This window comes from Plectropomus leopardus, chromosome 16, assembly GCF_008729295.1.
Source record: "Plectropomus leopardus isolate mb chromosome 16, YSFRI_Pleo_2.0, whole genome shotgun sequence".
Lineage (NCBI taxonomy): Eukaryota > Metazoa > Chordata > Actinopteri > Perciformes > Serranidae > Plectropomus > Plectropomus leopardus.
Genome location: NC_056478.1, coordinates 7,416,350 through 7,661,220, shown reverse-complemented (window position 1 = coordinate 7,661,220; position 244,871 = coordinate 7,416,350). Strand labels below are relative to the sequence as shown.

Sequence of the window (244,871 nt, the reverse complement as noted above, 5' to 3'; positions counted from 1 at the left end):
GGAAAATTACTCATGCCTCCTGATACATTTTTTATTTGAATTTTCATACCTCTAAAATGTGTAAAACAGTGTCAGCGGGGGAATATTAAACATTTTTAGAACATGGTATCTAATTAACAATATGCCACTCTGGGGAACCATCGTCATCACGCTGTCTGTCACAAAAAGACAAAGATACAATTACAGCGATGCCATTTAAGTTTGTGACTGAGATCCTTTGATCAGCAATTACTGACTTATTAAATAATAATCATAATAATAATAATAATAATCAGACAGCTCATGTGACTCAAAAAGTCACATGAGCAGATTAGATGAGTATTAAAATCAGAAAGATTTTACGTTGTTTAATTTGCTGTTTTGTGTGTACAATGTGTATATATAAATGTGTGTGGTGTTTATGTGTGTGATTGATATTGTGCAATATTGGAAGTGGAGGTTGGAGAATTTATTATACGGCCTCAGTGTAACTGTGGGAAGGTGTGCAGGTCGTACGTAGAGAGGTGAACAATTCTATTGTGTGCAAGAATCAAACAGTTGTAATATTTAATCACACCTTGCCTTGGAACGATCAATCCAAACAAAGCCTTTCCCATGATGCCGCATCAGCTTTCTCATGCGCTGTATCATTGGCTCACTTCCCTAAAAAATATTCAAGAGTATCAACAGTCAAAGAGCCTTAAACAAAAAGAATTAAACCAGCTTAGCCTCAGATGCAACACTAATCAGTCCAGGATCTCACTGGTTTTTTTTGGTGTGTGCAGGGGCGGTTGTTGCCTTATAAAAAATCGAAGGCGACTTGTTCCCATGAGAATAAAATCGCACTGTTCTTAGTTTGTCATTTATACTACACTAATGTTAACACCAACCATTCATATTTTATCTATGTTACCCTAATTCTGTCAGCAATTGCAATAGATGTGGATGAACAGCCTCTGTCAACAACGCTTTTTTAAAAATTCTGTGGGTGTTTTGCGGTAGTTAAGCGTTTGCAACATTGCGCACGGTGTAAAACAGTGTACCCCAGCTCTGATGAAGAACATCAAGGAAGTATAAGAAGGAAGAATCAAAGCAGGCATGTCTCTACAGAAATCAAACTTCATGTGCATAACTCAACCCTCCTCTTCACTTAATTTTCTGCTGATGTATCTTGTTGTTGTTGTTTTTTAATTATCCCTGTGGGTTTTAATTATCTTCATTGTCTTAGTCAAATGCCTTTTTTAACAGTATTGCTGTATTTTGTATAACAACACCAATGTTTTTGGTTGTGTAAATGTTGTACAGTGTTTGAGTGCGAGACCATGAGGATGATGATAATTATGTCTGTAATGATATTTTATGCCTTACCAATGACCAATGTTCTCCCAGAAGTGTTTCTGTAGCAGTGATGCTGGAGTTTCTTTTGGCTTTGTTTGGGTTTCGGTGCAATTTATAGATCTGAAATAACTGTTGTTTGGACACTTTATTATGACAATGGTGTTTTCGTGCTAGCTTTTCAACTGTAGGATAAACATACTGCCATGTACAGTTCTCTGCATGCATAGCTTTGGTGTCGAGTCACTGTGTAGATTAACATGCACACACACACACACACACACACACACACACACACACAGACTAACTTTTACTATTTTAAGATTGTAGCTTCATTCTGTAACTTTGCAGCACTGGTTTTACTTTTAGTAGTTTGAGATGACAAAAAACATCAATTAAAACAAGTTTTGGTTCTAAATACTGATTGTCTGTGACTGAATTGTTTTCGATTTAATGTGAATCAGCATTTTGAGGAATTTATGAGCAGACTGTTTACCCTGTGAATCTGTGAAATTGTGCAGTCACTGTTTTTCATAGCAAAGTCATAGAGTAACGCTTATTCTTGTGGGATTTAATGTGTGCAAATTATGTAAATAAATGATGTGTGAATTCACATCTGACTCATGAATAAACATAACCTTCTGAATATGGCTACTGAGCTTGCTACAGACCGTGAAATGAAAACTGTCGAAGTTGCAGTGATAGCTGTGGTATGGTTTGACATTTAGCATGATTCTTTTTGCTACAAAATTTTCCTTAAAATTAGCTTTTTTTGTTCTGTTTGTTCTTAAAACTAGTTTCTCATCCAGAAGCTAGAGTATGTGTCAATAAGCATGGAGAGAATTTATTGCTTCACAAGCACCATCGGTGCATTCATCTGTTTAAACACTATTGAAACAGCTATTGCCGGTGCGGAGGCATAAAAACCCATAAAAAAGCCACTGTGGAGATATAAATGTTAAAAGTCAAGAAAACAGTAGTGCAAATTTTAGGTTGTAGGTTTCAAGGCGTATAATAACATCGGTAGTCTACAAACTGTTAGTGGGTGATTTCAACATATTAACCAGAAGGGAAACATATAATGAACATTTGACCTCGAGAATAACATCAGCGAGAGCAAAAATCCAGTTTAATGTTTCATATTAAGAGGATACTGAGCTGGGGAACATAGATATGCTCCCAGCAGCAGCAGTCTTATTAAATGAAAATTTGATGGCTACGTATTCACAGAATAATATTTCTAATCCTGAAAATGAACTATGTTTTTGCCTTATTCACTTTGTCTTTGTTAGACAGCAGGAAAAAGGGGATTTTGTGAAAAAGGCTTGTCATGAGGAAAGGTTGAATCAAAAATGTAGAGCAGTGGTTGAGGGGACACCTCAATGATAACCAATCGCTGATCACAATCACTATTCAAAATACAATCATAAGAATCTATATATCTTAAGTTAGTGATGAAACACAGAAAAATATGACTCTCTCTCAGCTAAAACTGGCATATTTTAACAATCCCACAGCTCAGCTGATGCCACCTCCTTTAGGTTTTTGCAGTGATGAAGTGAGTTTATCCGATTTGGCTTAAAGGCTCAGAGGTGCCTAGCTGAGTACGAAAACTGTATAAAATCAGTTTCCATGGCAATTATGAAAATAGTCTCATCAACCATCTGCACGGGGATGCTGGTGATGAGGATAAAAAAGATGTAAATCAAACTGACAAAAACTGCTAATGTGTGTTTCGTAAAACTGAGCTGTCTATTCAGTAAAAAGATGCAAATACTTTTGAATTTGGTCTTGCATGACCAAAGAAAGCAGAGAAAAAGGACTTTGGCATTCACCTTTGCTCCGGACGTAGAAAACCTACAACTACCAGAATGCACTGTGCCGCAATGTAACAATAAATGCTCAGTGGTTGGTGACGCAGTGTGAATTTGTCTATTTGAGCTAAAGAGTTTGGGCTGAGTTTGTGATAGGGGTTGGGGAAAAAATCAATACAGTATAGTTTCGCAATATTTTTGTGTGGTAATATTGTATTGGCACACAGATGCAAAGTTTCCATTTTTTGTAATATACACTATTAATATTTCAAATACAAATCAAATGTTTGGCAGCCTATTAGAATAATAAAATCAATTGTTTTTTTCAGTTCATTAGATACATTTTGCTGTAATTAACATGTCTGAAGAAACATAAACAAACTAATAACTTTATCCTATCAGATAAAACAAATGTTGACAAAGTTTTCCGTTTTGGAGCATAATATGCAGTTGACAAAAAGGGAATACATTGCAATATATCGCAACATATTATGATGTAATATTCAACATACTGCAAGAGGTTTAACATCATAATAATATTGTGCTGAGACTTAAGTACCATGATAATATCGTATCACAGAGCCTCTGGTGATTCCCACCACTAATATGAAAATGCGTAAGTAAAGCCTGTTGATCGAGAAACAGGCCGAGAGCCGGCAAACTGACGAATGACAAGTTTTGCGTCATCTGGCCGAGTTTCACCGGGGACGAAAAAAGGAGAGCTAGTTACATGTTAGATGGAGGGAAGTTTACCAGAATTCATCCACACATACTACCTACATTATTATGGTGCTGGTTGAAAATCGGTGAAGTGTCCCTTTAAGGCTTGTGCCCAGACTTGCTGACTGTCCTCTGTCGCCAAATAAGGATTTCTCACTGCTTGCTCTCTCTGACCAGACAGACAACTAGGTGCACATCACCCCCTCCTAACACTCCCACCATCCTCTCTGTAGTGTAAACACAACCAGAGTTGAGATGTTTCCATCTCAGCTCTGCAAGTTGCAATGTCAAAACACATTCAGGTCATCAAGATGTAACACAGCGACAACGCTGGTTAGAAAACCTTTTCCACCCTGGGGACAAACTCCAGTCGAATTTCAGCCTCACTAAAACCTACCAGTATTCTTATCACAATATTTACAATAAATTGTCATTTAAACTATGCCAGGTCCTGACATTGTGGTTAAGACACTCTGAGGACAAATCAGTGTTTCTCAGAGACCTGGCTGGGAGTCAAATGTGGTTTCTAGAAAACAGTTTTAGAACATGTATTTTGGGAAAACAGCAGATTGGAATTAATGAAATTGCACGAATCTCTTGGTACGCCTGTATAATAAGTATATTAAATCCTTGCAGTAAAAAATATACTTAATTAATGCTGTAGATTATGAGGTTGGCAGCCACAAAATCAGAGCATTTTGTTTGATTAACATACTCAGCCTCAAATATATAGTTATATCCTCAAGTGTTTCAAGTGAACATGTGACACCATTAGGCTCTGGTGGCTTAGACACACTGCTATCAATATTATATGAGTGTACGTGCACTTAATGACCACTGTTGCCTTGTGCCATCATCTCTCACTCTAATTTCTCCCATCTCTGCTCACAGGATATTGTCTAATAAAGCAGAGGTGACACTCATACAGTTAGATTTATATCATTATCCGGCAGGCTTTAGGCTGGTTATGTTTGGCTTTTTCATAAGGATGATGTCAGTATTTTAGGAACTGATGAAGCTTTATCTTACATGACCTGTTAGGACACTGTGTGGAAACACAACAGCGCCACATGCTGGACACTGAGGTGAATCACAACAGGCTGCCAGTTCAACACAAAAACACAACAGTTCAGCGTTTTTGGGAAAACTGTGATTATAGGACAGATTATAGTGGAGAGGGAAAAGTGTGGGGAGGATGTGTTTGTCTACGTGTCAATCTACACACACTCACCCTTGACAACTCACTTTCCTCTAAGCATGAGTCATTTGCTAGAATATTTACGTGCACATATTTTGTGAATATTTCTACGTGTGCTCTCAGTTCCCAGGCTCTCTGCCAGTTTCCCCCATTGCTGGCCAAGAGATTGCTAAATAAGGAAGACAACTTCTCTCTCTCTCTCTCTCTCTCTCTCTGCTGCTCCCAGCTGTATTTTCTCTCTGTTTTTATCTCGTTCAAACACACAACCTTTTTAACATACAGCTCAGGATGCATGAGCAAAATCTGTGTCATATTTACATTGAGATCTGTGTTTTCTCAACTGCACTGACACACTTTTTGATGTTCCTTGAAGAGCTGCAGTCCTTTTAAATGGATTTGAAGTATTAAAGGGTATTTTTCAACCTGGATATTTTTACAGGTTTTTGTGTCCAAGTGACTAAAGGAGACTGACATTTTTTAAGAGGCTGTGTGCAAGAGTGAAACTTTAATTTAAGTCAACTAAAAGTGCTTGTTTTTGCTACTGACGGGCTCAGATTTGCTCAGATCCCTACAGAGATTTAACTTTTTGTTAAGTAGTAAGATCCTTTTTGTTTAACCAGAAACTGCCCCAAAATCATTGTACCCGCTAGTCTCAATATAAATAATGGGATACTTTAAATGATAAAAGTTAAGTCCTACCACAATTCAGGTGCATGGATCAGAGTCCTTATCCTTGGGGTGCAGGTTGGTCTTGCTGAAGCAAACGCCTATCCAACACGATTTCCTCCACGGGTGGCTCGCCATCTTCAAGTGTGCAAACACCGAATGATCCTCACAGCTAACACCGGACCTGTTTGATAACAGTACAAGATACACAGAAAAGTCTTACATATTTTGTAACAAAATAAAGTACTTGAGGAGGACTAGCACATAAATATAGGTTAATGTTCAATTAACCCTGCAGCCATGTGGTGTTGTAATAATCATAAAAATTAGTCCAAGGCTGGAAAATTCATTGAACGACCCCTGTGAAAAATTTGGTATACAAAATTGATTGTTTGGTTGATGGTTAGATACTTTTTATTAACTGACAAATTGCATGTCTTTTTTGTTTTTGTTCATATGTAATTTCTTATGGGTTTTTTTTCCCCAACGCACCCCTGAGAAAACCCAAGCTGACACAGGGAGAACATGCAAACTCCGCCCAGCACTCCCGGCGTTGAACCTGAGACCCTCTTGCTATAAGGCGACAGAGCTAACCACAACACCAATAAAATCAATCGATTTTTCGGTCCACTAGACATGTTGCTGCAATAAAAATGATACAAGTCTTGAACAGTCTTAAAACTGACAATGTTTTTCCAAAATTTGCAGTTGAAAAAAAAAGGCTAAAAAATGACAAAACATTAAAAATCACAATGAAAAATCTGAATGAAACTGTACAGTGACCTAAGTATTGTGATAATATCATACCGGGTCCTCTGGTGACTCCCACCCCTTGCTGTTGATGTACAGTGACCTCGATTACTTAGAAAATTTATCTATTTGCGTCAGTCAGGTGAAGCAATATTTTGGTAGTTTTAGGGGATGTGACATTACTTGTGCAAAAGCAAGTCTGTGACAAAATCCCTTTGTACTTTAACATCACATATTTAAGTGTTTCATCAAAACTTACTTAGACAGCACCATGAATCTTCAATGGGACTTTAACCCCTCGAAACATGGATCGACATCACTTTCCTTTTGGTGCATTCAAATGGCTTTTACAAGTAAACCTTTAAACTCTGAGCAAACTGATTTGATTTCTTTAGAAAACACTAGGGAAAACGCACAAGAAATGCCCTTTTGTAGATTTAGAAAACTATTTAAAAAAAAAAAAAGTTAGGGGAAAATATCCAGACCTACATTTCTAATTATCATAATTACATATTTAAAATTATTTTTACAGAATTATTTTTAAAAAACACAAGCAGTTCGACCCAGGTCTTTCTTTTCTCTTACATTCCTGTTTTTATTTATTTATTTTACATTTAGGCTAATTTTCAGGTAAATTTCTTGTAGTTTTAAAGAATTTCTTGATAATTTGGTGGTAATTTCCTCTAAAGTTTCTCACCAAAGTCTTTTCATATTTGTCCAAGAAATTAGGTTTTGGTCCCAATTCGGACACGAGTAGACCTGAAAGCACACGAGCAACTCGGGAAATGGGATCATCCGAGGGGCACCTGAATGCAGCATAAAGCAAAAATGGCGGCGCAGTTAACCAAAATTTATTGACAAAGCTAAACTTGGCCATGAAGGTTGCATTTAGCCTTTCAAGTCGTTTTACCCAAAGTAAAAACTAGTTTCCGCAATATAAACGTATCCATATTATCTTAGCTTAGTTACGGGCGACTTCAGCTTCACATTCAGCTCGAAAAACAAACGAACATGCTAGCTGACACTGAAAAATAGTTTTCACTCACCACATCCTCTTCAAACTTTAACACACCATAATCCAGCGACGCAGACAGAAAGTGAACACAAAATCCGGAAAAAAACAAGAAAAAAAAAATCACATTCCTCAGACTTGTTTATTTGCTCTTTTTCCGTCCTTTATTTGTTTGTTTACTACTTCCCTCGCGCTCCCCTAGTCCCTAACCAGCGCGTGGCGCTACAGCTGCACTGATGAACTGTTTCCGCATCACGTTTTAAAGAAACAGTACACAAAGTAAAACACCAAAATCAACAGTGAAAACTACAATTATAGATGATGTTATTGATTTTGGTTGCAGAGTCTTTCAGGATTGTGGATTGCTGCAGTTTAAAGTTGTGGACATATTTTATATACTAACACCACATTTGACCTGTCTGCAGTCCGTCAGCAGGAGTTTGTTCTCTGAATACGTCCACGGCTTCCAGCGTTTGTGGAATTGAATGAATCAGTCGGGGTCGATAACAAAATAACAATGTTTTCAGTGACTCTCCTGTGTAAACTACAGCTCTTTGGAGTGTCCCAGTCCTACTGTAACATATGCAATCGCAGCATGTTGCACAGTTTAATGTGTCCTGTGTGAGAGTATATGTTAAACAATATAAAAACAAATATTTATCTGCTTATGTTATAATATATATTACTTCAGAGATTACATTTTTTGGAGGTTGACACAGAAGTTAGCGTCGCCCTGGTTCCCTCATCCAAAAGCCTATGGGATTTTTCCATTAGATTTTTGCAGAAAATAAGCTCTGTGATAAACAAAAGTATACAATATTTGCACGTTTTGTTCAGCAAGATAATCTTCACATAATAATGTCAGTTATGATTTTTAAAAGTGTAAATGCACCAGGCAGATGTAAATCCAACGATAAGCTATAAACCAACTTGTTTGTCACATGACTTAATGTTGCCATCATGAGACTGCAAGGCTGTGTTCAAAACTTTTCCAAAACTTTCTGTAAATTCCAAATCATTTCAAGGCCTGGAGATTTCAAAAATAGATTTAAAATTAGATGTTGCTGATAATCCTGAGATTTTAAAAATAAAGTCAGAAAAAAATACAAGTCTTAGCATTTTTTAAGACTTTGAAAGATAAGTTTAGGGCATTATTTTTATAATAATCAAATCAGTACCTTTAAAGATTTTCTAAGGATCTGTGGGAGCTGTGTCAGTATTGTATATAAATTTCCAAAATTGCTGAACCCATAAGTCACAGAGAGAAAAACATGCTTCAAAAAAGGTACGGGCTATAAAGGACAGAGGTAAACCTTAAAGATCATACAAACAAAACCACACAGAGCCCCATGACAAGTATAGATCAAACATTTACTCTTTTCGTACATCTTTATCACAACTTTTCGTTAGATTACAAATTATCGCCCATCTTTTGAACAAGTCTTGATATGAAATATAAAGTCAAGATTTCTAGCTAAAAGCCTCCCACGGAAACTACAGGCCCCTTTTTTTTTTTTTTCTTTTTTCATTTTTTCAGTTTCACACCAGAGACCATTATAACTGTATTCACACAGCAGAGTACAGAGATGTTTCACAGTCACAAACCAGCCAGGTGACGGAGGATTTCACACCCGAGGAGGCATGGAGAGATTACAGACTTGTGCAAAGCAAGGTGAGCCCACGAGCTGAGCTTGTGCGATATCACGATGAGCTTCCTCCATCCTGTCAGTTCATTAACATTCACGCGGGCTGCGCTCAGTCTTTCTGTCAGACCTCTTACAGTGAGCACAATAAATCCATATGGTTTCATTTCTATATGTTTTTACAAACCATTAAATCATGCTTTGGTGCTAAAATCAAACTGAATTATATCTGAGGGAATCAAAAACATGAGTCATAATTCTTACATTTTTGCTAGTAACCAACTGGAATTCATGAGCTTAATCTGCTGCATATGGACACAGTTTGAAGACAGATCATCAGATGGGCCATAAAGGAAGTTTGTAGACTTTCATCCCCAGACACAAACCATGCTTTAAATGAGCAGTGTGTAAGATTTAGGGGTTTTAGTGGCATCTAGTGGTGAGGATTGCAGATTCCAACCAGCTGAAACTTCTCCCAGTTAGAATTCCTTCAGTGTTCAACGTTGAGCCGGTTTTTACCAGGAGCCACATCATCCCCAAAGATCTCCTCCTCTCCGAACTAAACAGACCAGGCGATTTAAAGCGGTAAAAACACTGAATAAAGCAGATTACATTGCAATCAGTGTTTCTCCAACACTGTTTGGCATGTCAAAGGCAGGCAGCACTTTCTAAGGTATGCTCACTTTTTTGCTCTGAAAACTTATGAACGAGACATTATAACAATAATGCATTACAATATCTTCGTTGTCTCCTACGGTCGTACCTCACTCGCTACACTTCTCCTCATTTATGGTGTTACTCTGTTTCATCTGTGTTTATAAGCTTTCAGAAAACATACAAAAATACAGAAAAAATACGTATGCAGAGTACAGACAGAAGGCTCCATCAGTGTCTAAAGTTGAGCATAGATGAGCCTTAAGGTAACGAAACCACAACTATTCTTATTTTCAGGTGATTATACACTAAAGGAAGCATGCTTATTATATCATATTCCATTTCTGCCAATATATCCCCCTAAATCCTACACACCGGACATTTATTAACATGGACATTTCCCACAGAATGTCTCCCTAAAAAGTTAAAAGCTATAAACAGCAACTTAAGTCTGGATGGCTACACTGATACAGAAAATGCACAAGTTAAAAGTCAGCCCTTCTTACGTGTGAATGCTGACAAATTCCAGTTTGTCACATTTTCTATAAATGGGTAAATCAACCTGAACTTGATCACTTGGCAACATCCTGACAAACAGTTTTCTTATCAAATCTGCTAGATGTATTTTGCCGTCTACATTTAGACCAAGCCTTATCATTCATATCCAGACAATCTAATCAACCTTCTCAGACGTGTTGGTCCTGGCCAATACTGTGACTCATTCTGCCCATTCACTGTATTAACCTCATTATTACGTGACTGTGGGTTTACATAAAGATCACAGTCCTCTTTTTAACAATCAACGTTTCTGTGACATTTCTTGCAGATGGCAAAATGATTTTCCAACAAAGCACAGCAATGCAAAACAAAAGAAAATGCAAGAATCATCTTAAAGCGATAAAATTCAAACCTTTTTACATTCATTTTGAATTCTTATAAGCAAGGCTGTTTGTCTCTCTCCCTTCGTCCTCCACAGTCTTTTCAGTCTGTCCTCTCGGGGCCATATATAGAGTTTGGACTTAAAGCGCTTCACGTGTTGCTGCTGCATCTCAAACAAATAAATGCTGTCTGTAAATGAGCGCCTTTCAAAAAACTCATGTAGTGGGGTGCCCAAAATTGGAAAAAATAAGCTGGTGCTCAAAGACCAGTTACGGGCGGGTAACATGGCCTCCGCTCTGCAGTTGTGCGTCTTCACACCATGACCTCGCCGTTGACTTGCACTTGGCCCCAGGATCCGTCCATCCAATCGCCTCACACTTAGCTTAGACTGAGGAAGAGGGCGGTGTGCGGCCTTCCCAATACTTCTGATACGCTGTTTGGAACATGTCCTTACACTGCAGCCTGGCGTCCAGCCGGGAGCAGATAAGGAACGAGCCGCCCATCTTACGGTGGAGTGAGTACGTCTCCTCGGGAGGCGGGGTGAGCCGGTGTCTGAGCATCACAGGGATGAGGTTGTGGATTCTCTCGGTGGTGGACTGGGAGCCAAATTCGAAGGTGTCTGTGGAGGCGAAGGCCTCACCGAGGATCATCACAGCGTCCACATGAGCATTTATCATTGCCTGAGAGAAAAACATACTGCATGTTTAGTCTCAACTAATGACCAGTTTGCACAGTGAAACAGGTCTCTTTCTTTTGCTACAAAAACAAATTTTCTTGAATTCATTCTGACATATTTGCATTTTTTATTTGTGAAGATAAGATAAGATTAGATAAGACAGAATTTTATTAATCCTGAAGGAAATTCTTGGGCCAGATTGCTCCAAAAATACAGTAGCAAAAAAAAGAATACAATAGAGAATCAAATAAGTGAAAATAAAATACAAACTGTCTCATAGTAATGTTTAAAAGAAAAAAGTAACATTGCAACTGGAGTTTAAAATTGCAAAATTGCATCATTAACATAAGTAAAGTACTATTGCACAAAAAAAGAAGTTTTTGGTGAAGCAAAACCAAAAACCAGCAGACACGCATACCATTTAAAAGGGGACCTATTATGTTTATCTTATTTCTGTCATATATATTTTGTTACAATATTCATACTAAACTTGGCCTATGTTTCAAATAATGAGGTATATGTATATAAGAGTAATCCTCTTGAGCAAAAACCTCAGGCTTCAGACATTTCTGAATATTCTCTTTACATTTTTTTTTTAAACAAACTGACGTCAGCATGTGACCGATTTATTAATATGGTCATCTGCTCCAGGCACGTGTCTACATCATGTGGCTTATACTGCCGAAGCCTCGAAACACTGACCAATCACAACAGACTGGGCTTTTTCGGGAGTTTTTCGAGACAGGCACTAAAACTGAGTTTCTCAGATGATGATCTTCACAGATGATGAGTATAGGTGTTTCAGTACAGACAGTATAAGAAAAATAAAATGTTATTTGAACCTTTAAGCATGTCAACATGTTCTAATAGAAACCAAAAATACAAATACGAACCTGAAAATGAGCACAACAGGTCACCTTTAAGTAAATTTAGCACCTTTCAATTGCTATCCATCTTTCTCCTTAGATGCTTGGATTGTTTTTGCTACGACCACTGAAGTTTTATTTTGAGTTTCTTTCACAGCAACATCAAATTTCTCTTCTAATTACGCCAGTGGTATAATTTACAGCCACAGTTTGTGTTGAGTAGGCAGACGGACAAATAAAGATGTATTCACCTTGGACTCATATCCAGTCAGGAACTTCATCTCGATGGACTTCTTCAGAACTCCCTCTCTGTCGCCCACAGCAGCTGAGCGAATGATCTACAATCATAAACAGCTTATGACTTTTAACACTACCAGTTCAATATCTTTCTCTCCATCTCTGAGACACGCTTTAACATGTTATGCATCTTTAAAATGTAGGTATTTTCATTTCTGACATGAATGTTATATCAGATTTCACACTTTGAACGGTTAATTACAAATTAAACCACAGTACAAATGTGAGTTTTGTTTCCACTTGAGGCTTCAAAATGTCTTTTCTGTGATAAATCAAAACATAACCAAAACAGTGAAGGTGTGTCAAGTGTGTTAACAGCAGGTAGAGCACAGTAACTGAAGCTTTACATCGATAAAGAATATGATCTTGTTTATGAATCAGTGCTAGAAATTAAAAATGGAAAGAATGAGGCTGACTGGTCTTACCTCGATGTAGACGTCTGTGAAACTCTGATCAAATCCTCTCGTGGCTCCAAAGTCCAACAGTGCCACCTGGAGAGACACAATCCAATGACCATAACTCAAATTGCACTGTCAATGCCACATTATTATTATTATTATTATTAGCAGAAGAAGTAATTCTAGTAAGAATCTCATTCAGCCAGTAGACAGACTCACCCTGTGTGTTTGTGGATCATAGAAGAAGTTGGACCAGTTTGGGTCGGTCTGCATGTACCTGAACTCAAACAGCTCTCTGAGGCACAAAATCAAGATGTTCTCACAGATCTGAAACAGAAACAAACACGAGGATGTGAGGAAAGCCGGGGTTATGGGAAGAAATGAAAGGAGAGAGGAGAAAGCTGAGTAAAAACAGAAAGAGGTTGTGGCAGAAGCAGTTCCCTTTTTCTGCCACCAGAGACCCATCCATGGATATACAGATCAGAAAGAAACTAGTTCTGACTAATGCACAAGTCAGCTAAACATCTATTGATCCCTTCATCTGTCTGGTTTGTCATCTGTACCTCATTTTTCAGTTCCTGAGTGAGGTTCTCAGCCTGGTCGAGAGGAAACCCAGAGACGAGCTCGGTGGTCAGGACGTGGCTTCCGGACAGCTCCTGGATTACCTCTGGTACGTAGAAGAACGGATCGTCCTTCAGTAGCTCTCTGGGTCAGACAGATGAATACACAAAGACATAAATCCAGGCTGCACAGGCAGGTAGTCCACATAGCATATTTAATCTATATATAGTTGGCTGGCAGCTGTAGTTGTTCTGACCTTGAACCAAAAAAATAAAACTATATGGAAGAATGGAAAAGCCATAGGTAAAGTTGGATGCAGTTAGCCCTAGAAATGTGTACATAACTTATATTATATGTATGTCAATCAATGCAATGAAAAAAAAACGTTTGTGAGCGCTGATTAAATGTCAGATACACTTAGACATATACAGTACATATTTTATTTTATTCTATATTTAAATCTCTTTCTCTATTCATTTAACTGCTCTTACTCTATTTATTTGTACCCCATCCTTCTTATGGCCTGCTCTTACCATCTTGTCGCATTTTAATTTATCTACTTGCTCATCTATCTCTCATTCATCTGTTTTTATCATCCTGTCTTTATTTTGGCCCCACTTATGTGATGTCATCTCGTCTCGATTTCCTCTTTTATTGTTTTCATCATCTTTTAATGCATTTTTTAAAATATATTTTCTACAAACTTCTAAAAATGTGCTTTATTCTTGTTGACCTTTGTGTATGTATTTTGTTCTGAGCTTACTGACTGTCCTACAACTTTCTCTGTTTGGCTCGACTGTTGATGTCTATTTTTATTATTCCCCGAGTTCCTGCCTTTGCTTTGTCTGTCAAAGCACTTTGTTAACAACTGCTTTTAAAGGGGCTATATAAATAAAGTTATTATTATTACTATTACATAAGACTCACCTGAATTTCTTTGCACACTGGGCTTCTCGAATATAATCGCACTCTAGTGCAAGCTCTCTCCTCATTACATCTATCAGGTGCTCTGGAAACAAACCTAAAGAGAGACAAAGACATCGCATTCAAACACAGTGCACAGTGTTACTGGAGCAGATACGGAAGCAGAGAGTGAGGACTCAGAGTAACGTTGTGGTGCATCTCTGTGTTGTTTGTGTATGAACGAGAAGGTGAGCATATTTATGTTTGCATGAGAGTTTCTTTGGATGTGTACCTTCAGGCAGGGCATTGCTCATATTCAGCACCGTCATCAAGTTGTTGACATCACTGTTGATACTCTGAGCCACACCGGGGTACTGGGTACAAACAGAGAAAGAAATAGTTAAATTTGACAATAAAATGAAGGAAAAAACAACGCACAAACAATGCACAATTTCTGATATTATTAAGTTTTCTGTGATCATTTTATTCATAATCTCACTTTAAAAAAATACTGTAATGCTCCTGTACTTTGTTTACACATACTAATCTAATATAATTTTTTTAAAAGTATCTTTAAGGTATAGTTATAAAAGCTTTTATTTTAAATGATTAAGATGGCAATTAGATAGATAATCTGTAAACACTGTAAAGGCACAAAATAACAATGTCTGTAAACAGACCAGAGAGGTCAGATTATGTGTGTTTTCTCTCTGACGGCTTGTTTGAGAAAAACAGAGAGGATAAACAAATGTGACACACTCTCCAGTTACAGTGTTTATCTTGACAACATGAGAATGTAGTGTACACACACACACACGTTTACAGTGTACCTGTATTTTCATGGCCACCTCCCTGCCGTCCTTCATCCTCGCCAGGTGAACTTGTCCGATGGACGCTGCTGCAAACGGACGCTCCTCGAACGATTCCAGCTTGTCTCTCCAGTTAGGACCCAAGTCACTGTTCAACGCTTTCTACACACACACACCATATCATCATTTAACCTGGCCATATTTAGTAAAATTTTTCATTTTCCAATATTAGTTTTACACTGGTGGACTTACAGTGGGTTTGATCATAATATTGTAACTATCAGAAGTACAGTAGAACTGATAATGTTCATCTAATTACATCATCAGAAGTGAAAAAAAAGCTCTTATCCAAGAATAATTGCTGGTTAACGAAAAAGAAAAGACCCTTACTGTCATTTGTTTGATTGGCATGAAGTCGGCACTCTGTCTCACGCGCTCAAAGATCTTCGCGAGTTGAGGGTTGATGAATGCATCATCTGAAATACAAAAACACACCTCAGTTTGTCAAAACTGGATAAAAATGCAGGTTTAAAGGCACAGGCTGGCAGATTTCACAACAAATATGAATTTAATGCAATTTTTGGGCATCCAACTGCCCTCATATGGCTTTACAAGAAGATGGCAGTGTTTTTTTAGACCTGACTATGAAACTCAATGTAAAGAAATGGAAAGATACATGGAGAGATATAGGGCTACCACACAGATCCTGGTGGGAGACAAATATTTGATACTACTTCTGCCACTGGGTACTTTGAGGCATGTTTTGGATCCACTAATAGCATTTACACTTGAAATATCTGAAGTCATAAAAGAAAAATTTTAATATAGAAAAGGGGTTAACTAACTGAGTTGATCTGGATATAACTCACAAGGGGTTTATTAATGTATAGAATAGGCACCAAAAGCATAAGGCCAAATTGTTTTAGTAAACTGAATTCATGAGCTTCCAAGATTTAAAGGTTTTGAAGGTTTCAAAAAAGAAAGATTTTCTTCAGATACATTCTGTTAAGAGACATTTCCGTTGTTGTATGCGTTTTTGAATTTGCATCGTTTCTGAAGCTGCAGCACATTTCTCCAATTGGGCATATTTTGAGACATAGTGCCGCATTTGCCCTTGTCACCCACTGTAATTTAAGACCCCTCAAAGTTGACACTATTTTGAACTGGTGCTAAAGCGTACAATGATTGGACGCACAATCATCCAAACACAACCGCACTCCTGCCCCGACAGACAAATGTCAGCAGTGAGCAAAGTCCACTGTGGTGTCTTTTATCCTCCAGATTTACTAGTGATGTTTTAGTCATCTCTATAATTTTGTGAGATTCTTTAAGTCTTTTTTAACCCTGTCCACACTCAAGCCACAGATGATTACTGTGACCTTTTCTGACCATTATAGATTTAAGAATCTACTTATTTCACCTTAGGAATAGAGTATGCCAGTTCTGCAAATAACCAAACACATGTACACAAGGTCAGTCCACTGTGCTGAAGCTTGTTCACAAAACACTGGGTAGCCAGTGTCATTTTCTCTCCTATGACTGTTTTCTTTTGTTATTACACTCACTACACTGTCTCGTCTGTGTAACACTAACATGCTCTGAACTCAGAGTATAAATGCCAAAGGACAAGGGTCACCAGCCAAGGTCAGGCAGCACAGACAACAGTGATAAACAAAATTAACGATGTGTTTAGTGCTGTTACATGATCCAGCTACACTCTGTGCCAGTATGTTTATCGCCACAGGCCCTCTGATTTTGAACTTTGTCTGGTGAATGTGTGCCAAACACAAACCGGCTTTGACTTACATAACTTAGATTTTCAGCTGCTGCTACCTGTTTGTGTGCAGTAAAGGGTCAATGTCACATAGCAGACAGAGCGTTAAAAAAAAATCACCAGCAAAACACCACTACACCTGTGGTGAGTCAAACCATCTGTTGTAAATGAATGCATGTATGTTAGGGATACCACGGTGAGGGAATTTTCCTACCAGTTATTGAACTGCATTCACACCACGGGCAAATGACTGCAGAAAAAATGGGTTTTTATTGAAGTCGGCTCAATCAGCATTGATGGGAACACAACATCCAGCTGAACGCGCTAATTTCAGCTCCTTAACCAATTACGTTCCTACTCCTCCTAAGCAACGCTAACACATCAGTCAAAGTTAGTCTGCACAAAGTTTGAAAGAGAGACCAAATAAGTCAGAGATATATAAAGAGAAGAAACCACTGAAAAGTTTTCAAAGACTTCTGTGTTCCTACTGCTATCTACAGTTCTCTTCCTGTCTGTGACGTTGCACGGACACACCAACAAAACAATCCACACACACACAAAGGCAGACTCGTGTGCTTCAGCGGTGTGTTCACTGGCAATGGAAATGCAGTCTATCTCCTACATTTAGCAGGTATACCTGTGTTTGAAAAACTTGTGGGCATGCGCTAATTTTGGTGGGAAAAAAGTATAATAGGAAGATTGTCAGTTTGATCCTCAGTTCCTCCAGTTTACATGTGAACATGTATAGACCATGTAGGCCACCAGTCTATGAATGTGTGTGTGAATGTGTGACAAGTAGTGTAAAAGCACTTGGGTAGTCAGACAACTAGAAAGACGCGATACAATTACAGGTTCATTTAATTTACAACACTAATGTTATCGAATACACAGGTTACTTTACAAGACAAGATATTTATATTTGTCGATGACACTTCATTTTGAGTGCGGTATTGATTTACTGCTAATACAAACCAAACATTTCCTGCTGCAGCTTCATATTTTGAAGTATTTAACTGGCAAAACATGAGTTGACTTTTATTATGATGTAGTCACAAGAAATGCAATTGGCTGGAGGCAGTGCTAATCCAACTGACATTTGTTGACAGCGGTTAAGTCTGAAATATTCCAGGGAGCAATGGCATGAGGACGAGCAGCCAACTTCTTCGAGATGTAACCAACACCCCCCCACTCTAATTAAAGTTATCAGGTTCTCTATTTGCATTGGCTTTAAATGCAAAATATTGCCCAATAGGTTATTTTGTTCTTTGCTTTGACACCAAATCCTCAGCCATCGTCTCCGGTCACATCTCCTTACTCTCATACCACTATGAGTGAAATCTGACTTCTGCTACTGCGACTCTGCTGCATAACTGTAGCATCTGTTGACCTACTAAGTACTGATTAAAAAAAAGTAAAATGATGATGGGCGTGGTGGACAAGTAATGTAATCAATGTATACTTGAACACTATGTTACCATAGTGTGTATAATATAATGGACATAGCGACTGTGATATCACCCATTAGTTTGTGGACATTTTAAAGGCTAAAATTTGGCATTTTGGCCATTGCCATCTTGTTTTTTTGGAGCCAAAAGTGACTATATTTGGGTAAGAGGCTGGTACCATGAAGATGGGAGGGGTGGCTCTGACTGAGAAACTGAGGACACTTAAAGTGTCCTGCCCTTGATAATGCGTAACTTTCGGCCTTAATAAAATGTAAACAGGCGAGTTATATAAAAATTAAGCCCCCGGTACGGTTGTCCAGAATGTTAAAATTGGCTATTAGAGACCAAAACCAATTTTTATTCAAGGATGTAAACATCTTTAATTGTACTGTGAAGTTGGGCATTTTAACATGGGGGTCAATGGGAATTGGCTCGTTTTTGGAGACAGCCTTAAGTGGCCATTAGAGGAAATGCACTTTTGACACTTCACGTTGGCTTTATTTTCAGTCCCAAAGGCTGCTGCTTGCGTGTACCAAACTTAATATACACAATATTTCCCCTACAATGTTACAGGACTGGTGAAAGCGTTCGAACAGGTGATACGAGTGTAAGTGAATACATCTTAGTATATGGAGCAGAGCAGAGAAATGGGCAAAAAAGGTCACAGGTTAACTAAATGACCATAGTACCACCATTTTAATATAAAGAGTGAACAAAAATTTGAATGCAAATAATAAACTGCTGATCCCCCTGTGCCATCTGACTGAAGCCAACCACACCAATAAGTCATCCCAGATGTGCCGTCTTTTAGGTTTTTGGGGTTTTTTTGGGCCTGAAAAAAATCTAAGAGAAACACTTGTATGTATGTGTTTGTTGCACACCTTGAATGCTGAGCATCTGTCCCAGTTTCAGTGCAGCTCCTCTGACTTTACACAGGGTTCTGACGATGCGTTCAGCATTAGCCTCGGACAGGAAGGGGCTGGAGTCCAGGACGCCTTTCTTCGTTTCACCTGCAAAAGAACAAAACAAAGGATGATGGCTCTTTTTGCATAAAATGCCTTCTTTTACACCAGTGTCTCAGAACTAAAGTCAAAGTTTAGAGCCAAACTTTTATCAGAATTATATAACTTTAGAACTATATAACCTTTTGTTGGTTTATGTACAGATGAAATCATTTGGATTGATCAACATGGTTATTTTAGGTGCTCTTTGTAGAATATTTGCTTGTGCTTACGCTCCTGCCCCAGCAGATGTGTGTGTCTGAGTGAATATGTGTCAGTAGGTCGTCAGGTAGTGTGTTTTTGTGTGTCTGAAGCTGCCGTCAGAGGCTTTAACAGAGATTAACCACACCCACACACACTTACGAGTGTGTTCAGGCCGTCCCCACTGGGATTAACGCACACTCAGATAAATGCCCACAAACAGACACACAAATGCCACAGATTTACGCTCATACGCTGTTTCAGCTTAGCTGTTTTGGGATTAGCAGGCTCACTGTGCAAAGCAGGAATGTCTGTTTTGGTTGCAGGTTGGTGTGGGAGGCAGCCTGATTGTTAATAGCGCTCTGTTGACATACAAAACGCGTGCAGCGTGTACCGACATGCATGAAGGATGGGCAGTGAAAATGATGCTTTAACAGTGGTGCTATTCAACAGGAAGGCACTCACCCATAACTCATAATAAACAAACAGAAAAACCTGTTCTTACAGGCACAAAACTCTCAGATGGGGCCTACTTAATTCACTTTAGTCATTTCTTTCAACACAAAGCCTGAGCACAATGCATTCAGAAAGAAGCAGCATGAAGTGGTGAAACTGGCCATGTGCATGATTTAGTTGCCCAGCCAGTAATGACCTGCTGCTAGTCTTGAATATTTCATATTTCTACACAAAAATTAAATATCTGAGTATCATAAAAATACCTGAACAATAATTGAAAAGCAAACATCACTATTTATGGGTCTAATTTGGCCTTTTAGTGATGAAACTAATTGTTTATACTGAAGAATTGTGTGTGTTAGTCTCAATTACCATTGTTGTGTCTGATGGTCTTCTTGGCAACTTCCGCCAGCGCGCCAATCCCCAAACCGACAGCTAGACCTGATGGAAACAAATAAACAGACAACAACACACTGAATGTGGACTGACGTAAAATGAAACTTCTGTGATTTTCAACCTGTACCCTATTTTCACGTTTTTGTGTCCAAGTGACTAATGGGAACAATTTCTTAAATTGGTTGAATATTGAGCGAGGGGGCTGCAAACAGAAGCCTGCAAAGCAAACACATGGGGTGTGTGCTTACATCAATTTACGTCCACTAAAAGTGCTTGTTTTTGCCACTGACAGGCTCTGATTTTTATTCATCGCTGGGTTCCCACACATTTTCATGGACAAAATTTCAAGACTTTTCCATAACTTTTTAAGGATCTACAATGAGTTGTTTTTTTTTTGCCCTACTTACATATAACTTTAATTTCAACTAGCTGGCATACATGGGAGAGACAGAGCAGGGTAAAAATGAAGACCTGTATATGATAATAACTGTCAGTAAAAATCATACATTGATGCATCGAAGTGCTACGTTACATTCAGTGTTACCCTTCAGAAAATAAATAAGGCACCATTACATTACATGAAAGGTTATCTATAGAAGATTACAGTAACAATTTTATTACACAACAAAATTCCATGACTTTTTCAAAACTTTTAATGATTTTTTTTAATTCAATGACTTTTCTTGACCTGGAAAATGTCACTGTGAAATTCCTTTTCCAGGTTTTCCATGACCATGGGAACCCTGTATAAGTGTCTGAAAACATTATGGAAAGGATCCGTACAGAAATAGACCTTTTGTGTTTAACCAGAAACAGCCCTGAAGTCTCTAACATCAAACCCACCAGACCCCATTAAATTAAACAGTAATTTAAGCGTATATAGAGCCAGCATATTTTGACATATAACTGCGTGAACTGAGTGTTTATTTCAATCAAACCAGAGTTAAAGACTGCTGTAACAGTGGAGAGACGAACCAAGAGGGCTTTTGTCAGTTTAATTTTGTTCCTCTCGGGTTTAAATCAGGTATGTTTTACGATGATAAAATTACTGTTTATTTAAATGCAGTTTGGTGGTCGAACAAAAGGGATCTTGAATTTCAACAATTTTTCCCATTAGTCACTTAGACACAGAACCATGGGAATATATGCTTGAAAAACACCAAAAACATACTTTAATATCCCAATAAATACAATATAATAATGTCACAAAACATAAAACATTGTATAATGAGACATAACAGAAACAGAATCATGCAGTTATACTGTAAAAATATCCTTTTAGTGAGTCATTCAGTGTATTTGTTGTGTCTCAATAGGACCTTAACAGTGTTCAGTGATGTTGCTGTTGCCTCTAAAGAATTCCCATCAACATATGAGCCAAATAAAACACGGGCAGATGAGCACTTTGATCAACGCAGCAGTGTGCGATGACAGAACTGAAACAGCTGCACTGACAACAGAGCACATTTATACCCATCATCTAATTATATTAACAATTAAGCTCTTAATAAACACTTAATCCTCTGAAAAGGTCAGATCATTACTTTAGCAGATAATTAAAAGAATAAAGAGCATGCGATTTAGGGGTTGTTTGCTAGCGAGTTCCTCCGAGCCCGCTCTCTTCCTTACATAACTCAGCATTACATAATCAGTTAGTCAGCGGTCTCTGAAGCGACAAATCTGAGATCCAACGGTAGATGGACAAACCAGGACACAGTGTCTTGTTTCCAAGCTGGCTGAGTGTCTTTTCATGGGTCAAACACATGTCAGCACCTCTATTGTTGGAGAAAGGTCTCAGCAGAGAGAAATGAGGATGTGCGTCACTCTTTTTGGAAAATATGTTTAGCTCTTTACAGCATTTCTGTGTGTGTGTTACCCCACATAACCTGATACAGTACTTAATCTGTGTGTGATCGTTTGCAGATTGACTGACTGCTGTGCTGAGAAGCTTTAAAAGATAATTTCCTGTTGATTAGATATTTAGAACCACAAAAGCTCAGATAGTCCTGTTTCCTCACACACAGCAAAACCTTTCACAGTTTCTATATGCATGACAACAGCGAGGAGAAGTCGAAGAAAGGTTGCTTTAATTGCTTTTGCCAGGAAACATGCCAACAGATTTATGACACTACAGTACATATCACTGTTTCTCTGACCTGAACTGCCTAAAACCTGCATTTATTATTTCCAGTCGCAGCTGAGATTAAAAAAACCACCAGCTGAAAAACCTTGTCTAAATTTGTCAACAAATGTTGCAGCAGAGTGAAGGACAGTCAGAGGCCACGTTCCTCCACCCCTCCCCTCCTTTATCTGACACCTTCTAAATGTTACCACTGTCAACATGCTGAATCAACTCGGCTCTGCCTCCTGCGTCTCACGGCCTGTTTACACCTGCTACTGACATGCGTCTTGGGTGATCTGATCGCAAGAGGACAGCTCAAAATACGTTGAATGTGTCTAGAGTGACCGCTAGTAATTCCCAGCTCTGTATGCAAATAAACAGGTATATATCATTTTCATTTGCAACGACCAAATGCACTGTTGTATTCAACAAGCAGGAAGCAACGATGCACTTCTTGTGCCTGGTCTGCTAGAAATTAAAAGAACAGGAAGAGGAGGAAGTGCACCTTCCTTGAAAAAGAAAAAAAGTAGACTTTCAGTGTATAGTCCGCTGTAAATTAAAAGAAGAGGGAGAAGAAGAAGTGCCCATGCCATAAAGAAGAAGCGCAAGAAGCGGAAGGGCATGACGAAGACGAACATTATAAAGAAAAAGAAAAAGATGAAGACTTCCCATGCATAATCTGCTGGAAATTATAAAAAGGGAAGAAAAAGAAAAGCACGTCCCATGAAGAAGACAAAGAAGAACTGTACTTCTGATGAATAAGATGAGGATGAAGAAGGGCTCTTTGCATGACGAAGAAAATGATAAAGAAAAAGAGGATGATGAAGACTTCCTGTGCATAGTCTGCTGGAAAATAAAAGGAGAGGAAAAGGAAGGCGTGGATTCCCTGTTCAAAAGAGAGGAAAGAAGAAGATGATGATAAAAAAGTAGGAAAAGAAGGGGAAGACTTCCCGTGCATAATCTTCTAGAAATTTAAAAAAGAAGTTTAAGTGCACTTTCTGTGAAGAAGAAGAAGATGAAGAGGAAGACAAAGAAGAAGAAGAGGAGGACTTCCTGTGCAGTATGCTGGGAAAAAAAATAAATTTAAAAGGAGGAAGAAGAAAAACACCTCCTGTGAAGAAGACAAAAGAAGGACAAAGAAGAACAAAGACGACTTCTATTGTATAGTCTGCTGGAAAAAAGAAGATGGAAAAAGAAGTGCATTACCCATGAAAAAAGAAAAACAAAGAAAGATGAAAAGGACAAATTAAGAAGAAGAGGAATAAAAAGAGCATTTCCTGTGAAGCAGAACACGTATGCAAAGAAAATCAAAACAATAGACAATATAGTCTGCTTTTATGCGTCTTTGCAGTTCAAACGCGAATAAGTATGTTGTTTATCCTATGCAGGGGACATCATCTGAGTAGGCCGTCCAAATTTGGCACAGGACACGTTAGCGTGCACACTGCTGAAAGACGTGGCCATATGCAGCTAAGACCACCTCTGAATGTGGTCTGAGCGATCAGATCTGAAGACGCATTGACGATGCATCGGGTGCATTCACACTGAGAGCTGTCCATCTGTGATCCAGTCACCCAGGACGTTTGTTACTGCGAGTGTAAACACGTCCTCACTGTCCGTAGCATGTGTAAGTCCCGTATGAGGTGCGTGCTGCGGCTAAATTCTCCTGGCGAATTATTTGTGATGACTCATCTATTCTGGGTTCACTCTTGTACACAGTTTATGTTTACCTTCACTCTGTGTTTTTAGCTTCTCTGTCCAACTTTACGACACCTGTTAACGTATCCATCACCTGTCTGAAATGAAGCTACGAGCTGCTGACAGGCAAACTCTGATATGTAATGTTAAACCACGTCAGAGGCTAGTTGTGGGATTTTCAATGTGCTTGGTATGAATGTGTGTGTTAGTCGTTGAATAAGCTTATCGCAGAAAGCACATCCTGTCTTAATATGACTTTGACAACCACGTCTTTGTGCCTGCTTTTATCTGCCAACATGTCAATATTAATTCAATATTCATCAGGTTCACATACAAAGTCAAAAACAAAAAAAGGCATGCCCTGTGCAGCAAGGACAACCTTTCACTTTGCTTACAGCTGCTACAATATTGGATTTTGTAATATATTTCTTTATTTTTTATCCTTTTTTTTAAGATCTACTTTTATATTGAGTTGGCAGCAATCATTTTTGTGTGTAAATATGTCCCCGCTAATAGGCTTAGAGAACAGGCGTCATGGTCAAACAGAAGATTAACTAACACACAATCTGCAGCGCGAACTCAAACACACTTTATTATAACTGCCGCTGTGTTGTCTCTGTCTGTAGATGACTATCAAGGAGTGTTTTTATTTAAGGAGCACATGCCGATAATAAGGGCTTAATGCGTTTGACCTAATTTCCAAGAATGTTTGTTTAAGAGCAGGTCCAGAGTCTGACCCTCGACCAACACTCATGATAGTTGCATTCCTGTATGTTATGTTTTTCCTATTTCCATTTAACTATGTGTTGTTTTTTGCATAAAAACGTGTGTACACATAGTGTATACACTCACTGGTGTTATCTTGACATTAGTCACCGGGTAGACTGTGAGAAGGACATGTGCTGCTGACACAACTCCCACTGCCTTGAACCCAGTGACCCCAGCTTACTGAGGGGGTGGAAGGTTACCCTTTGACTATATTGCAAGGTAAAGTTTCCAGAAGTTCGATTTCATCTCACATTACAAGCATGAACTACTTTCTCAAACTTAAAGATATCTTCATTTCCAATTATGCTCTGTATTCACAAATACTAATTAGGTGGTAATTCTCATGACTGACTTTTTCTGCATAGACTAAATTGTATGAATCCACAGAAAAAGTCAGAATGTGTGTACACACAGATCTGCACGCAGACACACATACTTACAGACACACTCAGACAGTGAATCAGACAACACTCAGACTACGTAACAAAGAGTTGCATTACTGTACCTCCAAAGTTGGCCAATCTGCTCAGCCGAGTCACCGGCACTTTCCTCTCTCTGGCTCTCTCACTCAGCTAAAGAAAACAGAACAATAAAGATACTTTTCTATTAAAATGTTAAAGTTTGTATGGAGAAGTACATGTTTACTAATGCTAGGACAATATGCTAATCTACACATTCAATATATTATTCAATAAGTTTGCTCTGGGCGCTCCAAGATCAGACCCCGCTGTTGGGGTGTGCGCTGGCTGAATTCGAGTTGCTACAGATTGAAGGTCCGTGTCTCCAGGCTGTCTAATTCTTGTTTTGTCTCTTTTGCTTCATCACATCACTCATAGCACTACCATACACTATTACCATAATGAAAACAACAAATAGTTACAAAAGTAACTTTTTTTCCATCTCATAGCCTAAAATAAAGCAACTGAACTCAGGGTTCCCGCATCTTCGTAAATATCAAAATCAAGGACTTTTCAGGGACTTTCTAGACCCAATTTCCTCAAATTCAAAGACCTAACACTTAATAGTTTGAGACACAGATCAAAGTTAATTACTGTTGCAACAGCAAATTTTTATAATTAGAAGTGGCCGGCTTTACAGAAGCTCACAGACGGCAATTAAAAAGAGAGAGAGGCCTGTACGAGTGAACGCTTCTTAATTGTGCCGTGTTACAGTGATGGCAGAACAATGTGATCCCCCGCATTCACCAACAGCACAGCAGAACTATATATTGTGTAAGTTAAGCAATAGAGAAAGATAATTTCTATTTTTGCATAAAATATATAAACACAAGCACAATCTATTTACATTTTTTTTTAATTAGACCTTTTTTAAATAGGTCTTTTTTCCTTCTCAAACTATCTAGGATCCATAGAAACCCTCTGAATTTGAATTGTACAGATTCAGGCATTAAAAATCAAATCAATTAAAAATGGTAAAAATAAATAAATAGATAATACTTAAATTAATTGATTTTTTTCCAAAACCTTAAGTTTACATCGGTATTAATGTGTGTTTGTGATAGAAACAGAAACTGAAGAACAGGAGTTACCATCTGTTTGTGTGACTTGATCTCAGCCTTCTTCTCCTGCCTCGCCTTCTCGATGTCTTCGGCCGTCAGCCCTCCGACTGTGGACGGGTCCTGATGGTAGCTCCTGAGCTGGCTGACCTGATGCTGACAGTAAGTCTGTCCCCACAGATGCCTGTTCAGATTGTGATTGTAGAAATGTCTGTCAAAACAAAAGTGATAACCGTTATCCTCCACACAGCAGCAGAAATGTGTATACTGTATATTGCATTGAGTTAGAGATTATTCATACCTGGCATCATGGTGGTAAGATCGGGTGTGTCCACTAAACTGTTTACTGGGATCTTTGTATCCCTCAAACAATGACTGTTTTCCAGCGGCGTGGTTAACTCCTGCTGCTGCGCTGTGATGAGCGGCGGCATTGTCACCATCTCCTGTGTGATCTGCTGATAAGTCTGCACCTTCTTCCCTGAACTCTGAAGCAGTGAACGTGCTGTCATCCTGAGGGAAGTCGAATTCAGATGAAGAGGTCTGCTGCTGGCCTGTCAGCTCCTGGAAAGACATACACATAAAGACTCAGTTTTATTTTGACAGTAAAAGTATTGTATAGTTCACTATCAGTGCTAACCTGTGCAGCCAATTTGCACAGTAGTATTTACACATGCACACACCTGCACTTTCATCATAGCGGCAGAAAGACCTTGCTCAGCAGCTGCTTGGACACCTTGAACTGCAGCACCAACACCTGGGAGCCCTGAGTTACAATTGACAAAGAAAACAGTTATATTTCGCTTTATTTGCTTACTTACTACAAAATAACTAACTATACCGCAAAATTGCCAATGTTACTGTCTATAATAAGAAGCAGATATTTAAAATTAAGTCTAACTTAACAGTTATATGCCATTTACTGGGAAATCAAAATTATGTGTATTATTTACTTCCATTTCTGTGTACATAACTATGGCTTATTAGCTGTGTTTCAATTACCTTTCGAAGCCAAAGTGCATATTAGTTTTCTAGCCCTGTTATTTTTATGGAATAGTAATAGAAACTACTTCCTGAATTAAGAAAGTGAAGTTCTGACAGGGGTGCCCTCCTGTGACGATCGTGCTGTGTCAACTGTGCCTGCTAAAGTGGTCAAGCAACAGTATTTCTAAATCTATCTTTCTTTAGTGTACTGTAGCCACTGTATTCCTGTGATGCCTTGCATGAACCAGAACTGGTGTTTTCCAATGGATTGTGACATAAAAACATGTGAAAACCATCACCTGTTAGACCTCAGACGGCATAATGTGATCAAACCTCTGCCGTCTCTGACAGCCGTTTCAAAGCATTGATTGTTTACCTTTTTAACCAAGCGTGTTAGCAATTATCTTGCCTTGCTAAGTTTTTATAACAGAGCTCAGTAAACATATACTAAAACACAATTTATAATTTCTTATGGCTCATAAACAGACAATAACACATTTGGCGAACATTTAACATAATTCAGTAGTGATGTCAGGTCCACGTAAAGTGAATAAACGTGATGTTTCCTTGCTAATACTCTGTTCATCTGCCTTAAAGACTCAGTTTACACATTTTTATAACTGTTAAAGTTGAGTTTTAATGAGTAAAACATGACATCAAATTTAGCAGCAGACTTCAGCAATATCAACGACAAGGACATTGTACTTTTGAAGTTAGCATGCTAGCTAACCTAATTGTTAAAAAGCAGTTAGCATTTTTAAAAAACTAATAGTTAAATGTATTACTAACCTTTTTAGTACCTTTTATTTATATTACGGGCTAAAGTTACAATAGAAAAGAACTGTATTATTTTTTGCACTTGTGAGCATTTTTGAGGACATTACTTTTTAATCAATGTGTGATGTTAGCCACAACGTAGTTAGCAGCTTAGCTAACCTGATGATTTAACTGCAGTTATCACTTGCTGTTAGCACAACACTGTTTTTTATATTATAAATTAATTTGTATAGCAGGCAGCAATCTCTAAAAAAAAGTATTTTAATTATTTTTGCTTGTTAGCATTTTTGCTAACATTATTTTTCAACTAATATCTAAAGCTAATCACAAGCTAGCCTGTCACCATGTTAGCTAATGAGCACGTTAGCTAAAGGTTTAATAACACTGTAACTGCTAACAAGCTAATTAAGAGTGGCTTTTTACATTTTTCGGACAATGTGTCAGAGTCAAATTCAGGAACGAATTCAGGTATGTTGAGCTTACCTGTCCCACTGCGCAGGGTGCTGCTCTGGTTCTCCACAACCGCCTGGCTCAACTTAGCCAGGCCTCGCATCAGTAACATCATATCGCCCGCCATGACGGACTAGAGACAGAGAGGACAGGAAAATATGAAAAAAAGAAGACACAAATCACAGTAGAGCTGGGCAATATGGCTTTAAAATAATATCACAATATTTTTAGGCTATATCGCGATACACAATATATATCCCGATATTTTAAAATCGGCTCTAAACTACTATAAACTAAAAATAAAATAAAATATAAAATTATTAAATGAGCTACAGTTAAAAATAAAGTAGTACTGCCGTTAAATAAAGTTACATAAACTACTGTTTTAATTAAGTTAAATAAAATACTGTAAAGTTGAATAAAGTATTGCTATAACAAATTAAATCAATGCGGAACCCATGGAGCTTTTATTTTGTAGGACCTGGCTCACCTCGGGTCTTGCGTCTTTCAATTTTTTAGTTTGTCTCTTAATTTTACCTTCTAATTTATCTTTTTAACTTATCATTTTATTCTGTCACAATCCTGCTTATTATCAATGTTTTGTGTCTACTGCCTTTATTTTGTTACTGTATTTTTATAGCAAGTTTCCGCCTCTAATGTCGTGTTTAATTCTACCTTAACTCTTGTCTGACCTTTGTTCAGCATTATTGACTAACTTCAATTGTTTTATTGACTCTGGAGTTTACTGCCTCGGCTTTGCTTTGTTTGTCAAAACACTTTACCAACTGTGTTTTAACTATATAAATAAAGTTATTACCATTATTATTATTATTATTATTGTGTAGCCGTCCCCTACGCAGAGCATTATCAGCTTACAAAAATTAAATAAGCTATGTAGCATAACATGAAAACGTTTTTTAATCGTCAGACGATATGTTTCGTCATACTGCACAGCCCCATATCATATATGGTCATGGAACTGTACATCTCCTTCCAAACACAGGAGGCGTGGCAGCATGTAGAAGTACATACTGTTCACCGGTCAACAAAGACACAAATAACAACTTGTCAGTAAAGATGAGAGGAGGAGCACAAACAAAGACATAGACAGTAAAGAAGACAGATGGAAACATAAATAAAACCTGTCCTCAGCACACATTCAGCTGCCAAACGCTCACAAACACACACAGCTGTCACATCTTGAAACAACTTTAATACTTTGTCTAAAAATACTCGTGACCTCCAATCTCTGTGCGAGCACCCCGCACAAACAAGAAAGGAAACAAGTATGCTGTGCATGCGTGTGCACTGTGGAGATATGTGCATGCGTATCCAGGACTGGATGTGGAAATGTCACTGGAAACCAGGAGGGAGGAGTAGGAAGGTTACTGGCTGTTGCCTCTTCCAGCTATTTCTGTGCATGAGTGAATGTGGGTGCACGTTTGGTCCACGCACAACATTTGCTATCACGTTTATCTCTCTCGATTTCTCTCTGCAACTGATAGGACTGTGAGATTGCGTTCTATTTAAAGAACCATCTCAAAATATTCTACCGTTTCTCTCCAGGAATAAATCTGGTGTATGTTTTAACCCTTTGAAACATGGTTTGACATCAGTCTCCTTGTGCTGCGTTCAAACGCCTCTCACAAGCTATTTACCCCTTTGAAACCTGAGCAGAATGGTTTGATTTCTTTCAAAAACACTGGGGGAAAAGGCAATGAGCAGCTTGACAAGAAATGTCTCATGAAATGCAAGAAATTAATAAAAGATGACAAAAAATTACCTGAAAGGAGTGAGAATTATCAGACAATTATCAAAAATGAAGACAAAATGTCCAAAAAAAGGTATAATCATTATAATTGTTTATTTAACACACTTGTAATTTGTTTTCTCTTTTTGCATATCGTCAGGTAATTTTCTTGTAACTTTTTACTAATATCTTGCTATTTTTGGGGGCCGTGTCATTAAGTTGCTCATTGCCTTCTCCATATGTTTTTGAAATAAATAAAACCAATTTACTCAGGTTTCAAAGGGTTAATACATACAACAGTTGGCGCATTAAACCACATTTAGCTTGATATGTGTTGTGTTAAAGCTTGTGAACATAAGTCAAGGTCCATTTACGGCACAAGTAAGTACAATTCACTCTTATCTAAACAATGGAGCTCCCTACACATTCCTCTCTCTGTTGCAATCTGCAGGATTGTGTTTGTTAGTGTGTTACAGGTGCGTTTTTTTGTGGGTGTGACGACATGCTTCAACACAGCTCAGCTGGGATTTGGGCCAATGGAAAAAGCTGTTGCAGAGAGTGTCGGAGCAGTATGTGAGTGTGTGTGTGTGTGTGTGTGCTGATACACACATACACACACTGAGTCAGTAAGTGGGTCAGCCGTCCTGCTTCAGGGCTGCTCTGTGTTTGTAGACAGTGGACTGAAGACCAGGGGCGGGTTTTCTTAGTGATACAAAAGCAAAGAAAAAACCCAGACATGCATTTTTTTCAGAAACATAACAAGCACTGATTTTTATATATTTTTTTGTATGTTTCAATTTATTATTGAATTTAATTTATGACCATTTTTTTCTCCAGTTAAACAGAATTGGACCCAAATAAGAACTATAAAAAGACAGTGCTTTGCAAACACACGGAGTACAGATTGCAGTAATACTGCATGTATTGGCATGTTTGAAATATCAATAAAAGATAATAAAGGATTGCTCTTCATACTTTACTGTCAAAACAATTTTCACGATGCAAAGCAGAGTCAACTCAGCACCGCAGCAAGATCCTGCATGAGCTTTTTGTGGGCTGGGAATTTAAGTAGGAAGTTTGTACTGAGGCAAAGAAACATACCAACACAGAGCCGCGCTCAGAGCTGCAGAATGCAAATGCCAATGTTCATGGAAAATATTAAATCTTGTGCTGCAGGCACGGCTACAACAACATACTGAAAATGTACTACACACTTTAATCCGTGTGTATTTCTGCAGGATTCAGAGCTTTGAAAACTATCTAATAAACTTGCAAGATCTGATGCCATTGGGAAGAAGTTACATTTTATTGCTAAATCGATTGAGCAACTTCCCATTTGTCAATGAGGGCGTGTTGCCTCAGTGTGTGTTTATAATCTGCTCTCTTTCTCTGCATTATTGCTAACATGGCAACTATCAGGCCTAGTCCACACGTACGCAGGTATTTTTAAAAATGCATTTTAAAAAAAAAAAAAAAAATTCCCATCCACACCAACAGTACTTTTTAAAAAAAAAACTCTGTCCACATCAAAACAAAAACGCAGGCTGTCAAGCGCACGGCAAAGCAACCGGTGACGATGAAACCCAGGGTTCCTGCAGCTTAAAGCAAGGTTGATTTAGGACTTTTTAAGATTTTCTAATGCCAACTGGAATTGAGTTTAAGAATTAATTTTCTTATAACCAAAATTAAGAATTTTATTTTATTTGTTTATTTTTTCCGTTTCATTTTACCAAAATGTTTATTTATCTACATCAAATCTTGAAAAGAAATCCTTTTTTATAGTGAAACACATGGAAGACAATAAAGATATTATCATAAAAGTGTCTATTTGGCTTACCAACAGGAGTGGAAAATATCTAACATTTCTGGCCAGTTATCTTGGCAATTTTGTGTTTCTCATTTTGCATGTGAGATTCCACTGTTTTAAGAGATTAATTTAGGTCAATTTAACGACAATTAAGGTCTTATTCTTAGATGAATGAATCCAATGCCTTTACACTTTTTAAGGGTCCGCGGGAACCCTGAAACCTCTACCATGTTGGCCAACCAGAAGCCTGAAGTCATTGGCAGAAAAAACACAAAAACAACAATGGCGCATTGCAGGGGAGAATCATGTGTGGACTGACACTGAAGTGGAGTTACTCTGCCGTGTTACACGTGAATATAAAGTGAACAAAATCCAAAAAATATAGATTGGGAGTCTTACGAATCAAAGTATGGCGATATTCTAGCTATTTTCTTAAAGCAGACCCCAGAATTTCCTCATTGCAAGGAAGATATAACCAGCACAATCATCAACACTGAGCTCAAGGTGATATGGGGGAAATATAGGCGTGCAGTACTAGAGGCCAGTTGGAAAAATTGCTTTTAGGAGATAACAACGCACACTCTGATGTCAAATAACGGCGACAAGTCAAAAAAACATACACATAAACACTTCAGTGGAGTTTCTGAATATCCTCACCCTGGAAAGTCCATTTTCAGTGACCTAAAAATCTGTTTACGTGTGGACGAAAGGCCAAAATGCATAGAAAAAGCTCTGTTTTTAAAAATACTCCTGTACGTACATGTGCACGTAGCCTCAGACACAGAGGACAGGACACTCCGTAAATATTAAAACCTGAATAAAAGCGGAACAACGGGAGGAGAGGAAAACGAAAAGGTCAGATTTGATGCCCTGGGGCCAAGAGCTCATTACAGAGAAGCTCAGTCTGTGACTACACATGATATTGTTGGGCTTATGCACAAACACACACCTAAGCCTCAGTTGTTGTCTGGGCTCCGCTGCTGTCCCTCCACAAGCTGTTGACTCACTGCTTTGAAAATAGCCGGGCAGCCTGAGTGTGCGTCTATATCTGAGTACACCTCATGGCTTACTGACGGCCTCCCGTCACTGCCCTTAACCACGGATCCTGAGCCAAAAGCAGCAAATATTTCCCATTACTGTGCAGTGGTGATCCACCGCAGCTTCCCCACACTGACGGGGTAAACGTGACCAAAACCATGTTTCCACCAAAACTACGATACAGAGAGGAGAGTCTGGATTTGATCTGATAAATCACTTAATTAATAACAGTTCTGCACTAAAACACATAAAAGTGCTGTAACATCAAATTTAGGTATTCAGGCTACAGAACACTGGCAGCCTTCAGTGAATAAAAAACTATTATTGTTATAGTTTAGGGCTGCATAATTTGTTTTTTTCAACTTTTTTTAGTTAGTTGAAAGAGAACATCAATAGAAAATTGCACTTTAAAATGCAGCATATTTATATGTATACATTTAAAAATGTTAAACCAAGTGTTATATAAAATGTAACAAGTTTATGATTTGTTTTTTATTGATACCTTGTGTGTTCAGTCCAATGTTCAATTTGTGCAGTAAGAATATTTTGACAAATATTTCCCTTTTTTATACTTAACAAGCTATTTGTTGTATTTTATCAGAATACTCAAAGTAGCAGAAAGGCGTAACCAAGTACATTTTAATATCTGTTTATTTATTGCAAGAAATATCATTATCGTGATATTTAATGTCATCAAATATTACCTAATTTGCTCTTAACGTGCAGCGCAATTACAGTTCCAAATATGGAATTTCTTTTGTTAACAGCATTTCAAAACATTAAGCCTTAATAACTGTGTTTCTTTTGAAACTATTCATACTAACATAAAGTATAACAGTGTCAATAGCAAAGAGAATAATTGTTATGAATTCTTTTGCAAGAATGATTTTGACAGTTATTGTATCAGTATTGGCCACAACAGTGTGGCAATAAATCAGTTAACTGACTCTTTAATACTGGATTTATATCAATGCTTGAAAGTTAAAAAAACAAAACCTAAACAATCACAAAATCTAATCTCACCGTTTTTTTGAGTGGCAAAACAAAAACAAACAAACCTTTTTGATAAGGAACCCATAAATTTGGTTATGACTGAGCTGTTGTGCTGAGCCTGTGAAACATTAAACCTATCAGTGATGTTAAATAGACAAACTATGTAAAGGAAACTCTCTGCACACATGCATGATACATGTGCAAATGCGTGAGTTTAATTCCTCATGTTTATTGAAAAGAAAAATGTCACATGAATACAAATTGTTATAAAGTTGCCAAGGTTGTTTTTTACCCCAGTATTAATCTGAACAGATTTTACACACCTTAAAAAATTGTGCAGATATATAAACATGATACACTGGTTATACATAATTCATTCATACTTGAACCTATTAAAATTGTTTTCAGGTGAATAATTGTTAGGCGTGGGCATCACCAGAGGCTCCACAATAGGAATTTATGACAGTATTTAATCATAGTGCAGTATTGTTATTTTATTATTATTATTTATTTTCTGAGTATTGCAATCATGTTGCAATATATTACTTTTTAACTGCACATTATGTCTCCAAAATGAAACTTTGTCAACATCTGATTTATCTACTACGATTTTATTAAAGTCTGTTCATCTAATTTAAATCATTTCAATTTAAGCAAAATGCATCCAGTTCAGTAAAAAAAACAATTGATTTTATTAGGCTGATGGGCTGATAAAAGTTGTATCTATATTCGCAATATTAATAATCTTTTTAATAATAATTTAATCTTTTTCAAAAAAACATGATAAAAAATCATTTTTTGTCTTCCAAGCCTCATAGTTATTGGAGAAAATCAGAATATTTCAGTTGTACAAAGTGTCAAAAACACGTTTGATGGCATTATATTTCATACACTGACTTCTTTAAAACTCCTTCAATGTAGTATGTACTAAAGTTTCAATTCACTTTTTGAGTTTTCATGCGACATAAACACTTAAAACCAGCGAAGGTGGCCCATGTAAAAATCTGTCATTGTAAACTTCCTCGTGGGCGTGTTGCACGAGACTCCAATAACAAACGCGTGCCAAGCTGGCGCTTCTTTAAACTAACATTACAGCTGCTTTAAACGACCTGGATTTCATCTAAAGAGGACAGTGCAGGCTTAATAAACACTTTTCAGCTGCTTGAATAAATTCGTTGGCGGGTCGGTAAAGTTTGCAGAAGTGACAGAGCAGTCATGGAGGACAGTTGCGTCAGCACGCTGCACACAATTAGTTGAAACCGTTGAAGGTCGAAATAGCGGGACTGTAACACGACTAACCGAAAAAAATAACACTTTAATCGGCATATTTACTAACTAATGCATGCTAAATTGTGGTCGCATTTCAGATACTCACCAGCAGCTGTGGTCTCCGCTTGTTTCTGCAACGACGTCAACGGTGGTCGCGTGGCTTTTTATTTATATAAATGCATGTAAGGGCACGTTCACGTGGGGTTTTCTTTTTTGCTAGCAGCAGGAGTTGCAGGTTGTTTGTTGGTCGCCCTCCTCCTGCTGCTTATGCTGCGGCTGCTGCTGCTGGCAGCGTTTAATCCAGTTTGTCTCTCTCTCTCTCTCTCCACCACGAGGTCAAATCTTATTTACCAACTTCACACACACAGAGCAGCCAGAGCCGTGTGTTGACGCAACCCAGCCGACCTGCGCACTCAGTCCCTCATGCTCAGACAAAACACATATGCATGTTATCATTAACATTTGCTGTGCTTTATTTACATTCCGTCTCATCAGCTTCTCCTCTGGAATAATTAAATCTACCTAAAATCTAATCTGACCTCATTTCAGCACATATAAGAAGGCCCACACAGACACCAAACTGCTCTACTTAACTTTGTTCATACATGGCTCTGGTTTGTCCCCGCCCCCCTGCCCATCCTCTGCTCCTATTGGTTCTTGTTGTCTGTTGACAGGAGGCCGGGACTGAAACGCGGCTTCTCATTGGTTCATCACTCAGGAAAACAAAGTGCGACTTTGTGCAGCAACTCGAAGCTTTACTGCTTATTATTGACAATAAATTAAGGTTTTATAAGCGACACACGGCCAGCAGGCAGCAGTGATAACTGACACATTCAAACACAAACACCAGACACGTGCCAAACAATAAAAAAAAAATGTGCCTCAGTTTTGAAATCAGACTCTGCTGCCATCTGCTGTTTTTAGTCAGGAGACAGCAACTCAACACTGCCCTGTTATTTCTGATCAATTACAGCTGGAGAAGGCAGTTTTAATTTTCGGCTCATTCTTGTCTCATTTGTGGTCTTATAAATATAATGAGTGACAGAGATCGGGATAAGGAGGGGCTCTGCATAACTCTTCAATAAAATACGAATAAATAAATCAGTTTATGGGAAACACCGAGTTAATGTATGAAGTGCCAGCATGTCTGCTGTTATCTGGTGGAGGGACTCGGGACAGACAGGGGGGAGCTGCTTTTTATTTATTTTATTTTTTTATTTCATTTTATTTATTCATTTAATTACTATTTATTTATTTGCTTTTTCCACATTTCTGCCCACCCCAGTTTTAAAGTGATTTTTATATCAACCCGTCTATACAGCATGGTAGCTGAGCTGTGAGGTGCGTGCACCGTCTGTTTCTGCACACAGAGAGCACGCCGCCTGCCGGCTCCTTTATGTAATACACTGACTATATGTAAGTGGGCGTACCTCATACAGCCTCACTTCAAATATCCCAAACTATCACTTTAACAGTGGAAATTATAACATGAAATAATTTGAAAGTGAAACTGAAATATCTATCATTACTTTGCTTTAAAATGAAGCTGCAAAAATGATGCAGTTATTACAATAACCTACATAAATGTACACAGTCTCAGATTTTCAACGCTGCACAGTGGCTTCGTCAGACATTTGTTTGTTTGTAATTCATGTTTGTGTGCCTTGTTTGCCTTGTTTGTTTATTTATCTAAATTGCTCACAATGAATTTCCAAAAGGACTAATAAATGTCTATCTAAATAAAGAGCATATCTGCCATGCTATATATTTTTACAAGTCAAAAGCCATTGCCTCAAGAAATCATTTTTAAAAATCTTTTTAAAATCCTCTTAATATGCAGTTTTGGGTCTTGGTATTCTCTCTGCAGTGTCATTAAAGTGGCGGCAGAGTGCGCCACAGACTCACACAGCACATGCTGTGTGATTTAAAGGAGGTTAAAGCTTTTTTTCCAGACTGAGTGAGCTCACTGCTCCTCTTAAGTGAACACATCTCCTGCCAAACTGCTTGGAGCATGAACAGATCTATAACAACCCCGATTTTATATAAGGGATCTCAACGAGGGGAAATAAAGAGTTATCCCTCACTGTAAGGCTCAAGGATGCTAAAACTTTTGTCACGTGGGGACATATTCAATGCCAAGAGTGTTGTGTGAAGGACAGTTTAGTCATAAAATGTATAAAAAATGACTAATTTAACAAAGAGATCCCGGTACGCAGTGCTAAAAGTGCACAAAAGGAGCGATGCACAACCAAAGAGAAGGAAAAAAGTAAAAACCTTTGTACAATAGCAGCTGCATGTCCCAAAAGACCTTTTCCTGCTATCTTCCAGAAAAGAAAAAAAAAATCAGATTTCTGCTCTATTTCTCTAACTCTCAACCTCTTTGCTCCTGAATCATGCCCTTTCTTTCCCACCAGCTCCGGATGCTCCTGCTGTTGTGGACAGGTGTGATTTGAATGGCAAATAACTCCCATGCAAACAACAGGGAATGTGGCCAATAAGCTGCAGCAGCGTGGGGTCACTGTGGGCTTTCTCGGGTCAGGATGAGAGGTTGTGTCCTTGTGGAGGAAACGCTCTGAACCGTGTCAATCAAAACAATTTCCTACAAGTTTTAGATTATGCCAAAACACTTATATACATATAGAAGTTCAGGCTTTAAGATAAGATCCCAGAATTTCACATAAGGCACACATGGAAGCAGATTTTTTTTTGTTCACCAAATACACACTTTTTTTTAAAGTAACAATCCAAATAAATACACAAGCCAGCAAAACCAGAACAATATAATACCTACTAACAAACAACCCTAAGTGCACAATAGGGAGCATAAGCAAAAGCTAAAATAGTTGGTCTTAAAGGAGTAGTTTGACATTTTGGGAAAGGTGATACCAAGCTCCTATCCGTCTGTTCAATATGAAGCTACAGCAGCTGGTTAGCTTAGTTTGGCTTTAAGACTGGAAACAAAGGGAAACAGCTAGCATCTGTCCACAAAATCTGACTTTATGTTACCCTAAAGCTCACTGATTAAATTCAAAACTGACAACATCGCCTTTCCAAGTCTTCCAAGTCTTTCCAAGTCGTATAATTGTTGGTGCCTCTGTGGCAAATACAATCTCATCACCTTTCACCCTCTGAAACCTTGACAAACTGCCTTGATTTCTCTGAAAAACATCAGAAAAAGGCAATGAGCAGCTTGAGAAGAAATGACTCCAAAATTAGCAGAAAATTAGTGAAAATCAAAAAACAAAAAAAACAAAAAAACTTAAAATTAGCCAAAAAAGTAAAAAGAAATACATTTTTAAAAAGAAACAAGAAAATAACCAGAGGAACGTGCTTAAAAATTCTCATCATTATATAAAATAAATTTAAATATATGATTATGATAATTAGAGCTATAGTTTAGTTGAAGAAAATTTCCCCTAGCTTTAAAAAAATGCTAAATGACTAATTCTTTGCAAATTGTGGGACATTTCCTGCCAAGTTGCTTATTGCCTTTTTCCCCCGTATGTTGAAAGAGTTGCCGCAGTTACTTCAGTTGTTCCATTGTCCGCCATTTCCGCTGTTGAGGATAATAACAGTAAAAAACTGATAAACTTTGGAAACTGGAGACAGCTTCTTATAGCTGTAAGAGCTGCCTGCAGGAGTGAAGTGCTGTTTGTTAAAGTATTGCAGCGCCCCTATGACAAGTGTGCACATGCTTGTTTAGGCAGTGGCTCATTTCATAGGTTATGTAACCACAGCTCCTATGGTCGCAGGTACATAAATTACTCATGTATAACTTTAAAATGAAAGCATGTTCTGCTTTGCATCTTTACTACTTAAGCGTTAGCTATGGATGAAGAAAAAAACAACCAAATTCACTGTGCAGCTCAAAGGCTGCAGCCAGCAGCAACTTTTAAGGTGGAATGTATTCTTGCATCTTACTCGATGCACGAGTTGTCGTCGTGAATCAATCCACACACCTCAAGTGTCAACATGACAACTTTGACCATTATATTTGTTTTTATTGTCTCTCATGCATACGCTCTGCTGATGATTGGATCTTCAAGTGCTTAAATAATGTAAATGAATTTCAACCGCATTATGCAAACTGCGATTATTCAGTTTCCTCGCTTGGAAAAAAAAAAGTGGCAGAGCGTCATTCCAGTGTGCTCCTGCAGCAATGTACCCCTGGTTCAAGTGCTATCCTCTGCCTGCTTTGGTTGTGCAATGGTTGACGCGCTTCCTTTGTGCTATAAATCGAGTCTTTGTTTTCTCAGCAGATCTAAGCATCTTTTCTTAAAAGAAAATATGATTTCAATCAAGTCTTTGTCTTCTCTTTGTAGACAGAATTGCAAAGTGAAAGTCAGGCTTCTAAGAAACCGCTCTTATCGCTGATGGTGTCATTATTCCATTGTGTAATCAGTATTTACTTCCTGATGATAAATTTAAAGTCCAGTGTGTAAGATTAAGTAACATATTGTGGTGAAAATACGGACTGCAACCAGCTGAAACTTCTCTTGTGCACTAAGCGTGAAGGAGACCTACAGGGGCCAATGTAAAGACGTGAAGATCCCTCTCTAGAGCCAGTGTTTGGTTTGTCCGCTCTGGGCTACTGTAGAAATATGGCCGATCTCCATAAACCACCTACGTAGATATAAAAATCTCATTATACAATAACAAAACACAACAATTCTTAACTAAAGAAAACACAAACACATTATATTATACTCAGTTTCTGCCAGTATGTCCACTTAAATCCTACACAGTGGACCTTTAGAGCAAAAAATGTGTCTATTTCAGTTTTAACCCTTTGAAACCTGGATCCACATCACTTTCCTTACACTGCGTTCAGACACCGTTCACAAGTATTTAAACCTTTGAAACTCTGAGCAAATTAGTTTGATTTCTTTTACTTAAAAATGGGGTAAAGGCAACAGGCAACTTGGTAAGAAATGTTTTGCATATTGCAAGATTTAGGAGATTTACAAAATTATTATTTTTTTAAACCTAAGGGATAAAATTCAGGAAAACTATATTTATAATGATCATATTTACATATATTTTTCAAAAAACATTAATACTTTCAAGCACTTTTTTCTGAGTAATGTCTTTGTTTGCATGTGTGTATTTTTGCTGATTTTCAAACATTTTTTTGTATCTTTTTGCCAATTTCTTGCTAAATTTGGGGGTAATTTCTTCTTAAGTTGCTAGTTGCCTTCTTCCCATGCTTTAGAAAAAAATCAAGTCAATTTGTTTTAAAGGGTTAACACATTATATCTTGAACGTTTAATCAATAAACTTAGTTTTATTTCCCCGTTTCCAGTCTTTATGCTGAGCTAAACTAACCAGCTGCTGGCAAATGCTTCATATTTAGCATAAAGGCATATGAGTGGTATCAGTGTTCTCACCTAACTCTGCAAAAAAGCAAATCAACGTGCATTTTCCCAAAACGTCAAACAACTTCTTTAAGAAGGCACTGCATGGAATTATAATCAGTCTTTTTCTGCATCTACTGTCACTGCAAACATCAACTGAAAACAGGGCGTTTTAAATATACGGTAGAGTGAAACATACTATTTACCTTTAATTTATCAAGAATCTGTTACATTATGAGACATATTTTTCTCCCTTATCTGCCCAAACTGTTTCGAATGTTTGCATTCCCCGTTAGAATAAATGGGCATCATTATCCGAACCTCATCAATCTTTTCTATATCCAATGTTTTGAATAAACCCACATAGTTTGACTTTCACTTATACTGTTACACATGCTTGAAGACAAAAAAACAACATAACAGCCCAAAGTTCAAAATATCACAGTATCCCATTAACTAAAAAAAAATCCAAAATAATATAATGTTATAAATAAAAACACAATGAAATACAAATTAAGCCCAAACTTTAAGAGGATAATAATAAACATGCACCCGAGACTACGCACAGGAACCGACAGTTAAGACTAAGAGAAAAGTCTGTCAAAACATTTAAAACATATTTTCTGACTTGGCTTTGTGATGTCAAGGCACTGTATAGCTTAAATAAGATTGTTCATGGCTGTAAGTGTTCCACAGGAGTACGCTAAAAATAATAATGTTACAAAAAAACTACATCAAACATAATAAATCTTATTGTACATTGTGAACAACCCCAACAAACATGTGAGAACGCTGAAAAGTGTTTGGCCAGGGAAGTACTCTGGACGCCATGTCGGCTGCAAATATGTTACATATGAAACAATGCCCTCCATAACATACTGAAACTACTGTGAGATGTATGATTTAGCTCCGCATAATTGCCAGTTATTGCCAGATTATTGTGGAGCGAACACGGCCGTCACTTCGCTGACCAAACTATCGTATCGAAAGTGTGACTGGTTAAAAAGAGGTTAAAACTAGCTTTGTTTTTCACTTTAAAAACACACTCATCTGTACAGTCTCTAACATTTGAAATGCAATCAAGTGCAGATTGTTTTTTTGTTTTTTTTAAGAAATGGGTGCAAAAGTTGTGACATGAAATCAAATCAAATTGAGTTCAGACATGCTGTGGAAGAAATGCAATTTAACTCTGACTCTCTCAACTAAATAGAGATTCGAGTAGTTACACTGGAATCTAGTAGACGTGAGCTTGAGTGCATTAATGTCAAATTTTTGAGTTTTGAAGTTGGATTTTTAAAGCCACTATGTGTACAATTTTTCGAGATTGCAGCATCTTTTCAATTATTGTATAATATAGAAAAATTACAAATTAAGTGTCTTTTTTTTGGTACGATTAATACAACCACCGGGGCCGCAAAAGTGAGAAATGTTAATAATCTACACATAGTGGCTTTAAATGATTGTTCTGGTGATATTTTCTTTATTTGTTTATTTTTATTAGCAACAAATCCTGCAAAAAGACCAAAATCAATATCAGCCGATCCTTCAGTTATTGTCTGAGGATCCAAATCCTGATAAAGCCTGTCTCTGTACTGTATTGCTCCATTTTTGTCGAAAAAAACACAAATCAGAGACACATCTGCATGGCAGATTGTTTAAGTTGATCACAAACATTCACTAACACAGCAAAATGTGTATTAATCCACTGCTGGAAATATTCCCCTCTCAAAATGCTCCATTTCCTTCTGTTTGAGTGACATTTGCCTGAAACTACAGAGCCCAGCTGTTTTGAAAATTAGTCTTATAAAGAATGAAACCATCCAATTTCAGCAGAAAGAAAAGGGCTGACAGCCTTTGACAGGCCGGGTTGATATGGAAGGACAAACTAACATATTGTTTTTTGTCTTTTTGTGGGATTTGTTTGCATTAATAAAAAAATATAAATTATCACCAGCCTACAGGCCTTTACACACCAGGGGCGATTTTTTTTGTCATGTGATTAAATCACATGTCAGTATATTTTTTGTAATTGTTTTTGTCATTAGTACTTTCGCACAGAGCTCAAATAATACTTCACAGAGAAAAAGAACTGTAATGTTTTTTCGTAGCGAGGTCAATTTTTCGGAGCTTTCACACCAAAAAAGCTCAGAAAACCAGCTTCAATCAACCACATGTGCCTTTACTTACGAGGATTATAAACAACAATATGGAGGCTCTGTCTGAACCAAGAGGGTAACCTTTTGAACTACTTCCAACCTTGACAAAGGCAGGATCCACTCCTTTTGTTCTTACTTTTCACAATAAAAGCCCTTGATATATACACTGCGTAATTGTTTACCAGAAGGAACTCAAACTTTCCGAAAAAGAACCTCAATTAAATAGCTTATTGTAGTTCAGGCTAAACAGCTACTTATGACAGATATCAGGGACCAGGGATCCTGGTTGTTGCAAATTCCATCACTGCCGGCAAACACAGTTTCATCAAAACCTTGTACTGAACGCGTGTTGCAGCTGTTGCAAATTCACATTTTGCATTTTCGTGTTGTTTATTCGTCATGCCCCCCCGGGTGTGTAAAGGCGTTAAGCTTTCAATTTCAATTGTATTTTCTGCTTTTAATGAGAATTTAAAAAAGTTTGTTTTGCAGGGTTAATGCATGCAAAAAAAAACTTTTTTTCACAGCAAACATTTTGATGTCGTAGTAGAAAAAACACAGGTGTAACAAATAAAAAGGGAGTTGTTAATGCAGGCTCACAGAGATGGCTTACTGAGACATTTAATGGAACTGAGCCATCTGTAATGTTTAAACAGGGTTCCAACAGACAAGTCACAGTCAAGGACTTTCAAGTACTTTTTCAGGCACTCGTTTCTAATTTCAAGGAAAAATGTGTTTTCTCCGCAGCCATCTGTTGCAGGAGAATTGTGCACATTTATAGAGCAAATGCATGCTACCAGGACCTAAAAGTAACTTATCCTTAATTGCCTGGTTAAATAAAAGCAATAAAAGCCCTCTCTGCTATCCAACAGCTCCACCGTCGACAGTTACACACACAGCTGCACATTTTCTGCCAAATCAGAGCTCAAAACTGACAGTAATGGCTGATGCTGCTCCTGTGTGACTGTTTTCCAGGCTACTGACACATCCTGGCACCAAATATTTTCTGGTTTTTACCAACCCATTGGTGCTTGGATCTCATACGGCATTTGAAAATTATAGCAAGCACGGCCGTTCTTGGCTTCCAAGTTTAAAACATTTTTCTAATACATGTCATAAAAGTATTTCTCATTTTGTTCTCTCCAGTTGTATTCAAGTACTTTTTCAAGGACCTAGGTAAAAATTTAGGATTTTCAAGGTATATCAGTGCTTAAATTTCTGAGTGTTAAATTCAAAGTACTTCAAGCACCTTGTATGAACCCTGTTCAAAGTTAAAATGTTTGCTGTGAAAAAAAGGCCTATTACCCGAAATCTACAGGATATGAACACAAAGGTTTAATGAGTGGATTCGCATTGTTACGTGACGATGTGGTGTTCAAACTGAGGACAAATGTTCCTTGAGGAAATCCAAAGTGTTCCCGAGAGACAGGAAGAATGAATGGAAGTGGTTGTTGTGTGTCCAAATGTTCACTTGGATTTTTTTTTTAAACCGTCAGACTTTAAGTCTCAGAGTTCACCATGGATAAAATGATGTCCACCAAACTATCGAGTCCAGACAGGTAACCGTCTTCTCTGTTGCCCTCCTCCCACGCTGCTCGGTGGGTTAGTTCTTTCCCGTCAGGAAGAGGCGTTGTTTTCCCAAAGTCGATCATCCACACTTTGGCTCGTCCCTTACTGTCGTGGACAAATAACAAGGAGCTGCCAATCACCTGCAGAGACACAATGAGACAATGGCATGAATACGGAAACAGGAAATAATGACTGAAACTGTTTTCTTTATTTTTTTGGTTTTACTCAACATTACGTGTTTGTTTGTGGCCCTCAAAAACATGACTTCACTTCCCGTTTAATTAACACCGCTGGTATGTTTGCGTGAGTGTGAAAATGAATGTATGCATGTGTGTGTGTGTGTGTGTGTGTGTGTGTGTGTGTGTGTGTGTGTGTGTGTGTGTGTGTGTGTGGTCAGGGCCGATACTGTCCAGTTTCCATGACGAGACCTTTATGTCTATGTGTGTCTGCTCCAGTGAGTCAGTGTCACTAGATTACACTTAATTTCCAAATTAATAATCACAGTTTGAATGCACACTGACACAAAATGCATGTTAACCATGACTGGAACTAATTCACCAGTTTAACCCTTTGAAACCTTTATCGACATCACTTGTCTTTTACAGCGTTACGACCACTTTTAACAAGCATTTAAACTTTTAAAATGTGCAAATTGATTTGATTGCTTTGGACTTGGCACGAAATGTCCTGCAAAAAATATGTAACGTGATGGACAAAAACTGAAAATTTAGATTAAAAAAATAAGAGAGAAGAAGATAATTAACTAGGAAAAATATCAAGAAACAATATTTGTAATTATTATAATTATATTTTTAAAATTAAGTTACAGAAAACATGTATGTGTGTTTTCATCATTTATATATAATATTTTTATTTCATTTTTTGATCACTTTTTCAGGTCATGACTAATTTCAGGTTATCACAAATTTTTACTGATTTCTTAGTAATTTTCTTGTTAAGTTCATCATTGCTTTCTTTTCAGAATTTTTAAAGAGGTCAAGCCACTTTGCTCTGGTTTCAAAAGGTTAAATGACGTGTTACATGCTGTTTGGTAAAGTTTTTATTTCTCAAGAAATTCCAGTGCATTAGAAAGAGCTTTTAATAAACAAGAGAAGAAAACACCACCCTAGGATACTATATTGTTTACTGTCTAGCACATCAAGGTATCAAATATTGGTATTTGTTTCTGTTGGAATTAAATTGTAAAGTGGTGGAAATGGTGGAAAGCATGAAATCAAATAAAGATTATTATACCAAAAATAAATGAATACATTTCTCAAGAAATTCACACATCCTGAGCTGAGAACGAGCCTACAATATAAAAAACATTTGTAGTAACGAGCAAACATATAAACTCTACCAGGTGCAAACTCACTTAGGTATTTTTCTAAACGCTGGTGACGTTGCATATATTATACTCACCGTATTGAACCTAACTGTTATGCTCTGTTATATTTTGCACCTACAGTCGTGTTATTTTAGTCTTTTTGCATATTGCACTCTTTAGGCTTTGTATTGCAATTGCTGCACAGCAGTTTCCCTCTGAATAAATAAAAGTTATATCTTGCCTTATCTAATAACTGCAAAAAAAATGTGTTTTTGCATTTTGTGTTTTCACAAACAACAAAGCTGAAAATAACCTTACGTCTGCTAAAAAATAATAAAAAAAAAACCATCCACTCCAAAAATGTCATGGGTTTTTCTTTGGCCTATTTTACATCCCAAGTTTCAAAAAAGTCGGGACAGGAGTTTTTCCGTAATCATGCTGAAAACCAGACAAACAAACAAACAAAAAACACAAACCTACTTGGCTTGGAGTTATTTTTCCCTTTTTGTGTGATTCATGAATGACATTTTCAAGTTAATTAAGCACGTCCGTCTTTACCTCGTGGGTTTTGAAGAACGGGGAGATCTCCAGAGTGTCTCTGACTTCCTTGAGTCTGTTTAGATAACCGTTCTGGAAAAAAGAAACACAAGCTTTTAGTTTGTTATTCACCCAAATCTGTTGTCTTTACTGGAACTGGGCTGCTGACGGAGCCTTGTGATGTATTCACAGCCCAGTCTGCTACACAGTATCGTTTTAATAGAATTTTTTTTTACATTTTTTTAATTTAACATTTATAATAAAAATAAAATACTATGTACATTAATAATAATAGTGAACAATGTGAATAATAATGTGAAATAAATAAAATAATAGTGAACATATGTAATGGGATATTTAATGAGCAACATACATTTTACATCTCACATCCAAAAGAACAGTAGGAAGCTTGTCTGCACCTACCCATGTTCATTTCTAACCCATCAATCAACAACCATAAACCAACTCTCTGCCCAAGTGTCCATCGCCACACCGACACCACTCTGTTCATGCTCTTCATATATATGATCAACAACACTTTCCCAGTATAGAAGAGGAAAACCATTAACAGCAATATCACCATTAGCGTGCTTTAGGTTCCCCGCCCTCATCTCTGTACTTTGCAAAAATTCTTCTTCTGAACATATTTTTATACTATCTCATATTCTTACTTTGATTTATTTCTCCAGTCCATCCCACAAAAGCACACCACAAACAGACAAACACACACTTTTAAGATTTTTGCTCCACAAAACATTGTTTCAGACTGACTTTTCCTCTTCAAACGTGTGTGGGATTAATTTCAAAATTTAAAACCTGTCTTATTTAAAAAAAAAAAAGACACTCACAAGCATTCAAAAGTACACACTGATGTCAAATACTGATTGTGCGTGCATGCATGTGTGTGTGTGTGTGTGTGTGTGTGTGTGTGTGTGTGTGTGTGTGTATTATTAAAACAGCAGACAAAAGTTCAACTCACAAATTCCATTCTTCGTCTGTTTTTCTGTACCATATGGAGGTCAAGGCCATCGACGCAAACACACACACACACACACACACACACACACACACACACACACACACACACACACTCACCAGTATCTCCTTATTTCCTTTGACGAAGTCGCTGAAGGCTGCAGTGACTTGTTCTCTCGTCTTTGTTTTCTTAAAATCCCTGTTCACCGTCCCGTCCTCCTTCTACAGAGAAGAGAGGAGAGGGGAGGAGAGGAGAGGAGAGGAGAGGAGAGGGGAGGGGAGGAGATGAGGCCATCAGAGTGAGGTTTGTTTGTTCTGGCAGAAAAACACAAAACATACTTTTAGGGATAATTAAGACGTAAATAATGTTTCATAAACTACAACTTCCAGGCTTCTTTTCGACCTGGGAGGGACGGGAGCGCAGCAGAGGACGGGAGGGGAGGAAGGAGAGGGAGCAGAGGAGAGGATGGACGAGAAAAGCAGAACAAACAATGAGGGGAGGAAAGGAAGGACGGAGTCAAAGATATTTTTAGAGATTCAGCCGGGACGAAGGGTCTCTGACTCTGTTTCACTGACCTGACTCACACACAGAAATACAGCAACTAACAATTCGCAATTTTTGTTAATCACCCTGAATCCTGAACAAAAGGGGAAAAGAGCAATGAGCAACTTGGTAATAAATGTTTCACAAATTTAGATGTAAAAAAAAAAATCATAATTACATCTTTAGAATCATGTTACAAAATTATTAAATTTTTAGCACTTTTTCCACGTAATTTCTGTTTTTATTTTTCCACTAATTTCTTGTTAATTTTCAATTAACTTCTTTCATTCCTAATCTTCCCATGTTTTCGAAAGAAATCAAGCATGTACGCTCACGTTTAAAGGTGTTAATCGAGACATTTTCAGAAAATAGTGAAAGATGGCTATCCCAGGTTCAGGCTTGTTGTGTCTGTCAGTCTTAAACACAAGAGATTTGGTTTTAAATTGACTACAGCAGGTCGGCTAAAAACTAATTTAAAGAGCTGACTGACTGATTAAGTAAAATTTTCAGCCTTTACTTCTGGGCATCATGTGACCTGCAGGTCTGTCTTTTGTAAAAACATCAGCTCTGTCTCTGGGACCCTGGTGACAAGCGTTTTTACTTATTTCTCACAATGTCTCACAAAAAAATGGGTTTTTTTTGCAAACTTGGAAAGCAAAATGACCATTTGCATATCACTTATTCTCCCTGTCTTTTGCTGACTTTGGTAAGAAAACTTTGTTTCTCTCATGTGTCTCCACGGTGAACTAAGAATCCAAAATGGAGAACATTCTTCACAAACTGATGTCATTCGGATCCACATTTAACAATCGAAACATCAATGTTCTCATGCTACTCATGCAGTATAATCAAAGTCTCATTTATCCAGCTCTTTCTGACGGAGAACCAAACTTTTTTTTTTCTGGTTTTGGATTCTTCGTTGATTGCAGAGGCATCGAGAAGTTTTTTTCATGAATTCAAAGGGTGAATAACTGATATACAAGCGGTCATTTTGTAGGTGACGTATTTCTTGATAAATTAAATTCACTCCCCACCTCTGGTAATAGTACCAGTGGAGGAACAATAGAAGAGCAGTGCTGGAGTTGCAGCATTAATATAAGTGGTGCATGTACAGTGGTGAGAGCAGTACAGTTGATTAGTATCAGCAGCAGCAGCAGCAGAGCTAACCAACCAGTTGGCTGGTTCAGAATAATAGAAATAAATGAGCTGCTCTTATTCTGCTGGCTGCCAGGCAACAAGAAACTGTTTGGAGACACAACTATTTTTCCCTTTATGGTTCAAGTCCGAGTGCAGCTCTCTCTCACACTCACATACACACACACACACACACACACACACACTCAACATAACTAATTACCACATGCTTTTCACATACGTAAGAGCTCATACAATCTATATAGTATGCAGTTACACAGATGCACTTTTAAAAGAACAGACGTTGAACTGCACATGAACTGGACATTTCATATTTATTCACACACACACACACACACACACACACACACACACACACACACACACACACACACACACACACACACACACACACACACACACACACATGTTTCTGGGGATAACCCTCAGTGTCATGGCAACAGACCACCGGGAGGCCCTGAATGTCCTTATATAGCCACAGCCCTCAAATAAAGACAGCAGAGACAGGGAGATTTGTGTGTGTGTGTGTGTGTGTGTGTGTGTATGTGTGTCTACAATGTCAGTGCCAGATGCCAAGGAATATAGAGCTGCCACAGACAGGCCTCATATGCGACAAAGGACCTTGTGCACAAACATATACTTCAGAGGAAGTTTCTGTTCAAAACAGGAAGTTAGATCATGGCTCTTGAAGGACACACACACACCCACACACAGAATACTGGAAGAAAGGAGGGAAGGAAGGCCACACACACACACACACACACACACACTTTTCTCTTTGTGAGTCTTACCTTGACTCCCTCTATCCTGAATCCCAGGGTGGCTGTTGAGCTGATGGTCTCTCTCCACTGCATGTATCTGGGTTTGGTCACCGCTTTCTGGAGGTTCTCCTCCGGCGTTGGCGCATCAGGATCGACCTCGATCATTTTCTGGTACATGTCAGGTCTCGGGGAGGGTTTCTTACGAGCTTTAGTCAGCTCTTCCTCAAGGTAGGTCCTGAAAAAAAAACAAAAAAAAAAAACAGGTGGTGGGCGGTGAATAAGACAGAGAAGAAATAAGAGTGGGTGACAGACTTGAGCACAGAGAGGTAGGAGGACGAGGCAGAGATGAGAAGAGAGCGTGAAAGCAAAGGTATGAAGAAGATGTCTCTTTTCAAATACTATGACACAGCTGTTCAGTGCTAAGATCTGGGAACACAGCGACAGATAAAAAGAAGCCTGGCCGGCGAGAAATGTGAGCAGTTAGACGATTCAATAGATTTTTATCTTTTGATACCAAAGAAAATTGACTTAAGTTATGTCGAAAACATGGGAAGAGGGTGATGAGCAACTAGAAATGACCCCCCCCAAAATAGCAAGAAATTAGTAAAAAGTACACGCACAAAAAATCTAAAAATAAGCCCAAAAAACTGAAAACAAAAAAAAACAACAATACAAAATAATATTAAAATTACCTCAAGAAAGTGCTTAAAGTAGTATTTTTTCTCTTTTCTGTAACATTATTTTAAATTTATAATTAAGAGAATCATAAATGTAGTTTACTGGATATTTCCCCCCATTTTTAATTATATCTAATAATTCCCCCCAGCTAATTTCTGAATTATTTCCTCGACTCCCTCTGCAGGACTTTTCTTGACAAGCTTATGTTTTTTCCCTGCATATTTTGTGCCAAGTTGTTGATTTTTACCATGTTTTTGAAACAAATCAAACCAATTTGCTCAAGCTTTCAAAGGTTTAAATTCTTGTGAAACTGATGTCGATCCAGGTTAAAATGGAGCTGCCTCGTTCAGTATTTTTTACTGGTTTAAATCTCCCGGTCAGTTTGTTTTGGAGAGGAAGAGACCTCTGCAGATCATTCAGCGTCTGGTAAAAACCTCCTGAACACTGAAGTGTAACTAACCAGGAGAAATTTCAGCTGGCTGCAATCTGCAATCTTCACCACTATTTACCACAAAATCCTACACACTGCTCCTTAAAATACACCTTTAATTGTCCAGTACAGTAGTTGTAGGTGCAGTTTTAGATTTATGTCGCGTCACGAATCTTCTCACCTCACTCCCATCTTACAGTCCATCACACACGGGAAGTCAAACTCAGCCAGCAAGTCCTCCATCTGGTTGTATTTCTGCCCATCCTTCTCTACGTCTCCATGGTAACCGGGGACGTACGGGCGCAGTACGTCCTTCATCAGGAGGGACAAACAGCGCTGCTCACATTCACAGTGTTTCTAAAAGATATAAGCGACAAGTTATTGTCATTTTATATTCTTACACTTCGATTCGGTGCTAAAAGTACGTAGCACCTCTTTAAAGTAGACAATTTTCTGTGCATTGAGAAAGACGTTGGGAAAGAGCGTCTTACTTTTAATATTCGGCCGTTGGCTCCCGCCTTGAAGCTCCCTGTAAAAAAAACCACACTTTTACTGTGAAGCAGCTGCAGGAAATGTTGAGACTGAGTAATTTAAAACAGCTTAGTTTAGGTTCATCAAGGTTTAAATGATCTTTTTTGTCCCTTTTTTGTCACTAGATCATCTTTACACAAGTGAACTGGTTAAATGGTAAGTTTGGCATTTTTCAACCCTATTTTCCCAAGTTTTTGTCTCTAGGTGACTAATTGGTCGAGTGCTAAGCAAGAGGACGGCAGCAAATCAGGCTGTAACGTAACTGCTCGTAGCATGTTCGTACTGTCAATTCACATTCACTAGAAGCGCTTGTTTTTGTTAATGACAGGCTCAGATTGTAATTATAAGACATAATGAATGGATCCTAACAGAGACAGACCTTTTCATTAAAGGGTAAGATCCTTTTTGTATAACCAGAAAGAGCCCCGAAATTGCAATAACTAAACTCACAAGACTTCATTATAATAATCAGTAATTTTTGTTTGTACAGATCCAGCATATTTTCACATCTAACTGGATAAATTAACAATTTATTTCAACTAAATCATTGTTGGTGATTCCTGAAACGGCGCAAAGAAGAACTAAGAACTGTTTATTTAAATGGCGTTTTGAGGGTTTGGTGATGACAGTTTGGGGGCTGTTTTTTGGATTCACAAAATGGACCGTACACTTTTTTTTATACACAATTAGCCACAATCAAATGAATGATTTTAAAAATGTCAGTGGCAAAAACAATCACTTTAAGTGGATGTAAATTGATGGTGCAAACATCTCCTGAGTGGTTACAATGCAGCTGTTTTTTGCGGCTGCGGCCCTTTCTCTCAATACTAGACCAGTTCCAGAAATGATTGTTCCCATTAGTCACTTTGACACAGAAACATGGAAAACAGAGTCCAGGTTGAAAAATGCACAAGTTACCCTTAAAGCTGCATGCTCTTGATTTTATGCGGCTGAGTGTCCAGCCCCCAGGACACCTATTCAAAAGAGGCATCGCCTCATCGATGTTACCAAATCCTGCTGCTAACCAGCCACTAATGTGTCAACTCACGTCTTCTTTAAAAACAACAACAACATGTGTGTATACCTGCATGTCCAGCCAGTTGTATCCAGGGATATTTCTTCTTGAAGGACATGACAAACGGTGACCAGTGGACCATGTTCTTAATCTTCTTCCAAGACTTGTGCTACAAACACACACGACATCAGTGAGTATTCATCATTATCTTTCACCACAAATGTGGTTTTAATCCAGGACTTTAAGCACATGCTCCACCAGAATCTGCTCAGTGTTCCCCAAATGCTGACTTGTTTATTTCAGTTCAGATATTTATGATCAATGGTCTAGAATTCTGCATCCATAAACACGTTTAAGGCAACAAAATTAATTTAAAGTTGATGTGAGTCTGTGTTTTCTGGTTATGGGAGCTTTTAAAGACCTGACATATGATGGTGGTATGAGGCAGAAAAAAAATCTTAAGTAAATATAATAAATGTTAAATCCCTAAGATAGTCGTGAGCAGCCAGCTTAAGGGTGCGTACACATGCTGCATCAAATCCATCACTGTCAGGGCGCCCTCCAGCTCAACAGGTAGAGCTGCACCCCATGTAGCCTCTGCAGCGGCCCAGGTTTGATTCAAACTTTTGGCCCTTTGCTGCATGTCATACCGATTCTCTCTGCCCCCTTTCCTTTTACTGTCCAGCTGTTCGATAAAAAAGGCAAAAAGCGAGACCCACACCGATGTGGTGCGCAAAAGCATTTCAAAGAAAGTAATAAAAAGTAACATCAGACCTGACTCAGTTTAAGCAGGTTCCTGTTCAACACAAACATTTTTTTAAAATATTGCAATACAAAATAAAAGCAGAGAAAATCAACAGAGACAAAAGACATAATAGAGTAAAGGTCAAAGTTGGAGTGAGCGAGATGCTATTTGAGATTTGAATGTATGTAGTTGCAGGTACGCCCTTCTATCAAATGGTGTTTATTTGTATATTTAAAATTAGTAATAGAGGCTTTTGCTCTAATGCAGTACGATCTTGTTCTAGATTTTAGTGCAAGTGTGAGTGAGTTATCTCTGAACATAACTGTTCAGGCGGTACGGAAACAAGTGCATGCGAAATTGATCTAGTGACATGATTTTCAGGGCGTGACGGCTGCGCAATGGACCCAGCAGTGCTCTTTGCATGTCACCAGAAAACAACCAATCACAGCTGATAGATGTCTTTCCTTTCTTTAGCTTTACATCTGTAACACGAACAATATTTTTGTCCTGAAACACACTTCAAAAACAACACCTGGAGAAAAATCAGCTCTGAATCTGGGATTTCTGGTAATTAGGCTATGATGCAGAGCTGGTTATGCTTTGCAACATGGGGCGCAACCTGCTTCCACGCTCTAGAAAGTGAGAAGAACAAGAGAAGCAACCAGTGCCCGAACTTGCATTTTCGAGGTGGTAAAAGACGCGGCATGTGTCTAAAATCACCCAGGAAACAGAGCACCAGTGGATTAAGTTCCCCTTTCAAACTTTCAGCTTGTCCAGTGCTTTTTCACTGTTTCGTTTAAAGGACACGAGCAAAACAAGTCTTTTAAATATGCATGCTCACACACACACACACACACACAGACACAGACACAGACACACTCAGACACAGTGTGGGGCATCCCTGACCCGAGGGGAACTGTCTTCATTCTCTCTCTGTCTGGTTCTCCCACACTCTTCTTTTTTTTTCATTCGCTTTTGTCGAACATTTTATCTAAACTCTGGAGGATCAAGCCGGGGTTTCCCCTGGTAACACACACACACAAACACACACAGTTTCTCCAAGGGCTCTCCCTGTCCCTGGCAAGAGTATACTGAACTGCGGGACTCCTGCCACACACAAACATACACACACACACACACACACACACACACACACACAAACTCATTGACAAACAGAGACACACGCTCTCTCCGACACACACACACACACACACACACACACACACACACACACACACACAGCAAGTTGTTTTCAGTATCAACAGTTTTCATCTCCGTGACTTCAGTCTGATTCAAGTCTCACTTTCTGCAGCTCTTCAGTCCAGTTCTCTGTCTCTGTGATGGAGAGACTTCCCATCCACAGATATATTCTTATTTGACTGTTAAACTCGGTAAAAAGTACTATCTATTCCCTCTGGAGAACTCCATGACAAGTTAAAAACATTAATATAGTGAGAAATATTGAGATAAACAAAAACACAACCCAACATTTTCAAACCAAAGACACTGTTTTTCATGCCTGCAGCATTACATCAGATGGAAAAACTCCAGAGGTCTTGTTCTGTGGGTTTGAACAATGCTCGGCTGTGCAGCACTGCCAGCTACAAGTGGATGAAGCAGCACAAAAAAATAGAGGAAAATCAAAATGTTTGGAGGAGTTTTTCCTTGAGAACATTTTAGAAACGGTTCACACAGCTTAAACAATCAATTTTAATATTGTTTTTCAGGCTGATACCGACTGTTAGTAGTTAATGAGACTGATAAGCGATATCTGGAACCAATATGCATTTGCAATAAAAATGAAAATCTTTCTGTCAATATTTCAAATTTGGAATATAACAAACTTACGCACAAAACAAATGTTTAATCAAAACTGAAACTTTCAACATCCTATAAAGCAAATTCCCAGCATTTTTATTGTTTATAAAGTCAAGTGGAAATTTAAATATAAATGAAAAAATAAAATATCTTCCTGAGGTTTCACAAAGTAAAATTTCCTTCCATGATGACACTTTCTTTGCACTTTTTAATTAATTAATTTTATCAGCCATAATTACAATAAAACATCGATTCAGATAATCGGCAAAATGCCAAATATCGGCCCCAATAATTGGCCAGGCCGATTATTATTAGAGATACCTTTGCATCTTGTGTAAAGTAATATTTATACCAAAATCCAGACAGGTGCAATTTATCTGTTAATGGTGTGATCTCACACACTGAAGATTTTCTGTGGTCTCCAAATACCAGGAGAAATAATATTATGTCTACAAATAACCAGAGAAGAAGAAGAGCGATGAGAGGAGGAGAGAGACGAGGAGGAGAGGACGGATAAGATAAGAGAGGAGAGGACCATAGAAGGAGATCTATAACCCATGTCACATAATCTGGACCTGATGAAAATCCATCACCTGATAGCATGACTATCTATGGTTAGAGGCGCGCACACACGCACACACACACACACACACACACACACACACACCTTCATTTTCTCATCCCTCGTCTTCTCTCTCTGTGTGAGGGAGTGAAGAGTCACATGAAGGGTTTTTCTCTGCACCACTGAAGGAAAGAGAGAAAAAAACTCACCCCCCATACAAAATGTAAAACACACACACACACACACACACACACACACACACACACACACACACACACACACACACACACACACACACACGTACAGATCACATGGTGGAAACTCACTGCAGGTTAGGTCAGCTGAGATGAGTCTCAGAGAGGGCGTGACCCTGCTGGGTTTTTATGAGGATTTTCTGCATTTGCCTTTAATATTTCTGGAGGTCTCTTTAATTGATTTTTTTTAGGTACAAATCCCAAAATACTAAAATTATTCTCTTACTTGTTTGAGGTGATCTAAAACAGAATGCTGTCTTTTTATTTTTTATTTTTTTGATGCGGTTTAAAGTAAGATGACGATGGCCAGGAGGTTAAAAAGGAGACCTCCAGCTGATAGATGTATCAGTTCCTGCAGTTACATAATATTGATAATAATAACTTGGATTTATGTTGCGCCTTTCAAGGTACCCAAGGCCGTTTACATAGCAAGAAAATAAAAATAAAATATAACAGAAATAGCAATGATTGTCAGAGATGAGTGAGCTAGAGGCCATAAGCCGTGGAGAATATTTCTTAGACCTGATTAAAATCGTTCTTATTTAACTGTTTACATGCTCGCCTAATAAACTGATCTGATAAGATAAGTGACATGCCTTGAAGCAATTATCGGAATCTAACTTTTTTTGTTGTGAAGTGTCTAATGTGCTGGAAATATAACAGAAGAAGAAGGATTTTCCCCCACAGATTCATTTAATATTTTTTTATATTCATACAATACATACCATATAGAAGGAGGAGAAGTATCGCCTGTTGAAACAATTTGATAGCAACTAACGCAAAGGTAACCCAGGTAATTTTCTGCAGCTACAAATAACAGTTTTCCACTAAACACCTCACATGCAGACTATTGTAAATGTACTTTGAAATTTCCTGAACAGCTCGTGTGCATATGTTTAGTTTATTTGATATGGATGTCACAGTAGAAATACAACTGTACATTTTTGGCAGAAGAACCAGATGTGCTATGTTTGGCGTTTGTGCTAAAATGCTAATCTGCAACGACTGTCCACAGGGACTCAACTATTCCACCTATAGTAACAGCTTTACATAAGGCGTTGGTTTCAAAATCAAAGAGTTTATTCATTATTTAGAGCATTCACATAAGAATGTAGCACTTGCTAAATATTTTCTGAATGTACGAACAATTCTCTGTTAAAATCAGCAGAGCGCATAGAAACAGCTGTTGCAGTATGTCACGTACATCACCTAACATTATAAATAAACGTGAGCAGAAAGAATATATTTAAACTGCATTTCAAGTCAAAACAATAACTCAGAAAGTCAGCAAAAACTTTGACACACAACTTGCCGAGGTCATGCCATATTCTGAAATATGGCAGACTAAAGTAAATGTTTGCTTGATGTTATAAGGTGCAAATATGTTCCTGTTGAATGGATTACCAAAGGTTTCCAACATCCCTCTCAACTGGATTCAAAATTCATCTATTTGGGCCACATTTTTATTCTGACTGGGCTATTATTCTGATTATTAGGGTTCCCGCAGTCATGGAAAACCTGGATGTGTTATGGTGTTTTACAACCACAATTTCAAAGTCTGGAAAGTCATGGAATTCGACATATCATTGAAAGTTATTGGACAATTTTGGCATGTAATAAAATTGTTACAGCAGTCTTACCCGGACAGATTTTCCATGAAATGTGACAGACGCAAATTTATTTTCTGAGGCTGTCGCTGTGATGTTGTTGTGATATGCATCTATGTGTGACTACTTTTTGTTTATGATCAGATATGTTTCTTAATTTTTTCACCGCGTGCCTTCTCTCCATGGATGCCAGCTAGCTGAAATCATTTTTGAAAAGATTTTTAACTGGATATGTTTGAAAAAGGCCAGGCAAGTAGGGCAAGATTTTTTTTTTAACTTCTGAAAAGTCATACATAAGTTTTGAAATTTTATTCATGAAAAAATATTTGGGTATATGTAAAAGCACTTAATTTGTAGGTATATGTAGTCAACTTGTCACCTTATAAATTAAGCAAAAAGTCGCCTCTTAACAACGTTTTCGTCTGCATACCGTTTCCACTCACTTTTTATGGCTTCTAGTTTCAGAAAATACAACACTGATTGAGCTTTTTAGATGTTCAAAAAGGCACAAATTTGTCAAACTGAATGGTATTTCCCTTCTTATGTTTTTCCCACCATTTTCAGCCGGTTAGCAAGAGAGCAAGAGTATCAGGCTACAGTTTGGTAAGTAGCCAGGCTCTGCACTTTCTCTGTCAACTCAGACTGTCATCCATCTCCCATGCTGCCCACTTACAGCTGGTGTGTGTGTGTGTGTGTGTGTGTGTGTGTGTGTGTGTGTGTGTGTGAGAGAGAGAGAGAGAGAGAGCTGCAGAGGGTAAAAGAGAGAGAGAAAAGAGAGAGTCTGGACTGTGTCAAGTGTGAGTAATAACAGACGTTGTCACAGTGTGCAGATTTAGGAGCTCAAGACATTAAAATGCAATCAGAAGGAGGAGAGGAGAAGTTGTGTGTAATGACAAATAAAATGACTATACTGCGGATTATTATTGCTCAATAAAATCCAACAGTAGAGCTGTCAAATATCCATAAATAAGGACTAAATCCAGGGATAAAAAGCATCAAAGTAACACTGGCTGCGTGGCCGACAGTACCTGAAGGTGGCTGGTGCGGAGGTGGATGACGGTAATGAGAAAGATGGCTCCGACTGACACAACAACACTCCACACCGAGCATAGCCATGCAGACCACATCGTGGCCGCTGACAAGACTGATGATCAGTCCAGCTCTCCTGCAGCATGGCCAAACTCTCTGCTTTTTAAAACTGAGCTTTCTACGCCCCACAAGATTTACACCTGTGTGTATGTGTGTGTGTGTGTGTGTGTGTGTGTGTGCAGGGGTAAACAAACAATTGTGCATGATTTGATTGGCAAAACAGAGGACAAACATAATCTGGACATGCAAATCTCTGCACAGGTCAGAGCATTTGAAAGACACAGACGGAGCTAAGTGTGTGTGAGTGGGTGTGTAAGTGTGAATGCACATTCAGAGTTGGGTAAATGCAGAAGCTGCGAGTAAAAAAGCAAACTCAACCCGTGCGTTCATACACGTTTTTCTTCTTGTGTATGTTTGAGTATGCATATGTGTTTGTGTAAACCTGTGTGTGTGTCTCTCTTGAATATGACTCTGTGTTTGTGTATGAAACGGAAAGATTGTGACAGAGGTTTCAACACAGTTTAAAACAGACAAAAGGAAACGGTGAGCTGATGAAGCTCCTATGATGCACCGTCAGCCTTTACCACCTTCAGTTTTCAAAGTGAAAAACTACACATTCAAATGATAATGTCTGGACGTTCACTGGAGAGATTCTCAACTTAAGAAAGAATAATTTCACAGCTGGCAAATCGTCATTTGTGAGGCTGTGAAAATAAAATTTGCATTAATGTGTCCAAACGTGTGACTTGAAGATAACAAATGCTCGTGGAAACTTTTTTTTTTTTTTTAAATGTGTGAAGAGGGAAGGTGTTTTTGAAAATCCTTGCAGTTGTAGAAACACTTGAGGATTAATTTGTGTTAATGCACAAATTATCTCAGCAGTGAGGTTAGGATGCAAAAAAGATTTAAGAGAAAAAGATGCAATTTTGTAAATATCTACAGATTCAAAGCAGCAAACCATATGTGAAAATCATCAACCCAGAGCCTTTGACCCTATCTTTACAGCCGAATCCAACTAGCTAATGAGGTCGTATTAAAGAATAACTTAACCTGAACCCTATTTTCCCATGCTTTTGTATCTAAGCGATTAATGGGAACAACAATTTTCGAAAATGTTCCAGTGCTGAGTGAGAACGCTGCAGCCAGCAGCGGCAAAACTGGCTGCAATGTAACATTAATGGGCAAGCAGCATCAATTTACGTCCATGAAAAGTGTTGATTTTGCACTGACAAGCTCAGATTGTTATTCTAAGTGTCTGACAACATTATGGAAAGGATTCCTGCTGAGATAAACCTTTTTGTAAAAGAGTAAGATCCTTTTATTTTACATGAGTTATCTCTGAAAACGATATCTGTAACCCCACCAGACTCCATTTAAATAAACAGTAACTTTATTATTGTAAAACACTAATTCATTCAAAGTCGACAGAAAAAAAACAAACTAAAAAAGTCCATCTTGGTTTGTCTTTCCACTGTTCAAATAATCAGAAACTCTAGTTTGATTTAAATAAACCTGACTTAGATGTGATAATCCACTGGCTCCACATATGTTAAAATTACTGTTTATTTAAATGGAGTCTGGTGGGTTTGCTGATTGCAATTTTGGGCCTTTTTCTGGTTTAAAAACTCTTCAACAAAAAGGTCTATTTCTGTAGAGATCATTTCCATAATGTTATCAGACACTCAGACAGAATAATAATCTGTGCCTGTCAGTGATAAAAATAAGCACTTTCAGTGGATGGAAATGATGGTGCACAAATGTTGAGAGTGGTTACATTGCAGCATGTTTTGCAGCTGCTGGCTGCAGCCATCTCGCTCAATACTGGACCAATTTGAATATTTGTTGTCAGAGACATGGGAAAATTGAGTCCAGATTAAAAAAAATACCAGTTACCCTTTATATATTCAGTTAAAGTCCGTCTGTCCAGTCCAATCAGAGGCAAATGGCCACAGCTCTCCTTTGCTGTCATTTTGAGCACATTTTAACATGATGCTGTTTTTTAAAGATCAAAAATAAAAAATAAAATGAAAAAAAAATAATGAACAAAACAAAACTATAACAACTCCACCTGGAATGAAATGTACAAAATATAGAAAGTTTTGCTTGCTTTGTTTAAATGAGAGAAGCCATGCACGGACAACTGGAATACAGCTTAAGACTGGAGTCAGCCTCTCTGTCACTCTCCCATCTTTTTCTAGCTCATTGCTCTCTGGCAGTCTCCCTGCGTCTCCTATCTCTATCCCCAGACCAGCTGGATGACAAGAGGAAAACAGTAAAGTTTCCATTGAGAGACAGAGAGAGAGAGAGTTAGAGAGAGAGAGAGCGAGAGAGAGAGAGAGAGGGGAAACGGTAAGAGAAGGAACTTCTTGCAGACAGGAAGTGGGGGGGTTGCCGCTTGCCTCAGCGACAGTATTTTCCACATCCGCCGCTGACTACAAACAAAAGAAAGAAAGAAAAAAAAGGCCTTGCCCTCTGTAAACAAGAAAAAGAGCTCAGAGGAAAAAAGAAGCAGTAAGGCAAAGAGTTTCTATCGGACCCTCAATTATTATCTTCTATAAATGTGCACCGTCATTTTCAACATCTGCAGATATATTTCATTTGCATGATACAAGTTATTCATTTAACTAGCACATTTTGAAAAGGGTGTTGCCTCAATTAATATGCACAGATGTACGGAAATGTAAAGATGTTTTTTTTTTTCCACTATGGGTGACATTAGGGCAACAAGATATCGCTCATGCACGCTGGGGGGAATAAAAACAGGCCGAGAGTGGTGAGAATGGTTAAAAAAAAACTTAGGGCAAAGGGTAACTCTGGGTTACGAATGTGTAACGTGAAGAAGCAGGGGAAACACTGATGCATGCTGATGTTTTCAACGGAGGAGCGCTGAGGAAACAACAAGCCTGATATCGCTCACCACAAGGTCCCCTTGCAGATACAAATATTGCAACTGTCTGAGTCTGCAAAGTTTAGACTGAGAGGCAAACACACAGAGACAAAATTAAACTGCAGGGAGAGCAATGCAGGCCAAACAACGTGCACAAGATGCTCAGAGTGCATGATAAACCTCTCAGCAACCAAGGCTGGCCAGTGGAAAAACAGCTTTGCAACACTGGCGGCTAAAGGCGAGAAAAAGGGACATGGAAAGGGAAAAAGGGTTAGATGTGTATGATGTGGCCGTTCAGTTATGTTGTAACTAAATACTATAGTCTGATAAGCAGCTCTTGTTTCCAAATTGAGGTTGCAATGGAACATTAAAGAGCATATCTGACTTCAGATCTAGCCGCAACTCTGAAAGCGCTCTAAATTAAATTAACTGAATTGTTTTTGGGGGTTTCTTCTCTTGCTAACTAACAAGCAGTTAAAATCAAATAAGCACGGTCATGTTTAAGTGGAAACAGACGACTTTTTCACCCAAGCATTTCCAAGTTGTGTTCTAGTTGGCACTGCTGTTGCACAGACAAACGGATCGCTTTCTGTTTTCTTGCCCAGCAAATAATCCCCATAATATCAGTTAAAACTGTCGACATTAAAGATTGGATCAGCAGCAAACTTTCTGTTTTTTTCTGTGTCCCTTTGTGATCACTCACTCTGCTCTCTGAATTTGTATGTTTTTGTGGGTCCGTAATGAAGCACAGGCAGAACTCTTCATGAGATTTTTTTTTTTTTTTTTTCCACAGCAGCAGTTTGAGTTTGAGTCACGGGGTAGAAAACCATACAATCAGTCAGTTTGTAGTTGCATTGATCTGATCAGATTAGATTAATGGATTAGATTAGAGAAGCAGCTGCTGCAGAGGCAAGTGAAAGCAAACTTTTAGACCCAGTGCTGGCCTGCAGGGTGCGCGGTTTCCATGGAATTGCATTCAGTTTCATCTGAAGTACATTGGGAAAACATTAGACAATGCCAAAATGAAAGTGCTATTGAACACCACACCTTAGGTTCTGCAGCTCTGTCTATACATATATGTATATATATTGCATATATATACATTCAGTCCCATATATATATATGGCAAATACCAATATCACATATAAAAGAATATGTGGGAAACCCTGGACTGAGAAAGATGTCATGACAGAACCCACGGGAACACAAAATTACTATGATTGCGCAATAGTTGATGCACTGGGTCAAACGCGTCAGGACTGCATTACTAGCGGTAATCACTGAATTACCAGCGCCACTAGCTCACTCCCAGTATATGCAGGTGGTGCACAGTGCAGTAAACTGCAGCAAAATTAAGTTATGGACTGGCATATAAAACCAGTCAAAAATACTCTCAGGGAGTGACAGATTAACAGTTAACTATATCCCTTTTCAAGGTGATAAGTTAAAGCAAAAACATTGTCTGTTTCCACTCAAACGCTACTACAAAATCTGAAAACAGCACAGAAACTAACCAAAAAGTCAAGACAAATTCTGTTACAAAACCATTACATACATTTAGTCTATAAGTTATGCTGCACATCCTTTTTTTCTGCACAAACACTTGTATTCATGTATCCAGCAGGGTTTCCCCAGTGAGTCTCTGACAGCTCTGAAACCATGTGAAACCACACTTCACTTCTGCACTGGATCCTGTACTACACACTCTTACGCCCAAAATGTCAGCTTCAGTAACTGCGGGCCGACCCGACTCCTCCGTGGATGCTGGGAGGGGGGGGTGGGCGACTTGAACACACAATGCATGCACTCTCACACTGAAACACCAAATGAAGAATTGACCGGTGTTTCCCCTCTCACAGTAAACCATGTAGGCTCTCTGTAACACACACACACACACAAGAGTTGGACACACACCCATAAACTTACAGACTCACATAAACACACACACACACAGCTGTGAGAGGGAAACTCGGTTTGACGTCACAGCATTGCTAGGCAACCGGCCGCCGTGGTAGAGAAGATTTTCCACTGCAGTGCAAACACAGTGTGTGTGTGTGTGTGTGTGTGTGTGTGTGTGTGTGTGTGTGCTGATATTTTGTGAGTTACAGTTCAGGACATAAAAATGAGTGTTCCTTCAGTCCACCACAGAAACTCTTTTTTTGGTATTAGAGATGAGTTCAGACTCGCGGTCGGATAAACAAGTGCAGGTGAAGATTAACGTTTGGGTCAGTGTGTGTGTGTGTGTGTGTGTGTGTGTGTGTGTGTGTGTGTGTGTATGTGTGTATGTGTGTGTGTGTGTGTGTGTGAGCGCATTTCAGAGGATCATGAAAAAGGGATGTGAGTCAGTATGACATTAGTTACAGTAGAGAAAGACTTTGTATACAGTGCTGTGTTGTTCTGCAGAGTACAACTATGTGGTGTGTGCAGAGGGTGTGTTTCACTGTACGGGTGCAGTCTACATTCCTAAAATTCACATCTGTTTATACAATGGATGCACATTTTTAAAAAATCAAAGGTGTATCAGAATGTGTCCAAAATTGTAAAACGTCCCAAACTTTCCTTACAGTACAGTCAGCATGAGTGACACCAAACCTGCCCCACATCTGTTCTACTGCAGCTTCTGCTCCGCTAGCTTTTGTTAAAAATGTTGAAACATGATGGAGGGGTTTTCTTTACATATTCTGGATTTAAGCACAACTCCTTTCAAGTTTTGATGGCAAATTTATATTTCAAAAACTTGTAGAGTGTAAAAAAATAGGGGGGGTTGTGGGCTGCAATTAACAATATGTCAAACATGCACCCACAAGCCAAAAACCACCCACCACTGTGCATCAACCAGCCCACTGGATGACTTTGCACACCTAGTATGATCAGTGAGTAACCAACTTCATGTAAAATGCTGCTTAAGATGCTTTCCCACCCTGACTAGTTCTCTGAAAAAACAACAAATACTGTGGTCATATTTAAAGATATTGAACATTGTGCACAATATTGTCAATCAGCAGCTGCACCAGACTTCTATCTCAACCCTTTGAAAGCTGGGCCAGTTGTTTTTTGTTTGTTTTTTTGTAAATCATAGAAGGAAAGCGACAAGCAACTTAAGAAATGACTAAGAAATTAGCAAGAAATTAGTAAAAAGTACAAGAAAATTACCCAAAATTAGATAAAAAAAAAGCTAAAGTAAAAAAACAACAACATAAAAACAAATTACCTGAGAAAAGGTGCTTTCAAATATTTAAAATTGTAAAACAATTTTAAATATTTATGATAATTATGTATAGTACTATGGACATGTATCCTTAGTAAAAAGTACAAGAAAATTACCTGAAAATTGGACAAAAAAAAAGGGTTAAAACAATATTGATGGAAAACTATTGCTTAAGGCACTCACACTTTTTTGTTTTGATTTGTAAATGGTTTGTCAAGCAGGTGATGACTTAACGTGCTTCCTCAATAGCTTCCACTTTTTTTTGGTGTGATGATGCAAGCGTTTCAATACATTCAAAGAAAGGCTTACAGTACGCTACGCACCGTCTTACATAACCAACATGTGCTAGGAATTTTTCTAGTTTTTCGTTTTTGGTAACGCAAAAGTCCAATTTGATTGAAAAGAAAACCGATTGTAGCTACAGTCTGCCGTGTCAAGATTTTGTCTTGTTGTCTATTTTTTGTGCACGGACTGAGCTGGCAAAGTTTTTTATGTGCTCTGCTCCCCTCACTTGGAATAGCCTCCAAAATTTTTTTTAAAACTAAAAGAATTGGTCTCTGTGCCTGATTTTAAAGCTCTCATAAATAAAAGGATGAATGAATCGATTGGAACTTGTCATTGTGCTTGGGTGTTAATTACATATACACCACATACATTATATACATGTTACTGTTTATTTATGTTTTTCTATTTTGGTTATTTTTTTGTTTGTAACTTTTCTTAAGTTGTATTAGCCAGGTCTCCCTTGAAAAGGACATTGTTGTTCTCAGTGGGACTTATCTGGTTAAAAATGGGTTAAATAAAAAAATAAAAAACTTTGCTTTTGTAAGTACCGGAGGTATTGTGTAACGTAACAAGTTACTTTTGAATAGCACTAATCTTGTAATGTCACAAAAGCGTACCAGAACCTGCAAATGCTGATGATTAGTCCTAAATTAAACGATTAACCGATTACCAAAACTAGTTGGAGATTAAAGGGGAACTACACCAATTTTCAAACTTATAAGTTGGTCCAAAATATTGGTTAAAATGAAGGAATCGCTCACAAATCCAAAAATTTGAGCGCTGAAACTCAAATTTGAGATGTCATAGGGTATAACGTCTGAAGCTACTCCACAGACAATAATTTGTGAACGATGTTACAATAGAATAAAGCTCATTTGGGTATAAACTTTGTACTCTATCAGACGTTTGAGACTCATTTCTCTGATTTCTGGCTTCGACAGAGTCGCTCTTTATCACAGATACTGATTGAACTTTCCTAGGCCATGGAAATATTATATAGGGATTCTTAATTTAGGCGACGCTCCCCTTTAATCTTCTGTGACTGATGCTTGATTAATCGACTAATGAAATTAGATAATTCAGTTTTCTTAGCAAGTACACTTGCGATTTAAGCTGGGCCAACTTGTGTTTGTGCACATTACCTTCAGTTTAAGGTTATTCCGCAGCTGTTTTGATGCTGTGGTCATTTTGTAGTCAAATCATGGATATCTTGTTACAAAAGTAAATTTCCGAGTGTTTTGCATTTCTGTGTATCTCTCTGAGGTTTCACCTGTTTGTTTGAAACTACTCTGATGGGTGTGCAGCTGATGCTTGAAGGTGCTGAAGGCTGATTTTTCTCTTTTTATTCCCCATAACTCAACTGAAATTTTGTAGAAGAAACTGACAGATGCCAATCTACTGCAGGTGTCCTTTGGCTGCCAGTTTACTAGAACTTGAAGTACACTGGCAGTATGCACCTTCTAACCTTGGAGAGATGCCCAACAGTCAAAGCTCAGCCACACACAGTCTATATAAGGCTCTGTTCAGATACCAGCCTCTAACAGTTAAGCTTTTTCAGAACAACGAGTCGATCGAATCCAAAAGTTGATGACCCTAGCAAAGTATACGTGTTTATACAAGAAATGAAGATGACATGCTTACTTGGGTGAAAAACACAGGAAGATTCATAAATTAAAACTAATAACTTTCTCTATCTTCTGCACTTTTCCAAATAACAATGTTAATATGTTGCACATAGACAATTGCACACATAAAATGGAAGTGAAGTATTTTATTTTTCAATAACTGATGGAGAAGCATTGGGATTTAATACGTTTTTACTTCCTCCCACTCCTTTTCAGATATGTTTGTATGTTTGTGTATAACTATATTATATCCTTATTGTATTTAATTCTTTTTTTTAAAAGAAATAAATAAAGTTCAGTACTGAAAGAAAAGTGAGTTCAGTTGTCAGGATAAAAAACATAGAGAGCTTAACCGTTTGCTAGAGCACATTCTGAGTCACTATATCTCATAAAAAAATGTGTTGAACTCAACAACACTGAGCCATCTGTACCATTCAGTTCAGGTGTTATGCTAAAAAAATACTTTTTAATTATTTCTTGCTAATTTTTGGGTCATTTCCTCTCAAGCTGCTCTCAGGTTTTAAAGGGTTAAAAAAAAAATTAGGGTCTGTTTAAAAAAAAAAAAAAAAAGTCATTTTTGACCCCAAGAAAAAAAAAAGAAAAAATGCATGGAAGAAAAACATTTCTATTGCGTTTTTCTTCATGAGGACATGAAAGGGTTAATCCAAAATGTAAAGCCATAACCGTGATTCATGTATTCTGCAGAGAGAACTGGTCTTATCTTTCAGCAAGCACGCATCAGTCTTCCTGTGTGTATATAGGAGAGCTTTACATCTGTGCATTTCCCAGCACATATTTAACTGTCGCAGAGTTTAAAGAATGTCCTTAAAGTGTTGTGTTCAATGTTACATGCCAAATAAAGTCAAGTCACTCCTGCGATAAATATCCATGAGAAGCAGAGATCCCTTCATATCAAGACAGCATGGATAATATGCAGTAAATATTGTACTCAAACTAACTTCTCATGCTCTCTTTCTTTAGTCTCACTCTACTCTTCCTCTCTCAGTATCACTCCTCTTCTCTCTGTCCCTCTCCTCTTTCCTACTCACCTCCCACACACGCTTTATGTGTTTCTGCACATTCGCACTCCTGCATACATACATCCTTAACCCTACGGATCAGGAGCTGTGGCAGGCTGCAGAAAACTTCACGAATAACCTGCATGTTTGGCATCTTTGTGCTAAAATTGGAGACTTTTACAAGCAACTATAAACCCTCCGTCCTTCAGCGTTCACTCAGCTGCAACCTCCCTCTCTCTATGCCTGGATTAAGCAAAAAACAATGACCGGAAATATGCAAAGAGCAATACAAACAGTATTCAAATCCATCAGCCAAATTCATTTAAACAAATGTTTTGTAATCCGTGTCACGTGGGAGAGCTGGGGACATCGGTTTAGGGAGGGGACATTCGCTTAAATATGCAAGAAATCACACTGCAGTGGGCTTCATCAACATGGCCCAGGACCCCCTCTTACATGGACTCGTAAGCCCCACATAGACACCATCTATATGCGTTACATTAATGCACACCTCAGACTATTTTTTTACTTTGCATATTTGCTCCATTGTGAGCTTGTGCACATTCACTACCAAACATTTTTGCACATCTCTGCACAAAACTGGATAATTTTCTGATTCTGAAATAGCTACATTGTGCATATTTGTCATGTTATTGCACTTTTTAAGGTATCTTTACCATATTTTTATTGTATATTCTATTCTGTTGCAGTGCTTTGCCTTATTTTTATTATCATTCTTTTTTATTTGTATTACTCTTAAAATGTTTATTGTATGTTTCCAATGTGTGCACCTAAATACAAAGCGAATTCCTTGCAAGCAAAAAACCTACTTGGCATTAAATCCTTTTCTGATTCTGATTTTGACATAACCAACATAACCAGGAGTCTCTTAAATCATAACAAGAATATTGCTTTTTTTTTCTTTGTTGCTGCTGCCTTATAATTTGCAAGCTGTTGCATACTTTCTTACTTGCAAAATAGGTAAATTTATTGGAACGTTTCAGTACTAGGTCTTCATCAAGCAAAAGGTTCTGCCTCTCATAATGAAAGTAAACATGGAAAATTAGATTTTGCATGATTAGCAGGAACTCATTTTCAAAATTTGTAGTGAAATATGCAGATGTATTGACTGAAAAATGCTTGCATGGTCAGGCTTTTACTCTCACATGGGGGGCACTGCTTAGTTTTAAAGGTTAAATATGATTTATGATCATTATACTGATAAGATGTCCTTCAAGTCAAAAATCCAAAAGAGTTTCTAAATGAGAGACACTTTAGGGACTGGCAGTGGCACACTGTTTGAGAAACCCTGGTAAGATCAGTTATACAATCCTTCGTAAAATCGTGTTTCAAAGCAGAAGTGAAATGGCCCTGCAAACTCATCCTGGCTACAAATAAAAAACACATCCACCCACCCACCTACACACCTACACACACACACACACACACACACAGACCCAAACAGGACTCAGCCTCCTCTTTGAACAGAGTCCAAAATTCAGGCAAAGCCCAAGTGTGTGTGACTGGCAAATTCTCTTTCTTTCCCTTTTTCAATCACCCGTGCTTTCTCTCTAACACACACAAATGCACACACAAACACGCACACACACACACACACACACACCCTCACATAAAAAACACCCCTACACACACACACACACACACACACACACACACACACACACACACACACAGGTCGGGGCACAGAGCTAGCTTTGTTACTCTGAATGTCAACCATTACTGAGCCAGAGAGCTCTGGCCAATTTGACACAGGAGCACCCAGCAACATGCACGGGCACATTCAAACACACACACATTTTAAGGCACAATCTTTGACGCACACCCATGTCGAGACAAAATCCTCTGATCTGGTAAATTTGCCTTCCACCAAGGAGTGCAGTTCAGTTCATTAAACATTATAAGAGTTATTTTTCAGTTTCTATTGTCAAAAGTTGTGGATGGCACCAACAGAAATGCTTCATTTTGACATTTTTTTGTCATTCCTCTGTTGGGGCAGATAGCACACTGATCGAATACTACACTCTGATAAATTCTCAGATTTCCCTTGACTTTCCCTGATATTATTTGTCTCTGACTTTCCCCGTATGAATCATATTTGGCAATCCTGGCGAATGCAGTTTCGAAAGGTCACCGCCACTCAAAAATACAAAAGGTCTGCTGAGCTGCAGCAGGTTGTAGAAACATGCACACACATGATCAGACGCGCTCACTTGGCTCTACTCACCGCTTTCTGTTGAGACGTGAGGACTGCAGGGTTGAGAAGCTGATCTCCTTTCTCTGTATCGCTGGAAATGTCCTCCTCCGACTCTTCCCAGGACGAGGAGAAACCGGCCGAGGAGGCGGAGGAGGACGACAGCTTCCTGAGGGGGCGGCTGGAGGAGTTTTGCCCGGGGACGGGACTCGAGCTGGGACTGGGGGTGCAGCCGAGTCCCTGGTCCGAGCCGGGGCCTTCAGAAGTTTGGCTTTCCAAACCGTGGTCAGTTATTATGACAGCAGGGATGGAGGGAGGGACGGAGGGAGAGTGGTTGGAGGTCGAGTCCAGCAAACAAGGGGAGATCTCGCTGTTTTGACCCCGAGGACAAGCATCTGTTTCTGGGTTAACCTGCGAGGCGTCCGCCTGGAGCAACGTCTCAGGACACGACCGCTCCTCTTTTTCATCTCTCACTTCCATCTCTGTCCATTCTTTTTCATCTCCCAACATTTGTTTGTTTTCCACCTCCCCTCCGTCTTTCTCCCCCTCTTTTTTCTCTCCGTCTGTTGTTGCATCTGGGTTTAATGTCTCAAGGGAACCCTGAAACGGTCCGTCTAAACATGCAGTCTGCTTTGCTTCTAAGTGGCGGCCATTTTGACCAATCAGTGTCTTGTCCGTGTTTGTTTTACTGTTCTCTTCTCTCCTTTCTCCTTCCGTTGTGTCTTCCTCCCTTTCTCTTCCATTTTGAACAACAAAAGGAACTTTACTCTCTGATCGGTGGGTCATTGGGCATTCAAGGGCTGTGTTTTGGTGGCTGGGAGACGACAGAGTTTGGCTCGTCGACCGCCTTGGAGAGCGAGGGCTGCGCTGGAGCTCAGTGTTAAGCACTTGGGCACGAATTCCGGAAATGTGGGCCTCGAAAATGCCCACTTTTCCCCTGACCTGGAAGAAACGAAGAAAATAAGAGTCTGAATGCAGCTACATGTTGGTTTCTTTGGTCTAACTGTTGACACATTTGGTGCATTTTTTTCATATTTGGGTTAGGTGTTTATCATTTCACAGATGCTGGTGAGACAGAATAACTGACATGACAAAAAAATGGCAACACATCATCACAAGAAAGTAAAAAAGAAATGCGCTCCTAGAGTTTGTCCATATTTGGCATTTAACACCGAACTGAAAAATGAGTTGGCAAGCTACACGTTCAATGTGTGACTGTCTGCAGTCTGCGGAGTACCAGTGTGGGTTGACTTTCAACTAAATACGACAAAGAGTACAAATATGAAACTAAAATTATACCAATAAACTGCTTATGTAAAATCTTTTAACTGGAGATACTGCAGTACAATAATGGATATTGATAATCAAATTTAAATTCCAAGTAATCTGTTGTGATAACAGTGCTGGGTACATAAAACCGTTTCCTATAGATGTGACCCAGAAGTTAACATCGCCCTGGTTCCCTCATCAAAAAGCCTATTGCGTTTTTCCATTGGATTTTTTGTATCATTGCAGAAAATAATGTTTGTGGTGAGCAAACATTTACTATACTTAGCAAGATCATCTCCACAAATGAACACCATTTTTAGGGTTTTCGAAGCCTTAAATATTATCACCAGATGTAAAAAGCTATTGCTAGGCTACACGAACTTTACTACGGTTGCATCACCACCGCTGCAAGGCTGTAAAGCCGTGCTCTGCATGTTTTTTTTTTTGTTGTTGTTTTGTAAAGGGAATGACCTTTAAAAAACTACTTAAACAGTTAAAAATACATAATAAATATATAATAAGAATTTTGTAAAATATTTTCAATTTATATTTTAAACATATGATTAAGATAACTATTGATATAATTATTCAGACAGTTTCCCGTAGCTCTTTAAAAAAATAATTTCCTAAATATACTTATTTCTTTCAATTTGCAGAACCATTATTCCTATTTTCAAAAGAAAGCAAGCTGATCTGGTCAGTGTCTGAGGGTTAAAATACTTCTGAACGCAGCACAAGGAAACTGATGCTGACTCAGGTTTCGAAGGCTTTAATTTAAGAGTTAATACTGTTTTCATCTTGGCAATGAAAAAAGCTGTTCTTAAATGTCGTCTGTCGTTTTGTGCTTTTTTTAAGAACCAATTATGGCACGTTTTGAAGCTGGTACAGTACTATTTTTGCACCAGTATGGGATAAAACTATATCCAACCCCCATAAAGTGGCCTATAAAGCTGCTGGTTGCAGCTGAAAAGCTGAACAATATATGAGAGTCAGTCCAAAAATACTCCTGTTATAAATTCATCATTTTTTAAATAATTATTTGTACAATTTATACCATTAGTTCCCTCAGAATGTCATATTCATGCAGAATTAGTGTTAAAGTTGGGACCTTGTGAACTGGAATCAGATTGTCTCAGGAAATCAGTGTTGTTTTTTTTTCTCCTTTTTAATTTTTTAATCATTTAGTTTATATTACTTATTTTCTGTAAATCAGTGGAAATACCCTCCCTAACCCCGTGCTCAGCTCCTTAAGCTTCAGTAACTGTAGCATTTAGAGATAAGTAAGGTGAGAGTAGCTCTTACTGACATTGTTCTGACTTGCCCAACAAATCAAAATTTACTGGTAAATTCTTCAGAGATTGAATGCATGGCTCTTTACCGGTTACGTATTGCATTCCTCAACAAAGACAGAGGAGAAGATCTGGCAAGGCAGACAAAAATGGCACAGAGGAAGACTGAGAAACAGTTAAACAGACAAAGAAAATAGGAGCATGTAGAGTCACCTCCACGTTCTGCAGCTCTCTGTGAATCTGCAGCAGCTGCGCCTGGCGTCTCCTCTCCTCTCGCCTCTCACCTCCTCCCGTCTCTCCTCCCCTCTCCTCCTGCCAGTCTCCTTCCCCTCTCTCCTCACCGCCGGGTGAGCTCAGACGTCGGACCCGCTGGCCCACATTGACTCCCAGGAGCTCCGGGCTTCGCGGGGAGGGGGAGCGAGCCCGAGGGGTGGGGCTGGGGGAGAGCGAGGACGAAGCGGGGAAGACAAAGGTTCGACCCAGGGCTCGTGGACTCGTCTAGGAGGAGATACACGCAAGATCAGGTTTAGGGGCACCCCAAAATAGACTCATATATATCAATTTAATACTTTTACTTCCAAATGACCGTTTCTCCATCCTATACTCACCCTGCATTATGCTGAATTTGTGACAAAAAACATTTTTTTTCACTCGGCTCCACAGTCAACAAAGAATCCAAAAAGTGAGAAAATTCTTGATAAATTAAAGCCACGTTTTATGACAGCAAACTATATGAAACATTTGTATAGAGCAGTGGTTTCCAACTAGTGGGTCAGAGTCCAAAAGTGGGTCGTGGGTCCATTCTGAATGGACTGCTACTGACTTATGAACGAGTTAAGTTTGTAAAAAACACACTTTATTTTTAATTACAGTGAATTTCTGGCACAGAACTTTTATTTTGAAGTTCCATTCCTGTTTATTCTTGCAATATGTTTTATTTCTTTGTGTTTTAAGACAACTTGTTGTTTACATTTTGTGATATAAAATTAAATATGAGATTATTCATCTAATGTGTGGACCATGAATTAATGACTAAGAAACCTAGACCCCATGGCTGGAACAGTTGGGAACTAATTAAAGTATGGTCTTAATTAACCAATTAATGTATGCTCTTCAAAGCCAGACTCCATTGCTGCTGGTCTACCGCTGCCTCGATCAGTTAGTTTGTTTGTTTATTGTGTGACTTTGGCGAACACAAATTTACTGTTCAAAAAACACAAAAGTCAAACAATGAAACAAACACACTAACTGACTGAGGCAGCCTGCAGCTCCTGTGTTCAGCGAGGTAAAATTACTGTTTTTGTTAATGGAGTCTGGCTAGAGAAAAGATAAGTTTAACTTTCAGTTCAGTTTTAAATACTGAGATTTTAGTAGAAATGCATGTGTTTGGGAAGTATTGAGCATTAGACTTGGATTATACTGCAAGAGTTTTATGAAAGTTTGCAAACTGATGTTTTAATATAGTTTTGCTATCATTAAACGCGACTCAAACTCATCATTATTGGATAGTTGTTCACCATGGAGGACATAACACATGGGGTGAGTAACCGTGGTGACGTTTACCTTTAATATACCGGTTGAGTTCAGTTTTTTTTACCTTGGGGCTGGTTGGGCTGTAGAGACCTCCACCCGGCGCTCCACCGCCCAGTAACTGACAGTAGGTGCTCCGATCCGGAACCGGCAGCACAGGTCGACCGACTGGACTGGTTCTAGTTCGAGAGGTGGCACTAGAGGAGCCTGACTGGGTGTGAAACTGATTACTGCTGCAGAGAGAGGAGGAGGAGGAGGAGGAGGAGGAGGAGGAGAGGAGAGGGACGGTTGGTTTGTGTGTATATATGCTGTAATCTGGGTGTCTACAGGTATCAGACACTTTGAAATAATGCTTTCTAAGACCTTTTCAATATTATTTTTAACCAAAGTTACTTTTTGTGATATCATATTTCTCTTATTATTTCTATTTTATTTACTTATATTTTATTATAAGTATAACTGACTCAGACTATTCTAATCTTATATGTAGCTAATCTACAACAGTCTACATCTAACAGAATCTGCCAACAGGTAAGAGCAGGGTTAAAGAAAAGACAGCTGAGTTAGGTTCAGGTATGTTAACAGATTTGTAACACCAAAAATGTTGATTTTCTTGCTAAAATATGTGTCGATATGTAGACTTTGTAAGATTTGTGCATGCCTCACATGCCTGTTTTTGTTTGTACATAATGTGCATGTTTAAAGGTGCATATGCAGCACGCTGTCGTACTGGGTAAATTATTATTTTTTTGTTGTTTGAATTTTGATAACAAATCAATGGCTATTTATTTTTATATAATTTATGATTTTTTTTTGTTATTCATATACTTTTTTCAGCTATTATCACTGTTGTTAGTATTATTATATATTTTTGAATTCTCATTCTTTTATTTATTTATTTATTTGTTTGTTCGTTCCCCAATTTATTTACTTTTGGGTTATGGAGAGTGTGGGGTGTGTGTGTTTGTGTGTATATTTATTTAAAGACCTATACATTAAGTTTGAAAAAAAAAAAGAAATGTTGACTTTTAGAAAGAGGAGCTTGACTCATTTAGACAAAAAGACATTAAAAGATGGATAAACTGAATGAGATAAAATGTTTTTGGAAATTAAGCAATCAGAAATTAAATTTAAGACAAATTAATGACATTTAAAGCCTTGTATTTTATTTATAAAACACACTTTAAAACATTTTAAGACTTTTAAAGGACCTGCAAACACCTTGTATGACTACTGAAGTGCCAATCTTTTTGTTTTGTCTTTACAAAAAAAAAAACATAATAAGTGTATATTAAACTGATAAAACAACATGACTGAGCACTCAAAGTTATTAAAAAGTGATTACATGGGTAACCTATAATTATGCATCAAATATTTTCCTGTTCATCATTAGCAAGCTGGGCAGCAGCTTGACTTTAATTTGCTCTTTAATGCTTTTAAAATAAAAAGTGATCTCACCAGTCCGGTCTAACAGGTTCTCAGCTGCAACAAACTATTCTGACCAAACATGTTTTAAGTATGCATTTCCTCTACAACTCTCTAAGAAAACACTGCTGTCTCAAAACAACAAGATGTGGCACACACTGTGAGAAATGATTTTAAAAGTACTGACCTGTTCATGACTCCAAGGCCGTTCAGGTTCAGGGCAGAGGCTGCCATCCCCGCCACGGCCAGGCCAGGGGCTCTGAGTGCTGGGTACACATCTGACTATCTCCCCTGAAGCTGCAGGGAGGTCTGGAGAACAGCTCTCAGTGTTTCCTCTGCATTCAGTCAGCTAAACAAAAAATCTGCCCCCGCCACTGCAAAAGAAAAAAAAAAGGAGAAAAAAGTTCATTTTACTGTGTCTAACCTTCTGAATTATTAAACACCAAAGTGAGAGTCATTCTTTTGAAAGAAAAAAATAAATAAAAGCCCTTTTTTTCAAAAGGACAGACACTGGAAAACCAATTTTCCATTCCTGGAAAGCCATCGCTATCTGCGTCATGGACAAAGAAGATTATTCATGTAGTCGTGTGGTTAACTCAAAATAAAAGATATCATTGTTTCTGCTGGGATTTAAAGAGAGAAAGTAAAAGAGAGACACACAGACACATAGATTTTAATATCGGGAGAAAATGCGGAAGGGACACATTCATCTAACTGGAAATAATTTGCCTTTTCTACTGTTAATGATTCATAGAAGCTGAGATTTTTAAAACACGCATTTGAATCAGACAGCTGTTTTATAACAATGTTAGTACAGTACAGCAACCAGAAAACAGGGTTCTTGCAATTTAAAGCAAGTTAGATTTAAGACTTAATAAAAAGTATTTGCCTCTGCACCGTGCGGCCCATAGAGAACACATACTTCAGACTTCTGCCAGTCAAGCCGACTACATCCAGTTAAGCGCTCCATTAACTTGAATTAGGCTCAATTTTTCAGTTCTTCTAGACTTTCCGAATCTTATCAGACCAAATGGATCAAATCCCGTTAGTGAAATTAATCATTTTGCAGGAGTTGTGATGCTATAAAAAAGTATCCACTGATTTAGAGTCACTCTTTCACCATGCATGTGTTTTAGCTTTGCAATGGTATAGTGTTTATGTAAAAAAAACAGGTTTTCAGAAACTAGAGGAGGTCTATTTGGCTCCTGAGTTAATGTGATTGGTAGGTGAACTAAAATATGCTATCTGCAGAGTGGAAATTCAAATCCATTCAATTCAAAAAATTTTGTAGCACTGTACAATACAAAGGAAGGTCAGAAAATTTTACATAAAAACAAAACAGAAAAGCAAAAATGTGCAAATAAACTTAAACAACCACGCATAAATATACATTAAATTACATACACTCATAAAAGAAACAGTGTACAAATACAGTATTTTCAATGCTCGATGAAAAGGACGTACTTCAGTTTGGGTTTAAAAGAACAAGTGTTGGAGAAAGTCTAAAGTCAGCGGGAAAACTTTTTATTCTTTAGGTGGTTTACATGGATGCATTTGGGCTCCATTCACTCATTTTTGGCGATTTCCACCAGATCTCTCTTTATGCTAATTGGAATATGCCAACCCCCGTGTTTGATTGGCTCCTCTTCGGAAGGCGTGATTAGTAGGGATCGGCCAGATTTTGGGATTTATGACGTCATACCGATAATTATGACATAAAATTTTTGGCGGATAAATAGAACCAACAATAATATGAATAAATTGCTTTGATTGCACCCACACACTGTATTATGCTGCGTGTCAGACTGCTGCACCTGCTAGATTAGTCCAAAACATGTCATTGCAGTCAGCAGCAGGGTTTCCCTCATTGTTTCTTTTTTTTTAACTCTTTCCCCACAATTGACAAGATTTTAGGGGATACTGTTACGGATGTTATGCAAAAGAACATTTCCGCGTCCAAAAACAATTAATCAAGACGATCTAAGGTTTCAGGGTGACGGGAGGAGAGGACTACTAACGTGCCAACTTTATCGCTATTTAGAGGCTTTTCGGACCCTCTCAGTGGCGTTGTTTTAAAAAAAATGCATCAGGAGAAACAAGGAGGAAATATGCTGTGTGTGTGACAGGGTGACATGATGAGAGGACACGCTTGACGCACTGTGAGTTCAGGTGTAGTGTGTTTCCATCTCGGTTATGTTGAAAGAATAAATTGATAACTGATGTTTGATCTTTTCCAACTCCCAACACGCAGAACAATATGTAAATACTACAGCAAAGCTGTACCAAAGGCCTACTTAGAGACTGCTCTGTAGCTGAGGTGCTTCCTGATATATTGGGGAATGTTTCACTCTATAGTTCCACTATAACTCAAACAGAATATTATTTGCAGCATTATTTTTTGAAATTCCTTTACCCTTTTTATTATTTTAATATTTTAATCTGTGTTTTAAGGCCTCGTGTTTAAGTTAACTGGGATCAGCCACATCCTAATAAGACATATTTTTGCCCAAAACTTAAGAACTGATACCCTCAAATTTCACACAATCTTATCAGAAAGTTCTGACATTTTATATTCAAGAGCTAAAGGTGAACTGTGAAGTCATAATGTTTTGCAAAAAAAAAAACGTCATCATATCATATCAACGTAATAACACTTTGAAACTGTACTAACTGTGTAGATCTTCTGTGCTTCCGTGGGAAAGATGTTTGTGAAGCATCTGTATTTTCAAAGATATGAATGTTAACTGTAAGGCAGAGGCATAAAACTACATGGCAGTATATCTAGTTTATACCGAAATCTAAAAAGACGACAGTTTTATGATGAAGTGCTTACTGTGCCTCCCAAAAAACATTTATCACTTTAACTTGAGTATTTTTTTTATGGAGGAATCCTTCTTTCTCTTGAGTATGCATTAGATTTTCAGTACTTTACTGCTCACAACACAGCCACAGACAGCTATCGATGATTGTTTTTATGTGGTCAAGTTCACACTCTGAACAAAAGCCCCGGGTTGTAGTATCGTCCTGCTAAAACAGGTAGTGACAACTGAAATATCCATGCAAATAAGCTTCTCTGTGCAACGTGAGCTGACAACTGGTACTCGATGTGCAGTGGTCAAACTGCGCAACGCTTGCAGAAAATTTCCCAATGGTCTTAGAACTTAGACAGACAAAAAATACTTTTCATCTTCAAAAATACCAACTGCAGTAATGTCCATGACTCCAGCTCCTCATTTCAGACAGACTTGTGATGATCCAGAGCTGGCTGACGTCCAGTCTGCTTTGTATAATATGTGAGATAAGCATGAGCAAGACGATCATTACTGGTGTGCAGAACTGTGGAAAACATGTCTGGACTGCAAGCAAATCATCATTATAGAATTACAAATGCCAGGAATTAATGAGAGAATAGAATAAATATCAAGTCATTTTTCCTTTCAGTAAGAAATTCCAGGGAGCTGGCAGTGAAATGGGACGCCTGTGCTGCAGAGCACAAACCCACTTTGTATATTTTTTCACACCATGTTATCACTTCTATCTTGCAGAGCTGCCTGCAAAACTAAACTGAAGCTCCAACATCTAGAAAACAAATCCTTTTCGGTTCAGTTATAGGACTCGTTCAAGCATACCGGCATTCTTGTCATGTGCTGAGCTGCCAAAACTGCCCTGGGATGTGTTTTGATTCCAGATAAGTTAAGACATCAGGTCGTGAACTACAGGGTAAACATGGGGTTTCCTTGTTGGGGAGTGACGCAGTTAGAGAGAGGCAGGAAACAATCTAAATGGCTCGTCTTGGGGTAGTTTAACTAACCGCTAGTGCAGCGTTTTCACACTGTATAATCAGCTCTATCTATCCACTAACATTCACTAAGCTTCAGTGAAAACAGCACGATTCAGAGCAGATAAAGAGGGAGGACAGAAACAGTGCAGGACAGGGACTGAGGGAGCTGTGTGAAAGACAGAAGAGCGAGGAGGGAAAGAGAGGTGTTTACAGGCTATTTTGGTTTAGCTGTCTGTTCTGAATCTTTCATGCAGAAGCAGTGGATTTACTTTCACTGCAACGGCTCAGTTGCCGTAATGAAGCAGCGCCAGGAACTATTTTCACACTGTTGAGCATGTTTAGCTGCATCCAAAGACTTTTTTTTTCTCTTTGCGCTAAAAAACAGCTCCAGCTCAACTTTTTTTGATTTCTGTGCTTCCCAAAAGGTCTGACTCCCCCACAGGGATCACCAAAGTTTCATCGTGGATGAAAAATATAAGTACAAAAAAGAACATTTTAAAAATTGGGCTGATTCAACTCTTAGCTGTGGTCAATCTAGCCTTTAAAGGGACAGTTCAGCCCAAAATCAAAAATACATATTTTTCCTCTTACCTGTAGTGCTATTTATCAATCTAGATAGTTTTGGTGTGAGTTGCAAAGTGTTGGCGATATCAGCTGCAGAGATGTCTGCCCTGTCTCTAATATACAGGAACTAGATGGCACTCACCCTCTGAGCAGTGGTTGGAAAGATGTTTAATAAATGTCTAACATATGTCATTTTGGTTATTGAAGGCTGAAAAGTGAAAGTTTAGTAGACGTCTAGTTAGCCAAGATAAAAGAGTAAACAGAATCTGTGTAAGTGACAAAAAATAAACACACCCACTTATAGTAACTCACACCAAAACAATCCAGACTGATGAGTAGCCCCACAGCTAAGAAGAAAACTGTGTGTTTTACTTTTGGTGAACTGTCCCTTTAAAGTTGCTCCACAAGTAAAAAGGCGTTAGCAGGAGGATTACACACAGCAGAGGACATCCACTGCACCTTCAACAGCTTAAAAACAAATGCAGTTATATAACCTGAAGGAAAATATTCAGCAAAAAGCTGTGCAAAAACACATATTTTGTCTCCTCAATCCCACTCTGACACCCACCTGTCTCCACCTCCCTGACAGATAACACAGTCCAAACAGACACGTGTCACCACAGTATCCTTGCTGTTGAGATGTCAAATATCTTAAGATATCATATTAGTGCTACACAGAAACAGACGTGGAGCAGCACGGTGAAGCAAACCACGGCTCTGACCATGACTCTGTAATTTGTAATCCAAAAATACAGCCTGCAGCACTCTAAAATTTAAAAAAAAGCGCACACTGGCCGTGATTCTGATATAACTGCACATGTAAATGCTGTCTGTGTTTGAGCGCAGCCTAATGTCAGGTTGAGTGGGACAGCGTGAGTCTACAAACTGTCCTCTCGCCCACACAAGTGGGCATTAAACCTACGTACAGTACGCTAAAAGCAACTCAGCAGAGAAAAAGTTTCAAAGATGCTGATTGTTCCTTAACATTTACATAAGCAGATGGCAGTGGCAAAGAGATTGAAATTTGTCGACTGTACTGTCAGATATTTTGCCAAACTGTTCATGGTGATTCTGACAGTGGAGTGTGTGGCTCTCTGCCAGGACGTCCGATTCATTCAATTAAATTATCATAATGTAACCCCCCCCCCCTCGCAAATGCTTCAGAGTTAAATGAATAATATTCTAAATCTAATAAAGTTCACAAAATTACATTCAAATCTAATACATTGTATGGAATTTAAAATAAAATAATTTTTTTTTTTTTTTTAAAAAAAAAAAACAGAAGCCCTTATATTTAGCTTGTATGTGAACATCTCCACTTCATAGGAATAAAAGCATCTGAGGTACTCAGAAAAAGGGGTTAGGGTAAATAAAAATCCTTCATGAATTGATATTAAAAGCCCTTACTGATGGGTATGAATACATTTTAAAATTTGTTACTCAACCCTTTGAAGACTCAGCAAATTGGCTTAAATGCATCAAAGGCAACGAGCAACTTAACAAGAAATGGCCAAAAATTAAAAAGAAATTGGTAAAAAGTTACAAGAAAACTGGTGGAAAATAATCCAAAAATAAAAGTAAAATAAAAAAATGACAGTAAGAACGTGTGAAAAATAAGAATAAAAAATAAATAATTTTTTTTTTCTGCATTTTTTTGTTTGTTTTGCTCGTAAAGGGTGTCTGAATGATGCACAACAAAACACAAAACTGGAGTCAATTCAGGTTTTAAATGGTTAAAATCAGAGTTCCTCAGATGCTTTTCAGACTACCAACCGGTACCATAGACTTCTAGATTAACATTAACTAAACCGGACAGTCATGCTATGACATGCACATCAAATGAGCCCTTTCTTCTCTCTGATCTGCCTTTGATATTTTCTTTAATTACAGTGTAACTTGCAGCTTACTGAACTGATGCCAGTTGCATTTTTTTAGGAGTATTTCATGTTGAGGAGGTGCAAATATTTTAATAAATGTCTCTTTCTAAAACATTTCTCTTGCGTTGTTCTTTCACACTTCTAAATTCAGAGGCAAATTCAGGAGACTCAATTAGACTTTATACTTTTGAAGTGCTAAAAATGCATTTTTAAATTCAAAACAACAATAATAATTTTCTTAAAACAACTGAATTGCTTTGCCCCCCCCCTTCCAGAGTGCATCTGTTTTTGCAAAACAGAAATTCAGAGGGAAATCCATACGACTAAATACATTTATAGTGCTAAATATGCATTTCTAAATTCAAAATAAGGATAAAATTGTGTTAAACAACTTAATAACTTTGGTTTCCTCACTCACTGAGTGCATCTGCTTTCATGCAAATTAAATTAACCCTTTGAAACCTGAGCAAAACGGTTTGATTTGTTTTTAAAATATTGGGAGAAGGGGAGGAGCAATATAATTAATAAGACATGACCCCAAATTTTGCAAACACACAAAAAAATCAGTAAAATACAAACATTTAAAGCAAATTCACTGAAAATAAGGGGAAAGGGTATTAAAAAAGGAAAAGAAAATGACCAAATAAAGAGCTATGATAAGTATTTATGAGGCAAATTCATCTGACTCAATAAAACTATATTCTTTTGAAGTGCTAAAGATGCATTTTTACATGCAAAATAAGGATAAAGTTATGATTAAGACAACTCCATTACAATTTGTTTTCCCGAGACATAAAGTAAGAGGCAAATTCATAAAGCTCAATAATTTTGAATACTTTTCAAGTTCTAAATATGCATTTTTAAATTCAAAATAAGGATATAATTGTGTTCAAACTACTTAATTACTTTGGTTTTCCCTTTAACTGAGTGCATATGTTTTCCAAAACATATATTCAGAGGGAAACTCATAACACTAAGTGTTTTTGAAGTGCTACAAATGCATATTTAAATTCAAAATAAGGATAAAATTGTGTTTAGACCACACAATTACTCTTTCTTGAACGGTTGACTAGGCCTATAAATCCTGACAACTTTCACTGTTACCTCTCTATTTACACTGGAGGCATTAAAGTGTGATAAACTTTCTCCAGCATGAATAATGTGCTCAGGTGGAGGTCCTGACATGACAGCAGGCCGTGTGTTGTCTTACCTCAGCGCTGTCCCGTCCTCTCCAGGGCTTCTCCGGGACACTTTTATGGGTCTGACTGATACTACAGACTGATACCAGCTGCTATAAACCGAGGAGGACTCTTCTTCTCTGTCCGTGAGTCTGACACCTGGAGCACCAAAACACTCCTTTGTGCACCAAAATCACCTTACTCCTCCTGTGTTGTATTTTTGGTTTCTTTCTGTCGACGCTGCCGCCGGTCGCTTCTTGACCTTTTCAGCCAAAAAAGGGGGGAAAAGTCTTCTTCCACAGAAGCAGAAGATTTTTAAATGTCCCTCTCTCCTGTGAGTGTTTTGTCTGTGGTTATTTTCAGGAAAACTTGAGAGCGTGTCGGTGAAATCCTGTCACAGTTTGCTCTCAGTGTTCACGGAGGTTTCTGTTGTCATGCTGCTGCTGCTCGGCTCCTCTGAGCTCGTAGTAAAGCGCTGTTTGTCTGTGAGTTTGAAGCCGGAAGCAACAAGAAGAGACAACCTCTCTTTCTCTCTCCCTCCCTCTCCCTCTCTCTTTCTCTCTCTCACCACTTGGTACATGCACGTGCAGGGGAAGCCCTCAAATCAACGTAATCTACGTGTGCACGAGCGCGTGAGGTAACTTAATCACAATGAGCACTCAGTTAAAACGCTCCAGACTTTTAAATGGACTTTTTAGGTAGATATATCACACAATAATGTATCAGAAACTCCCAAATATCTCCCAGCCTAATTCACAATTTCAAACAATTGATTCATTAGGATTCACATTGGGATTTATTTTTGTACTTTTAGTGTAAGGTGTCAGAGAGCATTAAAGCAACAAAATAGACCTTTTTTTATTTTTATTTTTCAAAAGAAAAGTGCCAGAAAAGGATCCCCTGTAACCCCCACAGAGGTCCTGGCTAAGCCCCTAAAGTGCTAATATCCTAGAAATGTCCTAAACACTAAGAGATGTCCTAAATCCTTGAAATGTCCTTAAATCCTAAAAACATACAATCCAACAATCCTAGGATAGATCAAAAATCCTAGAAACATCCTAAAATCAGAATCACCCTAAAATTCTAGAAATATCCTAAAATTCTCGAAATGTCCCTAAAACCAAGAAATGTCCTAAAATCCTCGAAACACCCCAAAATCCCAGAAATAGTCCCAAAATCCTGGAAACATCCTAAAGTCCTAGAAACATCATAAAAATCAGAATTGCTCTAAAATCCTACAAATGTCCTAAAATCCTACAAATGTCCCAAAATCCAAGAAATGTCCCAAAAACCTAGAAACATCCTAAAATCCAAGCATAGTCCAAAAATCCTAGAATCGTCCCAAAGTCATAGAAATGTCCTAATATCAGAAATGTCCTAAGATTTTAGAAACATCCTAAAATCCCATAGAATCATTCAGAATTCCTACAAAAAAGGCCTGTACAGTTGTCATGAATGTTGAAATTAGCTCTTTCTCTGAGACACGGCCACCCCATGAGTGAGTCTTTATGTCCACATGTCCATGAATAGATATCTGTTCTCATTGTCTGTATGTCTGAATATGGTCTGGCTGATACTGTTTGGTTAAAGCCACATTAAAGGACTTTGACCTCACAGAGGTCCTGGTACACCACCAGAAGGTGCGTTATGGCTTTGTCCGGCTGTTTTTATCAGGGGTGGAGAAATGTTGACCACAGGTGTGGATAAAACTCTCTGACTCGAGGAAAACTTCGAGGAGGGACACACCTCTGGTACAGTGATTGGTATAGTTGTTCACGTCTTATATAAGAATAAGTATTGGGAAATCACAGTGTAATCTTCCCAGGGGTTCCAGTAAATATTAAAACCCCAGAATAAAGATTTTTTAAAAAACCTTTTTATTAACTGTTTTGAAAGCAGTGCATCCACTGGTCAATACATTTTATTTGTATATGAAGTGGCAAGTAGTGACCAAAATTTACCAATGAAAATAATGAAACAAGTAGGTACAAACCAGACACATAAAATAAAATAAAATAAAATAAAATAAAATAAAATAAAATAAAATAGACACAAGCATGAGCGTGCACAGGGGTTTACCTTATTAATAAATACGTTGTAAGATGTGCATCAATTAATAGTTTTGGTTAGTTTTTATCTCATATTTTTAAGTTTGATATTATTTTAAGACATTTAACTGGCTCTGATTTTTTATTAAATGACATATGAGACCAATCCATTCAAAAATGTTATTTTATGAATGTAAAACTTAGCTAAAATAAAGAGCAAATTAATTATATACTGAAATTTGTATGTTTGCATTGTGTCAATACATCAATTTCTTTGAGTTTAATGTTTTTGCCGAAATGTCTGTGGGGATTCAACTGAAAATCAGTCCAGAAGTAACTTTGGCACTGCACCACAAAATGAATGAATAAATATATCAATACAATTAAATTAAATTGCGAGGCGAATAATTGTGTTATTCACCTCACAGTTGTGAAGAACAAACCCCCAGAAATAAGACTGAATCCTGTTTTTTAGATTATGCAACAATTGATAAGCGTGTAACCATGGATACTGGGGGATGAGATTCTTTCCAGTGTTTCCACTTGAGACAGGAAACACTCACGTCAAGTTTGTCTGAAACATGAGGCGGCAGAGTCTGGGCAGCAGGTGGCTCCTGCTGGAAAAATCTGAAGAGAATCAGAGTTATGCAACTAAAAGTAAATTTATACTGGAAATATAAACAGCATTGCACAGTTTCTTAATCTGTTAATCAAAGAACAGATTGCAACATTTCACCTATATGTTGAGGCACCGGTGTTGCCTGTCTGTGCAGAGTATCAGCAAATCAATCATAGTGAAACTGAGGTCAAACTGAAAGTGATGGAAACTTGAAGAGAGACTGAAATTTTCATTGTAATGAATGTTGTCAAAGTTTAGTTATGGAAAAGGTTATTTAACCATTTGAAACATAGTCAGCATTATTTTTTTTAAAAAAACAGGGAGAAGGCAACTTGAACCAGAAATGAGCAAGAATTCAATTAAAAAAAATTACCTGAAAATAAGCAAAAAAACCTCACCCAAACAAACAAACAAAAAATGGACAAAAAAGAAAGTTTTAAAGAAACAAACAGGGAAATGATCCGGGAGACAACTGTTTAAAAATCAGTAAAATAATTTAAAATATATAATAATGATTATTAGAAGTGTACTACTCTGTCCATGTTTCCCTCATTTTTAAATATTTTTTCCTAAAAAAAAAAATCTCAATCTACTAATTTCTTGCCAAGTTGGTCTTTGCGTTTTTTCCCATTTTTTGGAAAGAAATTAAACCAATTTGCTCAGGGTTTAACAGTTTAAATACTTGTAAGGCATCTGAAGGCAGAACAAACAAAATGTCAATATGTCAGTTCAAATGGGTCCAAAAGTTAGTTTTTAAAATAAATGATGAAGTAATGATATTTTTACTTCATCTTTTTTTTCTCATAATGTGATGAAATGTCGTGGAAGTGTTACACATCATACTGGTGCAACTCTGTAGTGTTATTACATTAGGAGTCAAAGAAGGGTCAACTTCTTATGAAGTAATAATCGGTTGTGAATCACTGTTATGTTATGTTATGTGATATGATGATCCAACTATTTTTACATTAACATCATAAAGTTTAATCTCAGGGACATATAATGACATATATTGGGGTGTCATACAGGCATAATTAGCGACAGTATTCAGCCATGGTGTATTTTCTCTCAGCTCCTTTGGTATGAAATACACAAAATTCCTCACATTTCTCTGGAGAGGCTTCAGTCTGAGTGTGTGACTTTGTGTTTAGAGTGCGAAAGAATGAAGTGAAAAAAAGAGACACTGCATCAAGTGTGTCTACCACTTGAGGAAAACAAGGCTCCTCTTACAGGCGTATTAACTCAAATCTTTATTCTTAAGTGGACAATCTGCTCTAAAATAAATCACTACATTTTCAAGATTTTACTCATCACATTTGGCCAAAACAAAGTGAAACTGAAGCTGAGGTTTTTTGTCCCCGTCCTGTCCATGGATTCAGATGAAACTCTGGCGATACAGAACGGAGATGCTGCTCTCTAGTGGTCTCTCAGTATTATATAGATCACAGGCATCAGTGCGGTACCACCAACACTCCTCCTAACAACGGGACTTTTTACAACTTAAGTTAAGAGGTGATATGAGGAAACAGAGAGAAACTGCAGAAAAATATTACATTTTTATACTTTAAAAAAAATCAACATTATATAATTACCCGATAGGGACAAAATAGGGGGGCTTCGGCAGGTGAAGCACAAAGCACAAAGAAGGTGCTCTTTGGTTATAAAATGTGAAAATAGTTGAAAAAAGGGGCTAAACCAAGGTGCTCCTTGTATGATAAAAAACTTTCTTGCTTTGTTTTATCTTCTTCATTCTGATTGAATCAGTCTTTTAAGAAAAACACAGTTTTAATGCAGTTTTTCCCTGTGAGTTAATCAAAAAAGAAGGACATTTCCTAAAAATAATATTGGGCACTTAAGGACACTTAAAGAATCTCATTTATTTGTGGGGCAAAAAGTGAGATTAACATCAAATACTTTGAGCACATTTTCTGTAGGAGTTTGTTAAAAAAAAAAAAAAAAAAAGCAATTCGCTAATGTTTTAAATGTTTGAATGCTTGTGAAAGGCATCTGAACTGTAGACTGAATATAAAGATGGACAACGTGACAGTACCCCCAAAGTGTAACTTTTCAACTTTTCATCGCCCCCTGGTGTCTGACTGCAGTATAGGTCATAAAGCCCGCCCCTCCATGTTAGTTAATGGCACATGAGCCAAACTAAAAGTACACTCCAAATAAATTTTTCTGACAATGACGGTAGCTCTCATCACCCTGATGTTTGTTCAAGTGTTCTTTCGTCATGATAAGTTCGGTTTTAATGAGTTTTGAAATGAAGTCAAGTCAAGTCAATTTTATTTATAGACCCCATTATCACAAAACATGGTTTTCACAAACATGGTTCCACCATGATTGACAGCTGTGACAGCCAATCCATGCGCTTGCATTCAATGGGGCTGCTTGCTATTGGTCGGTTAAGTGTTTTGGCCAAGCCCCCAGGAAGTGCGCCACCCTCTGAAGCAAAATTTCCATAGTGGCCAAAAGTGGAACTACAGCGTCACGTGATGCACACTGGCCCAGAAAGACTTTTCCCCGTTTGTTAACATTGGGAAAGAGACCTCCTTAAATCACTGGCTAATTTTTTTGAGACATGATGACTTTTCAGGACACATTTTTATAGCCATTATTAAAAACATTAAGTCCTAAAAACATAAAATGCGCTATTTTCCGAATCAAGATTTGGAATTTGGTGTTTCTCCAGACATAAAATGAATGCGCATCAGACCCGCGGGACTCAACCCGCATGAACGCGCACGTAACTCTAAGAGTTTCTGACACAGCACAGGCTTGTATCAGCTGTAGTAATGGATATTTTTGCTGTAATTCATCATTTCTTAATCACAATTCATCATTTTTAACATTTTACAACACATCCATACGCTGTTGGCTGTAAAGCTGTAATATGGACGTCTTACCGTGTCTGTATCAGAGACCGTATATACAGTCTACGGTCTGTATTCAAACTACCGGTTATCAGTGAGCAGCGCAGAGCACTAGAGACAGTTACTAAAAGGTACTGAACGAAGTATTTTTAAAAGTTGAGCTGTGTAATAAAACACGGGACAATATTACAAGGCACCACCTTTTATTACCCTTTTATGGGCACAACACGTTCCGATTCTGTTAATTTGATTTCTCCGGTCGAGATTATGATATGATTCCCTGATGAGACGTATGTGTGTGTGTGTGTGTGTGTGTAAAGAGAGATAGATATACTATTATCTGATAATCACGTAAATATTAAAACTGACAGCACTGCTGTCGTTATACCGCCGATTAGCTGCTGTTGCTGATAAGCTAAGCTGTTCGCTTCGAGCACTCGGGTCATCTGTGTAAGCGAGCCAGTGAGTCGGAGTCAATGCTCGGGTACACTCGACTGCGTTCGGCTGTCGTTAATCACTTCTACACATCCTCTATGGGCCAGTAGATCTGGGTATTTTACACTTTTCTAAACCCGGAAAAAGAGTTTTCTCTGCTTCATTCCTTACAATACATCCATGGTTTTGGCGGGAAATCCCCAGTCATCCATTTTATATACATATATTACATTTTATATATGGTCTAAACACAGCAGAAGAAAACTGATGTCAATCCAGGTTTTAAAAGGTTAACGTGGGAAATATTTTCTTACTGGACTACAACCATACCACAGTACAGATACTGCTAACTCACCTAGCACCACAGAGCAAGCCTCTCGCCCATGAGAAAATGCAGACATCTCTATGGTTGATATCTCTATCACTCTGCAACTCAAACCAAAAAAATTTAGACAGATAAATTGCACTACAGGTATATTTATATTTGATTTAGAGGTGAACTTTAAGTGGAAGATTTGAACACTTCCACCACGTACAGTATGTGTAGTGCTGCATTCAGGTACCAGGACACAACTGGACTACCAGTTCATGGGTGTGAGATGCTGGACTACTGCCATCTGCACATGTGATCAAGAAAAACAAATACAACTTTTGTGTATTTTTGTGTTTAAGCTTTCTTAAGTGAAGACACACCTATGAGTGTTTAATCCGACACACATATGCAAATAAGTACACTTTTGTTTCTGTCACTTAGGAGGACATTAAGATTTACTCTGAGCCTTACGTGATTAATACATGTACACACACACACACACACACACACAGAGCAAGAGAAAGAAGGCACAGACATAGTGGCGACAGGAGAACACGTTTAAGAGTAAATTAACACTTTATTACCCTGCCTCCTGTGCTGCCAGTGATAAGGTAGAGGTGCCACCCATGGGTCCACACTGCAAAATCATCTTTCTTTCTATTTCTTGCCTACTCTTTTTTCAGTATAGTGTTTTTCATCTTCTCGTCCATCAGGTTGTTTCTGTTTATTAAGTTCTTTCTGTGTCTTCCTCTCTTCCTTGGCTGACACCTGATCCTGGAGTTTAGAGTTACAACAAACACACAGTGCAGGAGGAAGAGAGAGAGAAAGCGAGAAAGAGGGAGGGAGCTGGTGGTTGGCATTACATAAAACAAACAGGTGTGAACTGAGGGAGAAGTATTTGTTCAGTGTCCTGGTATTTGTTCGACACACGTGAAGATAGAACGAGCGGGTGAAGTGAAGTCGTACAAGGAAACACACAAGTCCAGTCAAGCAGCTCATTTCAGCTGATTATCAACTGTCAGGTAAAATACAGTTTGATGTGTGTTGTACTTTTATAGTTTTTTGGGTTTTTTTGGTGCATGTGTTTGTCTTCAGGCTTGTGCATGTTTGTGCAAGTGTATCTATGCATGTGGGCAATATGCAGTACAACATGATATTTTTCTGATTCATTTCTGAAAATACCCTCAGAAAATTACAGAGATGCCAGCTTTGATCATAAGATTATACTGAATGTTACTTAATTTGCAGGTTTGATGTTTAATAGCAGTGGAAGCTACTTTGCAGTAACCTCATCATCTTTATAGTAAAACAAAATATATCTTTTTAGTTATTAGCAAGAAAATTGTATTGAAAAAGATAAATAATGACCTAAAAATAAATCAAAATGGTTAAAAAAAAAGTCCTGAAAATAAATAAATAATAGGAAATGGACTGGGAAAAAATTTCAATAAACACTCACATATACTGTAATACTATGAAAAATATTTCTATAACATGTCTGTACATTCTCCCCTGTTTAAAAATGTTTCCTAATGTCTTGCAAATTAGCAAGAAATGTGTTCAAAAGAAATTTGTTTTTTAAAAAAAAAGACCAGAAAAGTTAAAAAAAAATACAACAAGAAAATTATCTAGGAAATGAAGCAAAAAATGCTTTTATGCACTCACATATAATATTATGATATAATATTTTTGTAACATTTCTGGACTTTTTCCCCATTAAAAAAATGAATAATTGTATCTCTCTCCTAAAAATTATTTCTTTTCACTACTCCACTTGCAAAATTAGGACACTTTTAAAACTTTCCTAAGTTTAAAAAGCAACCAAACACATTTTCTCTGGTTTGAAGGGCTTTAATGCTTTGTAAAAGGCGTCTGAACACAGCACAAGAAAACTGATTTCAATCCAGGTTTCAAAGGGTTAAATCAGCATCCAGCATTAAGAGATTTTGCTGTTCTCAGGTCAGAGTAGAGGAATGACTGAGCAGTATCTGACTGTACCATCAGGGCACTGGGTTGGCAGGACTACAGTTGGTCCAGTGGGCAGTGTTTTGCTGTCCAGATGGCTCTGTCAGGGTAATTCCCCTCAGAGGAGCTCGCTACTAATCCTCTAGAGAATCTGCACTGGCTTGATCTCATGCCTGTATGAGGAACTGGGCAGATAACTTAGCTGCCTGCACTGTTTCTAATGGATGAGCCTGTTAGCTTATCGACACTAGTACAATTTGTTGGTTAACAGTGAAGACACTGCAAGTGTAGTTGATTAGATCCACACTGTAAACTATAGTAGGAAAAAGAGATAACTGCTGTGTGAGAGTTTTCTGTTGACGAAACAAGAGGAGAGGAGGCGGGGAGAGAGAGAGAGAGAGATCTTGGATAAGGTCAGGCTGATTATGTGAAGAGTCAAGACTTGATCTCAGTGTGGGAACTATTTCTGCAATATGGGACCTTTGATGATCAGGTACACCTTTCTGACTTTCTAGACTTTTTAAAAAATGTTATTTTGGTTTATCCCTGCTTCTCTGAGATCTAAATGTAATATGGACACATGTTAGCTAAGTCAAAAATGAAGCCGAGACCTTTAAGAGGTCATGGGATTTATTGTTCACAGCATTGCTTGGACACTGGTGATCTAACTGTGTGGCTATAATTGCTAAATGTTTATTTTGGCTGTTAAAAAAATGTTGCATCTGTCACAGGCCTTTTGATGTTGTAAAACTAGAGATAATAACACTGTTTACATTCAAATACATAAAAACCTTCATTTGAAAAAAGGAAAAAATAGCATAAAAATAATATGAAAGTTATTTATAATAAAAATGTAAAAAGTAGGAAAAATAGTTACTGGCTGTATGATGCCTACTATATGAGGTGACACAGCTGATTCCTGTAAACCCGTGACTCTGAGCATTGAGATAATCACGAAAACACACACACACACACACACACACACCAGATCTCCACTCTGGCGTGACAGTCAGCAATCAGTCTAATTTTATTGACATAATATCCTCATGATGGAGAATGAAAGGAAACACGCCCACACAGGAAGATTTAATCACACAAATATTACAGAGCTGAGTGAATTAAGGTCTCCTCCCTTTGTTCCCCAAGTCTATGACCCTTATGGCCCCACTGGTCCTAAAATTGAGTTTAAAGCTGCTGAATAGGACGCACACAGAGCAGCCTGACCTTTATCTCAGTTTGGATCATAATAAAATCAACACAGGGTGCTCTAGAAGGTAATATCACCTCATTTAAGTATCAGGTCTCAGAGCCGTGCAAAAATTTCCACCCTTAGGTGCAAAGAGAGAATAACTTTTCCCATCATGTAAATCTGTGTTGTCACATCTATCCAGTTATTTATAGTAGGACCAACATGCATCATCCATCTTCTGGTTGGCACCTTTTTCCCTGCTGCCAGCAAGATACACATTAAGATTTTGCCAATACCTTTTACTTCGGGAGGATAGAGCCTTAAAACATGACTTTGAAGTGTAATGGTGTTTTAAAAAAGCATTGTATTGCTGTGTGTATTTCTTCCCGGTTATTTTGTATCTTTTGGCACACCAAGAATATATGAAAAAACAATTTATCTATGTAATTTGTTTGCATGAAATGATGTTATAACCCCTCATTACTCGACCTTGTTTTTTAGCCCAATCTGAGGTATGCAACTGTAAAAGATGTAGCTCATGAAATAAACATGTTGATGTGCTTTGGGTCAATAGCAATGGCTGATTTTCTGTTCTCCTGCTCTCCATTCCTCTTGTGTTTGTGTGTGCACGCGTTGCTGGCCCGCTGCGCTTCTCTGCTGGATCCTCTACTAATGGTGAGTCCACTGAAACACACACTGCATATCTGCTAACAATCAGGCTGCCCTTTTCTGTTGCCACAAAATTAAACTTTCTCTTGTAGGTCTTTGAATCATTCTACTATACATCTATCTATAGATCTATCTATTGTTTCTGTGTGGTTGTTTACTTCTCCTCTTTTGTGGATGTCAAATCTCCACGCTGCCTTATACACTATAAGCCAATTACTTGAGCTTCTCTAATCTGGGTGTGGGTGTTGGTATATACAGTATGTTAGAGATGTGTGTGTGCAGTGCCTGTATTATGCAATGACCAGTGTGTGGGTAAGAATCTATCTATCTATCTATCTATCTATCTATCTATCTATCTATCTATCTATCTATATCTATATCTATATCTATATATCTATATATCTATATATAAAGTCAAAGACCCTGATTTAAAAAAAACCTTTGATACCATCTGAAAACCCCAAGGTATAACTTTAAATAAAAGAGAGAGAGAGAGAGAAATAATTGAAAAAAGTCAAAGACCCTGATTTAAAAAAACCTTTGATACCATCTGAAAACCCCAAGGTATAACTTTAAATAATAAAAAATAAGTCTGTCCTTTAGTTCCTTATATTCCAATGGTGACCTTAATGACCTTAAGTGCAGGTAAAAAAAAAGAAATAAATTAATAGAATTCCAAATAAAAAACAACATGAACATGAATAAAAACAAAAAAATTGAAATAACGTTTTCCTTAGACCTCCTGTTCAAGAAATCTTTCTACAAAAAAAGTGCTTTTTTCTTTTATTTTTAAAACTTTGATTAATCCATGTTTAACTACAACTGTGTTCTCTGTAAAATTCTGGACATAAACATGAAAAAAACATACAAACAATAAACTTTATCATCACTACATTGCAGTGATGTTATTCGTCCTCTAGAGAGAGCTGCGCCGCTAAACTGACTCTTCCACATCTGCATCGAAAGTCCCTCCCACTTATACTGGCAGCGCGGTCGACCAATCACATCTCGGAATTTAATACAGTTCCCGCTGTGAGCCAATGAGAGACCGCTAAAAGATGTTTTTCACTGTATGGGCGGGTCTTGGGGGGATGATGGACACGTCTTCTTTGAGCCGTCGCCAGATTTTCGGTGTGGACTGTAGTGGAGATTTTTGGAGGCTGAGATAGTGGGACGTACGTTATTTTTTGGAGGAGAACCGAGTGAGAGGCCACGTTTGGAAAAGTTCCCCGCACGCATCGTTGAAAAACCACAAACAGGTAACGTTTAATTTTGCCTCCTTTTAAATCACGTGATTTTATACATCGGCGGCTGCTTCAATGCTTCTCGGGCATTTAGCGGCTCAAAATGTCGATTTTGTTGCAGTTGATGTGTTGGTGCTCAACCTGCGCTTCAAACCACAGTTACCAGAAGCAGTTTGAGGAATAATTGAAGCAAACAGCACCTCTAAAATCCGTTATATGGAAGTCATACCTTCGATGTAAGGAGCTTCATGGCGCCTATCTTACTCCACATTATCCCTGTTATCATCACCTAAACTACTTTCATGTCCCGCTGTATCCCGCCCGGACTCCGGTGTGCTTTACATGGTTAGCAACAAAGGTATCGTTGAAACACTAAAAACAGCGTTAGTGACACGTTTAAGAGTAATTTTCTGAATGAATAGACCTCGTTAGGTTACTGGTGGTGGTTGTATTTCCTGGTGTAGGTGAATCCTGCCGCTATGTCACGGTAACGGTTGGCGGTTGCTTCTTGTAATCATGCTAATCGTTAAAAGTGCTTAAACATCCCTCCGGTTTGTTTTTGCGAGCTGCTGTTCCTACATCAGAGTTAGCGAGTAGAAAATTGTAGTTTGTAGGCATGAAGCTGTTGAGGACATTAAATTTTAAGACGTTTTATGTGTTGTTGTCTGTTACCTTGTGTATTAAAAGCAGTGCTTCCTAATGTTAGCAACACACGTTGACTTGCTGCTTTCAAATGACTCGTTTCATATGGTTTTATTCAGCAAAATTGTTTACAAAGATGTTTGGGAAATGCTGTCCCGTTTGGTTACTGAATTCAAAAGATGTGTTTGGTCCCAGGTGGGACTGTGGCAACAGAGAGCATCCACCAGGGGCGTTTCTAGGATTTGGAGACATGCTGGCTTAGCCCGGTCCTCAGTAGGGGGTCCACGGGAGTCCGTCTCTTGATAAACAAGTTCTATTTGATGTTTTTTCTATGTACTCTGGTATTTTATAGAGCACTGGTTCCAGTGACGTATGGTAGTTGCCAAGGGCCCCAGTGCATGCAATTATGATGGGCCCTTTTGCTTGTTAGTATGCACCTAAACTAGGTATAATCTATCGTCTTGGTGAGCAGCGTAAGTGGGGTCGTGTAGTCCATCTTTATATATTATCTATGGTAACGACCTAGCAGCCAAGACCAGACACATTATAAAGTCCCTCTCCAGTGCAAAAAAACTATTTAACATGACTCCGCTGATTTGCATCCCCTAATAAAGACCCCAAAGGTGCTGTTACTTTGACCAACCACAAATGTCATTTGTCATTCACACACACTTTCCAAATATTTTGGGGGGAATATCCTCTGTGTACCCCCTGAAATCAATGCCTATTTGACCAACACCCATAAAAGATATGAAGATGAATTTTCTAGTTGTAAGCAGCAAATGTTTGACCTGCTTTACTTGATAAGTGGCTCAAATTATCAATTGAACTCTTGTATAAGTCCTAATTTTACCATGCAACCAGAAGATGATGTTAACCATACCACCGATGCCACATTTCTGCAATGAATACTTAATTTTAATGGCTTAAAATCGATTTTAAACTCTCCAAAGTTGAGATTCAGTTTCAGTTTTGATGAATTTGCCCTTTAGCGCACCTCAGTTTCTGTGTGTCGTCTGCAGACAGCGCTGTGTGTACATAGCCCACAGGATTATTTAACAAGTGTGTGTATTTCCCAGGCAGAGCCTTAGAAGTCATACTTTATTTGACAGATGGCAGGGGTTCAACTAGTTCACAGGCTGACGGGCAGGCAGGCTGACCAACTGACAGACACACGGGACTGAGCTGCGATTTTGCTGACGTGTAGAAAGTCAGCACCAATTGGCAGACATAAGTGATACATCAACATAATTCAATTTTGATGAATTAAATCAATGTCTGTATGATGTGGCAGTCAGATTTAACATGGTTAAACACTCCTCGAGCCATTTTTCTCTTGTTGAACAAATATACCTGGCTTTTTCAATAACTATTAGTGACTGCTGCATTTTGCAATTCAGTGTGTGATGTTTGCTGCAGCATTACTTTGACTGAGAACGCAAGCATGCTAATATAAGGGCAATGCTTCTTACAGTCACCCTTAAAACTGCCTCTAATTATCTGTCGCAGTATATATGTGTCTGTAACAGCTGCTTATCACCTTAAAGGGATAGCTCAGATCTTTTGAAGTGTTTAAATTAGGTACCTAAACGATGTACTGTTGCAGAGGGTGCAACAACAAAACTGTATCTCAGCCACCTTAAAAAAGTCTCACAAGGACATCAAGGCAGGGACAATGTCATGGCTAGATGGATGTGGGACTTCCGATCTAGGAAATAATGTCTAGCTTTATTTTATGTCATTCGAAGAATTGCATTTGATTGTTTTTTATGAATAATGAGTACATTTCTCCTGAAATTACTTCCAAAACACACGGGGATGCCTGGTGAATATCCTAGAACAGGGATACTCAACGTGCTTTGCTTCGTGGCCGCTTTTACAAAATGACAGGAGGCCAGTGGACAGTTGCAGCAGCACCATGTATGTCCCTAGGATTTTAGGACATTTCTAGGATTTTAGTGCCTTCAAAGGATTTAAGGACGCTGCAAGGATTTTACGATGCTTCGAGAATTTTAGGACATTTCTAGGATTTTAGGACATTTATCAGCTTTTTGGATGTCTCAAGGACTTTAGGACATTTCTAGGATTGTAGGACAGTAGCTAGGACATCTGTCGGAGGTTGTGGGTGATCCTCCACTGACTTTTTTTTGATAAATAAACTCTATGGTGATGCTTTTTTAATGCACTCTGGCAACTTATAAATACTAAAAGTACAAAAACAGTTCCCAGTGTGAATTAATTGATTTTAATCAATCATCACTTTATTGTGAATTAAAAAATGGTTGTTGGGCCACATGGCACCCTGTCAGGGGCCAGGTTTGGTCGGTAAGTAGTACGTTGAGTATCACTTCCCTAGAATCTGTTTGACTTTGCATTTATTCTAATGTGATGGGTATAAACTGGAATACAGGTGATTTTCCATACATGTGATCTTGTTTTCCATGTTAACCCGTCTCTCTGTGTGTTTAAATATGGAGACAAGACTTTAATCTTTCTGCACAAACCCGGTTGCAACTAAACCCTTTCTCAGAGCTGAGTGGAAACCCTGTTGAATTGAACGAGTTACATAACAGAGTCATCGTCCATCCATCCATCTATCCACACAGCCAACCAGCTACAGTACATTAACGAAAGAATGAGTCCAAGAGCTGCCCACAATCATTTTTATGGACTCTCATTGCCTTTAAAATGTTTCATTTCTTAATTGTGTGGATTGCTGATTTAGGCACAGACTTTTTGAGATTTATAGTAATTTATTCTTTGGCCTTTTGGCACTACAAATGTGTTCCAACTAATCAGTTTAACCCTCTGAAACCTGAAGTGATGTCATTTTCCTTGTGCTGCTTTCCGATGCCTTTCACAGCTATAAGCAAACTGGTGCAATTTCTGCAAAAAGATGTTCACAAATGCAAGGAATTAGTAAAAAGCTAGGGGAAAATGTCTAGGAAGAGGAAAAAAGCTAGGGAAAAAACTATATATATAGCTAGTTATTCCTTTTTCTTATACAGAATAGTTATAATTTTTAAAGCACCTTTTTTTCAGGCCATCTCCCTTAATATTTTTATTTTAAATTTATATTGTTTTTAGTAATTTTCTGGGATTTTTTTGTACTGTTTACTAATTTCTCTTTTTGTTGCTTTTTTTCTTCTTCCCATGTTTCTAAAAGAACTCAATTTGCCCAGGTTAAGAGTGGAGGGTTAAGAATGGAGACCAAAAGTCCAATACAATGCAAAAGTACAAAATAAGAACCCTAAAATTACCATTAACCATTTACCATTTACTGATTCTCTCTGCCAATTCTTACATCAGTTCAACATCACATGTTTTCTGCTGTGTTATAGTGCGACATTGTATTATGTTACAGGTGCACTTGTAGTCTAGCTCAAGAAAACCCACCTCAGTTAAGCTTTCATGACATCCAGCCACATATGATAAATAATATGCATTACAGGAAGACACTTGGTTCAGTAAACTGTAAGGGAAATCGAACAGTGAGCCATGCCTGTCACTCTTGTGGGTTTTTCCTGTCAGGCCCCCGCTTTGTGTGTATAGTTTAAATATAATCATCAGCGCCATGTTCATTCTCAGACCCTCGGATGTAGAACAGTGGCGGCTCTGTCAGACCCACTAATGAGAAGCCTTAATTGGTTGTTCTGGTGGGAGAATATTCTGCTCATTAAAGGTAGCTGGAACTAACTCCGGGTTAGCCAGAATGAGTACACATTTTTTTTTCTCTTAGTATCTAGTCAGTCTAGTCATTTTGAGATTTGTGTATTTTATGTAAATAATGATTTTGAAAAGTTTAAGTGGCTTGGTTCTGTCCAATAGAAGTCATTGGGGTCCAGCAAAACTATATAAAAACATCCTTTTACAAACTCTCACACAGTTTGTTCAGTTTAATCTAAGTCTCATCCAGTTGTATGCTCAATTCTCCTTAAACAAACCCCCTTCCTTAGATTTATAATAATAACTAGACACCGGATGCCAAAATGGCGCTTAGTCATTTCAAAGGAGTTGCTCACCTGGCGCAAACGCCAAAAAGTTTCTAGCTTCCAGGTTTACTTCTGCGATATGTGGCCCACTGAATATGCGCAGTAGTGTTTCTCCCGAGTGGCCCTGCACGTGAGTTCCTCCTTGGCTCCTAGACTTGACATCATGATAACGTTGCAGGTTTTTAAATTGCTTTTCATGGCTCAAGAAAAGTTTTATGAATAAAAAACCACCATGGCTCAAAATTTCACATCGGAAAGAGTCATATTTGACCTTGTGTGCAGTTACTGCAGTGTTCAGTGGACCCTTATGACTTCAGTTCATAAAAAATTTTACTTTTTTTTGGATTTTTTTTTTCACCACATGCATTCGAGAAAAAGGAAGTTTCCCACAATTTTCAACACAACACAGTTAAAAATACACAAATATGTAATGCACACACAGTAACTCTAATTGTACTTTTCTCTCACTCACCTTGTGAGGCGTAGAAGGGCAAGTTTGAGAGACAAAAATAGGAAACTAGAGATAGAGTGACGAAAGGAGGGATAACGGATAGAAGCAGAGAGGAAGTGAGTAAGAGTCGGACACAAGAGGGGAAAGAGAGACTGAGTGAGAGCGACAGAGAGAGTGAGAGATATTGCTTAACCATTCGGAAAGGCTATGGGAACATCCCCGAGTGTGTGCGTTTGTGTGTGTACGTGTGTGTTTTCATCATGACCCTGTCGGTTCAACAGGAGCAAAACACGTCACATCAACTCAGGCACACACAGATAGCCCTACTGTCCCACATCGCGTTGAGTGATGAGTGCGGACTGTGTTTTTAGAAAAGAGGCAGATCCGAAGAAAACTTAATTTTCCCTTAACCCTTTGAAACCTGGATCGACATCACTTTACTTGTTTTTAAGTATTTTAAACTTTGAACCTTGAGCAAATTGGTTTGATTTTCCTTTAGAAATGTGAGAAGAAAAAGCAAGAAGTGTCCTGTAAAATGCAAGAAATTAGTAGATTTAGAAATTATTGTGAAAAAAAGCTAGGGAAAAAATTCTATATTTCAAATTATCATAATTACATATTTAACCTTGAGCAAACTGGTTTATGTTCTTTCAAAACATGGGAAAAAGGCAAAGAGGAACCTGACAAGAAATTGTTAAATTTTAAGAAATTAGTAGATTAAGAAATTACTTAAAAAAAGCTAGGGAATTTTTTAAAATATATTTCTAATGATCAGAATTACATATTTAATTGCAGAATTCTTATAATTTTAAACCGTTTTTAGGTCAATTCCCTGTGTTCTTTACTTTTCCATTTGTTGTTTTTTGTTAGTTTGGAGTTTTTCCTAATATACAGGTAATTTTTATGTAAGTTTTAACTTACTTTCCTAATTTGTGGGTCACATATCATCATGACAATCAAGGTGTGTTAAGTCTAATTTAACGCAGTCATCTCCTCTATGATTGAAGTGACTTTGGGTCATTCACAACAATTACTAAAGGTGGACATATTCTATTGTAGCGGTCAGCCGTGACCAGTGGGTATTAGCCTCTAGCTTTCAGAGCTGCTGGGCCAGCGGGCACCGCAGGACTCGTATTCACGCAGAGAAGATCAGAGAAGCACGGATGAATGGAAACTGTAATGCAATGTTCAGCTTATTACAGAGACAGTGAGGGCAAGGAGGGCGGGTGAGAGGGCGAAGTAGGGAGAGTGAAAGGGGGATAGAGATGTAGAGGACGTGTGATGGAGGGGACAAAAATGGAGATGGAGGAAGGGTAGATTCTCTGGGTAAGAGGGTCAGCGAAATGCCAAAAAAATGTCAATGTGAAAACTAGAGTGTTAAAAACAGTTTTTGTAACAGCCTTTAAGTTAAGTATTAGTGTTATCCTAATTGAGTTGAACCAACAAGTTTAATAGATTTAAATAGATTAGATTGTTTGTATGTAGAGATTAGTGGAGTCATATTTGTTTTTTGGTTAAACAAGGGCGTCTATTAGAGGAGAACAGAAAATCCCTGTGTCGAAGGGCAACATTTTACATCAGAGAGGGATAAAGAGAGGGCAAACTGCCTTCCCCAGCAAGTGACCAGCTCTGAAAGAAGCGATAGAATAAAAAAGAGAGAGAGCGTGGGCCTGTGGCTTTGGCTGGGGCCCAAACATAGTTAAAAACAGATTAATCAGCATAGGGTCACATTCTCACACAGAGAGAGGCTGAACAGAGCATGGCGGGACGGGGCACAGCCTTCATCTTTTAAAGGCCACATCTTGGGGAGCAACAGGAGACGGTGTTGGCACTGAAGTTTATTATCAGAAAAATAACAGATAATATTCTGCTATAAATACTGATGTCTGATCTCAACATCCTCGGCAGTTTTTTCACAAAAGTTCAGAGTAGGGGTTGTGTAGACTTTCTTGGGTTGTAAAGATTGACTGTCAGTCTATTATCACCTGTGAGTTTTCATTTTTCTCTTCTAATGTCAACAGGTAACATAATAGAAGAATTATATTTTCCTACCATATCAGTCCCTCTTTTGTCACCTTATTTATCAACAGCATCACTGTTATTGGACTTTTTAAAGACACTTTGGATGCTCAGCTGTCCCAACATTATGCAGTGGTTTGTAGCAATAAAACCTACTGATGTAATGTCTAAAGCCATTGAGACAATAAGGTCATGCATGTCAGATCAAGACTAGACAATACCTAATTAATATGAACATGCCACGAAATGGACAGGGGTATTAATTACTTAGTTACAGTAGATTTAATATGTAGATTTAATATGTGAAAGTAGGCCTTCTGATTTTCCCTCATTGTGAAAAAAAAAGACCAGTCAAGCTAAAAGCTATATCTGCAACAATATATCTATCCTCGATCTGACGTTAATGTCAATTGTACATGGTCCTTGACAAATAAATGAATAAAATAAATAAATAAATGAACTAACTAACAGTTATTTTCATAATTGTCATCTTCAGGTTATTTCCATCAGTCATTTTATCTGCAAAAAGACAGATAATACAGAAAAGTGTCCATGATAAACTCACTCATTCACTGATTGATGACTGATGGATTTATCTTTTAACTATTACATTCATGTAACTTATTCATCAAGCGTTGGCCGTCCATTCATTTAGGGCTGTCACAAAAGTCAAGGAGGAGGGAAGAAGCAGAGTGCACAGAGGAGGTGAAACCCCAGGGCAGTGTGATAAAGAGGAAGGGATGAGAGGGAGGAAACGGAAGTGAGAGGAGAGGAGTGTCTGAGGCAAAGAGGGGTGAGATGGAGTGCAGACCAGCTAACTTGTTCTCATTAGCAGCTTTTGAGAAGCTCTGAAGTTTGTAAAAGGTCCTGGAAAGAGTGTAAAGAACCCAGTGAACTGTGTGTTTATGTGAGAGCGGGGTGAATAGACGGCGTTTCCCACAGGTCAAAACTAAAAGAATACCTTCTAAATTACTGAAGTTTGTCAGCCAAGAGAGACGATGTGACTTTGTGTGGCATGATGTAGTCTGAGTGTAGGGAAAAAAAACCCAAATGAGTTTTGCTTATCCATAAATGTTCAGAGACAAGGATTGTACGGATGTTTTGCTCTCTGCCTCTTCCTGTTTTTATGTTGACAGATTCCTAAAGTGAGAGACAGAGAGAGAGAGAGATATATGTGGCTAAAAATGAGCATTGAAGATAAAGATGATGAACCGAGTGAAACAGGATTTAAAGTTACCCCTTTGCCAAACTTCCTGTTTCCTGGTTGGGGGTCAGAGGTCACTGGTCTGGGATTAACTGATACTAGGTGCCTAAATAATCTGTCTGTTCATGTCACTGACCTAAAGAGAAGAGCTGGTTGCGGCGACATATTTCACATAATATCATGTGAGTGTGTGCGGACTTTAGAGGTGACATGACCGGCTCACAGTTATTGAGAAAACAGGATGATGTTCTAAAAATGAGGACATCTTATTGCGTTCACAAGGGGAATATCTAATTTTAGAGTTAGGGTTCAAGGGTAGTAGTAGGAAAATGTATGTCACACAGCTGTGAGTTGGTGTGTGTGGGAGTGCTTAACGTTCTCATTATCACATCTTTTCTACTGACCGAGCATGCGACATTTTGCGTTTGTTTGCTGATGCAGCTACAGTTTCTCGAGATGCATGATAACAGTGATAAGGGGAACGTTCGCCCCCAAATCAAAAATACATATTTGGATTTTATTTTATTTTATTTATTTATTAATCTAGACAGTCCCGCCAGGATTTTGTGGGGTGTTTTTGTGATTGTTGTGGCCTGAGATGACAGATGACAGATTTCACAGCAGCTTTTATTAAAAACAACACAAAAAAAACCCCCAAATAGGCGTTTTTTTTTCCCTCTCTTAAAAGTTTTTATTTTGTTAAGTTTCCGTATATAGGATGCACATCATGATATGATGCCAATATTGCCCTAAAGCAGGGATACTCATCTTGCTTTCTAGGATTTTAGGAGGTTTCTAGGATTTAGGACATTTCTAGGATTTCAGGACATCTCTACAATTTTAGGACATTTCTACGATTTTAGGACATAAAAAGCTTAGCTAGGATCTTTGTCAGGGGGTACGGGAGATCCTCCACCAGTCCTTTTTTTGATGAACAAGCTTTATTTTGATGCTGTACTCTGGCACCTTATATATACTGAAAATACAAAAACAACAGGAGGGCGCCATTAATGTTGACATTTTGCGTTGTCACAAGCATGAATATCTCCTCCATGAGTAGATGCAAGTTTCCTTCTGCGTAGTAAAACGGATGTTGGATGGATGTAGTTTGGTAGAAATAGTTCCTACATGAAACTTCTGGTAACTAGGTCTGTGGATTATCTTGAGTAACATGATTTCTGGAAAGAGACATCAGTCACTTGCAGAGCTGAATCAAACAGATCCTGATGGAGCTCGTTTTATGTCTGGGTGTTTGAATATATGTCCGTAGCTGTGGGATGTAGCACCTTTCCTTGTTTGTTATGTCTTATTGGTGATATTAGGCTGATGGTGATTATTGTGTTGAGAAAAGTATCCAGTTTGCTCTCATAAAAAAGAAAATACGTTGTTATGACAGTGTGCTGACAGATTTCAAAGCTAAGTAGGATGTTATTCCCTTCATGTGCATCAACATGCCTCACCAGGCAGCTGTAATAATGACTCTCGATGCCCATGAAGTCATTTGTTTTGCCGAGGCACCTGTTGTTACCACCCTCTATGGGATGTACGTTGCTATAGTAACACCACACCCACTGCTGCTCGAGGGAGACCACGGCAAGCCATGCATTTTCGCCACGTGTTTTGCTGTCTTTCTTTTTCTTCCACTTGCTTCTCTTACTCCCAGCTAATGCTTGCTTTCTTCCTCTCTTGCCCTTTCACACACACACACACACACACACACACACACACACACACACACACAGTAAACTGTATCTCCTCTCGTGTGCACTCTTGTGACCCACCCATACTTTCACTCTTTGTCTCTCACACACACACACAATGCACGCACACACAAACACACAGTCACTCACACGTTCACACAGACAGGGCACTTGCGCCTGACTGCTTTAATCGCTGAATAGGGGAGTTTAGCAGCTAACAATAGTAGTTATGAGCTAACCCATTATTCTCTCTCACACACACACACACACACACACACACTCACACTCACAGAGAGAGAGAGAGAGAGTTCTAGCAGATAGGGTGCATAAAATCAAAATATATTTCAATTTTATGTAATGATAATCGTAGTTTCTAATATTGTTCTCAGTTTTTAGACATTTTCACTCCTTTTTGTAGCATTTTCACCATCCAACATTTCTCAGAAAAATGGAGAACAAATAGGGCTGTGTAGCATTCAAATGTTGATTCAGAATTGTAATGTAAATGTTATCAAGAAGCTTCAAACTTTTCAGCACAGCACTAATGCAAATACAGTAAAATGAGGCTAAAATGATGAATATTAGTTATAATAGCTGGAGCTGAATATAACATCCGGGAGTTGCTGAAGAGAAAAACTTAAAGGTTCCAATGCCATGTAGTTTTGCAGCTGACAGTAGCAGTTATGAGCTAACAGTAATAATAAGGTAACAAAAATAATAACACAGTATTGGTCATTTAAACACACCGTATGAGCTGACCATTAATTTAAGATAAGCCCAAACTGAAGGCAACAGGGAAGCGTGTGTGTCAGAGCATGTGTGAAGTGTTGAAATCAGGTGTATCTGGCTGAGAGGGTGAGAGAGACAGAGATGAATGGATAGACAGGCAGGCAGGCAGAGAGACAGACACACAAACATACACAGGGATTATCCTTTGTGTAATCCTCAGTGTGAGGGTCAGAGTGCAGTGTGAAGGGACAGGCATGTTCAAAATTTTCACACCAGCAGTCCGCATGTCTGAATGTGCGCATGTGTGTGTATCTACGTGTGATGATTGACAGTTTCACCATGTTTATCCGTGTATTTACCAGTGGCTCTGCGGGTATGAGTTTACATGTGCTGTAGAATCCGTTTACGTGTGTTTGCTGTATCTGTGTGTATGCATGTGTCATTGCGTGACAGATGGACAGATCGTACAAGAGAACAGCACAGATTAGGATTCTGCACTGTGTGTGTGTGTGTGTGTGTGTGTGTCTGTGTGTGTGTGTCTGTGTGTGTCTGTGTGTGTGTGGTTACTTCAAAACCAAACCAGGGCTCAGTAACTGTCATCTGTTGGACTGTAGAGGGATACTTTGAAAAGCCGTTAGCTTGTTGCGTCAGTGTAGGGTTGTGTTTGGGATGTCCCAGTGCAATCTGCTGGATTGGATTTTTTTAAAGTCATTAGTATCGGCTGAATGATAGCCAATAGATTTCTACTTTTCCAGCACGTAGTTTTTTGGAAACCATTATACCTGGTGTACACCAGTTGTTAGAAACAGCTAATGTAGATCAATTAAAACACAACCACACAGCATTCGATGTGGAACTGTGGAGTATGGATGGGGATCATTAATTTTTATTGATATTCATACCATTATCGAGACTCCAACAGCCTTGGGCTTGAGTTTCCTTAAGGGCCGGAGCTGTTGTGGTCAAACCAAAACACTAATGGTTCACAATCAGGCTTTAGGGGATGGAGATTTCATGAAATCACTTCCACAGCCTTTACTATTTTGATGGAGCAATTGTGTTTGGTACTGAGACTCTGTTCTAAATTAGTACCTAATATAAAAACCGAAGTACTTAGTTTCCGTTTAAGAAGAAAAAAGAAATAATTGAGCGACCATGTGGTGTTGTATGGCATGAAATGATGGTGTAAAGATATCAACGAAAACAGAAACACAAATACAGTGAATTAAGGGGATTCCAGATACGTCTACCCTTAAAAACACAATTTGAAACATGAGTAAATGGTTGAAAATTTGTGGGTGAGAATATTCTAACAATCATGCTTTCAATAATCTTTGAAGAACTCTTTCTTCCAAAAGGCCTCTATGGATGAAAATCGTTCTTAATGAAACTTTAGTCATAAAGAACCCTTGAAGAACCCTTTCTTGAGGAAAAAAAGAGTTCTGGGTGGAACATCAGCTCTTCAGGAAGAAACTATATTTTTAATGTGGGTCGGAGGGATACAGTGGTTACATTTGCTCCTTCCATGATAACCATGACTGTGGAAGAAGTATTATAAGTTGAGAAACTTTGTTTGACAATTTGTTTTCCTGAAATTCACATTAAACATGAAATAAATGGACACAATATGGTGCAAGTTAAGTGCTACTAGCTCTAGCAAACAGCCTGCTGTAAGCTAAGCGCCTCTTACTGGTGTTGCATCAGTAAGGATGAGAAGAGGGAGGGGAAAGTAGCTGCTGCAGCTCCTGTAGGTCCGGCACGTTATATCTGCTGCAAATCTGATGCGGTTTGAAATGGGTTTAGGCACGGTAATAATCTCTATTGTCACTTCTGTGCTTGTCCACTAATCTGTATTTTTGCTGTGGTAATCTCTTGTCTCCGTGGGGATTTATTGTTGTAGTCTGTGAATGTCATTGCCGTGGAAACCAGTTCCTCCCTGATCCTCCCCCGTTCTACCCCTTAGAGCGGGGTGGGTGAGGATGTATATGTTGTCATATCTGCTTTATCAGACAGCTAAAAAAAAAAAGCACAGATGTGAAAACCACTGGAGCCACCAAGATGACTGTCTTTTTTTTCTCTCTATTTCTTGACTTTTGCACTCAGTCCTGTGTCTGTCCCTCCATAAAATTTTATCTCTTGACCGTAGGCCAGGTCAGGAAGTTGTTGTTGCCATGACGACAGCCCCTAAAAGCCAGACAGGCAGCAATAAAGTTGTAAGTGGGAGAGCTTGGTGTTTGTATTTGTGCATTGTGATGTTTGTGACAGTGAAAAAAAAGAGGACATGGTCTCATATGGGGTATCTGATCTTAAACTGTATTAAGTGCTTTATTTCCTTAAATGTAATTTGTAGTTGCTATGGATGTCCTGATTAAGGTTTTTTTTGCCTATAATCCCAATCCAAGTGATTTAATATAGAGTGTCTGCCTGTACCGAGTCCTGCTCTGATACTTGTATTTACCTGGATAATATATCTGCACAGTGCACACTTCAGTTACTTGAAAGTTATTAAAATCAATCCAGTGTATATGCTTGACATTTTGATAACTTAGCAGTGCAATACAAGAAAAAATGTTTGCATTCAAATTGTTCCCAAGGTTTTTTTAAGTTTTACAGAATAACAAAGAAAACAAACTAAAATGTCCCAAGAAATTGCTCTCAATTCCGCTAAGTGCAACATTTGATTTTTCAACAAAATAACAAAGGAAACTGTCATCAGAAATAGCTCTCAAAACCACTTAGTGCAGCATTTGTTTTTTTTTCCAAAAAATAGCAAAGCAAACGAACTGAAATGAGTCTTCAGAGACTGCTCTCAAATCCACTTAGTATTGTTTCTGAATAAAAGTACAAACACTAAATGAGTGATATAATCACTTTTTTATAGGGACCCAAAATGTTCCTTTTTAGTAAAAACTTATGACTTTTAACAGACATCTCGCTGGTTGCTCTCCTTGCTTTTATGCTCCTATTTATGACTTTTAAATATGCTTCTGTTTTGGTTGTTCTTATCAGTTTTTATGATAATCATTTTACCATGTAGCAAATAAAATCTATTATTAATATTATTACAGCCAAACTTTAACATTCCCTGTCACAACAAAAACAAATCGGCCACAATTCGGCTTATTACAGCATTATAGTAAAACAAAATCCGTTTGACTGTAAGTGGTGCAGCAGCTTAAGTTGAACTTGGAAAAAAACAACTGTTTTTACTTATTGTAGTTTCAACATTACAATAAAACCTGAATATCTGCTGCAAATTGTGCTCTCGGTTTGTGACACCTGTGTGACGGCATATGTAAACAAAAGATCGGGCGGGGCACATGCTCAAAATAACCGATCCTGATCGGTTATTTGATTGGGCCTAGATATTGAGACAGTCTGAAATATTGCAGGCCAAGAATGGGAGGTAATGGCTCAGTGTAGAGATTCATGCCAGTATCCATTATTAATCTGGCACAGTAGGCATGGACAGAAGGTGTGGTCTCTCTCCTTTCTCCTTCATCATCTTTCACTTCGCTCCATCCCTCTTCCTCACTCTGTTTGCCTCCGCTCCCCTCCTCTCTTTCACACACTTCCTCTTCACCCCCACCCTCTGGTTTTCTGCCCTTGTTTCTCCGAGCGTCAGTCCCCAGGGACGCTCAGCTCGGAGGGAGAGACGAGAGAGGATGGAAGAGAGAAAATGGCAATGACGATTTGTAGGGCAGGCATTTTGCTTAGAAGTGGGAAGTGAAGGAAAGAGAAATATAGGCAATAAAGAGCAAAAGAAAGTGAAAACAAATAGAAGGGAATTGGGAGGTGAAAAGAAGGAAAGAGAAGAGACAAAGGGAAATAAAAAGAGAGCAACAATAGGTAAGGCTGTTAGTTGTGTCCTTCAGTTTATTTAACCATTCATTCAATCATTCATTTAAAAAAACTAGTAACAGGTGTGGGAAGGCTTGAATTAGTGTTTTGTATTACAGCAGTAAAGCCTAAAGGAGCTGTTTACTGAGGGTAGAGGGTCCAGTCAGTGCATAAGTATGAGTTAATGTTTCATCTTTGCTGTGACAGTCATGTGTTTGCTGAATACTTCCAGCGGGTGGAATTTGTGTCAAGAAAACATCATAATCTGATTGGAGATAAGCAAATAATGAGATTAAAGAATGCTAACTAAAACTAAAATAAATACTGATAAGCTGCTTTCAAGAGCAAGTAGCCAGCAAATATGTAAGCTTATAGATGATGATAAGATGAGGAAATCAGCGGAGATATGCTAAGTGAGAGAAGCAGATGGAGGGAAAGATCAGTGTTGTTGAATCAGAAAAAGCATGTAAACAAACCCAGAAATACCTCATCTCAATCTTCAGGCTTTTCTCTGCATATTTGGATAACTGGGTTACTCGAACACTGCTAATCGACAGTGAAATAGTCAGAAAAAATGCAACACACAAGTTGTGCAGTTCTTACCTGTAGACTATGGGTGTCAATGCTTTACATTAATTGGTTAACTGCCAAGAAAAATTTGGACCAATTACACATTTCGGTCTATAGGTTACTTTAACTACTACTCAGTTTACTGTACTGTACAAACCATGGTCTGATGGGAGCTAGCTAACAGTGCAGCTCTTTCTGTGATCACAGCTTATAACTTTGGGCTGTCACTGTCAGTACGGCTAGAGGTGCTAACATAGTTAACAATGCTAAAGAGGTTTTGTGGCTTAAAATTAAGCCGCTCTCTCGCTGAAGCTACCTGGGGGAAGATTGGAGCTTGGTTGTCATGTACCAGCGATACCATCCCTTTGGTGGGATGGAGCATTAATAGCAGAATTAGCAGCACTGCTAGCAAGCCTCCACCTGACTGGGGTGGTGCATACTGCAGAGCGACCAAGGCTACAGTTAGCTGACCAGTGGAGACTAGAGGGTGGGCGGTGGGTACTGTTTTTCTGCACGTTAGCACAGCTAGCCAGCTGACTGTTCAGAGAGTTGCCACTATGCTTCTGCAGCAACGTTGTCCAGCAACCATGAGTCGGGACAGCATTATTAGCGATTATAACACAATGAGTGTTGCCCCTAGCTAGCTCCTGTCCAGCAAGCGTGCACTGTAGAGTGGCCAAAGGGTGGGCATTGGGCACCGCATTTCCGCATTTTAATGCAGCTATCTGGCAATCTGTCAGTAAAGCCAACAGTAATACAATAAAAGGCAAGACATTTACATCACAAAACATTAAAATTTTGCCACCTCTACCTGGAAAGCCTTTGAAATGTGGTGCCAGACTGAAAGAAAAGGCTGCTTGTATTTCAAACTGGGACATATCGACTCTCGACAGAAGACGATACTTTCTTGACGAACAAAAGAAAACACAAAACATCTGACAATAGTTCAACCCTTTTCATACAGGAGATGAGTTTATGATACAAGCCTTCGGAAATCATGTTAAACATGAAACTGCTGTCTTATATAAGAGTTCTGTACTGTGCAGACTGCTAGCCTCCTCACACCGATGTACATTAAATGCTGTACAGATGGTTTTATTGCCATAAACCATTCAGTATGTGCATGTGTATGTATGAAGAGAGGCTGTAATAATGTCACTGGCATTGTTTATATGGACTGTGGGAAGAAGAGAGTCAGAGGAGGGGTTTCGGGGGAGATAATGCGAGTGAAGGGGAATTGAAAAGGGGCCCGGAAGAAAGGGATTGAGAGAGGAGAGAGAGATGAGTGAAAAAGAGAAAGAGGCACCCCGGGCCGGAGAGTAGAGGACAGAGAGGGACGGAGAGAGAGTAGAGGGTGAGTTAAAGTTTGTGAGTGAGGTAGAACAAGGTTCCCGGTGTAGAGAGAGAGAGGGGCCAGTTTAAAGCAGGCCTAAGAGGCCGTGACGAACATCTTGCAAAAAAAAGCTGCACTCTGATGCCAACTCACACAAACACACACATAGATTACACTGCTGACTAGTCCATTGAGAAACACAGAGTCTAGGAGGAGTGGGAACTGCAGTAAGTAGGTAGTAACAGACCTGCTTTGATGACTCTACTTAAGGGTTTGGAGACTGAGGGACCAAATCCATCATCTCACATGCAGGGACAAAAATATGCTCAAGTTGATTTAAAATTTTTTTGGGTCCCCTGCACAGATGGCAGCCTGCACACTTCAAACATTTCACAAATGGTTGCACATTTAAAACCCTGTGAAACAGTGTCATCAGGCTTGCACTACACAGCTACACTCTGATCAGTGCCAAGGTGGTTCAACGTGGATTAAAATCAGCAGAGTCATTTAGACTCATCCTCTTTGAACCATGAATATATGAAGTGCCCGAAATAGAAAAACAGTGAATCAAAAGAGTTTTTTCATAGTTGGTTTACTAGTGGTGGGTAGATGACACAAACCGGGTTACTTAAAGGTTGGATTAACGGGGATCTATTGCTAAAAGTAGTATATAACAATCCTAACTGTGTTTTCATTAGTTTATAATCAACTCACACTTAGAATCTTTTAGTTGTTACCTTAGATTGAGCAGTTTATATATATGTACAGATCAGGTAATTTCCCACAGAGTCCGGCAAGTTAAAGCAATAAGTTTGTGACTCCAAGAAATGTATATTATACATAATGGTTCGATTTTATGAAAGAAATAATGGCTGTGCAATGCACGTTATGATTGACATTGCCTGTGATGTTTCTCTGGAGCCGCTACTACTTGGGGGCTGTTGCCCTCCATGTTTGCCTCTGGGGCATGCGCAGTTGGAGGAATTGCGGATTGATTACTCCCCCTGCGACATGACTGTGACCTCAGTGATGTCATTTCAGCACTTTTCGATTCGTACCCGTAAACTTGGATTCGTGCTCACAACGTGAGTTGTATTCATTAGACTTTGCACTCACAGATTTTACACTCATACTCCATTCTTGACATAGAAATAGTTAAAATTACAAATAAGAATGATTAATTATGGATACATCTTTTTGACAGCTGTCTTACACCATACTGGTGGAGCTAGGTGGAAAGCCAAAGGATCACTATAGTCTTTAGGATTCAGCCTCTGGGGATCATAAATGACTGCAGCGAATTTAATGGTTATCAATCCAATCGTTGTTGAGAAAGTGTTGTCTGGACCAAAGTGACGGACTGAATGATCATCTGACTGACGGACATTTCCATCCTGCAGCCACGCTGGCTTAAAATGAAATTCGTGACCTGACTTTAAGGTTTACAGCTTAAAAAGGGACCCAGGGGCTTTGGGGGTGAGTGCTGTTTGTTGTGTTATATCACTAGGATTCCCTGGCCAGTTATGTTTGTCGTCTGTCTCCTTATCTGCACCTGCACACACAGCATTATATTGCATCTGACATTTTGCACAAACCTAAAAACACACCTCTCTCTATCCATCTCCCCTCCTCCCCTCCCTGCCTCATTAGCCGATCATGCGTAAGGAGACCTGTTCTATTTTTACTCCCACCCCCCTCCCTACACGCCACTGCTGCACTGTGGATGTGTGTGTGTTAGTGTGTGTGTGTGTGTGTCCTGTCTTATTAAAGGTGGCAGGGCAGAAAAGAGAACGTCAGAGAACTGGTAAGATGGTCAGAGAGTAAAATTCAGACGACGTGATGAATAATAGAATTTGAGGGGGAGGGGCCAGAGAGACATAATGTGAAGAAAAAAGACTGAGGAAGCTTCAAAACAATCGAAAGGACAGTGGATGACTAAATATTGTGTGAATCATGCTTAACGCTCAGCCTGAAGCTGCTTGTGTAGAAACCAAAACAGACTGTGCACGTAGGTAGACACCCTTTGTGGGCAGGTTTGCACACTCTGACCTCAGCCTCCCCTTAATACCAATGTCACGGACATCGAGTGTTATAAGCAAATTAGTGTCATGCTGAATAACGATGTCTGTTGCTGTAATAGGGTGTGTGTGGACAGCGCTGCCAAAGATATTTGGGTTGAAGAGTGTGTGTGTTCACCACAGCTGCGGCGTAAAACCAATGAGTCAGATATTAGGAATTGAGTAATTTCCCCCTTTTTCACTATGTGTGTGTGTGGCTGCTTATAACCAGCTGTAAACCCAGATGAAACTCGTTGTGTGACATAATGACATCCTAAACTCTTGTGTTTTTGTGTGCTTTTGTGAAAGAGCCTTGGACGACTCCAATTCAAGAGCTAATGTTTCAAACAGCCATGAGCTCACAGTGCTAACAGCTGTGAGACATTTAAAGGTCCAGAACCAGATAACTTATATAACCCTAATATAATTTATATTTGTGTTTTATTAGCTACATGACATGATTTAAAGGATCTAATTACTTTCCAGAGATATTGTCTTTGCCCACCATTCTGTCTTACTCCCATTGTAAAGGAAAAAAATCTATGTGGCTCATTTATAAAAGATACTGCAGAGTAAAATTCAAGTTGTGTGCCATGAAAGATTTATGTTTGTGCCAAATTCAGTCACGCAGTGTGATTTTTCTCCAGCTCTCTGAGATATACCAGCAGCCAAAACAAGATGATATCCTTATTAAATGTATGAATGCAACAGAAGCTATTTCATTTCTCTTTTTAGTATATTTTTTTGCATATCCCTCCATATCCAATGAATAAACTAGAGATGCTCCAACTGTGAAATTCTGATACCCATTTTTAAAATGACAGCTTTTTCCACAGCTGATACTGATGTTTTAGTTGTTGTTGCAGTTGTTTAGTTTGTTTTTGTCATTATTTATTCTCAATTTTGTGCCATGGAAACAAAGATTTTTACTAAAGAGAGCTTGAACGCATCATAATATCACTTAATGCAACCTCGTTTAGGAGTTAGCTGTTGCCACTGGCTGCTGAAAGCTTACGTTAATCAGCTGTCTGCTGGTTTCAATTCAATTCAATGCATTTGTTGCTCACAATTTTAACATTATCAGCAAAGCAACAGGGCGTGTCTTCTGACGTGTCAATAATAAGTTTACTGCATCATTTCATCTTGAAGACATCCTAAACATGTTTTCTATTGTACCTGGGACATCGGGACTACGTCTTAGTTAGTTGGTCTTAAACCATGCTTTTTAGCCTGCACATAATTGACATAAAAAACAGAAAAACATCAGCCATGTGAATGTAAACGTCATCATATTAGCAGATAGGCAGATTACAGTCAACAAGGCAGATATCAGCCAATACCGGTTTTCAGCTGATAAACTGATAAAATTAAAATTAACCCAAAATGAAATCTATGTGTTGTATTTTTGATAAAAATACACATGGGAATATGCAATACTTAAAATCAAAACCCTCTCTCTCCTTGATCTGCAGGTTGACGTGTCACCATGACGACAGAAGCGGGCTCTGAGACAGAGGTGAAGGAGAAAGCTGAGGAGTCCGCCACTCAGCCGGACCAGTCAGAGAAGGCCGCAGAAGAGACCAAGGAAGTAACCAACGCTGAAGGAGAGGAGAAGGACAAAGAGAAGGAGAAAGAGGGGAAAGAGGGAAAGGGAATCGCTCGATACCTGCCAACATGGCTTAAGAAGCAAAAGTCTCAGAGCCAGGTAAAATTCTTATTATCGGCGTGTTGTATTGTCATGGCTGATTAATATTTTTACTGGATTTTTATTATTTTTTTCTCTTCTCCCTGACCCATGAAGACCTCCCCTACCAAGGAGGTCCCACCCACAGAGGAAGCTGTAAGCAAGGCGACACAGGAAGAGGACGGGCCTGCCCCAGAAGTGAACGGTCACGCAGAGGAAGTGGAAGAGAAGGAGGCAGTAAAGTCGGAGCAAGTGAAGGAACAAGAAGCAGAATCTCATTCCACCAACAGCGCAGACACTGAGGTAGTGGTCATACGCAGTGTTATTTCTCCCCATCAGTGCACATGCTGAAATATAGATGGAGAGTCTTCCATTAATCTGCGTGCAAATTCACAGATTATGTCCTTTTAGTGTAAAGCGTGATGTGTGTCTATTCATTCTCTCATTACACAAATAAACCTTTATATCAGTTGCTAAATGGCAGCTAGAGACAGACAAAAACAGGGTGTAAAATAAAGTGTGCAAGCATGAAACTAAATAGAAACTTTATTTCATTGTGGCTGCTAACCAAAATGGACAGATATACAGTTAGTGGCCAAATATAGCCAAATATAATATATTCTTGATGAGGACACTATTCTCTTGTGTTTTTGTGTCAAAGTCACTAATGGGAACAACAATTTTTGAAATTTATCTAGGGCTGGACCCAAATATCAGCTATTCAAAGGTTTGTTAATTTGGTTTGTATTCATTTTAGGGTTTTTTTTGTTGCAGAGGACAAATGTAATTTCAATGTTTGTGTTAAAAACACATTTTAGATTTGTATGACCTGCTTCTGTTTCTCAGGGTGTTGTCAGGTTATTATAAAGAGTTTGTAGGTGTATAATAGTTTGTCCATGATGATAAAAAAGATCACAAGCCATGTTATGTCACAAAAAGTGCATAGAAAGGTCACAAAATCCAACACCTCTTTCTCTGTTTATCATGATTCTTCTGTTGGCTCATCAAACACACACACACACACAGGAATGATCATTTAACCCAACAGTTATTGACGGGTTTATTGACAAAGTCGAGCCATTTCTGTGTCGGTGTGAGCAGCACTGGAACATAAACAGCAGCTCACCCTGAGTGAAGCTCTGTCCTGCAGCACAGAGCAGATTAATTTCAGTATCGTCCACTATGAGGACACTTAAAATTTCGGATGCAGGACACAGGTTATTGTATTGCATAACTCTCTGGGTTATAACTGCAACCACTGTCAGGCAGTCAGAGAACAGGCTCGCACACGTGTCTCCCTCTCACCTTACGTTGAACTGTCGGTGGTCGGGATTCAGGGCTCTTCCTCACCTAATGGTGGAACCATGAAGCGCACAGAGTCTCTCCATAACCTGACGCTGATAGGGATAGAGAAATATTATTAAGTAAACAATATTTCTCGCACTTAATCCTTAACAAAAAAAGCCTATCTCAGTAGGGATCCTTTCTGTAATGTTGACACACTAATAAATGTAAATGATGTAAATCTGACGGTGTTAACATACCCTGAGTGGTTACAGATCAGCATCACCTCCTAGAGTTTCTGCTGCTTGAGCAGACATAAATGTAATGTTCTCATCTAACGCTCAGCAAGAAAAGCAAATTAGAGAATTTTCCAAAACGTGGAACTATTTCTTAATCATTTGCATGAGAAGAGGAGCACCACTGCCAGTGAAAGCATCTTGCACTAGTTTTCATCACTGCACTGCTTCTCGGAAGACTGGGCTGTTTTCTCTGACTTAACAACATAAATGCACAAGGAAACGTGTCCACCATCAAACTTGTCCTCTAACAGTAAGCTGGTAAAAAAGATTTTGCCTAAACAAATTTCCTCCTTTGTCGGTTGGCTGCGTATTGTTGTGCACACACAGACGTCATCGCTCTTTGCATCAAACAAGAAACCCAGGGATGAGACATTGTTAGATAGTCGGATTGCATCTTTCACAATGCTCAGACTGCAGCAGCAGAGCATGCAGACTGTTTTAAAGTGCTGCTCAGCAGAGAGAGCGAGACACACAGAGCCTGTCTGCCTCATACACACGCACACATTAACCGTTCCATCCAGTGATCACATTAGGCCACCCAGGCCCACCCAGTGACATCAACATTTCAGCAATCAGGCCAAAAGAAACGCCCGCAGATTCTAAAAGCAAATTCAGATGAGAGGGGGAATTACCAAACAACAGAGAGAACACAGTCTTCCCTCTTTTATGACTTTGGGCAGTCAGATTTTAGGAGAATTCCTTCACTGCTGAACAAATTTTGACTTTTTTAGCAACATTATACGTTTTTACATGACGGACAAAACAGGGATCCCTGTATGTAACTAGTTTGGCGTTATATTTCTCCTTTTTTTTCTTGCACCTCACAAACTCCATCAGCCTGCCAAGGAGGAGAAGGTGGAAGAGAGTGCTGAGAAAAGTCCTGACGAGGGGACGGTGACAACGGAGGGAGAGGGAGCAGAGGAGCAGAAGAAGGAGCAGGAAGGAGAGGTGGAAGGTGAAGAAGAGGGAGGAGGAGGAGGCCAGACCTCTATTTTCCAGTCTCCTCTTCGTCTGGTGAGGAAGAACAAGATGAAGCTGGTGGTGTGCCACGTGAATCTCCTGGACGGGACTGACTTTTCCTGCGAGGTCGAGGTAAGACTCCAATAAACTTGGAGAGAGGCACACACACACACACACACACACACACACACACACACACACACACACACACACACACACACACACACACACACAATGTAGCACATAAATGTGGGTGTGGAGCAGAAGAGAAGATGTGGAGGGTAAATACCAAATTCTGTGGTAATATCAGCAGACAAAAGTCTCAAGTAACATGACAAGAAAATGCTCAAAAACTTCAAATTCATTCTCAAGGACAGCACTTGAGTAAATGTTATTTGTTACTTTCCACCACTGGTTAGCACAAGTGGATAGGTGTGTGTGTCAGTCACGCCATAGTGAGCTCAAATAAAACGTCAAAGCTGAAAGAGCCTCCTGTGGGTTCCCAGTCAGCTGCAAAAGCAGCAAAAACAGAGTTGTGTATAAGATTAGGATGGTGTGTGAGTGTTGGTCCACCGATGTAGACGATGTAGATGGACATACATCTAACAGGCTAACGTTCATTTGACTCCATCACCCAGATGTACCGATTGCCGTGATGATAAATGTTTGGGTGCTTTAAATGTTTAAATATAGCCACGGTGGAACCCAATAAAACACTCTTCTCTTAATATACAACATTTATTGTCTATTATTCTATGTATTTTAGTTCTGCAACTAAAAAATATTTTCATTGACAGTGTGCCTGTTTATTTTTGTAGTTGTTTTAGCGTTAAAATTTCACAAAAAGGTGAAAAATGTTCGATCAGTGTTCCCTTGAATGTTGAACGATGACACTCTCAAATTTCTTTGTTTTTCTTTTGTTTTGTCCACAACGCAAAGATATTCGATTTGCTGTCATAGAGGAGTAATGAAAACACGAAATATTCACATTTTAGGAGCTGGAATTTGCCCCTTTTTACTAATATATTACCCAAACCAATTACTCTATCATCAAAGAGACAATTAATTTAACCGCTGACAACTGATCAGTTAATTGTTGTGTCTCTGATGTAGTTTGCAGTTTCAATTTCATATCATAAGAGATTCTTTTATGGCCTGTTTTGACCTGTTGCCTTTTGGGAACGTGTTCATGCAGTCAAATACATAAGTATTTGAAATCATCCTAATTCTATAATTAAAATATTTTACCAAATTCGCTAGCGGAAAAAATGTTACCTCAAACTGCAGCAAGAGGATTTTGTTTCTTTGACGCTTGCACCACTGTCTGTCCAAAATAAGACAAAGAAACCTATCCTTCTTCCGCTGAACCAAACTCACACTGAACTGGGACTTTTGTGCACCATTACACCCCTAATTACTAATCGAGCAGGCCACACGTGAGTGCCAGTGTGTCAATGATGTAATCGTTAATAGGATCAGATCTGGTGTGTGTCGTTGTGTGTGTGAGTCAGAAAGTTAAATATTCCCAAGCTCATACCCAAAGTGCAGTTATGGCAGAAGCACCCGCTCACATTGTTTGGGGCGTGGTTTAGGGGATAAATGCAGAGCACAGCAGAGCACACTACAGGGGCTTGTCTGGTGACCAGAACACACACACACACACACACACACAGAAACTTGGCAGATTATGGGGGTCCCACCAGATTAGTTTTCTGCATCTGTTACTCCCTGACAAGCACGTGCCCAAGACCCCCTTATACACACACACACACACACACACACACACTCACTTGCTGGTGTCAAAGCCTCTGATGTATCTATTTATTAGGGCTGCACCCAAATATGGGGCTTGGTATTCGGTTATCAATTCAGGCATTTGGATATTGCTTTTTTTTTTTATTCTTTATTTGGTTGTTAGTGATACTGTTGCTGCGCCTGTCACGCATATGGTGATAGGAAAGACCATTTTACTCAATGGTTATTGACGGGATAATTGACTGAGTCAAGCCACTTTTGTTTCGGTATGAGCAGCACCAGAACACAAACACGTGAAAGGCCCCCGCAGCTCTGGAGCTCTGTCCTGCAGCACAGAGCAGGAGGATTTCAGTATCTTCTATAGTGAGGACACACATCATTTCAGACGTGCAACGAAATTTAACAGACTAATCTAGAACACCGGCCACAGATTATTGTATTGCATAACTGTCTGCGTTTTTTTCTTTTAACTTTACAAACTATAAAGTGTCACAAAGCAGTCAAGCAGTCGCAGGAACACTGGGCTCTCTCACCTAACACGCAGTGGCGCACAGCGTCTCTCTCACCTAACACTGAAAACTGTCAAGGTGTTGGCTGGTGTGTGTCCTTCAATGCTGTATCAAGTTCTCTTTATTACATCCATGTTTCACTTAGAGCATCTGCAAAGTCAAGTGCGGCACCTAGTGGTAAAATTTAGTATATTGGTCCAGTCAGGTGTTTGGCTTAATATCAAACCGGTTAGACATTTTTTACACAGGCCCAACCCTGTAAGTAGTTATTAAAACTATCTCTCTGAATGCGAGTCTGTGATTTCTGAGGTACCCTAAAAAAGTAAATGAGAAACCCAGAAGTGTTTTATTTTAATAATTAAGTGCGAGAAAAGAATGAATAATTTGATCAGAAATGTTTCTCCATTATTGTCTATTAATCAAAGTCTTTTAACGTGTGTTTTTCACATTATTACCATAGTTGTGGTCACACACTTGTGTTTCCCAAGCAGCATGTGCTTTTTTAGCTATACCCCTCCTCACATTCCCACACTCCCTCACATTCAGTGGGAAGCAGCCCAGAATAGCCACCGACCAGGTCCGCTGGAGCTGTTTACAGTTATGCGCCCGGTTTAAATGCCCCTCAACGGAAAAGTGAGCATTTCGCCATGTCTATATCTTCACATTTAGTTTGGTGGATTTTAACTTGACCACAGCGAACCCTCATCCCTAATCTACAGTATGGCAACGCCCAGCAGCGTGCCTGTGAGTGTCCACAGTGGTTTGAACAGTAGCTGCTTTGTCTCGCAACAGAAAACGCTGATACTGCGACTAACTGCTATTGTCCTGGAGTACACACACTCACACACACACACACACACACACACACACACACACACACACACACACACACACATACATAGACACATATCCATCTATCCCACCCTCCACACACTGGCATAGTTAGGTTGCGAGAGGGAGAGATGCACAATGCATTCCAGAGATTAAATTTTCTGTTTTGCCCAGCAGGCCTCCAATACACACAATACCACACACACACACACACACACACACACACACACACACTAGTTTCAACTCTAACTCTTCATGTCTACTCTTCTATCATCCAGCTGTCCTATTTATTAACCCATGGCATCAAATGTATTCCAGTGTGATAACTTAATGCATATTTAATGAGTCGTAAGGCCTTGAATGAAATCTCACGCAAAAATTTTCCGCCCCTCTTTAACAGTCGGGTTTCAAAGGGGAGTCTTAGTGTCACATGGTCTTAATGCTGTTTCTAAGAATTTCATTAGTATTGGTTTCAGCAGGATTTGAGTGTCACACGGTTTAAGTAGCGTAGCGTTTCATAGAATTCATTAGGTTTCAGACATGAGTCAAGTAGGGTTTGCATACATTAGGCGCAGCTGCACCGGGTTTGATTCATACAGAAGAGCCCAGAAAAACAAGATACAGACAAGCACTCTATCTGTGTAGCTCTTATATAACCATTATGTGGTTTCATTCTTGTTTGTGGTTATATTTATATGACTTCATTGATCTGGATCTGCAATTTGAGCAGTTTTGTACTTGGTGATGTTGGATATTCAAGGGATACCGAACCAATTTTCAAACAGCTTTGTATCATAACAATTTGGGCAACATTTGTAAATGAAGTATTTTCAACTTTTCTCTATCTAACAAGTGCCTAGATCTCCCCTCTTGTACTTTTGTAATATGAGATTGTTTGTTACGAGCCAGCTGTCATTGTGTCAAACCGATGAGTTCGCATCACGTCACCCACCAGCAAGAGCGTTTATTTTTCCGTTAGGTTTTCTACCTAAGTTTTCTCTCTTTCAAATGCGTAGACAGCCTAGTTTTACGAAGAGACCATATTTCCAGCAGTGAAATAGTTCTTTACGGTCATTTAGCTTTTACAGTGATTTCTGTTGCTTGGGCCACAAGCTGTAAAATGGGAAAGTGTCTAACAGCCATTTATGTATAAAGTCAGTGATCAACAGTTAACATGGCAAAATGTTCTGAAATGGTGAACATGCTTATTTGGAAAAAACACTCACATCTCAAGTGTCTAAAGCTACTTTCATGCATGTAGTCTATTCATGAAATGCTTGAACATTACCTACATTGGGATCATGTGTGAACAAGAGCAGAGATCGATATTCATGGAAACCCATACAGCTAATTTCAGGGAAAATGACGGTACAGTTGTGTTGTGAATGAAAGCAGTAACATTGCAGGTTACAAGTACGCAAGGGGATTCTTCTGTCTGACAAAAGACGCTTTACTGTGGAGTGAGCGAACCAATCACAAGAGCACGCTGTCACATATTAATCTGTGACTTGTTTATGGTTTAGCATTTATGCCAGTGATACTCAACTTGCTTTGCTTGGGGGCCACTTTTGCTAAATGACAGGAGGCCAGGGGCCAGTCCAATACATGTTTCTAAGATTTTAGGACTTTTCTAGGGTTCTAGGACATTTAGTTTATAGAATTTTAGAACACACCAGTTAGGTGCGTTAGGACCATTTTAAAGGGGTGCGGGGGATCCTCCACTGACTCTATTTTGATGCAGTTTTATGCACTTTGGCACCTTATTTATACTAAAAGTACAAAAACAATCACTTTTTTAAAAAAAAGTGTTTTATGTCAGTTTGCATCCAAGCGTTGCCTTACTGCTGCTCTGTCACTTGCCCCATCTACTCCAGCATTGCCACGGGGTGTCTGAAAATGCACGGAAATGCTCCTGAATGTTTCATGTCTGAATACCGAAAGTCACTAGTGGTGCCCGAAAGTTATCCCAGTTATTTACCGTGAACTATGTGTGAAAGAGGCTTATGTGTGACAGACATCCTCTGATTTGTGATGGTGTTGTTCGGTAGTGCCTTGCTTGGAGGCACGTTGGCACAGACACAGAAACCCTGAAAGGTCACATTCTCACATTTTCTGGGCGTTCAGAATGCATCTACGTTGTGAGTGCGTGAATGTGGCGCATATCTTTGACCAAGTATAGGAAAATACCGCAGATGTTTTCAACTGTCCCAGGACCAGAAGAAAAATGCACTCTTTCATCCTCTTTCCTTCCACTTTCACCACGCTCTCTGCCCTGTCTGTAACTCTGTCTGCGTAATGCCACTCTGTGTGTGTGTGTGTGTGTGTGTGTGTGTGTGTCTGCACAGTGTTAGACTGAAACTGCGCTGACTAACTGAAAAAAAATGAACGTTAATTATTTCATTCTTTCTCATATTTTTTCCACCCGCTCTGTGTCTGACCTTCCGTCTGTCTAAAGGGCGCCGTTGTGTGTTTGCGTGCGTACACGCTCGTGCATGCATGGATGGATGTGTGCTAAATGTCATTGTCATAGTTGAGTGTGGAGGATTTTATTGCTAAGGCCCCCATCAGGCCTATGAAGGAATGCGTTGCTCAGAGACAGATGGAGAAAGAGAGGATGAGAATAATGGGACAGATGTAATGAAACAGTGGAAACAGAGATGCATTGATAGAGAGAATTGAACAGAGACCTCATAAAAACCTCACTAGACCATGCAAAATAAGTTTTTTTCTTCAAGTTATAGAATGACATTTGAAACTTGATAACTGGAAACATTATATAGTAGCTTTAAAGGAACAGTTCACCCCAAAATCAGAATACATGTATGTTATATTTATCAGTCTAGATTGTTTTGTGTCAACAACCGACATCTCCAACACTCTGCAACTCACACCAAAACAATCTAGATTTATTAACAGCACTACTAAGGGCTCGTTTTATGCTCATTGTTAGACACAGAGACGGACAGCCTTCTGTCCGTACAGTGCCATCGTTTTGTCTGTATTTGTGCACGTTTTCTGAAAGCTTACAGATACAGTCAAAACAGAGCAGCACTACCGGAGATCGTGGTCACAGTTTAGCGTAGTTAAAGTAAGATACGATTGCAGGAGACGACAGGGACATATAAAAAATGGCGGAACGGAGCGAATCAATAATATTGTGACAAGAATTCTCCATCCACATAACGCGACGTATTTAATGGCCTCATAGACCACTGCCGTCTACATCGCTTCCTCCGTTAAAAGATACATTTGATTTCACTTTATTATCAGAAATAATTTAGAAATTTGACTTGTCTCCAAGGACTTCAACTGTTTTACATGGATACACAGAATTACAAAACACAAACAACACTTAACCAAACAACAACATCATGCAATAAACATTAGAAATCACTACAGACATTGCAAAAAGTGGATGCAGTGCAACATATTACTCATCATTACAACCTCGTCCATCCTCACCCTCTATCTATTCCAACATAAAGGAATACAATTTTCGTCTGTAAAGGGAGTATGAATTAGCCTAAAGAGGAAAATATACTTTTTTTTATTTGGGGGTAAACTGTTCCATAAATATTGTTTTCCCATAAAAATATACAGTAAACTTTAATTTTTGTTTTTGATTCTATTTTTCTGCAGAAACGCGCTAAGGGCCAATACCTGTTCTTTAAGGTGTGTGAGCACCTGAATCTAATGGAGAAAGACTACTTCGGGCTCACATACATCGACAACCATGAACAGAAGGTATGCGCATGCACACACACACACACACACACACACACACACACACACAGGATGTACAAATAATTCAGGAATGTACACATATAGAGACTCCAGACACAGTTGCCGTGTCTTGTGACATTGTTTCATGATAAAAGTAAACTTTCCTCCGGCTCTGTGTCTCACTGCCTCTCGCTCTCTCACTCTAGTGCTGGTTGGATCCGACCAAGGAAATCAAGAGACAGATACGCAGTAAGTTTTACTTTTCAAATCACTCTCTTGCTTACTCTTAAGTTTTCATCCATCCATCTTCATCTCCTCCTGCCTGCTTCAACAACATGTTTCACATAATACAGGAGCCAAAAGGCAATGAATTAAATATAAATACTGAATTAATAAAAGAGTTCAAGTGTCCCCATATGGAAGGAAAAACAAAAAACAGCATCACAATGAAGTCCAACAAAGCAGGAGACACTTGAAACCAAACGACAGCAGTCCTGCAAGAGCTGGCAGCGTGGACGAGGTTACCACAGTGTGATCGCTCTGCTTCATTATTTATCGATCTCTTTATTAACTCTTGTTCATTTATAAATGCCAGGCGAGGTGCGGCATCTCATATTTTGTCGATGGACAGATATCAAGTGTGTGGAGCAACCAAGCATAGTTTAAGCTTTGTTTTATTTTTAATGATCGCATGCACTCATAACAAACAGGATCTTGTTTGAATTTAGGTTAATCAGGTCGCCGTCTCTCCAGTTTGTCATTTTATTTGACAGAGGTTTTGGTGGTTTGTGATTAGATAATTTTTGTAAGAGTTTTTTAAGAATATGCAAAAAACACCCTGACTTTTCTTCAATGAATGCTTTACATTCCTACTACTTTTTTCTGTTCTACTTTTCTTTTATTTTCTTTCACTGTTTCTTTCTTGCTTCTCCTTTTCACACTATAAGTCAAAACAGGCTTTAACACTCAGACTGAAAATTCAAGTTTAAGAGAAAGGCTTAACAAAAACATATCATTTTGGCTCATAAAGTGTTATTTTAGAGTTAGCATATGTGAGGTAGTTGGGTGTGTGCCGACTGTGTGAGGTTGTGTGTGTATGTGTAAACACCACAGAGTGTGTGAACATACATGCCTGTGTTTCTGTGGCTGTGTTGCTGTGGTACATGGGTGAGTGGTGTGCAACAGGCTACGTGTGTTCATTTGTTTACATTTTTCTGTGTGTGTGTGTGTGTGTGTGTGTGTGTGTGTGTGTGTGTGTGTGTGTGTGTGTGAATATTTATAGTGAGATAGAGAGGCTGTATCATTTGAGTTGGATACTTGTTTCCTGCTCGTGTTTATGTAAAGACGCAGCAGCACACAAATGACAGGTTTGACACCGCTCTGCAATCAGTGTACATTTGGCCGTCACGGCTGGTGCGTCACAACATACCAGGCTGGGACCTAAACATTTGTCACTGAAAGTTTTTATGGGTCCTTGAATATTGTTGGAAAGATCAAAGCTGCTACATCTGGTGTGCATAATAAAATTCTTGTTAGTTAATGATTTTTCCACATGATGTAAGATGATAGCATATTTATTTGTTGGTCATCACTTGCACGACTTTAATTCCCCCAGCTCTGTCTCACCCTACTTGCATTCCTTATGTTTGAATAGGGATAAATCTGAGCTAGTTGGGCAAGAAAAACAGTGATGTGACAGTGTGATTTAACATATAAGAATCATGAATCATGAATCCCAAAGTTACCATACCTATGACCCACTAAAATGTTTAAATTTTACCACATTTTTTAAATTAAGCAATTGATGCGGGCAACCCACAGTTTTAGATTATCAATTGGAGCATCAGTGCGCATTTAGATTTTGTTTTAGATACCTTTAAGTTACCTTTTAAAGTTTTCCTGGATCAAATTGTGACATAAAGATCAAAAACAAAGTTGTTGCAGTCGACTCCTACAGGAGGAGGGCTTTACAAACGGGGGCAAAAATACCACATTTGTTCAGTGGTGTGGGCATGAAGTGAAGTGTGTGTCTAGACTCCTGCCTACAGTGCCGCTCAGTGTGAGCAAAGCTGTGTGGGTGTTTTTGCTCTTTGTGTCTGTGGCATCATGGTTTGAGGACGGGATACAAAATGGAGACAAATCATATCAAAATTAGGTAAATCCACATTGAGGGAAGATGGAAAAATGAGGGGAAATGTGACAGAACTTAACAAAAATAAAAGAAAAATAAGAGAGAAAAACTTAGCTCCAAGAAGCTGAAGTATCCGTTTTCACTATGGGACTGAGAGCCAATAAAAATGAAACTTAAACCCCAAAATCATAACAAGCACTGCAGTCAAATCCATTGTGACAAATAGCACAAAAAATCAGCCCAGTTAAATGTTTATCCATGCAAATGAGCCCCTGCTTAGATGTCAGTTTGATAGATAATGAGAACAAGCTTCGCCTCACCCTCGGAGTCGGGCTGAATGTCACTGGAAGCCAAGTAGAGAGGCTGAGGGATCTGGATTCAGTCCAGTCAGGAGACGGCTGCAGTGCGTGTGGCTGTTGTTAATATTTAACTGCAGCAGCACATGTTCTGTCCCCAATCAGACAAACCTTTATAGTGTTGGTGTCTCACTTTAATGATGCTGTCAGTGCAGAATTCGGTTTTTATGATGAGAGCAAGCAACACCTGCCTATGCTAAAATGCAGCAGGCATGTTTTATAATTGATGGTCAGATTCCTTCATAAGTCATCAGTTGACCTACATACGTAATTTTATACCATGTCGAAAGATCCTTTAAAGCAGTGGTTTCCAACTGGTCCAGCCTCAGAGGTTGTGGTGGTGAGGATAAGTCATGCAGCTGTAATGTTGATCGCCTATAGCTGTCTATAAACGTCAGCTTTTTACTTCTGGCAGTTGCATTTACACTTCAAAAATTACTAACCCTTTAAAAACCGTTGTCCTGTGGACAGCGGCAGAGGTCGCTGTTTGCATGATTGTTTAAATCGATCTATTGTATGCTCATGATGACATCAATATGTTGCATTACATGCGTTGCAAAACTGTGCAAAAATGCTCTTTGGCACCAGAGAAACGACAGTCTCAAAATATCTTCGTATTCTGCTCATTAAAATGAGCATATCTCAAAAACTAAATAATGCACATGGTTCTAGTCATGGAAAAAAAAGGAATAGAATAGAATAATTGTTAAAAATCATTGAAAGCTTTGGAAAATTCATGGAATTTTATTGAATGTAATGAAATTCATCGTTACAGTACTCGATGCTGAATAACCTTCCATATAATATAACAAACATAAAAAACTCCTAGACTGGAAAAGGTAGCTATTTAGACTTTTAATACATTTATTAACATTTGCAGTGAAGTATATCGTGCAGTTCTGTTCATGTCATGTTATGAATGGTCCTTGAGAACTCATGGAAATGTTGTCTTATGTTGTATAGATTTTAGGGATAGCATTTGAATATTCCCTGAGAAATTGCATCACAATATACAAAAATGCCTGTGTGGGCAGCAGCAGTAGTTCTCAGTGTTAAAGTGGTGTTCATTTGTGAAGATTATCCTGCCAAACAAAACCTGTAAGATCATTAACTTTTGTTAACCACAGAGCTAATTCTCTGCAATAATCCAAAATCCAATGAAAAAGTCCCACTGGCTTTCTGTCGAGGGAACCGGGGTGATAATGAGTTGTGGCCCAGCCCTGCAGCACTCTAAAAATCAAAGAAAAGGCTGGGTGTATAAGACTTGTGGATGAGATAGGAGGAATTGTTGCCTTTGAAATGTAATGGACATAGGGAGGGGAAGGATAGGATATGTTTCTGTATGTGTGTATTCTATGCGTCATGGGGCAGATTAATTGGCGACACATGGTCGTATATAAAGATGAAATGGTCACAAGAGACTTCAAAAGCACTTAGTGCCGCCACACATCTCATACAGTAACACACATCCATACTCACAGCTAGGCCTGGAAACAGGACTATATGCACACAAAATATGTGTGTCAAGTGACAAAAATGTAAGAATATGAAATTATACCACATCAGCGTGAAATGGAATCTGAATATTTCACCTTGTTTTGACCTCACGTGTTGCATCTTGTGCAGTGACAGAGTGTCATTGTTGAGTTTCCTCGTGTCATTTCACAGCCTCCGCCACTCTTCCTGCTCCTCTGGGATGCAGCTGCGTGTGTCTGCATGTGTGTGTGTGTGTGCACATGCTCACTCTTGCATACGTAGGACTTGTGTGTGACCTTGGAGGAGGAAATGGTTCTCGATGTGATGTCAGCTTTTCCCGGATGGAATTTTCCAGACGACGTGATCTCCATCTTATATTGAGAGCGTGTGTGTGTGTGTCTGTGTTCATGTGTGTCTTTGTGTGTTGTTGGAGCGAAGCAGTACAGAAAGGGTGGAGACAGAGAAGGTGGCAGGCAGGGCAATATGGCCTCCTGTGGGAATGACAAAAGGATGTTGCAGCCAAGGTTGCTGGGGAATCCAAAAAGAAACCATGTTATGACACAGTGATGCAGATATTACAATATGCTGCATGCCTTTGTTCCTGATGATATTAAAGATTACAGTTCTCTATTTGAATGAGGTTATGCAATACCAGATCTGCCGCTGTATCTGTGTGTGTGTGTGTGTGTGTGTGTATTCATGCATGTGTGCAAGATTTACTAGGCTTAGCATAGTCTAAAATCTGTTTTGCATTAGCTGCCCTCACTCACACCCACTTCTCTCTCTGTCCCTCAAACACACACACACACACACACACACAGATGGGCAGAGGGATGGATGGAATTGCATAGAAATAAACACAACGATGATCATAATGCTGACAACTCCATTTTAGGCTTTTTTTTATGTCATATATAAATAATCCCCTGTTCTTTTACGTATGTGATGTTATTGTGCTGGAACTCACCGTGAATAATAATCTCTCTTTCTTCAGGCAACAACTGGCAGTTTGCATTCAATGTCAAGTTCTACCCTCCCGACCCCTCACTGCTCACTGAAGACATTACCAGGTACACACACACACACACACACACACACACACACACACACAATCTTGTACTTAAATCTTTGTGAGGATCCTCGTTGACATAATGCTTTCTCGAGCCCCTTACCTTAACCTTAACCATCCATCTATAAGTCTAACCTCCAACCCTTATTCTTACCCTAACTGAAACCTGATTTAAAAGTGAACCTCATAACAAAGTCTTAACCCTCAAAAAGAACAAATAATATTTAATATTCATAACAATGTTTAATGAAATTAGAATCACCTAAAACTAAATTGCATCACCTTCCCTTGTAGTTCCACACACTTAGCACACTGGAAAAGTTTCAGTTTTTCAACGTCACTGCTAAATGCCACTAAATCTAACACACTACAGCCTCAAAGATGCTAAAACTGTTTGTAGGAGAGTGGTGAACTGCAAAAATCAGTGATAATTCTCTGTGGGGTTATTACTAAAAGTGCTAATCATTTGGCCCACTCTTAATTTTCAGACCTAAGTTGGTGTAGCTTTTAAATTTGACATTGAAAATGTCAAAAGTTGCATGTCTAAAGAGTGAAACACAGCAAAAGAAAGAAATCTAGACACAAGTTGGCATTGTGCACATTGCCTATTCATTTATATTTGTACATATGCATGCACACACGCAGGCATGCTCCAAACACGCAGCATTTAGGTTGGAGTGTATGTCTAATGGAGCGAACAACTTCTCTGATGGTTGTAGCTAAAGGCTAATCGAGGACACACACTCACTGACACGCACACACTCACCTAGACAAGTACCAACAGCTGACCTGCACTGAGCGGCTGCAGTGACTTCAGTTTCCCCCTTCAACAATGCAGGTGTGTCATTTTTTCAACAGATAGATGAAATACAATCATACCGGGGTTTCAACAGACTGTAACCCTCTTAATTTAAGATTTTTTTCAATTGTTCTTCATTCTGTAATGACCCATATTAGCACGGTAAAACACATTATTGTCCTGAGGCTGAATATTTGCCCAGTGAAGAGAAGCCTGTAACTGGATGACTGGAGTTTAAGCCTCCATGTCAGCAAGTCCCGCCACAGTGACTTTGAATGACATTTTTCAGCAGCCAGGATGATACCAGCACCCCGAGGTGTCTCAATTGGTCATTCACACAGAAGCTCTATTCACGTAATGAATTCTGCCACAAAGGTTTACAACAGGGGACAGCTCAGAACGACTGGACGATTCACTTCAACCACAAACGCACGTTATGCAACTGAGTTTGGGGATGTTGTATTGAGGATTAGATGTTAAGGTTATCCCAACAAACCAGCACACTAAGAAAATTATACAACAAACACAGTACCTACAAAGACATTTAATCCGCAGCAGCTGACCCTGAGCTCCAGGCCTCACAGGAGGCAATTTGGCTGCTCGGATCGCTTTATTATTATCAGGAACAATGGTGGTGGTGGTTTCAGTTCAAAGAAAGGATTAGAACAAGGTTTTTTTTGTTGTTGTTGTGAGTAGTTTCAACTAAAATCCAGTCTGTTTTTCTTTCTCTTTCTTGCAGGTACCTGTTGTGTCTGCAGCTCCGTGAAGATGTGGCTTCTGGACGACTGCCCTGCTCGTTTGTCACTCACGCTCTGCTGGGCTCGTACACGCTGCAGGTAGAATACACTGTGTGGATGTGTGTCTCCGTAGGTGACTTTACCAACTTATGTGTCTCTGTTTATGTACCAGTATGTATGAATTGGCTGCCTTTTTTTTGATTTACAGGCAGAATTGGGTGACTACGAACCCGACCAGCCTCGGCCTTTGGACAGCGTCAGTCAGCTGACCTTTGCGCCCAATCAAAACAAAGAGATGGAGGAGAAGATTCTTGAACTCCACAAATCTCACAGGTCAGAGAGGGAACAATTGTCATACGTTTTCAGTAGTTTGTTGTTATTAAAAGGTGTATATGTGTTCACTTGTTTGGTTTTGTTTTTTAAGTCTGAGCCTATTTTCCCATGTTTTTGTGTTTTTGCAGGGATCCTTTCTATAATGTTGTCAGACACTTACACTATCAATCTGAGCCTGTCAGTGACGAAAACAAGCACTTTTTCTATAACTTGAAACAGCCAAGAAAATGCCCAAAACCCAGAAAATATTTCACCATAAAAAACACTTCAATAATTAGAAATTATTTCATCATGAAACACACTTCATTCAGAGTTGACAGAAACAAAATAAAACTTTGGCACCTTACCAGAGCAGCACTCTGAATTTCATTGTATGCTCAAGATAAAGTGACAGTAAAGGCTTTATATTCAATAAACCCCTTATATAATAAACCCCTTATATGCTGGATCTATACATGTTAAATTTCTTGTTCATTTAAACAGAGTCTGGTGGGTTTGGCGATAGCAATCTCGGCATTGCTTCTAGTTGAACAAAAAAGATCTTTCTCTCTAAAATAAATGTCAATCTCTGTATGGATCCTTTCCGGAATATTGTCAGACGCTTACAATAATAAGCCAAGCCTGTTAGCAGCAAAAAGGAGCACTTTTAATGGCTGTTAATGTGAGTTAATGACAGTTCATAATTGCCCCTTTTGGTTATATTGCAGCCTGCTTTGATGTGGCTGGCTGTAGCCCTCTCGCTCAATAATGGACCAATTTGAAAGACAGTTTTTCCCATTATTCACTTAGACTCAAAAACATGGGAAAATAGCAACCAGGTTGAAAAATGTGAAAGTTACCGTTTAATCTGTGGGTCTTTGTAGTAATTTACCTTTTCTGATTGTTTAGGGGGATGACACCAGCGCAGGCCGACGCCCAGTTTCTAGAAAATGCTAAGAAACTATCGATGTACGGCGTGGACCTGCATCATGCTAAGGTATGAATAAATGAATGAATCCTCTCCTCTTGTCTCCATTGTTGTTGACATCAAGGGATTAGCACAGTTTCTTTGATGTGGACAGAGTGTGTCGCTGTGTCTGCACGTCCGTGTCACAGCATCTGTGTGTCTCCGTGTGTCAGCTGTACAAACACTCTGGGAGGCCATTGCCATGGGAACAGCCAGTCTCTCTCGCTGGGATAGCAGGTCATCAGCAGAGTGCGTGCATGTTTCCATGTGCGTCTGAGTATTTTTGTGCATCTTTGTGCAAGACGGGCTGATAAAAAAGGGGGAAGTATGCATGGGGGGGGGGGAGAGGATGAAAATAGAAAGAGAGGATGTGAGATCGAGGATGCAGAGAAGACATGACGGACAGAGACAGGTTTCGAGTGAGATGGGGACAGATCGAGACAGAAAGAGGGAAAAGAGGCGAGTCCCCTTTAAGGGCATGCTCCACTTGTTTGCAACACAGGAGGAGAACCAGGGGAAAAGATGAGAGCAGCAGAGAGAGCGTTTCAAATGTTGCAAATCTTTTTTTCTTGCATTCCAGAGTTGTGGGAATTCAAGGGGCAGATCTATTTCTGTCCATTAATTTGTTGTGCAAGTTTCATGACTCCAAGGCCCAAAAAAGCACGCTTTCAAATGCTTAATATCAGAATCATATTGAACAAACACAAATGTACTGTTCTGTGTTTAACAGAAATAAAATGACACGGTTTAACCATTCTGATAAACTTTGACTTAAAATGTATATTTCACCTGATAAATGGTGGTTTTATAGGGCTATATATATATAGTTTTATTTATTTATTTATTTATTAATTTAACCTTTTTTTTAACCAGGCTGGTCCCATAGAGATTAAGAATCTTTTTAAGGGAGACCTGGCAAAGACAGTCAGCAGTTAAAGTTGCAGACAGAGACACAAAGGGAGACAAAACACAATTCACAATCACTAAAATTTGAACTTTCTGCAAGTCACTTGTAGAACCAGGCAGGCTAAAAGCATCGACATCCTACAGAATCTGCTTCTGAGTCTTTAATTTTAGATGTAAGATCATTTAACGACACCAGGTCCTCTGCATATATATTACCATTTTTATATTGTTCAGCTTTTATTCTTGTAATATAATATTAAGTAATATTAAATATATCAACACAGAACACAGATTGTGTTTAATTATTCAGCATTACTTTAAAAATTGGGACACTCTCTTTCAAATAATACAATTGTAGCATCAAACACTTCTTTCTGCAGGCACTCAAAATTCATTCTTCACTCACAGAAACCACAAAAAGCAAGTGTTTTCCTCCTACATCCGTTGAGCCAGTGTGTCTCACCCAAAGTGCTAAAATGTATCTACCAGCAGCACAGAGATCGATGAGCAGCTGATAGCACGCCAAGGCCATGTGACATGTTTGTGTGTCCCGGTAAAACTGTCCATTATCAACATTGTGCATGCTCCATTAGTCCAACAGATTTTTCCTGTGTAAATTTACTACTTTAATCAATAATAACTGACCATTACCACATGGCCTCGGACTTAAAAGCTCTGTCAGTGAGTTAGTCTGTCAGCTGACCATGTTGGAGTTGCACTCAAAGACAGTGTTTGTGTGTGTACTAATTGAATTCCTGTTGACCTTAAGCAGGCTACTTTAAAAATCAATAGATGTACAGTTTGATCTGATGAAGACAAACAGGCGGATCTTTCACAGAGATGAATCAATTATTTCATAATAAAATATGTGTTTTTGTACATTTGAATCTTGGCTCGCAGGACTCTGAGGGTGTGGACATCATGCTCGGTGTGTGCGCCAACGGACTCCTGGTTTACAAAGACAGGCTGCGGATAAATCGTTTCGCCTGGCCCAAAATACTCAAGATTTCTTACAAGAGGAACAACTTCTACATTAAGATCAGGCCAGGAGAGGTATCTAACCAGACACATAGACACACACGCAGGCTGTAAATACTGACATTTATTCATAATGTTTGTTGTTTCTTTTGATAGACGGAGCAGTTTGAGAGCACGGTGGGATTCAAACTCCAGAATCATCGATCTGCCAAAAGGCTGTGGAAAGTCTGTGTGGAGAATCACAGTTTCTTCAGGTAGAAATACACATTATGTGGCCCTTCTTACCACTGGAGAAAAAACCCACTAACACCCACTAACATCTGGCTTTTGTGTTTATTGGAAAGGTTACAATCAGCCTTTTTTCCTAGGAAAAAAATGACACTGCAGTTTTTATACCTCTGCGCCAGCGATAGCCGAGGCAGGAGGAATTATGTTCTTTTGGTTGTCCGTTCGTACGACCGGCGCGTTCCTGTAGAAACGATATCTCAAGATCACCTTGAGGGAATTTCTTCAAATTTGATACAAACATTCACTTGGTTACAAAGATGAGCTGATTAAAATGTGGTGCTCAAAGGTCAAGGTCACTGTGACCTTGCATCCGTCTCATTTTTGAGAACACATTTTCAAGGCATACAACAGCGTGGTGGTATATTTGGCTTTTTTTGTGTTTTTTTCTGCCCTTTATTTAATCGGACAGGCTAAGTGTGAGAGGGGGAGAGGGAGGGGATGACAGGCAGCAAAGGGCCACAGGTTGGAGTCGAACCTGTGGCTGCTGTAGCAAGGACATAGCCTTTTTTATTGGAAGAACAATGTAAGGCATATAAATCACAGAGCACCCAAGCACTCTTCCGTTTTTTCAATGCTTTCTCCCCTCCCGCCCCTCAAAAAGAGAGACCGTGACAGAAATAAAGGCAATAAAGGAAGTCCCACTAATGGCAACAATCCTGACGTAGCGTTTGTACGTGGAGTGCCGGCTTTGACAGGTGAGCTCCCGGGCACCCCATGACACTGCAGTTATTACGGGTTTGTCAGCTCTAGCTTGGATCAGCTGGTATTCTTTATGACATCTGGATAGACATCCTCTTTTTCACACCTTCCCTTGTTCAAGTGTTGGTAACTTGTGCAACTCCTCGTCTTCTTGGTCACAAATCCTGTCCGTTTCTGTCCAAGCAGAAACATGATTTCTGCTTGGACAGAAACATGATTCCAAATTAGTCAGTGCCGAGTTTGAAGGACTAAATAAGAAGCAGGTATAAAAAAGAAGTAACCACTCTAACATTTTCACTGGCCGCCATGCTGCTTTCTTTTGTTTACTAACCCTGTTTGCTGACACATTCACACCAGAAAAAAATACATCAGCACTCGTCCATGGAAATAGAAACACATATATTTTTTTGTACGTGTCTCCTGGCAGCAGGAGAACCTGTCACCTATTATCTTGTGTTTAAGAAAACGGCATATATGTGCTAATCTTGTTGGGAAAAGGGTATATGAAGCAACCATACGGACATGGATTTCATAGATTTCCTGTCTGGAGTTTCGGTAATTGAAACACTTTGTTAGATAATGTTCAATGTAGGAATGTGAGCTCAACAAAAGGCCGGGAGTCTTTCAGAAAATATGTTGAGAGAGTGTATCTGCTGGCTGTTGAACCAGTCTGATGCTCGGGGTTATACATGCACTCTAATGCACACACAAAGAAGAACCAGGTGCTCATCATTCCTTTGTTTGTAGTTGCCGCGAGTGTGTGCTTTGTTTTATTGACCGTCTGCGTGTGTGTGTGTAAGAGAGGGGAGGAATAAGCCTTAATATCCTGTTCAGAAAAGAGTTGCCTGGAAAGATTTTTGTCCCTCTTGCACATGCACATTTAGTTGTTACAGTTAAAGGGTGACTTTAAAACAGAGTCCATGTTTTTGTGTCAAAGTGACTAATGGGAACAACAATTTTTGAAATTTGGTCTAGTATTGAGTGAGAAGACTGCAGCTGCAAATCAGGCTGCAATGCAACAACGCCGGGCATCCGCGCACCTTCAATTTACGTGCACTAAAAGTGCGTGTTTTTGTCACTGACAGGTTCAGTTCATTTTAAACTGATTCAAGTCAATTCAGCTTTATTTATGTTTGGCGAAATTACACCATACATTTAAATTGCAGAGCAAAATGGAAGAGCCTTTCTCAGAGATCTCAGATGCAAAAAATAAAAATAACTAAAGACAATAAACACTGAAGCATCCTCAGTGTCAGTGAAAACAATCCTAAATAAACAGTCCCTAAGAAAAAAAATGTTAGAAAGTGTCCAGTACGCGTTTTTCTGCTCCGCTCCACTCTTAAAACCTCTGCAAAACAAGTATGTCGGCATGGCTATGCATCAGGACTTAAAATAATGTTCGAAATCAGTTAGTGGACTCAGTGTCAGAATTAAGATGGAAATGGAGTCAATCAATCAATCAATCAGTCAGACTTTATTTGTACAGCACTTTTCATGTTGCATGTGAAAAAAACTAAAAAAAAAAAAAACAGAATCAGTACTAAATAAAACCAGGAACTGAGGAAACGCTACCGTAAGTGAGGAAGCACCAGAGTCAGGATGAAACCTGTAAATAGAAGGATAATAAATAAAAAAATAAAATGATAAAAGCTATTGTGAAAAATAAATAAAATAGATAAATAAATAAATAAGTAAAAAATAAAATAAAAGGTAAATAAAAGGATATCAGCACAAAGTGAAATAATAAATAGATAAGTTAAAAATAATAAAATGATGTAGAGAGTAGTAAAACTGTGAAACAGACTAAAATCTAAAAATAAATATTCAATGGATAAATCGGCAAGAAAAATACTAAGGTTGCCCTTAAAATTGAAGTACGTTTTGAAATAATGCTCATCTCCGTCCTTCGCTCTGTCCCTGTCTCTTGTCTCCAGGTTAAATGCACCAGAACCTCCCACTAAAGCTCGCTTCTTGACTCTGGGCTCCAAGTTCCGTTACAGCGGGCGAACTCAGGCCCAGACCCGCCTGGCCAGCTCCCTCATAGACCGACCTGCACCCAGCTTCGAACGCACCTCATCCAAACGTATCAGCCGCAGTCTGGATGGAGGTAAAACACACACTTAACACGTAACTCACAAAAAGACACAGACAGACGACATTCCAGCTTCACTCTAAACAATATTTAGGAATGAACGGACAGATGAAAAGATTAGTGGAAGGAATAACGGACAGATGGAAGTGGGGTCACGGATGGAGGGTGTGTGTGTGTGTGTCTCTGTGTGTGTTTGGATGTGAAATGCTGGTGTCTGACCAGATACAGGAAATAGCTGCAGCATATGTTTCCTGTCACACAGTGAGAGACAGAGAGAGACAGAGAGAGACAGAGATGGAGGAAAGAATGTTTTGTGTGTCTAACAGAGAAAAAGGACCTCATGATGATAGAAATACCGCGTGTAGATGCATAACTCGTGTCACTTACATGTCGTCGCAGGGAGAGGGATTGCTGAGTAGTGATCACATTTATTACTTTAACTTGGACTGATAATTTTAACCATATCGCTCCTGTATATTAAAAGAGCCATTTTCACATTAAAAAAACATTTTATTGTTTTGGGAAAACAGTGCACGCCGGTCTTTTTCTCAGATTTAGCTTACAGGTCCCACTTCATGCAGCTGTGCACTGCAGCATCAAGTGTCTAACTTATTTCACCATCTTACATTGCCACCTGCTGGACACTATGTTAAATTGCAAGCCAACATTATTTTTAACAGACGACAGTACAGGTGCAAACATACCTTTTTAATGCACTGATCAATTTTGAGATTTTGGGCTATTTTCTTTCATAACATGTCTTCTTTCATATTACTGGAATGAAAACACCCAAAATACACAATTAGTTCTTTATTTTGTATGCAAAAAGTTAATATTTAATTAGATAATGTGCCAAATGCATGTTTGAGCTTAAAATTTCTGTAAACTTTTGAACTAAAAAAATAATTTTTGTAAAGTACGTAGTCAGCTTGGGAAGTTCCATGGTACTATCTATTAAGTTTTACTCCATTCACCTGTAGTTTTACACCTTAAATTAAGTCTTTTTTTGGTTTTTTTTTACTCAACAATTTTGTTTACCACAACTCCAGAGCACAGTGTTGAAAAAAGTTGAGCTGGCAATAGTTGCTACAACATTAGCTTCACTCTGACCATCATGTTTACGACGTGTTTTTTGGCCCCTGGGAAAAACAGTCTAATGATCTTGTACCATACGCCTACAACTACACACAGCAGCAGACCGTGGATGCATCCGAAAGTTTCAATTGTGTGATAAATTGTGACGTTAGAAGTTATATTAATTTTTTTATCTATTAATTCTGTTTGTGTTGCTTATTTCTCAGCACCAGTGATCAGCATAACTGAAGCCACATCTGAGAACGGACGTGAGCCCCACCTGGAGCTCCACTCTGACTCTAAGGTGTGTGTATGTGTGTTTTCATCATGAGTGTGCAGAAAAAGAAGGGTAGATAAAAGGAGACAGAAAGAAAATATAAATATTTATTAGAGCTGCTCAATATATTGTTGTTTTTTTTTAATCGTCATTAAATTGACTATCATTCCTTTTTATTGGTACTTTTTGTTTTCCGTATAATGTCCAGTAGAAAAACATATTGGAAATAATTAACTAAAGCAGCAGAAAGGAGATCAGAGGACACTTCAGTTTCTGTTTATTTATCCTAAAATCATTGTTGCAATATTCAGAATTACGGTTGCATATGTTGCATATTTGTCTCATATTGTGCAGCTCTAATAATTGTTATTGTTAGACAAGTCTTGTCTTGTCTTGTTTCTTTGTTGTTGTCATTATAATATCGCTGGGTGTCCACATTGTCCCACAGGAACTGTTTATGTGTTTGTGCTTCACAAAAAGAGACAATATGTAAGTGGATGATGGAGAATCAGTCTGTCTCTAGCTGTAAAATTGGTCCTAGTGTGTGTATACAAGCATCTTTTAGCTTAATTTTGCATTAACGTCTCCTTAAAGTGTGTAGAGTCAACATTTTATTCACGTTGTAACAGTATAACAACATGCATTTTTCCTGTTTTGGTGTACTAATACTTGTCATATGTGGTAAACACTTAAGGAACCATGCAGCACTTTTAGCGTGCGCTCGTCTCACAACCGACTACTGTGGGATAATGCACACTACTGGGGTTTTTGGGAGGCTTACAGCTTTTATTTGCTTGCTACGGATACTTAAAATCACCCATGTATGTGATAAGAGTAATATGCAAATATTGTTTCTGTTTTCACAGGGTCATTTAGATACAGACAGTGAGGCATCCTCACTCCTCACCCTGTTTAAACTGTGATTATGTGTGTGAGTTACAGAGGGTGCACAGACCAACAAGACTGGCAGAGAAAGTTTGATGTCTTCATTTAATACTTAATGGTTAAATACTGTATGGTTAACTTCATTTTAATGGTTTCCCTTTGACCTTAAATGGTAACTTTGGTATTTCCAGTACAGTATTTTTGTGTCTGAGTGACTTATGAGACATCCAATGTTAACTTACGTCCGCTAAAAGTGCTTGTTTTTGCCACTGACAGGCTCAGATTGTTGTTATAAGTGTCTGATAACATTTTGGATCCCTACAGAGATATACCTTCATTTTTGTTAAACAGTATGATCTTTTTTGTTTAATCAGAGACAGCTCTGAAATCGCCATACCTACCAGACTGCATTTAAATCACCATAAAACACACTTTATTCAAAGTCAACAGAAACAAATTAAAACTCAATAAAACAATCTCATCGTTTTACTGTTCAAACAATCACCAACTGTGGAGTCTGCTGGGTGTAGCAATAGAGATTTTGAGCTGTTTCTCTTTAAACTAAACTCTAACAGTGAGGTCTATCTCTATAGGAATCATTTCCATAATTTTGTCAGATACTTAAAATAAAAATCTGAGCCTGTCAGCGGCAAAAACAAGCACTCTTAGTGGATGTATTGTATTGTAATTGATGGAGAACAATGCCCACAGTAGTTATATTGCAGCCTGTTGTGCAGCTGTCAGGTGCAGCCCTCTCACTCAACGCAGGACCAAATTTTTAAAATTTTTGTTCCCTTTGATCACTTAGACACAAAAACATGAGAAAATAGCATCCAGGTTGAAAAGTACCAAAGTTGTTCTTTCACATAACTTCAGAGCAGATTTAATAGCCATGACTCTACAACTTCTGACACGTCGTCTTGTACTGTAGCAGAACTTACTGCATACATACAGAGAATTACTGCATTACTGTACCTTCTGCACGCCTCCTGTCCCACCCACCTCCCCCCACTCTCCCTTTTCTCCCCTCTTGCCTCGCTCTCACCCCGGCACTGTGGAACTGACCTCTGTCTCAGCCTTCGTCCGTTGGTGGCTCCCCGCTGACACTTTCTGCACACAGCTGTTCTCTGCACTGTTCCCTGCTATGTTCACTTTTAACCTATATTTCGTGTGTTGTTCACTGACTAATGTCTCTTTCCCTCTCTCTTTTTTCATTCACACACTCCCTTCCTTTTTGATTTGATCACATCACCTTTTGCATGTTGTCATCATTTCATGACAAAAAATGAAATGATATGTTTTTAATGCACATTTTGTTTTCATGTGAAACTTATTTTACTTCTTCACTGCTTGCTGCTCGATTCGTGGATGTGCTGGTCTCTCTTCTCTTTTCCTGTCCACTCTGTCTCCTCTGTTGTGTCCTTCTTTCCCTCCTTTTCCTTCCTCCTCTCTCCTTCTGTGCGCTCTTCTCTCCTGCGATCCATCAGTCCATCTTCATGTTCCCTCTCTCCTTCTCCTCGTCATCCTCCCTCTCCTCCCTCCCCCCTTCCCTCGACACCATCTCCGAGCTCGACCACGGACTGTCAGACATTTCCGAAGACGACGACCCCATCGATGACACGAGCGCCGCGCACACAAACACCTTCTCTCTTTTCTCCGATAAGCAGCCGGCTGAACTCGAACAGCTCGCACAAAATTCTCCGTCCTCTTCTCCAATCACAAGCTCCCAAACATGCAGCTCAGAGGTTTTCGGGGTCGAGGAGGACGGCCAGGCTGAAACAAGAGCTTACAAAAAATTCCCAAATTGGTTGAGCTGGTTCTCGCTGAGGGGTGTGGTTAAATATGTTTCTTTCATTCTATGTTTTCTCTCTATTTGGGGGAAGGATGGAAACAGGTGTCTGCCCACGAGGCTATTTTCAGGATTGACAAAGAAACTGAGCTTTTTAAATTCCACCAAGTTCACTTCCAAGTCAGCGTTGCCAGTCATTACCCCGAAATGCATCGTTACACCAAGATTACGTCAAGTTTTTAACAATTTGGCGTTGAAATTGGCTCATTTTGTGGCATTTATAAAGAGCTATCTGCCTACTAAACTTCTTAGTTTGGCTCCTGCTGCTCTTTGGCATCCAACACGGCCACATTTGCCCTCAATTTCTTCTCTTTCCCGTCCTCAAATTGTCTCTTCCTTCTCTTCTCTGCCCTCTTATTTCAGTTCGGTCAGGTCTCGCTCCCCTCTGTCCTCCTTCTCTGTCTCCAAGCTGGCCCCATCTATTCATCACTACCTCCTGAACCCCTCCCCTCTGCTCCTGCCCTGCCTCCTCGTCATCTTCCTGTTAGCTGTGATGCTGACGGCGAGTCAATCTTTGGTCCTTGCCCTGATTTTAGCCACACCCCTCGGTCTCACCCTGTGTTACCTTGAGAACAGGGTCTCCAGCCAGCGAAAGGCAGTTCTGCCGACGTTTATCACCGAGAATGATCACATTGAGGGTCAGTTAAGCTCTCCTCTCACGCCGACACACACACCTCCACGCATCAGGCACCACAAGAGCGCCACGTGGACGCAGGAGATGTGCGATCCTGCTGCGTAAATAACACCCAACACTCCCCTCTCATTTTACCTCCTCTATTTTAAATCTGTCTGCGCATTCAACCCCACCACCTCCTCCTTTACCTACTGTTTTCTTCTTGCCCACCATCCCTGCACCCCGCCAACCCCACTGCACTATTTATAACAAAGAACAAAGATTAGAATAAGTAAACAAAGTATTAAAACTCAGAGAGTTTATAAAGGATAACAAATAGAGAAAATATTATTATATTGTTAATATAGAGGAAAGATAATAGGTATGTTAAGTGATTTAAACACTGTACAGAGACTGTTAGGGAAGGAATATGTAACATTTAGTGATGCAAAGAACCACTTGGTGTGTTTGAATTGTTTAAAGTTAGTCATTTTTAGCTCAAAAGACGTCCCCTCTGAGTTTGACACCAAGCAGGTTAACGCCACACTCATCAGATGAAGTGACATAATAGTGTAAATTGATAAAACGCAAGATAAATAAGTACTTCAGCAAGTAACAAATTTTTATTTTTGATTACATTTTTAGTTGCTGCATTTTTGCTTTTGAAGTGCAGAGAAAGTTTAGTTGTATAGTAGATGTTATAACTGTAGATGCCCAGCATAGAAGCACTGAAAGTGTATTTGTTTGTGTATTATTGTTAACGAATGTTAAGAGTAAACAGTGTTACACCTTCCCTGATCCCTGACGGTCAGGACTCCCTCCTCAGCTCATGTCCGTTGCTCGCTGTGTTTCAAATAAAACTGTAGGGGCATTTTTTTTAGAGGCCTTTTGACGTTTTCCTGGTCAAATGAAGCTGTGGATGCAGAGAGAACAGACGTAATCAAAAGACAGATTGGAAAGAATTCAGCATATTCTGCTGTTTGCCAGAGTTAATGCTGCGTTCCAGTCGAGGTCGAAGCTCTGAATTGCAAGTTGAAATTTCCAACTTCTGACCTCTAATTATTGCACACCAAATGTTAAAAAAAACAAAAACAAAACATGGTTGACCGTGACAAACTGATCTTTTTTTTTTTTAGCAAATGTACACACAACTGAGCTCGAAGCATTGCAGGAAACAGAGACAGAAAAACATTTTATTTTATGGGACTTTTATACTTGGAAACACATCAAAGTGTATCAGGGATCCCATGGTTGGGGAAAACCTGGAAAAGTCATTGTATTTCACAATTACATTTTCCAGGCCTGGAAAAGTTATGGAATTAGTAAAGTCAGTCAGTGAAAGTTTTGCAAAAGTTAATTTGGAATTTTGTTGTATGCACTCAACTTGTTACAGTAATCTTCCATGGACAACTTTCCACGTAATATAACATAACAACTTTATTTTCCGTATCTGTCGATGTAATGTAACTCTAATATGCATCGATGCGCAACAGCATTTAGTTCACCATCATATATATTTTTTCCCTTTTCACCCCGTGTACCGTCTCTCCCCTCATGTATGCCAAACAGCTGAAATTATGTCTTAATAGAGTTTTTTATCTGATATATTTGGAAAAGTCATGGAAATGACATGTGGGAATCCTGTCTATATGTATTATTTCAACTACATAAACGCAAATATACTTTCTGTTGTCTTTTTAGTCGACGGTTAAACAATAAAATGTAAAGTTTCTTCAGCTGCTTCTTCATGAAGTTTAGGTAGATGGATTTGTGCTGAGTTTTAGGACCTCCAGCTTTGAGTGGCGCACAAATGTACTGAGTCTAGTTGGTGAATGTAAATTTTCGAGATCCGTGTTGTCTGGAACGCAGCATAACTATAAGCCTATTAAAGTGAAAGCTGTCCCCTGGTGGAAACATCTTAGCACTTAGCAAACACAGAATAGTGCCATAATCTTCTTATTTGAGAACAAAAGTAGCATTTGTGTCCTAAAAACCTAGACAGGAAGTATAGTAGTGGTAGCATTTTACTCGTTGCAGACACAGTGGCTCTGACTTGGCTTTGGACACGTTCTAAACTCAGTATCGTGGACTCGTCAGCAGGTGTGCTCAATGTTGTGCATAAAAAGTTTTTAAAGAGAAACATAAATGTACGTGCATCATATGATAGAAATATATTCAACACACACTGTGAAACCTTTTAGATATAAGACGAGTAGAGCAGTCAGTAGCACCATTTGACTCCCTTAATCGACTGTCTCAGACTCCTCACTGCTCCTGTGGTGCAGAGGTCACATGACCAGTCGTGCACCCTGACACCACGGGGGGGAAGAAACCAGCTTTTCCCATCATCCATTTCACATTTTTCTTTCTTCGTTCCCCTAACCCTCCTCATTTTGTCATGACTGCCATCGCCAATGACATTGAAGGTTAAGGAGGTGGACTTAAGCCCTGGTGATGCGGAAGCAACGCCCACCCAGGTCTGTCTTTACCCAGCTTGCTTTGCAAATTCTCAGGAGAATAATAGGAACAATAAGAGATGTTACTTGGAGGTTTTAGATCTCAAATGGTTTTTTGGTGTAGTAGTGGAAGCTAACCTGTGGTTACTCTCTCCCTGACTTTACACCGTCGACAGTCACCAGGAGCCAGTGAGCTCGCCCCCTCTCAGGTTCACACACAATTATTGGTTTTATGTGGTTTGTCAATCATTTGCTCGGCACGCGCTGGTTTGGTTTGTTGGTTTGGTTCACTCTGGTAGGGTGAAGCTGCCCTGACATGCTTTTTGGGAGTCAGTTTTTGATTTTCTCAGCAGACCCAATCTGTAACTTGTACAAAAAAAAATATATACATATATGTATAGAAATAATTCAATTGATCATCTAAAGTTATAAAGATATCTTGGTTAATATAGTTTGTTTTCAGATTGGGTCTGAGTTTAAAAACTGATCCTGAATGGGCACTTTCACTCAAAATCCTCACTTTCAGTTGCTCTGGTGTGGTTTATGGTTTCGCAGTTTCACTTTGGTTTGTGGTTCATATCTGTGGTTCATCAATATTTTTGGGTTTCGTTGAAAGCACATTGGGGTTTGCTGGTTTGTGGGAGTTGCTTTGGATTTGTGATAACATGGGTACGAGCTCTAGCATCATTACATTCAGTGAATAACACCAAAATGTTGTTTTCTTGTGCTTGTACCCATCTTTCAGTTTTCATCACAGTTGAAACATATTGGCTGTGTCACCACACTTTTCTTTTTGTTTTATTTTTGTTTAATTCTCTATTTATTTATTATTTATTCATTTATCATTTGTGTCATCTAAAAATATATTCCACATTTTGTTTTATTTTTTATTACATTTATTTCTTAATTTATTTTCAGTTAACTTTAATTATTATTTTTTAAAATTATTTTCTCCATTGTGTTTTTAGTTAATTTTATTTTTTATTTATTTGTTTATGATTAATATTCTCCATTTTTATTTTTTTGCTGTATGTCTGCCTTCCAGAGTCCAATGAGAGTGCATGGGGACAATATTTATGTGAGGCACAGTAATTTAATGTTGGAGGTTGGTACTGGCGTCGTCTGATGGCTGATTATAAGATCTACATGTTTCCGTGTACTCTGACGCCATCAGAACTTCAACTTCCTCTGTACTGTACTGTTACTGTACAAGACTGCTGCCCTCTCGCACTCTCAGGCTCTGTTGCATGCCTGCGTGTTTTTAAGTGTGTGGATGTATATCGAGTTTACCCTCAATTCCAGTTATTTCCTGTTTTTATAGTGTGATTGAAAATGTTTTGGTCTTAAATGGTTTCAGTGCTAATTGTCCTATTTCACATGGCAGCCATTTTGAACACATGGTCAAGTAAACGCGGGTGAACATTGTAAATGATATATGAAATAAGTGTCACTTAAAGTTGCATTTTTTAATATTGTTACATCAGATTCTGTCAACAGAAACATTGTGAGAGGGCTTTTATTTTGAAATAGAAACAGGAAAAGTTGTGTAAAACAGATACATTTGTAAATTTCTCCATATATGTGACCCATAAAGACATTGAAACTGTAGTAAAAGGTGGTATAGAGTCAATATAAATACCAAAAGACCATTCTCACCCCCCCCCCCCCCTTTTTTTTTTTTTATGAAAAACGTGCATGAAAAACGTGCATGTAACGTGGCAGCAATGTTAGGAGCAACAACACAGCAACTGCTAGTGGAGTTTATCCATATGACCAAAGTTCCCTGAAAACTCCCCATAATGACGTGTTGTACCAAATGGAAGCTAAGATGTTTCCAGTGTTGACTCTCTAAAATGCCAAATATTTATTTGATGTTTATCTCGCTGCACCGCAGTACAGTAGAAAACTTCTCTACCAGGAAATTTCCCAGTGAGTGTTCACGATGGCTGCTTTGTGAAAAGGGTCAGCGATGTGTGGGCGTGACTTTCGTGCATGCTCTGTGCATGTTGAATGCTGTTCTGTGACTTTAAAAAACATCTTGCTTCGATCCTTGATTGACAAAGAGTTTGATTGCCAGGCAGCTGCGTCTAACCCGACTAATTCTGCCTCCTTAACCGACACGAGGAGCGTTCCTCCTGTTTTACTGGTGATTGGCTGCCAGCGTGGAGTGATTCGTGGATTTGTTAACATACTAAAACAAAAACAACATGCAGCATGGGGCTGATAGTGATGCAGTGCCAGCTGGTATCTGCAGTCTGTTGAAGAGTGTGTCGAAGAGTTTGAAGACAAAACACTATTTTACATGATTTTATATGGGGGTGTCACAATTTCTACTCTGAATAAAAAATGGATCAGAATAAACTGTCAGTTTCGAACATTGAATTGAAAAATAGGATCAGGGATCTCTGCCTACTTGCGTGCAAAAAAAAAAGACAACACAGTGTAGCTGTGGGTGAGGAAACTCAAACTTGCCCAAAAATATGGCAGTAATATCACATTTTATGAACACCCGTCCCTAATATATGTTGAGTTGAATGGTTTAAGTAAGTAATAACCTGGGCTATTAGTTAAAGTTTTACGGTATGACCGTAAAATCTTAAAGTCGGATCCTGGATTTGTCAAAATGTGACACCCCTACTCATTATGACATACAGGATAAGTAACTTTCAAGAGGAAAATTCTCCTCAATTTGTGATTAAAATCAGTCAATTTCTGCGGAAAATGTAGATCCACCTCCATAAACTCATTTTCTAATGACTGTATTTGATTATATCCTGTAATATTTGTGACAGAAAGACAGAAAAAAGGCAGAGAGAAAAGAAAAATAAGGACAAAAAAAGGAAAGGAAAGGTCTGTAGTGTCAAATGAGAAGTTACTAACTGAAAATGATTAAACAGTCACGTGGGAATGCAGTGAAGGAGAACGACAGAGAACAGATGATCACCACTATCAGCTCCATGTTCTGCAGTCCGCACTGCTGCTCCTGGCCTGATTTTTAAGAAAAAAAACTCCTCGACAAGATGGAGAGGCCCTGCTTCACTGCAGCCTGCTTAGAGATACTTCGATTCACATTGAACAAGGGGTCAAACGATATTGTTTATTCAGGGCTGATACCAATTATTAGTACTTTCACTCAATATTAAGAATTTGGAATATAACAAACTCCAGAACAAAACTTTGTTTAAAGGCCTTTAGCAAATGTTTAATCAAAAATGAAACTTTTTCAACATCGTACACAGCAAGTTCCCAGCAGTTCCCAGTTTTTTAATAAAGTTCTGTGAAAATCTGAATGAAAAATGAAAGAATAAAAATAGCTCCCTGAGGATTTAGAAAGTACATGTTTTGCAGACTGCCTTCCCTGGTGTTGGTTAAGTGTAATTTTATTTTATTTTATTGGCGATCCTAAAAATAAAATGCTGATATAGATTATTGGCAAAATGCCGAATATCAGCCTTGATAATCGGCCAGGCTGATAATCTGTCGACCCCTAATATGAACAAAAAAACACAAATGACAAATTTAAGCTTGCAGGACCGCTGAACTTGGCTTCAGCGAGGCATGGCTTCCATCTTGTCTTCTCCTGATTGACAGACTAATGTTCCTGTGTTGAACCGAATTTTGCCCTCCCTCCCCCCGTCCCTCCTCTTATCCTCCCTCCTTCTCTCCTCTTTCTTTCCCTCCCGCTCCTCTTTTTCATATTTCTTCTCCCACTATATTTCTCTGCATCCTGCCATCCTTTCTTTTTTTTTTCTCTGACCTTTACTCACCTTTTTTACCCAACCATCCCTTTATTTTCATCCTTTTTTCTACTTCCCTCCTTGGATTTATTTCTTTTTTTCTTCTCCTACACCATCTCAAACATCCTCCCACCTCTGCTCCCTCATCCCAAATTTTATCCCACCCCTCATCGTCCCTCATGTACCCATACTTATCTCAGTCAGCTACAACGCTCCTTTATGGAGGCGCCGCCTCCCTCTCCTCCTCAGCCCAACCAGTGGGAGAAACGTCTCACCTCCTCTCCCGCTACAACGATACGTATCCAACAGCAACAGCAAGTGGTACGTCTGTCTGGATGTTTCTGTGTCAGAAAAGAGGCTTTTTGTAAGCCCTCTGTGCACATAATTGCAGGTGCTTCAAAACTGTTGAACACAATGTGTTGCAAAGAAAAAACAGTGTGGTTCTGGTAGAAAGATGTGTCATCGTGTGTGTGTGTGTGTGTGTGTGTGTGTGTGTGTGTATGTATGTGTGTGTGCGCACGTGCGTGCAAGTCCTCTCTTTCATACTCAAAAGTGGACGTTTTAATTTGATGCTTTCACCTTGGTGGAGTTTTCATGATCTGTTGTTTAAAGCTCGTTCATCACTCAAAGGGCCATTTAAGGTTTTTCTTCTTCTTTTGCTGCAGTTCTTTATCCCCTTTCAGCTGAACTCACATCACTTTCAACAATTCATTTTCCTGCAGTGCAAGGGTTTTATTCTGTTTATGGTGTGATATTGTGCAGATTTCCGATACCAGAAACAAATCTGTTTCATTCTTTTCTGGTTTCTATTATCATTACAAGAGATGCAAAGCATGGCTGCTCTTTATTGAACGTATTCTATACTTCCTCTTGATGTGTGTTTGTTTATTATAGCCCTTTTTACACAGAGGTCACGCTATTGGGCTGCCACAAAGTCGTCTTAATGCCCCCTTTGCAATTTTACACAAAACCAAACAACAGCAGCATCATTCTGTCACAGTGCTCTCGTTTGCAGTGACTGCAGGTTCGACTGCACCTGTGGCCCTTTGCTGCATGCCATCCCCTCTCTCTCCCCCCTTTCATGCTTAATCTGTCTTATAAAATGTACAGTTGGCAAAAAAGCCAAAATAATAATCTTAAAAAATATAGTGGAAAAGATGCCGCCCATTATCCCATTCTGCCGGCTGTCCCAGCACACTATTTTGATGCTGTGACTACCTCTGATGCTTTAGTTCGAGACACCCCTGTCCCCCCGATTCTGGGGTTGGCATGAAATTGGCTTTGTAGGGCTGCTTCAAAGTCTGTTCTTTATGCTGTTTTGGCATTTTTACAAACAGAGCCAAATGATGGCAGCATTAATCTGCTTCAGTGTGTGATTTTAGACAGCATGCCGGCATGGTGAAAGCAAAAGAGCTGTAGTGGGTGTGACGTTTAACATAACGTCAGCCTCAATTATGCGCCTTATAAACAATAACATTTGCATTTATTTGCAATAAAAAAAAATTTACTTTCTCTTTTATATGGCGGCTAATTTCGTCCCCTGCTTGGAGGGTAAGGAGCCCCTGGACCTCTTTGTTTTCCCAATTTGTGGACATTTACAGCTGCTGTTCTTTTTTGAGTTAGCAGCAAACCTCTCACCCATGTTGCCCATGATCCTGTCCCATTAATACAGAACAGTTTCAGTGCTGTTACTTTCTCCGATGCTGGCTTAAAGTCGAGACCAATCTGCCCCCCTTCCCCCATTCTGCGGCTGTACCTTTTATACCGCACAGCAAGGCCGTATAATGGCGTGAAATTTCTGCCTTGAAAAGACAGTGTAAAAGGGGCTCATGTCTTGTGTTAATGCTGTGTTTTGGAATTTCTTCTCTTTCTGTCCTCTCTCAGATGTTGCCATTTTTTCCTCTTCTTCTCTGCCTTCTCCGTGTGTATGTGTTTGTGTGTGTGTGTGTGTTGCTGTAGAGCCTTGAAGAGGAGATAGCTTCTGTACTTTTCAGTAGACACTCTGGCACTGGCTTTTGTTCAGCTGCATCTGCCTGCAGTACTCGTGAACCAACTCTTGATGCTGATATAACCACATCTGCTACTTCCACTGCTGTCTGCACTGCCTCTGCTCCACACGGGCTTCTTATTTCCCCAACTGCTACGCTCTCTGCCATCGAGGTGCTGCTACTGAGCATTTAGGAGTCAGTTTACTTTCAGTTTAGTCATTTAAAGTAAACTCTGACATCCTTTAATGCCTCAGTTAATTAAAGATGCTTGCCAGATGTGTTCACACACTGCACTTAAGAGATGTCCATAATGCCTGCTGTGGATGCTGGATGAATGGTAGTAATTTACTATCAGGAAGCATTCATCCTGAATAATGGGCATGGTAAATCCATTTTAAAACAACTAACAGCTATGAATGCTGGCGATGTTGGGACGTCCTCTGTTTGTTTTGTGATGGCAATTATATGTGTGGATTTAATGCAAATTAACCAATCTGGTCCATTTTTCAAATTGTGCTCTTAACCAGCTCCTTTAGGAAAACATAACTGTAAAAAGCAGCAGGTATTGAAGCAGCAGACTGCATCACCCTTAAAAAAAAAAAAAAGACAAAAGAGAGCCATAATCCACTGACTTTTAATTACATGATGCCAAGTTCACACTACACAACTTTAACCCAGATTTTCCACTCACTGACAGTTCTTTGAACTCCCCAATAAAAGCTCAGATTATTGGTAAATCTGCATAGACTTGGTGCTCAATTGTTTTGTGTGGCGCTATGCATAACTAGTATGCTAAAATTTGGACCTGTCAGGGACTCTGTTGGCAAACTACCTAAGTGATTTAGGACTGAGACAAAGCTCCTCTGAGGCACTTACAAGGTGTTTGTATTAGTAACATTAATTTCTCCAAAAACACATTTTCTTGTTTCCTCTCTCCTCCCATGGTTTCCTTGAATATCTCCATGCATCCCCAGTGGGATGGACTAAGACATGGGGAAAAGATGCAAGTTAGGGAAGCGTGGATGCAATTTAAGAGACTTGGGATTCATCCAATATGTGTTGAAAACAGAGAGAGAGGAAGGGGCAGATAGAGGGCTGCTAAATAATTTTAAAAAATCATTATCACATAGTCATATCATTTTGTGGAGTCACTCTAAAATCTGCTGTTTTTGCGGGTCCATGAATGCAGCGCAGCAGGCAGAGTTTCCATGGCTGCAGTGACCACGGCAGTTTGTCACTCGTGGGGTGGATAATTAATCTGTTGATCCATTCACAGCTGATCAGATCACATCAATGGATGAGAGCAGTTGTTTGCAGATGTTTGTAAGTGAAAACAAAGTCTTGGACCCAGCAGAACGAACAGTCAAATTTCAGTGCGCCTGACATCTGCTGCGCCGTCTCTGCACCAAGTGTGCTATAAATAACTGAACAGTTAATGGATTTTTCTAGTCCACTTAAATCACTTCTACACTACATGTCACATTCACCCATTCACACACTGGTGACCTAGGCTGCTATACATGGTGTCACCTGCTACTCAGTTTTTTAATTAATCACACACTGATAGGACAGCCATCAGGAGCAATTTTAGGGTCGAGTATCTTGCCCAAGGATACTTTGACATGTTGACTGAAGAGCTGGGGATCAAACCGCCGATCATCCGATTAATGGACAACCCACTCTAAGTCTCAGGCATAGTTGCCCTAAATGGTAAACATGTTCCAACAGAGCTCCTAATTAACAGTCCAACTAATCCAGTCCAGATTACTTAGTTGTTGCGGGCTGACACAAATTAATGGGAGTGTAGGAAACCTTGGCTACTTTTAGGGAGTTCTTCCAGGAGAAAAATCTTGAAGTGTGTGAACCCCCCATCAGCGGTTAGTGGTGTAGTGTAAAAAGCATCAAGACATCAAGACTAACACTTAAAAGACAGAAAGTTGTTGAGTGTAAACAGTATGGGAATATGATGACTTTGAAAGTCGTGTGTCGTGAACTGAGCTTCATCTTTTTAAAAGGCACACAAACTATTTAAAGGCCGACCTAAATTTGTTACAGTGCCCTTGTGTTTTCTATAGTCATCAAAGTCTGAAAGAAACTGCTGACTTCAATACTGTGTTTCTTTTATCTTTATCTTTCGAGATAAGCTTCTGTGTTCATTGATGGGATATTCTCTTTAATCCATCTTCCATGGATCTTTTTATTTTCTGTTCTCCTTTCAACTCCCGTCTCTTTTGCTGCCTGCTGCGATGAACTGCAAATTAACTAGACTGTGCATGAAAGACAGGAGAGGGAGATCCAAGTAACACGTTCAACCCGTTTGTGCCATCATAACAAGCATCACAATATCGCTAAAGTGACGTTAAGTGCGAATGGTGATGATGTCACTACTGGTGTGTGATTGATGGTTGTCATGGTAACTTCTCTGTCACGCAGGAGAGTGTGCCGCAAACGGAAGCAGCTGCTGCCGATAACACGATCTCTGATACCAAAGAACCTGCAAAGGTGGTCCTAACTTTTCTTTCTATTAATCCATCCAGCCCTCCATTCATGACGCTTTTCATCCACCGTTTCCTTCATAACTCCATTTTCCAGCTTCAAATGTCCTGCAGCCGTCCATTCTTTGACTTTTCGTTTGTCCTCTGCTCACTTTCCTGCATCTTTGTCTCCACAGTCGAACATCATCTTCCTTTTATTCCTGATTTGCATTCATTTATTTTCATTTATTATGTTTTTATTTATGTTCAATGATCATGTTATGCTTTTTTTGTCCCCATGCGTTTGTTGTGTATGTGTGTGCACCTCATTGCGTGTGTCCGTGCACTACGTGTACATGTGTGCGTGTGAATGTGTAGACAACCGAAGTCGAAATCGAAGAAACTGTTGTCGTCCAAGAGGTTTCCATAGCACCCAAACCCGGACTTGTCACAGTTACAGCCAGTGCCCCTGCGGAACAGGAAACAAGAAAGCAGGAAGTGACAGTTGTGGAGGAAGTAGTGGTAGCGGAGGACGCAAAAGCGGCGAAACAGGAGAGCATTTCATCCGAGAGCGAGAGTGAGGAGGAAGCAGAGTACCACCCAAATGTGTCTGTGTCTATCTGCCACACAAAAATACCAGAGGAGAAGGAAGAGGAGGAGGAGCAGGAGGAGAAAGAGGAGAATAAGACGGCAGAACTGGACACATCGGCTCCGGACGCTCCTTCTCTTCCAGCAGAACCTGTAGAGGCGACCAGTCGAGTGGAAGAGGAGGCCGAGAAGAAGAACGCGGAGGAGAAGACAGAAGCTGAGAAAGAGATCAACGACAGCACAGATGACCCAATGATAACACCCGAGGAAGCTCCTAATGGTCACACCCTGCCTGAGGAGGGCGTCACCGGGACGGTCGTCCCCGCAGAGGAAGAGGAAGAGCCTAAAATGAACGGAGAAGCCTCTCTGGTTGAAGCAGAGCCACGGCCGCAGGTTATATGTTGCTCTGAGGTAAAGTCTTCACTGGGCCGACTGCGGAGAGCTTCCCCGGGGCTTTGATCCCTCCTACCAACTGTAGAAACACCTACCTTTATTTTTCCTCTTCCTGCTTACCACCGTGCCGGTTTCCTTCCTGCTTGCGTGAATATTTAAGCCCCATGTACATCCTCACACTCATTTTTGTCCCGTGAAGTTTTCCAAGCTTAAAATGAAAGAAGTGCAGTTAAAGGGGAAGTTTGGTATTTTTCAATCTGGACCCTGTTTTCCCATGGTTTTGTGTCTTAATGAGTAATGGGAACAACAATAGCAGCGACGGAACTTGTGCAGCTTCAATTTCCATCCACTAAAAGTGCTTGTTTTTAGAAAGGATAGAAAGGATCCCAACAGAGATAGTTTTTGTAACAGAGTAACATCATTCTTGATTAACCAGAAACAGCCCTGAAGTCACTGTCATCAAACCCGCCAGACTCCATTTAAATAAACAGTCATTTTATCATCATAAAACACACTTCATTCAAAGTCGGCAGAAACAAAATAAAACCCACAAAAGCCATCTTGGTTCATCTTTCCGCTGTTTCAATAATCACCATCTCTGGTTTGGTTGAAATAAACCCTTAATTCACTTAGATGTGAAAATACAGTGGCTCTATACATGCTAAAATTATTATTTATTTAAGATGGGACATTTGTGCCGTGTCAGTGCAGTTCACTAAAAGTGCTTTTTTGCAACTGACAGGCTCAAATTGTTATTCTAAGTGTCTGACAATATTATGAAAAGAATCCCAGCAGAGATGGATTTTGTTTAAGCAGAAATAGCTCCGAAATCACAATTACCAGTTACCCCTGACTCCATTTAAATGAACAGTAATTTCAGCATTTATAGAGCCAGCATATTTTTATATCTAACTTCAGTGAATATTGAGTTTATTTCAATCAAACCAGAGTTGGTGATTGGTGGAAAAGAGGAAAGACGGACCAAGATGGGTTTTGTAAGTTTTATTTAGTTTGTTATATTTGATTGAGGTGTGTTTTACGGTGATGTTCTGTTTATTTGAACGCAGTCTGGTGGGTTTGGCAATAGTGATTATTTTCCCACAATATTTTGTTTTGTTCATTGTTTTTTCCATTTCCATAATCTTACACTTACAATAACAATCAGAGCCTGTCAGTGGCAAAAATAAACAATTTGAGTGAATGTTTTATCATTGCCGACTACGGCGCTCTCACTCAATGCTACAACAGATTTAATAATCGCTGAATTTAGACTCAAACGCATGAGAAAATGGGGTCCAGGCTGAAAAATACCAAATTTAACCTTTAATACAGACTGAGTTCATTTTAATGTTACGATTCATCATAAGTGTTTTGGTGTTGGTGTCAAGTTACCATTCACTACACAGTTTATTTCAGTCTTTATTCTTTATATTTTATCTTCTCTGTTATCTATTATCATTATACCTCATATCATTATCAACATGACAACCTACTCTGCATCGTATGTCAGTGTTGTGAAGTAAATGGGGCCTAAGTGGGAATTGCATGATGCTTTTAGGTTGTGTATTTGCTTTTTTTTGCGCTGCATGCCGTATTTCACGTTTTGATGTGTGTATGTGTGCGTTTGTGTGTCCTCCACGTGTTTGGCAGTGATGCTTCTCTTTTCTGTTAGTGTTTAATTGGCTCGTCACGGTCCCCATGGTAACGGTATTCTGGAAATCATCATTGCCAACCACATCAGAAATGCCACCCCAGCTCAGCTGAATGTCATCTTTTGCATGCCGTTTACATATCAATGGCCGTCCTGTTTGCCACATTATCCGCTTGTTGTATGGGCTCATGTTTTATGCATGTTTGTGCCGTGTCGTACTTTGAGATGCATGTGACGCCAAAGATGTTTTTGTAGTCGTGCTGCTGTTGTAGGTGTTGCTGCTGAGAGTAGTCATTGTCGTATTCTGCAATTTTGTGACGTTGACCTGCATGAGTTTGGAAGCTCTTTTTTTGCATGAGTTTTGCTGCATTTACTTGCAAATATTGTGTTTTATACATCTACAACTACTGCATGTGTATCACTGTGTGCACTTTCCTTTCGGTACAATAAGCAATTAAATAACAAGAAAACACTTTTTTTTTTAAAAAAAAAACAACTATCAATTGAATGACTTCCAAAGCTATACACATAGATTTTTCTTTGTTTCCTTAACCGTCTCAGGTTTAATGTATTAACCCTCTTTGTATTAATCCTCCCCCCTCACTTCTCTCTCTCCTCCTCCCCCAGCCACCTGTGGTAAAGACAGAAATGGTGACTATATCAGACACGTTTGCAGCCCAGAAAACTGAGATAGCAACAAAAGAAGTGCCCATCGTACATACGGAAACCAAGACCATCACATACGAAGCTGCACAGGTGCACACTTAAGAAACACAGGGAGCTTTTTGTTTGTGTCCATTCGTGTGTCAACATTGATATCGTGTTCATATGAACCTTTTAGATTTCATTAATGTTGTTTTGTGTTTAAAGCTCGTCCCAAAAAAGTTTCCTTTCTAGAAACAGTGCATGCCACCTGTTATCATGTTCCTCGTTCCTCAGGGATTTCATGTTTTTCGTTTGTGACATAAGTTACACATCAAACATCCAGCGAGGATATTTGAATGTAAACGCACAGCTAATGATCTCTCTTTGTCTCCTCTGTTGTCAGTTGGATGGTAACGGCGACGGCGAGCCTGGAGTGCTGATGACTGCTCAGACAATCACCTCTGAATCTCTGTGTACTACCACAACCACACACATTACCAAGGTACACACAAACACACACATTACCAAGATACACACAAACAAACACATCCTGGCCTGATGCATTATGACATTACGTCAACGCTTAAAAACGTGGATCGACAAAAGTTTTCATGCACAGCATTCAGATCCTTTTAGTATTTAAACCTTTCAAATGGGATTTCTTTCAAAAAAATAAATGTGTATATATATATATATATATATATAAAGTCAATCATGACACATGAAATGTCCCCACACAAAAAGCAAAAAAATAAAAAAATTAATAGGTGACAAGAAAATGACTAAAAACGTAGTTTAAAAAAATTGGGAAATGATCAAATGACTGGGGGAAAAATATCAAGAAAACTATATTTATAGTTATGATAATTATATATTTGAAATAAAGTTACAAAAAATATGTTTATATTAATATTCATTATTTCTATTTTACTTTTTTCTTTTTTTTTGTAATTTTTCTTTACTTTTTTTTGTTGCTGATTTCAGATAATTTTCAGGAACTGTTGACACATTTCTTGCAAAAGTTTGGGTTATTTCTGGTTAAGTTGCTCATTACCTTCTTTCCATGTTTTTGCGGGTTTTAAAGGGTTAATTTCATGTAACTGCCAGCCACATTGATGTATTCAGTCTGTGCAAACAGCAACTCATCTGCTCTCTTTGAAATTAATTTGACCTCTGGACATTTGTAATAATTGCGGAGGTCGTCTGTGATCTTAATCCTGCGCGCATTTGTCCGTGCCCCTAATTTGTCTAGTAAAGACTCCACTGCAAATTAACATATTTCACCAAACACTAAGGTCAAGTGATAATATTAGTCAAGCGCAAACTGGCATCTTAGTGGTTTGGGGTCATGTTTATTGTGTTTTTTTCACTGCACCTCGTTTCTGCCTCTCTTTCCCGGTTGAGAATTACGGAGGCTGTGTTGGCAATTAGAAACAACTGAAGTTGCACAGCATGGAGACCCGTTCACAGACAGAGAAAGCTCGAAGCCGTTAGAAGAGCAAAATCTCTAAAGATGATCAGATGGAAAGGTGATAGTGTTTTATCAAATCAGTTGCATTTGTTTATCATTCATTTAAAAGAAAGAAAGGGGGTTAACACTGTAAATCATAAGGCTCAAAATAATATCACGATATTTCAGGGGATTTTTGCAATAACCGTATGCTTGAAGATATGACAAAATACAGAAAAATATTTTTAAAAATATTTGTCATAAATTTCAATAACATACAGTTGCAACAAAATAAGTGTATGGTTTTACATGTCAGCATAAACGTAGCAGTTTGCCTTCAAATATTCAGCAAAAACTAAAGAAAGTGTGTTTTTATGTCATAATGTTATGAACATTATGTCAGCAAGTTGAAATACCGTCATCATCACGATATGACTTTTTCTTATGATAATTAAACCATGCTTGAAACACAAACATGGGGTCACATGAGGTCCGCCGTTGATTCGAATTGGGCTTTATGTGCTCTGACACATCAGGATAGTGTTAGCCACTCTCATAAATCATACATTGTAATGGTAATCAAAGCATTGTTGTCGTGTATTTTGTTTCAGACGTTAAAAGGCGGCCTATCAGAGACGAGGATCGAGAAACGCATCGTCATCACTGGCGACTGTGACATCGACCACGACCAGGTCAGTTTTCCATTCACGCAGCGTGTCCCCACGCCTCGTTTGGTACTACAGCAACTTGGCTGATGGGTCGCTGTATTCTGACCAAATGTTTCCGGTGTGAGAGGCTCATTCTGCAGTAGGTAAACCAGTCACACAAGTTGAAGTCCAAAATTTGCAGCTTTTCATGTTTTTCTTAAGAATTGAAAAACGTTTTTGTAAGAGAAACAACGAAACTAGCAGCTGAGGACTGACAGCAAAGTCATGAGGCGTCAGGGAACAAGTAGACGTCTGGTGACATGTCCATCATGTTGCTCTCAGTCTGAATGCACAATTAGATTTATTAATCACTCATTAGAGATGTCCACACGCCATTAGTCCCGCTCTGTTTTCACACAGTGGTTGTTGTCTGTCTCTTCACTTGTTCATCCATCTTGAAAAATGATGTCGTCTTCACCTTTTTTGTTTTTCCGTGTCTGAAATTGTTGCTCGTTTGTTTGCTTGATTTTCTGTCTTTTGTCTTTGATTGTCAGATTTTCCACAGGGACCAAAAAAAAAAATAAAAAACCATTGTTTCAGATGTGGTGAACACTTGTAGAAGTGATAAGATCACATCTGAGTTAGTGCAGTCCAAGTGTTTTTCCGAAGTGATACAGATATTTTTCTTGTTGAGTCTGCACATGAGCGTAGTGGATTTTAAATGAAAAATTACCATGAGCTTAAACTGCAGACTCCGACTTGTCATTTGAGGATCTTTACATCGTGAAGAATAACCCTGAAACTGGCAAAATATTATTCCCCAATTTTAGAGGACCAAAGATAATTGGATCATTCTGCCAGGCCTTTTTTAAACCATCACGGCTTATTAACAGCTTTAAAATTGAAAAAGTAGGTAAAATATGGGGTACAATTCCCACATCATTCAACCAATATGGGTGTAAATGCACTCAAAACATAATAATAAAATGCCGTAATGTCCAGATACACAAGACTGCACTGATTAAAAAATACATAAATAAATACTCCCTGGCCTACGGTTGTAAGTTTTGTCTGAAGACCTGATAAAAATAAATCTTGTCAGATATTTGAAAGTGATGGGTGGCTCTCTGTCGATAATTTCTGATGAATGCAGAGCAGTGGCTGCTTGCTAATCAGTGTAGCACGAATAATTTTATAGCTTTGTTGTGGTATAGCATGGACCGAAATGTGTAACCGGTCAAAGATATTCTCGGGGATAAAGCATTTAGCGCCCTAGAAAAACATTTCAAATATTTGACAAAGATAAAAAGTCTATTTTGCTCAGGTCTGGATCTTTCATGCACAATCCCTCGTCCACTGGTTTGTTTTAAGTTGCCTGTCTGCTTTGATTCGCTGGATTTACATTTATTTTCAGTTGGAAATGGGAATTCTTTTTCAATAATTCGTTTTCCACTCGATGTGTCTGAAGCCATTTTACTTCATCCGTTCAGTTAACCCAAAGAAGTAAAATAAGCACAAGTCACATTGATGGTAAATCCAGCATTCTTGTCATTTTCTTTATGCTTCTTATTTTTAATTTTTCATTTAACTCCACCATGTCCCCCCGCCCCCTCCTCTCCCCCCTGCACTGCCCGCTGTGCTCGGTGCTGCCACTGTGTGGCTGCCCCTCGGTACTGCAGGCACTGGCCCAGGCCATTAAGGAGGCCAAAGAGCAACATCCTGACATGTCTGTTACCAGAGTGGTGGTTCATAAAGAAACTGAACTGGCTGAGGAGGAGGATTGACTGAACTCAGGTAATAATAATAATAGTAACTCATTATTATTATTATTATTCATGGTGAAAGTAATATTGGAGCTCTTTATTAACGGTGAGGGTGCATATATATATGTGTGTGTGTATATATATATATATATATATATATATATATATATAGTCACCTTTCCGATATGTAATGTAATAACACTCGAAAATGTAATTTAAATTTGCACTTTATTAACTATATAATAAAATCCAATAATGTAATAATTTGATCAATAATGTAATAAAATGTCCTGACTGAAACTGACTTTTTTTTACTGTAACACCTTATTACATTGCAAATTTATTACACAATGTACATCGATGCAAACTTTGCCTTATCAGAAAAAACTGTAAGTCACCTGGGGAGTAAAAAGTATGTGTTAAAAAAGGGTTGAAGTGTTAAAGCTGTGGTTCTCAATTTTTTTGGTCTTGCCTTCCCTTAAAAACTATCAAATCCAACTCTTTTCCCTTCATAGGGATTTTAGTTTATTACATCTTTGCCTGATAACAACGTACCACCTGCCATCTGTTGTCAATTACAAATTAAAGCCAGGGTTTCCAGGGTCATGGAAAACCTGGAATAGTCATGGAATTTTACTTCCTAATTTTCCAGGTGTGGAAGAATCATAAGATTTGGTAAAAAATCATTGAAAGTTTTGCAAAAGTCATGGAATTTTGTGTGTATTGAAATTAATTTTAGTAATCTTTTGTTGATGTCATTAGCAGTAAAACAAACATAACCAACTATGAGACTGAAAAAGATTTAATTTTCATGCAATAATTACAGAAGCGCCTGCTGCCACGCCAGAAAAAAAACTGAGCAATATCAGGTATTAACTGGAAAAGTATCACATTATAACAAGATGTTTTTAACTTTTTAACAAGATATTTTCACGATATTGCTTCATAACGAGATAAACAGTATCTTGTTATAGCAAGAAAAGTTTGTTGTTATAGGGTGATACATTTGGATTATACTCTACAGTTCTGTTTATGTGTTCGATTTTATTTTGATTCGATTCAGACATTTTGTTCGATTATCAATTTTGGAAAGTCATGGAAAAGTTTTGAAATTTGGTCAATGAAAATGTGTGGGAACCCTGTAAAGCCTTTAGTTTCCAATAATAAAAGCATACTGTATTATTTTTGATCATATTTTATTACATCATGACCAACCTAAAAAAAGATTATTATATTATTGGTAAAATGTTACTGTAATATCCGTAAGGGCATTGTATTACATTATCAGTTATTAGTTTTATTACATTTTCCATCAGGTTAAGTGCCCGTTTTGTTAAATTTTCAGAATTCTGACATTATTTGGTGCTACAAGGGTTTATTTACCGAAGACAAAAAGAGATGGAACAAAAAAAACTCCCACACGTGAAGCTGCTAAAACCATCAGCCATCATCACACATGCGAAAAAGAGTTGAAGGACGAGAAAGGGATGTAAAATTTTGTAAAGTAGGCAGTGACTGATGGAGGCCCGCGTGGAGCACAAAAGAAATATTTTGAGTAGGAAAACTAATGTTGAGTGCCAATCATCACACCGCCATGGCTGACTGCCTCCTCCTCTATTTTCCCAGAGCTGAAGGGCCCATCGTGACTGTTTTCTCTGTTGAACGACCTCCATCACCCCACGAAAACCAACCTTGACTGACTGAAGAGGAGAAGAGCTGAAAAACAGGGAGACGGACGGAGAGAAGTTGCCAATCTCTTCCCAGTCAGTTTTTTTTTCTTACATGTCCGTGGTGCATCTAAATCCCTCACTCCAAAACCAAGAAAAAGAAAAACAACATCCTCGCTCTTTCCGAGGGAAACAAAAAAGAACCACTTTGTTAGCTTAACATTTGTAGCGTGTTTTTATTTTTTTAATAGTGCTTTTTTTTCTTTTAACTGTTTTACAAAAAGAGAGATAGTGTCTGTTCATGTATCGCAAACCTAAAAGCTGCAGGGATGCACTAATAACTAATCCTGATGAAATGCAAAGCTAAAAAAAAAATTAATTGTACCGATTATTTCACCAGTAACAGTGACCTTAAGTAACCCATTCACTCACAAAAATCAAAGAAAATGTTATAGATAAAAAGAAGGTGATTTTAAGATGGAGAACTCTTTTTATTATTATTTCGTCAAAAAAGAATAAATTTCACACTGATGTTTTGTACTTTCATCAGCAGTGGTTAAGTGGAATTGGTGCATTCCTTAAAAAAAAATTAAAAAAAAATAAAAAGTGATTTGTTAAATTACAGCTCCCTCACTCACTGTATTATGGAGTAACATAAAATAATACAGTAATGTTCACATTTTTTACAGTAATAAGTAGGACAGCAGTAAACAGGGAAATGCAACTTTTTTTTCTGTTTTCAAAGTGTAAAAATCAAACAGTCTCACTCATTATAACACGTTCACACTCAGATGAATTATAGTCATATCACATTATCACATTTTTATCATGAAACAGTAACAGAAAATAGGGAGCTGTAACTTAAAATATTGCAGTAAAAAAACAACAATCAACCAGGTTTTTGAATTTTTATGATTCTGTCTTTTTTTTCTGTAAGTATAGTTATTATTCATCCACATTCCTCGTGTGTTGACTGGCAGGTGAGTGAGTTCATTTTCAGTTCAGTTCACCTTTTGCTCCACTTTGAGCAGAAAAGACGTTTCACTATTTAAAGTAGGTGGGAATTGAAGGAATCTTAAATTGGGCCACTTAAATTAAGCATGAGAGGCAAAACAACGCAGCTTGAAGTTATTCTTGTAATATTTTGTAACTTTTTCTGTATTTTAGAATTCACTTTTACTAAAGGGACTGAAAATGAACTGACTTTAAAGCTGGTGTATACAACTTTCTGTACAGTAAAGATGAAGGTTATTAGATGGGAGCAGTAATGCAGCTTTTCAGTATAGCTAAACGCTCTCCCTGGGCCCGCCCACTGTACGACTCTAGCCATTCCTATTGGGCCGCAGGGAAGCAAGGGAGCAGTAAACGGACTTTTGATTGGGAGAGAGGACCAGTGAACCGAAGGATAATTGGGAGATAGAGGTGGCGCTGTGTAGTGCCAACTAACTACATGGGAGTGAAAAAAAGAATTTGATGCATGTTGGCCTTATGGCAAGTTTATGTTATTTTGCATCCTGCAGTGAGTTAAAGCTATTTTAATATTTTTAGGACCATGCTTAAAGGGCAAGTTTAGTTTTTTTTTCAACCTGGACTCTATTTTCCCATGTTTTTGTGTCTAAGTGACTTATGGGAACAACAGTTTCTGACCTTGGTCGGGCGTTGAATGAGAGCGCTGCAGCCACAAAACAGGCTGCAATGGGGCCATTGTGCACTATCAAGGTATGCCCACTAAAAAGGCTTGTTTTTGCCACTGACAGGCTCACGTTGTTATTTTAATTGTCTTAAAATTTATGGAAAGGTTTCCTACAGAGATAGAGTAAGATCTTTTTTTGTTTAACTAGAAATGGCTTCAAAATTGCCATCACCAACTCTACCGGACTCCCTTTAGAAAGTCATTTTAGTGTGTACAGAGCAAGCTCCGTTACACATCTAACCGGGTTTATTAAGGGTTAATTTCAACCAAACCAGAGTTAGTGATTGTTGGAACAGAGAAAAGACAAACTACGATGTTTTTTGAGTATTATTTTGTGTCTGTCGACTTTGAATAAAGTGTCTTTCACAGTAATAAAACGAGTGTTCTTTTTAATGGAGTCTGGTGGTTTTGGCGACAGCAGTTTCAGGGCTGTTTCTGTTAAATTTTAAGATCCTTTTTGTTTAACCAGAAAGGCCTATCTCTGTTGGAATCCTTTCCATAATGTTTTCAGACTCTTACGATAACAATCCGAGCCTGTCAGTCGCAAAAAAGGACCTGCAGTGGATGTACATCGACGGAGCATGTTCCCATTAGTCACTTTGACACAAAAACGTGAAAATATGGTACATATTGAAAATAACTAAATTTACCCTTTAATGCACAATCTGCAATTTACGTACAGGTACCAAAATGAGGACATGCAGATGGAACAACTTGAAAAACAGTCCCAAATTCATAATAATTGAATTTATACCAGTTTGCTAACTCTGCATCAGAGCCTGTTTTTCGTCATAGTTCAGCACTTATTTTCACTCCCAGCTTCTTTTTTAATACCAGAGTAGATGATGAGAAAAAACCCTGCTGGATAAAATGAGATCTGGGAAATAAATTCAGCATGTCTTCACACATTTTATTTTTTTTTATCTTGCAAGAGTATCTTGAGCGAGTCTAGATAGAAGGCTACTGTGTTGATTGGTTTGAGAGTGTGTAGATTAACAGATGATTTCGGCTCATACAGTACGTCTAGATAAGATTATCTTTGACCTGATGCTGGATGTGTTGTAACTGATTCACCGCAACCAAACACTCCTCAGCGTTTCAAAATTACATTCACAATATTATACCAGACGAAAGCATGGCACTGAACCTGCCAGTACACGAAAAACAGACAGAAATGGTTACAACACAACAGCAAAGCGCAGCTTAAAGGGAAGCGTATCTGAGGGTTTGAAGTGCTCTTGAAACCCCCTAAATGGAATCTTGTGATGTTTTATCCTTTTCGGTGTCCTTTTACCCAAATGTTCCACAAAAATGTGACTTTGTATAAATAGTGGTGGCATTAAATGGGTCAGAGGAGGAACGCATTTAATTAACACAGATTTTCAGTGTGAGCTGCGAAAAACAAAAACACATTCTACTGAAATTTAACAGTTTTAAGGAGAAAAAAAGTGCCACAGAAATATGAAACATTCCACTTGTACCTGCATAGATTTGTGCTAACCCTCCTGTCTGAATTGGAGTAATTTCTCTTTTTTTTTTAATGAAGAAATATTGACACACATTTGAAATAGTATGTATGATTTAATTCAACCCCAGTTCAGAACTTATTTCTGGGCTGAGGCACGATCAGAAAATGGAGTGGTAATGACGTCTAGGCTCTCTATTGGGAAACACTGGTTTGACCTCTACTATGCAGTTAAATGACATTCCAGATGAGGGGGAAGCTTTAACCTCTAATCACACATCAGAAAAAACATTTAAAAAAATGAAAACCGTGCGAAACTTGGCAGCTTTGGAAGCTTTCGCTGTTCCAAAAACAACTTTAAAAAAAAAGCATCGGTTGTGTCACGATTTGTAGATTTTCTCATCATTTGTCGTCTTTTCTCTGTGATCTAGTTGTCGAAAGGTGGGATTTATTGTGCGCCCTCTTGGATATTTTTAATATTGTCACAGTGTATTTTGACATTGAAGACACCACTATGAGTCAAAAAAAAATTTGCCACCATTTCTTTTTTGTACTTTTAGCCCCTTCTCTTTTTTGGGGGGATGGGTCTGTTTTAACCAATCACAGGAGCTTTGGGGCGCTGGGAGGTCTGCTTTTCCAAAAATCTTGGCACCGCTGAATTTTATCTGAGGTCAATAAAAATACTAGCACAAATAAACATCTTGCCATTAGCAACTTTTATTAGAATTAAAAAAAAAAAAAAAAGTACAGATGGAATGTTGGAAGTTCTGTTACCGTGGCAACCCTCAATAGAATGTTTCAACAAGAGCATTCTAAATGGTTCTGTTTGTGTTTCCTGTTGTAATGTTTATTAATGCAGTAGCTGACAGGAAGTACACAGGGACCAAAATGGTTGCCGTAGCAACAGAATAGCAATGAAACGCTCTGTAATCAATTGATTGTGATTCTACGCCAGCTGATTTTAAAACAGTCAGGGATCTTAACATGGTAACGTTATAGAGGGCAATGTCATGTGGAAAAACTAACAATATACTGCCATCAGACCTTAGAATAATTGGCCTACGTTTTTAACAGTTACATCTTAGGCTTTTTACCACAGATGAGACATTGGTAAATCATACCAGCACCGTTTTGTATTTAAACTCCCAACAAAAAGTTGTGTGATTTTTTGGGAAAACCACCCACAGCTGCCTCATCGTTCCCTCTTTAGCCAACCAATGATCACCGGTAGGGTTTTTCTATCTAGCGGCTTAATTGTCTTGTGTCTCTCTCCACACACAGCCACTCCTCCCCTGTGTAACACTGTTTAAATAAAGGATTGTTATACTCTGAAATCATTTCGTCATTCATTTATTTGCTGATTTATTAGTAAAAACCAAAGTCCTGTATGTTTTGGCTCAGGAAGTCTGGTAATAAAAAGGTACAGTTATGCAAAAAGTAATTCAAGGTCGATAGTTTCTCAAACTTAACAAGAGGGAAAAATATAAATACTAAGATGCCTGAAGCGTCATAATGATGTCAGAACGGGTTGGAGACAGTTTTCTTCCAGATTTCCCCAAGGGTTTTAAACAAAACAAAACATTTTGACAAATCTTCTATGACAGCTAAGGATTTTATTTACAGGCGCCAATGTTTATCCTCTTAAGGCACCTTCATTTTGCCTGAGACGTTTCCCTCACAGGTCCCTGCTGGTCACATTGCTCTGCAGAGATACCAGTGTTGGCTGACATGACTGCTTGTAACTAGCAGAAAAGTGTCATCTTGGTTGTTTTTAAGTGTCTGTTCTGCTGGTACAGTGTATCTCCTGTCAGGTGTGAGAGTGTAACCCAACAGTCCTTCTCCTCTGGTGTGTACTGCTGTGTATCTGCCTGTAGATGGCACTTCGATCCTGTGGAAACCCCGACAGATCAGCCTCAACTGTGGATGAAAGGAGAAAAAATCCAGACCAATCATGCTTTCAAAGTTTAAATCAATTGCTCTCAGACTCTTTATGGTTGAGGGCCCCTAAATTCATATGCATTTGGTTACGGACCACCACTTTATAACACATCACTGAAGGGATCTCCATCTGAGAACATTTAGAAAACTTTATTGTGATAGTACAAGGTACAAGGTAGATTTATTGTCATTTTTCTTAATAGTGGTTTAAGAAGAAAAAAAAAAAGTAAAGCTACATATTTTTGGTGTCAAAGGAGGAGTTGAGGAGTCTCACAGCCTGGTGGTCCTGCAGCAGATACTTCTGCAGCTTTTTCCAGATAGCAGCAGGATGGACAGACTGTGACTGCTGTCTTTCAGTATACTTTAGCCTCTGTGCAGACACTTCACCACACAGAGGCCACTGGTACCCCGTAGATGGAAACCAGTGATGTTCTGGGCAGTTTTAACCTTTCTCTTCTGAAATATGCACAAACTATGCCAGTTCATGATGTTTCCAGTCAGTATGCTCTCTGTAACTACTGAGTGAAAGCTCAGTGGCGTCCTTCTCTGGATTTTAGCCTAGTGTAGAGGACATTTTATTTATGGTCTAATTCAGTTAGGACTTCTAATCTAGGTCAATCCTGACAAAATATAAGTTAAATAAATAGAAATATGAAAATCATTTACGGGGAATAATGAATTTAAATGCAGTAAATTGTGTTGCCAATTACGTTAATAAATGATTTATTTATAGATTTATTTGGGATATTTTTGAGTTGTGGGTGCTCTGTAATTATATGTGGCAGGATGCACAGGTGGGACAGGGAGAAGTGGTTTTTGTCTTTGTGGAGAATGTTTTTGATCGTGTTTCAAGTTATATTTCGTGAAACACAAAAATAAACGGAGAACGAAGTCAACGGATCCGTGAAATTATGATTTGTTTGTGGATCAAAAACAAGATAACCTAAGTGACTTTCATGGAAATTGTCCCAACGAGTTTCCGTAGGATGCAGAGCCTTTTTAACTGTCAGCAGGTAAATATGTGCGGTTTAACTACTTTAAATATATACTCGATGAAATAACATTAAACAAAAATAATTTGCATTTAGAAAACACCCAAAGAAAGTCGAGCTAGCTAACAGACTTTAATAAATAAAACTGTTATTTTATTGATAACAGGCGTCTACTTTGCTAACATTTTAAGCTAACGTTAGCTTTTGAAATGTAACCACTGCGGCTAACCGTTACCGAGTTCAGTGTTAGTTTTCAGCCAATTGTTTTGTTTTTTTTATTTTTATACTAACTATCTGTTATTAATAAGATGTAGGACAACGAGAGGGACTACCAGAGGCAACTCCGTGAGTTGTACAAACGTTACGGACGTTAGCAACACCGAAGGTTAGCAAACAAACGGTCGCGTTAACTGCTAACATTAACGGATGAGTCTTATTATTGAATTAATAAGGCTTATTACCAAATCTTTAAATATAAAACTCAAGAAAGTACATTAAGTGAACCATAAAATGTAGGCAGGATGACTTCCCCTTCTCTATTTATGCTCTCATTGTTTTAATATGTATCAGCGAGTTTTGTAATGTAACTTTGTTTATGTTTTTAGTGCATTTAATTGTGTAATACTGAAGCATTGTATTAAAAGTAATAACCCACAAATCTGATAATGAGGTCATTAGCTAAATGGCATATTTATCTGAGGTGGAAACTCAAATGCCGCTTAATGTGCACTTGTAAGTCATTCTAAGGAAGTAAATAAGTAAATAAAGACATGGGTGTATTGTTCAAAATAGGCCTGTTTTGTTAGAAACTTAAAATAATGGCGTTTAATGTTTTACAGGCTGTAGGTCTGCTCCTGTGGTTTGGGGAAGGTTGGAAATCTTCTCACTAAAATCAACCGTTAAAAGGCAACAAGGAGGACCACCACATCACTGAGTGAGTTTATATTACAAGTGCAGCAGTGTGATAGTTAAGTCATGACATATTAACCTGAAATTCAACTTCAGCAACTGTCTTTTAGTGATTTAATTACAAGAGGATAGTGCGGACAGATTTTCACAAAGTCAGTAAAACACTGAACTCTGAAAGAGAAATTAGTTTTCCTTAATTCGAGTAACACATGAAAAACTGCAGGTGTGCAGTTATACCAGTTGTAATTGATTATTGTTGGCCTCAGAATAAACAGCAGACGATGCACACTGACTCACACACATTTTCTGGCTTTACTGCCATTGATTCAAGCCCACCCATTCATATGGGATAAGTTAATTGTTTGGTCACAAAAGAACAATAAATTTTAGATTTAAACTGCCAGCTTGTCTTAGTGATGACCTCATCCCAGAATAATTACTGCAGTCACGATGAAAACACATTTTGGGTACTAAGATGGCTCCACATAATAGACACCAGGACAAACTGTGAGGTGAAATCTTTTTAAGGCTGTAATTCATTTTTAATCACTGTTTTGATTTTATAACTGTCACTATATCCTGACAGTAAAGCATGAAGCAGATAATCAGCGATAAAAACTCATGTTATTCTGCTTCCTTCTGGTGCTCCTAATGGCATTTGCAAAAATCACCAAAACAACCAATTACAGCCTCTTACACAGCTGTCAGTCACTGCTCATGAATTGCAGTCAAACTGTCAAACTAGGCAACAGTGTTCAGATATAAATCAAGATTTTGTCTCACCTCAGATGTTTTCAGGAACACATGTTAGTGTACGGTTTGCAATGCAGCAACACTTTGCCCGCAGTTCACAGGCAGTGTTTGACATGACTGAGAGCTGCTCTCTCTGTAAACGACCTATGATTGGCCAAAACTTTCTATCACAGTCTGGATTTTGAGCAGAACGAAGGTGCAGAAGTCTAGTGTTCTCGCAGACCACATGAATTACAATAGGCTCAAAGTTCACAATGTAATTTTTTCCCAATAAGATTATAAAGTCTACATAAATGTACTATTCACTTTCATATACTGTATCAAGTGATAGTGGGAGTAGATGATGAAAGGGGACCCGTGAACTTTGCCTGATGTGTCTGTGGCTGAGTGTGTCTATCATGTCTGAGTGTGTATTTTACGTCAGAGCAAGGTAAAAAGGTTTCAGGTTCACCTAGCAGAACAACACTTATCATCAGAGCGCACACAGATGAAAGAGAAGCAATTTGTCTGATGTTTTCATGCTTTGAGGACACTAAAACCTGCAGTCTCCAGGGTTCCTACAGTCACGGAAAACCTGGAAAAGTCTTACAATGTCACAGTCACGTCTTCCAGGCCTCTAAAAGCTATGGAATAAGTAAAAATTATTGAATTGAATAATTGAAAGTTATTGAATTTTTATCGCTTTGAAACCTGAGCATGTTTGACTGATTTCTTTCAAAAATTGGAAGAAGGTAATAAACTACTTATATAAAGAAACAACACAAAAATTTAAACAAATTAGTAAAAAGAAAATTACCGTAACATAAGCAAAAAAAAGGAAAGTTAAAAAAAATAACAAATGAAAAAATGACACCAAAAAGTGCTTAAAAGTTAAAATGCTGTAACATAATTTTAAATATGTAAATACGATAACCATGAAACTAGTTTTCTCAACATTTTACCACAGCGTTTGATATAATTTTCACGTTTTCAAGAGAAGTTAAATCAGTTTTCTCAGCGCGCGAAAGACGTGAAGAATCATTGAATGATTTGGAAAAGTTATGGAATTTTGTTGTGTTTGACAAAATTGTTCCAGCTATCTTTTCAACAAAAAAAGGTTCCTTTCTTGAAGCATAGCTCAAGTTTTTCATAATCTGACGACATTTTAGTGAAAAGTATATTTCTTAAGTTATCAAACACGTGGTAACAAAACAAAAAGTGAACCTCATTCTCAATATCGCCCACATCACACAGCAAACAGAGTCTGTCCTCCTCAGGAGTGGCATTAAACCTGCCGGTCTCCAGAGCTAACGGTAACGTTCCCGAGCGTAACTGTGCACCGCAACCTTTTGTTGTGAGTTGATGTTTTTTGTGAGTCTCTGATCAGACATTTTCACAAGTCTGTTCCAAAGTTGAGGTAATTGACACTTATGTCTGATGTTTGGAGGTTCCCATCCCATATCCCCATTAATGGCCAAAACTGAAGTGAATTTATGAACTCCCAAAAAGGCGTGGATTGCTCTGTGATAAAAGACAAGTGTGGCAAGAAAAAAATATATCATGTGTCCTTGAAAAGTCATGGAAATGTTTTGAAATTTGATCCATGGAAATGTGTGGGAACCTTGAATCTCTCACAGATGAACACAGACAAAGCAGGCCAGCATAACGCGGTGATCTGTATCTCCAAAGTCAAATTTAGTTTCATCCTAAAAATATCACTTTGCCAAATTTTTCTTTTTTTCTTGTCTTGTAACCTATTTTGGATGTTTTTCATTATTTAGAGTGTAGCTTAGGCCCCGAGACATTTTTTTCTACCTGGGAGCGACATGAGCTGTCAGATATCATTCAAAAGACAATGTGGATTTGAGACTTCTACAAGACACGGGAGGTTGCTTGCGTGCATCTGCAGTTAAAATGATGCGCTTCATGTTTTATTTAGCTGTGCATGTTGGTACGAAATGAGAATATTTTCTCAACACAGGAAAAAATATGTGTAGTGGAAGCTGTAGCGATATTTTTATGCGGAAATCTTCACATGTGGGGACGAGTGTATGTATTTTTAGCATGTGTGCCCTTGAAAAATATCACCTCCCCTCAGTATTCATTTTGCTACACAGTACCATATTAAATATAACATAGCAAGAGTTGTGGACATGGGCCGAACATGCAAAGTTAATAACATGCCTACCCTGTGTGAGCTTCCAGCTGAGGTAGATAATCAGTTGTAGCAGAAGCAGAGAGACAGACAGGAACAGCAGCAGGCCAAACAGCCAGAGAGGAAGAAAGCTGTCTGTCTCTCTGTCCGTCTGCACGATGGTCTGTCGAAGGAGCAGAGCCAAGTCAGCCCAGGGGCCGCTCAGCACCTCCATGCTGCTCCTGCACGCAAATGAAGAGGAGAGGAGGTGGGGGTTAATGTGATGATATGATACCTGAGGCACGATCAGATAACACTTGAGTAGGCATTCATTCAGTCATGTAAAGGTCACAAGACGTTGAGGCATCAAAATGAATACGCTGCTAAAAAAGTTACATGTAGCACACGTTTAAACAGCATACAAAATGACTGTATTTCTAAGTCGAGCAGTACGTGGTGAAATATGTTCATTAAAAAGGTCTAGGATTTAAATAAATTCTTTAACCCTTTAACAGACTTTGTAACTGCACGGTTGACTTTTTTTGTGATCAAGTAGCTTCACTAAAAACTTTGCAAAACCTAATTTCATTTCATACAAGTTTTTATACGATGCCATTAAGTATTTTGATTATACTTTAATTCTATTCAATCCAATTTTGTTCTAATAAATTGACTTTTTTTCTTCTGCACATTTTAAATTAATTGTGTTACTAGATTCATTATTATTTATATTTCTTTATTTTATATTTTGTTTGCGTGTTTACTTTATTTACTTTTTTAATGATTTTTATTACATTAACATTGACATTTTTTTAGCATAAATTCTATACAGATTTTTTTTCTTATAAATTAAAATAATTTATAAGAAAAAAAATCTGTATATTTATTTTAATATATTTATTTTATAAGGTTTTCATAATAAATTGATGTATTTTGTTAACATATTCTATAGTGTATAATTTTGTAAAAAATTCTGCAAAGGTATTTCTTAGTGTGACTGTTAAAGGGTTAAAGTTACGTAATAATTTAGGGTCTTACATGCATTATAAAAATGATCAGACATTGGCCTCAATTGAAATTTGAAATATTGTCATTTTAGTTTTTCACAGTTTTCTGATGCTGGGTTAATTTGGGCATGGTCATCCCCGATCCATAACACGTAATATGGATAAAGCCAATCAAAAATTCAAAGTCAGGTGTCAGTTGATACTATTTTAACATGCCAAGTTGAAATTCCTCAACCTATTAAACACAGAAACACTCACTCTGAGTGATTGAGTTTGTGTAAAGATTTTCATCATGATATTCATTTCAACCTCATCACCCAGCCCAAAGTCAATCGCCAAGGCAAAGCACTTCAGTAATGGCTGTCCTAAATTTGTTAATGGTAAAGTCTTATGTGTCATTTCTTTAATGTGTGAGTGTAATAGAAACAGCACACACAGTCTTAATGTATTAAAGGCACAGCAGGTGGACGGTCGTTAAAATATTTCAAAAGATCTACTTACAGTTTTCAGGTTCCCCGGAGAGGCAGGTCTGTAGGTGGAAATGACTTTCGGGTGGCTGCCAAATATGTTCAGTGAGCTAATGCATAGCTGTCCTGACAGCTGTCTGTACTGATGTGATCTCGTCTTGAGTAGCCAGGAACGAAATGGAAGTCAAAGGTGACGTTTTTTAGATGGCTTTAGACTTCAAAGTTTTAAAATCCTGCCAGTGTCAGTGGGTCACATCAGGTTTCACTGCTGAGGGTAGTAATCCAACAAAAGTTATTCCTCATGGAGAAGAGATGGTTAATTCAGTCCAGAAGTGAAAGCTGTAAAAGCTTACATCTGTCTCTTTAGGTCTCCTTATCTCTCTTGTTGGTAGAAATACCACATCTGTTGTTGTTAATGATGTGAACTTTGTACTAGTACAACAGTCCAACCTTGTGATTGCTAAGAAGATTAGCTTTACTGGCCAGTTCAGCGTGTGTGTGTCTGTAAGTGTGTGTGAGATACAGTTCAGAGGTATGGAGTGTAGTGTTTGGGGGTTACTGAAGGTCTCAGTTTCCTAAAAACATGAACTCAATGGGCAAAAACCATGCTTTCGTGTCCTCCGTGTGTGTGTGTGTGTGTGTGTGTGCGTGCATCGGGGCCTCGAGTAATGTTTTGATCGTTGGACCTTTGACCTTTGTTCTCATTGTGTCATAAAACACACACAAACACACTCATTTTTCCCTCTCTGATTGGCAATAGGTTTCCCTCTTTCTTTTCTTCTGTCTGTTCTCTCACTCTGTCTCCTCTCTGTTTATCTTATCTTCACCAACAGACACTGTCCCCTTTTCGATCGGTGGCCGTATTGATTACTTCAAACCAGATCTGATAGTATCAACATTGACTGGAGGAGAAACAATAGTCGGTCAGATACTGAAGCTTAAACCAAATTGAAGTGTGACGCCCCCTGTTGGAAGAAAGGAGGTATTTGTTTTTAGGTTGATAACACATGACTTTAACCCTTTGGAACCTGGATGGACAATACCTCTTGTCCTGTTCTCAGCTGCCTTTTACAAGTATTGAAACCTATGAACCCTGAGCAAATTGGTTTGATTTCTTTCAAAAACATTTGAAAAAAGGCAATGAGCAACTTCTTAATTTCGCAAGAAATTTTTAGATTTAACACTACTGGAAAAAATTATGCAGGGATAATGTCCAGAAAACTGTTTTGATATTATCAAAATTTATATTGAAAATTAGGTTACAAAATTATTTTTAAGCCCTTTTTCTTAAGTAATTACCTTGTTTGTTTTTACTGTCCTTTTTGTCATTTTCTTTTAGGATTCAGAATTTCAGGTAGTTTCTTCTACTTTTTACAAATATCTTGCTAATTTTTGGGTCATTTCTTCTCAAGTTGCATATTGCCTTGTGACCATCTTTTTGAAAGAAATCAAGCCAATTTGCTGAGGCATCAAATGTGGTTAAACATAATGCACGCAGATACATGGTGGCTCTAAATGCGATTCTTCCACATCGCCCCATTTTAAACCTGCTGTAGCTGTAAACTTAGGTTGTAGCGGCATGCCATGTAAGTGCAATATTCATTTTCCTTTTAGTTCTGATTTGTTTTCCACCAACTCCTCAGCAAGAAATCTGGCTCTTTAGCTGCTAAATTCTTCACACTTTGTCTACTCTTTGGTGGTGGACTGGTAGTATACAGCTGCCTGTAGTAGTTGCAGTGACAGCACTGAACTTTAACAGTTAAATTGTGGGACCTGAAAATCCAAAAACAATGACCTGAAATCAGCTATAAAGCTGATCAGAGCTGAGGTTGACTGCAGAGCCGGATGATAATTTTCTTTAGGCTCCTCACTATAAGGCAATCCTTTTCAGATCTAGATTGACAAATTACACTCCATGTAAAAGATAAAACATGTATTTTTGAGTTTGGAGTGAACTGTTCCTTTAAGATCAAAACGTTGCTTAAAGTCTCTTAATACTGACACACTAGTGGTCAGACCAGACGCTTTCACCTTATCAAGCTAACAAGCTAACAGGCTGGCATTGAACCAAAAGCAGGTTGTGTTTGCTCTGAAGTCCCCGGCAACTTCAAGAGACTGATGTTTTATATTTACAGCGAACACCTCTTTGTTTTCACTTGGAAAAGCAGCAAGTATCCCTGCGTGCCCTCTGTGTACTCTGACTGTCACTCAGATCTCAGCATCAGTAGTCTTGTCATGTGGAGACTCATTTAAACACAGTACTCTTGTCTCAGGGGAGAGAAAGCAAGCTTTAGGTGATAAAATCACAAGCGTAATTTGGCTCTGGCTGGTGAGAAGCGCTGGCTAATTGAGTGATGCTGTCATCAACATCAATAGAATTGATCAGCTTTGTTGTTTCTCTGATTGATCAGGAGATAATGGGCTTATTTTTGGAGAAACAGTGTAGGTGTGTTTCAGTGTTGCTTTGCGTTTATGTGCCTGAGTGCTTTTTTCTGATTGACTGGGGCATAATGGAGCTATTTCTGGAGAATTCACACACACCGATCTCTGGGTGTGTGTGTGCGTTTCTGCTCTATGTTCAAAGAAATAATTAGCTAGGGATCAGCATTCCTCTGTGTGTGTGTGTGTGTGTGTGTGTGTGTGTGTGTGTGTGTGTGTGTGCTCCCTTATTGATCCATTTGTGGAGGCCTGAGAGAAAAAGACAGAAAGGCGTCTTTGAAGTTGTCATAACATCAAAGTTTTAGTGGTGTTTTCAAGTATTAGTTGATAATATTAATTTTTTAATTAAGAGGACTTCATACTTCAAAATGGTATTTTTAATTAATAAACAGAGTCAGGAATCTAAATAGAGAGAAAGAATAAGATACATGCAAAAGAGACAAACTGCTCATTATCTATTAAACATGACTGATAAAACTTTTAAGTGGCTCTTGTGCAAAGAGGAAGTGAACTCTAGTTTAAAATCTTTCGGAAAATCTCCTCTGAGCAGCAGCCATAACTCTGGCTAAATGTTTCTTCCAGATCAGATTAGACTTCTCCCCAGATGCCTGGGAGGAATTTTGGATCATTTTGCAAGAAGCGAAACAGAAAAAAATGGGTTTGTTTTTGGGTTCTTTGCAGCACCAGTTCCTCTGTCAGGCTAAAAGGCCCATCAGTTAGTTTGTTTTCTCTCTCATTATCTCTTATTTCCTCATGTGTGCTGTTGCTTTCAAAGCATGAATCGATACAGCGCAATCACCAGGAGGAAACATTGGCATCAAATGTTTCTGCAAGCCACGAATATGTTACATGTGCATGTTACATGTGACATGGTATATGAGGTGACTCTGTCATAGGGTGGTGGAGGGGACCATGGACGGTGTTTTGTAGTGGTGTGGTGTTGTTTTTTTTCTATCATTGTTTTAAACTAGAATTGTGGACGTTTTTCCAGTGACCCAACAGTGCGTTTCCATCGGCTTTTTAGGCTCCAATCATGGGTGTTTTGTAGCGACACATTGATATTTTTCCATTGGCTTCAATTGTTGATGTCTTTTAGCTACCTGACAGTGTTTTTTCATTAGCTTTTTAGGTTGCAATCGCTGATGTTTTGTATTGAACCTGTAGTGTTTTTTCATCAACTTTTTAGGCTTTAACCTTGGGTGCTTTGTAGCGACCCTATGGTGGGTTTCCATCTGCTTTTAGGCTCCAGTCATGGTTGCTTAGTCGCTACCCGACGGTGCGTTCTCATTGGCTTTTTAGGCTTGAAACATGGGTGTTTTGTAGTGCGCTGTGTGTGTTTTTCCAGCAGGCTCCAATTGTGGGTGTTTTGTAGCAACCGGGATGGTTTGTTTCCGGCTATTTAGGCTCCAATCTTTTTTTTGTTTTATTTGTTTTTTGTAGCAACAGTGCATTTCCTTTGGCTTTGTAGGCTCAAATCGTATGTCTTTTGTAGTGACCCAATGGGGCATTTCCATTTGCTTTTTCAGCTCTAATTGTAAGTGTTTTTGTGACCCAACTGTGATATTCCTTTTAGACTCCAACTGTGATTATTTTGTAGCAACCCATTGGTGTGTTTCCATCAGCTTTTGAGGCTATAAATGGTGATTTGTTGCAACTTGACGTGCTTCCCCTGGGATTTTAGCTCCATTCGTGGATGTTTTGTAGTGACCCGTCAGTGTTTTTCTATTGGCTTTTTGGGCCCCAGCAGTGGGTGTTTTGCAGCAACCCATTAGTGTCTTTCCATTGGCTTTTTAGGCTCTAATAGTGTGTTGTGTGTTGTTGTTGAATGCGTTGTAGTGACCCATCAGTGTTTTTCGGGATAGTGATGGAGAGAAGGGACAAACTTTGTCTTCAGTGTTGATCTCAACGCTCTGGGTTTTTTATCTGATCATACTTTGGTGTCAGCCTCCTGTATTTTCTTCAGGTGCTCATGTTTTTGTGCGCAACGCTCAGAATCAGAAAATCTCCCTCGTCTTTGTGTCTGTCTGCTGGTATGGTTACAAGGCAGCAGCATTCACTTTGATAAGTGTACTTGTCTGCATGTGTGTGTGCCTGTGTGGTCTGATGTGTGGGTGGTTGTCTGTATGTCCTCAGTTCTGTGGGAACAGAGTTTGTGTTTCATTGATTGTACAGTGCGACAAATCTCAACTCTTTCTGTCTCTTTCTCACCATAGCTGTATAATTGGTAAGACACAGAAATAAAAATGAAGTTAGTAAAGAAGTAAAGAAATTTCCTGCAAATACATGCCTACATAAGCCTTTCTGACCTTGGTTTGTGTGTTTGAAAATTAGTCATGATGTGCGGCTTTAAAAACCACAAAAGCACATCATTGCACTAAGCAGGAAGTATCTATTTACTAACCTGTCTAGAATGATGTTTAGTTGTGCTAGAAATGGCACATTTTGTATCTCCCACAAGACTTGCAGCACTGTTATTTCCGCCCTTCAAATTTGTTCTTTATTACATCAGGAAAAGTACCCTGTGTCTCTAACCCTAACTTGCTTTTCATCAGGACTTAAAATGCTGCACTAATCTAATATAGAGGAAAGTTTCGAGGGTGCAGATAACAGTGTTGTGAGTCCTTTGTGAGACTGAAATCACAGTTTTTTGGCCGTCTGTACTATTTTCTTGCAGAAGGCGGCAATATGCTGTAGGAAAAGTTTTGTATTTTAACTCTGAAGTGCAAATTTGTTCCATCATGTTTAACAGCTTATTCCTGCCCCTGGCTATTATTTCAATAAATAGTCTAGTCATTTAGTAGTCTTATTAAGACTCAGATTTGTATTTGTTTGAAAATGTAGAAATTATATGTTTTGTTTAGCAGTCTGTCCATCTTAATGTTTTTTTCCATCCATTATTCTATCCATTCAGCTGTAGCATTTGTGCATACAGTGTCATGCATCAGTATGCTGGCCAGATGGAGGGTAGTTAACTGGAGGCAATGACTACCAACCCTGCACAAATGCCTATAATTTGCCTATGGCTGTTCATATCAAACAGAGGAAAGAACAGAAGTTTTTTCCAGGTGATGAAAATAGTAATACGTAAATGGGAGACTTATATGTATTACTAAGCTTTTTGTTCCACTATTGAAATGGGTAAAATCTTTTTTTAATCTAACTGTAGAGCAGCGTACAGTGAATTGCTTCACACAGTGCCCTACTTGCCACTCCGCAGCTCTCTTTCTTTATCATGAGGCTATTGAGAGTTCGCTTGCACATACGATGACAGGGCTAACTGTTAGCAGCACACAGCTAACACTACCAAATCATAATTCATTGCTTTGAGGAAAAGTATAGCTGTTTTGGTGTTGGTCATAGTTTGTTTGGACCTTTAAAAAGGTCTTTGTTGGATGTTAGTTGCTGTTGCTGTGTTAGCTTGTGATAACTGGGCGGGCTTTGAACTGACGGGAACGAGAGCAGCTCCAGAGACTTTCATTCAGAACTGCATCTAACCTGTGTAACAGCAGATTTTTCTGATATTAACTTTGAATTTAAGGCTAAATAGGCTAAATTAAGTTGTGGCAACAATCGCGTCGCTTAATTTTGTATTGATTACATTCAACAATTTGTTTCAATTTTCTGATGACACCTGCTGTGTGAATGGTTCAGCCCTTTTATAAAGCTGTTCTCTTCTATTAACAATTTGCGCAATATATGGATTTATCACTTCTTGCCCTCCATCAGAATTTTGCACATCATAATAGTAGTCATGTGTTTGCAGACAAGCAAATGATCTGAAATGAATAGTTTATTAAACAATTTATTCATCCATCTATTATATCTGACTGTATAATTCTTCTACAATATGTTTATCTTGTTTATCTTCTAAGTGTCTAATAGTAATTGCATGATTATATTTTACCTCTCCTCTCTTCATGTGTCTTTTATTTTTTTATTTGGGACTAAATCAATTAGTCTACATCCAGCCATCCATTTTTTAAATTCAGTTATACTTAATAATTTACATCTCCTAACTTAATATAATCTTTTTTCATAAGAGCAGCCTCTCCTGGGGTTTTGGCCTGTGCTTGTTTTATGTCCTCCGCAGCAAAGTGAAATTATTTCCCCCTTTAGTTGTGTGTATAAATCACTTGTATTTAAACTGATTCTTGAGCTGCTAAAATTAAATGTTGTTGGTATCCTTTGGTAGGTGTTACAAATCAATGATCTGTCTGGTCATAACATATAGTATCCTGCTTTATGGTGGCCCTTTATTAAAAGATGAGGGACGTCCCTTTTCTCATCTGCTTTATCTTCTAATTAGCACACACAGTTGGCAGAAGGCTGTCAGGAGGCTGCTGGGAATACACAGACTCCTGGATGAGTCTGTGATACATCGGTACAAAAACAGATTGGTGAAGCGCAGATGTTACAGCGAACTCGGGTCAGATCACGTGTTGCTGGGCATTTGCACTCAAGAGAAAACATGAAGACGATGTTAGCGATGGAGTGATATAGTTTAGAGAGAATGGCAAATCAAAACTGAGTGGTTTCTCTAGTCACAATGAAGTGGAAATGAGAGGATCTTCAGCCTTGGTGCAAATTCCTAATGAAATTGAATGTTTTTGGGGTGTACTGTTATAAGAGGGATTTTAATCATATCTGTGGACCGCTAAAAGGGGAGTTTAGGGTGATACAGCACCACACATACCTACCTCACCATTCACCAATTCACTGATCAGCAGGAGGACGAGGGAGAGAAAAATGAATTAGACCTCCTTCACATTGTTGTTGAAATAAAAACAACGGTTTTGCCTGCTGATATCCAAACTTACATTTCTTCCTATATGTCTCCATACTACAATCCACAAACAGTGAAGTGCGGTTTTGACCAGCGAGGCGTGCTGGTTGTCCAGCGTCTCATGTGATTGGATGAACTTTTGTAAACACGCCTGAGTGCAGGGTGATTCATCAAACATTTAAAGCCCTTTTACAGAAAGAGAAGAGACAGGGATTTTGATATAAAACGACTCTGATACTGATTGTTTTGACATATATTTGGCATTAATCAAGACATAAATTGTTAATTATCACAGGGACACTGGACTAAATATGGGTTATTTTTAGTATGACCCTGACTTTAATTGGCATCTGTTTTGAAAATTGAATAATTGTTCTAGTAATTTAGAAAATAGAAACATTTGTTGGTATCATGCTTCCTAAATGTGAGAATTTATGCTTTTCTTTGTCATACATGACAATGAACTTTGAAAATTTGTGGACTGTTGGTTTTTAGAAACCAACAGTCCACAAATTTTAGCAATTTGAATTAATCCCCATGGGCTTCGGGGAATTCCACACTGCATGTTTCACCAGTTTTTGACATTTTATTGACAAAATGATAAATTGAGAGAGTAATGGGGGGTTTATTGACAGTGAAAATAATCGTTAGTTCCAACCCAGTTTACAAAAAAATGATGAAGGGATGGAACAGGTTCTTCCACAGCAGAGCGAAATGTTCAGATGTTATTTCTCATCAGCATTCATGTGAATTTTCTGTACCAGGCTGCAGTCAGGCTGTCACCAGTGTGTGTGTGTGTGTGTGTGTGTGTGTGTGTGTGTGTGCGCGCGTGCGTGCGTGCGTGCGTGCGTGCGTGCGTGTGTGCATGTGCGTGTATACACATGCTGGGGGAGGGACCTGAGGCAGAGAATAATAATGATAGATGGGGACTGGAAACGGTAAACTAACATGCTAATTTTTATTTTTATCATAAATTAATGTCTGCCTATTGTTTTGGGTATGTGCCTAGAGGTGCTAGAGGTGTTTTGTGTGTGTGTGTGTGTGTGTGTGTGTGTGTGTGTGTGAGAGAGTGTTAGAATTATGTTGGCTTCTAGAATACATCTCCAACTTTCTCTCCCTCTTTTTCCTTGTTTTCCCTCCAGTTGTCATAGCAACCTCTTGGCCTTTTTAGCATAAGTTACACCGGGGGTCGCCAATGATGCTCATTGCCATAGTTACCGAGGCTTTGTTAATGAGATTTGGTGCTTCCGGCATTATGTAAGATGTGTGACATTTACCTGCATTCACCAACACTCTGCTGGAGTGTGTATTCACTGAGAATTCGACGGGTAATTGATGCACGCACAGGAGAGCTGAGGGGGGAGGGGGTTGGATGCCGGCACTACAGCTGCTGTCAGTAAATGCTTCAGGGACTCCAGGTGAATTTCCTCCCTCTCTCTGTAGAAGCCTCTGGCGTAGGAATTGATTTTACAGCTCAGGGTGGGATATAACATGTTGCAATTTTATTTCGACTACTGTTAGTCATGATTTTTATGCATTAGTGTAATTATTTTCTCTTGCATCAGGGGAAATATATCAGATTACTCTTAAGCCTGCTCCATAGGATTAGGAAAAATGGCATTGTATTCTGTGACAATATAAATTTGTCAGCCAATCAGAGATGTTTCCATATTTCCATATTTCTTTGTTTTTTACCAAAAACAATCATTCCTAGCTGTTATTTCATCCATGAAAAGTCCCTCATTTAATTTTCTAGATGATTTACCACACCACTATACTTATTGCAATATGAAGTCTAATATACCAGGGCTTTACCTTAACTTTAATGGCACATATTATTAATGCTTCAAAAGTTGAAAGTTTTGTAGTACAGGACAAAATTATAGCTTGAGTGTTAAAGTATTTGTGCGTATTTTTAGGTTTATTTCTTGTAACGTTTCACTATTTTCTCAATAATTTTTGTGCCATTTTGTGATAAATTGCACATTGCTGCCTTCCCATATTTTTGAAAGAATTCAGGCAAATTTACTCAGTATGTCCAAGGGTTAAACAAACAAGCAGATCTGTCTCACACGCACAGGTGCTCTTTTATGGCATGAGTACTTTCTGTGTACCATGTGGGACATATGTTACACTGTACAGCCCTGTGTACTATGATTTGATACAGTATCTATATTGTCCTCTCCTATTGCTCCATGTTGTCTTCATTATTAACCGTCTTTACTGGCATCAAAAACTTTTTGAAACAGCAACGGAAAAAACACACTGATCAATCACAGCGCTTGTTGTCTCTACGTGGTGTCTCTGTGTTACCACCAGATTGTGACTACAATTTGTTGAAGTGAACATGAGCTCCTGTACAAACCCTGAAAAAAAAAGCCTGAAATTTCTTCTGCATCATACAGAGGCTCCATGTGTAGACAAGGTATTATGCTATTGAAATGTCTGTATTGAGTTTTATTTTCTTGTTGTCAACTTATCAAACTACATGAGAGGGAGTATATTCATTTCAGCACTTAGAGAAGATGGTATTTTTCTCTATATTTCACACATATCTGTTGATCTCTACAGTAATTAGAAAGCTCACTGAGAAAATGTAGATATTTTTGTTGTGTTGTTTTTCCAGTTTTCTTGCAACTCTTCTTGGTTGCCGATAAAGGCCATTTAGGTCACTGAATATTTCTTGAAATTGGTGCAGACTTCTTTTTATTTTTTTTTTCTTGTGTGAAAAATATGCAAAATTGAGTTGTTTTTTTTCAAAATTATTTTCTGATCTCTTTGTATTAAGACTACTGTACCTTGCTCTTTTTTATTCTGGCATTGATCAAAAGTCTCTCATCTGAAACTTCAAAAACTTCCAACAGCAAGAATTTAAAAGAAGCTGTTTGGGACATTCAGAGCAAAATATACCAGCAAACAACTATTTGTTATGTAAAGATAGTTAGGAGTTATAGCATCCTGAGCAGAGAATGAAGTCACAGTACGTCCGTGTGCTTTAATCTGAGCTTCTCTGTGCTTTGTTGTGGTACCTGGTCTGGCTGTGTGTGCGCGTGTGAGTTTCTGTGTGTGTATCCCACTGGAAAGCTAAATACTTAAGTTATTAATATTACCGTAAAGCAATAATAGAGAGACAAATCTCATCACAAACTGGCAATTCTAAGGAACGAAGCATGTCCACCGACCAGCGATCAATCATGTAACTTAAGTTTGACCTGCTAGTTTTAATAGAGTGTGCAGTGTTCAGTGATATTAAAAATGATATACTGATGTTGTTTTACATGTTTAATTTTGCACTGTTACTTAATGTTTACTTTTACCATAATGCCTTCCTAAACCCACACTGGCATCATTGCAGAAGCGTAATGCTGGAGAATGACATCACACCCAAGTTGACCACGTTCCAGTAAAACAAGTAGTAAGGCCGATCTTGTGACCAACATCAGCTACATCCATGTTAGCCATAGTTGATAACAATGCATTATGTTACATTATGAACATACAAACAACGTAGCAAGATCTCCATAGAGGTTGGACAGTGCTGTATTTATGTCTGTTTTGATGAGACAAAAATGAGACAGAAGTGCCAGTAAATAGTATATTACTACAGCTTTTACTCATCTTGATGCGCAGAGCAGCCATCTAGGAGATTTTGAAATTCCTTCAACTTTCCGAGTCAGAAATCGGACTTTAGGGGGGCTATCCAGTTTAAATTTCCCAGTAGAAACTTGAAACTTTCAACTTCCCAGTACAAAGTAAACACAGCATCAGTACCGTTAGCTGTTAGCTGTTTACTGTTTGTTTAGCCACCACTCCAAACTTCTAAGCACCTTTTCACCTGTTTACATGTTGTGCTTTGGTGGCTATTCTACCTGTTGCACTCAAGGTCATAGCATTCAATATACACTGGCTCTCCTTTTTGAAATGTCACTTTTCGCACTATACTGTGAACACAATATGCTCCTCTGTTTCTGACCATCTTCTGTGGAGCATAAATGAGGAAAGTGCAGAGGCGAGAGGAGCAAATTTCGGCATTGAAAAGAGCAAAATTGAAAAGAACATTGAGGCGAGTGAGCGGTCAGACAAAGACGAGCAGTTAGAGTGACAGAGAGCAGAAAATCAGTCAGTCCTTCTCAGATGTTCTTTGAGTTTTTCCTACAATCACACATGCTGTACATCACAGTACGTACTGTTCATTAGTGCCCTGCTGCTCCTTCTCTCTTTGACAGACATCCTGATGCCTGAACGCGAAGCTGGCATGAAGGACAAGAGATAACAACAAATTAAATGAAGAAATGGTAATTAGGTTGCAGTCAGTGTGATACAAGATTGACGGGTGTGAGGGTGCCGGAAAGCATATTAGGAGCTGAAAGTAAATTAGGAAATCTCGCATAGAATAATCTGCCAGTGCTTGGTAAAGAAATGAAGAATGAGAAAGTGTGTTCAGAGAGATTAAAGCTGCTGAGAGACTTATAGCGAGACAAACAAAGAGAAAGGATGGTGGGTGGAAAGTGTGAGACAGAGGGAGAGGGAAAAAGTGATGGAGGTGAAAAAAGAGAGAACGGAAAACAGGCCGAGAAATATTTGGCATTTTATCTCCCTGTTAATTAAATGTATCACATTGTCAGTCAGGGAGATCGAGAGAGGGATTGACAGGGACAGGGGAGGGAAGAGAGGAGGCAGAAAGTGTTAAAATCATAATTAATCCATTAATTAAGCTGTTTTTCAAATAGAGATGGATTGACAGGGAAGAACTGGAAGAGGAATGTAGGGAAAGAGAGGAAGCGAGGACCAGACAGCGAGAGAGGACAGGGAACATGAGCAGTATAGAGACCCTGTGGGCGGATGTGAGATAGAGAGAGAAAGAGAGATGTGATGAAAGAGACCCGAGGGAATGGGGGAGGATGGGTGAGGAGAGAGTTGGAAGTCAAAAAAGTAGACTGGTGGGGGAGAAAAGACAGAGAAAGAGTGCACTTGCATATTTCATTTCACCGAAACCCATTTATATTGAATTAAAACAAAGACAGACGGACAACCAGGAGAGGAACAAAGGTGAGGACAGAGAATAACAAAGCAGATGACGAGAGAGGCCAACACTGAGGGGGGGCTTTACAGCAGCTAATTTTGTTGCCATGGCGATGATTTAGCATCAGGGCCGACAGGGTTGTTACATAACAGTGGCCGGTAGCGTCCTTTATTACGTTTACACACAGAAAAACATGCACACAATGAGGGTCCTCATCAGCCAGGCACTGCTGTGTGTGTGTGTTTGTGTGTGTGTGTGTGTGTGTGTGTGTGTGTGTGTAAGACATTGTATGCACACACACACACACAGTTGCTCACAGCAAGTTAAAATTTCATAACGCAGGTTTCATCCTCTAATCTCCAGTTCCTCACACAGATCTGCCGCTGTAATCCCTGTGATTAATTACAGTCATGGTTGAGATAAACAGTGATATTATTCCAGCTGGAAATGTGCAACATTTCAAGTACACAATATTGCCCTCAGCATAGATACGGATGAGCTGCTGTCTTAAATGGATCAATCAATAGGCTGATATGAGAAACCAAAATTTGATTAAAAATGACTGTTTGTCTTAAAGCCTGTTGATGACATGATGCAGGACAGAAGGCATTCATCACATAAATATCTGTAGCGTAAATACCCGCCGTCTGATGTTTCTTTACTGTTAGCAGGTGCATGTTGTTCTAGGAAAGTCTCTCTGTCAACACAGTATAAATATTGTTGGCTAAATTTCCCATTTTCAGGGGGGGTTAATATGTAGTAGTACAAATAATAGAAAGCACAACACTAGAAGATGAGAAGTGAATGATGTAGATAAAATTTGCTATCATGCTGTGAGTAATTTAATGAAGTGCATGTGATAGCAGAGGCCTGAGGCATCATGTTTTCAGGTTGTTCGTCCATCTGGCTCATTCATTTAAATGCGATATTTCAAGAACGCCTTGAGGAAATTTCTTCAAACTTGACAAAAGCATTCACTTGAAGTCAAGGATGAGCTGATTAGATTGTGACAAAGGTCACAGTGACCTTGTATCCGTCTCATTCTTGTGAACACAATATCTGAAGATGCCCTTGAGGTAGTTTTCTCAAATTTGGCACAAACGTCCACTTGCACTCAAGAAAGCACTGATTTGAAACTGGTGGTTGAACGTCAAAAGTTAATGTCGCAGTGAACATGTTTTTGGCCATAACTCAAGAATACATACGCTCCAAATTTCACACAAATATCTTAAAGGGTATCCAAGAGGTCAAAGGTCAACTGTGACACCATAATGTTCTGCACATCTCGTTTCTGTCCATCACTCAACGTCATAATTCAGGAACAGAAGCAGTTAGATATTGAATTGGTGACTCTAATCTTGGGTGTGCACCTTGAAACTGTGCTGATTGTATAGTACATATATTGTGTATATTCTGTTTTGCGGAAACCATTTACAAATAAAATAACCAGATGACACTGTGTTTCCTGGCTTATCCAGTGGATTTAATACCTGACCTTTGACTTGACTCATTACATTGATGAAAAAAATCGAGTAAGTCAATATTGCCAAAGTGATATTAAAAAAAAAAAGAGAGCGATCTTGCTAGAAACAATACAGAAAAATCGCTGAAAGTTGACAAGTTTCTACTGTCTCATGATAAATATTATGGTTTTGCCCAATTCTGCACTTGTATTGACAACAGGGTTATACGGGGCTATAAACAGGAGTATAGATTTACACCCATCCCCTTTATCTTTTGCTCATTTGATAAATGAGGCACTTGTTTGTTGTACTTTCAGTGTTTCCTCTACGATTCTGTGGAAATGGATATTTCATTTTACACAATAAAAAGTGAGTCAAGTCTAACAATGTACAGCTGAACCTGACAAACTGACAAGATGCCTACTGAACAGAGAAAAAAAATTGCCTTCTCAATCACAAAACCTTTAAGCCAGACTTTGACAATCTAACCCCACACCTGATAGGGACCAGAAATATAGTAGGTTTATTTTTCATCCATCTGTCAATTTTTTTTATTATATTTTTAGTCTTGTAGGTCGGAGTTGTATTGCACTATTTTCTTTTTTTCCTTCAGTTTTGCTTTAAGTGTCTCCACAAGTGGAGTAGCTGCAGCAGTACAGAGTGATGCATGAATGAGCGAGTATGTCCGTTGGGGAGAGGGGGCGATGAACTATAAACACGACACTTACTCACACCAGGGAGCTGAACCAACAGTCCGGCAGTACGACCGCAGTCTTGTACTGCTGCCCAGAGACAAGCAGCAGATAATGAGCTCCAACCAGAATCGCAATAACTCAAATATTTTTCTGACACAAGCACTTTGCAGAGGCACCCTGTACCTGCATAACCAGAAGCTACAATCTATTACAGGAGGAAGACACAGGGAGAAGAGGTGAAGGAAAAAAGCTTTTAGTTACAAGTTTAATGTAATATTCACGAACATTAATTTGTCTCGGAGAGGGAGAGAGCAGCGGTGTGAAAGGGTGGCTCATAATTGAAGTCTAATCTATTAGTTAGTTTGAAATTTGAGTCTACTGCATGTGTACACACATTCACACAAGAGACTGGGATGGTGGGAGGCAGAAATACACAGACAAAAAGAGGGTATGTGTGTGTGAGTAAGAGAGAGAGATTAAAAGGATGGACTAAAAGGTTATCTCATCCCCTGATGATGCTCTTGTACTGAGAGGGGTCATTTAACCTCAGACAAAAGCGAGGAGCGGGGGCCGTTAAGAGAGAGGGAGCGACATGGGAGAGGCAGGGAGGCGAGGCTTAGGAGGTTACAATGAAAGGGAGTCGAGATAAAGGGGATGAGGAAGAGGAAGATGGAAAATGGGATTAGTTCTCGCCTGTCTCAGTTTCACTCTTTCATTTATTTCTTCCTCGTTCCTCTCGTTATCCACTCCTCTTCGTTTTTGTCCTTTCATCTCCAGAGTCGGCATGACTCTTTGCTTAATTTTGAAGTTCAGAGACAAGCGCTACGCCTGCTGCTTGAGTGGCTACGGAAGCTGTGATGTGAAGTTACAGCTACAAAAAGACTATACAGTATACAGCCACAAGCAGCTCTTCGAGGTCCTATTCATGCATAGAATTACTTTAAGCTAAATGTTAGGATCAGCATGCTAACTAGGGATGGGCATACTTTGTTACACACACACACACACACACACACTTTCAAATAAAATGTCAGCCAAATTCGCACACTTAGTAATGCGTTCTAATAAATAAAAGTGTCTGTGTGGAAAGTGCACACTCACTATTTTTGTGTCTGTACGTCATTTCGCCTCGAGACTGCTCCAGTACATCTTTTGCCTTTCTCATCCCTTTGGTATCTTTAAATCATCAAAGACCAGGCAGTTTTCCAAGCAGTCATACGATTTGGAGCAGTGTGTATAAAAAGTAGCTTTGTCTAGTTTTACAGCAAACTGTTACTTTAGTGTGGCCAGTGATGAGGGGATCCAGCAACAGAATTACTTTGACTTTAAGCCATCACTGTCAGGCTTCACTGTCCAAATGTGGCCTTCTATTTGTGATCCTTTTGAAAAAACAAAAATAGACTTGAAAATTTACTTTTGAAGCCTTCTTTTACGATATTAACCTCCTTTTTATCATCGTCAGTCATAGTTCCTCGCTGTTCTGTCTTTGCTTAGTAGGATGGCGTATTTGGAAACAGGAGGTTCTGTTGGAGGGCCTGTTGACCCCATGACCCGGCCTTGAATAAAAGGCAGTAAATGGCACAGGTTGCCCTTGAGGTTAGAATCTGTAGACTTTTACTAGCTTTTGTTTTATTTGATCTGCATTAAAATGCAGATATCTTTAGAGATTAGCTGTCTTAGTGTGTCGTGGGACACAGGAGGTTCTCCTGAGCAGAGACAGAACACTGAGGAACCAGGGCGGCATATTGGGAAGCAGGAAGTTCTCCTGAGCGGAGAAGGGACCAATGAGGAACGAGGACATTGTTTTGGGAAACAGGAGGTTGTCCTGAGCGGAGACGGAACAGTGAGGAACTAGGACGCTGTGTTGGCACATTTAGTTCCTCAGTGTCTCCAGAGAACCTCCTGTTTACCAGCATGCTGTCCTAGTTCGTCAATGTTCTGTCTCCACTCAGGAGAACCTCCTGTTTTCTACCACGCTGCACTAATTACTCAGTGGTCCGTCTCCATTGAGGAGGACATCTTGTTTCTCAACACGCAATCCTAGTTCTTCACTGTTCCACCGCCGCTCAGGAGGACGTCCTATCTCCCAAAACGACCTCATAGTTCCTCATTGTTCCCTCCTAACTCAAGAGAACATCCTGTTTCCCAACACGCCGTCATAGTTTCTTAGGGTTCTGTCTCCGCTCAGTAGGACAGCGTGTTGGGAAACAGGAGGTTCTCCTGAGCGGAGAGGGTACATTGAGGAACTAGGATGGCATTATGGGAAACTGGTTTAAAGATGTAGTTCCATTGTTCCCAATAGGGAGGGAAAGCGCTGTGTATCTAGAATGTTAAAGAGCTTTAGGCTGCGGTGCAAAAGTCCAAATAATCTTCTCTCCTAAACACTTTTCCTTTACCTGTACAGAAAACATCACGAGGTCAAGGAAAGACGTGAGAGAGACTTCATGAGGACTTAGGAGGAGACGACTGCACCTCTCCTCGTCGCCGTGATGATGTGACGGCTGCTGTTATTGACGAGGGTCTGCTTTGATGAAACTACAATGTTCAGGTGATGGATGACTAATTTTTTATTTATATTTTCTTTTACAAGCTTAATTTGCTGCCTTCTTAAAGCCCTTTGTAATGTGCTTCTTAAAAAGTATGCCGTAAATTCTGAATATTAATATTACGATCATGACTATGATTATTATTAGGGCCTGAGCACCTAGCGATGCGAGGACCCTCTTAGAATGCAAGGAATTATTAGTTATTATTAGTTTCAGCAAACAACCGAATAAAAAAGATGCATGTGTTTGTTAGAAGCATCAAATGGCTAGGACGCAGCGTGATAAAGAGCGGCTGAGCAGAGCAGTCGAGGTTTAGTGGAAATTAGGTGCATTTATTGCATCTGGAACAAACTATTGCTTTTTAGGTTTGTGACAGAATGGGCGGTCTGAGCTGGACAACAGCGGGCGGTCCTAGCTGGAAGTCAAGGAGTGTCTCTGCAGCCTCTGCAGGTGGCAGACATGCGGAAGTCCTAGTTCAGGGTGTCAGTCGCTGTTCTCGGGTCGTTGTAGCACCAAACGGTCTCAACAAGTGAGCCCTCAGAGCCCGGCGGGCTGAGTGGGAGGTTTTCCAGAATTCGATGAGAATCTTCATGTCACCCTAATTCAGTTTTTTTTTTTTTTTCTAATTTTTATGGCAGTTTATTTCCAGTCTTTTTTCAGTTTCAGCTTTTTCTCACCGTTTTGTCATGGGCGTGACTGTAGTGTGAATTTTCCCTGTACATAATACCTCTGGCTGTCCTCTGTGTGTGTCTCTCAGGTCAGGAGCGTATCGGCATCGATTCCAAGTACGAAGCAGGGAAGGTCTAGTTTGTGATCAACGCGGTGTATGCCATGGCCCATGCCCCCCACAACATGCAGAGGGACCTGTGTCCCGAAAACTCCGGCATCAGCCCCGAGATGGACCTGGCAGGATGGAAGAAAGTGCTCAAGTACATCCTCATCGTCAGCTTCAACGGTAAGTGGACGGACACCTCTCTACGCCCGCGGGACATAAAGTCCTCCTTTAATGCTTGTGCTGTGCGCTTCCAGGAACGACTTTTGCAGCTGGCTCATTGAGACGAGAGCAGCTTCAACAGAAAATGAAGTCAATGGGACAACATTTTGGAATAAGAGGCGTTCTAGTTTCAGTTTGTAGTTGGAGCTGTATCGACCCAACACGTTTAAGTCACAAAGACGGCGATGACTCAGCCAGTTAGTCAGAGTCATGCCAGTAGCCCTGACGTGCATGAAGGTGCGAGGACCCGTCTGTCGCTGCTTGCAGCTTTAATTTGCCCTTGTGTTTGTAAGACTTGATCATCGTAACGGTGTCAAAACAGGCCTCTGTGCAAAATCAATCAGGCAATTGCAGTTTATCAGAACGCTGCTGTTCGAGTCCTCGCTACAACCAGGAAAGTGGAACACATCACCCCAGTTCTCTGATCTTTGCACTGGCTTCCTATGAACCATATAATTGTTTTCAAAATATTATTAACCTACTAAGCAATGAATGGCTAAAGACCAAAACCAGGATCAGAACCAGACACGCAGAAGCAGCTTTCAGTTATTTGACAAAAAACTCCTCTGCACTTGAGGTCTGCTCCAACTCTCTGTTCTTTCAAATGTTGGGAGAAACTTTTCTGTTTACCACTGCTTTTCGGAGGTCATTTAAAGATGTTGCATTGTTATACTTGTATACGCCTCTTAATTCCTTTTTTGTTTTTGTTTTGTGAATGGTTTTATTATCTGCTTTATTTGTTTTCTGTTTATGCTTATGTAAAGCACTTTGAATTGCCTTTGTGCCTGACATGCTCTGCATAAATGAACTTGCCTTGCTTTGTTTTTGCTTTATTTTCTTGGTTATTGGTTTTTGATGCGTTTCACTCACTCTGTTTCAAATGTATTCTGTTGTAATTACAATGCGCATTGTAAGTATATTTTAAAAGGTGCTATATAATTTAATATTTATAATAATAATAATAATAAAAATAATAATACTGAGCTACTATTCTTATTTTTTAATTATTATAAGTATTATTACAAATGAGAGTTTTACAATTATGTATTCAGATAGATCATCTTTTAAACTAGTCTCGAGGATTTACATCTTTGTTAGTTACACCTGTAGTCATATTGACCATCTGTTGTGTTTTGAAGGACATACCCCAGATGATAATAACTGACAAATGAAGACCACTACAGGTGTCTTTCATCCTCAGAATCCCGAGAGAGAAGGTAAGTCTCAAAGTAATTATTATTATTATTATTAGTCACTGATTAATAGCTCTCACTGTGATATCTTCGTAATTAGAAAAATGACAAAAATAATCCCAATAAAAATGTGGATTGCACACTGAACATTTTCTTAGCAGCACAATGAGGTCTAATTAACACTTTTAATAATGGGTTGTCTGTCTGTCTGCCCCATTCCTGTGAACATGATATTTCAAGAACGCCTTGAGGGAATATCTTCAGATTTGGCATAAATGTCGACTTGGACTCAAGGATGAACTAATTAGTATGGTGGCCAAAGGTCAAGGTCACTGTGACCTCACAAAACATGTATTGGGCCATAATTCAAGAATCCATACACTAACATTTCATACAAATAGGATAAAATGCTGATGATGGATGAAAGTGATGACATTTTATATCCAAAAGGTCAAAGATCTTTGACATCAAAACTTTTTCTGGTCATTACTCAACATCATATCTCTGAAACCGGAGGGAAGACATTTGGTCAGATACTGAATTAGTGATGCAAATCTTTGTCGTCCACTTTGAAACTGTGCTGATTTTTTCTTCTGTGCTGCTGGGGGGAGAAATGTGTGGGACGCGTCCGTGTTTCATAATTTGTAGCTTCTTTGCAGCAACATCGTAATTTAAAGCATTTTCTAGTGTCATGGCTACATATGAGTCTGAAACGACATGAATGTAAACTGCAAACGTGGTTTGCAGCGGAATACAACCTCGAGGCGGCAGCTCTAGTTAGCCATGCATTTTGAGGATTCATCAGCCGGTGGAGGGAGGGAGCGAGAGAGGGGAGATATGATTTCCTTAATTTGATCCAACAAATGTAAACACAACGGGATACAGCTACTATATTACTGTTACAGATAGTAAATTACTACCGCTGTGTTATTTGTCTCTCGTTGTCTTCATCATTGCTTTTGCTTCAACACTACCATCCAGAATGACATATTACCATCTTTTTATTGCCTTCAGCCTTTATTGCCCAAACATGCTCCCGAAACCCTGTTTCATCATCATGCTGGTTAATGATATCAGAGCCCCGAAGAAACCTTATTCTGTATGTACAAAGAGCTTTCACTGGTTTCACATTAGATTTTATTGAAAAACATTTTGCCCATGACTGCCTCATGCACAATTCAAGTTCAGTCTGAGTTGTCCATCACGATCATGTTTCTCGTTATTGCTTTGCACGGAGGAGGCCAGCAGAGGCAGGAAGGGAAGCAGAGTGCAGCTGTGAGCTAATGGGAGGATTAACAGTCTGCCTTTTCTTAAATGGGGAATATTTGCAACAAAACTCTTTTAATGCCTTGGATAGTTTTGTAATTGGCAAATAAATAACTGCTCTATTTCTGCATTTTTAGATCGTTTTAAGCTTTTCATTCATTAGATTTAACGATTTACAAAATTTCAGCATCACAGGTTATTGTGTTTTAACTCCATGTGAGTGGACCAATCATCCTAATATTTTGTGTGCATCTTTATGACTGTATGCCCAAGGATCTCTTGTGGTTGCAGTGATTTACAATCACTGAAAAACCCGTTTTATTGACTGTTTTATTATGTCATTGACTGCTGACTCCTCCCTCATCTTAACCAGTCAGTAGGAGCTGCAAGTTTTCCAGAATTCGGCCCCGCTGAAAACAACAAGCCTTACTGTCTGTTACAGGCCTTTGTTGTAACTAAAAACTGATTTTCATTTAAAAAAAAAAGGGTCTTTCATAGAACTGGAGCATCTGCAGATTAAAACCATACTCGGTATGTTGTTATATCATTAAAGTTAGGCAAGATATGAGATGAATAGTACCCAATTTTTTTTTCTTTTAATCTTTGCTGCCAACTGTAAGGGTGGCAAGAGAGACAATTCCACTGTGCCTGCGGGACGTTTTCCCCGCTCAGTTTCTAGAATCGCAGATTTTATTGATTTGGTCATTTTTCTTGATATTTCTGCTTCCATCGTACTTAAGTAAGTAGGCTACATAGTTAAATGGTTTCTTTCTTTTTCTGTTTTAGCTGTTTTTATGTGATGCAGCGTACAAAGTTACTACCACTGAAAGTCCAGTTATGAACGACATGGATCAAAGATTTCTTGCTGTGTTTTAGTTTTCAAAAATACATTCATCCTCGTAAATATTGCGTCCATATTTCACACACAGTTCATGTTAGCAGGAAAACTCTATCAGCTCCGTGCAACATGCTGTGGCAACGTCAGAAATAGACGTGGTGTGTATATATGGGGCGCCTCTAAAATGCACTGCGTGGTGTCTGCTGGAGTTACATGAATCGTCTAGAGTTGAGAGAGCAGCGCAGGCGGATGCTTGGTTGCCTGGCTTTTTTTTTTTTTTTTCTACTTTACAGGAGATTTTGTTCTGATTATCATGTAAAGGTAATTTATTTGTGCATCATTTCCATCTTTTTTTGAGAACTCATAGTGAAGCTAGAATAAAAAATTTGGTGTCAGCAGGGTGGACGGCATGCTGGGATTTAAACCTGGTCATTATGCTTAAACAGTGTGACACTCACCTGAACCAGCGGTGCCGGCAGGACACAAAGTCTGTCCTTCAGTTGTCAGAATCAAAGACTTCAGTCTGCTCTGTGTGTATGACAGTACCTCTGTCTCTCTCTCACACACACACACACACACACACACACACACACACAAACCCAGAGGCTTTTATGTCTTGTGTAGGCTGTGTTTTTGTGTATTATTTATAACTCTGTGACTTCAGATCAAATATGCATATTTTACCAGTGGAAATGAAATTGTGTGTGTGTGTGTGTGTGTGTGTGTGTGTGTGTGTGTGTGTGTGTGTGTGTGTAAGCGTGTGCATTCGTGTCTGTGTGTGTATATCAGAGAAAGGGATGCAGGCAGAGAGTAAACACTGGAGAAAGGGAAGAAGGACAGGGCTTGAGTTAGTGCGTTTGCGTGCATAAATATTAACGTGTGATAAAATTGCTAGTTCACAATACCACAAACTGGAAAGCTAAGCTCACTGTGCTTTTTTTGAGTTTGATCCATGAAAATATAATTAAAGTAATGTAAGAGGCACTGTTTCTAGTACAGTAGTTTTGTTTTTAGCCGATCTCATTATTCATTCACTCAAGCCAGATGAACCCCAACAAGCTCTGACACACTGATCCACACTCCTTTGGAGCTGAGTTTGTGGTAAATGTACTCCCCACATGGAAGTGTTAATTATTCATTAACTGAAAAAACCTGGCAGATACCAGCTTTAAGCAAAACCTAGTAAGATTTAGGTTAACATTGGTGTTAGAAAACTAAAGGCCGGGGTGTGTTTGAGAGGAATGAGTTTTGGACAAAGGTTGTCCGACTGTATGAAAAGGCAAATGTGTTAATAGCTATTCTGAATGGCTTCTCTCCAAAGTGGGGTGAAGAGCGCGCTGTCTGAGATAGTGGCAGCAGTAATCACTCATTCATGATGCTGCAGTTGTTTGTGCATATCAAATGTTAGGGAAGTAGATGTTTGACAAGAGAGCCTGAGAGAAAAGTTCAAACCCTGCCTTCTGTCTCAGTTAAGCAAACCTAAATCAATCCTTGCCTAAGGTATGTGTGCTTGTCAGATATTCAGTTTCATATAGATACAAAAAAAACAAACAAACTAGAGCCCATCTTGGGGAGTGAAGTAGCTCACCTGGTAGAGCGGGCACCCCATGTACAAAGGCTATGTTCTTGTTACAGCAGCAGTGGTTTCGATTCAGCCATCATGCTTAAGTGTACGCAAAGTGAACAGCAAGTATGTCTCTGGCCATCGAGTGATCTGTGATCTAAAATGAATGTCAGCCAGGGGCGTAAAATTGGGGTTGATGGCTCCTTCCCTAACAACCGCTTCCTTGCTTGAACCACACCCATCTTCAAGCCCCGCCTTCATTGTGATAGCAACTACACACCTGTAACAATTTGGGACTCTATCTTGCATTCTTGCAACATTATCCAAAGACAGGCATAAAAACACCTGGGAAAATATCCAGAGCCACAGCTGTGGTAGTTCATGCTCTGATTAAAACTGTGCAGTGTTGGGCAGGTAGTGTAGTGTGGGTTTTTAGAGCTTATTCTGCCAAAGACAGCTTCAGACTATTTGGTTTAGCCCTAGTTCATATAGAAATATTGATTATAGCTGCTTCAAATATATGGTTTTAGTAGTGGAAATCTCCATTAGATTATTTTTGTGAAAGAATTACAACTGCTGGAACCAAAAAGGAAAGCAAACTTAATTTCAAATTGGGTTGGGTCATCTTTTATGTGTACATTTGTTGCATTTACCAGAAATTCATGGATCTAAATTCTAATTTTATATATGGAGGAAATGTAGTCTGTTAAAAGGCCAACTGTACGCACTGTATGTTTGCGTGTATATGTAGCTCAACGTTCCCCATATGTTTTGTGTTTAGTTTTTGTTCCACATCTGTTCCTGCTTTGTTTCTCCTCTGATGTAGATTAACGTGCAAAACCAGTTGTTTTTTGTTTACTTGTCATGATTACATCTCATTGTAAACACTTGAGATAGATGCTGGTTATTTTCTCCGGTAGATGATGTTGTAACTGTGGTAACTAATGCTGCTGATTGACTATTGAGCAAACACAGGCATAAATGTACTCTGTGTCAGAGGGAGAGAGGAATGTCTCAGAAAGAGAAAGTAATTGCCGCCTCCAACCACAGGACATCTACGTGAACATTTAGAGGCACTCATGGTTATTGTAATGTGTGTGTGTGTGTGTGTGTGTGTGTGGCAGTAGGTGAACAGTCATTGCCCCAAATGAACCAATTATGGCGGACAGCTGGAGACATTACTGATGTCTCTCTCTCTCTGTCTCTCGGACTGTTAATTCTAATTGGGACAAAGTCAGTCCAGTCTCGTCTTCTGACTCCCCCTGTCCTTTTTCTGTCCACACAGACAAACTCCACATGCATGCTAAATCAAATCACACATTCATTATTTATATGTCCACGCAGAACAGAGTCATTATCGTCACACTCTGATCAAGTTATATTGAACTTCCCTCTGATCTTTGTAAGGAAAGAGCCGCTCCATATATTTGGGACAAAGCTCGCGTGCCTCTCAAACTTCATTCTGCTGAAGAAGACTGTGACAGATCCTAAAATATTGATAATCTCTTAATTTTTTTTCTTTTTACTTTTAATAAAAGCATAGCAACAGATCCCTTGGTAACCAAAGAAGGTTGATTGGGGAAAAAAGACGTTTTCTCTCTGAACTTAATCAGCAACAGTGCACTGTGCACAATTTACACGGTTGCATTGTGGGTCTACAAAAGTGTTTTTTCTATCTCATTTATTGCATTCTTTGCAATGGGAGTGTCTCGCATTTACATTATGTTAAAAATGCCTGTAATGTGATGAAGCACCAAGTGTTTATTCTGTACTGAGCGCTGCACATTTTGTGGGTTTTTTCGTGGTCGCTGAGAGTTGAAAAATGCTCTTCGTCCATCCATTATTGTCCCCTTATCTGAGGCTGGGCCGCTGGGACAGTAGAGAAAAGCACTCGAGACATCCCTCTCTCCAGCACCGCTTTCCAGCTCCTCCTGGTGAACCCCAAGGTGTTCCTAGGCCAGATGAGATATGCTATTCCTCCAGCGTATGTGTGAAAGATGGCGCCAGTGTGTACAGCTAGTTGTCTGTCTCATCTCCTCGGCTTAGTGTTTACTGTTGCTTCGTGTCTCTATTTATGTTTTCGAGATGCCTCTGTTTTAATTGTTTATGATCGCCAAACACTTCTTAATATCCGATCTTCTCAGGAGTTGCTATCGAAACATGACTTGGGAGATCAGCCTACATGCCTTCCTCTCTTACCAAATTATAAATATGTATCACGGCCCTTCTCAGATCTGGAGCACAAAATTTGATCTGGATACCAAGTGACAAAATCAGATGTTATGCGGTTTCCTCCCACTGAAATCCAGGCCACGAGAAACACTACAGATGTTTTCTTTCATGTAGAATGGAAACTAATTTACTGGCGATTTGTTTCTCATCATGATCTAAAATACTTTACAAAAGCTTTCAAAAATACATAAAGCCAAGCAGTATCGCATCCGTGTTCCAAAAGTGCTCAATCCTGTTGATATCTTTGGCCACACTGTGGTGTTCAAACACGCTTAGTATGTGTCAGTAAAATCTCATACCACTTCACCGTCCCTGCCAGCTTCTACTGTTCATGCAAGTCACGGTGGAGTCATGAATTCACGTTATTTATGCCAATTTTTCAACCCACTATCAGCATGTTAGAGCAGAAACCAGGATTGTGGTGCTCACGTCTTTGTTGTTGTCTCATTATCTTCTTCTGAGCTTATCTGGCTTCGTCATGTGCTGCTGTCCATCTGCTTCAACATGTGAGGATTTGTTTGTTCTGAGATGCTCTGCTTCACGTCACTGCTTCCACTGAGAGATTTTGTTTGCAGACTTTTTCTCCACCTGTTGGGTGGAATACATCTTGCTATTCTTCTCTGATCTCCCTCATTATGAAAGCATTTTGCCCTCATGCTGGCTGCTAACTGCATGTTTTCTGGCTCTTTGCATGGTTGTTGGTAACCACTAGTCAGTCAAATGTCTCTTAGTTGCTGGAACCAATTTTTCTGACACCAGCATAAGTCTGTAAACCATATTTAGTGTAACATATATTATTCAGACAGGTGACATATTAACAGTGAAACCAGAATGCAGATGCGTCTGTACAAAGCACAAGGTGTGACTAAATCATCTGATTAGAAAAAAGGTTATGAATCACCAGTTCTCAGCCTTATCGAATACCTATAGGATAGACATCTCTCTGCACGACCGTTATCAGAGAGTATCTGTTGACTTCAACCATCTGTGCCAGCTTGAAGCTGCTCTGGCAGCATGTTTGGTTTAATTTCTCTTCCATCTGTATATATATTATATAAAACCATATTCAAAGTTGATTATTTTATCTTTTGTCTTTAAAGGGACAGTTCTCCCCAAATTAAAAAAAAAAACGTTACCTGTAATATATTACCTCTTACCTGTAGTGGTGTTTTTCAATCTAGATTGTTTTGATGTGAGTTGCAGAGATTTGGAGATATCCGTCATAGACTTTTACACATTCATCTTATTATCTGAAACTTTGGCCATGTTTGATTAATTATGTGATTATGTGGGATGCCATTGTCAATATACTTTGGACTCTGGTCCTGGTTTGTTTGATTTTATGGTGTTTTGTAAACCAGTGTTGGCAAAGTGAATTTGTTTGCGTGACACAACATTAAAAAATGCATTAATTCATTATTTATATATATATATATATATATATATATATATATCAGAGAAAGTAAGGAATAGCCTAAGTGGTCCCCTTAAGTAGAGCACAATATACCACGTTGTAAAAATATAATATATATATATAAGTAAAGGTCATGCATTCAAAATCTTGCATTGCATTACATCACTAATGTTAACACTGGTAAAGGTCATTCTTAATTCCAGGTATTGCCGGGTCACTTAATCCATAATAATACTACCTCATTTATTTTTTATTTGACTTTTGTTTTTTATTACTAATCTGAAGCTGATCTAAATTTGAGGAGGTTAAAATGACAGAATTGGCTTCCAAAATATAGTAGGGTTTTCCAGCACATTCATTTGTGCTGCCCGCCACAAATATATTTTTTGGTTTTTAGCTGCTCTGTTGGAAAACTGTTGGGTAATCTATAGCACACTTGGGACAGAACATGAGGTGGGTCTAAAAGTTTACTTTAACTTACAAACTACTCCTGCTGTCCATCCATCCATGCAATCCAATCAGCTGTGAACGAAACCACAGATCAATCATCCATCCTGTGAGTGACAAAATAAATAAATAAGAAAACACACTGACAGACACACACACTGTCATTCTGTGGAAATGCTGATTTTCATTTTGCATTAACAATCTGAAGGAAAATAACTCTGAAATAATGTTTCAAAAAATCTAATGGAGTAAAAAGTACAAAATTGGCTTCCAAAATGTAGTAAAGTAGAAGTATAAAGTATTATTTGGAGTTGAGTTCTGTGCTAAAAAGCTCTGTAGTGTTTGGAGATTATTCTCTGTGGGTTCATCAGAAAAAACAACTCATTCTACAGTCTATGATATATTTGATTTATCGTTAATTTAGAATATTGATTTGAGACAGCTTTAAACCCATAACTTCTAATTTGCAAGCAACTTTCCCTTTTACTTTAATCACATGAAAGAGCACTTTGAAATCTGTGTGTGTGTGTGTGTGTGTGTGTGTGTGTGTGTGTCCCCTATTGGCAATTCATAATACAGCTCTGTGACAATACAGAAGACCGAAGAGCCCAATTAAGCTGGTCAAAGCCAGAATGAATGGTACACGAGGGCAGAACAGCTAAATGAGAAAGGAGAGAAAACATCTGGAGAGACTGAGAGCGACAAGTGAACGAAGAAACATGGGGAGACGAAAGAATGAGCAAAAGGAAAGACAAACAGCTAGAAAGCCACAGATGGGAAGATGACAGAGAGAGGGGGGACAGCAATTAAAGAGAGAGAAGAAGAAAAAGCAGAAGGAGGAGGGGGGGGTAAGTGCCCCGAGGTCGCTCCTCTCAGCAGCACTAATTTAATTGGCTCATTTAGAGGGATGTGGGATGCTTCCTCTTGATTGGTTGAGTAGGCAGATGATGCCCACAGAGACAGGAAATACAGGAGGGGGCGTTTAAACTTTTAACACACACTCACACACACACACACACACACACACAAAACAGTCACACAAATGGACATGCACACACACAATTGTCCATAATAGATACAGTACATTTGCTCACAGTTGCACACAAACATGCAAATCAGTATCTGCATGTATGAGTGTGTGTGTGTACGTGTGTGTTTGATTGTGTGTGACAACATACAAATTATGCAGACGCTAAGTACACACATGAACATTTTATTTTTAACTCTCATTCACACACACACACACACACACACACACACACACACACACACATCGATTAGCTCATTCATGCATGCACTGTAGTTTATTAATGAGGACAGAGACCAAACATCTTCCTGCAGCGACTACAACATCAGCTGGGAGTGTATGTTTGTGTGTTTGCTGCACGCCACGATGTACGGTACTTGTTCGGTTAAGAAATGCAGATATAAAGGTGTGTGTGTGAGTGTGTGAGTGTGTGTGTGTGTGTGTGTGTGAATGAGAGTTAAAAATAAAATGTTCATGTGTGTACTTAGCGTCTGCATAATTTGTATGTTGTCACACACAATCAAACACACACGTACACACACACACACATACATGCAGATACTGATTTGCATGTTTGTGTGCAACTGTGAGCAAATGTACTGTATCTATTATGGACAATTGTGTGTGTGCATGTCCATTTGTGTGACTGTTTGTGTGTGTGTGTGTGTGTGTGTGTGTGTGTGAGTGTGTGTGTGTGTGTGTGTGTGTGTGTGTGTGTGTGTGTGTGTGTGTGTGTGTGTGGTGAAAAAGCTTTTAGTTTGCTGACTCTTAAGAGTCGGATAAGTCCCACTAAGGGACGACAAACGCACACAATGCACAAAACACACACACAAGTTAGTTAAGTGACCTCTCTGTCAATCTACCCACGCTCGCTCGGTCTCTACCCATGGACGCATCCGTCCACAAACCCTGAGAATGTCTTAATTTCCCATGAGTCTCTGTTTCTCTCCGTCTGTCTGTCTGCTCCTCTTGTCCTCCGCTTTTCATCGTCTGCTAACACTTCTAATCCAATCTAATGAACTGCGATTTCCCTCTTTACTCATTTGATATTTGTACTCAGGTTTGCTTGATTAAAACTAAAAAACTACTTCTAGGAGACCTCATTAAAGAAATTATATCTGTAGGGAACATGTCATTTAACCTGGATATTTCTTTCTATCACTTGAGGTGCTATACTAAATACTTGATGCCCCTTAATGTGTTTTGGTGGATGATCAACAGGAAATGTTCTAAAGCAGTAATGCATTATTTTACATAATTACTCCCTGTAGAAAGTCATCTGCAGCACTACTCATGACATTACTTTTGCGTTACTCTGCAAAACTGCCTGAGAAGCATTGTCACATAATTGCAATTTAACAAACTAGCATAATTTAACCTTAACAAAAAAAGATCAGGAGATTAAGGGCAACACTAGAAGCAGGCTTTAATTGCCTCAAAATGTATATAAATATATATAGCAAAATTAAATCAGTAGAAATATTACTTTTATAAGAGGGAGAGATAGAGAAAGTTCCGACTGTTGTTTTACGGCACGTGGGCACATAATACAACACTACTTTCTCTATATTCACAACGGGGATAATTTTTTAATGAAAAACTGTTTTCACTCTTTTGATCAGTGGACCCTGATGGACTTAAGGAATATAAAATCAAGAAATGGACACGTTAAGACTTAATGACACTTCTGAGGCAGAGAATCACCATGTCTTTCATCTCTACTGTGAATCATATTATAATAATACTGGTGCTCATGGTTTCACTGAATGATCTAAATGATTGAGGTGTGAGAATCAAACCAAGCTATTGATGTGTAGCATGTCCATTTTGAGAAAAAAATTAAGCATTTATTTTTGTATATTTGTATGATCTAAACAGCTAAATAACATTACATCAGATTAGTCCCGGTTATGGACATGTTTATCACTAAAGCAGCGGTCACACCTCACGAGGAAGAGATTTTCAAAAAAAAATTGTTTGCAAGAAAAAAAAAATCACTTTGTAAAAAAAGAAAAAAATGCAAGAATTATTTTTTCTTTTTGTGAGCAAAAAAAAAAAAAATTGCAATTTCACTTGGTTCCACACATGAAACCAAGTGAATCGAACCCAGTGAAAAAAAAAATCAGGAGACAAATAAGGCTCATTTTTAGTGTTTCTTTTTGTAAATGTAAATGTAGTGTAACATTTCTCACAATTTTTTTTCACTCTATTTCCCACATGAAAAAATCTTTTTTTTTAAACTTAGAAAATGGATCACCAGAAAAAAAAAAAAAAAATACAGAAAAATGCAATGTGATTACAGTTATGCAATATACCCAACACTGTTCTATAGTGAGAAAGACTGATGAAAGAAGTTCATTCATCATTGTTGTCTTATTAGCAGGTATTAGCAGTCTGTATTTGTGTTTGTTATCTGGATGTTGTCATTTAATCATGGGTCTTAGCATGTAAACCTGCTATAAATAAGCTTTTTTGTTATCTCGATTGTGCCCACATTGATCTCAGTGTGCAAATTAGGTAGGCAGAGCTTGCAGGCTTGTCAGAAACACGATGTGTCCGAGGTCAGCGGAAGAAATAGATGTACTTATATTTAGTTTGCTAAGAAAAGAGATGGTGTTAGGTTAAAGGCAGAATGAGTATGTATAGACTCATCATGATTTATGAGTCATAAGTGATGATCGAGAGGGATTGTTTTCATTTTTGACCCACAAGAAGCGTGTGGCGGTGTCTGATTCCCTGCCCTCTTACTGTATTTTCTAATTTTGCTGTTTTCGGGACATTTTTCAGTGTCTTGGGAGAGAGATGGGGTGAATGGGGCAGTTACAGTGATTCTGGTATCATATGAAACAAGAAGACCTGAGAAATCCAGTGGTATCAACATTGCCTCTCAGGAAGGGGCAGAATAATGCTCCAAAGTAAGGCTACATTTTGACGATGGAAAAACGGCATGGCCATTTCACAGGGGTCCCTTGACCTCTGACCTCAAGATATCAGAGTCAAAATGGGCTGTTAGAGCACCCATGAGCGTCCCATGTACAGAAAAGCCTACTTTATGGGAGTCCCATGCAGTTTTGGGCAAAAACCATGGAGTTTTTTGCATGTAGTTTAAATGTGTTATTTTACTTGAATATTTCTGCTTATTGGGGTCCCTCAACAGTTTTGGAATAGCTACCACCCACAAGCTGAGCACACAGGTGCAGCTAGAGTGTGTGAATCACCACAGACCTGTGGATGAAACCATATCAAAGATAGCGCTGCTAAATGGGTGACAACTGACTGCAGACCAGTCAACATCGTGGAAGACTCGGGTCTAAGTGACGTTCTCAGGTTGGCATGTTGTGACCACTCGTATGTCTTACCGTCCCCGGGAACAATAGTTTCACATGTACAGGACCTGTATGAATCAGAGAAAGCAACTAAACTGAAACACGTGAAAAGTGCAAATGTCATTTGATTCCCAATCAAGACAATCGGGTAATAATTGCTTTACATCATCAATAAGGACTTCAAAACTGTTTTGAAAAGCAAATTAATGGAATTGTAGTCATGCAATTTAAAAAAACGCAATTAATCACGATTGACTATTGAGAGCCAACAAATAATTGCGATTTCAATAAAATTAATCATTTGACAGCCCTAGTTGCAATATCAAATATCCGTAGTGCCCCTTTAACACTCATTTTTATTATCCAGATAAGATATCCACATATAAAGCTGTTCATAGCAGGCGTAAATGGGGTCTTTAATTTGATTGATGATCTAATTTTCCAGCACAGAGATACAGCAGCAGCAGCAGAAAAACAAAATATAGCACCGACGTGAACAACAAATAACAGAGACAATGCTGCTCTGACAGCTTTATCTATTCTCTCATTTGCACCATTGTGAACTCATAAAGGCTCTCTCATCAGCAGCTCTCTCCACCTGCATGTCTGAGTGGCACTCACTGAAGAGCGTGTGAAATATTAACACCGTCGGCCTCTTAGCTCACAGTTCATGTTGGAGCTCTCTGCTAGTTTCTGTCATGTCCTTACAAAGGAGAGAGAGTAGGAAGCGAGAAGAGGACACTAGCAGGAGAGAAGGAGGGGATCAGAGATGTACAGTAGAGTGAGAGGAGAGAAAAAAAAATCTGTGAGAATACATGAACAGGAGAGAGACGAGGGGGCAGGCGGTACAGGCACAGAGGAAATAATTGAAAGGCAGAGAGGAACAGACAGGGATGATGAAGGTGGCGACTGAGCGTGGGGAGGGAAAGACGATACCACAAGAGAGAAAAGAAACTGATGGGTGGAGGAATAGAAAGACGGAGACTGTATTTAAAAAGGAATATGGAGCAGATGCAGAGCCCACCGGTGACTCACCTGGTGCTGGCACTGTGTGCGTGTCTAATGAGCATCACTGCAGAGGCCTTGGGTTTTCTACTAAGCACCATTAAGGCATTTTCAGACGTCCCTATATCACTGTCAAGTTAATTTGATACTCAGGCAAACCTGCAGTAAGAGGAAAGGCCATTAAACAGTTGGCAGCCTCCGCCTCACTCCGGCGGCATGGTTTCACATATTTTAGTCCTGATGCAACGAGGGTATCTGCTTTAATGGTCAAAGGTTTTTACTGCAGAGAAAAAACACATCTGTTGGTGATTTTTTTCTCTTGGTGTTTGACTTGTTCCGGCCTCTGACGTCTCTGAAAGTTTTGGGTTGTTTGCACAGCCTGAACAGTGGTCTTTTTCCTGTTTTTTTTTTTAAACCATGAAGCAATGCAGTAGATCTTCCATGAAATACTGTGAAGGAAATACAGTGTCCTACAGTCTTCTGGATGAAAGCTTTACTTGAAAGGTTCTGTATGTAACTTTCAGAAAACTGTGTTGATAGTGACATTGAGGCTGTTGTGAAACCAGAAAAGGCATTTTTTTTTGTTTTGTAGGAGCATTTTGATTAACAACAGCTGTTAATCCCCTTAATAAAAAAAAGTCAACATGTGTTGCACTAATTAAATACTTCTTGGAAGCTGCGGCAGAAGGAAATGTACACTTTGCATAAGCAATAACTTAATTTAGCATCTTTTCTGCCGTTCATTGTACTGCAATTTATACATTTTTCAATACTTTCATCATCGCCTTTTTGTTGCCACATTCAGTGATAGGTAGCGACAACAAAGTAGTCAACCAGGTCTGAAATAAGGAGTACACCCGTCTAAAATTTCAGTCACTTTGGGGATTCAAAAGTTTATTCAAAATCTAATATACACTGGAAATGTTTCATTTGCATAATGAAAAAGAGAAGCCTCATGAGAGGTAAGAGAGCTGCCTTCATCTTAGGAGGATTTTGAAGAGAACAAAGTTTTGTTGTGATGAATAGTCATGAGTATGATAATACAATATTCATGTTTGTAACACTGAACTATTTTCAGTGTTATCTGCAGATAATATATCATAGCAAATACACACTCTAAAGCATCCCTATCTTTTCCCTTTTTTTGGTTTCAACTATCCCAAGTGATCTTTGCCACTGCAAGAATTTCCACAATAGTATCTCTTATTTACCTTTCAACACGTCAGTGGTAATGCAGTGAAACTACCTCTGCCAAATGTGATAAAATTCTTGCTTTACTTAAGAATCCATGCTGTTGACAAATAGGAGAAGTAGGACAGTGGCATATCCCGAGGAACTGACACACTTAGATTAGAAATAATGGGTGCCAAGGTTTTGACATGTATCATATGCTGCTGGTGTGTGTTGCCCTTTAGTCCTTAAGATGGATTAAGCTCCAAAAAATCCTGCTCCTAAATTTTCCATAATGCAATGTGCTGCTGGCTTTCATTATAGGCACCCTGTCTGCGATGTGGCCATTACCTCTAAAAGGAGAACTCCATCGATTTTGCATCATGAAGTCTGTATACTGGTCTTGGGGTGTACTACTGAATATGTGAAAAAGTCGTATAAAGTGCTCTCACTTGAATCAATGTCACTTTGGGCTAAAGACCAGAAGTTTGAAAATGAAAAAGAAATGAAAAATGTGAGCTTACCTGGCCTCTGGAACCTGCTCTGCTCCAGGTTCAAGGCCAAATTACCTGCTAGCATAACAAAGCTGAATCTCCTACCAAACAAGACATGTATAGCTTCAACCACATTCAGACTGAAGATTACACAACATAGATCTGCAAACTGCACCACCACCAGCACAAGACAAACCCACCAATGCAACAGCTATTTGAAACCCACAACGCTACATTATAGTAAATACGTGTAAGGCCAAATGTAGCAATAATCCACTTCATTCTCACTGTATTTTATTTTAGGTATGTCAACAATTGATTTCTTAAATCGCAATTATTTGCAGAATTTCTATAGTTTATCAGGATTAATCACATGTGTTTTTAATGCCTTTATTTTGGATTTCAAAAATGTTTTGAAAACCATATTGACAAGGTGAAGCAATTCTTAAAAATTCTTATAAAAATAATCTTAAAAAAACTCCATGGGATTTGCATATAGTGGGCCTGTCTGTAAATGAGAGATATCATACAGATATCTTGAAGTCAGAGGTCAAGGGACCCCAGTTAAATGGATATGCCGTTTTTCCATTGCCAAAATTTTGCCAGTATTCAGCCTCCTTCCTGAGAAGTCTAAACCCAACCTAACCACCTCTCTTTAACCACTTCATACCCAGCTACATGCAAAATTAGCATTCACTTCAGGGCTTCTGCTCCCAGACAAAGAAACAAGAGTAGTTATAGTAGGTGAGTCACGCAGCTTGTCCAGCAGCTATACTCTGACCAAACTGTCAGCGGAGGTGCATTATGGGCAATGGAAGTGCCAGGTTTTACAAGGAAGAAGAATTTGTGAAATGAAAAAGACAGTATTTCAGGTTCTGCTGCATCCATTTTTTTTAGCTGTCCATTGTGAGTATGATAATGTTCTCGGAGTCAGTGTTTCCCCGATTATTGTGCAGGCCTGGCAGGCAATCAGGCCAATGTGAACCCCTGCCAGACAAAAAGAAAAGGAATTTTTCAATGCCAAAAATAACACCAATATCCATTTCCCCTATATTAATTCTGCAGTGCTGTACTGCACTGCTGTGAGTCCAGGAATGAGGCAGGTGTCTGTGGTTGGTTAGTTCACACGTCTGTAGTAACAGCATGATAGTCGAGTGTCTGTTATTTAAACTGTTAAAGTCAGTTGAACAGGTGACGTGAAGATGATCTTGCCAGAAAGCTAACGGTTACAAAGAGGCTCAGACGGAAACGGCATACTGGATTCGGTGTTTAAGTGTTTTTTGCTGAGCTCGTTTAAACAAAATAGTGATGCTGTTTTGCCCACAGCGTTCTTCGTGTTAATGGAAACTCAGATGGTGACATAATTTTATGGCTCCACGCTGGTAACATCCGTGGCTGGAGACATGTTTTCAGGTAGTCCGCTCATCTGCACATATGTCCAGCCTATTCTTGTGAATGTGATATCTCAAGAAAGCTTTAAGGGAATTTCTTCAAATTTAGCAAAAAACATACGCATAGAATAAATGATAATCTGCTAAGATTTTGGTGGTCATAGTTTTAAGTTTAAGGTCACTGGTCCACTCGAACGTTTCTACAAATGTTTGCAGAAATGTTCGAGTGAACTCAAGGATGAACTGATTTCTTCTTGGTGGTCTAAGTATCACACCTTACATTTGTCTTATTCTTGTGAAAGTGATATCTCAAGAACAACTTGAGGGAGTTTCCTCAAATTTGGCACAAACATTCACTTGGACTTATGAAGGAACTGACCTCAACATATTTTTGGTCATGACTTAAGAACCTTAAAAACCACCTCGAAACTGTGATGATTGTATAGATCTGTGTGTGAAGCATCCATGTTTTCACAGAAATAGATGTAAACTGTAAGTGCAACTTGACAGTCCACGTAGGCAACAACTGTGCGGTGGTATATCTAGTCTTTTTAATATCAGTGTAGTGTAGTGGATGTAATTCATGAAGTGAGTGGTTCATGTGGAGTTCAGAAAGTAACTTATATATGTGGAAAAGTAGGCTTACTGGTAAAAACTCCAAGAAACTTTAAAGTGTGAAATTTGACAAAGGAGCTTGGTGTGGTGACAAGTTGTAGATGAGTGCTTAGTTGTGTTTGCACACACACACACACACACACACACACACACACACACACACACACACACACAACCAACCCCCCTGCCGGCCCATTTGCCAGGCCAAAGCCATCAACCTTGGGGAAACACTGGGAGTGCAGAGCTGAATCGATGGAGTACTCCATGCCTCCAGTAGTTTTAAGGCTTTTCTGTCAGAAATGATTTCAGAGTGAGGGGGTCAGGAGTCCCTGCACTATAAATCTCATCATTCTGCTGGGAACTTGCAAGAATATGGCACATAAGACAAACACGATTTAATGAGCCATTTCTAAGTTTAGACACTAAAAGCCTTAAAGATGAAGCTGGAAATGTCAAAGCCAGATTTAGAACTTGAAAAGCTGTGCTTAATACAACAGGCTTTTGCATAAGTATCACTGAGTACATGCTGATTTTTCTTCTACCATCACATCACCACAGTGCCAGTGGAAGGAGCCTCCAGGCCTGCAGCACGTCTTATTATATTACTACAGCCTGCACTCTGTCCGTCTTTACTATTGCAGCTTTTTCAAAGTGATTCCTCTTGAGACTGATCGCAGCAGTGGAGCAGGTCAGGGAGCGAGGAGCCTCCTCTTTGCTTATATTTAGAACAGAATAGAAATTATTAATACAGCACGCCATGCTGTTTTTACTCCCCAGAAGCAGAGGCTGCACTAATCCAGGTCAATTGCATCAGATAAATTGCTGACCTTACCTGATCTGCCCATTATTACTGTGGGAGCTGCAGCCAATTGGATTAACCCCAGGATTACAGCTCAGTTTCACTGTTTTGATTTATTTTTTTAGCTTAATATAATGCCCGGCTTTTACGAGTTACATTGTTTTTTAAAAGCTCAGTTTGTGCGCGTGTGAGTGAGTGAGTGAGTCTACTCTTCAGGCAGGGGTCCAGAGCACATCTCGGGCTGCTATGGCAACTGGGCTGGCACCCCCACTGCTGCCTCATGGCAAGTGCACAAACACACTGATAGATGCACGCTGGAACTATCACCACAAGGCTCCTTCAGTGACACACACTGCAGGGAGACTCAGTTTTCTGCTTAATTACACAGGATTCAGTGCAAAGGGGGCTAAGGAGAAAGGGTCAACATGACAGAAAGACAACATGACAGACGCGATCAGTCAGCTGAACCTGTGGCCACGTTTGGGAGGAAAATGACCTTTGACACTCCTCTCTATTCTGTAGCAGCGATTCTGGAAACATAAATAGAATAACTTCATCTGTTAGCGAGTGAATTGAAAATGCTTTAGACTCGTCCACATTCCAATCAGTTCTTGCAGCTTGCAGTCTGGAAAGTGATAAGAAATCCACTGCGATAAAATAAACATTTACCGTTCCTTTCCTTATCAGAAAATATGAATAATAGAGCGCTCGCCGCTCTAGAAACCAATATGTTACTGACTTGGGTGACTCACTTCCATTACTAATTCAGCGCCGCTCATCCCAAACCACGATGCGTTGTTATGATCCGTGGCAGCTGTGCTAATGCAGTCCGCTCTCCTGGCAGCCATTCTCTTCTGCTAATCTGCAAACCATTCAATTTACCCTCCAGATGTGTCATAGTAATTAGTCTTTTTATTAGCTGATTATGTCAGTAAACTGCCCACATCTCTGCTGTTATTGCTGGCAAAAACACAAGGGCATAACACACACGCAATGTTTTCGTCCTGTTTTTTTTTTTTGTTGTTTTTTTTCACAATCTACTGTAAACACACATGAACAAAAGAAAAAATACTCAGAATGAAACTCTGTCAATACCCATAGAAATAAATAAATGTATGAAAAATCAATCCTCTCTCTAACCAGTGAGAGCTCGCCTGTGCCTTGGGGCTTCAAAGTCATCCTCTTTTATTGATGTAGATATAAATATGTGATCTACAGTAGGTGGATTTATTGATGGTCATTTTCATCTACGTGCCTGTGTGTATTAATCCATATGAGAGCCACATTGATGCAGTTATTACGTCTTCCTTCACTCCCAGTGTTGAAATAAATTCAACACCAAACTATGATTTTGGAATAGAAAAGGGGAGAGATGACTGGTTGCACTGTATAATCAAACGTAGGTCAAAAACTTGCGTTGGGAGCGCATGGAAAACGGGAAACAACAGGATAAACAGGAAGAAAATTCAGGCACTGTAAAAGTGGAAAACAAGGAGAAATTACATTAAAAAGCCCCTATGATGGTGGTTAAATCATCAAATAGCCAACATGTTTCGACCACTTCTGGAGTTCGTCAGGGTTTTAAAAAATATTTTTTGTTTTTTATTGGTTGAAAAACCACTAAACCACATAGCGGCAGTGGTTGAAACGTTGTTTTTTTTCTAATGATTTTGTCACCATAATAAAGGCTTTCAAATGTAATTTCTCTTTGTTTTCCACATTTTTGAGGTGCCTTGATTTCCTTAATGTTTATGATTTTGGAATATTTTCTCTTTCGTTGCATTTAAACAGGGTGTTTTGTCTGCCCAGACTTCCGACTGACAGGTTGTTTATGGCTGGTTTTGCATTCATACAGTTTCTGTAGTTCAGTCTTAGATCCCATCAGCTATCTGTCTGATGAAGATAAGCCTCTTGGTGATAGGGCCAGTAGTTTAGGAGATCTTGAGTAGCCTCTGGATACAGACTGACTGGTCCTTAGAAAGTACTAAAGGAGCAGTGTGTAAGATTTAGGGGGATTTAGTTGCATATCGCAGTGAGGATTGTAGATTGCAACCAGCTGAAGGCACCATGAGATATCCAAGCTAAGACTTCCTTTTCTGTGCACTGGTAATTTCTGCCAATCTGTATTGATAGATATCTTGAAATAATGCAGGAACGTAAAAAAAAAAGGGTATATAAAGCTAAATCATCATTGGAGGATATCCAAGATTGCATTTGCATCAGCGCATTCCTCCTCTATACACAGACTGTTTACCTGCCATTCAAATATGATTTGTCAATGTTACTCGGACTGCAAACGGCTTAACTAACAGCTGGATTCTGCACACATTTGTGGATATCTGTTTGTGGGGATTACTGTGGCAGACACTGTTTTCTCTGTCTGTGCAGCCTTGGTAGTTTTCACTGCTACCCAGCTCTTTTTTTGTTTATTCCAGACTGCTGATGCTGCTTCTTGAAATGTGAAAAATACCACTCTCTCTCTACATGTTTTCCTGGACAAAGCGACTAAAAAGCAGGTTTCTAAAACAGCAGATATAAAACCTTTCATGCTGTGAGCGCACGTTGAATAACATGTAGTCTTTTACGAACTCAAGGACGAGGCTGCCATCAGCCTTTGTTTTTTTATAATGCCAACAATGTGATGTTCTTTCCTTGTTCCCTTGGGGAAATTCATTTTTTCATTCTTGTTACTTTCTTCATTTAGGCGCACACGCATCTATCAGTGTGAAGAGATGTCACAATTATGGGGATCCCGAAGCACAGCACCCTTATCAGTCAGGTTCGGGGTGTCTTGCTCAGTGGCACCTCTGCAGTGCCCAAGAGGTGAACTGGCCCCCTTTCTAGCCACAAGTCTCGATCCATGCTGGACATGACCTGACCACCCTTCAGTTCCCAAGCCAAGTCCCCAAGGACTGAGTTACTGCTGCCAAATCCCATGAAAAGACCAAAGCCAACAAAGAGTTTGTCTGTCTCTGGATACTTTCCAGGCCCTGTCTCTGGCATTTAGCTACAAGCTCATTTGGCCTTACTGAAGACATAAATCTTTAAAAACATAATTTTTCAAATCTTGACACAAATATACACCGATCAGCCAAAACATTAAAACCGCTCTGAAATGAAGTGGGAAAACATTGACCATCTTTTAACAATGCAGTGTTCTGCTGGGAAACCTTTTTCCCCTGACATTTATGTGGAGGCCACTTGACGCACACCACCCACCATCGCACATTAAGTACACCACCTCAATGGCAATGGCACTACTTGACAGTGGCCCCTAGCAGGACAGTGCACCATGCCACACAGACATGCACTTCCTGACTCAGAATTGTAAAATTGAATCAGATTTGGCAGTTCAAGACAAATATTCAGAGATTCTTTTACTTTATTTTTTCCATATAAAGTTTCCAAAGTTTGAACGGGCTCTGTGGGACGTTCAGTATGATAGAAGTATTCATGCAACATAGTGTACGAGCAAACGGCACTAACAAAGATACAAAAGATTGTTGTATTAAGTTGAAGGTCTCTCCTTCCGCCTCCTCTGTGACGCTGTCTGCATGTCTGGAGGTCCTATGTGTCAAATGGAGCATGAAAGTCAGGAGCATTCGCTCCACAGCAAAATCTGGGGACCAAATGTCCCCAGAAGTACACTGCGCAGAAACAAAATGACTGCCCGACTTGAAGCAATCCAAGTTGACTGAGGGGTCTCCAACTAATGGTTCTCTGACTTTAAAGGGACAGCCCTACCCAGATCCCAATCTGATCAAGCATCAGTGGAACATGCTGGTACCCCAGAGGTCCTATGTCCTCGCCTCAACAGGTCAGAGCGACAGGGGCCTCCTTTGATGTCCTGTAGTGTCTGGCATCTGGGCGTTGGCGGTGGATCCCTTGAGCTCTGTGGGTTGCGAGGTGGGACCTCCATGAACATCCCACGGATGCTCTATTTTGTTTGGGACCTGGGGTTTTTGGAGGCCAGATCAATACTATGAGCACTCTTGCAAATCGCAAATTTTGCGATGTGGCATTGTACTTTGGTACAATGCTTTGGAAAGCAATAGCGCTCATAAGATCAATATAACTGACTGGTGATTCCCAAACATTTCCCCTAGCACCACCAGCATGTCAAAGTTTTTACTTATCCAATTATTTTGTTGCTTGTTCCACCACTTTGGTCCAGACTCAAATATCTCAGCATCTGCTTGATTGGGTCACAATTTCATTGTCATTGATTCATTGTGTGGGGACGTTCAAGGTCCCCAGATAATGATTCCTAATGACTTTCCCCTGCAGTTTCCTCTAGCAGCATTATGAGTTTGACATGCAATTTTGAAGTAACCAGTGGTGAATGAAGTACCTAAAAGTTGAAAGAATAGATATCTTACCAGAAAATGACTTTGGTATGAGTCACCCATTAGAGTATTGTTATTAGAGTAGAGTCCCAAAGTATTTGATATTTACTGTATTTAAGTATCAAAAGTAATTCGACAATGTTAACTTACCTTAACTTAACGTAATTTACTGAAGTATGTTTTTAAGATTATTTTTTGGACTTTTTGCCTTTAATTGACAGGACAGTTACAGTGTGAGAAAGGGAAAAAGAGGGAATGACATCCAAGAAAGGGCTGAGCCCGGAATCGATCCCGCTACGGCAAGAACATAGCCTTTGTGCATGGTGCACCCGCTCTAGCAGGTGAGCTACCCGGCACTTGTGTACACAAGATGTACTATCAAAAGTATTTTTTTTTCATAACTTAAAGGGTTTGAAGAATAGAATCCTTCCCTTCCACCCCTTCATTCACCAGTCCATTCCTTCTTTCCACCTTCCTCCCTTCCTTTTCCTATTTTGCAGTAAGCGACTAAAATGCTTAGGGGAAATGTATTGGAGTAAAAGTATACACAAATAAACTACAGATACTTCAAAAAAATACTTAAGCACTGTATTGAAGTATTATTACTATGTTACTTTACAACAGTGGTAATATTTTGTGTAATAACTCGTAACTGGTGAGTTTGCTTCAGTCCATCAAACGAAAGAAAATATGGAAGATTTATCTATCTGATGCCTAGTGCACATCATTAAATTAGCATAATATTGCGACTGTGAGTCTCTCCAAAACACTCACAGTCCCTCAGCTTGCTGAAGTGTGTGACACAGCAGAGGAGGTGACAAGGCACGAGCTGTCTCTCCGTAACACATCGGCTCGCGATTGAACAAACACCCAGATGATGCACCGTGATGGGACACACATTCGTGTGCCCTGCTGTTTTATGTCCCTCAGAAAGGGGAAGCTGAGAAGTGGATACACCACCTGTCGAAGCATCAAGGATAACCGAGAGAAGGCACTTGCATTTAGATTCTCTGGATTTACTTTCATGCACGCAGTGAAACATTGGGGACATTTAATTCAATTGCTTCCATTACTCAGCCATCTGTCCAAATGGGAGATGCACTTAGCAACCAAAATGTAGTTACACAAAGTCCAGTGTATCCCAAGTGCCTTTGGACGTTTCACTGGTGTCACTTTGATGCAACATTCAGGGAAAAAATACTTGTTTTCGATCAAAAATGTGAGGTCTGTAGGTCATGATTGCTTAGGTTTTTATGATCGAGAATGGACTGTAAAAGAGACACGAGGTCAGTTTGTATCCTAATGTTTCCTGGCAACAAGATACTCCAACATTATGTGATTGAAATGATAAAACTGAGTGCGTTGCTGAGGGCTAAATTATTGCTTCAAAAAGACATTTGTTTCATACTCACATTAAAATCTCAACAAAGAGATTGTGGTAAAGCTTCAGCATGAGGAGTTAATTTTAGTTTACTTGCTCAGTGTTAACAGGATGCGACATCATCCATCTCTGCTGCCTAAATATGTTTCTTGCCTTCAGAAAAGGTTAGGATAATCATCTGTGCCTCGCTGACACAGAGGATGAGGCAGCATCAGCAGCCTCCTGCTTAAAATTGCATTTAAAGTGTTGTTTATTCCTTTGTGTAGCGTGTGAGGAATCTGTATGTATGCTCTCATGTATGTAAAATCTTTGGTCCTTGTGTGTGTGAGTGCATGTGAGTGTTTACACAGTGCTGTGGAGCATATGATAATTAACGATGACTCATCCGGACCTTTCGTTGTTTTGTATGCTGGAGACAAAGAAAGAAGGAGGAAGACAGAGGAATTAGTGATGAGGTGTGGAGTTAGACAGTGTGTTAGTAAGTGTGTGTGTGTGTGTGTGTGTGTGTGTGTGTGTGTGTGTGTGTGTGTGTGTGTGTGTGTGTGTGTGTGTAATACCCAAGAGATGCTGTTGCCTCCCACTGACCCCTAAGAGGAGCTCCTTTGTGTGAATCCTTGTGTAGGAATTATTATTGTTGAGACACACTCATTAGGACAAAAAAGCTTTCAGTGAAAATACAATTTATTTTGGACATTGACCCATAAACTGCTGGGAACCAGTTAATGAAGCTCTCTGGCAAAACTCCTGTACTCCTAAAAAAGGGCTCTGGCTTCTTCAAAAAACTTGCAGTGTTTTATCTTTCTTGTATGTTGCATTAAAGGTAGTACAGCAGAAGTTTTAACTACATCGCTAAATGTCTTTAAGGTTGCTGACAAACCAAACAGAGCCTGAAACAGAGATGTCGAGCAGTATGGCGGCATCATATCAGCTCATATACTTATAGACAAAGTCAGTGTCTTTATATGTTCAGTTTAGAATCAACACACTTTGTCAACATGTTAAAGGGACATTTCTCCCAAAAAATCTTAAATAAAAATGTTTCCTCTTTCCTGAACGCGGTGTTTATCAGTGTAGATTGGTTTGGTTGAAGTTGCAGAGTGTCAGAGATATCAGCCGTAGAGATGTCTGCCTTCTTGGCACTCAGCTTGTGGAGCTCAAAGTACCAAAAACTACATTTCTCAACATCAGTGTCTCTTTCCAGAAATCATGACCCGGTTACTCAAGATAATCCACACACCTTGTTTTGAGCAGTTTCATTCAGGAACTATTTTCTTTCTACCAAACTACACACACCATACAGAAGGAAGTGTGCATCTACTGCAGACTCAACTAGCATCGAACATTACAGCTTATTAATGGACGCCGTTAATGTTTACATATCGTACCGTCATCAGCACGAGACTCTCGTCCATGCTACCTTCTGTGCAGGGGTAGGGTTGGTGGGTGCAGTTTGGCAGAAATAAAATAGTCCTTACATAACACTGCTCGCCCTGCCGTCTAGTTTCATTATATTGGAGAAAAGTCAGACATCTCTACGGCCGATATCTCAGCTCACACCAGAACAATCTAGATTGATAAATGTCACTACAAGTAAGAGCAAAAATCTATACTTTTGTGTTGAACTGTCCTTTTAATAACAAAACATTATTTCTATGATGCTCAGTAGCTGAATTCCTGAATTCAAACCTGCACTCATCATCACATGGTGAATATTGGCCAAAGAAAATAAATAAATAAAATGCAACACAAGTTGTGGTCTGTGACAGAAAACAGCTTGGCTCACATATTAAAGTCCAACTGAAACCACACTTAGTGATTTCTTTTTGTTGTCAAAAATAATTCCAATGTGTTTTTTGTTAGTATTTTTGTCATTAAAAGGAGGATATGAAGTCTTTGGAGAGAAGCTCCTTTTATTCTCAGCTGCCTGGAGGGACCTGTTGGTGTCTGTTTTTGATTGACAGCAGCTAAACCACACCAGCATCTAACCAGATCAAACGTATATATAGAAACGCAGATGCTTCAGTGGCTGCTGTGTCATACTTCATCGTTGCTGCCATATTGGAGAGGACAAGACTTGCCTGTAAACAAATGAAAGTAAATGAGGGAGCTGCAGTTTCTTTGGACAAAAAGCACTATAACATTTACATTTCATTTTTGTATATTGGTGGCCTTTCTGTTGAAAATCTTTATTCTGTTATGATCAAGGAGTTGATCAGCAGAGTTAACTAGCTTGCACCCGAGCTGCGTCTAACATTAAATCATATTATAGAGGGACGTCTCCACAAGTATTAACCAAGGAAAATAAGCCAAATATATGTTTGACAAATGTGACTTTAGACATTTCCGTATGATGATGCATTATTTTCCACCACTTAAAGAGAAGTAATTCAATTTATATTAACCTTGCAAGAACTTCTTTATTGAGAATTAAGCAACAATTACAGCCAAACGATCAAGATTGTAATTAACTGAAGACAAAACTTAATTACATGTAGATTATAAACCCTTGAATAAAAATAATGCTCATTTAACTCAGTTAAGAAATATAAACGTTATAGTGCTTTTTATCCAGAAAAATCTCCACTCCCCTGTTTTAATTTGTCTTCAGGTGTTGCCCTCTCCAATATGGCGTCGACATTGACGTATACCGGCAACAGGCTGACACAGTTAGGTGCCGTAAATGTCTTTGGGAGTGAAATTATATTTGTTGGCATGTAAACGTGCTATCTAATGTGTGAATGAGCAGCTACACAGCCTGCAAACTGACGTTAACGTCGCACTTTTCTCTGGTGAATGTTTGGTCGCTTATTTCAAAGATAAAACGAGATGTGTGTTTATGCTTGTAAGTTATAAAAGGAGAGTTATGTGTGCTGCAGCAGATAAGAAAAATGCAATTTAATTTCAGTTGGACTTAATATTACAGCTTCCTGAATTTATACACTTAACAAAAGATAAATGTGTATATGTTGATTTAAAGTTGGCTCGAGTGCATTAGCAGCACATCACACTCTTTCACACTGATTTTTTTATAGCAGATATTTTGTTCTGTAGTGACAAGTGTAAAAAGAAAATGTTGATTGACATAATTAATCAGTGACAGTTCTCTTAATCAATGCAAGTCATTTATCAAGTCTAAATTTCATGGAGATGAATAATATTTGACCTAATTTTTGGCATTTCAAAGAGCACTGATTGATTGACAGGGATCATTGATGAAAATAATCACTAATTACAGCCCTGATTTATCACACTCCTTTTTGTACTCAAGTCTATAAATATTCAATTATTAGAGCTTTCTCTGATACCAAACAGGTTTGTGAATAGGTCTCCAAAAAATGATCAACATGAATAACAGACTGCGTATCCTGAGTGAAGTTAATCAAGATATTTTCAAGTAAGAAGTGAACTTAAGATGCCTGGACCCGAGCTGTAGAGAGTGGTACTTCTATTTTTTTGCAGCCAACATACAAAACTTCTTACAATATTTCTTGGGAAAGGGCAGTAATATTGTGCCTTCGGGGTAACATAGATTCCATTATTTTATTTTGCAGCTTGCAGCATGTTGATTTAACTCGTATCTGTGCTGACATTATGGGAACTGGTTTTGTCTGACTTGTGTGGATTTCTACATCTGCTACGATCTGAGGATCAAACAGACACACACACATACATAAACCACCTTGAAAACAAATACTACTAATATCTACGTCTTTTGTACGTTAGAGCCTCATCACTGCGGTACGCCACCACGTGTCCTCACAAAGGTTTACACCCCGCTTTAAGCTGATTCTGAATGAGTTTAGTTCACTATCTTTGTGTCAGGACCGTAAGATCCTTTGAAAATGATCATTATCAGCTTCAGTGTCTCTATACAACCTTATTAAGCACTTTCCAACCTTGCTTTCAACGGTTCAATTCAAGCAAAGATCAGACATATTACTAGAGCTTCTTCTAAACTGATATTAAACTGGTCAGGCTTATTACAAAAGACCTGCCTTTGTGTCACGGCCACCTGCTGAGGCTCAAAGTGCCTCCAGTGTCCTTGAGTTCACCAAAAGCTGCAAGAATGAACCCTTTTAACGCTTAAGGAAAAACAAATGTCAAACTAAAACAGTATTGATCCTAAGGTGTGATATCAGGATTGAAATCCTTAAAACGTAATTAAAACTAATTTTTTCATAAAGTACATTGACACCTCTTCCTTACTGGACGTGATCCTAACGTGATGCAATCGAGTGAACCGTTTGTTTGCTCACCTTGGCTCTACTTTTACAAAGTTTTGCGCATCTTGTAGACTATTTTCATTGGTCCAAATCTTATAGTTTTTTCAACCCAGTCACCAGAATAAACGTTGGTATTGCGCCTTTCTGTAAACCCCACATATGAAATATATACATGATTTTGTTTCTGACAATGCTGTGGTTAATATGTGGTTATGTTTAGGTACAAAACCATGTGGTTATGGGTAGGAAAAGATCATGTCTACCTGCATAATCGCAACACATTTGTTGCTAAACAACAAGGTTTAGGGGCAAAACACCACTACAAACAAGTTGTGTTGCTAAAAAACACTGTAGGGTTGGTTTACGACTCAAAAAACTCAGTGTTCTTGCTAGTGAAAAAACAAGGCAGCCATCTTGCCCAGCTTTTACACCATCCAACACACCCCCCCCCCGATAACAAAGTTGATATGATATGTATAAAACATACAAATGTAACGTATGTGTGGTTTGCAGAATCTTCTACTGGCGACTGGGCTGGTTATATATAAGATATACTGTCTTTTAGAGCTGCCCCTTGAAAGTTGGAGACTGGAATCATCAGTCAGAGACCTGCAGTCGACTGAGATTTCTTCAAGTCGAGTCTTTTTTTCTTTGCAGTGCATTTTTGGGAACGATTTGGTCTCCAGATTTGCTGTGGAGTGAGTTCTCTTGACTTTCACACTAGTCTTTGCAGCTGCAGATGTGCAGTCAGCAGCACAGAGGGAGAGAAACTGCACCGTAAGGTGAGGAAGTGCTGAATTTACAGCTCACGGCAACTTATCATGATACAGTCTCTGGCTTTTATTGATATCTCGTGTCAGCAAAAATATTTGTTGTACATTTGCGATCAGTGCCGTTAGCCTATATTCTACTTTATGATTTGTCACACTGAATGTCCCGCAGAGCCCGTTTAAGCTTTAAATCCTAAAACTTATGGAAAACAGAATGAATTGTTGAATATTTGTATTGACGGGCCAAATCTGAATCGACTTGCACAATTTTGAGTAGAGTACAGCCCTACCATTTTTATATACAGTCTATAGACAGTATTGACGCTGACGTCTTTGACGTTTCCATTTCCATTTTCCCTCCTGTCAGCATTCAACATGGATGAAGACACTCTCATACAAGTTTGAGGAAATGTTTAAAACTTAGGAAAATTTTGTTAGTTATGAATAATTAACTTCACAATCACAGCAATGCCAAAAAACAAATCTCATCCCCAACTCGCACTATGACATGGCTCTAATTATATCTGGACATTTTTAACGTGCCATCTGCCAGAGTTCACTCACTTTCTGTAAGTTAGGAAGAGGTGTGATGATGTAGTTTTATTTATTTTTATTTTTCCCTGTATGGAACTTTTACATTTCTTCCCTCCACAGAGGTCAAAGGTCAGGGTCAGATACACACCAGCACCTCTGGACCTGGTACAGTAGGCGTTCAGCAGACGTGAAGCCTGAACCCTCTACTGCTAAGATGGTCCATAACTCACTGCTCTCCAGTCTGCTGTTCAAGAAAAGAGTCCTTGAAACTGCGTTTGAGTTTCCTCTCTCCAGGGTGCAGCTGTTAAACTCGTCAGTTTCCAACTGACACGGACTCACTGTACACAGTCCGGAGAGCAGTCGACAGAACAGGACAGAACTGTCTTCAACGTTTAGGTCAGCGTCCTCAGAATCGAGTCTCAGAGCTGCCTCTCTTCAGCGTGCTGCTGTTAAACTCATCGTGCTCAAAACTCAGATTGTTATGCGACCTCGAAATCATTAGCAGCTTCTCCCGCCTGCTGTATTCGCGTCTCACTGTCGCGTCTAACAGCCGCTCTCCTTGGTCCTCCCTGTCCTCCAGCCGCACGTAGCCTTTACTGCTGCCCCGGGTGCCACTGTTACTACGGCTACTGTTGCTACGGTCGAGGCGGGGCCAACTGGGGTGCTTCCGCTGCTCCGGGTGCACGCTGAGCATGCTCGGCCTTCGCTCCAGGTCCAGAGATTTGGAGTGGCTGCTGAGCATGTGCAGAGAGGAGTTGGAGCCAAAATCACTCCTCGCTGCTCCTGGTGATAGCCAGCAGCCTGAGGTAGAGGAGGGAGCAGGGGAGATGGTGCAAGAGGAAACAGAGGAGCAGTGCGAGGAGGAGGAGGCGGAGTTACTCCGGTGTAGGCCCGGCGGTTTGGAGGCCTTGGCAACGGATGCTACTGGAACCACCAGAGACTCCATGGAGCTCAGAGGCTGTGACCTCTCTCCGTCTCTCCGCTCGCCTCCTCTCTCCTCCTCAGTAATTGCCTCCATCTCCGGTTCGTCAATAACACAGTTGTTGAGTTTTATAACTGGGAGAGTAAATGCAGAGATGGAGGATGAGACAATGGAGCGTGCATGATGTCCTCCCTTCTCCCCGTCTACGTCCACCGACCACTGGTGGCGTACCGAATCCGAGCGAGCCAACCCCGGGCCACCAAAGGGCCGATCCTTATAGAGCGGCGCCAGCAGCCCCGCAAAGCTACAATCCAACTTAGCCTGCGCCCTCTGTCTGTGAAACTCCTCATCCCCGAGCAGCACCTCCTCTTCCTCTGTAGACCCTCCCCCTCCAGCGCCGCCTCCAGTTCGAGAGGAGAACGCCAGAAGGGAGTTGCTGGCCCTGCGCGCTGCGTTATCAGCTCCAAAGGCTCGAAGATCCCCAACTTCTCTTGCATAGGTGCTGTTGCGGTGATGGTGTTGTTTTTGCTCCCTCTGCCTGAGGCGATGGATGTCGATGACGGTGGAATACATGTCTCTCATGTGGATTATCTAGTGCAGAACAGAAAAATATTGTTAGTGGTAAACTTTTCCATGACTTCTCAAGGGCCCAAAATATATTTTTTTTCTTGCCCCACTTTCTCAGTGTTTTTCAGATATATAAGATTCAAACTCTATTCAAATATAATTTCAATGTCTCCCGTGATGTGTTCAAGGACAGTTAGAAATTTGATAATCCAAGTTGGCTGTGATAAATGGTTTCATTTTGGGTAATAAACAAACATGCCTGTTAAAAAAACATGCCTTCCAAAAAGATTTTCTTGAAAAAATAATAATAATAAAATTAAATAAAATCGCCAATTTCTTTTTTTCTAAGAAGAAAAAATTGCTGATTTTAAAAAAAGAAAATATGGCATCCAAACCTTTTGTTTTCTTTAAAATACATTTCAAGATTAAAAAAAAGCCTATATTTGTTTATGTTTCTATAAAAATTGCCAAAACAATGTCATAAAAATATATATATATATTTAAAAACAGGAGAAGAAAAAATTGCCATTTTGCCAATTGACATTTTTTAAAAACAACATGTCCTCCAAACTCACGGGGTCTAGGTTAGGAAGGCAAAAAAAACAAAACAAAAACAAAACAGTGCCTCTTAAAGTTTCGGCCCCTCCCCTAAAGCCAAAAGGTTTTAAAAATGTATTTGTCGTGCCTCGTGGGCAGATGTGAAGGGAGAGACAGAATGTGGGGAGAAAATGAAGAAACTTTTGTGATAAACAAATAAACAAACATAAACAATAACAACGCAAACGTCACACGTTGACACAAAAAAGCTGTTACTTCGTCAGCTACAGAAAATAAATTCACTGTTATGTTACATTAATGTCATTTAATTTTTTACACACAACACATCTCCACAGCACATTTGATTATAACTAGTTCTGTGATTTTTCTAGGCCTGGAAAATAAGACTGAAATTTCAGGACTTTTCCAGGTTTTTCATGTCCATGGAAACCCTAATTATAACAAATTATTCCATAGTTGTAGTCGTATGTGTGATATTTGTGACCTTGGAGTTCATGTCTCTCACATGGATTACCTGGAAGGGGGGAAGGGAGGATTAATCGAATCAAGGAAGGGGAAGAGAGGGCATGCAGGCAGAGAAAATGTGATCAGAGGAAAATTGCAGAGATAGGGATGGAACAAGGTTGGCAGAAATATGATTTGCATGTTAGTTATGTAGAGGTGATGAATATGGATGACTGCACTGTGCTTGCCCCTCATTTTGTAGGGACTGGAGGAAGTACTGAAATGAGAACACAGAATTGAGGAGGAATATTAACTACACAATCTATTGACTCGGGTATTGTGTTTTAGAATTGAAAAATCTGTTTGAAATTGTCCTTTGTAACCTTTGGTACAACCAGTCTCTGCACAAATCAGTATTTTGGACCTTGAAAGGTAATATCAGTTCTGTTTGTATTTCTTGTTACAGCTTGTTGAATAGCAGGTAGAGCCTCACAATCCAGTGGCAGTTCTAGTATTTAATTTCTCTGGAGTCAGGTAGACAATAATGCATGTCCTAGTATATGTGTGTGCGTATGTGGATTTGCTTATTTCACTCGTATCCAGCTGGCAACCAACGGTGCTATAAGATCCAGGCAGGCTGAAAAAACTGTCAAAAGTTGCAGTTTCTCAAATGACCACTTGAAGCTCCAAAAGTGAGTCAATCCTCATAGATCCACATGTTAAAATGCCAAACTTAACAGCAGAAATAAGTTATTAACCCATTCATGACAACTGTAGGAGGTTAATTTTTGTTTATATGTTTTTAAGGCCCAGACTCTTTAAACTGATATCAAAGAACTGTGGACTGTTGTGGTGCCTGACGCCGTTTGTGTCTCACCAATAAGGTTGCATTTAAACATGTCGGAAAGACTACAGCAAACATGCACGTGCATTCTGCACAAATCAGCAATCAGTTATAAAGAAAAGGATGATAGTACACTGAAATGACATTAAACTAAAATAATATAATGTTTTTGTTGAGGAAGAAAATACATTTGTGGGGCTGTTTTTGCCCATGTTACCAATGATTCCTCATAAAACTCAGTTTACCTATAAAAAAAATCTACATTTGGACCATGTAACCCTAACACTTATCCGTACCCCTTCATCCCAACAAGAGTCAAGACTACATCCATGTTTTTATACAGTTCATGGTCCTACCTTAGTTTCTCTGTCTCTGTTTTCATGAAGAATGGCATTAGCACAGATGAAAATGAAAATCCCAATGCCCATGGTGAAAGGTCCGAACATCTTCATCCTCTCAGAGTGACGGTGCTGTTCCAGGAACCGTGTCAGAAGACCCCTGGTCTGCTTAGAGGGCGCACCTACATGCAGAGCACACAGAGGTTACAAAGTATTTCATGTTTGGGTTGCGGAGACATTTTCAGAAAAATCAACTTTCAGACCCAAATCTCATAACCTTGTAAAACCTGAGCAAATTGTTTTTTTTGGTTTCTCTCAAAAACTCAAGAAAACATGGCCCAAAAAACAGCAACAAAGTATAAAAAATATATATCTATATATGAAAATATTTGTCACCTTTTACTAATTTCTTGCAATTTAAGGGAGATTTGTTGCCAAGATATAAATACAATTTGCTTCAAGGGTTAAACAACCTTAGTTAACTCTTCATTCCTTCGCTCGCTTACCCTGCACGTTATGACCCGTGCTGGAGTTAGCCACGTCCGTGTCTGTGACGGCCAGCTTATCTCCATTTCCTTCTCCTCCGGCAGTTGTTGTCTTAGAGCCTCCTCCAGTCGGCGATCTGGCCGAGGGCTTGGTTTCACTGTGCGGCCAGTAACCAAGCGTCGCCATGCCGATCCCTACGGCCAAAATGACCAGTCCCAAGAGGAGGAAAAACCCAGAGGCGGAGTAGAGGCGTAGCCTCCCGCGCACTACCACAACATCGGCACGCCGTTTTCGCTTTCTAAATAAAAAGTATGGAAAGAAAACAGAAATTAAAGTTTTGGAGACATAGATTTAGTGACATCATTACTGCCATCTTACAAAAAATGGATAGCTGTAACACCTCATACTTATTTTTGTCAGACAGTCAGAGCTGGCATTTGTAAAAAGCAAAAAAAACCAACAAAAAAACAGTGTTGCTCATGAATCACAAAGAAATTAAACTGCTAGTTTCCTGTCGCCCAAAGTAGATTTGCAAACCTGGTCCGAGTACTCGTTTTAATTTTAATTTCTGAAAAGAAGAGTAAGAGAATTACCTGGGCACAGTTTCTGGGGCGGAGTTTCCCTGGCCTGGCGATGTAGGGAAAGGCCGGTGCTGAGAGCGGGTGGAGTCCTGGCGTTTTAGCTTAGCCAAGCCTGTTAGCACTCCTGCTGCTGCAGTCATACTTAACCTGCAGATACACATGCACGAAAAAGGATCACAGGTGTGCACCTGAGTAACATGAGTTACACTCGAGTCACAAATCTGATGACTTTAGACTCGACCTGACAAAGTCAAAAAGACAGCTTGACTTGGACTTAAACACTACTCACTGGTGACTTCATCGAACCTTTTGACTCTAAAGTACTTTATACTTTCCCCCAAACCCAAAGATTAAAAAGTATGTTATTTAAAATGTGCCACGAATTAATACATTTCCTTTTATTTCCCAAATCAACTGTCAAAGCCGTTCATTCCCAGTAAGCCGATTCTTAATTCCCTAAATCCACTCAAACTGATTCAACAGCATCCAGTCAAATTGCAGGTGAACCTTGAAGAACTAACATGAAGAAATACAATGTTATAAACACAGCACTTGTTGGTAAGAATGATACCAAAGATAAATCCGTCCATGTCCAAAATCTATGCAGTGGTCAACAAAAAAAACAAACTGCATTATGCAAAACATGTGGGTCAAAAATGACAGACGTAGTCGCAACAACTTCCAACACTGTAAAGCTGCAAAAAGAACAGATGAATATTAATATAGTTAATGGTTAATAATTAGCCAATATGAGTTTAACAGATAAGAAACTTTTCAAACAAACTTGATTCAACAACTAAATGCAAATTCATTAAGACTCAATTATTTATTTAGGATTCAAAACTCGAAGTTTAGGACTTGGGACTTGACTCAGGACTTTCCCATCCTGACTTAAAATGAATAATTAGTAACGAGTTTAACACTTTATGCACCTGCTGTGTGCATGTTTGTACTGCCACGTAATTCCACAGCCGCTGGTGCAGAGTTTTTCCTGCCAGTTTGTTTGGTCTCTTTGTACACACACTCAAAAAGATGTAAACTGAAAAGAAAAACAACTGCAAACATTTGGTAGAGGCACAGATGCACATACATTCACATGAAGGAAAAAACCTCACAGACAACCATATTTGAAAACAGTTTTAAGGACGAATGTACGTGTTTCTGCTCAGCCGAAGTCTTCCAGACTCCCTGTTTATGCAGCAGGATGTGTGAGGCGCTTAGTATTCAGAGTGCAGCATCTCTCACAATCAAGCAGATTGAACCAGTTCCAGGGTTCACAGCTGTATTTGTCTTCTTTCAGCGAGTGTTATCTAACGTACAGCAGTGACTCTTGAAAAGCTGCGGGTGACAGTTTCTTTTTTTCTGTATTTTCTTTTTTTTTTTTTTTTTTACACACTGTTACAGGGAACGTGTGTCAGACTTTCAGTGTCTTTCCAAGTTCAAGAAATGCTGTTTACAGCCGAGCAGTGATACAGATGTAAGCACACACAACATGAACACAGTCTCCTCTGATGGCTGGTGATGTTTTCGTTGTTGGCTCTCAGCCTTCGGGACAACATGGACAGGGTGTGTGTATGTGTGTGTGCATGGGCGTACATATACCCCTGCAAGATGTTTGTTTACTGTATTCTTTCAGTGTGTGTTTGTGTGTGTGTCACTCGGAAAACAAGATAGAGAGAGGAACACATGGCTTGTTTTTCTTTCACTCTTGGATAGTTTTTAGTTATTTTAATCTATATCCGTCATTTGTGGGTTTTTTTTTTTTTTGCTGGCATTGTTGTCGATATTTATGTTGCAGTTATAAAACTGGAAATACAGTACTGCAATTATGACATAATATTCAAATGAATCATAATCTTTCTACTCACCAGCTGCTCGGATGTCTATTAATAGTTATTAAAGGGAAGAGGGTTTAAAACAAACAGACTTATTCTGGGAGCTTTCATTTGGTTTTTTAAATGCCTGTTAATCTGGGCTCACATGAACATTAGCATTGTCCTGTTGAGCACTAAGAGGATTGACTGAATTTGATGTTGAATAACAAAGGTGGACGGAAATTTCAGATAACCCCCGTCAGGTCAGATTCTGGCAAAGTTACTACAGATTGACTCTGGTTGATGGATAACAGATTCTGCTTTACAAATTCTGGGTGAAAATATGAAAGTGTATGTCACCACAGAGATGCCCAGCAGTTGAGGTGCCGTTCAGCAGGATCACCAGCGGACATTCGTATGATAGTTTGAATCACCACCTCAGCTTGAGGACCACTGAGTTTTACTGGTGCTGAAATATTTAATTTAATATTTAAAATGTTTACATCATTTCTTGCTTCCTTTCAGATTTAACATACTCATGCGTCCCCTGACATACACACGCTGTAGTGCTGTTAAGCCTTCTTGCATGGTCATAGAAAGCTGCCAAAGAGCGATAAAAATTATGCTAATTATCAGCATTATTGTGGGTTATGAGACTCAGGAGGGTCAGCAAAATTAGAATTTAGATTAATAATAGCTTGACTGTTTTTTAAATTACAAAAAAAGTGAGTCAAGGAGTAAGTAGCAAAGTGGTTCTGAGTTCATCTTTATTGATTATGTATTGCATTTATGATGCATTATTTTCAGTCAGACTGTGATTATGAGGATTATGAGGAATTATCAGAATGTAATTTTTTTTATTTTAAAAAAATTGCATAATAACAAAGCATAAAAATGACAAACCCTCGATTTCCTCGAGGGAATCTCTCTGTCCCTTTAAGAGATTATTTTCCACTGCTGCTTTAATGTAGCCTTTGTTACCTGACTTATATTCTATTGTTTATTATGTTTTATGTATCTTCTGCGTGGATTACATTAATAAAAAAATCATACTGGCTTGTTGCTTGCGGGGGCTTTTATTGCACCTGCAGTGAAATAAAGAGAAAATAACCGCACATTGGAGTACAGCTCCCAATATTTCAGCCCATTTGCCTGATGAAGACCCTGTTGGGTTGAAATGTTATATCTGTTGTAGTCAATTAAATATTTGGAGCTGTACTCCGTGTGCGGATATTTATTCTCTTTGTTCCGATAATATGAGGTTTTATCTGGCATCTGGCCTCAAAACATACTGGGTGTGCACACGATTACTCTGCTGACCTGCAGTGAAACGCCGTGTGCCAGTGACGGCGGGGCCGCACTGAGCTGAAGTGAGTGCTCATAACTTTGGTAAATAACAAAAACATTGCAGTTTGCTGCAATTTATGGCGAGTTTGAGTGTTTGGCAGTTGGGGTCTAGAGTGGAGGAGAGATGGAGTTAATGACGGCTGCACTTTACGTCGCTGTGCATGAAATCTGCACCAGTACAAACACCTGCGTGACAGCTGACGTAAAACAAAGCACCGGCTCAGCGCAATATAGCCGATCCCAATCAGCTAATATGATGCATTATCATTAGTTAGAATGCAACTTTGTTGTGACTGTGATGCATTATTCTGACTTCAAATGCAGTTATGATCAGGGCCGGGTGATATATTGATATTATATCGGTATCGTGAGACTAGATATCGTCTTTGGTTTCGGATATCGTAATATCGTAAGTGTTGTCTTGTCCTGGTTTTTAAGTTTGCATTAAAGTAAAGTGATGTCATTTTCTGAACATACCAGACTGCTCTAACTTTTCTATTATTTGCCGTTAACCACTTAGTCATTTTATCCACATTACTGATGATTATTTATCGAAAATCTCACTATGTAAATGTTTTGTGAGTGCACTAGTCAACCCAACAATATTCTTGCAGTATCGATATTAAGGATGTGGTAAAAAAAAATATCATATTTGATACAGTTGGGTTTTATCTGTATATTTTGTTAACATTTTCAGCTAAAACACTCACAAAATGTTTTAAATAGTCTGCACAAATAGTTTGACATGCAGCTAACCAGAATCGGATTTCTTTGTATTTATTGTTTTATTAATTTACAATAATTTGATTATAACTGTTTTGAATATACCTCGGATCTGTGAAATGTGTGTTTGACAAATTATTGTCATTTTCTGACAATAAATTATAGTTTAAACCACAATTAACCCTCTAAATTTCCCAACTTTCACTCAGGTGCAAAAATCAGCCTTTAAACCTTTTAGCCATATCGCCAAGCCCTAATTATGATCTAATTTCTTCTGTATTTCTTTAATATGACTTTGGTAATATTTATTTTTTATCAGCAGTAATTTTCTGCACTGTGTGCACGTCTGTGTGTATGTGTGCACATCTGTGTATTTAAGAGGATAAAACAGATTTAGCATGGGAACAGGAACACACCCATGACCTTCTTCTATCTATTTTTTAATTTCTCTCTACCTCCTCGCGTCTCTCTTTCTTACTCCAAGAACACACTATCTGTAAATCTCTCTCTCTCTCTTCCATCTTCACCCTCAGTCTGTGTGCTAATGCATTCTGGTTGTGACCCTGAATAATTTTTCCCTCCTTTACCCCACCCAAGCTGACTTTCTCATCGTATCTCTCTCGTTTGTCTTTCTCCTCCCCCTACCCTCTGTCCCCTCAGATCTATTTTTAATTTGTCTCTAATTTTTATTTACTTTTATTTGGTCACTTCCCTCTTCCTCTCTTCCTGCCTTCCTCTACGTATCTCAAAAGCAATAAGATCTGCTCTAAGATTCAGAATCAGACAAAGCTTTTAGTATTCTAAGTGGCTGTGAATCACACACAGGACCAGACGTTCTCTCCTCCTACCCTCCTTTCTCCTTCTCACATCTTAATGTATTTTTCATGTCAATCATCTTGTTGGTAATACTGCTGTAGGAAAGAGCTTCACCACAGATGGTGAATCACACAAGGACAAACACAACCAGCCTCATTTCTCGGGTTTTTCGGCACTTCCTCTCGCTCTGCCTCTCTCTCTCTCTTTCTCTCTACTTGATTCTCTCCTTTGGCTCCTTGTTGTGCGTCAAAGAGGAACCCACACAATGTTTCAAAAGCAGGGGGGGAGATTTCCTCCGTTTACTGAGACGGAGAAGAGGATGGATGAAATAGAGCAGGGAAGGCAAAGAATAAGAGAAAAGGTGACAATACAGGAACAGCAGGAGAAGGGGGGTGTAGAAGCACTTCTTTACGTCTGCTCACCTACCTGGTTACAACACTGAGTCACGTCCGGAAACTAAAAGCCTGTGCAAAAAGCCGAACACTAAAGAAGAATGGTAAAACACTGTTTTGAAGCGGACAGTGAGAAGAAAGAGAGGCCGATAATAAAGGAGAGCGAAGTGCTTTTTCTGACAGTGATGACAGGACAGAGTTAGAGAAACAAGCCAAGTGCATCTGTAGTTTTAACAAGGAAGGAGTAGGAAACAAGCTGCAGACAAACAGACACAACAGCAGCCTAATGAGAGACCACTCAGGCCCTGGCACAACACGGCTCTCTGCTGCGGAGAACGTGTCGGATGTGTGCAGTGACCACATGAAGCGACAAGTTAATATACAGTAATTGAGCTCAGCACTGAACACCCAGTCAGCTGCTGTGAGCAGTTTGTTTATAATGTATGTAAACCTATTTTTTGCATGGAGAATAATTATGAAGAAATAGTTTTTAAAGGGGAACAATGACCATTTTTAACACATTTTATTATTCTGGAGGCTCTATGACACAATGGAAAAAAATACTACAACATGCATCTACGTGTATATTGCAAGGGTTCACTGGAAAACCATTTGGTAGTGTGCTAGCTCAGGTGGTACATTCAATAAATTGGAATCAATACAGAAAAGATTTTTTTTAGATTTTTTACACAACCTCCTACTCTTTTTCGGACTAAAAGTACTTCTTATGTTTGTTTTATGTTTGCATCCATCTCATTGTCATGAATGACACATCTGTCCACTCTGAGTCAAGGATGACCGATGAGAATTTGGTGGTCAAAGGTCAAGGTCGCTGTGACCTGTTTTTGGTCATGACTCAAGAATTCCTGCCCTAACTATGACAGTTATGCATTTTTACACATATGCCTAATAGGATATAATGATGAAGTAATCAAAAAATCAGAATCAGACTTCAGTTTTATTGCCAAGTTCATTTACATGTACAAGGAATGTGACTTGGTGTTTTGGTGCAAAACAATTAACATAAAGGAAGAATAAAAATAGTGAATTTAAATAGAATAGGACATAAGATAAAAAAAATAATATATATAGAAGCAGTTTAAAAATATAAAATGTAAAAAAATATATATAAAGAACACAAAATGTATGTACAAAAGGTGACTTGAAATTCTTACCACCACTGGCAGGCAGTTACTGTATACTATGATGACGCTGCTACCTCGAGGTTTCCCTGTACGCTGTATCTGCATATCTATGAGCAGGTTGTTGTATTTTTCCCAATTGTAATAAATGAATTAAAAAGGCCTTTTGTTATATTTTCAGAGAGTGAAATTTGCTTTCTGCAACAACATTGTTTTTTTGGTGAATTAATCACACAAGGATCATTCCCACACTGTATGAATAATAATGTTTTTCCACCTGTTATCAGATACAATTTATAAATAATTCGAAACCCATGGCTCCATTTTCCACTTTACTGCCACAATAAATTTCCTAAATTAGTGTTTAATGAATCATAAATTAGCCTCGGTGTGATCACCTGAATAATGTCTAAATTGCTCCCGCTGTTTGTGCATGCTCACAGTAAGGCAAGAAAGCTACTGATATGATTTAATGTACCCCTCAGGGAGCAGATTTATTCTGCTGCTGGAGACATTCAAACATTGACAGACACTCGTACATCAGTCACGTCATGTCTTCATAGAGCAGAGGTTTCCCCCTCTACATTGTAACACTTCCTCCGTAATGTTATCTACATTATCTATAGGAGACGTCACGTGATGTGTTGTCCCTATAGCAACTACATGTGCTGCTGCTAGGTGACACGTTTCTATAGCAACTATCAGCTGTGTGCACAGGAATGACAGGTTTACCACGTTAACACTAAATCACTTTAACAAAGGTGCACTTCCTGTGTGTCATTTTGATTTACGTTTTTATTTTCGGCAAAAAAAAAGAAGAAGCGCATTGCTGGGAATGATTTCACTCCACCTTTCCATCAGTTTCAGAGGCGTGATTGAGAGAGGGGGAGGAAAGGAGGAGACAACAAAGGATGCTGGAGTAGAAATGGGGGTTGGTGGCAGGTGGGAGGAAATGAGAAGAGGAGGTGGTGAAAAGGAGACTTCAGGGATGAAGAGGGAGGAGCAGTTTGGTATGAAAGGTGCTTGCTAAAAAAAACTTCTCAACATTTATGTGTTAGCATCAGGGTGTTGTCAATTCTTTTGTGCTGCGTTCTGAAATCTTCATAGGTATTAAAATTTTCAAACCCCGAGAAAATTGGTTTGCTTTATTTTGAAAACATGGGGTTGAAAGGAAATGAGCAATTTCAGCAAATTGCAGGAAGTTAGTAGATTTAGGGGAAAATTTCCAAAAAAATAAAGGATCATAAATATATATTTAATTTTAATGTTATTGAATGATGATGATTATTATTATTATGCATATTTTAAGTCATTTTCATCAGTGTTTGTTTTTAAAATTCTTAATGTTTTTTTGTTCAAATTTTCAGGTAATTTTCTTGTACTTTTTTACATTTTTTATTTTTTATTATGTCATATATTTTTTACTATTTTGGGGTCATTTCTTCTGAAGTTTCTCATTGTCATTTCCTCATGTTTTTTTGTAAAAAAAAAAAAAAAAAAAAAGACCAATTTGCTCAAGTTTCAAAGGGTTAAGGTGATACTGTGAGTAGTATGTGTAAATGAATCGTGGTAAACTTCCCTCCATCTAACCAGAGCCTGGATGCACATTTGAGTGCCCCGTTTAGTTGCAATAGTGAGAGTTTGTGAGCAGAAGTGTGCACCATACAGTGAAGACAAATCAGAATAAAACAGATCAAACCGTAAAACGAAGCAGCGCTGGTCAAATATAAACCACGGTTCTGTTACTTAGTTGCCTATTTATCACCCCAAATGTTTTTATCAACATATTTTAGCTCACTCTTAAAGTGTAGCACAAGATCATTTCTTGCCAGCTGGCCAACATTGTTTTGCACGTACGAGTTTGCATAACTGCTGCGTTCAAATGAGGTTGTGTTTACTGTTACCACCAGAAGAGTCCGTTTAGAAGGACGTCCTCATGTCACATTTACAACCTCATTAGTAAAAAGTTTGTGGATGATCTGAGGTCAGGAGTTGTGACATGTTTGCTGCCATGGGCTCTAATTTTTCTGCAGATGGTAAGTTAATATATTGTAATTTTAGTTACATAAAGTTGTTCCACATAAGTTATATGTCTGAGGAAAACGCTGATATTCCTAATGGCCTCGTCTTTTTCCTCTTATGTGACTTTCTTGCTAGCTTTCTAAATTATTAGCCTCGGTGGTCTCTAGACGCCAACAGTAGCGTCTGTGTTGCAGTTGCCTAGCAGTGGTGCTCTCGGACTTAACCACTTGAACGCCAAGCATGTCGTGTACACAGCTTCCCATGTCGTAAATATGAGATCCATTTGAATGCAGCATACGTCAGCGATCAGTGAAAGTGTTAAATATTCTGGTGCTGCACTGTGTGTTCTCTTAGCTGCAGGTTTTCTTCCTCTTGAGCAAATGTGTCTTTTTTCTCCGTTTTTGTAGCACAAAGTTCTAAGGTTTTTGTGTCTTTCTGCTGCATAGACATCCTAGTTTAATTAAAAGGTTGCTGCACAGCAGTGAAATACTTATTTAATTGCATCTTGTTTATCAACCTGTGCTGAAGCTGCGCAACTCTCCCCACACGTCAGGAGAGAAAACGATGGAGAGTGTGTTAGAGGAAAGAGAACAGGACAGGTGGGACGGAAAGACAAAAAGAGCAGGAGTAAGGCGTGGGGGATAAAAGAGAAATCAGGACCAGAGGAAGACAGCCAGAGGGGGAAGACAGGGAGACAGAGAAAACAGAAGGTGCTTTGATCTACATGTAACAAACTCCAGAGACTTTTTCGACTCCAGAAGCACGCTGAGAAAAGTTTGTCTCGAATGACTCACCTCAGTGAACCGTATGGCATGGAAACAGGCATCTATTATGGACACAAAGTAGGAAAGCAGCAAGGACAGGATGAAAATGAAGCGTGGTAGGGGGAGAAAAGTGATCATCCATTATGTCTCCTATTATAGCCACAGTGTGTTTTTGTTTGTGTGTCATAAACTGCTCTGGCGAGGTTAACCGAGGCCAAATTGCTCTAATGAATGTAGAAACCAACGGCTGTTTTTCCCCACTGAGCTGGATTTAAATGGAGAGACAGTCAACCCCCCCCCCCCTCCTGCTGCTGCCGTTAAGGTCACCTGTCATAATATCACGGAGCTGGGAGTCAAACATGGAAGGACTATTTTTTTGAGTATCATGGCCAAGTTTGAGTTTTGGCAAATGTTCAGAATATAGAGAGGTTGTTTACCTTCTTTTCTCTTTGAAAGACTGATGGAAATTACCTGCATGAGTAAGAAGAAAATGCACTGAAGACTATGTGACGTCTGTACAACCTGTTCTTGACACCGCTTTTAACTTGAAAGGCTGAAAAAAAGAGACTGTCAAGTGTTTTAACGCTCGGGTCAAACTTAAGTACTTCATTTACATGTACACTGACACCACTTTCAAGAACAATCATTACAGACGGAGTTCGGGTTGGAGGAAAAGAACATGTTCGTACACTGATTTCTTTTGATAAGAATTACACTGAACAGAAATATGAATGCTGCAGTTTTGTTTTTGCCCCAGTTTTTCAGACCTTAAAAAAAAAAAAACTAAGCAACTAAGCTTTTCCTATGCACACAAATGGCTTTTTTCTCTCAAATTCTGTGCACAAACTTGTCAAAATCTCTGCGAGTGAGCGCTTCTCCTTCGCCAAGATAATCAATCCAGCCGACAGGTGTGCCGTATCAAGATGCTGATTAAACAGCATCATCATTACACAGGTGTGCCTTTGTCACAATTAAAGGCCACTCCGAAATGTACAGTTTGATGACGTGACACAATGTCACAGATGCTGCAAGTGTTTTGGGAGTGGCCATTGGCATGTTGTAAGCCGTCTCTAAGATCGTTTCTCAGAATTTGGCAGAATATCCAACCATCCGCACAATGTATAATGATTTGTAACCACGCCAGCTCAGGACCTTCACACCCAACCTCTCCACCTGCAAGAATCTCTGAGACCAGCCACCTGGACAGCCGATGCAACAGTTGGTTTGCACAACTTAATAATTTCTGCACAAACTCTTAGCAAACGTATCAGGGAAGGTCGTTTGTATGATTTTCTTCTTCAGTAGCATCTTGACCTCACAGAAGTTTGTTGTCGTAAGCAACTTGAGAGGTTAAATGCTCATTTTTGATGGCGTTTGACACTTGGGAGAAGTGTTCTCCTAAAGGATGAATCCCGTTTGACTAAAAAATTCATATCTGTGGTGCCTGTCATGTGAAACCCATAGATCAGAGGGGCTAATTAATGTCTTTCTCTTAAACTAAATGTGCAGATTTTAGAGCACACCTGTGTAGTGATGCTGTTGTTTAATCAGCATTATGTGTGCATAAAAAAAATTTTAGATCTGTAATTTAAACACATGAAAAATAGGTGTATTTTTGTTTAGGTTAATTCTTATAATATGCATTTTCTTGTCTTCTTTGTCAGTTGGACAGCTTCATGTAAAGTCAAATAAACTATAGCCACCATCTTGGATTGAACCCAAATAAACTATAGTATAGCCTAGTATACTGAACAATACTAATAATACTATGATATTGTGCAGTGTAGTATAGTATAATATAGTATAGTATGACATAATTTATAGTATTTTGTAGTATAGTACAGTACATATAGTATTGTGTTATGTAATATACAGTACAATATAGTATAGTATAACATAATATACAACATAGTATAGGCTAATATTTAGTATAATATAGTATAACATAAAATATAATGTAATATTATTTGTAATACAGTATAACAGAATATATAGTAAACTATAGAATAGTACAGTACAGTATAATATGACTTAATATATAATGTAGTACAGTATAGTATAGTGTTGTACACAATAAAGTATGGCATAATATAAAGTGTTATATAGTATAATACATATATATAATATATAAAGGAGAGTGGATAATATAAAGTGTTATATAGTATAATACATATATATAATATATAAAGGAGAGTGGACTGTCTAAGGACAGATTCTTTGTCTCTGTTAAAAGATTACATTGTTTTGCATGTTTCAGCCCATTAACTACAAATTGTGTTCACTTTATATTACATTAACATTAATCAGCAGATAATCACTTCACCAAATGGGCTCCGGGAGGAAATGCAGTTACAATCAGAGACAGTCGTTTGAAATCCTCTTAGCCCCTCGACCCCCAAAAAAACAAAACAACCAAAACCATCAACTTATAATGGAGGAAGTTCACATGATCCCTTTTACAGTGTCCCTGTTTGTTTTTTGTGCCTCCCAGCTTTTTATTTTTCGGACGAAATAGCTCATAAACGTGATGCGTTTTGGCAGCAGTGTTGAGTGGCGGATGTCCCAAAAGCTTCCATAAACAAACAGGGGAGTACTCAAAACTCACCCCTCTGCAATCACATCACTGCACAGCGATAAAGCAACTTTGAACAAAATGTGTTTCCTGTGAGGGATCATTTCAGGATGTTCAATTTCCTCAAGTAAATTTCCACTGCTTACTTCAGTGAGATTAATATGAAGTGAAAGCAGTAAGTTCCTAGAGGCTTGAAAGTCAAATATAAGCTTGTGATGTATGCTTTGTCACCATTAACCTAAAGTAAACAGGAATAACAGTTGTAATGGGCTGCCACATGAAAGACCGCTGTTAGTATCATCCTTCAAAGACAATTTCTCTGCTTCATCAGCAGTATGTGACCGGAAAGACTTCACAGAGAGATGAGATGACATGTGACACAAAGCTGGGACATGCGTTATCATGCATGATGTGCCTTACAGCACCAACAGATCTGTTGTGTTTTTGATTTGTTTTGTTGTTTTTTTTAAAGCCCCACATTTCAGAAATTGACTTGAATTTACTTAACAGAAGTTTAATTCTGTTTGCTGTTTCAGACAGGCATGGAAATGAAACCTGACCAGCTCTACACCCAGTAACTAAACTGGAAACGTTTCAGCATGAGCCACCATCGTGGATTGAACCCAAGGATCAGTGGTGAGTGTGTCTCAGCCCAGCGTCTCTTGTGATTAATGATTAGGATTATTAGGGTCAGCTTTCCATAACTGCTTATATAGTTTCAAAAACATTCAGATGTTGGGTGGTTAGTTAATTAGTTTTGTGTGTAAGGAAAACTAAGGAATTGCAATTTGCAATTTTTGCAAGCCTTCATGGTGAACAAAGAATCCAAAAACTGAGAAAATTCTTAAAAATTGAAGTCATAGAGGTTTAACAACAGCAAAACTATATCTGAACATTCGTTGAGAAGCAAGAGTGAAACTTATCTTTGCTCTCTGCAGAGCCAGACTCCATTGACAAAAACAGTCATTTTCCCTCTCTGAACACAGGAGCTGCTGGTCTGCCGCTGCCTTGGTCAGTTTTTTTTGTGTTATTGTGTGACTTTGGTGATTCTGAACTAACCTTTTAAAACAATAAAGTCACACAATAACACTAACGAACGAACTGATCGAGGCAGCGCTACACAAGCAGCTCTTGTGTTCAGTGAGGTAAAATGACTGTTTTTGTAAATGGAGTCTGGCTTTGAAGAGAACAGATATGTTTCACATTCAGTTCAGTTCCCTGTTTGAAAGGGCCGTCTGTTTGGGGAGTACTGAGCATAAGAGTGGATAAATTGAATTATACTGCACGGGTTGTGTGAGAGTTTGTGAGCAGATGTTTTGATATTGTTTTGTTAAACGCAGCCGCCTATGACTTCAATTCCTAAGACATTACCTGTTTTTGGATTGTTTGTTCACTGGAGGCATGCAAGACAAACAAAGTTTTCTTTACAAGTTTAACATAATGGGGGGAGTAAACTAAGTATTCCTTTGGTTTTGTTTGGAAAAAATTGAATCAAAAGTTTATTTTACAGAAACTCTTCCAACTTCACAAATTTGTAAAATGTAAATCTCTGCAAACCAGATCGAACAGGTAAAAGGTGACATTATAGATAAAAAGAATTCAGCCATATATGACAGCATTGCATATGCTTTATTCTTAAACTTTTTAACAGTTAAACCTGATATTTTGGGAAATACAGTCCTAAACTTGTCAATACAACTAAGTGAAAACTTGGCACAAGTATATGTGCATGCTGTGCTCATTAAACTGAACCCTAATCTGCACAGACTCACAGGTGTTTCCACTTATTCTGGCTGATTACATTGTGTTCACGTGGACTTTGGCTGATATCAAGCAGCCGTGTGTATCTGCTCTTTCTGGCATCCGAAAAACTTTTCCAGTCTAATTACAACTCAAATGTTGACTTGAACACAATTAACAAATTAGAAGCAATAAAAGCAATTACTTGAACAAGCCATTAGCTCTCTTCTCAAGCTCAGGGTGGGTGAAAACTACGCTGGGAGTAATATGACATCACCATATTGCACTGTAACAAATGTGAAATGTCACACAGGAGAGGGAGGAAGACGCCAGTTGAGCTCAATCAGTCAACACATGGTCCTGAGACGGAGTAATCAGGGAAAAGTGGAAACACCTGTGCAGGAGCTTTTGTGATAAAGCATGAGAAAATTGCTTTTTTTAATTTGCAGCTATCACATTTTCCAGAGCTGAGTTAGTTCAGTGTTCAACATCTTGTTTTCGACTGTGACTGATTAGAATCGAGTTACAAAATTGACTGAAACTTAATATGATACCTGCAAGTTTGGGTCCGGCGAGTCTGGCTCTCGAGTAATCAGACCTCTGCATGAGTCTGATACATCCTGACCGAAGATCTTTAAAAGAAGCAGAGTGCCATTTGATTTTTTTTTTTTTTTTTTTTTTTTAGCTTTTAAAAAGTGTTTCATGTCTGGTTTTTTTGTATCACTGTACAGTAAAGTGAAAAAAGAGATTTATTTTATCAGAGGATCAAGAATGAGCAAAACATAAACAGCAAGCGCGTGTGTGTGTGTGTGTGTGTGTGTGTGTGTATGTGTGTGCATTGCTTTACTCCTACAGACTCGCGGTCAACGGTGACTCATCTGTCTGGAGAATATGTCACTTTGTGTTTTCCCGCTGACCTTTCGGCAGCACATTTTCTGATGCACGTACTCAAGTGTCAAAAACGGCACCCTCTTCACCATCTTGTTTGTTTTTTATTCCTCATTATTTTGATGAAACATACTGTTAAAGTCTCGCATCCTTCACACTGAATCAGTGTCATTGCCTCCTGCGATAAATTCAGCTCTACTCAATTGAATTAAGTTTTGAATTGAATCATCAGATGCTCAAGCCAGGCCTGTGTGTGTGTGTGTGTGTGTGTGTGTGTGTGTGTGTGTGTGTGTGTGTGTGTGTGTGAGTGATCCCCCTGTTGATTCTAACAAAATGACTCATTCTGCCTCCTCACAGTCCCCGGTTTTTAGTCACCCACACTCATCTTGAGGAACGAGCTGTCCCCAACTTTGGGGTGTGATTATTGTAGATTAATCCAGATTTCTGAAATTTACAAAAATGTGACCCACAAGAATCATGCGAATCCGTTCATAAATATACGGTTTTGGGGGCGGGTGTGATAAGCTGCCAGAGGGAAATTAAGAAGATTTGTGGTCATCTATAGTCTGAAGTGCCTAAAGATTTTTTGCTGGGAGAAATAACTCCCACTAAATTGGATTATGCACGTTGTTTGGTTAATACTTATCAAATAAAATGTTTAAATTTCAGTTAGCTGCATCTTAAGAGCCAAGAGGGTGGGAAAAGCTAGTAAATAAGTCGTCAGCATCAAGTGGGATGAACGTCAGCTAGCTAGCCATCATCTTTGACGCTACTTGAAAGTAAAATTATTCATTCTTTAAAAAGGCGGGCTGCCCACCTAAGTGGGGTTTGCAGCGGAGTTATGTTGTGTGATGTAATGTTATTTTACAAGATAAGCACATAGGCAGGTACTAAACAGTACCAAAAACTGCAGTTCCTCAAATGGCCACTTGAAGTTTGAAAAGTGAGTCAGTCCCCATCAAGCCCAACATTAAAATGCCCAACTTAACAACAAAAATAAACATATTTATAGCATTTTACAAAAGACTATTTTGGTCCTTGTTAATTTTCCGATTCTTGACAACTGTATTGGTCGAATTAATATATATTTATATGCTTTTATATTTAAATAAGACTTAAAGTTACACATATTTAAGGGCTTGGCCTTTCAGTGACAGATGGGTGCCGTCCCTTAACAAGTCGCTACCATGGCAACACTGTTGGTAAGGTAACCATGGTGTAACGCCAGATTCACAGACTACAGTCGTAACTGTCACTTTTTCCTACCTTTTAATGGTTTCAAGCCCATTTTTTGCCAGTGAAAATTACATTATCACAGTCACTATAGCTATAAATTCACAACTTATTCTCAAAGAACCGGTTGTATGATATCCTAAAAAAAATACAGGCAAAATAATTCCTATGATAACATATGAATTAGTATCCCAAGAATGGCACTACGTCCTAATTGCACATTTATGGAGGTTAACTTTTAGAGGGCGTACCTTAAAATGACTCAAAGTTCAAACATGAACATGCATCTTCAGTGCAAAGTCTTGATTTTTGTGACCCATCCACCACCCCAGCCTGTCTCCCATCAGTGCATTGGTCACGTGACCACAGCCTTTCAAAATACGTGGGATATGTACAATTAAGGTCCATCACTTTTCGTAGGAAAAGATGCAGTTTGTGAGAACGGCCTGAAATGCACCATGCTAACCAAGCTAGCAGCTAGCCTTAGGGTTAACTCCGCGCTCTTGTCCAAATCTGGTCACTTTTGGCTCCAAAAATTCAATATGGCAAAAGTAAAGGTTTTAAACTGGGGGTCCACAAATTGATATGTGACGGTGGCTACATCCATTATTTTATTCTGTTTGTGGTTGGTACACTGTGCATGCAGCCGTAGCCGCCAGCTAAAGACACAGTTGTGCTGATAAGAAAAAAATATGAGTTATGGGTTGGGTTTTGAAAGGCGCCTTGTTTCTATTAGGGGATCTGTATTTTGTCTGCTTTTTTGGTCCTTTGACAGTGACATGCCTGCCAATTGCTGTGCAGCAGTGGCGCCCAAACTGGAGTCCTGGGACCTCTGCGGGGTCCCTGTTCGGATCCTAGAGACCCACTCTCCACAGTAATTTAATTTCACAAATATTCAATTTTCCATAAACAGTTCTTATTTAATTTGTCTCAGCGGAGCCTGGAATTGTTTCTTAAATCAGACAAACCTGAATATTTTCTTCAGATGGGGGTCTCCAGGATTATTATCAGGTGGCTGTTTTTGGTCTTGCGCATCTCCCCGGGAGTCTTTGGAGCGTCAAAGTAAAAGAACGGCTGACCTCCCACAGGGGTATTTAAACAGGATTATCCAGTAACTGGATATGTGTGAAGGAGGATTAGCTGATATGTCGCCTGACTTCTTAATGATTCTCAAATTAAACTCAGATGCTTTTCTGCTTAAAGTGTTTGGCAGCGAAAGATGCCTCACTAAGAGCCGTTTGGTTCAGTGACTCACCCCGATTCTTCAAACAGCTCTCAAGGTGACACTTACTCCTAATTCTTCAACATGTAAATCACACTAAAGATAATAAAACCAGAGGCAGAGAATGTGCACGTCAAGCCTCCCTCCCTCCCACAATGTCTTTTGCCTCTTGTGACTTAAATTGGACATTTGACCTTCACTCTGCAGACGATGTGTGTGCAGTGTGTGACTCTAGAAGGCTGTTTTCACATTCATGATGTGCGCTCACTTTAAAACAGAAGGTGCGTATGAGCACGGTTTTGTAAAAATCACAGCTGGAAGCCAATCAGTGTCCAATGTGAAACGTACATAAGTAAAGAATGATGTGGAAACTTAAAGAAATGGCCCTTTTAAACATGCACTGCAAACCTGATATTATCCAGACATTCCCCAGAGGAGCTGTATGTGAGAACCCAAATGCCTGAATCAGTCGAATTGGAAAATAACAGATTTTGACCTGCCAGCTCCCTAGTCAAATGTGCGCTAAATGTCTGATTGAGCCAATGTGTGAACAGAGCAGGTAATTGTCAGGAGAATTCACAGCGAGCGAGTGAGTGGGCGAAATTATGACATTTTTATCATGATGCCCGCGCAAACCCAGAAGAAAACATCCGACATCCGAGGGTGAAGAAGAAGCGTAATTTATATGAAGACAGGAACAAAAATGTCTTGCTGGAGAATTGTCGAGATTCAAGACCTTCAGCAACGGCCGATGTCGAAATTGTCAGACAAATTCAAGGAATGGCAAAATGTTTATGACCAAATTTCGAACCAGCTACGTGACCGTGCTGTAGTCCGCACCATGCCCTGCCTCTTGCACGCTCTACCCAGACGTAACCCCTTCGCTTAACTTATCCAGTCTCACTTCCACCTCATAAAATACTAGCTGGGTCCCTCAGCATCAGATACTCACGCACCCTTAACGGAGGTATAAGACTAGGGATGCACGATGTTAGATATTATGTTGATATATATAACAACTTATTTGACCGATAGATGACACAGACATTGACATCCATTTTTTCCCCACCCAGATTTAATGATTACCAAGTCTCCTGTGTAATAAAATTAACATTGTATTATTGTGATGTCTCACCAGCAGATGGAGACATAAAATACAATGTTTTTCATCGTATGTAGTATTCATTCATTATGCTAAATAACAAAAGTACTTGATGTTTTTTCTACATGTTCACTTTGTTAATTGAAAAAAGTCAGTGTGTGATATCGGCAGAATCAAGCCTGTTGGCCGATGCTGATATTTCATTTTAAAGCTGCCAATACCACAACATGCCAGTAATTCGATGCTCTGGGCAGCTACCATAGTGTAAAAACAAGAAAGTCCTCATACAGTAGGTAGGAAGGGAGGTGGATGGGGAAAAGAAACCTCCAGATTTTCACCCCGGAGACCACTGTTCCTCCCATGAAAGTCAGTCAAGTTATTTTAAAAACAACGTAGTGTGCTACTATGTAATTTATGTTAGCTATGTTTTAAGTTTATTTTTAAAAATGACCGTATACACTTAAAAAGCAGAAACTGTACTTTTCCTGTGAAAGACACAGTGCATGTAACGAGCGTAAATTGACACAATGTCCCTGTACAGCACCCAAAACTGACGCAGGAAGGGAACCTAGAGTGTCATATTTTGATGCTGACCAAGTGAAAATGTGTTGCCTAAACCAAACAGAGAATTTCCAGTAGGTGAGAAAGAGAAAAACGGCTTAAGAGACAACTTGTGCCCATCAGTTTCTGGATTTTTCAATAAAGGAGAAGTGGTTTTAAAAATGATATGTGAGGAAAAAAACATCAGAAACAACAGAGTATTTTATACTGTATGTCTTAAAGAGTGTGGACGGTTATGAGTGAATCTATATCAAAAATTACCATTTCCCCTTTAATGGTGACCTTTGACCCATTTTTAAGGCATAGCATCATGCTCTGTTAGGCTTCCAGGAAGTTAATTATAATGATGAGACAGCAGGCTGAGGTAGAGGAGAGATCATCTCAGCCTTGGCACAAAGAACAGATCATGATGTTCCCTTCCCCAGTAATCAATAAGTTAATGAAACATAAACACACAAACACATGCAAACGTGAGTATACGAAATGCAGGACCATCTTAAATAATATTAAAGCTTAAAACATCATCAATTAGAGCGGAAATGTGGCCATTAGATGACTGATGGTGAGTGTGTCAGGAGCTGATGGCTCATGTTAAACTTCCTTGTTCATCAAATATTAAGCAAAACGTCATTAAATATGGATGGAAATAAAAAGACAGACTGAAGAGCTGTCAACTTTGATTGTTTAAGAGTTGAAAAACACATCTGAGTTCTTACCTTTGCAGAAAGCCGAGTGTTTGACTGTCACTGTGCCATTAGGCATGCAGGGGGATTAGGCTGTAACCTGGGGGGAAGTAAAAAGCCATCCTCCACTTTGAAGGCTACTTCCACTGAGAAGCCATGCCGGAGAAAATTCAGATGACAGGAAGCAGTTCCGCTTCCGTGCAGGGTTTTGGGAACAGCAGTTCAACTGAGCTCGCGAGCTTTTTCAAACTGTCTTGACTTTTATTCGGCGCGGGGCACGTTTTCCGCCATATGGAGAGAAATGCGCGCTCAGGACAATGAGGGCGGCGAAACACGCTCCTAATTATTACCACTCAGGGAAAAATCCTTCAAAACATTCCGCCTGTAACTCAGCTTGTAATTCCCCTGCGAGAAAAATATATTCCTTGTTTAACTGCTTGGGGGAAGACAACAAAAGATGTGAAGTCCCTCCTGCGTAAAACTCTCCCCGGTATTCGCGTCCAAAAACTTGATTTCACGTCAAAAAAGAGGGAAAAGAAGATTTTTGGGAAATCTCAGCAGCAAGTTGTTGTAAGAAAAACGTTGTAAACCGGCGAGTACAGCGTGTTTTTATTCCTCTGAGCCGGAGAGAGACGCGGCAGCTCCATCCAATTCCTCCAAAGCGCTTGTACGCTTGTGGGAATGTGAGAGGCTTTCACTGAGGCGTGCGTGCGTGCGTGCGTCCGCGTGTGTGTTTATGTGAAAGAGAGAGAGCGAGAGAGTATTTAGTATGCATGCTGGGAAGATGTGCGCGTTTCTGGAGTGTGCGTGTTTATGGAGGGAAACAAGGCACCGTGCCATGCTTTTCTTGCGTGTGCAGGGCGCAGACGATAAGGGGATGACTGGTTTTGAGGAAAGACAGAGGGAGAAGCCTTGATGATGCTCAGCAAGGACAAAACAGATCAGCTTGCATTGCATCTAGCAGCAAGAATCTGAATATCAGCATGCAAAGCGCAGAAAACACAACATTCCTGCAAATGCAACACGAAAAAGT

The 244,871-nt window shown here is 39.0% G+C and overlaps 4 protein-coding genes and 1 long non-coding RNA gene across 9 annotated transcripts; 1 reads left to right on the top strand and 4 right to left on the bottom strand.

The window, feature by feature from the left end:
- Window positions 1-8,824: 8,824 nt before the first annotated feature.
- Window positions 8,825-35,922, bottom strand: coq8aa (coenzyme Q8A, genome duplicate a). The gene is made up of 17 exons (XM_042503579.1): window positions 35,709-35,922; window positions 28,779-28,878; window positions 27,218-27,300; window positions 26,839-27,098; window positions 26,571-26,748; window positions 25,527-25,593; window positions 20,410-20,478; window positions 19,261-19,389; window positions 15,551-15,636; window positions 15,182-15,322; window positions 14,644-14,725; window positions 14,376-14,469; window positions 13,451-13,592; window positions 13,107-13,214; window positions 12,915-12,980; window positions 12,444-12,530; window positions 8,825-11,330 (listed from the first exon to the last, which is right to left on the bottom strand). The coding sequence occupies exons 2-17, from the start codon at window positions 28,870-28,872 to the stop codon at window positions 11,034-11,036; spliced, it is 1,983 nt and encodes a 660-aa protein (XP_042359513.1). The 5' UTR covers window positions 28,873-28,878; window positions 35,709-35,922; the 3' UTR covers window positions 8,825-11,033.
- Window positions 35,923-40,866: 4,944 nt separating this feature from the next.
- Window positions 40,867-83,327, bottom strand: itpkb (inositol-trisphosphate 3-kinase B). 2 transcript variants are annotated; one of them, XM_042503227.1, is made up of 12 exons: window positions 82,888-83,327; window positions 75,643-75,829; window positions 74,098-74,263; window positions 72,714-72,998; window positions 69,976-70,884; window positions 52,701-52,800; window positions 51,577-51,614; window positions 51,267-51,442; window positions 50,008-50,212; window positions 47,638-47,739; window positions 46,564-46,635; window positions 40,867-44,818 (listed from the first exon to the last, which is right to left on the bottom strand). In XM_042503227.1, the coding sequence occupies exons 2-12, from the start codon at window positions 75,687-75,689 to the stop codon at window positions 44,609-44,611; spliced, it is 2,310 nt and encodes a 769-aa protein (XP_042359161.1). In that variant the 5' UTR covers window positions 75,690-75,829; window positions 82,888-83,327; the 3' UTR covers window positions 40,867-44,608. The 2 variants fall into 2 exon arrangements, with proteins under 2 accessions (XP_042359161.1, XP_042359162.1); XM_042503228.1 differs by having other exon boundaries at window positions 74,098-74,260.
- Window positions 83,328-94,086: 10,759 nt separating this feature from the next.
- Window positions 94,087-165,254, top strand: epb41l2 (erythrocyte membrane protein band 4.1 like 2). 4 transcript variants are annotated; one of them, XM_042503167.1, is made up of 21 exons: window positions 94,087-94,228; window positions 114,223-114,455; window positions 114,552-114,737; window positions 116,855-117,109; window positions 123,712-123,816; window positions 124,002-124,044; window positions 128,753-128,828; window positions 130,366-130,462; window positions 130,572-130,696; window positions 131,585-131,672; window positions 133,449-133,601; window positions 133,683-133,780; window positions 136,448-136,620; window positions 137,907-137,983; window positions 151,918-151,986; window positions 152,337-152,957; window positions 155,218-155,346; window positions 155,639-155,737; window positions 157,297-157,377; window positions 159,012-159,126; window positions 160,722-165,254. In XM_042503167.1, exons 2-20 carry the CDS (start codon window positions 114,237-114,239, stop codon window positions 159,114-159,116), a joined length of 2,799 nt encoding a protein of 932 aa, XP_042359101.1. In that variant the 5' UTR covers window positions 94,087-94,228; window positions 114,223-114,236; the 3' UTR covers window positions 159,117-159,126; window positions 160,722-165,254. The 4 variants fall into 4 exon arrangements, with proteins under 4 accessions (XP_042359101.1, XP_042359103.1, XP_042359104.1 ...); XM_042503169.1 differs by lacking the exon at window positions 151,918-151,986; XM_042503170.1 differs by lacking the exon at window positions 159,012-159,126.
- On the bottom strand, window positions 164,778-172,465 carry LOC121955294. The gene is made up of 3 exons (XR_006106624.1): window positions 172,134-172,465; window positions 170,680-170,867; window positions 164,778-165,837 (listed from the first exon to the last, which is right to left on the bottom strand). It is a non-coding gene; the product is annotated as an uncharacterized LOC121955294 (long non-coding RNA).
- A 47,124-nt stretch (window positions 172,466-219,589) lies between these two features.
- tmem200a (transmembrane protein 200A) lies at window positions 219,590-244,463 on the bottom strand. The gene is made up of 5 exons (XM_042502968.1): window positions 243,872-244,463; window positions 224,830-224,964; window positions 224,257-224,534; window positions 223,769-223,932; window positions 219,590-221,590 (listed from the first exon to the last, which is right to left on the bottom strand). The coding sequence occupies exons 2-5, from the start codon at window positions 224,955-224,957 to the stop codon at window positions 220,484-220,486; spliced, it is 1,677 nt and encodes a 558-aa protein (XP_042358902.1). The 5' UTR covers window positions 224,958-224,964; window positions 243,872-244,463; the 3' UTR covers window positions 219,590-220,483.
- Window positions 244,464-244,871: the final 408 nt, after the last annotated feature.

Bases quoted from the DNA above. Each gene is read 5' to 3' on its own strand.
- epb41l2 (XM_042503167.1), top strand. From the start codon at position 114,237: ATGACGACAGAAGCGGGCTCTGAGACAGAGGTGAAGGAGAAAGCTGAG. The intron at 123,817-124,001 runs GTATGCGCATGC...CTCTCACTCTAG, and splicing joins TCGACAACCATGAACAGAAG to TGCTGGTTGGATCCGACCAA. The intron at 128,829-130,365 runs GTACACACACAC...TCTTTCTTGCAG, and splicing joins CTCACTGAAGACATTACCAG to GTACCTGTTGTGTCTGCAGC.
- itpkb (XM_042503227.1), bottom strand. From the start codon at position 75,689: ATGGCAGCCTCTGCCCTGAACCTGAACGGCCTTGGAGTCATGAACAG. The intron at 72,999-74,097 runs GTAAAAAAAACT...ATCTCCTCCTAG, and splicing joins ACAGCCCAACCAGCCCCAAG to ACGAGTCCACGAGCCCTGGG. The intron at 50,213-51,266 runs GTGAGAAGATTC...TTTTTTTTTCAG, and splicing joins GACTGTAAGATGGGAGTGAG to GACCTACCTTGAGGAAGAGC.
- tmem200a (XM_042502968.1), bottom strand. From the start codon at position 224,957: ATGACTGCAGCAGCAGGAGTGCTAACAGGCTTGGCTAAGCTAAAACGC. The intron at 224,535-224,829 runs GTAATTCTCTTA...CTTTTTATTTAG, and splicing joins GCCCCAGAAACTGTGCCCAG to AAAGCGAAAACGGCGTGCCG. The intron at 221,591-223,768 runs GTAGGACCATGA...GTTCTGCACTAG, and splicing joins ACAGAGACAGAGAAACTAAG to ATAATCCACATGAGAGACAT.
- coq8aa (XM_042503579.1), bottom strand. From the start codon at position 28,872: ATGGCGGGCGATATGATGTTACTGATGCGAGGCCTGGCTAAGTTGAGC. The intron at 14,726-15,181 runs GTACACTGTAAA...GTTTGTACCCAG, and splicing joins AGGTGGCCATGAAAATACAG to TACCCCGGTGTGGCTCAGAG. The intron at 11,331-12,443 runs GTGAATACATCT...TTTTTCTCTCAG, and splicing joins TGACTGGATATGAGTCCAAG to GCAATGATAAATGCTCATGT.